The following is a 257,500-nucleotide window of genomic DNA, read 5'->3' as shown; positions in this document are numbered from 1 at the left end:
TAGCAGTAGTAGTAGCACAAGTAGCAGTAGTAGCAGTAGTCGTAGTAGTAATAGTATTACTAGCAGGAGTAACAGCAGAAGTAGTATTAGCAGTAGTAGTAGTAGTAGCAGCAGTAGTAGTGGTAGTAGTGGTAGAAACAGTAGTAGTAGCAGCAGTAGTAGTAGCAGTAGTAGTTTTAGCAGTAGTATCAGCAGTAGTAGTGGTAGAAGTAGTCATAGTAGTAGTAGTAGTAGTAGAAGTAGCAGCAATAGTAGTAGTAGTAGCAGCAATAGTTGTGGTAGTAGTAGTAGTAGCAGTGGGAGTCATAAAAGTAGTAGTAGTACTGTTGGTAGCAGTAGTATTGGTAGTAGCAGTAGTAGCATAAGTAGCAGTAGTAGTAGTAGTAGTTGTAGTAGCAGTGGTAGAAGCATCAATAGTAATAGTACTAGTACGAGTAGCAGTAGTAGTAGTAGTAGCATTAGTAGCAGTAGTAGTAGTAGCAGTAGCAGTAGTATTAGTAGTAACAGTGGTAGAAGCAATAGTAATAGCAGCAGTAGTAGTAGTAGTAGTTGTTTCAGCAGTATTAGCAGTAGTAGTATCAGCAGCAGTAGTAGTAGAAGTAGCCATAGTACTGGTATTAGATGTAGTAGTAGTAGTAGCAGTAGTAGTATCAGCAGCAGTAGTAGTAGAAGTAGCCGTAGTACTGGTATTAGATGTAGTAGTAGTAGTAGCAGTAGTAGCAGCAGTAGTAGTAGTAGCAGCAATAGTTGTGTTGGTAGTATTAGTAGCAGCAGCAGTAGTAACAGTAGTAGCATAACTAGAAGTAGCAGTGGTAGTAGCAGCAGTAGTAGTAGTAGCAGCAATAGTTGTGGTGGTAGTAGTAGTAGTATCAGCAGCAGTAGTAACAGTAGTAGCATAACTAGAAGTAGCAGTGGTAGTAGTAGCAGTAGTAGTATTAGCAGCAGTAGTAACAGTAGTAGCATAACTAGAAGTAGCAGTGGTAGTAGTAGCAGTAGTAGTATCAGCAGCAGTAGTAACAGTAGTAGCATAACTAGAAGTAGCAGTGGTAGTAGTAGCAGTAGTAGTAGTAGCAGCAATAGTTGTGTTGGTAGTATTAGTAGCAGCAGCAGTATTAACAGTAGTAGCATAACTAGAAGTAGCAGTGGTAGTAGTAGCAGTAGTAGTATTAGCAGCAATAGTTGTGGTGGTAGTAGTAGTATTAGTAGCAGCAGCAGTATTAACAGTAGTAGCATAACTAGAAGTAGCAGTGGTAGTAGTAGCAGTAGTAGTATTAGCAGCAATAGTTGTGGTGGTAGTAGTAGTATTAGTAGCAGCAGCAGTAGTAACAGTAGTAGCATAACTAGAAGTAGCAGTGGTAGTAGCAGCAGTAGTAGTATTAGCAGCAATAGTTGTGTTGGTAGTAGTAGTATTAGTAGCAGCAGCAGTAGTAACAGTAGTAGCATAACTAGAAGTAGCAGTGGTAGTCTTAAAAGTAGTAGTAGTACTGTTGGTAGCAGTAGTATTGGTAGTAGCAGTAGTAGCAGAAGTAGCAGTAATAGTAGTAATTGTAGCTGTAGTCGTAGCCATAGTAGTAGTAGTAGTAGCACGAGTAGCAGTAGTAGCAGTAGTTGTAGTAGTGGTAGTAGTATTACTAGCAGTAGTAACAGCAGAAGTAGTATTAGCAGTAGTAGAAGCAGTAGTAGTTTTAGAAGTAGTAGCAGTAGTAGTAGTAGCAGCAGCAGTAGTAGTGGTAGTAGTAGTAGTAGTGGTAGAAACAGTAGTAGTAGCAGCAGTAGTAGTAGCAGTAGTAGTGTTAGAAGTAGCCGTAGTAGCCGTAGTATTGGTAGCAGTAGTATTGGTAGTAGCAGTAGTAGCAGAAGTAGCAGTAGTAGTACTAGCAGCAGTAGCAGTAGTTGTAGCAGTAGTAGTTGCTGTAGTAGTAGTAGTACTAGTATTAGTAGTAGTAGTAAGTCTAGTAGTAGTAATAGTAGCAGCAGTTGTAGTAGCAGTCGTAATAGTAGTAGGGTCTAGATATATTTGTTATTGTAGCCAATATTGACCCTGGCCTGTTTCCCTTCCTACCCAGTGTCCCGCCCATGCTTGTATAATGGAATGCCTGCCCATTTCGCTGACTCCCTTCAGACTGAGAAGGTGTACAAGATGCTGTCAGTCTCCCAGCCTGCTCCTGCCCCAGAGGCCATCACTAAGCTGTACCGCCCCGCCAGTGTGGTAGACAAGGCCCACATCCACAGCAGGTAGACATACAGACACAGACATACACACACATGTTTTCTCTGTCTTTATCTCCACTTCTCTCTGTAGTCGCCTTTCGTTCTAACTAATTTCTCCTATCTCTCTCAGGTGGCTGGACTCTTCTCGTTCATTGATGCAGCAGGGAGTTCAGGAGAATGACAGGCTCTGGCTGCGCTTCAAATACTACTGCTTCCATGACCTGGAGCCCAAGGTGCGTGTGTTTCTATGCGTGTGAGTGAGTGATATAGAGAATGAAAAGTGATAGTTGGATTGGAAATAGCCTCTAAAATAGAAGTGTGAACTCTACTCTCGAATCTGACCATCTGGGTTTCACTGCCTCGCTTCTGTCTTCTTGTCTGACCTCTCGTTTCTTTTTCTCACTCTTTCTTCTCTCTCCCCTTTCTCTCCCTCTTTCTCTGCCTCCTCACATTTTCTCTCTGCCCCTCACCTCTCCCCCTCCCTACCTCCCTCTCAGTATGATGTGGTGCGCCTGACCCAGATGTATGAGCAGGCTCGCTGGGCCATCCTACTGGAGGACATAGACTGTACTGAGGAGGAGATGCTGCTGTTTGGAGCTATACAGGTACACAGGATGGATACTTCCTAGACATGTGTCTTCATGCTAATACCTGAACCCCAACCATCCTGAATTCACAAAAGAGAGCATCAACTGTCAAAATGAGATACTGTCATTGTACAGTAAATCAGATAAACAGGGCCTTTGGAAAGTATTCAGACCCCTTGACTTTTTCCACATTTTGTTACGTTACAGTCTTATTCTAAAATTGATTAAATAAATAAAAATCCTCATCATTCAACACACAATATCCCAAAATGACAAAGCAAAACCAGCTTTTTCGAAATTTGTGCGAATTTATTAAATATAAAAACTGAAATTCTTTATTTCCATAAGTATTCAGACATTTCTCTATGAGACTCGAAATTGAGCTCAGCTTCATCCAGTTTCCATTAATCATCCTTGAGATGTTTCTACAACTTGATTGGAGTCCACCTGTGGTAATCTCAACTGATTGCAAAGACCAAGCCAAGAGGTTGAAGGAATTGTCTGTAGAGCTTTGAGACAGGATTGTGTCGAGGCACAGACCTGGGGAAGGGCACCAAAAAATGGCTGCAGCATTGAAGATCGCCAAGAACACAATGGCCTCCATCATTCTTAAATGGAATAAGTTTGGAACCACCAAGACTCTACCTAGAGCTGGCTGCCCAGCCAAACAGAGCAATCGGAGGAGAAGGGCCTTCGTCAGGGAGGTGAACAGGAACCCGATGGCCACTCTGACAGAGCTCTAGAGTTCCTCTGTGGAGACGGGAGAACCTTCCAGAAAGACAACCATCTCTGTAGCACTCCACCAATCAGGCCTTTACGGTAGAGTGTCCAGACTGAAGCCACTCCTCAGTAACAGGCACATGACAGCCTGCTTGGAGTTTGCCAAAAAGGCACCTAAAGACTCTCAGACCTTGAGAAACAAGATTCTCTGGTCTGATGAAACCAAGATGGAACTCTTTGGCATGGAGGAAACCTGGCACCATCCCTACGGTGAAGCATGGTGGTGGCAGCATCATGCTGTGGGGATGTTTTTCAGCAGCAGGGACTGGGAGACTAGTCGGGATCGAGGCAAAGATTAACAGAACAAAATACAGAGAGATCCTTGATGAAAACCTGCTACAGAGCGCTCAGGACCTCAGACTGGGGTGAAGGTTAACCTTCCAACATGTCAACAACCCTAAGCACACAGCCAAGACAACGCAGGAGTTGCTTCTGAATGTCCTTGAATGGCCCAGCCAGAGCCCAGACTTGAACCCGATCGAACATCTCTGAAGAGACCTGAAAATAGCTATACAGCAACGCCCCCATCCAACTTGACAGAGCTTGAGAGGATCTGCAGAGAGGAATGGGAGAAACTCCCCAAATGCAGGTGTCCCTGTATTTTATGTGGAAATTTGCAAACATTTCTAAAAACATGTTTTTGCTTGGTCATTATGGGGTATTGTGTGTAGCTTGATGAGGAAAAAACAATTAATTACATTTTAGAATAAGGCTGTAATGTACTGTAACATCACCACAATCATGTACTGACATGCAACTGGCCTGTGTTGTCCCATTTCTAATGTGCTGTAAGTATAACTTTGACTACCTCTCTCTTGTCATCTTCAATTCCCCCCCCCAGTACCACATCAACAAGCTGTCCCTGTCGGAGCCCCAGACGATGACCTCCAGTCCAGCCATGGATGACCTGGACTCAGCCCTACAGGGTCTGGAGGTCAAGCTGGATGGGGCAGAAAGCAGCCCCCAAGACATGCTAGTCAGAACATTATGACTCTTTATTCCACCTGACAGAAACATGTCCCACAACATATTGCATTGTGAAGTCAAAATATATGTGTTTGTGAATATGTATTTCAGTTATGTATTTGACTTTAGATAAATAAAGTAGCCTCAGTAGAATGACATAAAATGTTATCCATACAGGGGAACAAGATGCCAGAATGATTTCCCATGCCTATTTGAAAAGTCAGACATGGAATCATTAGCATGTTACTTTGTCTTCAACACAGGAGAACCTGACTGCCCCAGAGCTGAATGATTATTTGAAGATATTCCGGTAAAAGCCGACATTTATGTGAAAACAATTCTGATTCCTCAATTACGTACTCTATATTTACAATGGAACACACCAAATTACACACACAAACAAACACACACAATCAGCATACCCACACCCACACACACAGCATCTGAAGCATAATAACAGTAATAAGTGTACTTCTGTATCAGGCCCAAGAGGTTGACTCTGAAGGGATACAAGCAGTACTGGTTCAAGTTTAAGGATGCCTCCATCTCCTACTATAAGAGCAAAGAGGAGAGCCTGGGAGAACCCATTCAACAGATCAACCTGAAAGGTATGAAGCAGACACTGAGGGAGAATCTCAATTGCATTTCCTTGATTTCTTGCATCCTCTCTCCTGGCCTCGTTCTCAAAACCCATTGGATGAGAAGGTCGGAGAAGGAATCAAGGAAATGCAATTGAGATTCTCCCCTAAATCCATTGTATTTTGTCTCTTTCACCTGCTTATACAAACAGTAAAATGACCTTTCATCTTTTTCAGGCTGTGAGGCTGCTCCCGATGTGAACGTCGCTGGACAGAAGTTCTGCATCAAACTTCTGATTCCAGCTCCAGAGGGCATGAACGAGGTCTACCTGCGCTGTGAAAATGTGGGTTACACACACATACACTGCCAGATACATGAGTAGTACATTTCTTACAATCTAAGATCCACGATAAGGTTTAAGATCTTGCCCATGATTGAAGTATACGTCGCTCTGTTTATCTTTCGCTCGCTCGCTTTCTCTCTCCAGGAGGAGCAGTATTCCAGGTGGATGGCAGCCTGTCGTCTGGCCTCTAAAGGGAAGAGTCTGGCAGACAGGTTGTTCCAGAGTGAGGTCCAGAGCATCCGATCCTTCCTGGCCATGCAGCAGACCAACCTCAACACACACACCGATGACAGCATGAGCATCAACACACACAGCCTGGTCTCTCCACGCTACAGCAAGAAGTACAAGGTCAAACAGGTAACAAGTAGTGATGTACATCTTCATCATGTGGGTAACAATAATAAACCCTGATGAACTACATCATGATACACAGGTAACTGACAAAATAAAGGAAACATAAAGTGTCTTAATAGGGCGTTTGGCCAGAACAGCTTCAATGCACCTTGGCATAGATTCTACAAGTGTCTGGAGATCTATTGGAGGGATGTGACACCATTCTTCCATAAGAAAACCCATTAGTATGTGTTTTGTTGATGGTGGAAAATATTGTCTCAGGCGCCCCTCCAGATTCCCCCATAAGTGTTTAATTGGGTTAAGATCTTGTGACTGAAACGGCCATGGCATATGGCTTACATTGTTTTATTGGTGTTTACCTTGCCAAGAAAATACAACCCACACCATGAGAGCCGCCAGAACCTTAATTTACAAGTGTTTCCTTTATTTTGGCAGGTAACTGTATATCAAACACAGTACAACTCAGTTGAGTCACTTGAAAGACCATTATACCTCCCTCTAACCCCACATAATATAACCTTGACCCTCTCCCTCTCTGGCCATGCCCAGTTGACCCCTCGTATCCTGGAGGCATATCAGAACGTGGCTCAGCTCTCCCTGACCGACGCCCTCCTCCGCTTCCTCCAGATCTGGCAGGCCCTGCCAGACTTTGGAATTTCCTTCGTGGTGGTGAGGTAAGGAGGATCTGGCAACCCAGTGTATTACATGTTTCACAGCGAGGCTAGTCTCGGTACCTAGAACCAAATATTGCGTGCACTAGCTAGGCAGATACCTCAATTTACATTTATGTAAAGTCTATCACCAAAGATTAGTGAGGCTAAGGGCTGGACTAATGATAAATTGTTGTGGTGAAGTTGCGTCTAGTGGCTGGTCTCTGACCCGTTTAGGTTCAAGGGCAGCAGGAAGGATGAGGTGCTGGGCATCGCCCCCAACCGTCTGATCCGTATCGACTTGGGGGTGGGAGACGTGGTCAAGACATGGCGCTACAACAACATGAGGCAGTGGAACGTCAACTGGGACATACGACAGGTGACCTGACTTGTCAATCAAACAATCAATCAAAATGTTCAAATTTTTCTGCACATAATCTTCTTTAGTAATCTACATCGCCAAATACACACTGAACTTACCCTTTTTTATGGTCATTTAGCGTTTTCTCATCTTTTCTGGGTGTGTGCGTGTGTGTTACGAACTCTCAGGTGGCGATAGAGTTTGATGGGAACGTGAACATGGCGTTCAGTTGTGTGACAGCTGACTGTAAGATCGTCCATGAGTTCATTGGAGGCTACATCTTCATGTCAACACGCAGCCGCGAGCAGAGTGACACGCTCAACGAAGAGCTCTTCCACAAGCTGACAGGGGGCCACGAAGCTCTGTGACACCCTCAACCCCCACCCCTCCCAGTAATATACAGCAGCTATAGCCCAAGGAGCAATCTATACATCAGATACACCAGTGGACAGTTTGAGTGTTTAAGGGTGCGCCTGCAGCAGCCTTGAAGAGAAATGACAACCAGTCCACCCTGGGATCCTAAAAGACATGCAGTTGCTTGTTCAATAAATCAAGGAAGAGTTGACCCATGAATATAGACTAATAGAAAATGATTAACAATGTAAAGAATTGTCAATTCTGAAATCCAGAATTAAATATGTTTATTGACATATATAAAACAGTGACAGGTGTTTTAATTTCCAGATGAGGCATTTGGCTTGATGGTTGTGTCCTTAAGAGTATGGTGGCAGAGTTTCCTGAAATGTGACTAACGGCACATGAAGCCGCAGGCAGTGTGTGTGTCTCTGTGGAGCAGTTGAGACTGTCCGTTGGCAAGCCCACAGCTTGTGCCTGCTGGTTCCCATCTGATAGCATCCTCTGTATCTTTGTCATGTGACAATATTATCAGGAATACCAGTCAGTCTCTGTGCCTGTACTGTGTCCTGTATGGTATTAGAGCTGTTGTTGAGCTGTTGTTGAGGGTGTTTTCAGTCTCAGTCTTATTCACCCAGAGTCTTCAGGGTTCTGGTCCCGAACAGGATTGGTTACCATGGAAACAGTCTAGACAGAACTGGAAATCAACAGCCGTCTGGTGACAAATTCAGCCAAGTCTTTACCTCCAAAGCACAGATAACCCTCTTCACCTACTCCAGTGGCAGAATACTCTCTGAAACAGAAGATTTCTATAATTTGTCAATATTCACATCCCTCTCTATCCATCCCTCCCATCTAACATCATTCTCTTCATGAGTGTGTGTCGTGTGTGGGGTACTCACGTGTGGGTCTTAGTTTTAGGGCACGGCTGAAGTATCGGGGAAGTAGTTTCCCCTCAGTGTCCCCAGGTGTCAGCAATACACCGTTCTCCGACCAGAAGAACTGGATACCCTCTGCAGAAGAAACAAAAACACACAAAGGAAAATACTCCTGCATTTAGACATGAGAGCACTACAATGGCAGCACTCTGCTACTGGAAATTACCTCGGTTGAGCTTACCAGACAATGCTTTGGGGACGTCAATGAATATGGCCAAGTCACAGTCTCTCCTCATGCCTGGAGCAAAAAGATACAGACATCAAAACGAAGCCCATCTATGACAGGCTCTATGAGAAGTTACCCAGACCCAGATGAAGCCAATTCAGGGACTAAAAGCACTTTAGGAAATCCTTTATTGAACATGCTTTTAAATCCAGGAGTAGGCTATGATCCAGGAGTATTTCAGCCAAAATACTTTCACAGTGCTTTCTCCCCCATCTCCCTTACCGCTGATGCCCCCGTCCTCCCCCGGTAGGCCCAGGGCCAGGTGTATGTGTGTTCTGTTCATGCGGCTGAGGCCCTCGGAGCGGATGGAGGGCCAGAGGCGGAGATAGGAGCCATGGATTCCCTCCCTGGGACAATCAGGAGAACCAGGCTGTAAAGCCTTCAGGTCCAGATCACACACCTGCCCAGACAGACAGACACACAGCAGACCCTTACTACTGACACTAGACCTGGCACTGTTTAGCCATTGTTTATGACCCCGTCATGCTCCACCTAGGGATGCGTCAGAAATGGCACCCTATTCTCTATAGTGCACAAGTCTTGACCCTAAGTGGGCTGAGCTCTGGCCAAAATAAGTGCACTATATTGGAAATAGGGTGCCCTAGATATTTTTCCTACCTGCACAGAGTGTCCCTGATTGGCTCGGATCTGCAGCCGTCCGTCCTCAGGGTGAGGGCGGAGCTTGAATCGCTGCTTGTCATTGGTGGCCACAACTCTCTCCACATCCTCCAATGAGAAGGCGTGGAACTGTGCATGAGCCAGTAGGTCCTCCACAAATAGGAAGCCATCTAGGGACAATGAGGGACAGCATTATTATTCAGACCTAAATGAGGAGTACAGATTGTAGATTACATGTCATGTTATTTATGCAGCAATATGAAATGCTGGTACAGTGGTAACTATTATAAGATAGACAAAATGCAGCCAAATAAACTGCTTTTATACCAGGATTCATGTGAAGTCCCATTTGATTGGCTCCATGGCGCAGGGCAAAGGACAAAGACTTGGAGAGGCGGACATCCTTGTCCTGAAAGGCAACACATGCACACAGGTTGTGACCCACGTAAAAAAAAATACTACAGTATAGTATGGTAAATACTATAGTATTCACTGTAGTGTTTTTGCAGACTTTAGTCCAACAATACTGTAGTGTATACTGTAGCAATTACTGTATAAATACTCCAGTAAAATAAAACTTTAGTATATACTATAGTGATGACTGTAGTGTTTTTGAGGATTGTAGTATACTGTAGTATTTACGCGTACATTACTGTAGTAAAGGGGTGTCGAACTCATTCAAATCAAATATATCCATAGTTTTTGAAATTTTCGATGTGCCTTAGCGAGCTGGACAGTCAAGAAACTGTATCAATATATGTCCATTGACTGTGCACAGTGATTATTAGCGAGCTGGACAGTCAAGAAACTGGACAGTCAAGAAACTGTATCAATCAATATAAGTTCAAATCAAATTAAAATTTATTGGCCACATACACATGGTTAGCAGATGTTAATGCGAGTGTAGCGAAATGCTTGTGCTTCTAGTTCTGAGAATGCAGTAATAACCAACAAGTAATCTAACCTAACAATTCACAACAACTACCTTATACACACACACAAGTGTAAAGGGATAAAGAAAATGTACATAAAGATATATGAATGAGTGATGGTACAGAACGGCATAGGCAAGATGCAGTAGATGGTATCGAGTACAGTATATACATATGAGATGAGTAATGTAGACATATAAAGGTGGCCTTGTTTAAAGAACAAAATACTGCATAGTTTCCTAGGAACGCGAAGTGAGGCGGCCATCTCTGGCCATCTCAGTTCATTGTCATTTCTACACAGTTTTGGCCCGTATGTTTGACACCCCTGCTATAGTAGACCGATTTACTATAGTGTTGTTGTTTTATTATATTTGACATAGAAGTTTTCTCCTTCAGGGTACCTACTGGAGAAAAACTAAAACAGCTCATTTTCCATAACCTGTAGTTAGGCCAGGGGTCTGACTCAGAGCTTCTGCTCTTTCTATAACCTGTAGGGAAAACAATATCTCCAGATGCTTTCCAGTACCCTGCTACTAGCTATAATATAATTGGAGAAGGAATAATGCAATATATAGAAATAGGGTACAGCCCAAACGGGACTAATATCTGTCTCTCTCCTCTTACCTCTACACGATTACCTCGCCTCCCCCTTCCTCCACGTCCTCTTCCTCCACGGTCCATTTACAGTTATTTCTGTCGGTTTAACGTGGAATGGATCTCTCTCAACTCTCATTACAGTAGGCTACACAGCAAGGCAAGCTACCACAATGATTCAAATGGTATGGTGCCCGACATGCCTACTAAACATGCCAATTGCCATGCGTACTAAATATATGTTCGCACATTCAAAGCGCAATGTTGAATGTTCGCAAGTAAGCACAATCAACAACTGTGGTCGTACAACTCACTGGCAAAATACACATTTACATATATGGTAAAAACAGAACGAAATGTAAACAAGCAGGCACATTCCACTTCCACTTTGTTCAGACTCCAACCAGTAGGTGGCAGTAAGTTACTTTATCTCTTTGTTTTGTGTCAATAAAGCCAGGATAGAGGCTACGTCTTTAGCAGGTAAGAATATATTGTAGCAGCTGGCCAATGATTGAGTGAAATATAACAATCATGTTTCTAACTACATTTTGGTACATGTCCCTATAAAGCCTTTATGAAGTGATATGAAACATGTTTATTTAGAGATGTACGGGCTAAAATTTTCATAATTCAGTGTCAGCAAGCTAACAGTTAGCTGGCTAACATTGAGCCAGCTAGCATCAAAACAGCTGTAAACATTCAAATACATGAATCACTCATGTTTATCGCGCACTTACTCGCTACTAAGAACCTGTAATGTTAGTTATGAACAACAGTGCTTGGTGTGTAGCTATCGAAAATGACTGATCGTTATGTCTTGCCTGCAGCGCTTGTTGGGAAGAGAAGCATGAGGGGTTTCTTGCCTTCACCAAGCATACAGCCAATGCCTGACGAATATGGTCGGAAGCGAAAGCCTTTTTTAGAATCCAAGAGTTTAATACTTATACACTCGTCTCTAACATATAACGTTAGGCTCAACGTTCTGTATATGGTTGGTATTTCCGGTTTTTATTTTGAATAGTGATTATGGCTGAGCCTAACAGAACCACACAGCTGAATTGCAAGGACACGTGCTTTGGTCGACTATGTTCGGTTACATTCTGCTATTGTTGACATATTGTGCATCACCTCCCATACATGAAGAGATTGAAAATACAATTGACAACCTACCGGTGTCGCAAAAAATTGGGTTAACAACCCTTTCTTGTGGATACCCTGCCTCCACCTCTTACCGACAAAAGGACCAACAGCATGTAAAACCGGTAGAGTAAGTGTAAATGTCATTTTATTGGCCTGTAGAGACTACTGCATCTTTTCTAGGGCGACTTCAGTCATACTGATAATCCATGGAGTAACCATGGCAAGTCTGATGTTTAGACAAGGGTGGCAAGTCCAATCAAGAGTTCTCTGAAGTATATTGATTTAAAAAAATAAATAATGTTTACCTTTATTTAACCAGGCAAGTCAGTGAAGAACAAATTTTTATTTTCAATGATGGCCTAGGAACAGTGGGTTAACTGCCTGTTCAGGGGCAGAACGACAGATACAGATACAATCACCTTATCAGCTCGGGGATTTGAACTTGCAACCTTCCGGTTACTAGTCCAAAGCTCTAACCACTAGGCTACCCTGCCGCCCCGTGTGAGGGAGCACACTAACACTTCAGTAGGTGCTTCACTGGTTCATTGTTTCTTACATGTCATCCTATCCATCAGACTCCCTTGTAACTCATTCTCCTCTCTCTCTTCCTTCTCTCCTTCCTCTTTCTCTCTCCACAGACATGGAGTTCCCCCAACACTCCCTGCAGCTTCTATCAGGTCTGCGTTCTCAGCGTCAGCGTAGGTTCCTGTGCGACTGCACCGTCCTTGTGGGTTCCTCCCGTTTCCTGGCCCACCGGGCTGTCCTGGCCTCCTGCTCTCCATTCTTCCACATGTTCTACTCCGATCCCCCTGGGTCCGCTGGTGCTGGCGGGGCCAGCTCAGTCACGCTGGACGGGGATATTGTGACAGCAGCGGCATTCGGTCTGTTGTTAGACTTCATGTATGAAGGCGTGCTGAGGTTGGAGACCCCTCCCCCAGCAGAGGACGTGCTGGCGGCGGCGAGCTTTCTCCACATGAACGAGGTGGTCCGGGTGTGTAAGAGACGGTTACAGCACCGACCACCACCGGCTGAGGCAGACAGCACGCGCCCGGAGGAGAGTGGAGTGGCAGCAGTGGGCGGTAGTGGACCCGGGGTTGGCATGGCAACAGGAGCTGCCAAAGCGGTGGCTGTGGCAATGTCAGTGTCTCAGTCTGCATCAATGGCGTTGCAGAGAAGCCAGTTGGGCTCTTCTACAAGGTCAGAGAGGAGAGTGGAGGTTCCGGCGCACGCTCCTCTGAGTCCGGACATGGCCGACACCACCCAGCCTGGCATGGACCACGCTCTTACTCATGTGGGTGAGCTGGTTACCCTCTCCTCCGGTCCCTCTCTCCGACTGGGGGGTCTGAGTCAGGGAGAGGGTCAGGGAGGCTCGGCCCTCTGCAGCCCCTGCAGCTCCACAGAGTCATACAGTCACAGTAGCCACCAGCGCCAGCCCTCTTCATCAGCGGCATCACCAGTGGTACCTGTGACCCAGACTGATGGCTCCAGCTCCATGGTGGGAATACTGACCCAGTCTGACCACAGCAGCTCCTCCAGTCCAGAACATGACAGCCATAACCCTGTCTCTGACAACAAGAGCATAGTCATCACACCAGGCATGCAATGCCAGCAGCATGGTCTCAGTATCAACACACACCCTCAGATTAGAATACAGCATTCACTGTCACTACACCTCAACTCACCTCCCAACCTGAACCTTGTAACCCATCAGGGCCAAACCTCGACCCTGTCCAGGCCTGAAGGGCTGCAGCATGGGGGTCAGAGAGGGAGAGCAGGGAGGTTAGTGAACACTCTAACATGGGGACTGTGGGAGTGGAGGAGCCCCTGGCAGGGAGAGGAGAAGTGGAGCAGGAGGATGGGGTGAAGGTAAAGGTGGAAGCCATAGTGATCTCAGATGAGGAGTTTGAGGAGATGGAAGGAGTGGTGATGAGGAGAGGAATAGAGGGGAGAGAACGAGGGATGATGATGGAGGTAGAGGACAGGAATGACTTTGATGATGATAACCACAGAGATGAACTGAATAACCCCCACTTCCTCCCTTTTCACCCCCACCATGCCTTACTCCAGATGACCCACTCCCACCCCTCTGAGCCTCTCTCCTTCCCCCTCTCCCCCTCCGGCACCACCTCCTCTGATGCTCCCCCTTTTCCCTCCTCCCTCTTCCCCTCTGTGGGCCAACATTCTGACCAGCCCGTCTACTTCCAGGATTCCATGGGGAACTACGTTGAGGACGTCCCCACGTGCAGCGTCTGCGGGAAGACGTTCTCGTGCGCGTATACCCTGAGGCGACACGCCATTGTGCACACGCGTGAGCGCCCCTACGAGTGCCGCTACTGTTACCGTAGCTACACGCAGTCAGGTGACCTGTACCGCCACATTAGGAAGGCTCATGACTCCAGCCTGCCAGCCAAACGCAGTAAGGGAGACACTGAGGAGGGCCAGCCTCCACACAGCTAGCTGTATACTTCTCCATACTAAAGAGAATGAAACATTATTTATGCCTTCCCCCTTCCAACACCAGACATCCTGGTCTTGCATGTCCAATCTGGGATACATTAAAAATGACTTTCCAAATGGTCTGAAAAATGCCAGAGGCCCAGATCTAGTGCGCAGGTTGAGGGAGGATTTAGAGCGTGTCGCCCAGATGTTGCCCTCCACCAGGATGGTCTTTTCAGACCTAGTGGTGAGACAGGTGGTGCAAGCCAGACATGCACATGCCCGGGAATGAGCAGACCTGGCACTTGGTCAACTAGCTGGGTCTGCATTCCTGAGGGACAGGGGCCAGTGGTGTTTTAGCTATTTTAAACGGGACTTTCAAGAATTTTGTCTTTTACACATGTATCTGTACCAGATGTCTTACTATGACCTCAGTGCCAAAATAATTTGTGTACTGTACTACAGGTAACTGCCAAAATATAGAAACATGAGTAAATGAGAGACTAAGCATATTAAAAGCAGGTGCTTCCACACAGGTGTAGTTCCTGAGTTAATTAAGCAATAACATCCCATCATGCTTATGGTCATGTATAAAAATGCTGGGCAGGCCATTATTTTGGCTACCATGGCCATGCCCCCATCCACAGGCGTGAGTGGTCACTGAATGGTTTGATGAGATGTAAACCATATGCCATAGCCGTCTCAGTCACCACATATCAACCCAACTGAACACTTATGGGAGATTCTGGAGCGGTGCCTGAGACAGCGTTTTCCACCACCATCAACAAAATACCAGATGGAATTTCTTGTGGAAGAATGGTGTTGCATCCCTCCACTAGAGTTCCAGACACTTGTAGAATCTATGACGAGGTCCATTGAAGCTGTTCTGGCTCGTGGAGGTCCAACGCCCTATTAAGATGCTTTATGTTGGTGTTTCCTTTATTTTGGCAGTTACCTGTATGTTATAATATATTCTAGATAGAAATCGGCAGTTGTCAAGGGTACAGTTTTTGTCAACACTAATAGCATAATTGTCTGATACTTCTATATAGAAATCTCCATTATTGCCAACTTTCACAATTGGATGAGTATCATTACTACTTCATTGCTGTGAATAGAACATGGACAGTTCTTCAGTCCAACATATTTAGATATTTCCTTCCATTGGAGTACTGTTCAATAAATGACTTCAACACAATTACAATGGCCTATAATATGAGTAGAATTGTTGACAGAAATATACAACAAAAAGAACATGGTACAATAGCTACAGAGGTCACAAGAATGGATGACGGATCACCACCTCAAGCTGAACCTCGGCAAGACGGAGCTGCTCTTCCTCCCGGGGAAGGACTGCCCGTTCCATGATCTCGCCATCAAGGTTGACAACTCCATCGTGTCCTCCTCCCAGAGCGCTAAGAACCTTGGCGTGATCCTGGACAACACCCTGTCGTTCTCAACTAACATCAAGGCGGTGGCCCGTTCCTGTAGGTTCATGCTCTACAACATCCGCAGAGTACGACCCTGCCTCACACAGGAAGCGGCGCAGGTCCTAATCCAGGCACTTGTCATCTCCCGTCTGGATTACTGCAACTCGCTGTTGGCTGGGCTCCCTGCCTGTGCCATTAAACCCCTACAACTCATCCAGAACGCCGCAGCCCGTCTGGTGTTCAACCTTCCCAAGTTCTCTCACGTCACCCCGCTCCTCCGCTCTCTCCACTGGCTTCCAGTTGAAGCTCGCATCCGCTACAAGACCATGGTCCATCCACCTCTGGCCTGCTCGCCTCCCTACCACTGAGGAAGTCCAGTTCCCGCTCAGCCCAGTCAAAACTGTTCGCTGCTCTGGCCCCCCAATGGTGGAACAAACTCCCTCACGACGCCAGGACAGCGGAGTCAATCACCACCTTCCGGAGACACCTGAAACCCCACCTCTTTAAGGAATACCTAGGATAGGATAAAGTAATCCTTCTCACCCCCCCTTAAAAGACCTAGATGCACTATTGTAAAGTGGCTGTTCCACTGGATGTCATAAGGTGAAAGCACCAATTTGTAAGTCGCTCTGGATAAGAGCGTCTGCTAAATGACTTAAATGTAAATGTAATGTAAATGTAAGAAGCAGCAAGCACAATTCACCCCATGGATCTGTAAAAGATAGACACTGTCCATTACAACACTAGGGACTGTAAGGAGTATTCTACCCATTATTCCTATTTTCACAAGCTAAGCAATGGCTACTGAACTCAACCAATGTGTTGAGGCAGTCTTCGGGCTGCAGCAGGAAAATGAGGGTAGAGAAGGCATTGATCTTTGCTTTGGCCTCTTCCATGTCAGTCATCCACTGGCATGTGTATCTGTCAAAGATGAATCATGTGTTATTCCACATGGGCCACATATGGTAACGCATGCTAATGGTCCTCTTAAAACAAATTCTTGTTTTGCACACTCACCACTTTTGCCAGATCCGACCAGGTCATTGCCATGACGATGCCGTCATCAGAGTCCTGAGGTTCCCGTAGGTGATGTTATGGAACACTGAGGACACCTTCACTGTACTGTGCTGGATACACACATTAGCTAACATATAACATTACTATAAGTGAGTGAAGAGTTTAAATATGCAGCATGGTGTTGTACAGTATGTGTCCAAGCTGCAGACAATGGAAAAGGAAGTGTATCATATTTCTTGGTTGGTGTGGGGATCACAGCACAAACATTGATTATAGCTATCTTCGTGAGTTGTTGCCCAGTGGCAAATGTTTTGTAGATTTTGGTAAGTGGTTACAGACAGATTTGAGCAGATTCTGACAGTATTCCTTGTGAGTTGTTGACCTGCTATGGTAGATTATTTGAATGTTGGCCAGACAGTGATGATTTTGGCAGTGTTTAATCCAGATGCTATAGTAAATATAATAAAACAACAACACTATAGTAAATAGGTCTACTATAGCAGGGGTGTCAAACATACGGGCCAAAACTGTGTAGAAATGACAATGAACTTGATTTCCGACAGAGATGGCCGCCTCGCTTCGCGTTCCTAGGAAACTATGCAGTATTTTGTTCTTTAAACAAGGCCACTTTTATATGTTTACATACCCTACATTACTCATCTCATATGTATATACTGTACTCGATACCATCTACTGCATCTTGCCTATGCCGTTCTGTACCATCACTCATTCATATATCTTTATGTACATATTCTTTATCCCCTTACACTTGTGTGTATAAGGTAGTTGTTGTGAATTGTAATTTGACTCCCTGATTCCTGATTTGACTCACCAACGCCTCCCTATGACTCAGGGACTCCTACTCCTCCTGTTTGTCTTGCTCTTTGCCTCCGATGTCCCATCATTCTCTTAGCTTTGTACCACAGAGGCAGAAGATACTGAAGCCTCAGCAATAACCACCTCCCCGGATCCTGCAGAGGACCTGTCTGTTGCGCTATGCCCTGCTCTTCCTCCCTTCTTCCTCTTCCTCCTCTCCCTGCTGCTGACGCTGTCTTTACTTTGCTTGTGGAGCAAGAAGACTTTCAATATCATCATCCTCATCTGTAACGGGATCTACAGGCTATAAATACCCCTTCAGGGTTCTGCTGCTCGGTCCATGTCCACTTGACAGATGCACTGCACACACACACACACACAGAGAGATTTGAGTTCAACAATTACATTTAACAGTCAGCTAGGGCCAATGTTGACCCTTAGCTTGGGTTTAGTTGCTGGTACATTGTTAGTTAGTGTACAGTTGAGCAAGTTTAGATTGTATGAAGCAATGGTTCTTACCTGGTTTGATGTCCAGCTCATGTGCCAGATCACTGCTCTTCTCTCTCCACAAGGTTACTCTGCAGCTTCATCCTCCCGTGCTCACTGTGGGGAGGAGGACACGACAGAACAGAGCTATTGAACATGCTCTGATTTATTTGATTTCCAGTGCTTCCTGACATGGATTATTCCATAATACCCTAGTGGTGGACAGACACTGTCCTGTTTCTGGTAGCCTGCCCTACAGTACAGTAAACAAACATGGATTGTCTCATAATCAAAACAACAATGTTGAAAAAGCAAATTGACCAACAAAAAAAGTCACAGCAATCATTCAACCCCTGTAGCATCTCAAATGAAATGAAAGTTTTATATGAAATGATGATTGACAGTTCTCTCGCTCTCACCTCTGTAGCAGAAGTTCTGGTCCCTGTTTTGTATAACCACCTCGGTTCTCCCCGACACCGTCCATATACCAGCTAGACATCATTTCTCTTTAACTGTGGGCATGACAGGGACCACATAACTTTTGAAATTAAAGGCTCACAAGCACAGCCTGGGATTAACATGGATTAAGGGTTGGTTGTATTGCTCTCTTTTAAGGGGAGGAACAGGGGGCATATGGACCTCACTGTCTTCACAGATGAATTGAGGAAACCTATCTTTGCTGTCATCACCATCTATGAGTAAGAAAATATATGAAAGAAATAACGTTACACTAATGAATAACCTCCATAAAATTAAAGTAATGTAATTTGAATATCTAATAGTCAATAATTAACTTTCATATTTAGGAGAGTTTATCTTAATGCAAATGCACAGGACTAATTATAATCAGAGAGGAATACAACTTTGTTGTAGTACAGTCCTTTAGTAATTTCACACGGAACATGGACGCGATACGTATAGATATGGGGGACGTATTTTTATGTAACACTGGCTACACTGACAGCTCCACTTCCTTTGAAATGAAGGGGCATCAACACTTGTCCACACACCGATCTTTCTTAATGACAACAGACATGTTGTAGTCAGTTTACATGTTGGTAAAAGGAGTAAGAATTGTCCGTAATCACTCAATCGCTAACATCAGATCTCAAACAGGATACGTGTAAATCTGTGAAAAACGTCCCCCTTCTTTCACATGTCAGCTATAATCCTGTTAGATAAAATCACATCAGTGCGGCGGAAACAAGGAAGCATAGAGGACACAAGACTGAGAAGGCACCATGAAATGGTTAAGCTTCGATGATCGGTTGTGGGATTGCGTGGAGAAGACGTGACGCTACCTGCCCATCGTTCTGAACACCGTTCTCGTGTTCTCCATCACCGAGGAGGTGAATTACCTGGTCCTGGTCGAGACCCAGTGGTCTACTGTGTGGAAGACTGCAACTCCTCGCGCAGTACTTCATGTTGGGAAATATCACATGGAACGCCTCGTTGTTTGTGAAAATCAGGCCCAGCATCAAAGGTGTGTTTCTTGGCTTAGAAGGTATCGCGCAAGGCTGGAGGTAATCTAAATAGACAGTGGTTCATCATTAGGTTCAGACTGCTTTAATCACTTGACTGTGTGTTGAGACTATGCAATGATGGCCAGAGGTACCTCATCAATTAGGCTAGTGATATTCAGAAAATGTTATGGAGCAGAGATTGATCTCATCATTCAAATATTATTTCCCCAGTGTTCATTTCCTGTTATCTGCAGTTATTACATTGTAACACACCTCTACTTGACCCACAGGTACAGCTACACATATAGCTCCCCCACAGTGCTCCCTCTGCTATGACAGTAAGGTGTGTGTCTAAGACGAGACCACCACTGTGTGTTCTTCGGCCAGTGTGTGGGCTTCCGTAACTACCACTACTTCCTCAGCTGTCTGCTGTTCATGTGGACGGGGCTGCTGTACACTGTAGTGGTGAACACAGGTCTTCATCATCATCCTGAAGGAAGGAGTCACGCTGCACAGCATCCTGCTACAACCCATGCCCTGGATCATGCTCATCTCTGGTTAGACTGGGAGGGAGAGAGGGGGAGGGTGTATGTTCAGAGAGAGAGAGCAAGGGAGAACCGAGCGAGTGAGAGGTGTATATGTGAGCGAGAGAGAGAGAGAGGGTATGTGTATCTGTATGTGCAACCTGGTCTCTGAGCATTTCGTATTATTCAGTACGTAAATCCGTCACACTCCATTTAGTATGATATGTTACGTTTCATATGGTATGTATTAATTTGTGGATGTACATGTTACGATTTACAATTTGTATTATAGTTTACGAATGTACAAAGCATATAATATGTTACAAATTTGCAAATGTACTATTTGTTACGAATTTGCTGAAAGTATGAAATGTTACGAATTCTATCAAGGTGGCTAACATTAGCTAGCTGGCTAACGTTAACTAGGTTAGGGTTAAGTTTATGAGTTAGGTTAAAGGGTTAAGGTTAGGGTTAGCAAACATGCTAAGTAGTTGCAAAGTATCTAAAAAGTAGTAAGTAGTTGAAAAGTTGCTAAAATGCTTAAGTTGTCCCTGATGGGATTCATTATACGCCCACCCATACACCCTGGACAACCACCTTAGTTTTGTTTTTTCCTTAAAGGAAAATGCCACCCAAAAACTATATTTTGGTATTTGTTTCATTTGTCCATTTTTGACATAGTACCACAATTGCATCATGCTTTGTCTTCTAAGTTAGTCTTAGTGTATATATGCCTAGAAGTATGCTTGTTAATGCTTGTTAATACTTGTAACTGAAGTTTTATGCCTTGTGTGTGAATCCATGCAATTTCTGAAGCAAAAATGTTGCTAAGAATGTCTGGGAGTGGCAAGAGGAACAGGAAAATGAGCTGTTATTAGCAGAGATATTTGGAACTCTCTTTGTTATTGGTCTATTAACTAATTTAGACCAAGTGAATCCAGGTTAAAGCTATGATCCCTTATTGATGTCACTTGTTAAATCCACTCTAATCAGTTTAGGTGAAGGGGAGGAGACCGGTTAAAGAAGGATTTTTAAGCCTTTAGACAATTAAGACATGGATTGTGTATGTGTGCCATCGAATGGGCAAGGCAGAAGATTGAAGTGCCTTTGAACAGGGTATGGTAGTAGGGGCTAGGCTCACTGGTTTGGGTCAAGAACTGCAACGCTGCTGCTTTGTTTTTTACAACTTGTAGAGGTGAGGGGGTACAACTCAATATTAGGAAGGTGTTCCAAATGTTTGTTATACTCAGTGTATGTGATGTGTTTGAGTTTCACTATCCCTGAATAAATGTCAAACTATTGATTATGCTTTGACCTCCTTCTCTATCAATATTGTCTTAAGGGTATATCTACTAGGTAATGTAGCACTCAGCATTTGACATTTAAAATATGTATTAACACACTCATACTTATTGGTCAGTGGCACTCCTGCTACAATTATTTTGTGCTCCTAATTGTGGATGCATTTGGATAAAAATGAAATGAAAAGGTATTTATTGGAATTGTGTCTCTGTGTGTGTCTTGGTACTATAGCATATTATTAGTGACATAATGGCGTATGCATAACATATGTACCTCTCGTGTTTATTATGATAAATACATATCTGGACCCTGAAACTGGAGCTCACTCCTTGGTGCGCCCCACCCAACGGTAAACACGTGCATTCTTGGTGACGGAGCCTCAAACACTGGAACAGACTGGGCGCGAAGGAGAGATGATGGGAATGGGATATTCTGGAAGCAGTACAGACTTGCAATGACGTGACTTTTAAAACGAAAGGCTATTGTATGCAAGACTGGAATGCTTTCGCAAAAAAGCCCCTCTTGCCTCTCGGTTCCGTGGAGGAAGTGTTAGAGATGCCCGCGGAAGATGTTGAGCTTCTGGCAAAAGAGAGTGGGAAATAATGATTGCAGGGATGATGAGGCTGACAATACAAATATATGGCTGCACGTAAAGAACTAGCTTTCCCTTAGAGTGCATCAGATTGAATGTTGTTCATGCTACATCAGATATCAACCGGAGAACCGATGTTGCTATGGTGATATGAGATATGAGCAGAGGGAACAGCGACGAGATGAAGGCAGCGGTGATAGAGCATCATTAAACAGAGACCCAGTCTGCGGTCCATCCACCAACGGTTCAGATGAACACTCAGGACCTGCAGAGAAGTGAGAGGAGAAAGTACTGTATACGGTTTGACTTTGCCCTAAAAATATAGACTTGAAGAGATATTACAGTGAGAAACACTGAACCCAACAGCAGAATGACTGAATACACCAGGCCTTTACTGTTGATGAACACCTGCCAACCATAAAAACACTCAATCTTTGCATCTGGGAACCTCAAGGGTATAGCGTCTAGCAGCTTTTTGGTTTGTCAACCAGAACCACACAGAAACGAATCAACACCAAAAAAATATGTCCCTATCTCTGATCCGTAGTCGACCACCAGAGTGCGCAGGAACCAAGGAAACCCAAGTCCCAGAAGCACATCAAAGATATTATTACCAATGGAGATAGAGACAGCCATGTCCCCCATACCTAAAACACACACACACAATAGTCATAACAAGGCATACAGTTAGAGACAGGCATGTCCTTCATACCGTACAAAACAAACAAACAAAAAGGCTAACGTCACAACACACACAGACCGTTTAGAATTCCGGTACCTTGTCGTGCGACGATGAGGCTGGCCATACAGTCTGGTACGCTGGTGCCAGCTGCCAGCAAGGTGATGCCCATCACCACCTCAGGGATGCCCAGCGTGAAACTGATAATGGTCACCTGGAAGGGCATTAGGTGACATAGGAGATTATGTGATATGTGTTATGTGTAGGAATGTGTGTGTATTTTTATGTGTGAGCTGGTGTATGTGTGCTCTGTAGTCATACCATCCAGACCATGAGGTAGGAGAAGAGTGCGATCCAGAGTGTGGAGGCCAGAAAGGTCAGGAGGTACCAGCGGCTCCAGCGAGGCAGGACACAGTTGGGTACAGTGCAGCAGAGCAGTAGGCACAGAGGCCATGACACCAGCCAGCGCACACGCTCACAGTGCCCTCCTGAGGACGGAGGAAGCAGCACCTTGGTTTTCCAGTCATCAATCAATCAAGTGCAACAGTAGTCACAAAGAGCTTTACAGTAACCTGACCTCAACCTACAAAGAGCTTTACAGTAACCTGACCTCAACTACAAAGAGCTTTACAGTAACCTGACCTCAACCTACAAAGAGCTTTACAGTAACCTGACCTCAAACTACAAAGAGCAAGAAGCAGCAGCAAGGAACCAGACTTTATCATCAGAATAAGTAAGGCATTACTCACCTGGCACTATGAAGGGACTGAAAGGGACCACCTCTTCTTCCTCCAGCTCCTCCTCTTCCTCCTCTTTGGGCTGTAACCCCCCTGTGTTCCCTTCCGGGCCCCCATCCCTGTCTCCGTCCCCCTCCAGGGACTGCCTCTCACTGTCCCCCGCCCCACCGCTCTCTATTCCCCATGTGGATATGGAGGAGGAGAAGGAAGAGAAGGTGGAGGAGAGGGCGGATGGAGAGCATACATTTTCAGTTGAAGGAGCTACTGTATGTCTGATCCAATAGGAATATGTTCCAATCGATTGAAAAAATATCTGAAGCAATGTGGATACAAGTGTGTGCACACACACACACACACACACACACACACACACACACACAAACCCACCTCTCTTCAGCAGCACCATGTCAGTGTCACAGTCGACTCCTCCATGCCCAACTGTGGTGGTCCGTCTCAGGGTACTGAAACAGGGCTGATCCCCTCGACCACAGTGCCTTTCCACCCAGCCTGACAGGGATCTGTTGAGCCTACACACAGACACAACACACAGTATCACAACCAACATCTGTCATGGATAGATACTGTACCTTGCTTGTGCTTATAGGAAGAAAATGTTGGGACTCCCGAGTTTTGCGGCGGTCTAAGGCACTGCATCTCAGTGCAAGAGGCGTTACTACAGTCCCTGGTTCGAATCCAGGCTCTATCACATCCGGACGTGATTGGGAGTCCCAAGGGCGGCACACAATTGGCCCAGCATCGTCCAGGTTTGGCCGGGGTAGGCCGTCATTGTAAATAGGAATTTGTTCCTAACTGACTTGCCTAGTTAAATAAAAAAATATTTAAGAAATAAGAGGGCGCACTGAACAAACCGCAAACTATAAGACGCACAGGCAAAGCAGTCGATGGATAATGTAGTCAGTTACTCACTTCATGATGATAATGTAGTCAGTTACTCACTTCATGATGATAATGTAGACTAGATACATGGAGATCAGTATGATGGTCTCCCACTTACAACACAGAAACACTCTTTAAAAGGAAAACCTGTATGTATCACTGAGTTATAAACATGTAGAGAACCCAGTCTTGTTAATGGTCCAGTGTCCAGTACCAAATCACTTTGTCGTCATAGATCACCACAATCAGCATCAGTATAGACAGGATGTAGTAGAGAGTATAACGGAGCAGCGGCCACCAGCTCAGAAAGATGGGCTGCAAGAGAACACAACATACTGATTAACAACACCTATCTAAATCCTGTCATATTGCTTTCACCTGTTTCAAATAAGGTGAGTTACCTGTACGGCGAAGATCCCACAGATGCCGATGATGACGAGGATGCTGAAGACAGCCGATCCCACGATGGTGCCTACCCCCAGGTCACCCTTAGTGATGAAGACACCTGGGAGGACAAGAGGAGGATAACACCAATGCATATTGAGCCAATCAGTCCAAATCGGTACTCATTTGCAGGCCACTTTTAGTGACCTGGGCCATGTTCAGATTGAAATCGTTCTGAAACTTAGCAGATAGAAATGCCATGACTGGAGCTGACGTGATTGTTATTCTATATACCAGAGAGGTATGTTTGTTCTACATCATACACTTTTATCTGAACATTGGCCAAAGATTTGTCCTGCCCAGGATCAAGGATGTAGAATACTGACCAATCAAGGAGGTGAAATAGCTCAGGAGCGGAGCTTCCAGCTGCCATGAACGTTGCCCCGGCAACACCCTCACTAAGTTGAAGATTCTAGAAGAGAGGTTAAGGAGGTTAATGGATAAACAAAGCGGATTTGTAATTTAAAAAAAACTGCAATCAGTGAAGCAGCAATAATGAGGGAAACAAACCACAGGTTGGCATTTATTGAGATGACTCATGTACTGGGCACAGCAATGCAGAGTGGTCAGTAGCTGGCACAACCACAAATTCATACAATCTCATTTTAAACCTAACCATAACCACACTGCTAACCCTAATGTCTCACCCTCCCCTTAAATTAAGAAAAAATAAAATAATTATTAAATCATGACTTTTTACCATATAGCCAATAATGACTTTGCAGCTGGCCCATCTAGCAGAAACCGCTCAGTTCTGCCTCCAAGGTAAGACTCATGACAATAAACGTCAACCTGCAAAGAAACCAACAGAAGTGGGAAGGATTCTTTATTGTCACCTCTGATATCTTCTCCAGTGATGGAACGAAATAGACATCACAGACTATAGCCAGGGCATAGAACATGTAGACCACCTAGGAACATGTAGACCGCCTGAAAAGAAACAGCCTGTCTGTGGACTGAGTTGGATGACATAGAGATTGTTGGGGTACTGTTACAGTAGAATGGTGTACTACGACAGCAGCGTTGAACAAGGTAGTAGGCTACATAGAGATCCTGTTAAATGACTATATACTGTATGTATCCTAATTCCTAATGACATGGTAGGCCACTCACACAGACTACATGGAGAAGAACTGCTCCTTTTCTCCTCTGCTCTGTATAGAAGACATCTGCTGGAAACTTGTGGATTGCTGAGAGTGAGGGGAGAGAGACTGAGTGTGTTTTCTGAAGAAGGGTTCCAACCAAGGTAATAAGATACATTCAGTTGGTTGCACTCAAAAACTTTAGCAGTGTTCAATATTGTCTCCTAGCAACAGGCCCACAGCTCCTGTTTAAATGGACTCTTCGGAACATATGTCACTGTCACATGACTCAGCAGCGGCGCTTTGGAGGAGAACACAACAGAAAGCACAACCTACCTCAGACCCCTTGGCCTCGAGCCTAAGTTCACTCACATAGGCCTACTGCACATTTGTACTCACCCTGAACACGCATACACGCTACACACACACTCACGCAAGCACGCGCACAAACACACACACCAGACGTGACAAGGGCAGGCGCTAACAACAGGGGTATTGCGTCTATAGGATGGCACTTCAAAAAGCTCAAAATACTGCTACCAGTTTTAGAATGTAGCATTTAGTTGCCTAGCAACGTGGACCTCAAAGAGGTATTGCTGTGGGTTTAGGCATCTGTTTGTACCTCTTTAAAGACATGATGACTGACAGACAGAGGATTTGACAGGCTAGAGACACTGGATGAGTGAGTGGGAAGCAAAAAGACAGAGCAGGGAGGGGAGGAGTAATGCACAGGTAAAAAGACAAGACACCAAAGATCCAAGAGCACAGGGACACAGGAACAAAAACACTAGTGCACCAGCTCTGGGCATTGTAGGAGTGTAGAAAGTGTGGTTCTCCTCTTCTCTCTCCTGCATTAGTTCTCTCTTAGACCAGGGAAAGTCACCAACAACATCCCTGGGGCTGGGAGAGTCTGTCAGCATAGAGCAGCATAAATTATTTCCTAAAAGGAAATATTATTAAATATTATCAGCTTATAACAAGAAATCACATTGTTTTCATAATATTATTGCAAGATAATTTAATAATTAAACAGGTGTGATTGACTAAACCACTAGTATTTTATGCATGAATTAAATGAATAACGGGACTCCCATTGGTATGAATAAACCCTGGGGGAAACACACCTGTTACGTCTAGGTGGTGCACGAGCTGGGTGGCAGTGACGATTCCGACACCACAGACACAGAGCCGCCAGAAAAGCCGCTCAGTTGGCTTCCATCGACTGTAGGCCAGGTTCCCATCGACTGTAGGCCAGGTTCCATCGACTGTAGGCCAGGTTCCATCGACTGTAGGCCAGGTTCCCACACATTTTAGTATGATTATGATACTATTTGACGTGAAATTTTCACTTGTTGACATTGTTGATCAGTTGTATGTGTACGGGTATTTAGGGTTCATTTGCATTTCTGAGACAGTTATGAACAGTTGTATTGATGGCAAACCACATTTGATATTTGATACACATTGCAAACTGGATCTTTTAGATAGTTTTATACAGAAAAATGTGATATTCCAAGATTACTATTTGAGAACATGCACATCACACAATGAATTTATGTATTGAATCTATCTACAGTTTACAGTTACATAATGACAATGAGGAATCATATTCTTTAGTGTGAAAGTGTTAAAGGCCCAGTGAAATAAAAAACACGTGATATTCCCGTTTTATATATATTTCCACACTATGAGGATGGAATAACACTGTGAAATTGTGAAAACAATGATAATGCCCTTTTAGTGTAAGAGCGGTTTGAAAAGACCGCCTGAAATTTCAGCCTGTTTCAGTGGGCTGGAGTTTTGGCCTTCCATGGCGACGTCACCAGGCAGTAAATTAGTTAATAGACCAATAAACCTCTTTTTGACCATTTTAATTTAAAACAATCACAGTAAGTTACTTAATTGTTATAAATAATTGGATTTTGAGGTAAAAAAAATCTCTGCATTGGACCTTTAAGACCCACTATTGTATTGCTTTTAGGAGTGCCACAGCAGTAACCATACATCATTATGTTTGTAGTATCACTCTTCATGTATGTAGTGTTCAGCATGTTCTATTCACTCACGGTTGGACTGATTGCACTGTTTTCATTGCTTTAAATACTTCGGAGGATCCAGTTTTTAGAGAATGAGTGTTGAGTGAAATACCAGTCTGTGCAATAATCTATTTAGCAGTTTCCCTCCTTTTATAGTTTACATAATTTAGCCAAAATCTACCCCTCCCCGAGTTTCTTGTAAATTTTGGAGGTGTCAATTGCTGAAGTATGAACAGAAGCTTGGGGATTGCCTATATGTCCATGTCACTTCCCTAAGACACATTTTCCAATACAGTTTTGTTAGCAGATACATTGACATTTTAATAGGGCAAAAGCAGTTTCAATACAAAAAAAAGTAAATAAAAATACATTATTTACCATAAATACTCATTATGGAGATCATTAACATGATATCACAAAAGAAAATCAACCTAAATGACACTTAAAACAATTACAAAAGGTCATACAGTACTGACATTGTGTTCTATGATTGTTTTCCATTGACGTTGTTAGTATATACCGGTACTTTACAAAATTCTACTAGAAAAAAATCCCCAACCCCATGGAATATCAAGTGATATATAAAATGTAAAAATATAATAAATCAAAGTCTAAAGAATTGAGTGTGTGTGCATTCGAACTCAAGTACATGTGCAAGTCTGCATGCAATGTGCCTCGCTCATTGTGGCACAGATATGAACAGCTACAAAAACCTTAAAGATGATAGCTGACAAATGTTCAATAATGTTAGATTTAAAATCAGACCAGCAGTAGAACGTGATTCAGTCACAATAGAATGACTATGGTTGCCTCCCAAAAGGCACCCTATTGGACCTTGGTCAAAAGAAGTGCACAATGTATTGAATAGAGTGTCATTTGGGACACAGAATATGGACCTTGGCGCCAGAGGTTCCTTCGTTTTTTTTGTTGTTGCAGGAAAACCTTTGAGATAAATGTTTTTAAAAACATCCAAAAGAAGTAGACAGACAAAACTTCACTACAAAAGTCCACTATTAATATCCCTCAACCACGTGATCATATTTTGAAATCCATAAATCAATACACTTGGTTATTTTTAGAACAAGTAAAAATAGATAATTTGGCAACAAATGAAGCACACTGCCTATCTTAGCAGTCCACACCATATAAAGGAGAGGGGGGAGAATAGTTAGCGTGAGATGCTAATCCTTTCTTTATAACATGAACTCTGTAGAGACAGTGGTAACGGTAGTCTCTGCAGAGTGTGTAACAGTCCAGGGGAGATAACAGCCATGATAGGAGGAGAGACGGGAAGGGGTGGGGCTTGCCGACAGGGTTGTGGTGAGAGGACTCCCTCCTTTCCAGTCCCCAATCAGACCCAGACCCTAGCTCCTGGTCATTAAGGGGTGTGGACCAGGGTGTGAGGGCTTACTGTCCTTGTGTGGGGTGGTAAGGTGGGGTCCCCTGGCTGAGGGCAGGTTACTCTGGGGGGGCCCCAAAGATACTAATAACTAACCCCTATTCATCCTCTGTGGTGGGGCTCTGCTGCTTGTATATGGATGCCTTGTCCTTAAGCAGCACCAGGCAAAGGTGACAACTCCAACTACCTGGAAACACACACAGAGAGAAAAAGAGTTTAAACTCACCAGTACAACATCAACATGTGGGCTTCATTGAAGTCAAGCAGGAGTTGTGGTTAGACTGTGACATACCTTCTGGGGGCTCAGTCATAGGAGGGTTGAGGCAGTACATGTGGTATCCTCGATCACAGTCATCACAGAACAGCAGCTGGTCCTGACAGACAGAAACAGAAGCAGTGTGTGTGAGAAAACAACACAAAGAAAAGGAGAAGTATGAAAAGGCAGAGGTGGAGCAGCACTCACGTCGTTCTCTGAGGTACCACAGACATTGCAGCACTTGCACTCGATACACTGCCAGCGGTACGTCTTCACAGCTGCCATCATCACATCTGTGAACTGCAGGCAGGACGGGTGACCTGAAGGGAGACAGACACAGGTCTCTTCTCAATGACTTACCAACCGGGCTAAATAAAGGTTTAAATACGTCAACAGAACACAAACAGAGCCAGAGGACTACATTATAGTCTAGTATTGCTAACATTAGTCTGGCTGTTTACATTTATGAATTTTGACAATGCTAACTCCTGGCTGTGGCAAAAATAAATAATGGATTATTGTGGACTCTATGTCACTATGGGCCTTCAGACACAAGTCAGGTTAAATTGATTTTGCCTGAACTATCCCTTTAATAGAAATGGGGACATGGGTGGGAGGATCGTACCAGAGCGTCCGCAGTCTGAGCAGGACACTAGCTCCTCTGACTGGCCGGTCTTCTGGTTGTGGGCAGAGTCTCCCAGACAGAAGTCGCAGTAGTCGTTGGGCAGGGCCAGACCGTTAGGGCCTTTCTTAGGGGCTGGAATAAGAGAGGAGACAGAGAGATAGACAATACACTGACATTGCCCTAGAATACTGATATCCCTCTGAAACCAGAGTAGAGTGACTAACTTTGCAATAGTTTGACTCACTCGAGGTGCACTTCATTTAGCTTTGGATATGCACTTTTGGGACTAATCCATTGCTGTAAATGAAGCGCACCTCAACTATTAAGATCTGCATTTGACCCAGGTCTGGTATCATGAGATAAGCAGGAGTGATTCTCCATCTATAATAGAAACGACCAGCTCTATAGTAGACGGTGATTCCAGTGGCTATCATTCCAAACAGTGACTCACTCTTGTGCGCCTCAGGCTGGCGCCGGGGGGGAGGGGACTCTATCTCCTCTCTGTCCTCCCCCTCTTCCTCCGCCAGATGGGAGTGTGTGTAGTGGTAGCTCAGGCCCGGACGGTTCTTGTAGCGCTTCCCACAGACTGCAAACACACACAGCATCATGGTGTAAGTCATCACACACATGAACAACTGGATTTGCATCACGCATACACGCATCAGAATTTACATCAAATAAATGTATACTCACTGTCACAGGCGTATGGTTTGTCCTGCTCCTCCAAGGCTGCAGCGGCTGCCTCCAGTTTCTTCTTTCCATTTCCCACTCCACGACCCTTGGACTTGCCCTTCCCTCGTCTCTTGGGGGTCTCATCCTCAAAGTCCTCATCATCCAGATCATCCAGGTAGTCATCGTGGTCCAGAACCCTCTGAAAGGAGAGTAGAGTTTGAGATAATATTGGTGCACTGACAGACTATTGGGAGAAACTCTAACCATTTTGTACAGATTATTCGGAGTCTGGTTTGTAAAATGTGCATTGGTCCCATCTAACCTTGCGGATGCGTCCAGAGGAGGTGTGGCTGGAGACCATGGCAGCCACAGGTTCAGGTGTGGCTGGGTTGTCTTCCGGGGCCCGGGGGTCCGGTGGACCCCTCCTCTCCAGGGGCTCCCCCTTCAGCAAGGCCTCCAGGCTGCTGCCATCCACCGCTCCCACGGCATCCCGTTTCAGACCCAGCTCCAGCTCCGCTACACAGAGAGATAGAGGCTTATTCAATACCGAGGAGGCAGAAGACTACACTATTCCCTCTGACACATAAAGAAGAACCAATAAAAAGTCGTATGAGGAATTGTACCTGATTTGACAGGGGGGAAGGCCAAACGGGGGTCCTCGGGAGGGTGGGACCGTCGTTTCTTCCTCCAGCGTCGAGACGGATAGCTATACAGCTGCCCAGGAGCCATGCCTGATCAACAAAAAATGTTGATCATTAAAGAGTGCTTTCAGGAGAGTGAATGTGTGTGTGTGAGCAAGTGTGTCTTTGCTACAGACCTGCACTCCTGTGTCTCTTCTCCATCCAAATATAGCAGTTGCTTTGAGCAACACCTGTCTGAGAGTCAATGAAAGGCATAAGGATGCTCCTCTCAGCACACAGACGAGCATTATAGCTGTGGCACTGTTCCATAGCATCCTTATAGTACTGCTCACCGAGCCTGAAACAAGAAAGCAGAATCAGACTCATGTTAGACTAGAAATGATTATGGTGGCTAACCTAACCCCTTCAAAATGAATAATCCTGTATTGTTGTACAGGACCACTCCGTTCCCTGTAATATTACAGGATAATATCTAGCTACAGTTTTACAACAATCAAACCACTCTGTGTATTCCACAGAGTCTGATTAACGATGTTGGAAAAGTTATGAGCAAATGTACGAAAACACTTGGCTGCTGTAGCGAACAATACAGAGACTGTAGGTAGACAATGCAGAACCGCAGACAGGGTGTACTTGAATTGTTGGCAAGGTAGCTGCGCTGGTCTCAGTGAACGATGGGCCTATTTATAAAGCTAGCTACGTAGCTATTAGTTAACGTTAGGTGCAATTTAATCACCATATTCTGTCGACCGTTTATACATTTCAATCTTGTACTGAAACAGTATACTGTACGTTAACAAAGGACAATCGTTTTCAACTGAAGCATTGTTGTCTAATATAAGCTAGCTAAACTTGCTAGCTAGTTAGCAAAGAGAAACAATAGCCATAGCTAGTTGGCCATCTACGTATAGACAAGGCATTCCTGTAAAGTCAACTAGAGGGCAAATAGTAATTTTCTCCATCATTTCCAACACATTGTCAACTCCTACGTCGGGGCCTACATCTCTGAAAGTGTCACATGCTCCTACTCCTCCAAAAAATTAAGGACAACTTACACAACACTATCTACGGCCGCCGCCATGTTTGCTCAGTGCAGTCGTCAAAATGTCCATTGCGCCTGCGCGTGTAGCTGGGTTCAATATCCATTTCCAGTTAATCAAAACAAAGGTCCTTTTGAGTATTCTCATGTAAACTTGAGCAATTTGCAGTAGAAAAATCACTGGTTGAACAATGTCAGCTGAAAATAAATACAACACAATACGCAGATTGAGAAATAATTATTTATTGACAAGAAGAGTGTGAGAATCAGAATGTATGACTGATAATCATTGAAGTGCCCAACATGTCTCAGGAAAACTACACTGTAAAATAAGTAGTGATTCGGTAGGATAACAAGCACTTCACCTTCGCATTGTCCTTGTGGAGGTCCGGCAGGGTGAAAGGGGGTTGTGGGTAAATTAAGTGATGGTGGACATCTCTCTCGGGGGGGAACAAATACAAACCGACAATCAACTCTGAGGAGGAAGTAGAACTCTATTTACAACAGCAAGGGAAGCATTTGAGCTAATGTGGTTGGTATGTAGGGTGTAAAATGAGGCAGTGTGTGTGGTGGCTAGGTTAATATTAAGTCATATTTACCCTCAGGGCCTTTCACGATGCTCCCTACACATCTGGAGAAGATGGCATCAAACGTCTCGGTCAACAGAAACTTCTGTCACACGCAAAGAAAGAAAAAAAACAATCAAATTCTGATATAAAATGCAAGTCAACATCCTAGATATGTAAAACTAACTATAGAGTCAGTAACCAAGAGAAAAGGAAAAGGTACCTCTATCGGCTCATGTTTGGAGTCCACAAAGGGTCCCAGTGTGGGTTAGAGAGGAGATGTAAGGGATAAACATACAAACTTCAGTCAGAGAGCAAGTGTGTGTCTGTGTTACCTCATAAAGAGAGGTAAATTCTACTGACCAGTATGCAGACATCGGAGAGGTCCCCGACAATGACGTTGATGAGGTCCACCAGGGGGTCAAAGGTCAGGCCATCAGAGGGGATGTAGGGAGAGGGTGTCTTGAGCATCTCCATGAAGTCATACAGGTCAGCTTGAGAATCTCCATGATGTCATACCGGTCAGCTTGAGCATCTCCATGAAGTCATACCGGTCAGCTTGAGAATCTCCATGAAGTCATACCGGTCAGCTTGAGAATCTCCATGAAGTCATACCGGTCAGCTTGAGAATCTCCATGAAGTCATACCGGTCAGTTTGAGAATCTCCATGAAGTCATACCGGTCAGCTTGAGAATCTCCATGAAGTCATACCGGTCAGCTTGAGAATCTCCATGAAGTCATACCGGTCAGCTTGAGAATCTCCATGAAGTCATACCGGTCAGCTTGAGAATCTCCATGAAGTCATACCGGTCAGCTTGAGAATCTCCATGAAGTCATACCGGTCAGTTTGAGAAACTCCATGAAGTCATACAGGTCAGCTTGAGAATCTCCATGAAGTCATACCGGTCAGCTTGAGAATCTCCATGAAGTCATACAGGTCAGCTTGAGAATCTCCATGAAGTCATACCGGTCAGCTTGAGAATCTCCATGAAGTCATACCGGTCAGCTTGAGAATCTCCATGAAGTCATACCGGTCAGCTTGAGAATCTCCATGAAGTCATACCGGTCAGCTTGAGAATCTCCAACAGAGTTTTTAGTCCTGGAATAGGCTTGATCAGGATCCAGGAAATCAAACAAAGATGTTTTAGAGGAATCCCTCTCCCCTCAGAGTTTAGATGCTACCAACTTCATCCCTGAGATATTCATGCCCTCTATGGCGACCACCTGTCCAGGGAAGAGCGAGTACTCTCTGAGTACACTGCTGTCTACTGTTTCCTTTGATAGTGGTGCTTAATGGTTTAATCCATAAAATAAATAAATCACTGGCAAAAACAATGTCTCTGTGTGTCTTCCAGTTTTAATTTGCATTCATATCATATAAAAATACATATTTATTTTGTAATTCATAAACATCACAATACTAAACAAATAGAATAAATTGTCTATTATTATACAAGAGAACAGAAACGTCAACATGTTCAGATTTCCTTGCCACTTGCATAGTTCTTGGAAGGTCTGCTGCCGGTGAGTGTGTCCGCCTAAGGAACACAATGGTAAACATAGGACTAGTAAACCATAAGTTCACATACCATTTCCATGGCCACAAGAGTATTTATAATACTGAACTCAACTCATCTCCTGTACAATCTGGAATATATCACAGAAGTAACACAGCCATAGTGTTAGGCTTGGCCACTTATCATGATAACACAACATATCATATTATAAATGGCTCACATCAACACCCTTATCCCAGAATCCCTAGACACTCTCCAATTAACATACCGCCTGTCACGACTCCTACCGAAGGTGGCTCCCCTTCCTGTTCGGGTGGTGCTCGGCGGTCGTCGTCACCGGCCTACTAGCTGCCACTGATCCCTTTTCTGTTGGTTTAGTCTGATTTGTTTGGCCTCCTGCTCTTCATGTGTTTGGCTATTTAAGTCGGTAGGCCGCCTGCTCTTCGTGTGTTTGGCTATTTAAGTCGGTAGGCCGCCTGCTCTTCGTGTGTTTGGCTATTTAAGTCGGTAGGCCGCCTGCTCTTCGTATGTTTGGCTATTTAAGTCGGTAGGCCGCCTGCTCTTCATGTGTTTGGCTATTTAAGTCGGTAGGCCGCCTGCTCTTCATGTGTTTGGCTATTTAAGTCGGTAGGCCGCCTGCTCTTCATGTGTTTGGCTATTTAAGTCGGTAGGCCGCCTGCTCTTCATGTGTTTGGCTATTTAAGTCGGTAGGCCGCCTGCTCTTCATGTGTTTGGCTATTTAAGTCGGTAGGCCGCCTGCTCTTCCTGTGTTTGGCTATTTAAGTCGGTAGGCCGCCTACTCTTCATGTGTTTGGCTATTTAAGTCGGTAGGCCGCCTGCTCTTCATGCGGGCTTGTTTATTCCCACTTTATATGTGTGGTAGTGCGATCTTGGTTTGGTTCCTGTTTTGGGCATTTGTTTTATGACGCTCAGTTTAGTTTTATATACGATTTTGCCCGGTGCTGAATAAAGAGCTATTCAGAACTTTCTGCCTCCTGCACCTGACTCCTCACCCACTATGCCTAAGATTGTTACACCGCCCCAACAGATCCACAGATGATGCAATCTCAATCGCACCCCACACTGCCATTTCCCACCTGGACAAAAATAACACCTATGTGAAAATGCTATTCATTGACTACAGCTCAGCGTTCAACACCATAGTGCCCACAAAGCTCATCACTAAAGTAAGGACCCTGGGACTAAACACCTCCCTCTGCAACTGGATCCTGGACTTCCTAACGGACGGCCCCCAGGTGATAAGGTTATGTAACAACACATCTTCCACACTGATCCTCAACACGGGGGCCCTTCAGAGTTGCGTGCCTAGTCCGCTCCTGTACTCCCTGTTCACCCACGACTGCGTGGCCAAGCACGACTCCAACACCATCATTGTTTGCTGACAACAACACTTGTAGGCCTGATCCCCGACAACGATGAGACAGCCTATAGGGAGGATGTCTGGGACCTGGCAGTGTGGTGCCAGGACAACAACCTCTCCCTTAATGTGAGCCAGACAAAGGAGCTGATCCTGGACTACAGGAAACGGAGGGCCGAACAGGCCCTCATTAACATCGACGGGGCTGAAGTGGAGCGGTTTGAGAGTTTCAAGTTCCTTGGTGTCCACATCTCCAACGAATTATCATGGTCCAAACACACCAAGACAGTTGTGAAGAGGGCACGACAACACCTTTCCCCCTCAGGAGACTGAAAAGATTTGGCATGGGTCCCCAGATCCTCAAAGTTATTCAGCTGCAACATCGAGAGCATCCTGACCGGTTGCATCACCGCCTTGTATGGCAACTGCTTGACATTCGACCATAAGGTGCTACAGAGGGTAGTGCATACGGCCAAGTACATCACTGGAGTCAAGCTTCCTGAAATCCAGGACCTATATACTAGGCGGTGTCAGAGGAAGGCCTAAAAATTGTCAGACTCCAGTCACCCAAGTCATACTGTTCTCTCTGCTACCGCACGGCAAGCGGCACCGGAGCACCAAGTCTAGGTTGAAAAGCCTCATTAACCTCTTCTACCCCCAAGACATAAGACTGCTGAACAATTAATCAAATGGCCACCTGGACTATTTACATTGACCCGCCTTGTTCTTACACTGCTGCTACTCGCTGGTTATTATCTATGCATAGTCACTTTACCCCTACCTACATGTACAAATTACCTTGACATACCTGTACCCCCACATACTGACTCGGTACCGGTACCCCCTGTACTGCATATAGCCTCGTTATTGTTATTTTATTGTGTTACTTTTTTTTTTTTTTTTTTACTGTTTAGTTGGTAAATATTTTCTTAACTCTTTCTTGAACTGCGTTGTTGGTTTGTGGGCTTGTGAGTAAGCAATTCACGGTAAGGTCTACAACTGTTGTATTTGATTTGATCTTTATAATTGTGGTGTTTGAGTAAACAGAAATATAACCACCTCTTCTAACTCCAGTGGGTGTTACTCATGAAGTCTCAATGAATCACAATTTGATCAACAGGAGTTTGACTGTGGTCTGCTTCCTATCCCTTGAGCACAGTGAGCTGTAACTGCATGTTAAATCATATTGTGTTGAGACTTTGAGTTAAGCCTGTGGTAAGACAAAGACTCATTTTTATTGTTGAGTGAACCACAGATTATTCAGTCAGGGTAACTAAAGCAGAGCTTTTGTTGAGTTTATTTGCTCACCCATGAAGTCAGAGAGGAATCGGTCACTGTGCTGGAGGAACAGGAACAGAGAGAGGGTCTGATCCACAGAGGGGATCCATTCTGGCTCAGGTTCCTGACACTGTGCTCTGTCTATACTGTACACAGTGTCACTGCAGAGGGGATCTGTTGAGAGGTGGTAGCAAGGTAATGTTAATGGTAAGATAGTGTTGAAAGAATGACTGTTTGAAATTAGCAGATGGATTGTTAGAATCATTACACACTAAATTAGTTTGTCAGCAAGGTTCTGGTCTGAAAATAATAATTAGTTTGTCAGCAAGGCTCTGGTCTGAACATTATAATACATAACAAGCCGTGTTCAGTGGATGGCATTTCAGAATGTAAACATTTCATGAATATTGATGATGATGATAGGCTACATCCACCTCTTTGCATAGTCACGCCTCCTCAATGCTAAATTATGGAAATGTGGTTAATGCCCCATATGACTCAATCCCTCACTGCAAGGAGTGGGTGTTTAACCTGTGTATCAGGATATGTTTTACGCTGTAGGAAGGCTGAGGGCCCCAGCAGGGGAAAAGTTACTGGGCTGTAAAGCACCACGTACCACTGGGGTTAAAGACTGATGGTTCAGTAGGAATAAGGGTCTACTGTCACTAGTCAGACATCTTTCAAATGGTTTTATCTAAACAACTAGTCCCCAAAGCAAGGGGATATATGTGTGAGTGTGATTGATGTGACTGATAAAGGATATCTGTATGACTCTGGTTGCCAGGTTGGAGTACTGCAATATACAGGGGGTGAGAACTATGACTGATAGGAGGTTCAGCTCCCCATACAGGTCTCTCTCCATGGCCTCAGGCAGGATGAGTAGAGACATCCTGCTATTTAAGTCGGTAGGCCGCCTGCTCTTCGTGTGTTTGGCTATTTAAGCCGGTAGGCTGCCTGCTCTTCGTGTGTTTGGCTATTTAAGCCAGTAGGCCGCTTGCTCTTTGTGTGTTTGGCTATTTAAGTCGGTAGGCCGCCTGCTCTTCGTGTGTTTGGCTATTTAAGCCGGTAGGCCGCCTGCTCTTCGTGTGTTTGGCTATTTGCTCTTCGGTTTAGGCCGCTTGCTCTTTGTGTGTTTGGCTATTTAAGTCGGTAGGCCGCTGCTCTTCGTGTGTTTGGCTATTTAAGTCGGTAGGCCGCCTGCTCTTCGTGTGTTTGGCTATTTTCGGTAGTCCGCCTGCTCTTCGTGTGTTTGGCTATTTAAGTCGGTAGGCCGCCTGCTCTTCGTGTGTTTGGCTATTTAAGTCGGTAGGCCGCCTGCTCTTCGTGTGTTTGGCTATTTAAGTCGGTAGGCCGCCTGCTCTTCGTGTGTTTGGCTATTTAAGTCGGTAGGCCGCCTGCTCTTCGTGTGTTTGGCTATTTAAGTCGGTAGGCCGCCTGCTCTTCGTGTGTTTGGCTATTTAAGTCGGTAGGCCGCCTGCTCTTCGTGTGTTTGGCTATTTAAGTCGGTAGGCCGCCTGCTCTTCGTGTGTTTGGCTATTTAAGTCGGTAGGCCGCCTGCTCTTCGTGTGTTTGGCTATTTAAGTCGGTAGGCCGCCTGCTCTTCGTGTGTTTGGCTATTTAAGTCGGTAGGCCGCCTGCTCTTCGTGTGTTTGGCTATTTAAGTGTGTTTGGCTATTTAAGTCGGTAGGCCGCCTGCTCTTCGTGTGTTTGGCTATTTAAGTCGGTAGGCCGCCTGCTCTTCGTGTGTTTGGCTATTTAAGTCGGTAGGCCGCCTGCTCTTCGTGTGTTTGGCTATTTAAGTCGGTAGGCCGCCTGCTCTTCGTGTGTTTGGCTATTTAAGCCGCCTGCTCTTCGTGTGTTTGGCTATTTAGGCCGCCTGCTCTTCGTGTGTTTGGCTATTTAAGTCGGTAGGCCGCCTGCTCTTCGTGTGTTTGGCTATTTAAGTCGGTAGGCCGCCTGCTCTTCGTGTGTTTGGCTATTTTCGGTAGGCCGCCTGCTCTTCGTGTGTTTGGTAGGCCGCCTGCTCTGCTCTTCGTGTGTTTGGCTATTTAAGTCGGTAGGCCGCCTGCTCTTCGTGTGTTTGGCTATTTAAGTCGGTAGGCCGCCTGCTCTTCGTATGTTTGGCTATTTAAGTCGGTAGGCCGCCTGCTCTTCATGTGTTTGGCTATTTAAGTCGGTAGGCCGCCTGCTCTTCATGCGGGCTTGTTTATTCCCACTTTATATGTATGGTAGTGCGATCTTGGTTTGGTTCCTGTTTTGGGCATTTGTTTTATGACGCTCAGTTTCGTTTTATATACGATTTTGCCCGGTGCTGAATCCACAGATGATGCAATCTCAATCGCACCCCACACTGCCATTTCCCACCTGGACAAAAATAACACCTATGTGAAAATGCTATTCATTGACTACAGCTCAGCGTTCAACACCATAGTGCCCACAAAGCTCATCACTAAAGTAAGGACCCTGGGACTAAACACCTCCCTTTGCAACTGGATCCTGGACTTCCTGGCGGACGGCCCCCAGGTGATAAGGGTATTTAACAACACATCCTCCACACTGATCCTCAACACAGGGGCCCTTCAGAGGTGCGTGCCTAGTCCGCTCCTGTACTCCCTGTTCACCCACGACTGCGTGGCCAAGCACGACTCCAACACCATCATTGTTTGCTGACAACAGCCGTTGAGAAATGCTTGTTGAAGTTTTCGATAATCATGGGTTTATCGGTGGTGACCGTGTTACCTAGCCTCAGTGCAGTGGGCAGCTGGGAGGAGGTCCTCTTGTTCTCCATGGACTTCAGTGTCCCAGAACTTTTTGGAGTTGGAGCTACAGGATGCAAACTTCTGCCTGAAGAAGCTGGCCTTAGCTTTCCTGACTGACTGCGTGTATTGGTTCCTGACTTCCCTGAACAGGTGCATATCACGGGGACTATTCGATGCTATTGCAGTCCGCCACAGGATGTTTTTGTGCTGGTCGAGGGCAGTCAGGTCTGGAGTGAACCAAGGGCTATATCTGTTCTTAGTTCTGCATTTTTTGAACGGAGCATGCTTATCTAAAATGGGGAGGAAGTTACTTTTAAAGAATGACCAGGCATCCTCAACTGACGGGATGAGGTCAATGTCCTTCCCGGGCCAGGTCGATTAGAAAGGCCTGCTCACAGAAGTGTTTTAGGGAGCGTTTGACAGTGATGAGGGGTGGTCGTTTGACTGCGGCTCCGTAGCGGATACAGGCAATGAGGCAGTGATCGCTGAGATCCTGGTTGAAGACAGCGGAGGTGTATTTGGAGGGCCAGTTGGTCAGGATGACATCTATGAGGGTGCCCTTGTTTACAGATTTAGGGTTGTACCTGGTGGGTTCCTTGATGATTTGTGTGAGATTGAGGGCATCTAGCTTACATTGTAGGACTGCCGGGGTGTTAAGCATATCCCAGTTTAGGTCAACTAACAGAACAAACTCTGAAGCTAGATGGGGGGCGATCAATTCACAAATGGTGTCCAGGGCACAGCTGGGAGCTGAGGGGGGTCGGTAGCAGGTGGCAACAGTGAGAGACTTATTTCTGGAGAGAGTAATTTTTAAAATTAGTAGTTCGAACTGTTTGGCTATGGACCTGGAAAGTATGACATTACTTTGCAGGCTATCTCTGCAGTAGACTGCAACTCCCCCCCCCCTTTGGCGGTTCTATCTTGACGGAAAATGTTATAGTTGGGTATGGAAATCTCAGAATTTTTGGTGGCCTTCCAGAGCCAGGATTGATAAGCACATTTCTGTATATTGTAAAAGCGTGACATGGTCGCTGCCCATATCATTGCATAGTGCAGAAAATACACGAGTTCAGGGGCCTTGCTTTAACTAAGTTAACCATTTTCACTGTAGTGTCCAAAACATCTTTCAAGCTGTCAGGCATTCCCTTGGCAGCAAGAGCCTGCTGCATTGTACCCAAGTGGCGTCGGGAGCAACTGCTTGCAAGTGCATTACCACTCCACTATGTCTCCCTGTCATGGGTTTTGCTCTACGAGTACAGATACCAACACATCTTGACCACCAAAGTCCATTTCATGTCACAAAACTGTCCAGTACTTTAAACAATCTTCTCCTGTTGTCCTGGTTTCCAGTCGTTTGCAGAAGAGGATGTCTTCCTTAATTGACCCCCAGAAGCGGTCTTCTGGTCAGACTCCGGGGACGGGCACATCGCGCACCACTCCCTAGCATACTTCTCGCCCATTTCCAGTCTCTTGACAACAAGGTTGATGAAATCCGAGCAAGGGTAGCATTCCAGAGGGACATCAGAGACTGTAACGTTCTTTGCTTCACGGAAACATGGCTCACTCGAGAGATGCTATCGGAGTCGGAGTCTGGTTTCTCCACGCATCGCGTACAGAAACAAACATATTTCTGGTAAGATGCGTATGCTTTATGGTTAACGAGACGTGGTGTGGTCACAACAACATACAGGAACTCAAGTCCTTCTGTTCACCTGATTTAGAATTCCTCACAATCATTATCTACCAAGGGAATTCTCTTCGATTATAATCACAGCCGTATATATTCCCCCCCAAGCAGACACATCGATGGCTCTGAACAAACTTTATTTGACTCTTTGCAAACTGGAATCCATATATCCTGAGGCTGCATTCATTGTAGCTGGAGTTTAACAAGGCTAATCTGAAAACAAGACTCCCTAAATTGTATCAGCATATCGATTGCGCAACCAGGGCTGTTAAAACCTTGGATCATTGCTATTCTAACTTCCACGACGCATATAAGGCCCTCCCCCGCCCTCCTTTCGGAAAAGCTGACCATGACTCCATTTTGTTGCTCCCTGTCTACAGACAGAGGATAAAACAAGAAGCTCCCGCGCTGAGGTCTGTTCAACGCTGGTCCGACCAAGCTGACTCCACACTCCAAGACTGCTTCCATCACGTGGACTGGGATATGTTTCGTATTGCGTCAGATAACAATATTGACGAATCCGCTGATTCGGTGAGCGAGTTCATTAGAACGTGCGTTGAAGATGTCGTTCCCATAGCAACGATTAAAACATTCCCAAACCAGAAACCGTGGATTGATGACAGCATTCGTGTGAAACTGAAAGCCGAACCACCGCTTTTAATCAGGGCAAGGTGACCGGAAACATGACCGAATACAAACAGTGTAGCTATTCCCTCCGCAAGGCAATCAAACAAGCTAAGCGTCAGTATAGAGACAAAGTAGAATCGCAATTCAACGGCTCAGACACGAGGTATGTGGCAGGGTCTACAGTCAATCACGGATTACAAAAAGAAAACCAGCCCAGTCACGGACCAGGATGTCTTGCTCCCAGGCAGACTAAACTTTTTTGCCCGCTTTGAGGACAATACAGTGCCACTGACACGGCCCGCAACCAAAACATGCAGACTCTCCTTCACTGCAGCCGAGGTGAGTAAAACATTTAAACGTGTTAACCCTCGCAAGGCTGCAGGCCCAGACGGCATCCCCGGCCGCGCCCTCAGAGCATGCGCAGACCAGCTGGCCGGTGTGTTTACGGACATATTCAATCAATCCTTATCCCAGTCTGCTGTTCCCACATGCTTCAAGAGGGCCACCATCGTTCCAGTTCCCAAGAAAGCTAAGGTAACTGAGCTAAACGACTACCGCCCCGTAGCACTCACTTCCGTCATCATGAAGTACTTTGAGAGACTAGTCAAGGACCATATCACCTCCACCCTACCTGACACCCTAGACCCACTCCAATTTGCTTACCGCCCAAATAGGTCCACAGACGATGCAATCTCAACCACACTGCACACTGCCCTAACCCATCTGGACAAGAGGAATACCTATGTGAGAATGCTGTTCATCGACTACAGCTCAGCATTTAACACCATAGTACCCTCCAAACTCGTCATCAAGCTCGAGACCCTGGGTCTCGACCCCGCCCTGTGCAACTGGGTACTGGACTTCCTGACGGGCCGCCCCTAGATGGTGAGGGTAGGTAACAACATCTCCACCCCGCTGATCCTCAACACTGGGGCCCCACAAGGGTGCGTTCTGAGCCCTCTCCTGTACTCCCTGTTCACCCACGACTGCGTGGGCACGCACGCCTCCAACTCATTCATCAAGTTTGCGGACGACACAACAGTGGTAGGCTTGATTACCAACAACGACAAGAAGGCCTACAGGGAGGAGGTGAGGGCCCTCGGAGTGTGGTGTCAGGAAAATAACCTCACACTCAACGTCAACAAAACTAAGGAGATGATTGTGGACTTCAGGAAACAGCAGAGGGAACACCCCTCTATCCACATCGGTGGGACAGTAGTGGAGAGGGTATTAAGTTTGAAGTTCCTCGGCGTACACATCACAGACAAACTGAATTGGTCCACCCACACAGACAGCATCGTGAACAAGGCGCAGCAGCGCCTCTTCAACCTCAGGAGGCTGAAGAAATTCGGATTGTCACCAAAAGCACTCACAAACTTCTACAGATGCACAATCGAGAGCATCCTGTCGGGCTGTATCACCGCCTGGTACGACAACTGTTCCGCCCACAACCGTAAGACTATCCAGAGGGTAGTGAGGTCTGCACAACGCATCACCGGGGGCAAACTACCTGCCCTCCAGGACACCTACACCACCCGATGTCACAGGAAGGCCATAAAGATCATCAAGGACAACAACCACCCGAGCGAGCCACTGCCTGTTCACCCCGCTATCATCCAGAAGGCGAGGTCAGTACAGGTGCATCAAAGCTGGGACCAAGAGACTGAAAACAGGTCAGACACAGAGGTTAAAGGTCAAATGTGTATTTGAAGCAAAAGTCTTTGCTATGGGTTCTGCTCTTGACTTGGGTTGATATTCACACTAGGTTTATTTTACATTTACATTTAAGTCATTTAGCAGACGCTCTTATCCATAGCGACTTACAAATTGGTGCGTTCACCTTATGACATCCAGTGGAACTGCCACTTTACAATAGTGCATCTAAATCTTTTAAGGGGGTGGGAAGGATTACTTTATCCTATCCTAGGTATTCCTTAAAGAGGTGGGGTTTCAGGTGTCTCCGGAAGGTGGTGATTGACTCCGCTGTCCTGGCGTCGTGAGGGAGTTTGTTCCACCATTGGGGGGCCAGAGCAGCGAACAGTTTTGACTGGGCTGAGCAGGAACTGTACTTCCTCAGTGGTAGGGAGGCGAGCAGGCCAGAGGTGGATGAACGCAGTGCCCTTGTTTGGGTGTAGGGCCTGATCAGAGCCTGGAGGTACTGAGGTGCCGTTCCCCTCACAGCTCCGTAGGCAAGCACCATGGTCTTGTAGCGGATGCGAGCTTCAACTGGAAGCCAGTGGAGAGAGCGGAGGAGCGGGGTGACGTGAGAGAACTTGGGAAGGTTGAACACCAGACGGGCTGCAGCGTTCTGGATGAGCTGTAGGGGTTTAATGGCACAGGCAGGGAGCCCAGCCAACAGCGAGTTGCAGTAATCCAGACGGGAGATGTTTATAATGGGTTATCAGTATTGATTCCCTTTATTTGACTATTTAAATGTTATTCTACATTATAGATTTCTTTTGCTGATTTTCTAAAAGTGCTGTTGTGTTCTGAGTATAAATAAACACTCTTCTTCATGGCCTATGTGTGTAGGTGGTGCAGGTGACTATGGAGGACCTTCAGGGAATGGATTCCTCTAGACTGAAGAGGGCACTTACATAGCGACAGCGTCAGCAATGGGTAAATAAGTTAAAGGCCTTGGTTTGTTTATTTAAGACCTTTAAAGTTGTTACCACAAGCACTGTTATTAAAGCATTTTACCCCCTGTTATTATTCATCCCTCATATTCAGACATCCATCCATGTACTGTGTGCTTTTGCTTCCGATTCGAACAAAGTCTAAATAAACTGGGATATCAATAGGAAGTGCTGTGGTTTTGCTTCCGATTCGAACAAAGTCTAAATAAACTGGGATATCAATAGGAAGTGCTGTGGTTTTGCTTCCGATTCGAACAAAGTCTAAATAAACTGGGATATCAATAGGAAGTGCTGTGGTTTTGCTTCCGATTCGAACAAAGTCTAAATAAACTGGGATATCAATAGGAAGTGCTGTGGTTTTGCTTCCGATTCGAACAAAGTCTAAATAAACTGGGATATCAATAGGAAGTGCTGTGGTTTTGCTTCCGATTCGAGTCTAAATAAACTGGGATATCAATAGGAAGTGCTGTGGTTTTTGAGCAAACATTTACATATTATAAATTGATCCAACTAATTATGAAGGTCAAACAGAGTGGGATTTCATCCATCCTGTGAGTGATAACGATGTTAGTAGAGGACAACACTGAACTGGATAAACATGTGTTCAGTTCCAGCTTGATGTCATGTTGGGGCCTCCATGCCTTCTAGTAGTATTCATTCCTCTGACAGCTGTATGTCTGCCAAACTGCAAAAGAAAGGACTATATGTCACACAGAGAACATACTACTGTTTAAACACTACTAGCCACACAGCATTACATAGGCATTACTACTTTATTATTGGATAGCAACTCCCAGAGTTTTACATTTACCACGAGAGCAGTCTGCTTTGGTGACATGGTAGTAATGTCCAGAAGTTGTAGAGCTTCTTTTTTTATTTTTTTAAACACACATACACTACATGTCCGATAATTGACTCATTACAGGCAAAGCCAGGGGTTTCCCTCTGTCTATGGGATGTAGATGTGTATCACCTGGATAAGCCCTAATGTGCCACGGTGCAACTTCAGCTGTACCGTCCATGAGGAGGATGAGGGGAAAGGGGATTGGTTTAGAGGAAAGTCTTACTGAAGGCAATAAGCAGATCAAGGCTACAGCCATGGTAGAGGTAGAAGATGGGAAAAGTGGAGCACTATTGGGAAATGTGATTAAAAAAACAACACAAAATGACTAATTGTACAATCTTATTCTCCATCTTTATTTTAAAGTATAACACAAAAACAAGTAAAAGTAGCAAAATGTTTCAGCATAATGTGAGCATTTTAATCCTTTGGTTTCACAATGCAGGCTAATCGTGCACCTCATTTCCCCTCTCTCAGACCACTCCTGGTATCCTCCGGCATAGTTGGACCTGAAATTAGAGAAGGCAGAAGTCATCATTTCCCCTCTCTCAGACCACTCCTGGTATCCTCCGGCATAGTTGGACCTGAAATTAGAGAAGGCAGAAGTCATCATTTCCCCTCTCTCAGACCACTCCTGGCATCCTCCGGCATAGTTGGACCTGAAATTAGAGAAGGCAGAAGTCATCATTTCCCCTCTCTCAGACCACTCCTGGTATCCTCCGGCATAGTTGGACCTGAAATTAGAGAAGGCAGAAGTCATCATTTCCCCTCTCTCAGACCACTCCTGGTATCCTCCGGCATAGTTGGACCTGAAATTAGAGAAGGCAGAAGTCATCATTTCCCCTCTCTCAGACCACTCCTGGTATCCTCCGGCATAGTTGGACCTGAAATTAGAGAAGGCAGAAGTCATCATTTCCCCTCTCTCAGACCACTCCTGGTATCCTCCGGCATAGTTGGACCTGAAATTAGAGAAGGCAGAAGTCATCATTTCCCTCTCTCAGACCACTCCTGGTATCCTCCGGCATAGTTGGACCTGAAATTAGAGAAGGCAGAAGTCATCATTTCCCTCTCTCAGACCACTCCTGGTATCCTCCGGCATAGTTGGACCTGAAATTAGAGAAGGCAGAAGTCATCATTTCCCCTGTCTCAGACCACTCCTGGTATCCTCCGGCATAGTTGGACCTGAAATTAGAGAAGGCAGAAGTCATCATTTCCCTGTCATCATTTCTCTCAGACCACTCCTGGTATCCTCCGGCATAGTTGGACCTGAAATTAGAGAAGGCAGAAGTCATCATTTCCCCTCTCTCAGACCACTCCTGGTATCCTCCGGCATAGTTGGACCTGAAATTAGAGAAGGCAGAAGTCATCATTTCCCCTCTCTCAGACCACTCCTGGTATCCTCCGGCATAGTTGGACCTGAAATTAGAGAAGGCAGAAGTCATCATTTCCCCTCTCTCAGACCACTCCTGGTATCCTCCGGCATAGTTGGACCTGAAATTAGAGAAGGCAGAAGTCATCATTTCCCCTCTCTCAGACCACTCCTGGTATCCTCCGGCATAGTTGGACCTGAAATTAGAAAAGGCAGAAGTCATCATTTCCCTCTCTCAGACCACTCCTGGTATCCTCCGGCATAGTTGGACCTGAAATTAGAGAAGGCAGACGTCCTCATTTGGACCTGAAATTAGAGAAGGCAGAAGCCATTTCCCTCTCTCAGACCACTCCTGGTATCCTCCGGCATAGTTGGACCTGAAATTAGAGAAGGCCCCCTCTCTCAGACCACTCCTGGTATCCTCCGGCATAGTTGGACCTGAAATTAGAGAAGGCAGAAGTCATCATTTCCCTCTCTCAGACCACTCCTGGTATCCTCCGGCATAGTTGGACCTGAAATTAGAGAAGGCAGAAGTCATCATTTCCCCTGTCTCAGACCACTCCTGGTATCCTCCGGCATAGTTGGACCTGAAATTAGAGAAGGCAGAAGTCATCATTTCCCCTCTCTCAGACCACTCCTGGTATCCTCCGGCATAGTTGGACCTGAAATTAGAGAAGGCAGAAGTCATCATTTCCCCTCTCTCAGACCACTCCTGGTATCCTCCGGCATAGTTGGACCTGAAATTAGAGAAGGCAGAAGTCATCATTTCCCCTCTCTCAGACCACTCCTGGTATCCTCCGGCATAGTTGGACCTGAAATTAGAGAAGGCAGAAGTCATCATTTCCCCTCTCTCAGACCACTCCTGGTATCCTCCGGCATAGTTGGACCTGAAATTAGAGAAGGCAGAAGTCATCATTTCCCCTCTCTCAGACCACTCCTGGTATCCTCCGGCATAGTTGGACCTGAAATTAGAGAAGGCAGAAGTCATCATTTCCCCTCTCTCAGACCACTCCTGGTATCCTCCGGCATAGTTGGACCTGAAATTAGAGAAGGCAGAAGTCATCATTTCCCCTCTCTCAGACCACTCCTGGTATCCTCCGGCATAGTTGGACCTGAAATTAGAGAAGGCAGAAGTCATCATTTCCCTCTCTCAGACCACTCCTGGTATCCTCCGGCATAGTTGGACCTGAAATTAGAGAAGGCAGAAGTCATCATTTCCCTCTCTCAGACCACTCCTGGTATCCTCCGGCATAGTTGGACCTGAAATTAGAGAAGGCAGAAGTCATCATTTCCCCTGTCTCAGACCACTCCTGGTATCCTCCGGCATAGTTGGACCTGAAATTAGAGAAGGCAGAAGTCATCATTTAGAGAAGGCCCCTCTCTCAGACCACTCCTGGTATCCTCCGGCATAGTTGGACCTGAAATTAGAGAAGGCAGAAGTCATCATTTCCCCTCTCTCAGACCACTCCTGGTATCCTCCGGCATAGTTGGACCTGAAATTAGAGAAGGCAGAAGTCATCATTTCCCCTCTCTCAGACCACTCCTGGTATCCTCCGGCATAGTTGGACCTGAAATTAGAGAAGGCAGAAGTCATCATTTCCCCTCTCTCAGACCACTCCTGGTATCCTCCGGCATAGTTGGACCTGAAATTAGAGAAGGCAGAAGTCATCATTTCCCCTCTCTCAGACCACTCCTGGTATCCTCCGGCATAGTTGGACCTGAAATTAGAGAAGGCAGAAGTCATCATTTCCCCTCTCTCAGACCACTCCTGGTATCCTCCGGCATAGTTGGACCTGAAATTAGAGAAGGCAGAAGTCATCATTTCCCCTCTCTCAGACCACTCCTGGTATCCTCCGGCATAGTTGACCTGAAATTAGAGAAGGCAGAAGTCATCATTTCCCCTCTCTCAGACCACTCCTGGTATCCTCCGGCATAGTTGGACCTGAAATTAGAGAAGGCAGAAGTCATCATTTCCCCTCTCTCAGACCACTCCTGGTATCCTCCGGCATAGTTGGACCTGAAATTAGAGAAGGCAGAAGTCATCATTTCCCCTCTCTCAGACCACTCCTGGTATCCTCCGGCATAGTTGGACCTGAAATTAGAGAAGGCAGAAGTCATCATTTCCCCTCTCTCAGACCACTCCTGGTATCCTCCGGCATAGTTGGACCTGAAATTAGAGAAGGCAGAAGTCATCATTTCCCCTCTCTCAGACCTGGTATCCTCCGGCATAGTTGGACCTGGTATCCTCCGGCATAGTTGGACCTGAAATTAGAGAAGGCAGAAGTCATCATTTCCCCTCTCTCAGACCACTCCTGGTATCCTCCGGCATAGTTGGACCTGAAATTAGAGAAGGCAGAAGTCATCATTTCCCCTCTCTCAGACCACTCCTGGTATCCTCCGGCATAGTTGGACCTGAAATTAGAGAAGGCAGAAGTCATCATTTCCCCTCTCTCAGACCACTCCTGGTATCCTCCGGCATAGTTGGACCTGAAATTAGAGAAGGCAGAAGTCATCATTTCCCTCTCTCAGACCACTCCTGGTATCCTCCGGCATAGTTGGACCTGAAATTAGAGAAGGCAGAAGTCATCATTTCCCCTCTCTCAGACCACTCCTGGTATCCTCCGGCATAGTTGGACCTGAAATTAGAGAAGGCAGACGTCATCATTTCCCTCTCTCAGACCACTCCTGGTATCCTCCGGCATAGTTGGACCTGAAATTAGAGAAGGCAGTCATCATTTCCCTCTCTCAGTCATCATTTCCCCTCTCTCAGACCACTCCTGGTATCCTCCGGCATAGTTGGACCTGAAATTAGAGAAGGCAGAAGTCATCATTTCCCCTCTCTCAGACCACTCCTGGTATCCTCCGGCATAGTTGGACCTGAAATTAGAGAAGGCAGAAGTCATCATTTCCCCCCTCTCTCAGACCACTCAGACCACTCCTGGTATCCTCCGGCATAGTTGGACCTGAAATTAGAGAAGGCAGAAGTCATCCTCATTTGGACCCTGTCTCAGACCACTCCTGGTATCCTCCGGCATAGTTGGACCTGAAATTAGAGAAGGCAGAAGTCATCATTTCCCCTCTCTCAGACCACTCCTGGTATCCTCCGGCATAGTTGGACCTGAAATTAGAGAAGGCAGAAGTCATCATTTGGACCCCTCTCTCAGACCACTCCTGGTATCCTCCGGCATAGTTGGACCTGAAATTAGAGAAGGCAGAAGTCATCATTTCCCTCTCTCAGACCACTCCTGGTATCCTCCGGCATAGTTGGACCTGAAATTAGAGAAGGCAGAAGTCATCATTTCCCCCCTCTCTCAGACCACTCCTGGTATCCTCCGGCATAGTTGGACCTGAAATTAGAGAAGGCAGAAGTCATCATTTCCCCTCTCTCAGACCACTCCTGGTATCCTCCGGCATAGTTGGACCTGAAATTAGAGAAGGCAGAAGTCATCATTTCCCCTCTCTCAGACCACTCCTGGTATCCTCCGGCATAGTTGGACCTGAAATTAGAGAAGGCAGAAGTCATCATTTCCCCTCTCTCAGACCACTCCTGGTATCCTCCGGCATAGTTGGACCTGAAATTAGAGAAGGCAGAAGTCATCATTTCCCCTCTCTCAGACCACTCCTGGTATCCTCCGGCATAGTTGGACCTGAAATTAGAGAAGGCAGAAGTCATCATTTCCCTCTCTCAGACCACTCCTGGTATCCTCCGGCATAGTTGGACCTGAAATTAGAGAAGGCAGAAGTCATCATTTCCCCTCTCTCAGACCACTCCTGGTATCCTCCGGCATAGTTGGACCTGAAATTAGAGAAGGCAGAAGTCATCATTTCCCCTCTCTCAGACCACTCCTGGTATCCTCCGGCATAGTTGGACCTGAAATTAGAAAAGAAGGCAGAAGTCATCATTTCCCCTCTCTCAGACCACTCCTGGTATCCTCCGGCATAGTTGGACCTGAAATTAGAGAAGGCAGAAGTCATCATTTCCCCTCTCTCAGACCACTCCTGGTATCCTCCGGCATAGTTGGACCTGAAATTAGAGAAGGCAGAAGCCATTTCCCTCTCTCAGACCACTCCTGGTATCCTCCGGCATAGTTGGACCTGAAATTAGAGAAGGCAGAAGTCATCATTTCCCCTCTCTCAGACCACTCCTGGTATCCTCCGGCATAGTTGGACCTGAAATTAGAGAAGGCAGAGAAGGCAGCATAGTTCATCATTTCCCCTCTCTCAGACCACTCCTGGTATCCTCCGGCATAGTTGGACCTGAAATTAGAGAAGGCAGAAGTCATCATTTCCCCTCTCTCAGACCACTCCTGGTATCCTCCGGCATAGTTGGACCTGAAATTAGAGAAGGCAGAAGTCATCATTTCCCCTCTCTCAGACCACTCCTGGTATCCTCCGGCATAGTTGGACCTGAAATTAGAGAAGGCAGAAGTCATCATTTCCCCTCTCTCAGACCACTCCTGGTATCCTCCGGCATAGTTGGACCTGAAATTAGAGAAGGCAGAAGTCATCATTTCCCCTCTCTCAGACCACTCCTGGTATCCTCCGGCATAGTTGGACCTGAAATTAGAGAAGGCAGAAGTCATCATTTCCCCTCTCTCAGACCACTCCTGGTATCCTCCGGCATAGTTGGACCTGAAATTAGAGAAGGCAGAAGTCATCATTTCCCCTCTCTCAGACCATCCTCCTGGTATCCTCCTGGCATAGTTGGACCTGAAATTCAGACCACTCCTGGTAAGGCAGACGTCATCATTTCCCCTCTCTCAGACCACTCCTGGTATCCTCCGGCATAGTTGGACCTGAAATTAGAGAAGGCAGAAGTCATCATTTCCCTCTCTCTCAGACCACTCCTGGTATCCTCCGGCATAGTTGGACCTGAAATTAGAGAAGGCAGAAGTCATCATTTCCCCTCTCTCAGACCACTCCTGGTATCCTCCGGCATAGTTGGACCTGAAATTAGAGAAGGCAGAAGTCATCATTTCCCCTCTCTCAGACCACTCCTGGTATCCTCCGGCATAGTTGGACCTGAAATTAGAGAAGGCAGACGTCATCATTTCCCCTCTCTCAGACCACTCCTGGTATCCTCCGGCATAGTTGGACCTGAAATTAGAGAAGGCAGAAGTCATCATTTCCCCTCTCTCAGACCACTCCTGGTATCCTCCGGCATAGTTGGACCTGAAATTAGAGAAGGCAGAAGTCATCATTTCCCCTCTCTCAGACCACTCCTGGTATCCTCCGGCATAGTTGGACCTGAAATTAGAGAAGGCAGAAGTCATCATTTCCCCTCTCTCAGACCACTCCTGGTATCCTCCGGCATAGTTGGACCTGAAATTAGAGAAGGCAGAAGCCATTTCCCCTCTCTCAGACCACTCCTGGTATCCTCCGGCATAGTTGGACCTGAAATTAGAGAAGGCAGAAGTCATCATTTCCCTCTCTCAGACCACTCCTGGTATCCTCCGGCATAGTTGGACCTGAAATTAGAGAAGGCAGACGTCATCATTCAGACCACTCCCCTCTCTCAGACCACTCCTGGTATCCTCCGGCATAGTTGGACCTGAAATTAGAGAAGGCAGAAGTCATCATTTCCCCTCTCTCAGACCACTCCTGGTATCCTCCGGCATAGTTGGACCTGAAATTAGAGAAGGCATTTCCCGTCATCATTTCCCCCTCTCTCAGACCACTCCTGGTATCCTCCGGCATAGTTGGACCTGAAATTAGAGAAGGCAGAAGTCATCATTTCCCCTCTCTCAGACCACTCCTGGTATCCTCCGGCATAGTTGGACCTGAAATTAGAGAAGGCAGAAGTCATCATTTCCCCTCTCTCAGACCACTCCTGGTATCCTCCGGCATAGTTGAAGGACCTGAAATTAGAGAAGGCAGAAGTCATCATTTCCCCTCTCTCAGACCACTCCTGGTATCCTCCGGCATAGTTGGACCTGAAATTAGAGAAGGCAGAAGTCATCATTTCCCCTCTCTCAGACCACTCCTGGTATCCTCCGGCATAGTTGGACCTGAAATTAGAGAAGGCAGAAGTCATCATTTAGAAGGCAGAAGCCATTTCCCCCTCCTCATAGTTCAGACCAGACCACTCCTGGTATCCTCCGGCATAGTTGGACCTGAAATTAGAGAAGGCAGAAGTCATCATTTCCCCTCTCTCAGACCACTCCTGGTATCCTCCGGCATAGTTGGACCTGAAATTAGAGAAGGCAGAAGTCATCATTTCCCCTCTCTCAGACCACTCCTGGTATCCTCCGGCATAGTTGGACCTGAAATTAGAGAAGGCAGACGTCATCATTTCCCCTCTCTCAGACCACTCCTGGTATCCTCCGGCATAGTTGGACCTGAAATTAGAGAAGGCAGAAGTCATCATTTCCTGAAATTAGAGAAGGCAGAAGTCATCATTTCCCCTCTCTCAGACCACTCCTGGTATCCTCCGGCATAGTTGGACCTGAAATTAGAGAAGGCAGAAGTCATCATTTCCCCTCTCTCAGACCACTCCTGGTATCCTCCGGCATAGTTGGACCTGAAATTAGAGAAGGCAGAAGTCATCATTTCCCCTCTCTCAGACCACTCCTGGTATCCTCCGGCATAGTTGGACCTGAAATTAGAGAAGGCAGAAGTCATCATTTCCCCTCCTCTCAGACCACTCCTGGTATCCTCCGGCATAGTTGGACCTGAAATTAGAGAAGGCAGACGTCATCATTTCCCCTCTCTCAGACCACTCCTGGTATCCTCCGGCATAGTTGGACCTGAAATTAGAGAAGGCAGAAGTCATCATTTCCCCTCTCTCAGACCACTCCTGGTATCCTCCGGCATAGTTGGACCTGAAATTAGAGAAGGCAGACGTCATCATTTCCCCTCTCTCAGACCACTCCTGGTATCCTCCGGCATAGTTGGACCTGAAATTAGAGAAGGCAGAAGTCATCATTTCCCCTCTCTCAGACCACTCCTGGTATCCTCCGGCATAGTTGGACCTGAAATTAGAGAAGGCAGAAGTCATCATTTCCCCTGTCTCAGACCACTCCTGGTATCCTCCGGCATAGTTGGACCTGAAATTAGAGAAGGCAGAAGTCATCATTTCCCCTCTCAGACCACTCCTGGTATCCTCCGGCATAGTTGGACCTGAAATTAGAGAAGGCAGAAGTCATCATTTCCCCTCTCTCAGACCACTCCTGGTATCCTCCGGCATAGTTGGACCTGAAATTAGAGAAGGCAGAAGTCATCATTTCCCCTCTCTCAGACCACTCCTGGTATCCTCCGGCATAGTTGGACCTGAAATTAGAGAAGGCAGACGTCATCATTTCCCCTCTCTCAGACCACTCCTGGTATCCTCCGGCATAGTTGGACCTGAAATTAGAGAAGGCAGAAGTCATCATTTCCCCTCTCTCAGACCACTCCTGGTATCCTCCGGCATAGTTGGACCTGAAATTAGAGAAGGCAGAAGTCATCATTTCCCCTCTCTCAGACCACTCCTGGTATCCTCCGGCATAGTTGGACCTGAAATTAGAGAAGGCAGAAGTCATCATTAGAAGAAGGCAGAAGTCCCTCCCCTCTCAGACCACTCCTGGTATCCTCCGGCATAGTTGGACCTGAAATTAGAGAAGGCAGAAGCCATTTCCCCTCTCTCAGACCACTCCTGGTATCCTCCGGCATAGTTGGACCTGAAATTAGAGAAGGCAGAAGCCATTTCCCCTCTCTCAGACCACTCCTGGTATCCTCCGGCATAGTTGGACCTGAAATTAGAGAAGGCAGAAGTCATCATTTCCCCTCTCTCAGACCACTCCTGGTATCCTCCGGCATAGTTGGACCTGAAATTAGAGAAGGCAGAAGTCATCATTTCCCCTCTCTCAGACCACTCCTGGTATCCTCCGGCATAGTTGGACCTGAAATTAGAGAAGGCAGAAGTCATCATTTCCCCTCTCTCAGACCACTCCTGGTATCCTCCGGCATAGTTGGACCTGAAATTAGAGAAGGCAGAAGTCATCATTTCCCCTCTCTCAGACCACTCCTGGTATCCTCCGGCATAGTTGGACCTGAAATTAGAGAAGGCAGAAGCCATTTCCCCTCTCTCAGACCACTCCTGGTATCCTCCGGCATAGTTGGACCTGAAATTAGAGAAGGCAGAAGTCATCATTTCCCCTCTCTCAGACCACTCCTGGTATCCTCCGGCATAGTTGGACCTGAAATTAGAGAAGGCAGACGTCATCATTTCCCCTCTCTCAGACCACTCCTGGTATCCTCCGGCATAGTTGGACCTGAAATTAGAGAAGGCAGAAGTCATCATTTCCCCTCTCTCAGACCACTCCTGGTATCCTCCGGCATAGTTGGACCTGAAATTAGAGAAGGCAGATTTCCCCTCTCTCAGTCATCATTTCCCCTCTCTCAGACCACTCCTGGTATCCTCCGGCATAGTTGGACCTGAAATTAGAGAAGGCAGAAGTCATCATTTCCCCTCTCTCAGACCACTCCTGGTATCCTCCGGCATAGTTGGACCTGAAATTAGAGAAGGCAGAAGTCATCATTTCCCCTCTCTCAGACCACTCCTGGTATCCTCCGGCATAGTTGGACCTGAAATTAGAGAAGTTGGCAGAAGTCATCATTTCCCCTCTCTCAGACCACTCCTGGTATCCTCCGGCATAGTTGGACCTGAAATTAGAGAAGGCAGAAGTCATCATTTCCCCTCTCTCAGACCACTCCTGGTATCCTCCGGCATAGTTGGACCTGAAATTAGAGAAGGCAGAAGTCATCATTTCCCCTCTCTCAGACCACTCCTGGTATCCTCCGGCATAGTTGGACCTGAAATTAGAAGGCAGAAGTCATCATTTCCCCTCTCTCAGACCACTCCTGGTAGGCAGACCTGTCATCATTTCCCCTCTCTCAGACCACTCCTGGTATCCTCCGGCATAGTTGGACCTGAAATTAGAGAAGGCAGAAGTCATCATTTCCCCTCTCTCAGACCACTCCTGGTATCCTCCGGCATAGTTGGACCTGAAATTAGAGAAGGCAGAAGTCATCATTTCCCCTCTCTCAGACCACTCCTGGTATCCTCCGGCATAGTTGGACCTGAAATTAGAGAAGGCAGACGTCATCATTTCCCCTCTCTCAGACCACTCCTGGTATCCTCCGGCATAGTTACCTGAAATTAGAAGGACCTCAGAAACTCCTGGTAGAGAAGTTGGACCAGAAGGCAGTCATCATTTCCCCTCTCTCAGACCACTCCTGGTATCCTCCGGCATAGTTGGACCTGAAATTAGAGAAGGCAGAAGTCATCATTTCCCCTCTCTCAGACCACTCCTGGTATCCTCCGGCATAGTTGGACCTGAAATTAGAGAAGGCAGAAGTCATCATTTCCCCTCTCTCAGACCACTCCTGGTATCCTCCGGCATAGTTGGACCTGAAATTAGAGAAGGCAGAAGTCATCATTTCCCCTCTCTCAGACCACTCCTGGTATCCTCCGGCATAGTTGGACCTGAAATTAGAGAAGGCAGAAGTCATCATTTCCCCTCTCTCAGACCACTCCCTGGTATCCTGAAATTAGAGAAGGCCGGCATAGTTGAACCTGAAATTAGAGAAGGCAGAAGTCATCATTTCCCCTCTCTCAGACCACTCCTGGTATCCTCATAGTTGGACCTGAAATTGGTATCCTCCGGCATAGTTGGACCTGAAATTAGAGAAGGCAGAAGCCATTTCCCCTCTCTCAGACCACTCCTGGTATCCTCCGGCATAGTTGGACCTGAAATTAGAGAAGGCAGACGTCATCATTTCCCCTCTCTCAGACCACTCCTGGTATCCTCCGGCATAGTTGGACCTGAAATTAGAGAAGGCAGAAGTCATCATTTCCCCTCTCTCAGACCACTCCTGGTATCCTCCGGCATAGTTGGACCTGAAATTAGAGAAGGCAGAAGTCATCATTTCCCCTCTCTCAGACCACTCCTGGTATCCTCCGGCATAGTTGGACCTGAAATTAGAGAAGGCAGACGTCATCATTTCCCCTCTCTCAGACCACTCCTGGTATCCTCCGGCATAGTTGAAGGACCTGAAATTAGAGAAGGCAGAAGTCATCATTTCCCCTCTCTCAGACCACTCCTGGTATCCTCCGGCATAGTTGGACCTGAAATTAGAGAAGGCAGAAGTCATCATTTCCCCTCTCTCAGACCACTCCTGGTATCCTCCGGCATAGTTGGACCTGAAATTAGAGAAGGCAGAAGTCATCATTTCCCCTCTCTCAGACCACTCCTGGTATCCTCCGGCATAGTTGGACCTGAAATTAGAGAAGGCAGAAGTCATCATTTCCCCTCTCTCAGACCACTCCTGGTATCCTCCGGCATAGTTGGACCTGAAATTAGAGAAGGCAGAAGTCATCATTTCCCCTCTCTCAGACCACTCCTGGTATCCTCCGGCATAGTTGGACCTGAAATTAGAGAAGGCAGTCATCAAGTCATCATTTCCCAGAAGTCATCTCTCAGACCACTCCTGGTATCCTCCGGCATAGTTGGACCTGAAATTAGAGAAGGCAGAAGTCATCATTTCCCCTCTCTCAGACCACTTCTGGCATCCTCCGGCATAGTTGGACCTGAAATTAGAGAAGGCAGAAGCCATTTCCCCTCTCTCAGACCACTCCTGGTATCCTCCGGCATAGTTGGACCTGAAATTAGAGAAGGCAGAAGTCATCATTTCCCCTCTCTCAGACCACTCCTGGTATCCTCCGGCATAGTTGGACCTGAAATTAGAGAAGGCAGAAGTCATCATTTCCCCTCTCTCAGACCACTCCTGGTATCCTCCGGCATAGTTGGACCTGAAATTAGAGAAGGCAGAAGTCATCATTTCCCCTCTCTCAGACCACTCCTGGTATCCTCCGGCATGGTTGGACCTGAAATTAGAAAAGGCAGACGTCATCATTTCCCCTCTCTCAGACCACTCCTGGTATCCTCCGGCATAGTTGGACCTGAAATTAGAGAAGGCAGAAGTCATCATTTCCCCTCTCTCAGACCACTCCTTGTATCCTCCGGCATAGTTGGACCTGAAATTAGAGAAGGCAGAAGTCATCATTTCCCCTGTCTCAGACCACTCCTGGTATCCTCCGGCATAGTTGGACCTGAAATTAGAGAAGGCAGAAGTCATCATTTCCCCTCTCTCAGACCACTCCTGGTATCCTCCGGCATAGTTGGACCTGAAATTAGAGAAGGCAGAAGCCATTTCCCCTCTCTCAGACCACTCCTGGTATCCTCCGGCATAGTTGGACCTGAAATTAGAGGAGGCAGAAGTCATCATTTCCCCTCTCTCAGACCACTCCTGGTATCCTCCGGCACAGTTGAACCTGAAATTAGAGAAGGCAGAAGTCATCATTTCCCCTCTCTCAGACCACTCCTGGTATCCTCCGGCATAGTTGGACCTGAAATTAGAGAAGGCAGACGTCATCATTTCCCCTCTCTCAGACCACTCCTGGTATCCTCCGGCATAGTTGGACCTGAAATTAGAGAAGGCAGAAGTCATCATTTCCCCTCTCTCAGACCACTCCTGGTATCCTCCGGCATAGTTGAAGGACCTGAAATGAGAGAAGGCAGAAGTCATCATTTCCCCTCTCTCAGACCACTCCTGGTATCCTCCGGCATAGTTGAAGGACCTGAAATGAGAGAAGTCATCATTTCCCCTCTCTCAGCTGAAATGAGAGAAGGCAGAAGTCATCATTTCCCCTCTCTCAGACCACTCCTGGTATCCTCCGGCATAGTTGAAGGACCTGAAATTAGAGAAGGCAGAAGTCATCATTTCCCCTCTCTCAGACCACTCCGGGTATCCTCCGGCATAGTTGAAGGACCTGAAATTAGAGAAGGCAGACGTCATCATTTACCAAAAATTCCCAAGGCATCAGACAGAGCAGTATTGTCAAAACGTATACTCGTACTTTTGGAATCCCAGGCCTCGTGCCTTGTCTGTGGCCACGCCTCCTCGTCGGCCCATCTGACAGTGAAACACCAGCTCAGGGGCATCCAGGGGGGGTTTGGGCACCCCGTATTTTGCCTGGAACTCAGCAGGGTCCAGCGCTAGGGCACTAGGGCACTCTCCACTCTATCAACTAGGAGAGGAGACACAGGAAGTTTACAATACGGCTCAATTTACAATAAAATAAATATACCAAAATAGCTGGCTCATTGACAACAACAATAAATCAATCCTGTTTAGCAAATTTTGGGCTGAATTATTCCCATGTGAATTGGGGTTCATTATTTTTCCAAAGGTTTGGACTCCGGACAAGCAAATCCCAATTGGACCTGAGAGTGTAACTCAACTCAAGGACTCCGACTGAAGCTCACCTGGAATATGGATTGATCCTGGAATGTGTCCTCTGTCTACCTCCTCTTTGGTCCGTACATCAACCTTCTGGGCAGTTGTTCTTGGCCAGAAGGGCCTTGAGGTCAGAGTAAGAGATATCCTTATCTGTGGAGATGTCAATTTGCCACATGCAACACCATGATGTCAAGGCTATATTTAGCCTAGTGCAAACTTAAAATACATGATTTACAACTACCTTCATGCTGCTTCCTGGCACTGACCATAACATTTCTTTGCGGAAATAAATGTGTAAGAAAATAAAAAGTATTCTACAACTGAGTCAGACAGTGAGATTGCAGACATTGCCCCAAAAAAAGACAGTAGAAAAGTTGAGTCATTGCATGATAGCACACGACCAGCCACTTTCAAAGCACACATTGCCTATCAAATCCAAATATCCATCACTAACTATAACATTTTCCGACAAGATAGAACTGCAAAAGGGGGCGGAGTTGCAATCTACCACAGAGAGCCTGCAGAGTTCTGTCTTTCTATCCAGGTCTGTGCCCAAACATTTTGAGTTTCTACTTTTAAAAATCCACCTTTCCAGAAACAAGTCTCACCGTTGCCACTTGCTACAGACCACCTTCTGCCCCCAGCTGTGCCATGGACAACATATGTGAACTGATTGCCCCCCTTCTATCCTCAGAGCTCGTGCTGATCACTGCCTTATTGCTTGCGTCCGTAATGGGTCTGCGGTCAAACGACCACCCGTTATCACTGTCAAACGCTCCCAAACACTTCACAGAGCAGACCTTTCTAACCGACCTGGCCCGGGTATCCTGGAAAGATATTGACCTCATTACGTCAGTAGAAGATGCCTGGTTATTCTTTAAAAGTGCTTTCCACACAATCTTAAGTAAGCATGCCTCATTCAAAATTTTTGAACCAGGAACAGATATAGCCCGTGGTTCACTCCAGACCTGACTGCCCTTGACCAGCACAAAAACATCCTGTGGCATACTGCATTAGTATCGAATAGCCCCCGCGATATGCAACTTTTCAGGGAAGTTAGGAACCAATATACACAGGCAGTTAGGAAAGCAAAGGCTAGCTTTTTCAAACAGAAATTTGCATCCTGCAGCACAAACTCCAAAAAGTTATTGGACACTAAAGTCCATGGAGAATAAGAGCACCTCCTCCCAGCTACCCACTGCACTGAGGCTAGGAAACACTGTCATCACCGATAAATCCACAATAATTGAGAATTTCAAGAAGCATTTTTCTACGGCTGCCCATGCTTTCCACCTGGCCACCCCTACCCTGTCAACAACCCTGCACCCCCCATTTCTCCTTCACCTAAATCCAGATAGCTGATGTTCTGAAAAAGCTGCAAAATCTGGACCCCTACAAATCAGAGTTAGACAATCTGGACCTTTTCTTCCTAAAAGTATCAGCCAAATGTTTTGAAACCCCTGTTACTAGCCTGTTCAACCTCTCTTTCGTATTGTCTGAGATCCCCAAAGATTGGAAAGCTGCCGCGGTCATCCTCCTCTTCAAAGGGGGAGACACTCTAGACCCAAACTACTACAGACCTATATCTATCCTACCCTGCCTTTCTAAGGTCTTCGAAAGCCAAGTTAACAAATAGATCACCGACCATTTTGAATCCCACCGTACCTTCTCCGCTATGCAATCTGGTTTCCGAGCTGGTCATGGGTGCACCTCAGCCACGTTAAAGGTCCTAAATGATATCATAACTGCCATCGATAAGAGAGAATACTGTATTCATCGACTTGGCCAAGGCCTTCGACTCTGTCAATCACCACATTCTTATCGGCAGACTCAACAGCCTTGGTTTCTCAAATGACTGCCTCGCCTGGTTCACCAACTACTTCTCAGACAGAGTCCAGTGTGTCAAATCGGAGGACCTGTTGTCCGGACCTCTGGCAGTCTCTATGGGGGTGCCACAGGGTTCCATTCTCGGGCCGAATCTTTTCTCTGAATACATCAATGATGTCGCTCTTGCTGCTGGTGATTCTCTGATCCACCTCTACGCAGATGACACCATTCTGTATACATCTGGCCCTTCTTTGGACACTGTATTAACTGCCCTCCAGACGAGCTTCAATGCCATACAATTCTCCTTCCGTAGCCTCCAACTGCTCTTAAATGCAAGTAAAACTAAATGCATGCTCTTCAACTGATCACTGCCTGCACCCGCCCGCCCATCCAGCATCACTACTCTGGATGGTTCTGACTTAAGTATTTGTAATTGTCCACATATTCTAGGTGTCTGGTTAGACTGTAAACTCTCCTTCCAGACTCACATTAAGCATCTCCAATCCAAAATTACATCTGGAATCGGCTTCCTATTTTGCAACAAAGCATCCTTCACTCATGCTGCCAAACATACCCTCGTAAAACTGACTATCCTGCCGATCCTTGACTTCAGCGATGTCATTTACAAAATATCCTCCAACACTCTACTAGGCAAATTGGATGGGATCACAGTCCCATCCGTTTTGTCACTAAAGCCCCATATACTACCCACCACTGCGACCTGTATGCTCTCGTTGGCTGGCCCTCGCTTCATATTCGTCGCCAAACCCTCTGGCTCCAGGTCATCTATACGTCTTTGCTAGTTAAAGCTCCGCCTTATCTCAGCTCACTGGTCACCATAGCAGCACGCGCTCCAGCAGGTATATTTCACTGGTCACTCCCAAAGCCAATTCCTCCTTTGCCTGCCTTTCCTTCCAGTACTCTGCTGCAATGACTGGAACGAATTACACAAAAAAACATTTTTTTTAATTAACTGAAGCTGGAGACTCATATCTCCCTCACTAACTTTAAGCACCAACTGTCAGAGCAGCTCACAGATCACTGCACATATCCCATCTGTAAATAGCCCATTTAACTACCTCATCCCATACCGTTATTATTATTTTTTGCTCCTTTGTACCCCAGTATCTCTACTTGCACATTCATCTTCTGCACATCTATCACTCCAATGTTCATTTGCTAAATTTGAATTACTTCTCCACTATGGTCTGTTTATTGCCTTACCTCCCTTATCTTACCTCATTTGCACACACTGTACATAGACTTATTTTCTATTGTATTATTGACTGTATGTTTGTTTGTTCCATGTGTAACTCTGTGTTGTTGTTTGTGTCGCACTGCTTTGCTTTATCTTGGCCAGGTCGCAGTTGTAAATGAGAACTTGTTCTCAACTAGCCTACCTGGTTAAATAAAGGTTTTCTCAACTAGCCTACCTGGTTAATAAAGGTTTTCTCAACTAGCCTACCTGGTTAATAAAGGTTTTCTCAACTAGCCTACCTGGTTAATAAAGGTTTTCTCAACTAGCCTACCTGGTTAATAAAGGTGTTCTCAACTAGCCTACCTGGTTAATAAAGGTGTTCTCAACTAGCCTACCTGGTTAATAAAGGTGTTCTCAACTAGCCTACCTGGTTAATAAAGGTTTTCTCAACTAGCCTACCTGGTTAATAAAGGTTTTCTCAACTAGCCTACCTGGTTAATAAAGGTTTTCTCAACTAGCCTACCTGGTTAATAAAGGTTTTCTCAACTAGCCTACCTGGTTAATAAAGGTGTTCTCAACTAGCCTACCTGGTTAATAAAGGTTTTCTCAACTAGCCTACCTGGTTAATAAAGGTTTTCTCAACTAGCCTACCTGGTTAATAAAGGTTTTCTCAACTAGCCTACCTGGTTAATAAAGGTTTTCTCAACTAGCCTACCTGGTTAATAAAGGTGTTCTCAACTAGCCTACCTGGTTAATAAAGGTTTTCTCAACTAGCCTACCTGGTTAATAAAGGTGTTCTCAACTAGCCTACCTGGTTAATAAAGGTGTTCTCAACTAGCCTACCTGGTTAAATAAAGGTGAAATAAAAAATAAACCTGGTGTTACACTGACAAAATCAATGATTGAGATTTGATCCAATGTACTGTCGTATTATGGCTCACAGAGACAGATGATCAATGTACTGTCGTATTATGGCTCACAGAGACAGATGATCAATGTACTGTCGTATTATGGCTCACAGAGACAGATGATCAATGTACTGTCGTATTATGACTCACAGAGACAGATGATCAATGTACTGTCGTATTATGGCTCACAGAGACAGATGATCAATGTACTGTCGTATTATGGCTCACAGAGACAGATGATCAATGTACTGTCGTATTATGGCTCACAGAGACAGATGATCAATGTACTGTCGTATTATGGCTCACAGAGACAGATGATCAATGTACTGTCGTATTATGGCTCACAGAGACAGATGATCAATGTACTGTCGTATTATGGCTCACAGAGACAGATGATCAATGTACTGTCGTATTATGGCTCACAGAGACAGATGATCAAGCGGCGCTGCGAACTGCACGAAGAAGGTAAATGCACAATACAGTCGTAGAATACGTACTTACCTCAGTTTGCCATCTTGTTTATCGGTGCCCATTTGAATGGAATCTTCTCATGTAGTACTGTATTTCCTCATTCGTTCCATGTTGATTGTTTGAGCGGTAATCATTGGACGACATTCTTAAAAACGAGGCACTTCAGCCAGTATTGAAGCTTTAGACAATCAGACGGATTTTCAACAGCACACCACACTCAAGTTTCAAAATAAAAGTTGCATTACTGTAATAGGAACTTATATTACTTCCAACTATATTAATTTAGTTTTATCAAACTACTTTGTCCCTTCTGTTAAAAACAGTCACTCACACAAACTCAGCCAAAATTATGAAAACACTTTTATTAGAAAAACAATTGCTTTTGTTATTCATGAGTATTCAGTTAGTTTTATTTATTCTACACATTAATCTGACTGCCATAACTGCCCTGTCTTGATCCTTCTGTACACAAGTTAATTTGCCAGCAAACAACCTGCAGTCTCTTTAGTCACAACGCCTCTTAGGATATTGTTAGGGTTATTTAGTTCACAAAAGTCCAAAGTTCTTTCATTCCTATATTCATAAGTGCAGGATTCTGAACAACCTGAGCACAGTGCTGGTGAGTCACTGGTGAGTGAAGCCATTTTGGCTCTGTCCCATCCCAGTTGCTTTACTCCTACATTCTCTCTAGGGGTCGCCTGTACTACTGAATCACTGTACCGTCTCTAATCCCAAAACTGGATCACAGCGTTCCCTCCTTGCTGTAGGAGGGGTTCCCCAACCCCTTTGCTGAGTTTTCCCCTGTTTTACATGTCTGTCGCCTCCAGAGGACCAGGGTGGCCAGGAAAAGGAGCAGAAGAAATCCCAGCCCCCCTCCAATAACCCCCGCCCTTATGGCCAGGTTGGTGGCCTCAGGGGGGTCGTAGTGTAGGCAGGAGAGCTTCGAGGGGGCGCTGGCCCCCGCCTTGTTCACCGCCTCCACACACACCTTGACTCCAGCCTCTAGTTCCCCCAGCACCCCGCTCCGAGAATCGCTCCCGAACTGGAGAGGTTCTCCTCTTCGATCTTCGATCACGACCCGGTACCCAGATACCACAGAGGCTGGGGCGCACCACCGTATCTCTGCCCCACCATTAGCGCCTGGCACTAGCTTCTGGAGGTGTGGAGCATGAGGGAGCTCGCCTGCCCCACTTAGACCAGGGCAGAGGCATCCGGTCTGGGCAGAGAGCTGGGAGCAGGGGAGCTGGTTGTCCTGGCAGGGATGGTAGTCACAGGGCTTGGACTGCATCGGAACTAGAGTAGAAGCTGATGAGGATTTTCTGTGGTTAGGAGGGAGATGGGAAGCATCCTCTTCAGTGTAGTCATCTTCGTCGTAGTCGAAGCCCACGCCGGTAACGTATTGGATCTTGGGGTATGTAACTGGCGGGGAGGTGGGAACGGCGTGTGTGAGAACAGGGCGGGTGTTGATGAGGCGGGTGGGAAGCAGGTCAGGGGTCAGTAATAGTAGAAGGAGCATTGCAGCCAAGTTCCAGCAGAATGACATCATCTCTGTGGAACAGAAATGGAAAGATTATAACCACAAGTCGGAATTACCTCCCACATTATGACCATGTGAACCCATACAGGAGGAGGCACAGGATACAACAGACAGAAAGATATGAATGATAATGTACTGTAGGACAACGGGTTCACAGAGAGATAATGTACTGTAGGACAACCGGTTCACAGAGAGATAATGTACTGTAGGACAACCAGTTCACAGACAGATCATGTACTGTCGGACAACTGGTTCACAGAGAGATAATGTACTGTAGGACAACCGGTTCACAGAGAGATAATGTACTGTAGGACAACCAGTTCACAGACAGATAATGTACTGTAGGACAACCAGTTCACAGACAGATCATGTACTGTCGGACAACAGGTTCACAGAGAGATAATGTACTGTAGGACAACTGGTTCACAGAGAGATAATGTACTGTAGGACAACCGATTCACAGTGAGATAATGGACAACTGGTTCACAGAGAGAATAAACTAACAAGCCTGATTCTCAAGGAGTTAAAAAAGAAAGACAGAATTAATTCTGTACAAAGGTTACAAAGATGGACAACGCTGCCCACCACATTTAGTCACTATTGTACATAAAGCAGAGTGGAGTGGAGGCTGCTGAGGGGAGGACGGCTCATAATAATGGCTGCAATGGAACGAATGGAAGGGCATCAAACCATGTGTTTGATGTATTTAATACCATTCCACTTATTCCGCTCCAGCCATTACCACGAGCCCGTCCTCCCCAATTAATGTGCCACTAACCTCCTGTGGTAGATAAGCATCCTGGGGTTCTATAGGAGTTCCAAATGTATGTAGGTGAAGGGTCACTTGTTAGGGCTTTAATAATGAACATTCATTGGCTCAGATAAGTAACCATTAAAAACACAACAAAGGGAGGATGGAGTGTCCACCAGCTAGTGCTCTCTTCTCAGTTGGCAGCGTGCCAGACAAATCTGTGGGAACCGGAGCTGAACTCTCAACACATGCTAGTCCTCTATTTAGCTTCCACATACTTTCATCCACAGAATAACACAGCAACATTCTAAATGATTCAAGTTGTTGTATGGCTTAATCTGAGTTGATGTTGACTAGGTTAATCAATCATTCATCATCTTTTTAGGTGGTTGTGAAAATGCAAGAAACATGAGTACAGTCATGCTCTCAAACATCACCATAGCAACCAAGTGAAAGAAAACTATAACATACCAATGTGAGTAGTTCATCTTTTACTTTACCTGAATTGTAGAATAATAGGATATCTAATGTCTCTTCCCGCAATCCCTCTTCACTCTTTGTTATTTTCTTAACTCTCACATTCTCTCTCTTTCCCTCCCTCTCTCTTTCTCCAAACCAGCGTCTTCTTTTATTCTCACCAAACTTTACCCTCCTTTTTAACACCCCCTCATTTCTAAACTCTGTGCTTCTCCCCCCCCCCTCTTTCTCTCAATTCAATTCTCTCTATCTCACTCTCTCACTCCAGGTCTCCTTGGCTCTTTCTGTTAGGGGGGAGGGTGTACTGTTCGCATGTGTCCCTCCTTGCATACTAATTTACTCATCAGTAGCAGTAGGCAAGCTTGAGCTGGCTTGTTTGTGCGTGTCAGTGTGTTTTTCTATGAGGAGGTATATAGTATGTTGGCTGTTCATGACATAATTGTATGAGAAAGTGCCCATGTATTTGTGTGTGTAATGTATGTGCATAGAACACGAGTTTGGGATCAGATCCTTTTAAAGCATGTGACTCACATACTCACATTCCAGTGTGTGCAGGAGTGTGTCAGCGTGTGTGAGGGTGAATGCTTGAGTGTGTGAGGGAGGGAGGGAATGTTTGAGCATGCATGTGTATTGTTACAATCTCCATGGTGTGCATTGTTGCAGACCTGAAGGATAGGGGTTGGGCTCCAGTCCTTATAAGGAGTGCTGGCAAGGCGGACAAGCTGGGACATGACAGAAGTACCAGCATCTGACTGATAAAAAGAGGGAACCAGGAAATCAGAATCAGAGCAGGAATCACTTAGCTTCCTCTTTGTCCCACGCTACACCCCAAATACTACTGCTACCCAACACCTCACTGATACCCCCATACCCTGAGTTGTTATCTACTACTACAATCCACAACATGACACCTCATCTTGACTATAAGATGTGGTCACCTGATACTACCCCCAACATGTCAACTTAAACCTAAAATATTATGAGTTGTAACTTTATTGGTGGGTGTTATGCAAGGACTTGTCTATACTTATCTGAAGTTCAAGTGAATCATTTATGTATGAAGAAACAATGTATGTATCATGGAGTGAGACTATAGGTATACACCGTGTATTCGGAAAGTATTCATACCCCTTGACTTTTTCTACATTTTGTAATGTTACAGCCTTATTATAAAGTGTATTTAAACAAGTTTTCTTCTCATCAATCTACACACAATAGCCCATAATGACAAAGAAAAACATGTTTTTAGCCATTTCTGCAAATGTATATATAAAGAAAAAAGCTAAAATAAATTTACATAAGTATTCAGACCCTTTACTCAGCACTTTGTTGAAGCACTTCTGGCAGCGATTACAGCCTCATGTCTTCTTGGGTATGACACTACAACTTTGGCACACCTGTATTTGGCAGTGGTGTAAAATACTAAAGGAAAAATACTTTAAAGTACTACTTAAGTCATTTTTGGGGGTATCTGTACTTTAATTTACTATTTATATTTTCGTCTACTTTTACTTCACTATGTACTTTTTACTCCACTATGTACTATTTACTCCAAACATTTCCCCTGGCACCCAAAAGTATTAGTTACAATTTGAATGCTTAGCAGTAAAGGAAAAAGGTCCAATTCACACACGTCCCTGGTCTTCCACCTGATTGGTGGAGTGCTGCAGAGATGGTTGTCCTTTTGGAAGGTTCTCCCATCTCTACAGAGGAACTCTTGAGCTCTGTCAGTGGGACCAACTGGTTCTTGGTCACCTCCCTGACCAGTGGCGATTTTAGCATGTAAATCTTGGTGGGGGAAACAAACATTTTTGGGGGGGATGCACACCAGCAAAGCCACTACACAACACAACACAAACAAAACCATGAATTGCACTATAACGGTGACAAACGGTGCCCACAAACCTACATAAAGTTGTCCCTACAGCAGTGTCCCAACAGCAGAGTCCCAACACCTTACCACTGCGACTCCTGGCTATCAGTGGAGCCTTGTCTGGCAGCAAAACAGTTCATTCAGCCTCATTTACTGCCTTTAACAAAAACATAGATGATATGGCTGACTTGCTTAAACAAATGTGGTTTCTACTGACAATTGAGATGTACAAACTATGGCAGAAGGGGACGACAAGCAGATAAGAGTTCATCTGTAATTTTGATTAAGACATTAATGCGCGAGCTTGGACGTACATAGTCAATAAAACTATTTGTTCAGCACTTTTGAAATGTACAGCAACAGAATTCAGAACACGTGCCATTCTTACAGTGTTCACCCTGTACATCAAGTCAGAACCATATGATAAATAAAGAGGGCATATAAGCAGACAATGAAAGCTCTTACAATATTCAATGATTACATTTCTCTAAAACAGGTTATAGGCTACATGTGCACCACCAATTCAGAACAGTACACGAAATTAAGAGGGAAAAATAGACCAAATGATTAGGGTGAGGCACATGGGCTTACTACACAACATACACTTAGTATTACTAGTATTACTTTCTTAGCTACAGTATACATATCTCCCTGGCATATTACATAATTTATGCAGCTGCATACAATACATTTTTTGACTCACATTGTTGTGCTGTGCTCACTTACATTTACATTTAAGTCATTTAGCAGACGCTCTTATCCAGAGCGACTTACAAATTGAACAGGAAGGTGGTGCGGCATTCCTTTGTGGGCAAATTTTGTCATCAAACTTTGTCATCCAAGTCTGGCATTCTCCTGATTTATGGTGCTTTCAAGAGAAATGGGAACTAAAAAAAAACAAGGTTGAATCATGATGACGTCAATGATCTTCAGGTCGTAGCTCGAGAAAGAGGCCCATGTTTCCAACTTACAATTCTGAGTTGGATGACCATTCAAAACTTATTTTCCCAGTCGGATCTAGCTTTGTCCCGAGTTCCAAGTTGTTTTGAACTCACTGAAATCAGATTTCCCAGTTCCAAGTTAACAGTTGTTTTGAACGCGGCAGAAATCATGCTGGATTCCACTCCACTGTATACCAGGTTAGTGATTGCTTTGCATGTCACGACTTCCACCGAAGGTGGCTCCTCTCCCTGTTCAGGCGGCGCTCGGCGGTCGTCGTCACCGGTCTACTAGTTGCCACCGATCCTTTTCCTTTTCTGCTGGTTTTGTCTTGATTTTTTTCACCTGTTGAAGCCTGCACCAGAACATGGAGTCAGCAGGAGCAGCTGAGCCACCCCCCCCCATCCATGGAAGAGCGGGTCCTCCATCACACAGCCATCCTACACCGGATTGGAACGTTGATGGATCCAATGATGGACAGAATGGAGAGATAGGAGAGGAGCAGCCTCCCTACTCCTCTTCAGCCTGCACTACCAACTTCTCCGGCGGCGTCCGAACCCAGCGTTTTTCGGCTTGCGCTCCCGATGGAGTACGATGGAACGGCTGCCGGGTTCAAGGGGTTCTTGCTACTACTAGAGCTTTACCTGGCTACCATTTGCCCGACTCCCTCGGGAGAGGAGAGTGTGAGCGTCCTCGTCTCCTGCCTCACGGGCAGAGCCCTGTAGTGGGCCAATGCGGTCTGTGAGGGTCCAGAGTCAGCGAGGGACCATTACCCTGAGTTCACCTGCCGTTTCCGGGCTGTGATCATCCACCCACCGGAGGGTCGAGCGGCGGGTGAATGGCTGTTCCACCTTAGGCAGGAGACGAGGAGCACGCAGGACTTCGCGCTGGAGTTTTGGACCCTGGCCATTGGAGCGGGGTGGAATGACAGGGCCCTGAGGGACCATTACTGGTGTAGCCTCCTGGAGGATGTCCGCAGGGTAGGTTTCTGCGGTCGTATTGCAGAGGGGGGGCACTGTCATGAATCCTCTCCCTGTTCAAGCACGGCTGCCACCGATCCCTTTTTTTTTGGTTCATCAATGGACTATTATGGTCTATTTAAACTTCCAATGCCCGCCTGCATTTGTGCGGGCTTATTCCTACTGTCAGTGGTGAAGTTGTGTGGGCTTATTCCTACTGTCAGTGATGAAGTTGTGTGGGCTTATTCCTACTGTCAGTGGTGAAGTTGTGTGGGCTTATTCCTACTGTCAGTGATGAAGTTGTGTGGGCTTATTCCTACTGTCAGTGGTGAAGTTGTGTGGGCTTATTCCTACTGTCAGTGATGAAGTTGTGTGGGCTTATTCCTACTGTCAGTGATGAAGTTGTGTGGGCTTATTCCTACTGTCAGTGATGAAGTCGTGTGGGCTTATTCCTACTGTCAGTGATGAAGTTGTGTGGGCTTATTCCTACTGTCAGTGATGAAGTCAGTGTGTGGGCTTATTCCTACTGTCAGTGATGAAGTGATGAAGTTGTGTGGGCTTATTCCTACTGTCAGTGATGAAGTTGTGTGGGTCAGTGGTGAAGTTGTGTGGGATGTGGGCTTATTCCTACTGTCAGTGGTGAAGTTGTGTGGGCTTATTCCTACTGTCAGTGGTGAAGTTGTGTGGGCTTATTCCTACTGTCAGTGATGAAGTTGTACGGGCTTATTCCTACTGTCAGTGATGAAGTTGTGTGGGCTTATTCCTACTGTCAGTGATGAAGTTGTGTGGGCTTATTCCTACTGTCAGTGGTGAAGTTGTGTGGGCTTATTCCTACTGTCAGTGATGAAGTTGTGTGGGCTTATTCCTACTGTCAGTGATGAAGTTGTACGGGCTTATTCCTACTGTCAGTGATGAAGTTGTACGGGCTTATTCCTACTGTCAGTGGTGAAGTTGTGTGGGCTTATTCCTACTGTCAGTGGTGAAGTTGTGTGGGCTTATTCCTACTGTCAGTGATGAAGTTGTGTGGGCTTATTCCTTGTACGGGCTTATTCCTACTGTCAGTGGTGAAGTTGTGTGGGCTTATTCCTACTGTCAGTGATGAAGTGTGTGGGCTTATTCCTACTGTCAGTGATGAAGTTGGTGGGCTTATTCCTACTGTCAGTGGTGAAGTTGTGTGGGCTTATTCCTACTGTCAGTGATGAAGTTGTGTGGGCTTATTCCTACTGTCAGTGGTGAAGTTGTGTGGGCTTATTCCTACTGTCAGTGATGAAGTTGTGTGGGCTTATTCCTACTGTCAGTGATGAAGTTGTGTGGGCTTATTCCTACTGTCAGTGGTGAAGTTGTGTGGGCTTATTCCTACTGTCAGTGGTGAAGTTGTGTGGGCTTATTCCTACTGTCAGTGATGAAGTTGTGTGGGCTTATTCCTACTGTCAGTGGTGAAGTTGTGTGGGCTTATTCCTACTGTCAGTGGTGAAGCTTATTCCTGTGTGGGGCTTATTCCTACTGTCAGTGGTGAAGTTGTGTGGGCTTATTCCTACTGTCAGTGGTGAAGTTGTGTGGGCTTATTCCTACTGTCAGTGATGAAGTTGTGTGGGCTTATTCCTACTGTCAGTGGTGAAGTTGTGTGGGCTTATTCCTACTGTCAGTGGTGAAGTTGTGTGGGCTTATTCCTACTGTCAGTGATGAAGTTGTGTGGGCTTATTCCTACTGTCAGTGGTGAAGTTGTGTGGGCTTATTCCTACTGTCAGTGGTGAAGTTGTGTGGGCTTATTCCTACTGTCAGTGGTGAAGTTGTGTGGGCTTATTCCTACTGTCAGTGATGAAGTTGTTTTTCTCCTGCGTAATTTGTTATATGTTATTTCCTGTTTTTTGGAGACATACCTGATTTATGGTCATTGCCTGATTGTTGGCTAGACCAAGTGAAATAAACGCATCCATTGGAAGTATTGCTCTCTGCGCCTGACTCTACACCCACCACACCCTGCAATTCTTGCAGTTAGCCACGGATTCCTACAAACCACTCATTGTTGAATTTGCAAAATCTTTTTTTTCAATTTAAAGTTTTATTAAAGTTTTCTTGTTTTTCAATCAACCAACAAAACACATTCCACATTCACAGATGTGACAGGCTTTAAAAAAAGAAAAGGTCAAAAAATAATAATACATTTGAAAAAATAAAACTACAATTAAAATGAATGATAAAGTCAAATAAAAGCATTTATTTTTCTTAATCTATTTGTTTTCCTTGGTGCATATATATATATATACCTACATACATACATACGTACATACATACACACATATATACACGCACACGTACTCAAAAACTAAATTAAAATAAAAACACACAAACAAATATATATACATATAACCCTTGCAGCAGCACTATCAAGGTTCTTATCAGCTATTTCAAGCATTCGCTGAGACGTCGGGCCAATAATTCGTTTTTAGGTTTTATAGTACCTTACACAACATGTATCTGCGCATTTCCCTAGTCACCCCGTTCACTCTGTCCAGTTTGAAATATAGTTGAATAGTGGAGACCAGAGTCTATCAAACTTGGGCTGTCTCTTGTGGAGGTCATAAGTGAGCTTTTCAAGAGGAAGAAAGTCAACAATCTGGTCAATCCACATTTTAAATGTAGGAGGGGTATTAGAGGCCCACAATAGAAGAATACATTTCTTAGCAAAGTATGTAATAGTCATAAGCAAATTTTCTCTGTCAGGATCAAGAACAAAGTCCTGCTGGGCATTAAGAAGATAGATACACGGGGTCATATAAAACTGTACCTCTAGTATTTTCTGTGCAGCAGTATGTACAGATTACCAGAATCTGGTTATCTCTCTACAGCTCCAAAATACATGCATATAGGTTATAGGTTGTTTGCAGTTAGGAGACATATCTGTTTTCATTCTATGGAGTCTCAAAGAGTATAATAAAATTTGTGTTTCGACTTCCGGGTTGGAGCGAGCAGTCGCATCCGCACTTCGGTCTGCAGGTAGTATAACTTTTCATTACATTTCATTACATTTCATTATAGTACAACGGTTTGATTTGTCTAATCTTAGCAATTTCTTCTTAGCTAGCTACATAGCCGTCTTTGTATCAAAGATAATTGCGTAATTATCGTATTTCGTCGTCCTAACGTATCTGCCCAGCAGCTAGCCAGCTAGCTAACGCCCACCGTCTACATAGCTAGCTACATAGCCGTCTCTGTATCAAAGATAATTGTGTAGATAATTGTGTAGTCTAGAGCGATTTTCTAGGTTACCTAGCCAGCTATTGTCGTTCTTTTAACGCAACGTAACGTAATCAACACTGCTATCTAGCTAGCCAGCTAGCCCCTGAATCAACAACGCAGCCAGCTATTTGTCGTCCTTAACGTAGGAGACACTGCTAGCTAGCCAACAGCTAGCCAACGTCTACCGATTAGAACTCAACAACCCGGTCGCATTCCGCCTCGCTCCACAGGTAGTATCACATTTTCATTTCATTTCATTACAGTACAACGGTTTGATTTGTTTGATCGTAGCTAGCTACATAGCTAGCTACATAGCCGTCTCTGTATCAAAGATAATTGTGTAGTCTAGAGCGATTTTCTAGGTTACCTAGCCAGCTATTGTCGTTCTTTTAACGCAACGTAACGTAATCAACACTGCTAGCTAGCCAGCTAGCCCCGAATCAACAACGCAGCCACTGCCAGCTAGCCTACAAAGTCAACAACGCAGCCACTGCCAGCTAGCCTACTTCAGCAGTACTGTATCATTTTTAATCATTTTAGTCAATAAGATTCTTGCTACGTAAGCTCAACTTTCTGAACATTCGAGATGTGTAGTCCACTTGTCATTCCAATCTCCTTTGCATTAGCGTAGCCTCTTCTGTAGCCTGTCAACTATGTGTCTGTCTATCCCTGTTCTCTCCTCTCTGCACAGACCATACAAACGCTCCACACCGCGTGGCCGCGGCCACCCTAATCTGGTGGTCCCAGCGCACGACCCACGTGGAGTTCCAGGTCTCCGGTAGCCTCTGGAACTGCCGATCTGCGGCCAACAAGGCAGAGTTCATCTCAGCCTATGCCTCCCTCCAGTCCCTCGACTTCTTGGCACTGACGGAAACATGGATCACCACAGATAACACTGCTACTCCTACTGCTCTCTCTTCGTCTGCCCACGTGTTCTCGCACACCCCGAGAGCTTCTGGTCAGCGGGGTGGTGGCACCAGGATCCTCATCTCTCCCAAGTGGTCATTCTCTCTTTCTCCCCTTACCCATCTGTCTATCGCCTCCTTTGAATTCCATGCTGTCACAGTTACCAGCCCTTTCAAGCTTAACATCCTTATCATTTATCGCCCTCCAGGTCCCTCGGAGAGTTCATCAATGAGCTTGATGCCTTGATAAGCTCCTTTCCTGAGGACGGCTCACCTCTCACAGTTCTGGGCGACTTTAACCTCCCCACGTCTACCTTGACTCATTCCTCTCTGCCTCCTTCTTTCCACTCCTCTCCTCTTTTGACCTCTCCCTCTCACCTTCCCCCTACTCACAAGGCAGGCAATACGCTCGACCTCATCTTTACTAGATGCTGTTCTTCCACTAACCTCATTGCAACTCACCTCCAAGTCTCCGACCACTACCTTGTATCCTTTTCCCTCTCGCTCTCATCCAACACTTCCCACACTGCCCCTACTCGGATGGTATCGCGCCATCCCAACCTTCGCTCTCTCTCCCCGCTACTCTCTCCTCTTCCATCCTATCATCTCTTCCCTCTGCTCAAACCTTCTCCAACCTATCTCCTGATTCTGCCTCCTCAACCCTCCTCTCCTCCCTTTCTGCATCCTTTGACTCTCTATGTCCCCTATCCTCCAGGCCGGCTCGGTCCTCCCTCCCGCCTCCGTGGCTCGACGACTCATTGCGAGCTCACAGAACAGGGCTCCGGGCAGCCGAGCGGAAATGGAGGAAAACTCGCCTCCCTGCGGACCTGGCATCCTTTCACTCCCTCCTCTCTACATTTTCCTCTTCTGTCGCTGCTGCTAAAGCCACTTTCTACCACTCTAAATTCCAAGCATCTGCCTCTAACCCTAGGAAGCTCTTTGCCACCTTCTCCTCCCTCCAGATGAATCCCCTCCCCCCCCCCTCCTCCCTCTCTGCAGATGACTTCGTCAACCATTTTGAAAAGAAGGTCGACGACATCCGATCCTCGTTTGCTAAGTCAAACGACACCGCTGGTTCTGCTCACACTGCCCTACCCTGTGCTCTGACCTCTTTCTCCCCTCTCTCTCCAGATGAAATCTCGCGTCTTGTGACGGCCGGCCGCCCAACAACCTGCCCGCTTGACCCTATCCCCTCCTCTCTTCTCCAGACCATTTCCGGAGACCTTCTCCCTTACCTCACCTCGCTCATCAACTCATCCCTGACCGCTGGCTACGTCCCTTCCGTCTTCAAGAGAGCGAGAGTTGCACCCCTTCTGAAAAACCTACACTCGATCCCTCCGATGTCAACAACTACAGACCAGTATCCCTTCTTTCTTTTCTCTCCAAAACCCTTGAACGTGCCGTCCTTGGCCAGCTCTCCCGCTATCTCTCTCAGAATGACCTTCTTGATCCAAATCAGTCAGGTTTCAAGACTAGTCATTCAACTGAGACTGCTCTTCTCTGTATCACGGAGGCGCTCCGCACTGCTAAAGCTAACTCTCTCTCCTCTGCTCTCATCCTTCTAGACCTATCGGCTGCCTTCGATACTGTGAACCATCAGATCCTCCTCTCCACCCTCTCCGAGTTGGGCATCTCCTGCGCGGCCCACGCTTGGATTGCGTCCTACCTGACAGGTCGCTCCTACCAGGTGGCGTGGCGAGAATCCGTCTCCTCACCACGTGCTCTCACCACTGGTGTCCCCCAGGGCTCTGTTCTAGGCCCTCTCCTATTCTCGCTATACACCAAGTCACTTGGCTCTGTCATAACCTCACATGGTCTCTCCTATCATTGCTATGCAGACGACACACAATTAATCTTCTCCTTTCCCCTTCTGATGACCAGGTGGCGAATCGCATCTCTGCATGTCTGGCAGACATATCAGTGTGGATGACGGATCACCACCTCAAGCTGAACCTCGGCAAGACGGAGCTGCTCTTCCTCTCCCGGGAAGGACTGCCCGTTCCATGATCTCGCCATCACGGTTGACAACTCCACTGTGTCCTCCTCCCAGAGCGCTAAGAACCTTGGCGTGATCCTGGACAACACCCTGTCGTTCTCAACTAACATCAAGGCGGTGGCCCGTTCCTGTAGGTTCATGCTCTACAACATCCGCAGAGTACGACCCTGCCTCACACAGGAAGCGGCGCAGGTCCTAATCCAGGCACTTGTCATCTCCCGCCTGGATTACTGCAACTCGCTGTTGGCTGGGCTCCCTGCCTGTGCCATTAAACCCCTACAACTCATCCAGAACGCCGCAGCCCGTCTGGTGTTCAACCTTCCCAAGTTCTCTCACGTCACCCCGCTCCTCCGCTCTCTCCACTGGCTTCCAGTTGAAGCTCGCATCCGCTACAAGACCATGGTGCTTGCCTACGGAGCTGTGAGGGGAACGGCACCTCAGTACCTCCAGGCTCTGATCAGGCCCTACACCCAAACAAGGGCACTGCGTTCATCCACCTCTGGCCTGCTCGCCTCCCTACCACTGAGGAAGTACAGTTCCCGCTCAGCCCAGTCAAAACTGTTCGCTGCTCTGGCCCCCCAATGGTGGAACAAACTCCCTCACGACGCCAGGACAGCGGAGTCAATCACCACCTTCCGGAGACACCTGAAACCCCACCTCTTTAAGGAATACCTAGGATAGGATAAAGTAATCCTTCTCCCCACCCCCCTTAAAAGATTTAGATGCACTATTGTAAAGTGGCTGCTCCACTGGATGTCATAAGGTGAATGCACCAATTTGTAAGTCGCTCTGGATAAGAGCGTCTGCTAAATGACTTAAATGTAATGTTAAATGTACAAAAATTTGTCATTAGATTCTTTCATTTTTACACTGGTAGAGGAGCAGTATACCCTGCCGCAAACCTCCGCCCATAACTCATCACTGATAGTCAGACCAAGGTCATTTTCCCAGATTATTTTCAAATGAGTAAAGGAGGAGCTTCCTTTCTCAGAAAGGAGTCTATAGATGTAAGATATTTTGCCTTTAATGGATTGTGCTGTGACAAGAAGGGTTTCAACTTCATTCAACTGAGTTCTAAACCTCCTCTTGGAGGTAAATGAGGAAATTACATGTCTAATTTGAAGATATTTTTAAAAATGGGATCTTGGCATATCGAATTCACTGCAGAGCTCTTGAAAGGATTTCAGTGTAGTGGTTTTCTGATGAAATAGGTCTGAAAAGGTCCTGATTCCTAGAGTATGCCAAAGATTAAAGTTGGCATCCCTCAGGGCTTTTGGCAAGTCTGGGTTGCCTACTATAGGCGAGTGAGAACATATTTGGGAGGAAATGCCCAGGTATTTCTTACAGTCCCTCCACGCTAGTAGGGTGCTGTAAATCACAAAGGTTTTGGCTATGTTGCCCACTTCACTAAAGTTATTAATGAATATAATTGAGCTTAAGGGCAATGAACCACAGGATTGGGCTTCTATCTGAATCCACGTTGACTCTTGTCTGTTTGTGATCCATGTTAGCATGTTGCGGATTTGGGCAGACCAGTAGTACAATTGAAGGGAGGGAAGGGCAAGACCACCCTTAGATTCAGGTTTCGATAGAGTGGAAAACTTGATCCTAGGTTTTTTATTGCCCCATATAAATTTGGTGATGCTTTGGTTAGTTGTTTTGAAGAAGGAAACTGGGAGATAGCATGGGAGCATCTGAAATAAGTATTTCAGTCTAGGGAGGACGTTCATACGGATTACATTAATTCTTCCTACTAAGCTAATTGGGAGGGAGATCCAGGTTTGGAGATCGTTCTTGATTCGATCCAGGAGTGGAAAATAATTATCCTTAAAAAGGCTATTCAGATCTGGTGTTATGAAGATCCCGAGGTATTGAAACCCCTGTGTTTTCCATTGGAAAGGACAAAGTGTCTTCATAGAGCTGGTGAGTGTAATATTGAGAGGGCAGACAGTGGATTTGTTAAAATTGATCTTATAACCTGAAAACTTGCCATACTGAGCAATTGTGTCTAAAATGAGAGGGAGGGATTTCTCAGGGTTGGATATGTAGAGCAAGACATCATCCGCGTAAAGCGAAATCTTGTGCTGCCGGCCGCCTGCAGAAACACCCATAATACTTGGATTTCTCCTTATCAGCTCTGCCAGAGGCTCCGCCCCCAACAAGTAGAGCAGCGGGGACAGCGAGCACCCCTGTCTTGTGCCCCGTTCCAGAGGGAATCTGTCAGAGTTCAGCCCATTAGTAGTCACCATGGCATTTGGATGGGAGTATAGTGATTTGATCCATTTAATAAAATTTGGGCCCATATTGAACTTTTCTAAGATTGAAAACAGAAAGCTCCACTCCATCCTGTCAAACGCCTTCTCAGCATCCAGTGAAGCCAGCAGGACAGGGGTCGAATTTGCGATTTCTAACTTGTTGTGTAATGTTTATGTCCAATGGCCGATGAGCACCGATACGATTTATCTATAATTTCTCTTCATTATTAAAAGTTTACATTTGACAAGGATTAAAAAGGATTTGCCAGTAGATTGTCAATTTGATTCATGATGATGACTGCTAGCTAAGATTTTGAATGTATGATATTGACATGATCAGTCCAATCAAAACTACTGTAGATATAAAGTGACTTGATGTCATTTTATCTGTGACCAATGACCTTGAGCCTACTTGGATGGGCACTTCTAATGTAATCCGATGGCAGCACCCAAGGGGCTTGAATTTTCTAGCTCTACCCTTAGATTTGGCAGTGACGTAGTCTCCCCATGAGTGACAGAACACTGAGACAATCACGGCGCACCTAGAGAGGATTACCAACCCCTGCCCTCCGTATTTTCCACTGGCTGACCCACCACCACAGAAAGCCCTGAGCTAGGCTGAAACACCTGCATTTTGGAGCTGCCTTACTCAAGAAAGCAAAAAAGAGACCATGTTTGTATGCAGCTTTATTAACTCAAGGATTTTATATATTTTTTTACATTGTTTGCAAACTGATGTGACGTACTAATATCAAAATAACATGCAAAACAGGCAACTGCCCCACCACATTTTGTTTGCAAGAAATATGATGTTCAAAACAGATGGGGCTCTGCCCCACACTGCCCTGAATGGCGGGTCGCCTCTGTCCCTGACCTAGGCCCTTCTCCCCAGATTGCTCAGTTTGTCTGGGTGGTCAGCTCCAGGACGAGTCTTGGTGGTTCCAAGCTTCTTCCATTTAAGAATGATGGAGGCCACTGTGTTCTTGGGGACCTTCAATTCTGCAGAATTTTTTGACCTCATGGCTTGGTGTTTGCCTTTTCAAATCATATCCAATCAATTGACATTACCACAGGTGGACTCTAATCAAGTTGTAGAAACAGCTCAAGGATGATCAATGGAAACAGGATGCACCTGAGCTCTATTTCGAGTTTCATATCAAAGGGTCTGAATGGTTATGTAAATAAGCCATTTTTATGGTTTTATACATTTGCAAAAATATTATAGAAAACTGTTTTTGCTTTCACATTATGGGGTATTGTGTGTAGATTTAAGTGGAAATGTTTTTATTTAATCCATTTTAGAATAAGGCTGTAACATAACAAAATGTGGAAAAAGTAAATAGGTCTGAATACTTTCCGAATGCACTGTACAACTGAAGACATGAATCATGCTAACATGACATAACATAAATCATGCTAACATGACATAACATAATTCATGCTAACATGACATCACATGCCTTGAATCTATTCTACCTCGCCCAGAAACCTGCTCCTTTTACAATCTGTTCCGAACATACTAGACGACCAGTTCTTATAGCCTTTAGCCGTACCCTTATCCTACTCCTCCTCTGTTCCTCTGGAGATGTGGAGGTTAATCCAGGCCATGCAGTGCCTAGCTCCACTCCTATTCCCCAGGCACTCTCATTTGTTGACTTCTGCATGTTCTGTTTCTGTTTCATGCATGTTAACATTAGAAGCCTCCTCCCTAAGTTTGTTTTATTCACTGCTTTAGCACACTCCGCTAACCCGGATGTCCTAGCCATGTCTGAATCCTGGCTTAGGAAGGCCACCAAAAACACTGACATTTCCATACCTAACTATAACATTTTCCGACAAGATAGAACTGCCAAAGGGGGCGGAGTTGCAATCTACTGCCGATATAGCCTGCAGAGTTCTGTCTTACTATCCAGGTCTGTGCTCAAACAATTTGAGCTTCCACTTTTAAAAAGCCACCTTTCCAGAAACAAGTCTCTCACCGTTGCCGCTTGCTACAGACCACCTTCTGCCCCCAGCTTTGCCCTGGACACCATATGTGAATTGATTGCCCCCCATCTATCTTCAGAGCTCGTGCTGTTCGGTGACCTAAACTGGGACATGCTTAACACCCCAGCCATCCTACAATCTAAGCTTGATGCCCTCAATGTCACACAAATGATCAATGAACCTACCAGGTACAAACCCAAATCCTTAAACACGGGCACCCTCATAGATATCATCCTAACCAACCCTCCCTCCAAATACACCTCTGCTGTCTTCAACAAGGATCTCAGCGATCACTGCCTCATTGCATGCGTCCGTGACCACCCGTCATAACTGTCAAATGCTCCCTAAAACACTTCAGCGAGCAGGCCTTTCTAGTCAACCTGGCCCGGGTGTCCTGGAAGGATATTGCCCTCAAAGTGCTTTCCTCATCATCTTAAATAAGCATGCACCATTCAAAAAATGTAGAACCAGGAACAGATATATCCCTTGGTTCCCTCCAGAACTGACTGCCCTTGACCAGCACAAAAACATCCTGTGGCATACTGCATTAGCATCGAATAGCCCCCGTGATATGCAACTTTTCAGGGAAGTTAGGAACCAATATACACAGGCAGTTAGGAAAGCAAAGGCTAGCTTTTTCAAACAGAAATTTGCATCCTGCAGCACAAACTCAAAAAATGTATGGGACACTAAAGTCCATGGAGAATAAGAGCACCTCCTCCCAGCTGTCCACTGCACTGAGACTAGGAAACACTGTCAACACTGATAAATTCACGATAATTGAGAATTTCAATAAGTAATTTTCTATGGCTGGCCACGCAACAGCCCTGCACCCCCCACAGCAACTTGTCCAAGCCTCCCCCATTTCTCCTTCACCCAAATCCAGATAGCTGATGGTCTGAAAGAGCTGCAAAATCTGGACCCCTACAAATCAGCCGGGCTAGACAATCTGGACCCTTTCTTCCTAAAATTATCCACCGAAATTGTTGCAACCCCTATTACTAGCCTGTTCAACCTCTCTTTCGTATTGTCTGAGATCCTGAAAGATTGGAAAGCTGCCACGGTCATCCTCCTCTTCAAAGGGGGAGACACTCTGGACCTAAACTGGTACAGACCTATATCTATCCTACCCTGCCTTTCTAAGGGCTTCGAAAGCCAAGTTAACAAACAGATCACTGACCATTTTGAATCCCACCGTACCTTCTCCGCTATGCAATCTGGTTTCCGAGCTGGTCATGGGTGCACCTCAGCCATGCTCAAGGTCCTAAATAATATCATAACAGCCATCGATAAGAGACAATACTGTGCAGCTGTATTCATCGACCTGGCCAAGGCTTTCGACTCTGTCAATCACCACATTCTTATCGGCAGACTCAACAGCCTTGGTTTGCCAAATGACTGCCTCGCCTGGTTCACAAACCACTTCTCAGACAGAGTTCAGTGTGTCAAATTCGAGGACCTTTTGTTCGGACCTCTGGCAGTCTCTATGGGGGTGCCACATGGTTCAATTCTCGGGCCGACTATTTTCTCTGTATACACCAATGATGTCCCTCTTGCTGCTATTAATTCTCTGATCCACCTCTACCCAGATGACACCATTCTGTATACTTCTGGTCCTTCTTTGGGCACTGTATTAACTAACCAACAGATGAGCTTCAATGCCATACAACTCTCCTTCCGTGGCCTACAACTGCTCTTAAATGCAAGTAAAACTAAATGTATGCTCTTCAATCGATCGCTGCACACACCTGCCCACCCGTCCAGCATCACTACGCTGGACGGTTCTGACTTAGAATATGTGGACAACTACAAATACTTAGGTGTCTGGACTCTCCTTCCAGACACACATTAAGCATCTCCAATCCAAAATTACATCTAGAATCGGCTTCCTATTTCACAACAAAGCATCCTTCACTCATGCTGCCAAACATACCCTCGTAAAACTGACTATCCTGCCGATCCTTGACATCAGCGATGTCATTTACAAAATAGCCTCCATCACTCTACTCAGCAAATTAGATGCAGTCTATCACAGTGCCATTTTGCCACCAAAGCCCCATATACTACCCACCACTGCGACCTGTATGCTCTCGTTGGCTGGCCCTCGCTTCATATTCGTCGCCAAACCCCCTGGCTCCAGGTCATCAATAAGTCTTTGCTAGGTAAAGCCCCACCTTATCTCAGGTCACTGGTCACAATAGCAGCACCCACCCGTAGCATGAGCTCCAGCAGGTATATTTCACTGGTCACCCCCAAAGCTAATTCCCCTTTGGCCGCCTTTCCTTCCAGTTCTCTGCTGCCAATGACTGGAACGAATTGCAAAAATCACTGAAGCTGGAGACTCATATCTCCCTCACTAACTTTAAGCACCAGTTGTCAGAGCAGCTCACAGATCACTGCACCTGTACATATCCCATCTGTAAATAGCCCATCCAACAGCCTCATCCCCATACTGTTATTCAGTTGTTTTTTTTCTTTCTCCTTTGCACCCCATTATCTCTACTTGCACATTCATCTTCTGCACATCTATCACTCAAAGGTAAGGCATATATTATATCGCTATTTCTGACTTCCGTGTCGCAACTGTCTGGTTGAAATATGATTTGTCATGCATTTGTATGCAGGGCCTCAGATAATCGCATGGTTTGCTTTCGCCGTAAAGCCTTTTTGAAATCTGACACCTTGGCTGTATTAACAAGAAGTTAAGCTTTATTTTGATGTATAACACATATATTTTCAAGAATGTAAAATATTTTAATTTAGTATTTTTGAATTTCGCGCTCTGCAATATCACCGGATGTTGGCCTGGTGGGACGCTACTGTCCTACGTATGCGTAAGAAGTTAATTGCTAAACTGTAATTATTTTGCCACTATGGCCTATTTATTGCCTTACCTCCCTTATCTTACCTCATTTGCACACACTGTATATAGACTTTTTATATTGTGTTATTTATTGACTGTATGTTTGTTTACTCCATGTGTAACTCTGTGTTGTTGTTTGTGTTGCACTGCTTTGCTTTATCTTGACCAGCTCACTGTTGTAAATGAGAACTTGTTCGCAACTAGCCTACCTGGTTAAATAAAGGTGAAATAAAAAAGAATATTAAGTAATGCTAACATGACAGCTCATAAATCATGCTGACATGACAGCTCATAAATCATGCTGACATGACATTTCTCTGACAAGAATGGAAGAACACTGACAACACACACAGACACACATTCCCTTTAGCGTTTCCTCTTCTTTGTTTTGTTGTTAACTGCTACTTTAGTCTGTTTCTACCCAGATGGACACATGGGACATGTCATATCTATAGGCAGGGATCACTGGGTATGTGAGTGCTGGTACTACTAATGCAGCAGGCCTAGAACACTTTATTATTAGAAACAATAAACACCTATTCATTCCATTTGTTTTCACATTGATGAATTGCCAATGGACTTTTACGTGGATAATTCATCATGCACATTTCAATGAGGGAGTCTAGACTGTCAGGGACAATCAATGCTAGCTGCTGTCTGGTCACACACGCTGAGATGAAACCATGCATGTCACGTCAGGAGACTGTCGAGCACAGTGTGTCACACAAAATATTGTTTTATCTGAAAGTTTTCTGCCAGAGTGCGGCACCGTGTGCCAAAGACTACAGGTATGAGGGTGACACCTTGCTTCCAATGCGAACCACACCAGGATCACAGACATCAGCTATGGAGTACAGCTTGGGAATAAACCAGTTAATTGAATTCTATAGAACAAACTGTATCGCTTTCAGAACCCTGAGGGTAAATCATTTGATGTGAGTCACAACAGTGTGATAATGGTTCTGCCAGCTCCACCCCATCCCTGCTGGATGCTGCATGTTCAGGCATGCTGAACACTACTTACATTACCTGCACCTCTCCCCCCCTCGCTCTCTCTCACCCTCTCTAACCCTCTCTTTCTTAACCTCCCTCTCTCCCACTAACCCTCTCTGTGTCTCTCCATCTCACCCTCTCTCCCACGTACCCTCTCTGTGTCTCTCCATCTCACCCTCTCTCCCACTAACCCTCTCTGTGTCTTTCCATCTCACCCTCTCTCCCACTAACCCTCTCTGTGTCTCTCCATCTCACCCTCTCTGTGTCTCACCATCTCTCCCACTAACCCTCTCTGTGTTTCTCCATCTCACCCTCTCTCCCACTAACCCTCTCTGTGTCTCTCCATCTCACCCTCTCTTTCTCACCTTCTTTCTTTCAGTCAGTTCCAGTCTGCATCATTCAGCCTTGATGAAATTAAATGTCTGCCTCCAGAATTCCCCCATATGGTTACATAAAGTCTGTCTTTTCTCTGCTGGGAGACCACCCGCCCGCCCCCAGTCCCAGTCATTCCTCTGTGTTCTTGAGCCTGGATCACCCGCCTCCACCTCTCAGAGGAATTAAAGAATCCCAGAATCAACAGGAAATCATTGACCAACCTTCTCCTGGGCCCCTTGACCTTTGAGCCCTTACATGTGTGAATCGCTGGGAAAGTTCTAGAAACAGAACTCCTCAATCATTTATTTATAGGCCTCATAAAGGAGTGGGATGATGCTCCCACAGAGATAAATCTTATAATGTAGTGATCTAATGATGAAATATATGATTATTAAACAACGCCACCCAACAGTGTATCGACCCCGAGGGACAAAGGGTGCTTAGCTATACACTGAGATAGGCCAGGTGAGGTGTTCATTTCAAAAGCAATTAAGACAGGATGTTATTGGGTATTGGCTTAAGATGTTTTCCAAGACATCCATAGGAATGTGACCCATGGATGTCGGACACTAGCTTGTTTCTACCTCGACATTGACCTAATTAGGCCTACATAAATTCAATCACAGCTAACCAAGAATCTTAATTTGGCTAAAGAGAGGTTTCTCCATCTCCCAACATGAGATTGGTCAATCAATCCTAAACACACTGTCAACTAAACACATCCTGTGTGTCAACTGTGGCATATTGGCCCCATCCAATGGTGAAAGTTAACTATTGCACACAATCACAGCTGTGGTCAATGATTAGGGCCAGTTGTACACGATCACAGCTGTAGTCTATGACTAGGGACAGTTGTACACGATCACAGCTGTAGTCTATGACTAGGGCCAGTTGTACACGATCACAGCTGTAGTCTATGACTAGGGACAGTTGTACACGGTCACAGCTGTAGTCTATGACTAGGGACAGTTGTACACGATCACAGCTGTAGTCTATGACTAGAGCCAGTTGTACACGATCACAGCTGTAGTCTATGACTAGGGACAGTTGTACACGGTCACAGCTGTAGTCTATGACTAGGGACAGTTGTACACGATCACAGCTGTAGTCTATGACTAGGGCCAGTTGTACATGATCACAGCTGTAGTCTATGACTAGGGACAGTTGTACACGATCACAGCTGTAGTCTATGACTAGGGCCAGTTGTACACGATCACAGCTGTAGTCTGATGACTAGTTGTACACGGTCACAGTCTATGACTAGGGACAGTTGTACACGGTCACAGCTGTAGTCTATGACTAGGGACAGTTGTACACGATCACAGCTGTAGTCTATGACTAGGGACAGTTGTACACGATCACAGCTGTAGTCTATGACTAGGGCCAGTTGTACACGATCACAGCTGTAGTCTATGACTAGGGACAGTTGTACACGGTCACAGCTGTAGTCTATGACTAGGGCCAGTTGTACACGATCACAGCTGTAGTCTATGACTAAGGACAGTTGTACACGATCACAGCTGTAGTCTATGACTAGGGACAGTTGTACACGGTCACAGCTGTAGTCTATGACTAGGGACAGTTGTACACGATCACAGCTGTAGTCTATGACTAGGGCCAGTTGTACACGATCACAGCTGTAGTCTATGACTAGGGACAGTTGTACACGGTCACAGCTGTAGTCTATGACTAGGGACAGTTGTACACGATCACAGCTGTAGTCTATGACTAGGGCCAGTTGTACACGATCACAGCTGTAGTCTATGACTAGGGACTACGATCACAGCTGTAGTCTATGACTAGGGACAGTTGTACACGATCACAGCTGTAGTCTATGACTAGGGACAGTTGTACACGATCACAGCTGTAGTCTATGACTAGGGACAGTTGTACACGATCACAGCTGTAGTGACTAGGGACATGACTATGGGACAGTTGTACACGATCACAGTCATGACTAGGGACAGCTGTAGTCTATGACTAGGGACAGTTGTACACGATCACAGCTGTAGTCTGTAGTCTATGACTAGGGACAGTTGTACACGATCACAGCTGTAGTCTATGACTAGGGACAGTTGTACACGATCACAGCTGTAGTCTATGACTAGGGACAGTTGTACACAGTCACAGCTGTAGTCTATGACTAGGGACAGTTGTACACGATCACAGCTGTAGTCTATGACTAGGGACAGTTGTACACGATCACAGCTGTAGTCTATGACTAGGGCCAGTTGTACACGATCACAGCTGTAGTCTATGACTAGGGACAGTTGTAGTCACAGGTAGTCAGACTAGGGACAGTTGTACACGATCAGCAGCTGACTAGGGCCAGTCTCACAGCTGACTATGGGACAGTTGTACACGATCACAGCTGTAGGGACAGTTCTATGACTAGGGAGGGCCAGTTGTACACGATCACAGCTGTAGTCTATGACTAGGGACAGTTGTACACGATCACAGCTGTAGTCTATGACTAGGGACAGTTGTACACGATCACAGCTGTAGTCTATGACTAGGGCCAGTTGTACACGATCACAGCTGTAGTCTATGACTAGGGACAGTTGGATCACAGCTTAGTCTATGACTAGGGACAGTTGATCATCACAGCTGTAGTCTATGACTAGGGACAGTTGTGACACGTACACAGTCACAGCTGTAGTCTATGACTAGGGACAGTTGTACACGATCACAGCTGTAGTCTATGACTAGGGACAGTTGTACACAGTCACAGCTGTAGTCTATGACTAGGGACAGTTGTACACGATCACAGCTGTAGTCTATGACTAGGGACAGTTGTACACGATCACAGCTGTAGTCTATGACTAGGGACAGTTGTACACGATCACAGCTGTAGTCTATGACTAGGGACAGTTGTACACAGTCACAGCTGTAGTCTATGACTAGGGACAGTTGTACACGATCACAGCTGTAGTCTATGACTAGGGACAGTTGTACACGATCACAGCTGTAGTCTATGACTAGGGACAGTTGTACACAGTCACAGCTGTAGTCTATGACTAGGGACAGTTGTACACGATCACAGCTGTAGTCTATGACTAGGGACAGTTGTACACGATCACAGCTGTAGTCTATGACTAGGGACAGTTGTACACGATCACAGCTGTAGTCTATGACTAGGGCCAGTTGTACACGATCACAGCTGTAGTCTATGACTAGGGACAGTTGTACACGATCACAGCTGTAGTCTATGACTAGGGACAGTTGTACACGATCACAGCTGTAGTCTATGACTAGGGCCAGTTGTACACGATCACAGCTGTAGTCTATGACTAAGGACAGTTGTACACGATCACAGCTGTAGTCTATGACTAGGGACAGTTGTACACGGTCACAGCTGTAGTCTATGACTAGGGACAGTTGTACACGATCACAGCTGTAGTCTATGACTAGGGCCAGTTGTACACGATCACAGCTGTAGTCTATGACTAGTTGGGTCACAGCTGTAGTCTATGACTAGGGACAGTTGTACACGATCACAGCTGTAGTCTATGACTAGGGACAGTTGTACACGATCACAGCTGTAGTCTATGACTAGGGACAGTTGTACACGATCACAGCTGTAGTCTATGACTAGGGCCAGTTGTACACGATCACAGCTGTAGTCTATGACTAGGGACAGTTGTACACAGTCACAGCTGTAGTCTATGACTAGGGACAGTTGATCACAGCAGTCACAGCTGTAGTCACAGCTATGACTAGGGACAGTTGTACACGATCACAGCTGTAGTCTATGACTAGGGACAGTTGTACAGCTGTAGTCACAGCTGTAGTCTATGACTAGGGACAGTTGTACACGATCACAGCTGTAGTCTATGACTAGGGCCAGTTGTACACGATCACAGCTGTAGTCTATGACTAGGGACAGTTGTACACGATCAGAGCTGTAGTCTATGACTAGGGACAGTTGTACACGATCACAGCTGTAGTCTATGACTAGGGCCAGTTGTACACGATCACAGCTGTAGTCTATGACTAGGGACAGTTGTACACGATCACAGCTGTAGTCTATGACTAGGGACAGTTGTACACGATCACAGCTGTAGTCTATGACTAGGGCCAGTTGTTTTGGTTGGTTATTTGTTTTATTTTTATACCAGTGTTTTCACCATTATCCACTAGGTTTGCTGCAGGTAGAAAATCCTAGGAAATCCATCATTGTCTGGTTGTGTGTTCGGTGGGGAGGCTTCCTCTACTAATCTTAATTGCACAAAGCCGATTGTTTGGCAAGGAAAACTATTTGTAGACCAGTGATTCTATACCTAATTTTGCTCAAACTTGGAAGTGGTAGCTAAAAATGTGTAATTTAGGGAAGTTTAGGGTGGTAAGGGCAGGGTAGCCTAGTGGTTAGAGCAGTGGACTAGTAACCGGAAGGTTGCAAGTTCAAACCCCCGAGCTGTTCTGCCCCTGAACAGGCAGTTGACCAATTGTTCCTAGGCCGTCATTGAAAATAAGAATTTGTTCTTGCCTAGTTAAATAATGGTAGAATATAAACAATAAAAAAGCACCTGCTTTGGTAAAAAGCTGAGAGATGGGCCTGGAGGAATGTAACCTCTTAAATTCATAGAGTTGTGGATGCAAAGACTGACCATCCATGATATCAAAATTGTAGTTTAATTTTAACCATGTTTTGAGGCTAAAATATATATATATATTTTACATTTACCTGGTGTAAACAAACTTATATTTGGGGTTCTGGTGGGGTATGAACTAAACTCATTAGGCATTTAAGTTATATTGTTGAAGAATATTGGGTACTTATAAAAACTGCTGATTGCCCCCTTTAAAGGGTAGAGTCAATGATAACAACCCGACCGGGTTTCGAACCCAAATCCTAATATCAAACCCACACATGAACCATTACGTCAAAAAGGTGAACAGGGACTGCCTGTGTGAATGCAAATATAGAAGCTTGCTTTTCAAGCCTCAGTTCTTCACCGTTTGATGTAAATAACGTCTAAACGCTATTTATCCGGGTCTAAAACGCCGATGTATGGGATGTAAACTGTGCATATTTGCTGATAAAATAGAAGGCTGTAACATGTCGTAGTGAAATTAAATCAGCTGCTATACACCGGATACAAAGTTGCGCCGAGAAATTGTTACATTGACACTTTTCCGCGATAAACTGTAGTCTTCTACAATTGTAAACTCACTCCATCAACGTCATTCACTGAGTTGAGGCGGGGCTTTCCAAAGTAGTTTGAGTATTGTTTGTCAGAGACAGCAGAATGCGTGGGGGCGACATTCGAGTATTTTCGTAATCTCACACTTCAGGAATGTTAAACCCGTCTCTGAGCTCGGCCATTGGTGACGAGGTCGTGGAGGCGGGGGCAAATTTGTTGAATGAAGGTTGCTTTCTGTGTTAACACGGTGATCCTGAAAGCCCCCGGCCGATAGATCCACATATTCCAATGTAAAATTAAACAAATGAAAGAGGAGGAGCCGAAACTCATTTATTTACAGATTAGGCTACACGATGTAGAGTAGAGACTCCGTGCAGCGGGAGCACGAGATTGGCGAGCAGCAGACGTTTTCCTAGGTTGATTTACATTTTGCACGGAGCAGGAAAGCAAAAGTTAAATATTTTCTGGCGTCATCATTTCCCCTAGAAATAGGCTACGGGGACATCTGATACCATGATAAATAATACGTGCCTGTCCTTTCACCATACAATCGATTTTATAGCGACAGTTCGGATACTGCTATTGGTGCAGTGACTTCACTTTGTCTACTATTCTTGGAAGAGCAGAGCAGAAAGAAACCGACTTCGTTTTTATTATAGACAATCCTTGTCAATCAGTAGGCTACTGTCGCCATCTGATGCATGAGCGATGCAGCCAGAACACAACAGTAACCCCTATACTAGACAGGATGAGGGGGGGATCAACGGGATAGGAGACAATCAGACCAAGGAGGAAGCATTGAGCGGCGAGCCGCCGACCGAACACTGTGATGAGGCTACTGCAGACTCTGAAATGGCGCACAACGGTGGTTCTCCCCAAGACCAGGAGAATCAGCAAGCACAGGAGGACCAGGGACAGGACCTGGGAGATGGCGAATGCAAGATCCCACACGAGGACAGCACTATCCAGCTAATAGAGGCTGGATGTCTCGATAGTAAACCCGGTGTGTCCCCGAATTCCCAGTCTCAGTCCTCGGCACCAGGGCAGAGCCCCGGGTTCGTCCCACCCGAGGGCGGGTTCGGCTGGTTAGTTGTTTTCGCTGCTACCTGGTGTAATGGATCCATTTTCGGGATACAGAACTCCTTCGGTATCCTCCACATGATGCTGGTGGAAGACCACGCAGACCCCAATGACAAAACGTCGCAGTTTAAAGTAGGTGAGTCTGTCCTGTGACTGTTGCACCTGTTAAAATGAGCCTACTGATGGTGAATTACTGTTGAAGATGATCGAGAATGGTCAAATAAACATAGCCAGAACCAGAAGAATGCTCAGCATTGTCTCAAGACGATATTGAAGTAAAACATAAAATGAAAAATGTCATTATTGATCATATCCATCTTTGCAGCTTCTACCCCCAAGCCATTTTTGCTGTGATGAGAATTTAGGCGACTACTTCAGTCTCATCATCATTAGCATCTGTTTGAAGACTTCAAGTTAATATAGACTATACCTAGGCCATATAGCACCAGAGTTTCCTTGCATTAACTTTCTGATCACGGCTCTGTCATATCGCTGGATAACATACCGTTCTCATGTTGTTGTCCTTATGTTCTCATATTGTTAATGTATTTTCCACGTGACAAAGTCGCAAGTGTGTGTCACTAAAAGAAGCCCTCTGGTTGCCTGTCAGTTTTACCAAAGCCCCCTGTTGTATTGTGTCCTCCATCTTCACCTCTAACCTGTTTAGGACTTAATAGGCTTTTTTCCCATAACACACACATACAGCTCTTTTGCCTCACTACACCAGGGCCGTATGTACTCACAAAGCATCTGAGTAGGCATGCTGATCAAGGATCAGTTCCCATCCTGTCCATGTGATCTAATGCATTATGATCTACAGTATGAGGAACAAATCTTAGTGTATACAGGCCCTGATGCATGCCAGGGATGTGCAGTTAGTTTGTTTTTCTATAAATGATTCACAATGGGTGAGGAGGGAGGGAGGGAGGAAGGACAGGCATTTTGGGATAGGTGAGGCTATAGTCTGTCCACGGCTTAGTTATCATTGAGCTGCAGCTCAGTTAGAGTTCATGTTTAACAGCTTAGTAGCCACCATGACACCTTGAGTTGTCTCAACCACTTAAATTGTTAGGATGAAACATGTTTGTGGTTATAAAGAAATCCAATTGTCTTCTCTCTAACACTCTCAATTCTCAGAATGGGTCTGATGTAGGCCTAGGTTCATTGTTAACTCCGTATACATTCTTGGAATGGAAGTGTACACATGCGCAGGTTTTCAACTGAAACTTTTAGGTCCTTATCCACTGGAGAGTCCTTTCCTCGTTCCCAAAACAACAACCCCTGTGTAATCTGATGACAATTGTCAAGACCTCTCCCTCTCATTTTTTCCTTCGTTAAAACTTTTTAATGTTTGGGTCCATCCAGGATCCTGATTTCTAATCTTGAAAAAGGTGTCCACTGTTATCATATCAAAAGGGATTAGATTGGTGAGCTGCAGTCAGATCCCTAAGCAAGACTAGCTCGCCCCGGCAAACTTCGGTGCAGAAGGGGCTTATAGACTGCCTGGCACAGAATCACATTTCTCAGCTGAGCCCACCCTAAGTGCAGTGCCTAGGCCAGTACCCACTCCGAATACCTCTTCAGAGTGAGACATAAAGTAGAATTTACATTGATGCGAACTCTGTGAAATCAATGCCCATTGCCAAGATGGCGCTGGAGAAGAAGGCTGATGTTTTACTTGTTCCTATCCAATTGTGTGTTTTTGTTGGGTTCTTTGCATTGTTTGTATCTTATTTTTTAAAACTTATTTTGTATATAATGTTGCTCTTATGACCGAAAATAACCTCTGGACATCAGAACTGCGATTACTCTCCACGATCTGGAAGAATCCATTTTTCCTTTAACGAGTCCGACAAGCCCGACGTGAATGACATACTGTTTTCCCAGGAACAGGCCCAGAGCCACATCATTTGGGTGAAGAGAAGGCTGAGAAAAAGAGGCAGGAGGGCGGGCTGCCTTCTGAGAATTCATAGGTGATCAAATCAAACAAACCCCCACTTCCATTCTGCTAGAAAATCTTTGGAAAATAAAATCGATGACCGAAGGGACATTCAAAACTGTAATATCTTATGCTTCACGGAGTCGTGGCTGAACGACGACATTATCAACATACAGTTGGTTATATACTGTATCGGCAGGATAGAACAGCGGCGTCTGGTAAGACAAGGGGCGGCGGACTATGTATTGTTGTAAATAACAGCTTGTGCACAATATCTAAGAAAGTCTCAAAGTTTCGCCTGAGGTAGAGTATCTCATGATAAGCTGTAGACCACACTATCTACCTAGAGTTTTCATCTGTATTTTTCATAGCTGTCTACATACAACCACAGACTGAGGCTGGCACTAAGACGCACTCAATGAGCTGTATTCTGCCATAAGCAAACAAGAAAACACTCACCCAGAGGCGGTGCTCCTAGTGGCCGTGGACTTTACTGACAATACAATAGGCTACTGTACTGACGTTATCAAATCAAATCAAATCACATTTTATTTGTCACATACACATGGTTAGCAGATGTTAATGCGAGTGTAGCGAAATGCTTGTGCTTCTAGTTCCGACAATGCAGTGATAACCAACAATTAATCTAACTAACAATTCCAAAACTACTGTCTTATACACAGTGTAAGGGGATAAGGAATATGTACATAAGGATATATGAATGAGTGATGGTACAGAGCAGCATACAGTAGATGGTATCGAGTACAGTATATACATATGAGATGAGTATGTAGACAAAGTAAACAAAGTGGCATAGTTAAAGTGGCTAGTGACATAAGGATGCAGTCGATGATCTAGAGTACAGTATATACGTATGCATATGAGATGAATAATGTAGGGTAAGTAACATTATATAAGGTAGCATTGTTTAAAGTGGCTAGTGATATATTTACATAATTTCCCATCAATTCCCATTATTAAAGTGACTGGAGTTGGGTCAGTGTCAATGACAGTGTGTTGGCAGCAGCCACTCAATGTTAGTGGTGGCTGTTTAACAGTCTGATAGCCTTGAGATAGAAGCTGTTTTTCAGTCTCTCGGTCCCAGCTTTGATGCACCTGTACTGACCTCGCCTTCTGGATGATAGCGGGGTGAACAGGCAGTGGTTCGGGTGGTTGATGTCCTTGATGATCTTTATGGCCTTCCTGTAACATCGGGTGGTGTAGGTGTCCTGGAGGGCAGGTAGTTTGCCCCCGGTGATGCGTTGTGCAGACCTCACTACCCTCTGGAGAGCCTTACGGTTGAGGGCGGAGCAGTTGCCGTACCAGGCGGTGATACAACCCGCCAGGATGCTCTCGATTGTGCATCTGTAGAAGTTTGTGAGTGCTTTTGGTGACAAGCCGAATTTCTTCAGCCTCCTGAGGTTGAAGAGGCGCTGCTGCGCCTTCTTCACGACGCTGTCAGTGTGAGTGGACCAATTCAGTTTGTCTGTGATGTGTATGCCGAAGGAACTTGAAACTTGCTACCCTCTCCACTACTGATCCATCGATGTGGATAGGGGTGTTCCCTCTGCTGTTTCCTGAAGTCCACAATCATCTCCTTAGTTTTGTTGACGTTGAGTGTGAGGTTATTTTCCTGACACCACACTCCGAGGGCCCTCACCTCCTCCCTGTAGGCCGTCTCGTCGTTGTTGGTAATCAAGCCTACCACTGTTGTGTCGTCCGCAAACTTGATGATTGAGTTGGAGGCGTGCGTGGCCACGCAGTCGTGGGTGAACAGGGAGTACAGGAGAGGGCTCAGAACGCACCCTTGTTGGGCCCCCGTGTTGAGGATCAGCGGGGAGGAGATGTTGTTGCCTACCCTCACCACCTGTGGGCGGCCCGTCAGGAAGTCCAGTACCCAGTTGCACAGGGCGGGGTCGAGACCCAGGGTCTCGAGCTTGATGACGAGCTTGGAGGGTACTATGGTGTTGAATGCCGAGCTGTAGTCGATGAACAGCATTCTCACATAGGTATTCCTCTTGTCCAGGTGGGTTAGGGCAGTGTGCAGTGTGGTTGAGATTGCATCGTCTGTGGACCTATTTGGGCGGTAAGCAAATTGGAGTGGGTCTAGGGTGTCAGGTAGGGTGGAGGTGATATGGTCCTTGACTAGTCTCTCAAAGCACTTCATGATGACGGAAGTGAGTGCTACGGGGCGGTAGTCGTTTAGCTCAGTTACCTTAGCTTTCTTGGGAACAGGAACAATGGTGGCCCTCTTGAAGCATGTGGGAACAGCAGACTGGTATAGGGATTGATTGAATATGTCCGTAAACACACCGGCCAGCTGGTCTGCGCATGCTCTGAGGGCGCGGCTGGGGATGCCGTCTGGGCCTGCAGCCTTGCGAGGGTTAACACGTTTAAATGTCTTACTCACCTCGGCTGCAGTGAAGGAGAGACCGCATGTTTTCGTTGCAGGCAGTGTCAGTGGCACTGTATTGTCCTCAAAGCGGGCAAAAAAGTTATTTAGTCTGCCTGGGAGCAAGACATCCTGGTCCGTTACTGGGCTGGGTTTCTTCTTGTAGTCCGTGATTGACTGTAGACCCTGCCACGTGCCTCTTGTGTCTGAGCCATTGAATTGAGATTCCACTTTGTCTCTGTACTGACGCTTAGCTTGTTTAATAGCCTTGCGGAGGGAATAGCTGCATTGTTTATATTCGGACATGTTACCAGACACCTTGCCCTGATTAAAAGCAGTGGTTCGCGCTTTCAGTTTCACGCGAATGCTGCCATCAATCCACGATTTCTGGTTTGGGAATGTTTTTATCGTTGCTATGGGAACGACATCTTCGACGCACGTTCTAATGAACTCGCACACCGAATCAGCGTATTCGTCAATATTTCCATCTGACGCAATACGAAACATGTCCCAGTCCACGTGATGGAAGCAGTCTTGGAGTGTGGAGTCAGCTTGGTCTGACCAGCGTTGGACAGACCTCAGCGTGGGAGCCTCTTGTTTTAGTTTCTGCCTGTAGGCAGGGATCAGCAAAATGGAGTCATGGTCAGCTTTTCCGAAAGGGGGGCGGGGCAGGGCCTTATATGCGTCGCGGAAGTTAGAGTAACAATGATCCAAGGTTTTACCACCCCTGGTTGCGCAATCGATATGCTGATAAAATTTAGGGAGTCTTGTTTTCAGATTAGCTTTGTTAAAATCCCCAGCTACAATGAATGCAGCCTCCGGATAAATGGTTTCCAGTTTGCAAAGAGTTAAATAAAGTTCGTTCAGAGCCATCGATGTTTCTGCTTGGGGGATATATACGGCTGTGATTATAATCGAAGAGAATTCTCTTGGAAGATAATGCGGTCTACATTTGATTGTGAGGAATTCTAAATCAGGTGAACAGAAGGATTTGAGTTCCTGTATGTTTCCTTCATCACACCATGTCTCGTTAGTCATGAGGCATACGCCCGCCACTCTTCTTACCAGAAAGATGTTTGTTTCTGTCGGCGCGATGCGTGGAGAAACCCGTTGGCTGCACCGCATCGGATAGCGTCTTCCCAGTAAGCCATGTTTCCGTGAAGCAGAGAACGTTGCAGTCTCTGATGTCCCTCTGGAATGCTACCCTTGCTCGGATTTCGTCAACCTTGTTGTCAAGAGACTGGACATTGGCAAGAAGAATGCTGGGGAGTGGTGCGCGATGTGCCCTTTTTCGGAGTCTGACCAGAACACCGCCTCGTTTCCCTCTTTTTCGGAGTCGTTTCCTTGGGTCGCTGCATGCGATCCATTCCGTTGTCCTGTTTGTAAGGCAGAACACCGGATCCGCGTCGCGGAAAACATATTCTTGGTCGTACTGATGGTGAGTTGACGCTGATCTTATATTCAGTAGTTCTTCTCGACTGTATGTAATGAAACCTAAGATGACCTGGGGTACTAATGTAAGAAATAACACGTAAAAAAACAAAAAACTGCATAGTTTCCTAGGAACGCGAAGCGAGGCGGCCATCTCAGTCGGCGCCGGAAGTAAGATAAAGATAAAGATACTGACATACCATAGGCTTTTGTACTGACATTCCCATACTGACGTTACCATAGGCTACTGTACTGATGTTACTGTAGGCTACTGTACTGACGTTACCATACTGACGTTACCATATTGACGTTACCATAGGCTACTGTACTGACGTTACCGTAGGCTACTGTACTGACATTACCATAGTCTACTGTTCTGACATTAACAGGCTACTGTACTGACGTTACCATAGGCTACTGTACTGACATTACCATACTGACGTTACCATAGGCAACTGTACTGACGTTACCATACTGACGTTACCATAGGCTACTGTACTGACATTACCATACTGACGTTGCCGTAGGCTACTTAACTGACGTTACCATAGCTATTGTACTGACGATCCCATACTGACATTACCAAAGGCTACTGTACTGACATTACCATAGGCTACTGTGCTTACATTACCATACTGATGTTTCATTAGGGTACTGTACTGACGGTACCATATGCTACTGTGCCTACATTACCATACTGACATTACCATAGGCTAATATACTGACGTTACCATTGTCTACTGTACTGACATTACCATAGGCTTCTATACTGACGTTACCATAGGCTACTGTACTTACATTACCATTCTGACGTTACCATAGGCTACTGTACTAACATTCCCATACTGACATTACCATAGGCTACTGTACTGACGTTACCATAGGCTACTGTACTAACGTTCCCATACTGACGTTACCATAGGCTACTGTACTGACGTTACCATAGGCTACTGTACTAACGTTCCCATACTGACGTTACCATAGGCTACTGTATTGTCGTTACCATACTGACTTTACTATAGGCTACTGATGTTAACATAGCTAATGTACTGACGTTCCCATACTGACATTAACATGGGCTACTGTACTGACATTACCATAGGCTACTGTACTGACGTTACCATAGGCTACTCTACTGACATTACCATACTGATGTTACCATACTGACATTACCATAGGCAACTGTACTGACGTTACCATACTGACATTACCATACTGACGTTACCATAGGCAACTGTACTGACATTACCATAGGCACCTGTACTGACGTTACCATACTGACATTACCATACTGACGTTACCATAGGCAACTGTACTGACATTACCATAGGCACCTGTACTGACGTTACCATACTGACATTACCATACTGACGTTACCATAGGCAACTGTACTGCCATTACCATAGGCACCTGTACTGTACCATACTGACATTATCATACTGACATTACCATACTGTACGTTACCATAGGCAACTGTACTGGCTATCACGACGTTACCATACTGACGTTACCATAGGCTACTGTATTGACGTTACCGTAGGCTACTCTATTGACATTACTGTGGGCTACTGTACTGACGTTACCATACTGACGTTACCGTAGGCTACTGTACTGACATTACCATGGGGTACTGTGCTAACGGTACAATAGTCTACCATACTGATGTTACCGTAGGCTACCATACTGACGTTACCATAGCTACTCTACTGACGTTCCCATGCTTCCGTTACCATAGCTACTGTACTGACGTTCCCGTGCTGACATTACTATAGGCTACTTTACTGTCGTTACATAGGCTACTGTACTGACCTTACCATAGGCTACTGTATTGACATTACCATACTGACGTTACCATAGACTACTGTACTGACGGTGCCGTAGGCTACTGTACTGACATTACCATACTGACATTACCATACTGACATTACCATGCTGACGGTGCCGTAGGCTACTGTACTGACGGTGCCGTAGGCTACTGTACTGAAATTACCATACTGACGTTACCGTAGGCTACTGTACTGACATTACCGTAGGCTACTGTACTGAAGTTACCATACTGACGTTACCGTAGGCTACTGTATTGACATTACCATAGGCTACTGTACTGACGGTACCATAGGATACTGTACTGAAATTACCATACTGACGTTACCGTAGGCTACTGTACTGACATTACCGTAGGCTACTGTACTGAAGTTACCATACTGACGTTACCATAGGCTACTGTACTGACGTTACCATAGGCAACTGTACTGACATTACCATAGGCAACTGTACTGACGTTACCATACTGACATTACCATACTGACGTTACCATAGGCAACTGTACTGACATTACCATAGGCACCTGTACTGACGTTACCATACTGACATTACCATACTGACGTTACCATAGGCAACTGTACTGCCATTACCATAGGCAACTGTACTGACGTTATCATACTGACATTACCATACTGACGTTACCATAGGCAACTGTACTGACGTTACCATACTGACGTTACCATAGGCTACTGTATTGACGTTACCGTAGGCTACTCTATTGACATTACCGTGGGCTACTGTATTGACGTTACCATAGGCTACTGTACTGACGTTACCATACTGACGTTACCGTAGGCTACTGTACTGACATTACCATGGGGTACTGTGCTAACGGTACAATAGTCTACCATACTGATGTTACCGTAGGCTACCATACTGACGTTACCATAGCTACTCTACTGACGTTCCCATGCTTCCGTTACCATAGCTACTGTACTGACGTTCCCGTGCTGACATTACTATAGGCTACTTTACTGTCGTTACATAGGCTACTGTACTGACCTTACCATAGGCTACTGTATTGACATTACCATACTGACGTTACCATAGACTACTGTACTGACGGTGCCGTAGGCTACTGTACTGACATTACCATACTGACATTACCATACTGACATTACCATGCTGACGGTGCCGTAGGCTACTGTACTGACGGTGCCGTAGGCTACTGTACTGAAATTACCATACTGACGTTACCGTAGGCTACTGTACTGACATTACCGTAGGCTACTGTACTGAAGTTACCATACTGACGTTACCGTAGGCTACTGTATTGACATTACCATAGGCTACTGTACTGACGGTACCATAGGATACTGTACTGAAATTACCATACTGACGTTACCGTAGGCTACTGTACTGACATTACCGTAGGCTACTGTACTGAAGTTACCATACTGACGTTACCATAGGCTACTGTACTGACGTTACCATAGACTACTGTACTGAAATTACCATACTGACGTTACCATAGGCTACTGTACTGAAGTTACCATACTGACGTTACCGTAGGCTACTGTACTGAAGTTACCATACTGACGTTACCATAGGCTACTGTACTGACGGTACCGTAGACCACTGTACTGAAATTACCATACTGACGTTACCATAGGCCACTGTACTGACGGTACCGTAGACTACTGTACTGAAATTACCATACTGACGTTACCGTAGGCTACTGTACTGACGGTACCGTAGGCCACTGTACTGACGTTACCATACTGATATTACCATACTGACGGTGCCGTAGGCTACTGTACTGACATTACCATACTGACGTTACCGTAGGCTACTGTACTGACATTACCGTAGGCTACTGTACTGAAGTTACCATACTGACGTTACCGTAGGCTACTGTACTGACGGTACCGTAGGCTACTGTACTGAAATTACCATACTGACATTACCATACTGACGGTGCCGTAGGCTACTGTACTGACATTACCATACTGACGTTACCGTAGGCTACTGTACTGACGTTACCGTAGGCTACTGTACTGACATTACCGTAGGCTACTGTACTGAAGTTACCATACTGATGTTACCGTAGGCTACTGTACTGACATTACCGTAGGCTACTGTACTGAAATTACCATACTGACGTTACCGTAGGCTACTGCTACTGTACTGACATTACCATACTGACGTTACCGTAGGCTACTGTACTGAAGTTACCATACTGACGTTACCGTAGGCTACTGTACTGAAGTTACCATACTGACGTTACCATAGGGTACTGTACTGACGGTACCGTAGACTACTGTACTGAAATTACCATACTGACGTTACCATAGGCAACTGTACTGACGTTACCATACTGACGTTACCATAGGCTACTGTATTGACGTTACCGTAGGCTACTCTATTGACATTACCGTAGGCTACTGTATTGACGTTACCATAGGCTACTGTACTGACGTTACCATACTGACGTTACCGTAGGCTACTGTACTGACATTACCATGGGGTACTGTGCTAACGGTACCATAGTCTACCATACTGATGTTACCGTAGGCTACCATACTGACGTTACCATAGCTACTCTACTGACGTTCCCATGCTGCCGTTACCATAGCTACTGTACTGACGTTCCCGTGCTGACATTACTATAGGCTACTTTACTGTCGTTACATAGGCTACTGTACTGACCTTACCATAGGCTACTGTATTGACATTACCATACTGACGTTACCATAGACTACTGTACTGACGGTGCCGTAGGCTACTGTACTGACGGTACCGTAGGCCACTGTACTGACGTTACCATACTGATATTTCCATACTGACGGTGCCGTAGGCTACTGTACTGACATTACCATACTGACGTTACCGTAGGCTACTGTACTGACATTACCGTAGGCTACTGTACTGAAATTACCATACTGACGTTACCGTAGGCTACTGTACTGACATTACCGTAGGCTACTGTACTGAAGTTACCATACTGACGTTACCGTAGGCTACTGTATTGACATTACCATATGCTACTGTACTGACGGTACCGTAGGCTACTGTACTGAAATGACCATACTGACGTTACCGTAGGCTACTGTACGGACTTACCGTAGGCTACTGTACTGAAATTACCATACTGACGTTACCGTAGGCTACTGTACTGACCTTACCATAGGCTACTGTATTGACATTACCATACTGACGTTACCATAGACTACTGTACTGACATTACCATACTGACGTTACCATAGACTACTGTACTGACGGTGCCGTAGGCTACTGTACTGACAGTACCTTAGGCTACTGTACTGACATTACCATACTGACATTACCATACTGACGGTGCCGTAGGCTACTGTACTGACGGTGCCGTAGGCTACTGTACTGAAATAACCATACTGACGTTACCGTAGGCTACTGTACTGACAGTACGTTAGGCTACTGTACTGACATTACCATACTGACATTACCATACTGACGGTGCCGTAGGCTACTGTACTGACATTACCATACTGACGTTGCCGTAGGCTACTGTACTGACGTTACCGTAGGCTACTGTACTGACGGTACCGTAGACTACTGTACTGAAATTACCATACTGACGTTACCATAGGCTACTGTACTGAAGTTACCATTCTGACGTTACCGTAGGCTACTGTACTGAAGTTACCATACTGACGTTACCATAGGCTACTGTACTGACGGTACCGTAGACTACTGTACTGAAATTACCATACTGACATTACCATACTGACGGTGCCGTAGGCTACTGTACTGACATTACCATACTGACGTTACCGTAGGCTACTGTACTGACATTACCGTAGGCTACTGTACTGAAGTTACCATACTGACGTTACCGTAGGCTACTGTATTGACGTTACCATAGGCTACTGTACTGACGTTACCATACTGATGTTACCATAGCTACTGTACTGACGTTCCCGTGCTGACATTACTATAGGCTACTTTACTGTCGTTACATAGGCTACGTAGGCTACTGTACTGACATTACCATGGGGTACTGTGCTGACGGTACCATAGTCTACCGTACTGATGTTACCGTAGGCTACCATACTGACGTTACCATAGCTACTCTACTGACGTTCCCATGCTGTCGTTACATAGGCTACTGTACTGACCTTACCATAGGCTACTGTATTGACATTACCATACTGACGTTACCATAGACTACTGTACTGACGGTGCCGTAGGCTACTGTACTGACAGTACCTTAGGCTACTGTACTGACATTACCATACTGACATTACCATACTGACATTACCATACTGACGGTGCCGTAGGCTACTGTACTGACGGTGCCGTAGGCTACTGTACTGAAATTACCATACTGACGTTACCGTAGGCTACTGTACTGACATTACCGTAGGCTACTGTACTGACATTACCATACTGACATTACCATACTGACGGTGCCGTAGGCTACTGTACTGAAATTACCATACTGACGTTACCGTAGGCTACTGTACTGACAGTACCTTAGGCTACTGTACTGACATTACCATACTGACATTACCATACTGACAGTGCCGTAGGCTACTGTACTGAAGTTACCATACTGACGTTACCGTAGGCTACTGTACTGACGTTACCGTAGGCTACTGTACTGAAGTTACCATACTGACGTTACCGTAGGCTACTGTACTGAAGTTACCATACTGACGTTACCATAGGCTACTGTACTGACGGTACCGTATGCCACTGTACTGACGTTACCATACTGACATTACCATACTGACGTTACCGTAGGCTACTGTACTGACGTTACCGTAGGCTACTGTACTGACGGTACCGTAGACTACTGTACTGAAATTACTGTACTGACGTTACCATAGGCTACTGTACTGAAGTTACCATTCTGACGTTACCGTAGGCTACTGTACTGAAGTTACCATACTGACGTTACCATTGGCTACTGTACTGACGGTACCGTAGACTACTGTACTGAAATTACCATACTGACATTACCATACTGACGGTGCCGTAGGCTACTGTACTGACATTACCATACTGACGTTACCGTAGGCTACTGTACTGACATTACCGTAGGCTACTGTACTGAAATTACCATACTGACGTTACCGTAGGCTACTGTACTGACATTACCGTAGGCTACTGTACTGAAGTTACCATACTGACGTTACCGTAGGCTACTGTATTGACGTTACCATAGGCTACTGTACTGACGTTACCATACTGACGTTACCATAGCTACTGTACTGACGTTCCCGTGCTGACATTACTATAGGCTACTTTACTGTCGTTACATAGGCTACGTAGGCTACTGTACTGACATTACCATGGGGTACTGTGCTGACGGTACCATAGTCTACCGTACTGATGTTACCGTAGGCTACCATACTGACGTTACCATAGCTACTCTACTGACGTTCCCATGCTGTCGTTACATAGGCTACTGTACTGACCTTACCATAGGCTACTGTATTGACATTACCATACTGACGTTACCATAGACTACTGTTCTGACGGTGCCGTAGGCTACTGTACTGACAGTACCTTAGGCTACTGTACTGACATTACCATACTGACATTACCATACTGACATTACCATACTGACGGTGCCGTAGGCTACTGTACTGACGGTGCCGTAGGCTACTGTACTGAAATTACCATACTGACGTTACCGTAGGCTACTGTACTGACATTACCGTAGGCTACTGTACTGACATTACCATACTGACATTACCATACTGACGGTGCCGTAGGCTACTGTACTGACGGTGCCGTAGGCTACTGTACTGAAATTACCATACTGACGTTACCGTAGGCTACTGTACTGACAGTACCTTAGGCTACTGTACTGACATTACCATACTGACAATACCATACTGACAGTGCCGTAGGCTACTGTACTGAAGTTACCATACTGACGTTACCGTAGGCTACTGTACTGACGTTACCGTAGGCTACTGTACTGAAATTACCATACTGACGTTACCGTAGGCTACTGTACTGACATTACCGTAGGCTACTGTACTGAAGTTACCATACTGACGTTACCGTAGGCTACTGTACTGAAGTTACCATACTGACGTTACCATAGGCTACTGTACTGACGGTACCGTAGGCCACTGTACTGACGTTACCATACTGACATTACCATACTGACGGTGCCGTAGGGTACTGTACTGACATTACCGTAGGCTACTGTACTGAAGTTACCATACTGACGTTACCGTAGGCTACTGTACTGACGGTACCGTAGGCTACTGTACTGAAATTACCATACTGACGTTACCGTAGGCTACTGTACTGACATTACCGTAGGCTACTGTACTGACATTACCATACTGACATTACCATACTGACGGTGCCGTAGGCTACTGTACTGACGTTCCCATACTGACATTAACATGGGCTACTGTACTGACATTACCGTAGGCTACTGTACTGAAGTTACCATAGGCTACTCTACTGACATTACCATACTGATGTTACCATACTGACATTACCATAGGCAACTGTACTGACGTTACCATACTGACATTACCATACTGACGTTACCATAGGCAACTGTACTGACATTACCATAGGCAACTGTACTGACGTTACCATACTGACATTACCATACTGACGTTACCATAGGCAACTGTACTGACATTACCATACTGACATTACCATACTGACGTTACCATAGGCAACTGTACTGCCATTACCATAGGCAACTGTACTGACGTTATCATACTGACATTACCATACTGACGTTACCATAGGCAACTGTACTGACGTTACCATACTGACGTTACCATAGGCTACTGTATTGACGTTACCGTAGGCTACTGTACTGACATTACCATGGGGTACTGTGCTAACGGTACCATAGTCTACCATACTGATGTTACCGTAGGCTACCATACTGACGTTACCATAGCTACTCTACTGACGTTCCCATGCTGCCGTTACCATAGCTACTGTACTGACGTTCCCGTGCTGACATTACTATAGGCTACTTTACTGTCGTTACATAGGCTACTGTACTGACCTTACCATAGGCTACTGTATTGACATTACCATACTGACGTTACCATAGACTACTGTACTGACGGTGCCGTAGGCTACTGTACTGACGGTACCTTAGGCTACTGTACTGACATTACCATACTGACATTACCATACTGACATCACCATGCTGACGGTGCCGTAGGCTACTGTACTGACGGTGCCGTAGGCTACTGTACTGAAATTACCATACTGACGTTACCGTAGGCTACTGTACTGACATTACCGTAGGCTACTGTACTGAAATTACCATACTGACGTTAACGTAGGCTACTGTACTGACATTACCGTAGGCTACTGTACTGAAGTTACCATACTGACGTTACCGTAGGCTACTGTATTGACATTACCATATGCTACTGTACTGACGGTACCGTAGGCTACTGTACTGAAATGACCATACTGACGTTACCATAGGATACTGTACGGACTTACCGTAGGCTACTGTACTGAAATTACCATACTGACGTTACCGTAGGCTACTGTATTGACTTTACCATAGGCTACTGTACTGACGTTACCATACTGATGTTACCATAGCTACTGTACTGACGTTCCCGTGCTGACATTACTATAGGCTACTTTACTGTCGTTACATAGGCTACTGTACTGACCTTACCATACTGACGTTACCATAGACTACTGTACTGACATTACCATACTGACGTTACCATAGACTACTGTACTGACGGTGCCGTAGGCTACTGTACTGACAGTACCTTAGGCTACTGTACTGACATTACCATACTGACATTACCATACTGACGACATTACCATACTGCCGTAGGCTACTGTACTGACGCTACTGTACTGCCGTAGGCTACTGTACTGAAATTACCATACTGACGTTACCGTAGGCTACTGTACTGACATTACCGTAGGCTACTGTACTGACATTACCATACTGACATTAGGCTACTGTACTGACGTACCGTAGGCTACTGTACTGAAATTACCATACTGACATTACCATACTGACGGTGCCGTAGGCTACTGTACTGAAATTACCATACTGACGTTACCGTAGGCTACTGTACTGACAGTACCTTAGGCTACTGTACTGACATTACCATACTGACATTACCATACTGACGGTGCCGTAGGCTACTGTACTGACATTACCATACTGACGTTACCGTAGGCTACTGTACTGACATTACCGTAGGCTACTGTACTGAAGTTACCATACTGACGTTACCGTAGGCTACTGTACTGACGGTACCGTAGGCTACTGTACTGAAATTACCATACTGACGTTACCGTAGGCTACTGTACTGACATTACCGTAAGCTACTGTACTGAAGTTACCATACTGACGTTACCGTAGGCTACTGTACTGAAGTTACCATACTGACGTTACCATAGGCTACTGTACTGACGGTACCGTAGACTACTGTACTGAAATTACCATACTGACGTTACCATAGGCTACTGTACTGAAGTTACCATACTGACGTTACCATAGGCTACTGTACTGTTACGGTACTGACGTTACCATAGGCTACTGACTACTATACTGAAATTACCATACTGACATTACCATACTGACGGTGCCGTAGGCTACTGTACTGACATTACCATACTGACGTTACCGTAGGCTACTGTACTGACATTACCGTAGGCTACTGTACTGAAGTTACCATACTGACGTTACCGTAGGCTACTGTACTGACGGTACCGTAGGCTACTGTACTGAAATTACCATACTGACGTTACCGTAGGCTACTGTACTGACATTACCGTAAGCTACTGTACTGAAGTTACCATACTGACGTTACCGTAGGCTACTGTACTGACGGTACCGTAGGCTACTGTACTGAAATTACCATACTGACGTTACCGTAGGTTACTGTACTGACATTACCGTAAGCTACTGTACTGAAGTTACCATACTGACGTTACCGTAGGCTACTGTACTGAAGTTACCATACTGACGTTACCATAGGCTACTGTACTGACGGTACCGTAGACTACTGTACTGAAATTACCATACTGACGTTACCATAGGCTACTGTACTGAAGTTACCATACTGACGTTACCGTAGGCTACTGTACTGAAGTTACCATACTGACGTTACCATAGGCTACTGTACTGACGGTACCGTAGACTACTGTACTGAAATTACCATACTGACATTACCATACTGACGGTGCCGTAGGCTACTGTACTGACATTACCATACTGACGTTACCGTAGGCTACTGTACTGACATTACCGTAGGCTACTGTACTGAAGTTACCATACTGACGTTACTGTAGGCTACTGTACTGACGGTACCGTAGGCTACTGTACTGAAATTACCATACTGACGTTACCGTAGGCTACTGTACTGACATTACCGTAAGCTACTGTACTGAAGTTACCATACTGACGCATACTGGCATTAACAGGCTACTGTACTGACGGGGCTACTGTACTGAAGTTACCATACTGACGTTACCATAGGCTACTGTACTGACTGATGTTACCATAGGTACTGTACTACTGTACTGAAATTACCATACTGACGTTACCATAGGCTACTGTACTGAAGTTACCATACTGACGTTACCGTAGGCTACTGTACTGAAGTTACCATACTGACGTTACCATAGGCTACTGTACTGACGGTACCGTAGACTACTGTACTGAAATTACCATACTGACATTACCATACTGGACGTTGCCGTAGGCTACTGTACTGACATTACCATACTGACGTTACCGTGAGGCTACTGTACTGACATTACCGTAGGCTACTGTACTGAAGTTACCATACTGACGTTACCGTAGGCTACTGTACTGACGGTACCGTAGGCTACTGTACTGAAATTACCATACTGACGTTACGTAGGCTACTGTACTAGGCTACTGTACTGACATTACCGTAAGCTACTGTACTGAAGTTACCATACTGACGTTACCGCTACTGTAGACTACTGTACTGATTACCCACTACTGTACTGAAATTACCATACTGACGTTACCGTAGGCTACTGTACTGAAATTACCATACTGACGTTACCGTACTGACATTAGGCTACTGTACTGAAGTTACCATACTGACGTTACCATAGGCTACTGTACTGAAGTTACCATACTGACGTTACCTACTGTACTGAAATTACCATACTGAAGTTACCATACTGACGTTACCATAGGCTACTGTACTGAAGTTACCATACTGACGTTACCATAGGCTACTGTACTGACGGTACCGTAGACTACTGTACTGAAATTACCATACTGACATTACCATACTGTACTGACGTGCCGTAGCTACTGTACTGACATTACCATACTGACGTTACCGTAGGCTACTGTACTGACATTACCTTAGGCTACTGTACTGAAGTTACCATACTGACGTTACTGTAGGCTACTGTACTGACGGTACCGTAGGCTACTGTACTGAAATTACCATACTGACGTTACCGTAGGCTACTGTACTGACATTACCGTAAGCTACTGTACTGAAGTTACCATACTGACGTTACCATAGGTTACTGTACTGACATTACCGTAAGCTACTGTACATACTGACATTACCGTAGGCTACTGTACTGAAGTTACCATACTGACGTTACCTATAGGCTACTGTACTGAAGTTACCATAGACTACGTACTGAAATTACCATACTGACATTACCATACTGACGTTGCGTTACCGTAGGCTACTGTACTGACATTACCATACTGACGTTACCGTAGGCTACTGTACTGACATTACCGTAGGCTACTGTACTGAAGTTACCATACTGACGTTACCGTAGGCTACTGTACTGACGGTACCGTAGGCTACTGTACTGACATTACCATACTGACGTTACCAGGCTACTGTACTGACATTACCGTAGGCTACTGTACTGACATTACCATACTGACGTTACCAGGCTACTGTACTGACGGTACCGTAGGCTACTGTACTGAAATTACCATACTGACGTTACCATAGGCTACTGTACTGACGTTACCCATACTGTACTGACCGTTACCATAGGCTACTGTACTGAAGTTACCATACTGACGTTACCATAGGCTACTGTACTGAAGTTACCATAGACTACTGTACTGAAATTACCATACTGACGAAGTTACCATAGGCTACTGTACTGAAATTACCATACTGACGGTTACCATAGGCTACTGTACTGACGTACCATTACCATACTGACGTGTACCATAGGCTACTGTACTGACATTACCATACTGTACTGGCATTACCATAGGCTACTGTACTGACATTACCATACTGTACGTTACCGTAGGCTACTGTACTGACTTTACCGTAGGCTACTGTACTGACGTTACCATACTGACGTTACCGTAGGCTACTGTACTGACATTACCGTAGGCCACTGTACTGACGTTACCATACTGGCGTTACCATAGGCTACTGTACTGACATTACCGTAGGCCACTGTACTGACGTTACCATACTGACGTTACCATAGGCTACTGTACTGAAGTTACCATACTGACGTTACCATAGGCTACTGTACTGAAGTTACCATACTGACGTTACCGTAGGCTACTGTACTGAAGTTACCATACTGACGTTACCATAGGCTACTGTACTGACGGTACCGTAGACTACTGTACTGAAATTACCATACTGGCCTGTACTGAAGTTACCCTAGGCTGCTGTACTGACGTTACCATAGGCTACTGTACTGAAGTTACCGTAGACTACTATACTGAAATTACCATACTGACATTACCATACTGACGGTGCCGTAGGCTACTGTACTGACATTACCATACTGACGTTACCGTAGGCTACTGTACTGACATTACCGTAGGCTACTGTACTGAAGTTACCATACTGACATTACCATACTACTGTACGATACCGTAGGCTACTGTACTGAAATTACCATACTGACGTTACCGTAGGCTACTGTACTGACATTACCGTAAGCTACTGTACTGAAGTTACCATACTGACGTTACCGTAGGCTACTGTACTGACGGTACCGTAGACTACTGTACTGAAATTACCATACTGACGTTACCATAGGCTACTGTACTGACATTACCGTTACTGTACTGAAGTTACCATACTGACGTTACCGTAGGCTACTGTACTGAAGTTACCATACTGATGTTACCATAGGCTACTGTACTGACGGTACCATAGACTACTGTACTGAAATTACCATACTGACGTTACCATAGGCTACTGTACTGAAGTTACCATACTGACGTTACCATAGGCTACTGTACTGAAATTACCATACTGACGTTACCATAGGCTACTGTACTGACGGTACCGTAGACTACTGTACTGAAATTACCATACTGACATTACCATACTGACGGTGCCGTAGGCTACTGTACTGACATTACCATACTGACGTTACCGTAGGCTACTGTACTGACATTATCGTAGGCTACTGTACTGAAGTTACCATACTGACGTTACCGTAGGCTACTGTACTGACGGTACCGTAGGCTACTGTACTGAAATTACCATACTGACGTTACCGTAGGCTACTGTACTGACATTACCGTAAGCTACTGTACTGAAGTTACCATACTGACGGTACCGTAGACTACTGTACTGAAATTACCATACTGACGTTACCATAGGCTACTGTACTGAAGTTACCATACTGACGTTACCGTAGGCTACTGTACTGAAGTTACCATACTGACGTTACCATAGGTTACTGTACTGACGGTACCGGAGACTACTGTACTGAAATTACCATACTGATATTACCATACTGACGGTGCCGTAGGCTACTGTACTGACATTACCATACTGACGTTACCGTAGGCTACTGTACTGACATTACCGTAGGCTACTGTACTGAAGTTACCATACTGACGTTACTGTAGGCTACTGTACTGACGGTACCGTAGGCTACTGTACTGAAATTACCATACTGACGTTACCGTAGGCTACTGTACTGACATTACCGTAAGCTATTGTACTGAAGTTACCATACTGACGTTACCATAGGCTACTGTACTGACGGTACCGTAGACTACTGTACTGAAATTACCATACTGACGTTACCATAGGCTACTGTACTGAAGTTACCATACTGACGTTACCGTAGGCTACTGTACAGAATTTACCATACTGACGTTACCATAGGCTACTGTACTGACGGTACCGTAGACTACTGTACTGAAATTACCATACTGACATTACCATACTGACGGTGCCGTAGGCTACTGTACTGACATTACCATACTGACGTTACCGTAGGCTACTGTACTGACATTACCGTAGGCTACTGTACTGAAGTTACCATACTGACGTTACCGTAGGCTACTGTACTGACGGTACCGTAGGCTACTGTACTGAAATTACCATACTGACGTTACTGTAGGCTACTGTACTGACATTACCGTAGGCTACTGTACTGACATTACCATACTGACATTACCATACTGACGGTGCCGTAGGCTACTGTACTGATGGTGCCGTAGGCTACTGTACTGAAATTACCATACTGACGTTACCGTAGGCTACTGTACTGACAGTACCTTAGGCTACTGTACCGACATTACCATACTGACATTACCATACTGACGGTGCCGTAGGCTATTGTACTGACATTACCATACTGACGTTACCGTAGGCTACTGTACTGACATTACCGTAGGCTACTGTACTGAAGCTACTGTACTGACGTTACCATAGGCTACTGTACTGACGGTACCGTAGACTACTGTACTGAAATTACCATACTGACGTTACCATAGGCTACTGTACTGACGGTACCGTAGGCCACTGTACTGACTTTACCATACTGACGTTACGATAGGCTACTGTACTGACGTTACCATAGGCTACTGTACTGAAGTTACCATAGGCTACGTTACCATATTGACTCTACCTTACTGACGTTACCATACTGACGTTACCATAGGCTACTGTACTGAAGTTACCATACTGACGGTACCGTAGGCCACTGTACTGACGTTACCATACTGACGTTACCATAGGCTACTGTACTGACATTACCGTAGGTCACTGTACTGGCGTTACCATAGGCTACTGTACTGACGTTACCATAGGCTACTGTACTGACGTTACCATAGGCTACTGTACTGACTTTACCGTAGGCCACTGTACTGACGTTACCATAGGCTACTGTACTGACATTACCGTAGGCCACTGTACTGACGTTACCATACTGACGTTACCATAGGCTACTGTACTGACATTACCGTAGGCCACTGTACTGACGTTACCATACTGACGTTACCATAGGCTACTGTACTGAAGTTACCATACTGACGTTACCATAGGCTACTGTACTGAAGTTACCATACTGACGTTACCATAGGCTACTGTACTGAAGTTACCATACTGACGTTACCCTAGGCTGCTGTACTGGCGTTGCCGTAGGCTGCTGTACTGAATTTACCCTTGGCTGCTGTACTGAAGTTACCCTAGGCTGCTGTACTGACGTTACCATAGGCTACTGTACTGAAGTTACCCTAGGCTGCTGTACTGAAGTTACCCTAGGCTGCTGTACTGAAGTTACCCTAGGCTGCTGTACTGAATTTACCCTAGGCTGCTGTACTGAAGTTACCCTAGGCTGCTGTACTGAAGTTACCCTAGGCTGCTGTACTGAAGTTACCCTAGGCTGCTGTACTGAAGTTACCCTAGGCTGCTGTACTGAAGTTACCCTAGGCTGCTGTACTGAAGTTACCCTAGGCTGCTGTACTGAAGTTACCCTAGGCTGCTGTACTGAAGTTACCCTAGGCTGCTGTACTGAATTTACCCCTAGGCTGCTGTACTGAAGTTACCCTAGGCTGCTGTACTGAATTTACCCCTAGGCTGCTGTACTGAATTTACCCTTGGCTGCTGTACTGAAGTTACCCTAGGCTGCTGTACTGAAGTTACCCTAGGCTGCTGTACTGAAGTTACCCTAGGCTGCTGTACTGAAGTTACCCTAGGCTGCTGTACTGAAGTTACCCTAGGCTGCTGTACTGACGGTACTGTAGGCTACTGTGCTGACGTTGTAATTCTGTGGACCTAATTCTGATGATGCAGGTCATAACAAGATTCCCAGCACTTCAAGCCTCTTCCTCAACCCTTTCTTGCTCTCTCCCCATTTGTTTGTCCATCATGTATGTAAACAACTATCTTGCCTGCTCTATCCGCAGTGATTGGTGAAGTAATTTAATGTGAAAAGTGTTGATTTCACATGTTAGGGAGATTACAGGGAGAATAGTGCGCTCACACAGTAAGTGTGGTCACTGTCTCTTTAAATAGCTAACAGTCTCCCCCTGGCATTTGAGGAACCACCATGCAGTCTGGGGCCTGAGAGGAGGGAAGGAGAGTACATACACCTTAGCCAACTACATTTAAACTCAGTTTTTCACAATTCCTGAAATTTAATCCTAGTAAAAATTCCCTGTTTTAGGTCAGTTAGGATCACCTCTTTATTTTAAGAATGTGAAATGTCAGAATAATAGTAGAGATAATGATTTATTTCAGCTTTTATTTCTTTCATCACATTCCCAGTGGGTCAGAAGAATACACTCAATTAGTATTTTGTAGCATTTAAATTGTTTAACTTGGGTAAAATGTTTCGGGTAGCCTTCCACAAGCTTCCCACAATAAGTTGGGTGAATTTTGGCCCATTCCTCCTGACAGAGCTGGTGTAACTGAGTCAGGTTTGTAGGCCTCCTTGCCCGCACACACTTTTTTAGTTCTGCACACACATTTTCTATGGGATTGAGGTCAGGGCTTTGTGGTGGCCACTCCAATACCTTGACTTTGTTGTCCTTAAGCTATTTTGCCACAACTTTGGAAGGATGCTTGGGGTCATTGTCCATTTGGAAGACCCATTTGCGACCAAGCTTTAACTTCCTGACTGATATCTTGAGATGTTGCTTCAATATATCCACATAATTTTCCATCCTCATGATGCCATCTATTTTGTGAAGTGTACCAGTCCCTCCTGCAGCAAAGCACCCCCACAACATGATGCTGCCCCCCCCTGTGCTTCACGGTTGGGATGGTGTTCTTCAGCTTGCAAGCCTCCCCCTTTTTCCTCCCAATATAACGATGGTCATTATAGCCAAACAGTTCCATTTTTGTTTCATTAGACCAGAGGACAATTATTCTTCTGAGTTCTTGGCTGATTTCTTAGATTTTCCCATGATGTCAAGCAACGAGGCACTGAGTTTGAAGGTAGGTCTTGAAATACATCCACAGGTACACCTCCAATTGACTCAAATGATGTCAATTAGCCCATCAGAAGCTTTTAAAGCCATGACATAATTTTCTGGAATATTCTAAGCTGTTTAAGGCACAGTCAACTTAGTGTATGTAAACCTCTGACCCACTGGAATTGTGATACAGTGAATTATAAGTGAAATAATCTGTCTGTAAACAATTGTTGGAAAAATTACTTGTGTCATGTACAAAGTAGATGTCCTAACTGACTTGCCAGAACTATAGTTTGTTAATTAACAAGAAACTTGTGGAGTGGTTGAAAAACGTAACCTAAGAGTATGTTAACTTCTGACTTCAACTCTACGTTCTCCATGTTTTCTACATTGTAACAAGTTAGCATCTGATCTATATTCTACTGTAACCTGGACCGCGGTCCAACATATTGCCTGTCTTATTGACAAATATAATTTTGCCATGTTTGCTTACTGCTTTGGCCGGGGAAGATGAAACGCTAAATGGCTGCCAAGGGCAGTTCTCACACCAAATGGCACCAAAATAATATATATATATAGGGATTAGGGTGCCTTTTGGGATGCAACCCCACTCTGTTGGACCCAGAACAGACTGGAGACATTAAAGCTACCTTTGGCCCTTAAGACCCAGGGATGGTTTTCCCCAGAGGGTCAAGCATGTCTCTGTGTGCAGTAGTCAGAACACGTTAACTCCATTGGGCACAGTAGTACAACATGTTGTTATTATCATAGTCATATATGCCTGAATCTCTATCCATGGCCGAGTAGTAGTAATAATAATAGATTTATTTTAGTGTATGTATTACAAATGGAATCTCAAAGTCGCATTAAAAAACATGGTTATTATTATACAGTACAGGTTATATAAGGAGGGTACAGCATACTAATATTATACTAGATCAGCTGTTATTCTGCAGGTTATATGAGGGAACAGCATGTTAATATTATACTAGATCAGCTGTTATTCTACAGGTTAAATGAGGAGGGTACAGCATGCTAATATTATACTAGATCAGCTGTTATTCTACAGGTTATATAAGGAGGGTACAGCATGCTAATATTATACTAGATCAGCTGTTATTCTACAGATTATATGAGGGTACAGCATGCTAATATTATACTAGATCAGCTGTTATTCTACAGATTATATGAGGGTACAGCATGCTAATATTATACTAGATCAGCTGTTATTCTTCAGGTTATATGAGGAGGGTACAGCATTTTAATATTATACTAGATCAGCTGTTATTCTACAGGTTATATGAGAGTACAGCATGTTAATATTATACTAGATCAGCTGTTATTCTACAGGTTATATGAGAGTACAGCATGTTAATATTATACTAGATCAGCTGTTATTCTACAGGTTATATGAGAGTACAGCATGTTAATATTATACTAGATTAGCTGTTATTCTACAGGTTATATGAGAGTACAGCATGTTAATATTATACTAGATCAGCTGTTATTCTACAGGTTATATGAGAGTACAGCATGTTAATATTATACTAGATCAGCTGTTATTCTACAGGTTATATGAGAGTACAGCATGTTAATATTATACTAGATCAGCTGTTATTCTACAGGTTATATGAGAGTACAGCATGTTGATATTCTACTAGATCAGCTGTTATTCTTCAGGTTACATGAGGAGGGTACTGTTACGGTTTTCTTCCATCGAAGGAGAGGCGGACCAAAACGCAGTGTGGTTATCTTTATACATCTTTATTAAAGATAAAAAATGAACAATATACTTCTACAAAAACAAGAAACGTGAAAAACCGAAACAGCCCTATCTGGTGCAACAAACACAGAGACAGGAACAATCACTCACGAAACACTCAAAGAATATGGCTGCCTAAATATGGTTCCCAATCAGAGACAACGATAAACACCTGCCTCTGATTGAGAACCACTCTAGGCAACCATAGACTTACCTAGACTACTTCACTAAACCACAATCCCATAACCTACAAAAAACCCTAGACAAAACACACCACATAAATACCCATGTCACACCCTGGCCTGACCAAAATAATAAAGAAAACACAAAATACTAAGGCCAGGGCGTGACAGTACCCCCCCCCACCACTAACCTTAACCAAGGGCCCCACTGGACTGAGGGGCAGCTCGGGACTGAGGGACAGCTCGGGACTGAGGGGCAGCTCGGGACTGAGGGGCAGCTCGGGACTGAGGGGCAGCTCGGGACTGAGGGGCAGCTCGGGACTGAGAGGAAGCTCGGGACTGAGAGGAAGCTCGGGACTGAGAGGAAGCTCGGGACTGAGAGGAAGCTCAGGCAGGTTGACGGCTCTGGCAGATCCTGGCTGACTGGCGGCTCTGGCAGATCCTGGCTGACTGACTACTCTGGCTGCTCCATGCTGATTGGCGACTCTGGCTGCTCCATGCTGACTGGCGACTCTGGCTGCTCCATGCTGACTGGCGACTCTGGCTGCTCCATGCTGACTGGCGACTCTGGCTGCTCCATGCTGACTGGCGACTCTGGCTGCTCCATGCTGACGGGAGACTCTGGCTGCTCATGACAGACGGGAGACTCTGGCTGCTCCATGCTGACTGGCGACTCTGGCTGTTCCATGCTGACTGGCGACTCTGGCTGCTCCATGCTGACTGGCGACTCTGGCTGCTCCATGCTGACTGGCGACTCTGGCTGCTCCATGCTGACGGGAGACTCTGGCTGCTCATGACAGATGGGAGACTCTGGCTGCTCCATGCTGACTGGCGACTCTGGCGGCTCATGACAGACGGGAGACTCTGGCGGCTCATGACAGACGGGAGACTCTGGCGGCTCATCACACCCTGGCCTGACCAAAAGCGAGGTTGACATGTTCTTCTGCAGTGCACACACATGTTGGCTTCTGGAGGTTGTCAACAGGTTGGTTGTGAAAGGTTGCACAGAGGTTGTACACTGGTTGTAAATATGTTGCAAGCAGTGCATAGACAGGTTGCAGACATGTACTGCAGACAGACTGTCCAGACACCACAGACCCGTTATCAGTTGACATACATGTACTGTAACAAGTACCATGTTGAAGGACACAGATTAAAGGATTCATCCAACCTTGTCCTTACTGTAGTTAATGACCCTCTTATCTGGGTAGCTCTCATGTTGCTTGGAAACGGCTTTGAGGTTACATTTTGACTGTATCAATATGGAAAATAATCCTGTTAATGTGTGGATTATAATAACCATTTTTGCTTTCCTCAACCCATCTCTCACTACCTTCAATATCCCTCCCTCTCTACCACTACCTCTTCCCGACCTGTCCCTCCCTCTCCTCCCTCTCCTCCCTGCCTCCAGCCTGGGTGGGGGCCCTGGCGATGGGCATGATCTTCTTCTGTTCCCCGGTGGTCTCCATGTTCACCGATCACTTCGGCTGCAGGAAGACAGCTGTGGGCGGGGCCACCGTGGCCTTCATCGGACTCCTCAGCACCGCCTTCGCAAAGTAACAGAAACTTCTGTTCTAGAGCCCTTCTAGAACCCTCCAAACATTCTAGAATCATTAGAACACTCCACACCGGTTATTACTATGACAACCCATCTACTCTAGAACTATTACAACCCATCTACTCTAGAGCCCTTTTAGAACCCTCCAAACATTCTAGAATCATTAGAACACTCCACACCGTTTATTACTATGACAACCCATCTACTCTAGAGCCCTTCTAGAACCCTCCACAATCTTTAGAACTGTCCTTGTATGTTTTGCCACTCCTTTTGCACATCATTTACACGTCCTGCCCTCAGTGACTTGAGCATTACACATTCATGTTAGGGTGTGACAGGCTCTGTTCCAAAATTTACACTAACTTACTACTTATAAGGAAGTAAAGTATTGGATATACAGTGCATTCGGAAAGTATTCAGACCTCTTGACTTTTTCCACATTTTGTTACGTTACAGCCTTATTCTAAAATTGATTCAATCAAAAAAAAATCCCCCTCATCAATCTATACACAATAGCACATAATGACAAAGCAAAAATAGGTTTTTAGAATGTATTACAAAATAAAAAACGATATCATATTTACATAAGTATTCAGATCCTTTACTGTTGAAGCACCTTTGGCAGTAATTACAGCCTCAAGTCTTCTTGGGTATGACGCTACAAGCTTGGCACACCTGTATTTGGGGAGTTTCTCCCATTCTTCTGTGCAGATCCTCTCAAGCTCTGTCAGGTTGGATGGGGAATGTTGCTGCACAGCTATTTTCAGGTCTCTCCAGAGATGTTTGATCGGGTTCAAGTCCGGGTTCTGGCTGGGCCACCCAAGGATATTCAGAGACTTGTCCCGAAGCCACTCCTGCATTGACTTGGCTGTGTGCTTAGGGTCGTTGTCCTGTTGGAAGGTGAACCTTCGCACCAGTCCTGAGCGCTCTGAAGCAGGTTTTTTATCAAGGATCTCTCTGTACTTTGCTCCGTTCATCTTTCCCTCGATCCTGACTAGTCTCCCAGTCCCTGCTGCTGAAAAACATCCCCACAGCATGATGCTGCCACCACCATGCTTTACCATAGGGATGGAGCCAGGTTTCCTCCAGATGTGATGCTTGGCATTCAGGACAAATAGTTCAATCTTGGTTTCATCAGACCAGAGAATCTTGTTTCTCATGGTCTGAGAGTCATTTAGGTGCCTTTTGGCAAACTCCAAGCAGGCTGTCATGAGCCTTTTACAGAGGAGTGGCTTCAGTCTGGCCACCTTAAAGTCCTGATTGGTGGAGTGCTGCAGAAATGGTTGTCCTTCTGAAAGGTTCTCACATCTCCATAGAGGAACTCTTGAGCTCTGTCAGACTGACCATCGTGTTCTCGGTCACCTCCATTACCAAGGCCCTTCTCCCCAGATTTCTCAGTGTGGCCGGGCAGCCAGCTCTAGGAAGAGTCTTGGTGGTTCCAAACGTCTTACATTTATCTCCAATTAATTGAATTTACCACAGGTGGACTCCAATCAAGTTGTCGAAACATCTCAAGATTGATCAATGGAAACAGAATGCATATGAGCTCAATTTCTAGTCTCATAGCAAAGGGTCTGAATACTTACGTAAATAAGGTATTTGCGTTTTTTCTTTTTAATACATTTGCAAACATTTCTAAAAACCTGTTTCCGCTTTGTCGTTATGAGGTATTGTGTGTAGAGTGAGGAAAACAATTCATTTAATTTATTTTAGAATAAGGCTGTGATGTAACAAAATGTGGAAAACATCAAGGGGTCTGAATACTTTCCAAATGCACTGTATATTCTAGGTGCTAAGTTATGCTATTATGCTAGTGTGGAACAAAGCACAGTGGTGAGATCGCCTGCCTCTTCACCCGTTAGAATTGACATATATTAGTTTTCCAGTGTTTTATTACCTCTACCCCTGCCCGCCCAGGTCCCTCAGCCTACGGTATTTCACCTATGGGATCCTGTTTGGCTGTGGCTCTTCCTTTGCCTTCCAGCCCTCCCTGGTGATCCTGGGCCACTACTTCCGGCAGCGGCTGGGCCTGGCCAACGGCGTGGTGACGGCGGGCAGCAGCCTGTTCTCCATGGGCCTCCCGGTGCTGCTCACCAAGGTGGTGGAGCCGCTGGGTCTCAGCAGAACCTTCCAGATCCTCAGCCTCTTCATGCTGGTAATGTTGTGATGTGTTCAATGATAATCCATTACACGGCCTGTTTATTTACCTTTTCCTGATTTTCAATGATGTGACTCGTTGAAGTAAACGTCAGATTCGACTTTGAACAACTGTTTCTTTTTGTTCTTTTAAACTTAACAGGTCCAGGCCCTGCTGGCCCTGACCTTCAGACCCCTGCTGCCCCAGAGAGCTCCAATGGGACCACCAGAACCAGGGGGCCCCGCTGGGTCCACAACCCAGCCAGGAGCCCCTGCCCGGGGAAGCCGCTGGAGCAGAGCCCAGACCCAGGTCCGGAAGGCCTTTAACGTGAAGGTGTTCCACATCGTCACCTACCGGGTGTGGGCGTTCGGGGTGTCTACAGCTGTGCTGGGTTACTTTGTGCCTTACATCCACTTGGTAAGGGCTCAGGGACCATCAATACAATTTCTTCAAGATTTGACAATTTTCTTGATATTGTGTTGTATTTAGGGCACCGTTTTCACACCTATTATGTGAGTGAAATTATAATGATAGAATTATAATAATCTGCAGCACAATTTATGATGTCACTTTTCTTTAACAATTTCCATTTAGAATGTTGCTGTGTGTTGGTTTACAGCGCAGCTGTGTTTGCGAGGGGAAAATAATGTCACCCTAACTGCTTCTAGTGTCAGCTTAATTGGCATCTTATCGTATGTAGGAAAACTAGACTTTCTGACCAAGAGTCAAGTCGACTTAAGAGGAAATATTGTGTAATATTGTGTTGCGTTACGTTGTGTGTTGGGTTAGATTACGTTGTGTGTTGGGTTAGGTTACATTGTGTTGGGTTAGGTTACATTGTGTTGGGTTAGGTCGTGTCATATTGTGTTGTGTTGGGTTAGGTTACATTGTGTTGGGTTAGGTTGTGTTGTTGGGTTAGGTTACATTGTGTGTTGGGTTAGGTTACATTGTGTGTTGGGTTAGGTTACATTGTGTGTTGGGTTAGGTTACATTGCGTGTTGGGTTAGGTTACATTGTGTGTTAGGTTACATTGTGTGTTGGGTTCGGTTACATTGTGTGTTAGGTTACATTGTGTGTTAGGTTACATTGTGTGTTAGGTTACATTGTGTGTTGGGTTAGGTTACATTGTGTGTTGGGTTAGGTTACATTGTGTGTTGGGTTAGGTTACATTGTGTGTTGGGTTAGGTTACATTGTGTGTTGGGTTAGGTTACATTGTGTGTTGGGTTAGGTTACATTGTGTGTTAGGTTACATTGTGTGTTAGGTTACATTGTGTGTTGGGTTAGGTTACATTGTGTGTTGGGTTGGGTTACATTGTGTGTTGGGTTAGGTTACATTGTGTGTTGGGTTAGGTTACATTGTGTGTTGGGTTAGGTTACATTGTGTGTTAGGTTACATTGTGTGTTGGGTTAGGTTACATTGTGGGTTGGGTTAGGTTACATTGTGTGTTGGGTTAGGTTACATTGTGTGTTGGGTTAGGTTACATTGTGTGTTGGGTTAGGTTACATTGTGTGTTGGGTTAGGTTACATTGTGTGTTGGGTTAGGTTACATTGTGTGTTGGGTTAGGTTACATTGTGTGTTGGGTTAGGTTACATTGTGTGTTGGGTTAGGTTACATTGTGTGTTGGGTTAGGTTACATTGTGTGTTGGGTTAGGTTACATTGTGTTGTGGGTTAGGTTACATTGTGGGTTGGGTTAGGTTACATTGTGGGTTGGGTTAGGTTACATTGTGGGTTGGGTTAGGTTACATTGTGGGTTGGGTTAGGTTACATTGTGTGTTGGGTTAGGTTACATTGTGTGTTGGGTTAGGTTACATTGTGTGTTGGGTTAGGTTACATTGTGGGTTGGGTTAGGTTATTGTGTGTTGGGTTAGGTTATTGTGTGTTGGGTTAGGTTACATTGTGTGTTGGGTTAGGTTACATTGTGTGTTGGGTTAGGTTACATTGTGTGTTGGGTTAGGTTACATTGTGTGTTGGGTTAGGTTACATTGTGTGTTGGGTTAGGTTACATTGTGTGTTAGGTTACATTGTGTGGTGGGTTAGGTTACATTGTGTGGTGGGTTAGGTTACATTGTGTGGTGGGTTAGGTTACATTGTGTGGTGGGTTAGGTTACATTGTGTGGTGGGTTAGGTTACATTGTGTGTTGGGTTAGGTTACATTGTGTGTTGGGTTAGGTTACATTGTGTGTTGGGTTAGGTTACATTGTGTGTTGGGTTAGGTTACATTGTGTGTTGGGTTAGGTTACATTGTGTGTTGGGTTAGGTTACATTGTGTGTTGGGTTAGGTTACATTGTGTGTTGGGTTAGGTTACATTGTGTGTTGGGTTAGGTTACATTGTGTGTTGGGTTAGGTTACATTGTGTGTTGGGTTAGGTTACATTGTGTGTTGGGTTAGGTTACATTGTGTGTTAGGTTACATTGTGTGTTGGGTTAGGTTACATTGTGTGTTGGGTTAGGTTACATTGTGTGTTGGGTTAGGTTGTCAGACAGACCCACTTATCTAAAATAAGCAGCTAGTGACATTGTTGCATGGTGATGTGAGGAATATCAAGGAGACACCTTGCCACAGCAAGTTAAATCCCAGATGGATGAGGAAGGAGGACAGAAGGAGAGAGGGAGGGAAGGAGTAGAAAGAGAGAGGGAGGGACAGAGAGCGAGAGGGAAGAGAAGGGGGCGGTAGATGTGTAGTGTGAAGTTCTGCTAGACAAGTCAGATGTTTCTGGCAGCCTCCCCACTGCCTGTCCTGTTTTCTCAGGCCCCAGAGCCTGTCCTGTTTTCTCAGGCCCCAGAGCCAGTCCTGTTTTCTCAGGCCCCAGAGCCTTTTTGTTGTGCTCTTTGCTTTAGGTCAGCCCTAAACATGGGTATCCTATGGCCCTTGATGTTATGCTGGTGCCATGTAGTGCAGAATCAAAGCAGAGGAAACACTTCACATGTTTCCTCAGGGAGAGAAGCTTCAGATCAGGAATGGACTTCAGAGGGTTTTGTGTTTTGGATCAGATTCAGGTGTTGGGCGGAGAGGAGAGAAAGGAAATCACTCACCTATAGCTCCGCCCCTTCCTGCTTCATTGTTGACAGTTCTTCTGACAGTGGGACGTTGATGAAAAAAATGTGTTATTCCAAGGAATGGTTATGGAAATTTGAAATGTTACAAGGAGAAAATATCCCTGTTTCTCCATTGAAATCCCTTCACTAAGAATCCCATTGATGATTTCAACATGGGAATAACACACATGAAAGAATCCATGAGGACATATCAAGAAATTACTACGCATTTGATGTGCAATTCTGTATTTTGTTTGGCTATTTTGTTTGGCTGCTTCCAACCCCTCGGGGTGTGTATGTATCCAGGGGTCTTGGTTTGGCTGCTTCCAACCCCTCAGGGGTGTATGTATCCAGGGGTCTTGGTTTGGCTGCTTCCAACCCCTCAGGGTGTGTATGTATCCAGGGGTCTTGGTTTGGCTGCTTCCAACCCCTCAGGGTGTGTATGTATCCAGGGGGCTTGGTTTGGCTGCTTCCAACCCCTCAGGGTGTGTATTTATCCAGGGGTCTTGGTTTGGCTGCTTCCAACCCCTCAGGGTGTGTATGTATCCAGGGGGCTTGGTTTGGCTGCTTCCAACCCCTCAGGGTGTGTATGTATCCAGGGGGCTTGGTTTGGCTGCTTCCAACCCCTCGGGTGAGTATGTATCCAGGGGTCTTGGTTTGGCTGCTTCCAACCCCTCAGGGTGTGTATGTATCCAGGGGGCTTGGTTTGGCTGCTTCCAACCCCTCAGGGTGTGTATGTATCCAGGGGGCTTGGTTTGGCTGCTTCCAACCCCTCAGGGTGTGTATGTATCCAGGGGGCTGCTTCCAACCCCTCAGGGTGAGTATGTATCCAGGGGTCTTGGTTTGGCTGCTTCCAACCCCTACAACCCCTCAGGGTGTGTATGTATCCAGGGGTCTTGGTTTGGCTGCTTCCAACCCCTACAACCCCTCAGGGTGTGTATGTATCCAGGGGTCTTGGTTTGGCTGCTTCCAACCCCTCGGGGCGAGTATGTATCCAGGGGGCTTGGTTTGGCTGCTTCCAACCCCTCATGGTGTGTATGTATCCAGGGGGCTTGGTTTGGCTGCTTCCAACCCCTCGGGGTGAGTATGTATCCAGGGGGCTTGGTTTGGCTGCTTCCAACCCCTCGGGGTGTGTATGTACCCAGGGGTTTGGTTTGGCTGCTTCCAACCCCTCAGGGTGAGTATGTATCCAGGGGGCTTGGTTTGGCTGCTTCCAACCCCTCAGGGTGTGTATGTATCCAGGGGGCTTGGTTTGGCTGCTTCCAACCCCCCAGGGTGTGTATGTATCCAGGGGGCTTGGTTTGGCTGCTTCCAACCCCTCAGGGTGTGTATGTATCCAGGGGGCTTGGTTTGGCTGCTTCCAACCCCTCGGGGGTGTATGTATCCAGGGGGCTTGGTTTGGCTGCTTCCAACCCCTCAGGGTGAGTATGTATCCAGGGGGCTTGGTTTGGCTGCTTCCAACCCCTCAGGGTGTGTATGTATCCAGGGGGCTTGGTTTGAAAGCAGCAATTAGATTTTTTTCACCCCTTTTTCTCCCCAATTTCGTGGTATCCAATTGGCCAACTGTGCCAGGCCCGCCACAGGAGTCACTAGTGCACGTTGAGACAAGGATATCCCTGCCGGCCAAACCCTCCCTAACCCGGACGACGCTGGGCCAATTGTGCGCCGCCCCATGGGCCTCCCGTTCGCGGCCGGCTGCGACAGAGCCTGGACTCGAACCCACACAACCCAACTGCTAGCACTGCGATGCAGTGCCTTAGACCACTGCGCCACTTGGGAGGCTCTAAGCAATGGACATTTTAAAGTATTCCTCTTGTTCTTTTCCACCAGATGAACTTCGTGAAGGAGCAGTTCAAGGAGCCCCAGAAGGAGTGGATCCTGTTGGTGTGTATAGGAGCCTCATCTGGCGTGGGACGCCTCCTCTTCGGGAAAGTAGGAGACCTCATTCCCGGAGCCAAGAAGATCTGGATGCAGGTGAGGTAACCCTCTTCGGCATTCAATTGTCAGCTTAATTGGAACCAATTCCGATGTTTAAATATGGGTAAGCACGTCAGCCACATCCCCTTGGTCTTTTCCTCTGGGTGGTGACTGCTACTAAATACTTCAAATCCATTTCAAATACATACAATACCGTTCAAAAGTTTGGGGTCACTTAGAAATGTCCTTGTTTTTTAAAGAAAATACCATTTGTTGTACTTTAAGATAATATCAAATTGATCAGAAATATGATGAACAGTTGTGGCCTAAAGTTTTGAGAATGACACAAATATACATTTTCACAAAGTCTGCTTCCTCAGTTTGTATGATGGCAATTTGCATATACTCCAGAATGTTATGAAGAGTGATCAGATGAATTGCAAAGTCCTTTGCCATGCAAATGAACTGAATCCCCAAAAACATTTTCACTGCATTTCAGCCCTGCCACAAAAGGACCAGCTGACATCATGTCAGTTATTCTCTTGTTAACACAGGTGTGAGTGTTGACGAGGACAAGGCTGGAGATCACTCTGTCATGCTGATTGAGTTCGAATAACAGACTGGAAGCTTCAAAAGGAGGGTGGTGCTTGGAATCATTGTTCTTCCTCTGTCAACCATGGTTACCTGCAAGGAAACACGTGCCGTCATCATTGCTTTGCACAAAAAGGGCTTCACAGGCAAGGATATTGCTGCCAGTAAGATTGCACCTAAATCAACCATTAATCGGATCATCAAGAACTTCAAGGAAAGCGGTTCAATTGTTGTGAAGAAGGCTTCAGGGCGCCCAAGAAAGTCCAGCAAGCGCCAGGATCGTCTCCTAAAGTTGATTCAGCTGCAGGATCGGGGCACCACCAGTACAGAGCTTGCTCAGGAATGGCAGCAGGCAGGTGTGAGTGCATCTGCACGCACAGTGAAGCGAAGACTTTAGGAGGATGGCCTGGTGTCAAGAAGGGCAGCAAAGAAGCCACTTCTCTCCAGGAAAAACATCAGGGACAGACTGATATTCTGCAAAAGGTACAGGGATTGGACTGCTGAGGACTGAGGTAAAGTCATTTTCTCTGATGAATCCCCTTTCCGATTGTTTGGGGCATCCGTAAAAAAGCTTGTCCGGAGAAGACAAGGTGAGCGCTACCATCAGTCCTGTGTCATGCCAACAGTAAAGTATCCTGAGACCATTCATGTGTGGGGTTGCTTCTCAGCCAAGGGAGTGGGCTAACTCACAAGAATGGTACCAACACATCCTCCGAGAGCAACTTCTCCCAACCATCCAGGAACAGTTTGGTGAGGAACAATGCCTTTTCCAGCATGATGGAGCACCTTGCCATAAGGAAAAAGTGATAACCAAGTGGCTCGGGGAACAAAACATGGACCCAAAATATCTATGTCCAGGAAACTCCCCAGACCTGAATCCCATTGAGAACTTGTGGTCAAACCTCAAGAGGCGGGTGGACAAACAAAAACCCACAAATTCTGACAAAGTCCCAAGCATTGATTATGCAAGAATGAGCTGCCATCAGTCAGGATGTGGCCCAGAAGTGAATTGACAGCATGCCAGGGCGGATTGCAGAGGTCTTGAAAAAGTAGGGTCAACACTGCAAATATTGACTCTTTGCATCAACTTCATGTAATTGTCAATAAAACCTTTGACACTTATGAAATGCTTGTAATTATCCTTCAGTATTCCATAGTAACATCTGACAAAATTATCTAAAGACACTGAAGCAGCAAACTTTTGAAGATTTATGTTTGTATCATTCTCAAAACTTTTGGCCACGACTGTAGACATTGTTAATGTTGTAAATGACTATTGTAGCTGGAAATGGCTGATTTTGAATGGAATATCTACATAGATGTACAGAGGTCCATTATCAGCAACCATCACTCCTGTGTTCCAATGGCACGTTGTGTTAGCTAATCCAAGTTTATCATTTTAAAAGGCTAATTGATCATTAGAAAACACTTTTGCAATTATGTTAGCACAGCTGAAAACTGTTGTCCTGATTAAAGAAGCAATTACAACTGGCCTTCTTTGGACTAGTTGAGTATCTGGAGCATCAGCATTTGTGGATTTGATTACAGGCTCCAAATGGCCAGAAACAAAGAACTTTCTTCTGAAACTCGTCAGTCTATTATTGTTCTGAGAAATGAAGGCCATTGCGAGAAATTTCCAAGAAACTGAAGATCTGGTACGACGCTGTGTACTACTCCCTTCACAGAGCAGCGCAAACTGGCCCTAACCAGAATGGAAAGAGGAGTGGGAGGCCCCGGTGCACAACTGACCAAGAGGGCAAGTACATTAGTGTCTAGTTTGAGAAACAGACGCCTCACAAGTCCTCAATTGGCAGCTTAATTAGTACCCACAAAACACCAGTCTCAACGTCAACAGTGTAGAGGCGACTCCGGGATGCTGGCCTTTCTAGGGAGAGTTCCTCTGTCCAGTGTCTGTGTTCTTTTGCCCATCTTAATCTTTCCTTTTTTTGGCAAGTCTGAGATATGGCTTTTTCTTTGCAACTCTGCCTAGAAGGCCAGCATCCCAGATTTTCTCATGATGTCAAGCAAAAAGCCACTGAGTTTGAAGGTAGGCCTTGAAATACATCCACATGTACATTTACATTTAAGTCATTTAGCAGACGCTCTTATCCAGAGCGACTTACAAATTGGTGCTTTCACCTTATGACATCCAGTGGAACAGCCACTTTACAATAGTGCATCTAGGTATTTTAAGGGGGGTGAGAAGGATTACTTTATCCTATCCTAGGTATTCCTTAAAGAGGTGGGGTTTCAGGTGTCTCCGGAAGGTGGTGATTGACTCCGCTGTCCTGGCGTCGTGAGGGAGTTTGTTCCACCATTGGGGGGCCAGAGCAGCGAACAGTTTTGACTGGGCTGAGCGGGAACTGTACTTCCTCAGTGGTAGGGAGGCGAGCAGGCCAGAGGTGGATGAACGCAGTGCCCTTGTTTGGGTGTAGGGCCTGATCAGAGCCTGGAGGTACTGAGGTGCCGTTCCCCTCACAGCTCCGTAGGCAAGCACCATGGTCTTGTAGCGGATGCGAGCTTCAACTGGAAGCCAGTGGAGAGAGCGGAGGAGCGGGGTGACGTGAGAGAACTTGGGAAGGTTGAACACCACGATAAAGTAATCCTTCTCCCCCTCCCCCCCCCCCCCTTAAAAGACCTAGATGCACTATTGTAAAGTGGCTGTTCCACTGGATGTCATAAGGTGAAAGCACCAATTTGTAAGTCGCTCTGGATAAGAGCGTCTGCTAAATGACTTAAATGTAAATGTAAATGTAAACACCAGACGGGCTGCGGCGTTCTGGATGAGTTGTAGGGGTTTAATGGCACAGGCAGGGAGCCCAGCCAACAGCGAGTTGCAGTAATCCAGACGGGAGATGACAAGTGCCTGGATTAGGACCTGCGCCGCTACACCTCCTATTGACTCAAATGATGTCCATTCTAAATCTTCTAAAGCCACAACATCATTTTCTGGAATTTTCCAAGCTCTTTAAAGGCACAGTCAACTTTAGTGTATTTAAACTTCTGACCCACTGGAAATGTGATACAGTGAATTATTAGTGAAATAATCTATCTGGTAACAATTGTTGGAAAAACTACTTCTGTCATGCACAAAGTAGGTGACCTAACCGACTTGCCAAAACTATAGTTTGTTAAAAAAGATTTGTGGAGTGGTTGAAAACAAGTTTTAAAAAAAAATGGTCTCTTCTTTCAAAAACAAGGACATTTCTAAGTGACCCCATTCTTTTGAACGGTAGTGTAAGTAAAATACTCGCTGCGCTTGATAAAATGGAACTAATTGAAGTGGTTGAAAGTATTTAACATGGACTTGACCCAAGTTGTTTGCCATGTTGGTCAGTTTCTTTGTTGTTTCTGTATGAAGTGGAATAGTGTATAAGGGAGAAGGTATTAATCTGTAGAGGTATTGGACAACATTAACCGAAGACTCTTCTCTCCGACACGTTACACAATGCCACCCAAAGTAAAATGTACGCCCACACCACTGTACTCCAAGTGACTTTGGAGAAAAGTGTCTGCTAAATGGCATTAATTATTGCGTGTTTTTTGTCCCTGCTCTTCTCTCCTCCAGTCGGTGTCGTTCATGGTGCTGGGGCTGATGTCCATGATGATCCCCCAGTGCACGGTGTTTGAGGGGCTGATTGTGGTGTGTGTGTTCCTAGGGCTGTGTGATGGCTGCTTCATCACCATCATGGCTCCTATAGCCTTTGAGCTGGTGGGCCCCATGCAGGCCTCCCAGGCTATAGGATACCTACTGGGACTCATGGCCCTGCCCATGACCGCAGGACCCCCCATCGCTGGTGAGTACTATCGGTTCCTTGGGTTACTAAACACTGACCTCCAAACATTTTGAATGGCAGGTGATAAAGATATGGTTTACTTCTATGTGACAGGCAATTGCTGCTGAGTATCACCTCAAAACTTAGGAGTGGAAGCCAACATAATAAAAAGATGGTTAGTTTCTCCTCTACAGGAACCGATTCCTTCCCAACGAGAAAAGTCAAGTCTCAAGCTAGCATAGTAGTGTCATATATAGTGCCTTTGGAAAGTAATCAGACCCCTTGACTTTTTCCACATTTTGTTATGTTACAGCCTTAATCTAAAATATATTAAATAAATAAAAATCCTCAGCAATCTACACACAATACCCTACAATGACAAAGCAAAAACAGTTTTTGTTAAGGTACCAAAAAATGTCTGCGGCATTGAAGGTCCCCAAGAACACAGTGGCCCCCATCATTCTTAAATGGAAGCGGTTTGGAACCACCAAGACTCTTCCTAGAGCTGGCCGCCCGGCCAAACTGAGCAATCTGGGGAGAAGGGCCTTGGTCATGGAGGTGACCAAGAACCCGATGGTCAGTCTGACAGAGCTCAAGAGTTCCTCTGTGGAGATGGGAGAACCTTCCAGAAGGACAACCATTTCTGCAGCACTCCACCAATCGGCCTTTATGGTAGAGTGGCCAGACTGAAGCCACTCCTTTGTAAAAGGCTCATGACAGCCCTCTTGGAGATTGCCAAAAGGCACCTAAAGACTCTTAGACCATGAGAAACAAAATTCTCTGGTCTGATGAAACCAAGATTGAACTCTTTTGTCCTGAATGCCAAGCGTTGCTTCTAGAGGAAACCTGGCACCATCCCAACGGTGCATCATGCTGTTGGGATGTTTTTTTAGCAGGAGGGACTGGGAGACTAGTCAGGATAGAGGTTAAACTAGTCAGGATAGATTAAACACCTGCTCCAGAGCGCTCAGGACTCAGACTGGGGGCGAAGGTTCACCTTCCAACAGGACAACGACCCTAAGCACACAGCTAAGACAGCACAGGAGTGGCTTCGGGACAAGTCTCTGAATGTCCTTGAGTGGCCCTGCCAGAGCCCGGACTTGAACTCAATCGAACATCTATGGGGAGAGACCTGAAAATAGCTGTGCAGCGACGTTCCCAATCCAACCTGACAGAGCTTGAGAGGATCTGCAGAGAAGAATGGGAGAAACTCTCCAAACACAGGCGTGTCAAGCTTGTAGCGTCATACCCAAGAAGTCTTGATGCTGTAATAGCTGCCAAAGGTCTGAATACATATGGAAATATGATATTTCAGTTTTTATATTCTTTATAAAATCATGTTTTTGCTTTGTCATTATGGGTTATTGTGTGTAGATTGATTAGGGGAAAAAAACTAAAATTTTAGTCAATTTTAGAATAAGGCTGTAACCTAGCAAAATATGGAAAATGTCAAAGGGTCTGAATACTTTCCAAAGGCACTGTAAGTTATTTAATTCCATATGGAATTATAAATGGGGTAGGATTAGAATAATGTATTTTGTGTTTATCATGCCGTTGAGCTGACATGTCTCCTCCATATACATACGTATATTCACTGCGTTTATGTACGTCATTGGTCTTGGTTCTGAATGTAGCTGGTCTATAGAGTAAATAGAGTGAGTGTGCATCCCGAATGGCACCTTATCCCCTTTAGAGTGCACTATTTTTCACCAGGGCCCATAGAGCTCTGGTCAAATGTAGTGTACTATATAGGGAATAGGGTGAAATTTGGGATGCACCCTGAGTAAAGTGGAGTTCCAGGGCTGGTAATTTGTTACAGAGGGAGTAGTAGTCTCGGATAGTGGATAGTTTAGCAATGGGTTGTAGACATTATGGCTGCATTTATGGGGCTCTGCTACCCTCCACTCGCCACATTTCTGTTCAGACCACCAGGGTGCTGTTCAGAGTGATGCAATGTTTCTGATAGAAATGTATTACGTAGAACAAGTATCAGTCATGTTGAATATGGAGTCATTATATGTCTATCTGCAATATTCAGAATAGTTTTCTCTGGCTGAAAACACTCCAGAGATCCCAGTGAAAAGGAGGAGGAATCATGCCCCTTCAGTCTGCAGCAGGAGCACAAGCCTGTCTGCTCGCCTCCCGGCAGACCTGGGTTCAAATAGTGTTAGATATATTTGTTTATACATTGACCTTTGCTTGAATCTGCCTTGAGTGCCAGATGTGCGGGGTTTGCAGACTACACTTTAGTAGACTGAATAATTGATTACATCACACCAGGCAAGCTCAATCAAGCATGACTTAAGTAATTGAAAGATTCTAAATAATATTTAAACCCCGGTCTGTCTCCCGGCTCGTCCTCCTTCTCAGAGCCTCAGTGTTCTGTATTGACATTGCGTCCTGTGAGGCCTGGCTGAATATCTCTCTCTCTCTCTTTATTTCTTTATTTTCTTAGTGCCAGATGTTGGAGGAATTATCTGTAATTTTTAGTTCTTGCTAATGGCAGGGCCAAATAGCTAGCTAGCTCCTGACTGAATATTTTGGCCAGTGTTGCCCATCACCCTGGACATACACTAGACACACTTTGCTGAGGAACGTTTTATCAAAATGTACCCCAATTTAGTGGTACACATGGTTTCTATGGTTTCCCTGTAAAAAGAATCAAGCAAAGACATGCCCCTAGCTGGCGCCTGACTGCTGATGCTGTACCATCTGACAGCCCTCCAGAATAATAAACTATTTCTTAGCTTCTTAGACATTTTTAAGACCGCTAATTATAAGTTCTGAGCAAGTTCCTGGAATAAAACAGACAAACAGGTAAAACAACTTGAATCACCAAGATAGTGGGAGAATATCAAAGCTCCTCCCTTAGATCTTCTCCACCAATTCATTTTGAGAAAGAGGCGTTGAGAGTGGACACGATGAATCAAGGAAATATCAAAGCTCCTCCCTTAGATCTTCTCCACCAATTCATTTTGAGAAAGAGGCGTTGAGAGTGGACACAAGGAATCAAGGAAATATCAAAGCTCCTCCCTTAGATCTTCTCCACCAATTCATTTTGAGAAAGAGACGTTGAGAGTGGACACAAGGAATCATGGAAATACAATTGAGATTTGCTCAGTGATTCTATCTTGAGTAACAAGTAGTGCTTCTATACACTACATCTGAAACTTCTCCCTCCCTTGTCCCCCAGGACTCCTGCATGACTACTGTGGTGATTACAACGTGGCCTTCTACCTGGCAGGGGGTCCTCCCATCGTGGGGGGCATGGTGCTGTTCTTTGTGCCCCTGATACACCGGCGGCAGCAGAGAGCCTTTGCGGGTCAGGATGGGGGGCCGGATGACCCCAGCAGGGATCATATGCTGCCCCCGGCGGCCTGCTCTAACGGAAACATGATGCCTGGGTACACTGACGTGGAGACACACATCTGAGTAGCACTACACAAAGGTATGAGAGGGGACACACACACACACACACACACACACACACAGATACTTGATATTTTTCTCTTCCTTCTTCTTTCTCTCAGGGATTCTATTCACCAGCACCTGAGATCTGTCCGTCCCTGCACCTCCTCCCTTCCACCTCGCCCCTGAACCCCGGCCCCTGAACCCCTGAATCCCGGCCCCTGACCACGGACTACCTGATGATGTACCTCTCAACCTCTGACACAGTTTCTATAGAAAGCCCTCTCCTCTCTGAACGCCATTCGTTCCTAATAGTGATCCCTATGGCCTAAGGAAAGAGGGGGAGAAGTTTTTCCCCCTCTGAAGTAAAGGAGGAACATGTCACTGATCATCCAACTTGAACGAAGAGAGAGACGATTGGCATTATCATAGGACCTGTGCGTCACACAATCCAAAACAGTGCACTCCCTGTGTCTTTCAGCTCATTTAAAATGGTTTTAGACTTCAAAATGTGAATTCACACAATAAGTGTGTACCATATAGAGCTGGCCGCCTGAAAACAAATATTTTTTCAATTCTGTTACGTCTGGAATCAGAGTATGTAAATATTTTAATATGCTTCAGTATGTTCAGATTATTCAGAAAGATAAATGGTATTAGAGTAATTGAATGGAGTACTTTGTACTTCTCTGTCTAGACCACAAGCATCTCACACTTTATTTAATGTTATGTTCTTTCCGTCTGTAGGTGTTTCATTATATAAACCGGTTAAAAGTTTTAGAACACCTTCTCATTTTTCTTTATTTTTTTATTATTTTCTACATTGTAGAATAATAGTGAAGACATCAAAACTATGAAATAACACAATGGAATCATGTCGTAAAGCTGTTATCAAGGCAAAGGGTGGCTATTTGAAGAATCTCAAATATAAAATACAGAAGTTTACATACACCTTATCCAAATACATTTAAATTATTTTTTTTCACAGTTCCTAACATTTAATCCAAATAAAAATTCCCTGTTTTAGGTCAGTTAGGATCACTACTTTATTTTAAGATTGTGAAATGTCAGAATAATAGTAGAGAGAATGATTTATTTCAGCTTGAAGGTAGGCCTTAAAATACATCCACAGGTACACCTCCAATTGACACCTCCAATTGTCAGCTTAGTGTATGTAAACTTCTGTCCCACTGGAATTGTGATACAGTGAGTTATAAGTGAAATAATCCGTCTGTAAACAATTGTTGGAAAAATGACTTGTGTCATGCACAAAGTAGATGTCCTAACCGACTTACCAAAGCTATGGTTTGTTTTCAAGAAATTTGTGGTGTGGTTGAAAAAGGACTCCAACCTACAGTGGGGCAGAAAAGTTTTTAGTCAGCCACCAATTGTGCAAGTTCTCCCACTTAAAAAGATGAGTGTCCTGTAATTTTCATCATAGGTACACTTCAATTATGACAGACAAAATTAGATAGAAAATCCAGAAAATCACATTGTAGGATTTTTAATGAATTTATTTGCAAAAAATGGTGGAAAATAAGTATTTGGTCAATAACAAAAGTGTATCTCAATACTTTGTTATATACCCTTTGTTGGCAATGAGGTCAAATGTTTTCTGTAAGTCTTCACAAGGTTTTCACACACTGTTGCTGGTATTTTGGCCCATTCCTCCATGCAGATCTCCTCTAGAGCAGTGATGTTTTGGGGCTGTTGCTGGGCAACACAGACTTTCAACTACCTCCAAAGATTTCCTATGGGGTTGAGATCTGGAGACTGGCTAGGCCACACCAGGACCTTGAAATGCTTCTTACAAAGCCACTCCTTCGTTGCCCGGGCGGTGTGTTTGGGATCATTGTCAAGCTGAAAGACCCAGCCACGTTTCATCTTCAATGCCCTTGCTGATGGAATGAGGTTTTCACTCAAAATCTCACGATACATGGCCCCATTCATTCTTTCCTTTACACGGATCAGTCGTCCTGGTCCCTTTGCAGAAAAACAGCCCCAAAGCATGATTTTTCCACCCCCATGCTTCACAGTAGGTATGGTGTTCTTTGGATGCAAATCAGCATTCTTTGTCTTCCAAACACGACGAGTTGGGTTTTTACCAAAAAAGTTATATTTTGGTTTCATCTGACCATATGACATTCTCCCAATCTTCTTCTGGATCATCCAAATGCTCTCTAGCACACTTCAGATGGGCCTGGACATGTACTGGCTTAAGCAGGGGGACACATCTGGCACTGCAGGATGATAAATTACAGGCCTCTCATCTTTTTAAGTGGGAGAACTTGCACAATTGGTGGCTGACTAAATACTTTTTTGCCCCACTGTATGTGTACGTAAACATCCGACTTCAACTGTATATTTTGTATATTTTGATTAACACTTTTTTTTCATATTCCATGTGTTATTTCATAGTGTCTTCACTATTATTCTACAATGTATAAAATAGTACAAATAAAGAAAAACCCTTGAATGAGTAGGTGTTTGAAAACTTTTGACCGGTAGTGTAGATCTAGGGCATAATATAGGACATTTATTTCTGTTATTATGATAACTTATTGCAGTTATATTTTGCAAGTTTCAATTTATTTTTTGTTTCTGATCGATCAAGGAAGAACACATCGGTTTCAATGTTGTATTGTACTATAGGTCTCAATGGCGATTCCATCTTGGAAAAGCCACTAAAACGAAGTCACCTCAACCACATACTGTGGGGAGAACAAGTATTTGATACACTGCCGATTTGACAGGTTTTCCTACTTACAAAGCATGTAGAGGTCTGTCATTTCTATCATAGGTACACTTCAACTGTGAGAGATGGAATCTAAAACAAAAATCCAGAAAATCACATTGTATGATTTTCAAGTAATTCATTTGCATTTTATTGCATGACATAAGTATTTGAGAAAAGCAAACCTTAATATTTGGTACAGAAACCTTTGTTTGCAATTACAGAGATCATACATTTCCTGTAGTTCTTGACCAGGTTTGCACACACTGCAGCAGGGATTTTGGCCCACTCCTCCATACAGACCTTCTCCAGATCCTTCAGGTTTCGGGGCTGTTGCTGGGCAATACGGACTTTCAGCTCACTCCAAAGATTTTCTATTGGGTTCAGGTCTGGAGACTGGCTGGGCCACTCCAGGACCTTGAGATGCTTCTTACGGAGCCACTCCTTAGTTGCCCTGGCTGTGTGTTTTGGGTCGTTGTCATGCTGGAAGACCCAGCCACGACCCATCTTCAATGCTCTTACTGAGGGAAGGAGGTTGTTGGCAGAGATCTTGCGATACATGGCCCCATCCATCCTCCCCTCAATACGGTGCAGTCGTCCTGTCCCCTTTGCAGAAAAGCATCCCCAAAGAATGATGTTTCCACCACCATGCTTCACTTTTGGGATGGTGTTCTTGGGGTTGTACTCATCCTTCTTCTTCCTCCAAACACGGCGAGTGGAGTTTAGACCAAAAAGCTCTATTTTTGTCTCATCAGACCACATGACCTTCTCCCATTCCTCCTCCGCTCTGTACCATCACTCACTCATATCTTTATGTACATATTCTTATCCCCTTACACTTGTGTCTATAAGGTAGTAGTTTTGGAATTGTTAGCTAGATTACTTGTTGGTTATTACTGCATTGTCGGAACTAGAAGCACAAGCATTTCGCTACACTCGCATTAACATCTGCTAACCATGTGTATGTGACAAATAAAATTTGATTTGGATCATCCAGATGGTCATTGGCAAACTTCAGACGGGCCTGGACATGCGCTGGCTTGAGCAGGGGGACCTTGCGTGCGCTGCAGGATTTTAAACCATGACGGCGTAGTGTTTTACTAATGGTTTTCTTTGAGACTGTGGTCCCAGCTCTCTTCAGGTCATTGACCAGGTCCTGCTGTGTAGTTCTGGGCTGATCCCTCACCTTCCTCATGATCATTGATGCCCCACGAGGTGAGATCTTGCATGGAGCCCCAGACCGAGCGTGATTGACCGTCATCTTGAACTTCTTCCATTTTCTAATAATTTCGCCAACAGTTGTTGCCTTCTCACCAAGCTGCTTGCCTATTGTCCTGTAGCCCATCCCAGCCCTGTGCAGGTCTACAATTATATCCCTGTTTTCCTTACACAGCTCTCTGGTCTTGGCCATTGTGGAGAGGTTGGAGTCTGTTTGAGTGTGTGGACAGGTGTCTTTTATACAGGTAACGAGTTCAAACAGGTGCAGTTAATACAGGTAATGAGTGGAGAACAGGAGGGCTTCTTAAAGAAAAACTAACAGGTCTGTGAGAGCCGGAATTCTTACTGGTTGGTAGGTGGTCAAATACTTATGTCATGCAATAAAATGCAAATCATACAATGTGATTTTCTGGATTTTTGTTTTAGATTCCGTCTCACAGTTGAAGTGTACCTATGATAAAAATGAGAGACCTCTACATGCTTTGTAAGTAGGAAAACCTGCAAAATCGGCAGTGTATCAAATACTTGTTCTCCCCACTGTACGTACTTCTGCAGTTTTTCCATGTAACCTGTGCCATGGCGGAGCTACAGATAGAGAGTACCAGACCAAACAGAACATTATTTACCGGCTTCTGACTTTGTAGAGCCTTAAATCCATTTTTTAACAGTGACATTTCTAAGACTTTAAGTCAATCAGATCTTTTTCATACACAAGTGTGGATACTTTAAAGTAAACACACCTCTGAGAAGTTTTGCCAATGTTTTATTTACTCTGCAGATTTGTTTTTGTTGTTTTTAAGTTTCTAAATGGTTTTTTAAATTAGTTTTTACGATCTGTCTTACAATGGCATTTGGATCTTGTTATTCCTATGGGGGTGAATCCTAACATCCACTTTCAGACTCCCATTGGTGTCAATATATGACTAAGTGAAAATTGGAAAGAAAAGAAAAATAACCTTTTAGTCTGCCAGGTTTTTTGCAAACAATCCAAATCTACATGAAGTGCATTGAGCTTAATTTTGAATCGAAAGGCCATAGTTTTTGCTGTGTGTGTTTGGGCATTGGTCCACAGACCAGAGAACGATTGATATTACATGCATGCACTCATTGGCTAGGTCCTTTTTTTCAGCCTGATTCCCATTGGTCCACATCAAACTGATGACTCTTTGTTGATGAGTTTGCTGCTTCTTATCTTCAGATGACAACATACTGGTTGTTGGGTTCATGCGTCGTCACGGTAATAACCAGATACTGTCTCATGGAGATTTTCACCCTAGTAGTGAAATTCAATAAATTGCAGTTGCTGTTACATTTCATACATTTTAAACGGACCACTTTACCTACATGAGACTACATTTTACGCACAACAGAAGGGTTGAATATGAGTCTTCCGAATGGCACCCTATTCCCTATGGTCAAAAGTACCACACTATAAAGGGAATAGAGTGACATTTGGGACACAGCCTAGACCTAATGGTAGGACAGAGAGGGAAACGGAGAGAGGACAAAGACCTCAGTAATCTAGTTAAATATGTTGGCATTCTTCAAATTATGACGTCATACTTCCAAGTGAAATGAAATGTTTGCTGTAGTAGTTTTTTATACCAGCTGTTAGTTTCAGAGCCACAGAGCTTCACATACTGCCAACATCTTCCCAAAAACTCCAGTTATTAATACTCATTATTGTTGCTTTACTAGATTCTCTGGTAAGACCTGTATGTGTATATGAGATGTACCTTCCGTCTCCCCCATCTGGCTGTGATCCATACTTTTTAAACTCTTTATTTTTCCTTCCTGCTTCTCTAAATGTAATTCCCTCTGACAGACAGTTCAGTACCTGCCATTATAATATAGCTTTTATCCCTATGGTCCTAGCCTCCATTAAGGCTGCAGACTGAGTGGACAAGGGTCACCAAGTTATCTCTACCTCATTAAGTTCCTCCGTCTCTTCTCTCTTCTGTTGATCTCACCGCCATGCTACTCCTATATCTCCTACATCTGGTCGGAGAGCCCGCTAGCTCACCGTGCATTATCATCCTTAGGATAGATGGAAAGAGGAAACCTTGTTTGATCATGCAAGCTGCAATACAATATGTACTTTTTGATGATTTATTTGGATCATTCTCCTATAGTTGGTCAGAGAGCTTGCTGGATATAGCCTGGTTTAAACCAGATTCAACCATTGTGAGTGCAGCATTCAGTCTGGTCCTACCAGGCTATGCTGTTGGCTCACCAAGCATCCTTATTCTTATACTGTAGATGAGTAATCAAAACTACAAGATGTACTTTTGTTCATTCTCTTGTTTAGTTTGGCACTGGTCATTGTTCTGTTTCTGTTTTGATGAGATCAGCTTTTGAAATATGAGATTTTGAACCACTGAGACATATTTGGACAGGAGTGGATAATGACTGATGGTGAAACATGCAGCCTTCATGGTGTTGTTTGCTGAACCACTGTTTGGTTAGTCAAAGTCCTGTTGTCTCTGCAGTGGTTTCTGAGTGGGCACTAGTGCATATTGTACCTGAAATGTCTAGGCCCAGTACCAGTTCAAGGAACGGTCACATAGGCTTGCATGTACTCAATGAGAGTAGAATCTCATTATACATCTTCATATGTACACGGCTAAAATAACTACATTATTACATTTTGTTTCCTAATATTGTTGGTATTTTAATTGTATCTCACCCCATAGCAGCCATAGCATTCTGAACCCCGGTGATCTTTTGGGAGTTTTCTCCCAAACAATATGTCCTTTTTCAGTCTGATCCAGCCCAGTGTGTGTTAGACAGGGCTGTTAGATAAGGTCAAATACAGTCCTCTTTTTATTACGTCCTTGGGCTGGTGTACACCAAGTATCTGTCCCAAATGGTGCCCTATTCCCTTTATAGCGGACTACTTTTGACCACAGCCCTATGGATCCTGGTAAAAAAAACACACACTATATAGGGAATAGAGGGCCATTTGGGACGTATCCCACATCTGCATACTTCTGACCACACCTACCTAGTTTCTTCTTCTTTAGCTTTTGCTGTATAACCCATAGACTGTACATCACCCATAGGCTGTACATCACCCTGACTGTGTCACCTGTAGCCTGTACCTCACCAGTAGACTGTGTCACCCGTAGACTGTACATCACCCTGACTATCCTATCACCCTGACTGTCACCCGTAGGCTGTACATCACCCTGTGTCACCTGTAGACTGTACATCACCCTGACTGTGTCACCCGTAGACTGTACATCACCCTGACTGTCACCCGTAGACTGTACATCACCCTGACTGTCTGCCGTAGACTGTACATCACCCTGACTGTGTCACCCGTAGACTGTACATCACCCTGACTGTCACCCGTAGACTGTACATCACCCTGACTGTCACCCTGACTGTCACCCGTAGACTGTACATCACCCTGACTGTCTGCCGTAGACTGTACATCACCCTGACTGTCACCCGTAGACTGTACATCACCCTGACTGTCTGCCGTAGACTGTACATCACCCTGACTGTCACCCGTAGACTGTACATCACCCTGACTGTCACCCGTAGACTGTACATCACCCTGACTGTCTGCCGTAGACTGTACAGCACCCTGACTGTCTGCCGTAGACTGTACAGCACCCTGACTGTCTGCCGTAGACTGTACAGCACCCTGACTGTCACCCGTAGACTGTACATCACCCTGACTGTCACCCGTAGACTGTACATCACCCTGACTGTCTGCCGTAGACTGTACAGCACCCTGACTGTCTGCCGTAGACTGTACATCACCCTGACTGTCACCCGTAGACTGTACATCACCCTGACTATCATCCTGACTGTCACCCGTAGACTGTACATCACCCTGACTGTCTGCCGTAGACTGTACAGCACCCTGACTGTCACCCGTATGCTGTACATCACCCTGACTGTCACCCGTAGACTGTACAGCACCCTGACTGTCACCCGTAGACTGTACAGCACCCTGACTGTCACCCGTAGACTGTACAGCACCCTGACTGTCACCCGTAGACTGTACATCACCCTGACTGTCTGCCGTAGACTGTACAGCACCCTGACTGTCTGCCGTAGACTGTACATCACGCTGACTGTCTGCCGTAGACTGTACAGCACCCTGACTGTCACCCGTAGACTGTACATCACCCTGACTGTCTGCCGTAGACTGTACAGCACCCTGACTGTCTGCCGTAGACTGTACAGCACCCTGACTGTCTGCCGTAGACTGTACAGCACCCTGACTGTCTGCCGTAGACTGTACATCACCCTGACTGTCTGCCGTAGACTGTACATCACCCTGACTGTCACCCGTAGACTGTACAGCACCCTGACTGTCTGCCGTAGACTGTACATCACCCTGACTGTCACCCGTAGACTGTACATCACGCTGACTGTCTGCCGTAGACTGTACATCACCCTGACTGTCTGCCGTAGACTGTACATCACCCTGACTGTCTGCCGTAGACTGTACAGCACCCTGACTGTCACCCGTAGACTGTACATCACCCTGACTGTACATGACTGTGCTGCTCTTGTTTAATATTTTATCTGATCTCTTGCACAATGTTTCTGCTGTTATTTTCATCACAACTCTCACCTCAGATTTCCTACCAACGGTCACCAATCTCTTCCTGAACCTCAACTTTTCAGATATATATATTTTCCATTGTATTTTTTCCAGAAATGTTCTAACAATCGGAACCACAAGATTTGAAATGAAGATGCTGCTAGATACATGTCAAGTTATTTCGGATCTGTAATAAAACAGTTTGTTATTGTGTACTACCGTAAATGTGTTATGTGATGTTAAATGATGTGATGTTCTGTTAGCTCAGTCTCAGTATGACTCAGGGAGAAATTAAATGATGCCTGTTATCCGTGCCCTGACTGCGACATATTTCCATGACCCCGGATCAGTGCAGCCAAGTGTCAAGCTGTTGGTTACATCCCAAATGGCACCCTATTCCCTATGTAGTGTACCCTATTACCTTTAAAATCGCTATACGGTCAATCTCACATCTGCATTGGCAGTGCAGCATTTACGGTGATATGGGCTCTGCAGAAATAAGGGCATTCATACTTCTTGCACTTTGCAGAGCAGCGCAGAGCTGTTGTGAAGGAAGTTGTCAAGGAAGTGAGTTTGTGTTTATACAGCGATTCAGTATGGAACTCAATGTGGCCTCTGCATGCACCCAGAGACTCCGCGATTGTGCAACACCATCCATATGGCGCCTCTGACCACATTTTCGGATCAAGCATAAATTGTCTGTTATAGTGCCCTACTTTTGAACAGAGCCGTTAGGGTGCACTACACATAAGAAATAGGGTACACTACATAGGGAATAGGGTGCCATTTGGAATGTAGGCTCTCCCTCTGTTCCCCGCTCTCCCATTTGACCCACTTTACTCACTGAAATACAATTTATGATTGATCCAAAAATGTGATCAGAGGCTCCATATGGCGGTCGGTTACGCATGTGGAGGACTCCTTATAGCTGTGCATTGACATGATTGGTTGACGGTAGGTGATGGTGTGAGGTCTTGTTTAAACACAAACTCACTTCCTTGACAACTTCTCAACTGCGCTCAGTGCGCTGCTAAGAAGCGCAAGACGTTTGAATGGGCTGACTTCTGCAGAGGCCGCATCACATTTACATTTACATTTAAGTCATTTAGCAGGCGCTCTTATCCAGAGCGACTTACAAATTGGTGCTTTCACCTTATGACATCCAGTGGAACAGCCACTTTACAATAGTGCATCTAGGTCTTTTAAGGGGGAGGGGGGGGGGGGGGTGAGAAGGATTACTTTATCCTATCCTAGGTATTCCTTAAAGAGGTGGGGTTTCAGGTGTCTCCTGAAGGTGGTGATTGACTCCGCTGTTAGCGAGCATGCGCCGTTGAATGCACCAGAAAATAAGTACCAGAATTCTGGTGAGGTCTTAGAACTACCAGCAGTCAGGCATGTTGTACTACCCTGTTGCACCCCTCTCTGGTGTCTTACATTCAGGCTAAGCAGGTCTGAGCCTGGCCTGGGATGGATGGATGGGTGGATCATTAGTTTGAGTGAATTAGTTTTAAGTACAGTGTTGGGGAGCAGGGGACTGTGTGGCTGGACACGGGGGTTGTTGCCAAAATGTTGCACAGATGGTTTTCTGTTACTGTCTGCTTTCTCCTGTGTGTGAATGGGGAAGGGGCTATATAGATGGCTCTTGTAGGAAGGATAGGTTGCTTGGTTGGCCTGTAGGGACCGAACAGTAGCTAAGTGATGCACTTGCACAGTGTCTCCAGAAGAGGGCGCCTTCTCCCCTTCAGAACACAGTGAGTCATACTGTAGAACTATTGAACATAACTAAACCCTATTGTTTCTAGGGACAACCTAGATATGACACTTCATATTCACTATGTAAAGGAGCACACAAAAATAAAATAAAACCCCACTATGCCATAGTACAGTATTACCACACACAGATCAACAGAATCATCTCAGATTGCATAACCATAAAGTTTTTACACATTGTGAAATCTACTTAAGAATTTGGCACATTTTATTTATAGGGGAATGATTGTTCTGTGGACAAGGGGCCTGAGGTTCCAGGAGGAAGAGCGGTAACAGAAATCATATGGGTGTTTCCATAGCAGGTGTGACTCATACCACCAGGGACTACTAACTGCTTCTCTGTTCTGAAACTTCTCTCACACCAATCTGACACTAGAAGTCCTAAGGCTCCTTTGATGGTGTCACATGATTTGTATTGTTGTTACAAACAAACTAACAGACACAGGGAGGAGGGTTTGCCAAATATAAAACAGAGTCCAGTCATCATTGCTTACATGACTAAGTAAAGTAAGTTCTGCCTTGTCTGAACCAGAAAGACCCCAACATGCCCCTATGGGCCGGTCTCCTGTCCTCTTAGGGCCTCTATGCCTTGTTTCTGTAGCGTGAGGAAGCTTCATGTACAAGTACATCCCCTGGACAGGACGCTAGTATGATTAAGACCTATTAAGGTTTTATTGGAGTGAAAACCAGCTGAATATACATGTTTCTGTTCCTATGGTGATAGGGATTGTGTTCTGTTATTGTTTGGACAGGGATAAAGTGTGACATGCTACTTTCTGTCTGTCATCCCACTGGGCACAGGCGTCAGTTCAACGTCTAGTTTGGATCTATATTTGGTTGAGTTGTCAACTAATGTGAATTCGACTTGAAATCAATCAAAATTGCAGACATGTCATTGGATTTAGGTAAAAAAATGGGTGAAAAAAAGACATGCCCTTACGCTGGTTTGTTTCCCTCTCAAATCCAATCAGATTTCCACATTGATTCAATGTCATCACAGATTTTTGGAGTTGAAATAACGTGGAAACAATTTATTCAACCAGTTTGTGCCTCGTGGGATGTTTTTGCCAACATTTGTCCAGCAGAGTTGTCTGTTTGTTCTCCTCATCCAAACAACACGGCTTTGTGGTCAACTTCCTCAGTGACGCGCTGATAACGAGAGGATTTATGTGCCCAGTGTCCACAAACACACTGCTGTCTTCCTCTCTCACAAACACACTGCTGTCTTCCTCTCTCACAAACACACTGCTCTCTTCCTCTCTCACAAACACACTGCTGTCTTCCTCTCTCACAAACACACTGCTGTCTTCCTCTCTCACAAACACACTGCTCTCTTCCTCTCTCACAAACACACTGCTGTCTTCCTCTCTCACAAACACACTGCTCTCTTCCTCTCTCACAAACACACTGCTGTCATCCTCTCTCACAAACACACTGCTCTCTTCCTCTCTCACAAACACACTGCTGTCTTCCTCTCTCACAAACACACTGCTCTCTTCCTCTCTCACAAACACACTGCTGTCATCCTCTCTCACAAACACACTGCTCTCTTCCTCTCTCACAAACACACTGCTCTCTTCCTCTCTCACAAACACACTGCTGTCTTCCTCTCTCACAAACACACTGCTCTCTTCCTCTCTCACAAACACACTGCTGTCTTCCTCTCTCACAAACACACTGCTCTCTTCCTCTCTCACAAACACACTGCTGTCATCCTCTCTCACAAACACACTGCTCTCTTCCTCTCTCACAAACACACTGCTGTCTTCCTCTCTCACAAACACACTGCTCTCTTCCTCTCTCACAAACACACTGCTCTCTTCCTCTCTCACAAACACACTGCTGTCTTCCTCTCACAAACACACTGCTCTCTTCCTCTCTCACAAACACACTCCTGTCTTCCTCTCACAAACACACTGCTCTCTTCCTCTCACAAACACACTGCTCTCTTCCTCTCTCACAAACACACTGCTCTCTTCCTCTCACAAACACACTGCTCTCTTCCTCTCTCACAAACACACTGCTGTCTTCCTCTCACAAACACACTGCTGTCTTCCTCTCTCACAAACACACTGCTCTCTTCCTCTCTCACAAACACACTGCTGTCTTCCTCTCTCACAAACACACTGCTGTCTTCCTCTCTCACAAACACACTGCTGTCTTCCTCTCTCACAAACACACTGCTGTCTTCCTCTCACAAACACACTGCTGTCTTCCTCTCTCACAAACACACTGCTGTCTTCCTCTCTCACAAACACACTGCTGTCTTCCTCTCTCACAAACACACTGCTGTCTTCCTCTCTCACAAACACACTGCTGTCTTCCTCTCACAAACACACTGCTCTCTTCCTCTCTCACAAACACACTGCTCTCTTCCTCTCTCACAAACACACTGCTGTCTTCCTCTCTCACAAACACACTGCTCTCTTCCTCTCTCACAAACACACTGCTCACTGTACTCCCTCTCTTACACACACACTGCTCTCTTCCTCTCTCACAAACACACTGCTCACTGTACTCCCTCTCTTACACACACACTGCTCTCTTCCTCTCTCACAAACACACTGCTCACTGTACTCCCTCTCTCACACACACACTGCTCACTGTACTCCCTCTCTCACACACACACTGCTCACTGTACTCCCTTTCTCACACATGCTGCTGTCTCTCTTCACTCTCTCACACACACACTGCTGTCTTTCTCTCTCTGTGTCTGTTTTTATACCAAATCAATCACACTTGCCAATGGCTTGAGAGATTGTGAGAAGTGGATAAGACTAAATAACAGTCTGGAGAGATGGGAATGAGGCAAAGGAAGGTGAAACAACCCTCCCTTAATCGTAGAGAAACACCGAGCCACTGCCAATGTCCCCCTGGGCTGGAGCAAAGGAACAAAACAAAACAAAAGCAAAGACAAAACTGCTTCCTGTCACGGAAGGGAGATGGTGAACAGGACATGATGAGAAAGCATGGGAGGACGTGTGTGTGTGTGCATGCAGGGAAGTGTCGCAACACTGACCTCTGAGACCAGGCTTGATATAATTCCAATTTTATTTAACAATATAAACTCTATCCCTCTCCCCTCAGTGCATATGATACATTGCATATACATACAGTACTGTACAGATTACTGTAGTCAGTAAACATCCAGACAGAAATAATTGTTATACTGTACTATTGACATGTATTGGATCACATCTGGAATGTCTGAAGTCATAGTGTTTGTAGTAGTATATATTGTACGAGACAAACCGTCTGAGACTCAGTCTTCATAAACTGACGTAATGTGTTATACTGTTGATAGTGGAGGGACCAGACCTAAGAGCTATTCTCAGTTGAAGCTCATCAATAGACACTTCCTACAACAGCATATCATTTATGACTCTGATCCTAGCTAAACAAACCTTTTAAACTTCACTCACTCTGTTCATCCATCAATGACATGACTATTTCATGATCATCACGTCACTGCTATGCTCATTAAATAGAAGAGACAAAGATGAGGTGGGCTTGAGTGTGGAGCTGCACAGTGGGGACCCCTGCCCTGTCTCTCAGTGTCGCTGCTGGGTGTCACAGCCCATGAACTCCAGGCGCAGGGCTATGTCGTTGAGCCAGCTTCTGGGGTGGATCCGTATGAAGCGGGCAAACAGAGGAGGATCAAAGAGGTTCAACATCTCCTCATCTGGCTCACTGTTCCCCAAGAACATCTGGGAGGAAGGAGGAGGCAGAGTCAAACAGAGCTGGCTCACAAAACCCAGTTCGGAAACTCAAAAAGTTAAACATGTTACGGCGTTGTCACTGTTTGTGCTCTTTACAAAATCAGCTCACGTAAATCTGCTTGGTTGCAGATCCTATTTTCCCCTGCATGCTAAGGAAGGTATGTGTGTACTGAAATGTAGCCTGTGATAAATCTGATAATGAGTGATGTGTGTGTGATACCTTCTCTCTTTGCGTTCCCTCGTCAACCACGTTGGACCAGGAGTGGCCGTTGTCGCTAATGGTTACAGAGAACTCTGTCACCATCATCTGAGTCAGAATAGACCACGCCCCCTGAGTGACGACCCCTGTGATGCGTTTCATAACCAGGAAGTCCACCTGCAGCCACTCATGGGGGTTATTGGCCTGGAGGAGGAGGGAGGAAGGGTTATAGGAGGTGCAATACATTCATAGAAACCCTGTGCACAGGGTTTTTTAAATGTATTTTTTATTTAACCTTTATTTAAGTAGTCAAGTCAGTTAAGAACTAATTCTTATTTATATTATATATATATATATATTTTTAACCTTTATTTAACTAGGCAAGTCAGTTAATTAAGAACAAATTCTTATTTTCAATGACGGCCTAGGAACAGTGGGTTAACTGCCTGTTCAGGGGCAGAACGACAGATTTGTACCTTGTCAGCTCGGGGGTTTGAACTTGCAACCTTCCGGTTACGAGTCCAACGCTCTAACCACTAGGCTACCCAATGACAGCCTACCCCAACCAAACCCTAGCGCCGGACGACGCTGGGCCAATTGTGCGCTGCCCTATGGGACTCCCAATCACGTCCGGTTGTGATACAGCCCAGGATACAACCAGGGTCTGTAGTGACACCTCTAGCACTGAGATGCAGTGCCTTAGACTGCTGCGCCTCTCGGGAGCCGTGCAGCTAGGTCCAGATGATAGGTAACACTGTGCACAGCAGAGCAGCTAGGTCCAGATGATAGGTAACACTGTGCACAGCAGAGCAGCTAGGTCCAGATGATAGGTAACACTGTGCACAGCAGAGCAGCTAGGTCCAGATGATAGTTAACACTGTGCACAGCAGAGCAGCTAGGTCCAGATGATAGTTAACACTGTGCACAGCAGTGCAGCTAGGTCCAGATGCTAGTTAACACCGTGCACAGCAGTGCAGCTAGGTCCAGATGCTAGTTAACACTGTGCACAGCAGTGCAGCTAGGTCCAGATGCTAGTTAACACTGTGCACAGCAGTGCAGCTAGCAGTCAACCCAAAAAGGTCTGTGATGTTGATGGTATTCTAAATAAAATTATAAAATATACAGATCACAAATTCCAATTGGCTATTGTCACAACTTCTACCGAGGTCGGTTCCTCTCCTTGTTCAGGTGGTGATTGGCGGTCGACGTCACCGGTCTTCTAGCCATCGCCGATCCATGATTCATGTTCCATTTGTTTTGTCTTGTTTTCACACTCACCTGGTTTCAATTCCCTAATTACATGTTGTATATGTTCCCTCTGTTTCCCTCATGTCCTTGTCGGTATTGTAAGTACGTGTGCCTTGTTTGACTGGTGCGAGACAGGTTTTGTGCCCATGTGTGTTTTGTTATTTTTGTAAGCCGGGAGTTATGTGCATTAATAAACGGCACCGGCCATTTACCAAGTTCTGCTCTCCTGTGTTTGACTTCCATGCTACCAGTTACACACCCCTTGACAGCTATACTTAAACTTTTTAACATCATCCTCAGCTCAGGCATCTTCCCCAATATTTGGATCCAAGGACCCAATCCATAAAAGTGGAGACAAATTTGACCCTAATAATTACAGTGGAATCTGCATCAAAACCAATCTCTGAAAAATCCTCTGCATTATCATTAACGGCAGACTAATTTCCTCAGTGAAAACAATGTACTGAGCAAATGTTAAAATGGCTGCAGACCCCGGCCTCACTGTACTGGACTCAGAAGTCAAATGTCGACTGTTTGCAGATGATCTGGTGCTTCTGTCCCCAACCAAGGAGAGCCTACAGCAGCACCTAGATCTTCTGCACAGATTCTGTCAGACTTGGGCCCTGACAGTAAATCTCAGTAAGACAAAAATAATGGTGTTCCAAAAAAGGTCCAGTTCCCAGGACAACAAATACAAATTCAATCTACACACTGGTGACCTAGAGCACATAAATATTTACACCTACCTCGGCCTAAACATCAACACCACAGGTAACTTCCACACGGCTGTGAACAATCTAAGAGAAAAGGCAAGAAGGGCCTTCTACGCCATCAAAGGAACATCAACATCAACACCACAGGTAACTTCCACAATGCTGTGAACGATCTGAGAGACAAGGCAAGAAGGGCCTTCTACGCCATCAAAAGGAACATCAACACCACAGGTAACTTCCACAATGCTGTGAACGATCTGAGAGACAAGGCAAGAAGGGCCTTCTACGCCATCAAAAGGAACATCAACACCACAGGTAACTTCCACAATGCTGTGAACGATCTGAGAGACAAGGCAAGAAGGGCCTTCTACGCCATCAAAAGGAACATCAACACCACAGGTAACTTCCACAATGCTGTGAACGATCTGAGAGACAAGGCAAGAAGGGCCTTCTACGCCATCAAAAGGAACATCAACACCACAGGTAACTTCCACAATGCTGTGAACGATCTGAGAGACAAGGCAAGAAGGGCCTTCTACGCCATCAAAAGGAACATCAACACCACAGGTAACTTCCACAATGCTGTGAACGATCTGAGAGACAAGGCAAGAAGGGCCTTCTACGCCATCAAAAGGAACATCAACACCACAGGTAACTTCCACAATGCTGTGAACGACTTGAGAGACAAGGCAAGAGGGGCCTTCTACGCCATCAAAAGGAACACCAACACCACAGGTAACTTCCACAATGCTGTGAACGATCTGAGAGACAAGGCAAGAAGGGCCTTCTACGCCATCAAAAGGAACATCAACACCACAGGTAACTTCCACAATGCTGTGAACGATCTGAGAGACAAGGCAAGAAGGGCCTTCTACGCCATCAAAAGGAACATCAACACCACAGGTAACTTCCACAATGCTGTGAACGATCTGAGAGACAAGGCAAGAAGGGCCTTCTACGCCATCAAAAGGAACATCAACACCACAGGTAACTTCCACAATGCTGTGAATGATCTGAGAGACAAGGCAAGAAGGGCCTTCTACGCCATCAAAAGGAACATCAACATCAACACCACAGGTAACTTCCACAATGCTGTGAACGATCTGAGAGACAAGGCAAGAAGGGCCTTCTATGCCATCAAAAGGAACTTCAACACCACAGGTAACTTCCACAATGCTGTGAACGATCTGAGAGACAAGGCAAGAAGGGCCTTCTACGGCATCAAAAGGAACATCAACACCACAGGTAACTTCCACAATGCTGTGAACGATCTGAGAGACAAGGCAAGAAGGGCCTTCTACGCCATCAAAAGGAACATCAACACCACAGGTAACTTCCACAATGCTGTGAACGATCTGAGAGACAAGGCAAGAAGGGCCTTCTACGCCATCAAAAGGAACATCAACACCACAGGTAACTTCCACAATGCTGTGAACGATCTGAGAGACAAGGCAAGAAGGGCCTTCTACGCCATCAAAAGGAACATCAACACCACAGGTAACTTCCACAATGCTGTGAACGATCTGAGAGACAAGGCAAGAGGGGCCTTCTACGCCATCAAAAGGAACATGAACACCACAGGTAACTTCCACAATGCTGTGAACGATCTGAGAGACAAGGCAAGAAGGGCCTTCTACGCCATCAAAAGGAACATCAACACCACAGGTAACTTCCACAATGCTGTGAACGATCTGAGAGACAAGGCAAGAAGGGCCTTCTACGCCATCAAAAGGAACATCAACACCACAGGTAACTTCCACAATGCTGTGAACGATCTGAGAGACAAGGCAAGAAGGGCCTTCTACGCCATCAAAAGGAACATCAACACCACAGGTAACTTCCACAATGCTGTGAATGATCTGAGAGACAAGGCAAGAAGGGCCTTCTACGCCATCAAAAGGAACATCAACATCAACACCACAGGTAACTTCCACAATGCTGTGAACGATCTGAGAGACAAGGCAAGAAGGGCCATCTACGCCATCAAAAGGAACATCAACACCACAGGTAACTTCCATAATGCTGTGAATGATCTGAGAGACAAGGCAAGAAGGGCCTTCTATGCCATCAAAAGGAACTTCAACACCACAGGTAACTTCCACAATGCTGTGAACGATCTGAGAGACAAGGCAAGAAGGGCCTTCTACGGCATCAAAAGGAACATCAACACCACAGGTAACTTCCACAATGCTGTGAACGATCTGAGAGACAAGGCAAGAAGGGCCTTCTAAGCCATCAAAGGAACATCAACACCACAGGTAACTTCCACAATGCTGTGAATGATCTGAGAGACAAGGCAAGAAGGGCCTTCTACGCCATCAAAAGGAACATCAACATCAACACCACAGGTAACTTCCACAATGCTGTGAACGATCTGAGAGACAAGGCAAGAAGGGCCTTCTATGCCATCAAAAGGAACTTCAACACCACAGGTAACTTCCACAATGCTGTGAACGATCTGAGAGACAAGGCAAGAAGGGCCTTCTACGGCATCAAAAGGAACATCAACACCACAGGTAACTTCCACAATGCTGTGAACGATCTGAGAGACAAGGCAAGAAGGGCCTTCTACGCCATCAAAAGGAACATCAACACCACAGGTAACTTCCACAATGCTGTGAACGATCTGAGAGACAAGGCAAGAAGGGCCTTCTACGCCATCAAAAGGAACATCAACACCACAGGTAACTTCCACAATGCTGTGAATGATCTGAGAGACAAGGCAAGAAGGGCCTTCTACGCCATCAAAAGGAACATCAACATCAACACCACAGGTAACTTCCACAATGCTGTGAATGATCTGAGAGACAAGGCAAGAAGGGCCTTCTATGCCATCAAAAGGAACATCAACACCACAGGTAACTTCCACAATGCTGTGAACGATCTGAGAGACAAGGCAAGAAGGGCCTTCTACGCCATCAAAAGGAACATCAACACCACAGGTAACTTCCACAATGCTGTGAACGATCTGAGAGACAAGGCAAGAAGGGCCTTCTACGCCATCAAAAGGAACATCAACACCACAGGTAACTTCCACAATGCTGTGAACGATCTGAGAGACAAGGCAAGAAGGGCCTTCTACGCCATCAAAAGGAACATCAACACCACAGGTAACTTCCACAATGCTGTGAATGATCTGAGAGACAAGGCAAGAAGGGCCTTCTACGCCATCAAAAGGAACATCAACACCACAGGTAACTTCCACAATGCTGTGGACGATCTGAGAGACAAGGCAAGAAGGGCCTTCTACGCCATCAAAAGGAACATCAACACCACAGGTAACTTCCACAATGCTGTGAACGATCTGAGAGACAAGGCAAGAAGGGCCTTCTACGCCATCAAAAGGAACATCAACACCACAGGTAACTTCCACAATGCTGTGAATGATCTGAGAGACAAGGCAAGAAGGGCCTTCTACGCCATCAAAAGGAACATCAACATCAACACCACAGGTAACTTCCACAATGCTGTGAACGATCTGAGAGACAAGGCAAGAAGGGCCTTCTACGCCATCAAAAGGAACATCAACACCACAGGTAACTTCCATAATGCTGTGAATGATCTGAGAGACAAGGCAAGAAGGGCCTTCTATGCCATCAAAAGGAACTTCAACACCACAGGTAACTTCCACAATGCTGTGAACGATCTGAGAGACAAGGCAAGAAGGGCCTTCTACGCCATCAAAAGGAACATCAACACCACAGGTAACTTCCACAATGCTGTGAACGATCTGAGAGACAAGGCAAGAAGGGCCTTCTACGCCATCAAAAGGAACATCAACACCACAGGTAACTTCCACAATGCTGTGAATGATCTGAGAGACAAGGCAAGAAGGGCCTTCTACGCCATCAAAAGGAACATCAACATCAACACCACAGGTAACTTCCACAATGCTGTGAACGATCTGAGAGACAAGGCAAGAAGGGCCTTCTATGCCATCAAAAGGAACTTCAACACCACAGGTAACTTCCACAATGCTGTGAACGATCTGAGAGACAAGGCAAGAAGGGCCTTCTACGGCATCAAAAGGAACATCAACACCACAGGTAACTTCCACAATGCTGTGAACGATCTGAGAGACAAGGCAAGAAGGGCCTTCTACGCCATCAAAAGGAACATCAACACCACAGGTAACTTCCACAATGCTGTGAACGATCTGAGAGACAAGGCAAGAAGGGCCTTCTACGCCATCAAAAGGAACATCAACACCACAGGTAACTTCCACAATGCTGTGAACGATCTGAGAGACAAGGCAAGAAGGGCCTTCTACGCCATCAAAAGGAACATCAACACCACAGGTAACTTCCACAATGCTGTGAACGATCTGAGAGACAAGGCAAGAGGGGCCTTCTACGCCATCAAAAGGAACACCAACACCACAGGTAACTTCCACAATGCTGTGAACGATCTGAGAGACAAGGCAAGAAGGGCCTTCTACGCCATCAAAAGGAACATCAACACCACAGGTAACTTCCACAATGCTGTGAACGATCTGAGAGACAAGGCAAGAAGGGCCTTCTACGCCATCAAAAGGAACATCAACACCACAGGTAACTTCCACAATGCTGTGAACGATCTGAGAGACAAGGCAAGAAGGGCCTTTCCATCAAAAGGAACATCAACACCACAGGTAATTTCCACAATGCTGTGAATGATCTGAGAGACAAGGCAAGAAGGGCCTTCTATGCCATCAAAAGGAACATCAACATCAACACCACAGGTAACTTCCACAATGCTGTGAACGATCTGAGAGACAAGGCAAGAAGGGCATTCTATGCCATCAAAAGGAACTTCAACACCACAGGTAACTTCCACAATGCTGTGAACGATCTGAGAGACAAGGCAAGAAGGGCCTTCTACGCCATCAAAAGGAACATCAACACCACAGGTAACTTTCACAATGCTGTGAACGATCTGAGAGACAAGGCAAGAGGGGCCTTCTACGCCATCAAAAGGAACATCAACACCACAGGTAACTTTCAAACGACTGTGAACAATCTAAGAGACAATGCAAGAAGGGCCTTCTACACCATCAAAAGGAACATCAACACCACAGGTAACTTCCACAATGCTGTGAACGATCTGAGAGACAAGGCAAGAAGGGCCTTCTACGCCATCAAAAGGAACATCAACACCACAGGTAACTTCCACAATGCTGTGAACGATCTGAGAGACAAGGCAAGAAGGGCCTTCTACGCCATCAAAAGGAACATCAACACCACAGGTAACTTCCACAATGCTGTGAACGATCTGAGAGACAAGGCAAGAAGGGCCTTCTACGCCATCAAAAGGAACATCAACACCACAGGTAACTTCCACAATGCTGTGAACGATCTGAGAGACAAGGCAAGAAGGGCCTTCTACGCCATCAAAAGGAACATCAACACCACAGGTAACTTCCACAATGCTGTGAACGATCTGAGAGACAAGGCAAGAGGGCCTTCTACGCCATCAAAAGGATCACCAACACCACAGGTAACTTCCACAATGCTGTGAACGATCTGAGAGACAAGGCAAGAAGGGCCTTCTACGCCATCAAAAGGAACATCAACACCACAGGTAACTTCCACAATGCTGTGAATGATCTGAGAGACAAGGCAAGAAGGGCCTTCTACGCCATCAAAAGGAACATCAACACCACAGGTAACTTCCACAATGCTGTGAACGATCTGAGAGACAAGGCAAGAAGGGCCTTCTACGCCATCAAAAGGAACATCAACACCACAGGTAACTTCCACAATGCTGTGAACGATCTGAGAGACAAGGCAAGAAGGGCCTTCTACGCCATCAAAAGGAACATCAACACCACAGGTAACTTCCACAATGCTGTGAACGATCTGAGAGACAAGGCAAGAAGGGCCTTCTACGCCATCAAAAGGAACATCAACACCACAGGTAACTTCCACAATGCTGTGAACGATCTGAGAGACAAGGCAAGAGGGGCCTTCTACGCCATCAAAAGGAACACCAACACCACAGGTAACTTCCACAATGCTGTGAACGATCTGAGAGACAAGGCAAGAAGGGCCTTCTACGCCATCAAAAGGAACATCAACACCACAGGTAACTTCCACAATGCTGTGAACGATCTGAGAGACAAGGCAAGAAGGGCCTTCTACGCCATCAAAAGGAACATCAACACCACAGGTAACTTCCACAATGCTGTGAACGATCTGAGAGACAAGGCAAGAAGGGCCTTCTACGCCATCAAAAGGAACATCAACACCACAGGTAATTTCCACAATGCTGTGAATGATCTGAGAGACAAGGCAAGAAGGGCCTTCTATGCCATCAAAAGGAACATCAACATCAACACCACAGGTAACTTCCACAATGCTGTGAACGATCTGAGAGACAAGGCAAGAAGGGCCTTCTATGCCATCAAAAGGAACTTCAACACCACAGGTAACTTCCACAATGCTGTGAACGATCTGAGAGACAAGGCAAGAAGGGCCTTCTACGGCATCAAAAGGAACATCAACACCACAGGTAACTTCCACAATGCTGTGAACGATCTGAGAGACAAGGCAAGAAGGGCCTTCTACGCCATCAAAAGGAACATCAACACCACAGGTAACTTCCACACGGCTGTGAATGATCTGAGACACAAGGCAAGAAGGGCCTTCTACGCCATCAAAAGGAACATCAACACCACAGGTAACTTCCACACGGCTGTGAACGATCTGAGAGACAAGGCAAGAAGGGCCTTCTACACCATCAAAAGGAACATCAACACCACAGGTAACTTCCACAATGCTGTGAACGATCTGAGAGACAAGGCAAGAGGGGCCTTCTACGCCATCAAAAGGAACATCAACACCACAGGTAACTTCCACAATGCTGTGAACGATCTGAGAGACAAGGCAAGAAGGGCCTTCTACGCCATCAAAAGGAACACATCAACACCACAGGTAACTTCCACAATGCTGTGAACGATCTGAGAGACAAGGCAAGAAGGGCCTTCTACGCCATCAAAAGGAACATCAACACCACAGGTAACTTCCACAATGCTGTGAACGATCTGAGAGACAAGGCAAGAAGGGCCTTCTACGCCATCAAAGGAACATCAACACCACAGGTAACTTCCACAATGCTGTGAATGATCTGAGAGACAAGGCAAGAAGGGCCTTCTACGCCATCAAAAGGAACATCAACATCAACACCACAGGTAACTTCCACAATGCTGTGAACGATCTGAGAGACAAGGCAAGAAGGGCCTTCTATGCCATCAAAAGGAACTTCAACACCACAGGTAACTTCCACAATGCTGTGAACGATCTGAGAGACAAGGCAAGAAGGGCCTTCTACGCCATCAAAAGGAACATCAACACCACAGGTAACTTCCACAATGCTGTGAACGATCTGAGAGACAAGGCAAGAAGGGCCTTCTACGCCATCAAAAGGAACATCAACACCACAGGTAACTTCCACAATGCTGTGAACGATCTGAGAGACAAGGCAAGAAGGGCCTTCTACGCCATCAAAAGGAACATCAACACCACAGGTAACTTCCACAATGCTGTGAACGATCTGAGAGACAAGGCAAGAGGGGCCTTCTACGCCATCAAAAGGAACATCAACACCACAGGTAACTTCCACACGGCTGTGAACAATCTAAGAGACAAGGCAAGAAGGGCCTTCTACACCATCAAAAGGAACATCAACACACAGGTAACTTCCACAATGCTGTGAACGATCTGAGAGACAAGGCAAGAAGGGCCTTCTACGCCATCAAAAGGAACATCAACATCAACACCACAGGTAACTTCCACAATGCTGTGAACGATCTGAGAGACAAGGCAAGAAGGGCCTTCTACGGCATCAAAAGGAACATCAACACCACAGGTAACTTCCACAATGCTGTGAACGATCTGAGAGACAAGGCAAGAAGGGCCTTCTACGCCATCAAAAGGAACATCAACACCACAGGTAACTTCCACACGGCTGTCAACGATCTGAGAGACAAGGCAAGAAGGGCCTTCTACGCCATCAAAAGGAACATCAACACCACAGGTAACTTCCACAATGCTGTGAATGATCTGAGAGACAAGGCAAGCCATCAAAAGGAACATCAACACCACCTTCACCCTGCTGTGAACATCTAAGAGAAAGGGAACATCAAGGCACATCAACACCACAGGTAACTTCCACAATGCTGTGAACGATCTGAGAGACAAGGCAAGAAGGGCCTTCTACGCCATCAAAAGGAACATCAACACCACAGGTAACTTCCACAATGCTGTGAACGATCTGAGAGACAAGGCAAGAAGGGCCTTCTACGCCATCAAAAGGAACATCAACACCACAGGTAACTTCCACAATGCTGTGAACGATCTGAGAGACAAGGCAAGAAGGGCCTTCTACGCCATCAAAAGGAACATCAACACCACAGGTAACTTCCACAATGCTGTGAACGATCTGAGAGACAAGGCAAGAAGGGCCTTCTACGCCATCAAAAGGAACATCAACACCACAGGTAACTTCCACAATGCTGTGAACGATCTGAGAGACAAGGCAAGAAGGGCCTTCTACGCCATCAAAAGGAACATCAACACCACAGGTAACTTCCACAATGCTGTGAACGATCTGAGAGACAAGGCAAGAAGGGCCTTCTACGCCATCAAAAGGAACATCAACACCACAGGTAACTTCCACAATGCTGTGAATGATCTGAGAGACAAGGCAAGAAGGGCCTTCTACGCCATCAAAAGGAACATCAACATCAACACCACAGGTAACTTCCACAATGCTGTGAACGATCTGAGAGACAAGGCAAGAAGGGCCTTCTATGCCATCAAAAGGAACTTCAACACCACAGGTAACTTCCACAATGCTGTGAACGATCTGAGAGACAAGGCAAGAAGGGCCTTCTATGGCATCAAAAGGAACATCAACACCACAGGTAACTTCCACAATGCTGTGAACGATCTGAGAGACAAGGCAAGAAGGGCTTCTACGCCATCAAAGGAACATCAACACCACAGGTAACTTCCATAATGCTGTGAATGATCTGAGAGACAAGGCAAGAAGGGCCTTCTATGCCATCAAAAGGAACATCAACACCACAGGTAACTTCCACAATGCTGTGAACGATCTGAGAGACAAGGCAAGAAGGGCCTTCTACGGCATCAAAAGGAACATCAACACCACAGGTAACTTCCACAATGCTGTGAACGATCTGAGAGACAAGGCAAGAAGGGCCTTCTACGCCATCAAAAGGAACATCAACACCACAGGTAACTTCCACAATGCTGTGAATGATCTGAGAGACAAGGCAAGAAGGGCCTTCTACGCCATCAAAAGGAACATCAACATCAACACCACAGGTAACTTCCACAATGCTGTGAACGATCTGAGAGACAAGGCAAGAAGGGCCTTCTATGCCATCAAAAGGAACTTCAACACCACAGGTAACTTCCACAATGCTGTGAACGATCTGAGAGACAAGGCAAGAAGGGCCTTCTACGGCATCAAAAGGAACATCAACACCACAGGTAACTTCCACAATGCTGTGAACGATCTGAGAGACAAGGCAAGAAGGGCCTTCTACGCCATCAAAAGGAACATCAACACCACAGGTAACTTCCACAATGCTGTGAACGATCTGAGAGACAAGGCAAGAAGGGCCTTCTACGCCATCAAAAGGAACATCAACACCACAGGTAACTTCCACAATGCTGTGAACGATCTGAGAGACAAGGCAAGAAGGGCCTTCTACGCCATCAAAAGGAACATCAACACCACAGGTAACTTCCACAATGCTGTGAACGATCTGAGAGACAAGGCAAGAAGGGCCTTCTACGCCATCAAAAGGAACACCAACACCACAGGTAACTTCCACAATGCTGTGAACGATCTGAGAGACAAGGCAAGAAGGGCCTTCTACGCCATCAAAAGGAACATCAACACCACAGGTAACTTCCACAATGCTGTGAACGATCTGAGAGACAAGGCAAGAAGGGCCTTCTACGCCATCAAAAGGAACATCAACACCACAGGTAACTTCCACAATGCTGTGAACGATCTGAGAGACAAGGCAAGAAGGGCCTTCTACGCCATCAAAAGGAACATCAACACCACAGGTAATTTCCACAATGCTGTGAATGATCTGAGAGACAAGGCAAGAAGGGCATTCTATGCCATCAAAAGGAACATCAACATCAACACCACAGGTAACTTCCACAATGCTGTGAACGATCTGAGAGACAAGGCAAGAAGGGCATTCTATGCCATCAAAAGGAACTTCAACACCACAGGTAACTTCCACAATGCTGTGAACGATCTGAGAGACAAGGCAAGAAGGGCCTTCTACGCCATCAAAAGGAACATCAACACCACAGGTAACTTCCACAATGCTGTGAACGATCTGAGAGAAGAGGCAAGAAGGGCCTTCTACGCCATCAAAAGGAACATCAACACCACAGGTAACTTCCACAATGCTGTGAATGATCTGAGAGACAAGGCAAGAAGGGCCTTCTACGCCATCAAAAGGAACATCAACATCAACACCACAGGTAACTTCCACAATGCTGTGAACGATCTGAGAGACAAGGCAAGAAGGGCCTTCTATGCCATCAAAAGGAACTTCAACACCACAGGTAACTTCCACAATGCTGTGAACGATCTGAGAGACAAGGCAAGAAGGGCCTTCTATGGCATCAAAAGGAACATCAACACCACAGGTAACTTCCACAATGCTGTGAACGATCTGAGAGACAAGGCAAGAAGGGCCTTCTACGCCATCAAAAGGAACATCAACACCACAGGTAACTTCCATAATGCTGTGAATGATCTGAGAGACAAGGCAAGAAGGGCCTTCTATGCCATCAAAAGGAACTTCAACACCACAGGTAACTTCCACAATGCTGTGAACGATCTGAGAGACAAGGCAAGAAGGGCCTTCTACGGCATCAAAAGGAACATCAACACCACAGGTAACTTCCACAATGCTGTGAACGATCTGAGAGACAAGGCAAGAAGGGCCTTCTACGCCATCAAAAGGAACATCAACACCACAGGTAACTTCCACAATGCTGTGAATGATCTGAGAGACAAGGCAAGAAGGGCCTTCTACGCCATCAAAAGGAACATCAACATCAACACCACAGGTAACTTCCACAATGCTGTGAACGATCTGAGAGACAAGGCAAGAAGGGCCTTCTATGCCATCAAAAGGAACTTCAACACCACAGGTAACTTCCACAATGCTGTGAACGATCTGAGAGACAAGGCAAGAAGGGCCTTCTACGGCATCAAAAGGAACATCAACACCACAGGTAACTTCCACAATGCTGTGAACGATCTGAGAGACAAGGCAAGAAGGGCCTTCTACGCCATCAAAAGGAACATCAACACCACAGGTAACTTCCACAATGCTGTGAACGATCTGAGAGACAAGGCAAGAAGGGCCTTCTACGCCATCAAAAGGAACATCAACACCACAGGTAACTTCCACAATGCTGTGAACGATCTGAGAGACAAGGCAAGAAGGGCCTTCTACGCCATCAAAAGGAACATCAACACCACAGGTAACTTCCACAATGCTGTGAACGATCTGAGAGACAAGGCAAGAGGGGCCTTCTACGCCATCAAAAGGAACACCAACACCACAGGTAACTTCCACAATGCTGTGAACGATCTGAGAGACAAGGCAAGAAGGGCCTTCTACGCCATCAAAAGGAACATCAACACCACAGGTAACTTCCACAATGCTGTGAACGATCTGAGAGACAAGGCAAGAAGGGCCTTCTACGCCATCAAAAGGAACATCAACACCACAGGTAACTTCCACAATGCTGTGAACGATCTGAGAGACAAGGCAAGAAGGGCCTTCTACGCCATCAAAAGGAACATCAACACCACAGGTAATTTCCACAATGCTGTGAATGATCTGAGAGACAAGGCAAGAAGGGCATTCTATGCCATCAAAAGAACATCAACATCAACACCACAGGTAACTTCCACAATGCTGTGAACGATCTGAGAGACAAGGCAAGAAGGGCATTCTATGCCATCAAAAGGAACATCAACACCACAGGTAACTTCCACAATGCTGTGAACGATCTGAGAGACAAGGCAAGAAGGGCCTTCTACGCCATCAAAAGGAACATCAACACCACAGGTAACTTCCACAATGCTGTGAACGATCTGAGAGACAAGGCAAGAGGGGCCTTCTACGCCATCAAAAGGAACATCAACACCACAGGTAACTTCCACACGACTGTGAACAATCTAAGAGACAATGCAAGAAGGGCCTTCTACACCATCAAAAGGAACATCAACACCACAGGTAACTTCCACAATGCTGTGAACGATCTGAGAGACAAGGCAAGAAGGGCCTTCTACGCCATCAAAAGGAACATCAACACCACAGGTAACTTCCACAATGCTGTGAACGATCTGAGAGACAAGGCAAGAAGGGCCTTCTACGCCATCAAAAGGAACATCAACACCACAGGTAACTTCCACAATGCTGTGAACGATCTGAGAGACAAGGCAAGAAGGGCCTTCTACGCCATCAAAAGGAACATCAACACCACAGGTAACTTCCACAATGCTGTGAACGATCTGAGAGACAAGGCAAGAGGGGCCTTCTACGCCATCAAAAGGATCACCAACACCACAGGTAACTTCCACAATGCTGTGAACGATCTGAGAGACAAGGCAAGAAGGGCCTTCTACACCATCAAAAGGAACATCAACACCACAGGTAACTTCCACAATGCTGTGAACGATCTGAGAGACAAGGCAAGAAGGGCCTTCTACGCCATCAAAAGGAACATCAACACCACAGGTAACTTCCACAATGCTGTGAACGATCTGAGAGACAAGGCAAGAAGGGCCTTCTACGCCATCAAAAGGAACATCAACACCACAGGTAACTTCCACAATGCTGTGAACGATCTGAGAGACAAGGCAAGAAGGGCCTTCTACGCCATCAAAAGGAACATCAACACCACAGGTAACTTCCACAATGCTGTGAACGATCTGAGAGACAAGGCAAGAAGGGCCTTCTACGCCATCAAAAGGAACATCAACACCACAGGTAACTTCCACAATGCTGTGAATGATCTGAGAGACAAGGCAAGAAGGGCCTTCTACGCCATCAAAAGGAACATCAACATCAACACCACAGGTAACTTCCACAATGCTGTGAACGATCTGAGAGACAAGGCAAGAAGGGCCTTCTATGCCATCAAAAGGAACTTCAACACCACAGGTAACTTCCACAATGCTGTGAACGATCTGAGAGACAAGGCAAGAAGGGCCTTCTACGGCATCAAAAGGAACATCAACACCACAGGTAACTTCCACAATGCTGTGAACGATCTGAGAGACAAGGCAAGAAGGGCCTTCTACGCCATCAAAAGGAACATCAACACCACAGGTAACTTCCACACGGCTGTGAATGATCTGAGACACAAGGCAAGAAGGGCCTTCTACGCCATCAAAAGGAAAATCAACACCACAGGTAACTTCCACAATGCTGTGAACGATCTGAGAGACAAGGCAAGAGGGGCCTTCTACGCCATCAAAAGGAACATCAACACCACAGGTAACTTCCACACGGCTGTGAACAATCTAAGAGACAAGGCAAGAAGGGCCTTCTACACCATCAAAAGGAACATCAACACACAGGTAACTTCCACAATGCTGTGAACGATTTGAGAGACAAGGCAAGAAGGGCCTTCTACGCCATCAAAAGGAACATCAACATCAACACCACAGGTAACTTCCACAATGCTGTGAACGATCTGAGAGACAAGGCAAGAAGGGCCTTCTACGCCATCAAAAGGAACATCAACACCACAGGTAACTTCCACACGGCTGTGAACGATCTGAGAGACAAGGCAAGAGGGGCCTTCTACGCCATCAAAAGGAACATCAACACCACAGGTAACTTCCCACCCTTCTGTGAACAATCTAAGAGACAAGGCAAGAAGGGCCTTCTACGGCATCAAAAGGAACATCAACACCACAGGTAACTTCCACAATGCTGTGAACGATCTGAGAGACAAGACAAGAAGGGCCTTCTACGCCATCAAAAGGAACATCAACATCAACACCACAGGTAACTTCCACAATGCTGTGAACGATCTGAGAGACAAGGCAAGAAGGGCCTTCTACGCCATCAAAAGGAACATCAACACCACAGGTAACTTCCACAATGCTGTGAACGATCTGAGAGACAAGGCAAGAAGGGCCTTCTACGCCATCAAAAGGAACATCAACACCACAGGTAACTTCCACAATGCTGTGAACGATCTGAGAGACAAGGCAAGAAGGGCCTTCTACGCCATCAAAAGGAACATCAACACCACAGGTAACTTCCACAATGCTGTGAATGATCTGAGAGACAAGGCAAGAAGGGCCTTCTACGCCATCAAAAGGAACATCAACATCAACACCACAGGTAACTTCCACAATGCTGTGAACGATCTGAGAGACAAGGCAAGAAGGGCCTTCTATGCCATCAAAAGGAACTTCAACACCACAGGTAACTTCCACAATGCTGTGAACGATCTGAGAGACAAGGCAAGAAGGGCCTTCTATGGCATCAAAAGGAACATCAACACCACAGGTAACTTCCACAATGCTGTGAACGATCTGAGAGACAAGGCAAGAAGGGCCTTCTACGCCATCAAAAGGAACATCAACACCACAGGTAACTTCCACAATGCTGTGAATGATCTGAGAGACAAGGCAAGAAGGGCCTTCTACACCATCAAAAGGAACATCAACACCACAGGTAACTTCCACAATGCTGTGAACGATCTGAGAGACAAGGCAAGAGGGGCCTTCTACGCCATCAAAAGGAACATCAACAACACAGGTAACTTCCACACGGCTGTGAACAATCTAAGAGACAAGGCAAGAAGGGCCTTCTACACCATCAAAAGGAACATCAACACCACAGGTAACTTCCACAATGCTGTGAACGATCTGAGAGACAAGGCAAGAAGGGCCTTCTATGCCATCAAAAGGAACTTCAACACCACAGGTAACTTCCACAATGCTGTGAACGATCTGAGAGACAAGGCAAGAAGGGCCTTCTACGGCATCAAAAGGAACATCAACACCACAGGTAACTTCCACAATGCTGTGAACGATCTGAGAGACAAGGCAAGAAGGGCCTTCTACGCCATCAAAAGGAACATCAACACCACAGGTAACTTCCACACGGCTGTGAATGATCTGAGACACAAGGCAAGAAGGGCCTTCTACGCCATCAAAAGGAACATCAACACCACAGGTAACTTCCACAATGCTGTGAACGATCTGAGAGACAAGGCAAGAGGGGCCTTCTACGCCATCAAAAGGAACATCAACACCACAGGTAACTTCCACACGGCTGTGAACAATCTAAGAGACAAGGCAAGAAGGGCCTTCTACACCATCAAAAGGAACATCAACACACAGGTAACTTCCACAATGCTGTGAACGATCTGAGAGACAAGGCAAGAAGGGCCTTCTACGCCATCAAAAGGAACATCAACATCAACACCACAGGTAACTTCCACAATGCTGTGAACGATCTGAGAGACAAGGCAAGAAGGGCCTTCTACGCCATCAAAAGGAACATCAACACCACAGGTAACTTCCACAATGCTGTGAACGATCTGAGAGACAAGGCAAGAAGGGCCTTCTACGCCATCAAAAGGAACATCAACACCACAGGTAACTTCCACAATGCTGTGAACGATCTGAGAGACAAGGCAAGAGGGGCCTTCTACGCCATCAAAAGGAACATCAACACCACAGGTAACTTCCACCCTTCTGTGAACAATCTAAGAGACAAGGCAAGAAGGGCCTTCTACGGCATCAAAAGGAACATCAACACCACAGGTAACTTCCACAATGCTGTGAACGATCTGAGAGACAAGACAAGAAGGGCCTTCTACGCCATCAAAAGGAACATCAACATCAACACCACAGGTAACTTCCACAATGCTGTGAACGATCTGAGAGACAAGGCAAGAAGGGCCTTCTACGCCATCAAAAGGAACATCAACACCACAGGTAACTTCCACAATGCTGTGAACGATCTGAGAGACAAGGCAAGAAGGGCCTTCTACGCCATCAAAAGGAACATCAACACCACAGGTAACTTCCACAATGCTGTGAACGATCTGAGAGACAAGGCAAGAAGGGCCTTCTACGCCATCAAAAGGAACATCAACACCACAGGTAACTTCCACAATGCTGTGAATGATCTGAGAGACAAGGCAAGAAGGGCCTTCTACACCATCAAAAGGAACATCAACACCACAGGTAACTTCCACAATGCTGTGAACGATCTGAGAGACAAGGCAAGAGGGGCCTTCTACGCCATCAAAAGGAACATCAACAACACAGGTAACTTCCACACGGCTGTGAACAATCTAAGAGACAAGGCAAGAAGGGCCTTCTACACCATCAAAAGGAACATCAACACCACAGGTAACTTCCACAATGCTGTGAATGATCTGAGAGACAAGGCAAGAAGGGCCTTCTACGCCATCAAAAGGAACATCAACATCAACACCACAGGTAACTTCCACAATGCTGTGAACGATCTGAGAGACAAGGCAAGAAGGGCCTTCTACGCCATCAAAAGGAACATCAACACCACAGGTAACTTCCACAATGCTGTGAACGATCTGAGAGACAAGGCAAGAAGGGCCTTCTACGCCATCAAAAGGAACATCAACACCACAGGTAACTTCCACAATGCTGTGAACGATCTGAGAGACAAGGCAAGAAGGGCCTTCTACGCCATCAAAAGGAACTTCAACACCACAGGTAACTTCCACAATGTTGTGAACGATCTGAGAGACAAGGCACGGCATCAAAAGGAACATCAACACCACAGGTAACTTCCACAATGCTGTGAACGATCTGAGAGACAAGGCAAGAAGGGCCTTCTACGCCATCAAAAGGAACATCAACACCACAGGTAACTTCCACAGGCGATCTGAGAGACAAGGCAAGAAGGGCCTTCTACGCCATCAAAAGGAACATCAACACCACAGGTAACTTCCACAATGCTGTGAACGATCTGAGAGAACAAGGCAAGAAGGGCCTTCTAAGCCATCAAAAGGAACATCAACACCACAGGTAACTTCCACAATGCTGTGAACGATCTGAGAGACAAGGCAAGAAGGGCCTTCTATGCCATCAAAAGGAACTTCAACACCACAGGTAACTTCCACAATGCTGTGAACGATCTGAGAGACAAGGCAAGAAGGGCCTTCTATGGCATCAAAAGGAACATCAACACCACAGGTAACTTCCACAATGCTGTGAACGATCTGAGAGACAAGGCAAGAAGGGCCTTCTACGCCATCAAAAGGAACATCAACACCACAGGTAACTTCCATAATGCTGTGAATGATCTGAGAGACAAGGCAAGAAGGGCCTTCTATGCCATCAAAAGGAACTTCAACACCACAGGTAACTTCCACAATGCTGTGAACGATCTGAGAGACAAGGCAAGAAGGGCCTTCTACGGCATCAAAAGGAACATCAACACCACAGGTAACTTCCACAATGCTGTGAACGATCTGAGAGACAAGGCAAGAAGGGCCTTCTACGCCATCAAAAGGAACATCAACACCACAGGTAACTTCCACAATGCTGTGAATGATCTGAGAGACAAGGCAAGAAGGGCCTTCACGCCATCAAAAGGAACATCAACATCAACACCACAGGTAACTTCCACAATGCTGTGAACGATCTGAGAGACAAGGCAAGAAGGGCCTTCTATGCCATCAAAAGGAACTTCAACACCACAGGTAACTTCCACAATGCTGTGAACGATCTGAGAGACAAGGCAAGAAGGGCCTTCTACGGCATCAAAAGGAACATCAACACCACAGGTAACTTCCACAATGCTGTGAACGATCTGAGAGACAAGGCAAGAAGGGCCTTCTACGCCATCAAAAGGAACATCAACACCACAGGTAACTTCCACAATGCTGTGAACGATCTGAGAGACAAGGCAAGAAGGGCCTTCTACGCCATCAAAAGGAACATCAACACCACAGGTAACTTCCACAATGCTGTGAACGATCTGAGAGACAAGGCAAGAAGGGCCTTCTACGCCATCAAAAGGAACATCAACACCACAGGTAACTTCCACAATGCTGTGAACGATCTGAGAGACAAGGCAAGAGGGGCCTTCTACGCCATCAAAAGGAACACCAACACCACAGGTAACTTCCACAATGCTGTGAACGATCTGAGAGACAAGGCAAGAAGGGCCTTCTACGCCATCAAAAGGAACATCAACACCACAGGTAACTTCCACAATGCTGTGAACGATCTGAGAGACAAGGCAAGAAGGGCCTTCTACGCCATCAAAAGGAACATCAACACCACAGGTAACTTCCACAATGCTGTGAACGATCTGAGAGACAAGGCAAGAAGGGCCTTCTACGCCATCAAAAGGAACATCAACACCACAGGTAATTTCCACAATGCTGTGAATGATCTGAGAGACAAGGCAAGAAGGGCATTCTATGCCATCAAAAGGAACATCAACATCAACACCACAGGTAACTTCCACAATGCTGTGAACGATCTGAGAGACAAGGCAAGAAGGGCATTCTATGCCATCAAAAGGAACTTCAACACCACAGGTAACTTCCACAATGCTGTGAACGATCTGAGAGACAAGGCAAGAAGGGCCTTCTACGCCATCAAAAGGAACATCAACACCACAGGTAACTTTCACAATGCTGTGAACGATCTGAGAGACAAGGCAAGAGGGGCCTTCTACGCCATCAAAAGGAACATCAACACCACAGGTAACTTCCACACGACTGTGAACAATCTAAGAGACAATGCAAGAAGGGCCTTCTACACCATCAAAAGGAACATCAACACCACAGGTAACTTCCACAATGCTGTGAACGATCTGAGAGACAAGGCAAGAAGGGCCTTCTACGCCATCAAAAGGAACATCAACACCACAGGTAACTTCCACAATGCTGTGAACGATCTGAGAGACAAGGCAAGAAGGGCCTTCTACGCCATCAAAAGGAACATCAACACCACAGGTAACTTCCACAATGCTGTGAACGATCTGAGAGACAAGGCAAGAAGGGCCTTCTACGCCATCAAAAGGAACATCAACACCACAGGTAACTTCCACAATGCTGTGAACGATCTGAGAGACAAGGCAAGAGGGGCCTTCTACGCCATCAAAAGGATCACCAACACCACAGGTAACTTCCACAATGCTGTGAACGATCTGAGAGACAAGGCAAGAAGGGCCTTCTACACCATCAAAAGGAACATCAACACCACAGGTAACTTCCACAATGCTGTGAACGATCTGAGAGACAAGGCAAGAAGGGCCTTCTACGCCATCAAAAGGAACATCAACACCACAGGTAACTTCCACAATGCTGTGAACGATCTGAGAGACAAGGCAAGAAGGGCCTTCTACGCCATCAAAAGGAACATCAACACCACAGGTAATCCACAATGCTGTGAACGATCTGAGAGACAAGGCAAGAAGGGCCTTCTACGCCATCAAAAGGAACATCAACACCACAGGTAACTTCCACAATGCTGTGAACGATCTGAGAGACAAGGCAAGAAGGGCCTTCTACGCCATCAAAAGGAACATCAACACCACAGGTAACTTCCACAATGCTGTGAATGATCTGAGAGACAAGGCAAGAAGGGCCTTCTACGCCATCAAAAGGAACATCAACATCAACACCACAGGTAACTTCCACAATGCTGTGAACGATCTGAGAGACAAGGCAAGAAGGGCCTTCTATGCCATCAAAAGGAACTTCAACACCACAGGTAACTTCCACAATGCTGTGAACGATCTGAGAGACAAGGCAAGAAGGGCCTTCTACGGCATCAAAAGGAACATCAACACCACAGGTAACTTCCACAATGCTGTGAACGATCTGAGAGACAAGGCAAGAAGGGCCTTCTACGCCATCAAAAGGAACATCAACACCACAGGTAACTTCCACACGGCTGTGAATGATCTGAGACACAAGGCAAGAAGGGCCTTCTACGCCATCAAAAGGAACATCAACACCACAGGTAACTTCCACAATGCTGTGAACGATCTGAGAGACAAGGCAAGAGGGGCCTTCTACGCCATCAAAAGGAACATCAACACCACAGGTAACTTCCACACGGCTGTGAACAATCTAAGAGACAAGGCAAGAAGGGCCTTCTACACCATCAAAAGGAACATCAACACACAGGTAACTTCCACAATGCTGTGAACGATCTGAGAGACAAGGCAAGAAGGGCCTTCTACGCCATCAAAAGGAACATCAACATCAACACCACAGGTAACTTCCACAATGCTGTGAACGATCTGAGAGACAAGGCAAGAAGGGCCTTCTACGCCATCAAAAGGAACATCAACACCACAGGTAACTTCCACACGGCTGTGAACGATCTGAGAGACAAGGCAAGAGGGGCCTTCTACGCCATCAAAAGGAACATCAACACCACAGGTAACTTCCACCCTTCTGTGAACAATCTAAGAGACAAGGCAAGAAGGGCCTTCTACGGCATCAAAAGGAACATCAACACCACAGGTAACTTCCACAATGCTGTGAACGATCTGAGAGACAAGACAAGAAGGGCCTTCTACGCCATCAAAAGGAACATCAACATCAACACCACAGGTAACTTCCACAATGCTGTGAACGATCTGAGAGACAAGGCAAGAAGGGCCTTCTACGCCATCAAAAGGAACATCAACACCACAGGTAACTTCCACAATGCTGTGAACGATCTGAGAGACAAGGCAAGAAGGGCCTTCTACGCCATCAAAAGGAACATCAACACCACAGGTAACTTCCACAATGCTGTGAACGATCTGAGAGACAAGGCAAGAAGGGCCTTCTACGCCATCAAAAGGAACATCAACACCACAGGTAACTTCCACAATGCTGTGAATGATCTGAGAGACAAGGCAAGAAGGGCCTTCTACGCCATCAAAAGGAACATCAACATCAACACCACAGGTAACTTCCACAATGCTGTGAACGATCTGAGAGACAAGGCAAGAAGGGCCTTCTATGCCATCAAAAGGAACATCAACACCACAGGTAAACAATGCTGTGAACGATCTGAGAGACAAGGCAAGAAGGGCCTTCTATGGAATCAAAAGGAACATCAACACCACAGGTAACTTCCACAATGCTGTGAACGATCTGAGAGACAAGGCAAGAAGGGCCTTCTACGCCATCAAAAGGAACATCAACACCACAGGTAACTTCCACAATGCTGTGAATGATCTGAGAGACAAGGCAAGAAGGGCCTTCTACACCATCAAAAGGAACATCAACACCACAGGTAACTTCCACAATGCTGTGAACGATCTGAGAGACAAGGCAAGAGGGGCCTTCTACGCCATCAAAAGGAACATCAACACCACAGGTAACTTCCACAACGGCTGTGAACAATCTGAGAGACAAGGCAAGAAGGGCCTTCTACACCATCAAAAGGAACATCAACACCACAGGTAACTTCCACAATGCTGTGAACGATCTGAGAGACAAGGCAAGAAGGGCCTTCTATGCCATCAAAAGGAACTTCCACAATGCTGTGAACGATCTGAGAGACAAGGCAAGAAGGGCCTTCACGGCATCAAAAGGAACATCAACACCACAGGTAACTTCCACAATGCTGTGAACGATCTGAGAGACAAGGCAAGAAGGGCCTTCTACGCCATCAAAAGGAACATCAACACCACAGGTAACTTCCACACGGCTGTGAATGATCTGAGACACAAGGCAAGAAGGGCCTTCTACGCCATCAAAAGGAACATCAACACCACAGGTAACTTCCACAATGCTGTGAACGATCTGAGAGACAAGGCAAGAGGGGCCTTCTACGCCATCAAAAGGAACATCAACACCACAGGTAACTTCCACACGGCTGTGAACAATCTAAGAGACAAGGCAAGAAGGGCCTTCTACACCATCAAAAGGAACATCAACACACAGGTAACTTCCACAATGCTGTGAACGATCTGAGAGACAAGGCAAGAAGGGCCTTCTACGCCATCAAAAGGAACATCAACATCAACACCACAGGTAACTTCCACAATGCTGTGAACGATCTGAGAGACAAGGCAAGAAGGGCCTTCTACGCTATCAAAAGGAACATGAACACCACAGGTAACTTCCACAATGCTGTGAACGATCTGAGAGACAAGGCAAGAAGGGCCTTCTACGCCATCAAAAGGAACATCAACACCACAGGTAACTTCCACACGGCTGTGAACGATCTGAGAGACAAGGCAAGAGGGGCCTTCTACGCCATCAAAAGGAACATCAACACCACAGGTAACTTCCACCCTTCTGTGAACAATCTAAGAGACAAGGCAAGAAGGGCCTTCTACGGCATCAAAAGGAACATCAACACCACAGGTAACTTCCACAATGCTGTGAACGATCTGAGAGACAAGACAAGAAGGGCCTTCTACGCCATCAAAAGGAACATCAACATCAACACCACAGGTAACTTCCACAATGCTGTGAACGATCTGAGAGACAAGGCAAGAAGGGCCTTCTACGCCATCAAAAGGAACATCAACACCACAGGTAACTTCCACAATGCTGTGAACGATCTGAGAGACAAGGCAAGAAGGGCCTTCTACGCCATCAAAAGGAACATCAACACCACAGGTAACTTCCACAATGCTGTGAACGATCTGAGAGACAAGGCAAGAAGGGCCTTCTACGCCATCAAAAGGAACATCAACACCACAGGTAACTTCCACAATGCTGTGAATGATCTGAGAGACAAGGCAAGAAGGGCCTTCTACACCATCAAAAGGAACATCACACACAGGTAACTTCCACAATGCTGTGAACGATCTGAGAGACAAGGCAAGAGGGGCCTTCTACGCCATCAAAAGGAACATCAACAACACAGGTAACTTCCACAATGCTGTGAACAATCTAAGAGACAAGGCAAGAAGGGCCTTCTACACCATCAAAAGGAACATCAACACCACAGGTAACTTCCACAATGCTGTGAATGATCTGAGAGACAAGGCAAGAAGGGCCTTCTACGCCATCAAAAGGAACATCAACATCAACACCACAGGTAACTTCCACAATGCTGTGAACGATCTGAGAGACAAGGCAAGAAGGGCCTTCTACGCCATCAAAAGGAACATCAACACCACAGGTAACTTCCACAATGCTGTGAACGATCTGAGAGACAAGGCAAGAAGGGCCTTCTACGCCATCAAAAGGAACATCAACACCACAGGTAACTTCCACAATGCTGTGAACGATCTGAGAGACAAGGCAAGAAGGGCCTTCTACGCCATCAAAAGGAACTTCAACACCACAGGTAACTTCCACAATGTTGTGAACGATCTGAGAGACAAGGCAAGAAGGGCCTTCTACGGCATCAAAAGGAACATCAACACCACAGGTAACTTCCACAATGCTGTGAACGATCTGAGAGACAAGGCAAGAAGGGCCTTCTACGCCATCAAAAGGAACATCAACACCACAGGTAACTTCCACACGGCTGTGAACGATCTGAGAGACAAGGCAAGAAGGGCCTTCTACGCCATCAAAAGGAACATCAACACCACAGGTAACTTCCACAATGCTGTGAACGATCTGAGAGAAAAGGCAAGAAGGGCCTTCTACGCCATCAAAAGGAACATCAACATCAACACCACAGGTAACTTCCACAATGCTGTGAACGATCTGAGAGACAAGGCAAGAAGGGCCTTCTATGCCATCAAAAGGAACATCAACACCACAGGTAACTTCCACAATGCTGTGAACGATCTGAGAGACAAGGCAAGAAGGGCCTTCTACGCCATCAAAAGGAACATCAACACCACAGGTAACTTCCACAATGCTGTGAACGATCTGAGAGACAAGGCAAGAAGGGCCTTCTACACCATCAAAAGGAACATCAACACCACAGGTAACTTCCACACGGCTGTGAACAATCTAAGAGACAAGGCAAGAAGGGCCTTCTACACCATCAAAAGGAACATCAACACCACAGGTAACTTCCACAATGCTGTGAACGATCTGAGAGACAAGGCAAGAAGGGCCTTCTACGCCATCAAAAGGAACATCAACATCAACACCACAGGTAACTTCCACAATGCTGTGAACGATCTGAGAGACAAGGCAAGAAGGGCCTTCTACGCTATCAAAAGGAACATGAACACCACAGGTAACTTCCACAATGCTGTGAACGATCTGAGAGACAAGGCAAGAAGGGCCTTCTACGCCATCAAAAGGAACATCAACACCACAGGTAACTTCCACACAATGCTGTGAACGATCTGAGAGACAAGGCAAGAGGGGCCTTCTACGCCATCAAAAGGAACATCAACACCACAGGTAACTTGCACCCTTCTGTGAACAATCTAAGAGACAAGGCAAGAAGGGCCTTCACGGCATCAAAAGGAACATCAACACCACAGGTAACTTCCACAATGCTGTGAACGATCTGAGAGACAAGGCAAGAAGGGCCTTCTACGCCATCAAAAGGAACATCAACATCAACACCACAGGTAACTTCCACAATGCTGTGAACGATCTGAGAGACAAGGCAAGAAGGGCCTTCTACGCCATCAAAAGGAACATCAACACCACAGGTAACTTCCACAATGCTGTGAACGATCTGAGAGACAAGGCAAGAAGGGCCTTCTACGCCATCAAAAGGAACATCAACACCACAGGTAACTTCCACAATGCTGTGAACGATCTGAGAGACAAGGCAAGAAGGGCCTTCTACGCCATCAAAAGGAACATCAACACCACAGGTAACTTCCACAATGCTGTGAATGATCTGAGAGACAAGGCAAGAAGGGCCTTCTACACCATCAAAAGGAACATCAACACCACAGGTAACTTCCACAATGCTGTGAACGATCTGAGAGACAAGGCAAGAGGGGCCTTCTACGCCATCAAAAGGAACATCAACAACACAGGTAACTTCCACACGGCTGTGAACAATCTAAGAGACAAGGCAAGAAGGGCCTTCTACACCATCAAAAGGAACATCAACACCACAGGTAACTTCCACAATGCTGTGAATGATCTGAGAGACAAGGCAAGAAGGGCCTTCTACGCCATCAAAAGGAACATCAACATCAACACCACAGGTAACTTCCACAATGCTGTGAACGATCTGAGAGACAAGGCAAGAAGGGCCTTCTACGCCATCAAAAGGAACATCAACACCACAGGTAACTTCCACAATGCTGTGAACGATCTGAGAGACAAGGCAAGAAGGGCCTTCTACGCCATCAAAAGGAACATCAACACCACAGGTAACTTCCACAATGCTGTGAACGATCTGAGAGACAAGGCAAGAAGGGCCTTCTACGCCATCAAAAGGAACTTCAACACCACAGGTAACTTCCACAATGTTGTGAACGATCTGAGAGACAAGGCAAGAAGGGCCTTCTACGGCATCAAAAGGAACATCAACACCACAGGTAACTTCCACAATGCTGTGAACGATCTGAGAGACAAGGCAAGAAGGGCCTTCTACGCCATCAAAAGGAACATCAACACCACAGGTAACTTCCACACGGCTGTGAACGATCTGAGAGACAAGGCAAGAAGGGCCTTCTACGCCATCAAAAGGAACATCAACACCACAGGTAACTTCCACAATGCTGTGAACGATCTGAGAGACAAGGCAAGAAGGGCCTTCTACGCCATCAAAAGGAACATCAACATCAACACCACAGGTAACTTCCACAATGCTGTGAACGATCTGAGAGACAAGGCAAGAAGGGCCTTCTATGCCATCAAAAGGAACATCAACACCACAGGTAACTTCCACAATGCTGTGAACGATCTGAGAGACAAGGCAAGAAGGGCCTTCTACGCCATCAAAAGGAACATCAACACCACAGGTAACTTCCACAATGCTGTGAATGATCTGAGAGACAAGGCAAGAAGGGCCTTCTACACCATCAAAAGGAACATCAACACCACAGGTAACTTCCACAATGCTGTGAACGATCTGAGAGACAAGGCAAGAGGGGCCTTCTACGCCATCAAAAGGAACATCAACAACACAGGTAACTTCCACACGGCTGTGAACAATCTAAGAGACAAGGCAAGAAGGGCCTTCTACACCATCAAAAGGAACATCAACACCACAGGTAACTTCCACAATGCTGTGAACGATCTGAGAGACAAGGCAAGAAGGGCCTTCTACGCCATCAAAAGGAACATCAACACCACAGGTAACTTCCACAATGCTGTGAACGATCTGAGAGACAAGGCAAGAAGGGCCTTCTACGCCATCAAAAGGAACATCAACACCACAGGTAACTTCCACAATGCTGTGAACGATCTGAGAGACAAGGCAAGAAGGGCCTTCTACACCATCAAAAGGAACATCAACACCACAGGTAACTTCCACAATGCTGTGAACGATCTGAGAGACAAGGCAAGAAGGGCCTTCTACGCCATCAAAAGGAACATCAACACCACAGGTAACTTCCACAATGCTGTGAACGATCTGAGAGACAAGGCAAGAAACATCAAAAGGAACATCAACACCACAGGTAACTTCCACAATGCTGTGAACGATCTGAGAGACAAGGCAAGAAGGGCCTTCTACGCCATCAAAAGGAACTTCAACACCACAGGTAACTTCCACAATGTTGTGAACGATCTGAGAGACAAGGCAAGAAGGGCCTTCTACGGCATCAAAAGGAACATCAACACCACAGGTAACTTCCACAATGCTGTGAACGATCTGAGAGACAAGGCAAGAAGGGCCTTCTACGCCATCAAAAGGAACATCAACACCACAGGTAACTTCCACACGGCTGTGAACGATCTGAGAGACAAGGCAAGAAGGGCCTTCTACGCCATCAAAAGGAACATCAACACCACAGGTAACTTCCACAATGCTGTGAACGATCTGAGAGAAAAGGCAAGAAGGGCCTTCTACGCCATCAAAAGGAACATCAACATCAACACCACAGGTAACTTCCACAATGCTGTGAACGATCTGAGAGACAAGGCAAGAAGGGCCTTCTATGCCATCAAAAGGAACATCAACACCACAGGTAACTTCCACAATGCTGTGAACGATCTGAGAGACAAGGCAAGAAGGGCCTTCTACGCCATCAAAAGGAACATCAACACCACAGGTAACTTCCACAATGCTGTGAATGATCTGAGAGACAAGGCAAGAAGGGCCTTCTACACCATCAAAAGGAACATCAACACCACAGGTAACTTCCACAATGCTGTGAACGATCTGAGAGACAAGGCAAGAGGGGCCTTCTACGCCATCAAAAGGAACATCAACAACACAGGTAACTTCCACACGGCTGTGAACAATCTAAGAGACAAGGCAAGAAGGGCCTTCTACACCATCAAAAGGAACATCAACACCACAGGTAACTTCCACAATGCTGTGAACGATCTGAGAGACAAGGCAAGAAGGGCCTTCTACGCCATCAAAAGGAACATCAACACCACAGGTAACTTCCACAATGCTGTGAACGATCTGAGAGACAAGGCAAGAAGGGCCTCTACGCCATCAAAAGGAACATCAACACCACAGGTAACTTCCACAATGCTGTGAACGATCTGAGAGACAAGGCAAGAACACCATCAAAAGGAACATCAACACCACAGGTAACTTCCACAATGCTGTGAACGATCTGAGAGACAAGGCAAGAAGGGCCTTCTACGCCATCAAAAGGAACATCAACACCACAGGTAACTTCCACAATGCTGTGAACGATCTGAGAGACAAGGCAAGAAGGGCCTTCTACGCCATCAAAAGGAACATCAACACCACAGGTAACTTCCACAATGCTGTGAACGATCTGAGAGACAAGGCAAGAAGGGCCTTCTACGCCATCAAAAGGAACATCAACACCACAGGTAACTTCCACAATGCTGTGAACGATCTGAGAGACAAGGCAAGAAGGGCCTTCTACGCCATCAAAAGGAACTTCAACACCACAGGTAACTTCCACAATGTTGTGAACGATCTGAGAGACAAGGCAAGAAGGGCCTTCTACGGCATCAAAAGGAACATCAACACCACAGGTAACTTCCACAATGCTGTGAACGATCTGAGAGACAAGGCAAGAAGGGCCTTCTATGCCATCAAAAGGAACATCAACACCACAGGTAACTTCCACAATGCTGTGAACGATCTGAGAGACAAGGCAAGAAGGGCCTTCTACGCCATCAAAAGGAACATCAACACCACAGGTAACTTCCACAATGCTGTGAATGATCTGAGAGACAAGGCAAGAAGGGCCTTCTACACCATCAAAAGGAACATCAACACCACAGGTAACTTCCACAATGCTGTGAACGATCTGAGAGACAAGGCAAGAGGGGCCTTCTACGCCATCAAAAGGAACATCAACAACACAGGTAACTTCCACACGGCTGTGAACAATCTAAGAGACAAGGCAAGAAGGGCCTTCTACACCATCAAAAGGAACATCAACACCACAGGTAACTTCCACAATGCTGTGAACGATCTGAGAGACAAGGCAAGAAGGGCCTTCTACGCCATCAAAAGGAACATCAACACCACAGGTAACTTCCACAATGCTGTGAACGATCTGAGAGACAAGGCAAGAAGGGCCTTCTACGCCATCAAAAGGAACATCAACACCACAGGTAACTTCCACAATGCTGTGAACGATCTGAGAGACAAGGCAAGAAGGGCCTTCTACGCCATCAAAAGGAACATCAACACCACAGGTAACTTCCACAATGCTGTGAACGATCTGAGAGACAAGGCAAGAAGGGCCTTCTACGCCATCAAAAGGAACTTCAACACCACAGGTAACTTCCACAATGTTGTGAACGATCTGAGAGACAAGGCAAGAAGGGCCTTCTACGCCATCAAAAGGAACATCAACATCAACACCACAGGTAACTTCCACAATGCTGTGAACGATCTGAGAGACAAGGCAAGAAGGGCCTTCTATGCCATCAAAAGGAACATCAACACCACAGGTAACTTCCACACGGCTGTGAACGATCTGAGAGACAAGGCAAGAAGGGCCTTCTACGCCATCAAAAGGAACATCAACACCACAGGTAACTTCCACCCTTCTGTGAACAATCTAAGAGACAAGGCAAGAAGGGCCTTCTACGGCATCAAAAGGAACATCAACACCACAGGTAACTTCCACAATGCTGTGAACGATCTGAGAGACAAGGCAAGAAGGGCCTTCTACGCCATCAAAAGGAACATCAACACCACAGGTAACTTCCACAATGCTGTGAACGATCTGAGAGACAAGGCAAGAAGGGCCTTCTACGCCATCAAAAGGAACATCAACATCAACACCACAGGTAACTTCCACAATGCTGTGAACGATCTGAGAGACAAGGCAAGAAGGGCCTTCTACGCCATCAAAAGGAACATCAACACCACAGGTAACTTCCACAATGCTGTGAACGATCTGAGAGACAAGGCAAGAAGGGCCTTCTACGCCATCAAAAGGAACATCAACACCACAGGGCCTTCCACAATGCTGTGAACGATCTGAGAGACAAGGCAAGAAACGCCATCAAAAGGAACATCAACACCACAGGTAACTTCCACAATGCTGTGAACGATCTGAGAGACAAGGCAAGAAGGGCCTTCTACGCCATCAAAAGGAACATCAACACCACAGGTAACTTCCACAATGCTGTGAACGATCTGAGAGACAAGGCAAGAAGGGCCTTCTACGCCATCAAAAGGAACATCAACACCACAGGTAACTTCCACAATGCTGTGAACGATCTGAGAGACAAGGCAAGAAGGGCCTTCTACGCCATCAAAAGGAACATCAACACCAAAGGTAACTTCCACAATGCTGTGAACGATCTGAGAGACAAGGCAAGAAGGGCCTTCTACGCCATCAAAAGGAACTTCAACACCACAGGTAACTTCCACAATGTTGTGAACGATCTGAGAGACAAGGCAAGAAGGGCCTTCTACGGCATCAAAAGGAACATCAACACCACAGGTAACTTCCACAATGCTGTGAACGATCTGAGAGACAAGGCAAGAAGGGCCTTCTACGCCATCAAAAGGAACATCAACACCACAGGTAACTTCCACACGGCTGTGAACGATCTGAGAGACAAGGCAAGAAGGGCCTTCTACGCCATCAAAAGGAACATCAACACCACAGGTAACTTCCACACGGCTGTGAACAATCTAAGAGACAAGGCAAGAAGGGCCTTCTACACCATCAAAAGGAACATCAACACCACAGGTAACTTCCACAATGCTGTGAACGATCTGAGAGACAAGGCAAGAAGGGCCTTCTACGCCATCAAAAGGAACATCAACATCAACACCACAGGTAACTTCCACAATGCTGTGAACGATCTGAGAGACAAGGCAAGAAGGGCCTTCTACGCCATCAAAAGGAACATCAACACCACAGGTAACTTCCACAATGCTGTGAACGATCTGAGAGACAAGGCAAGAAGGGCCTTCTATGCCATCAAAAGGAACATCAACACCACAGGTAACTTCCACACGGCTGTGAACGATCTGAGAGACAAGGCAAGAAGGGCCTTCTACGCCATCAAAAGGAACTTCAACACCACAGGTAACTTCCACAATGTTGTGAACGATCTGAGAGACAAGGCAAGAAGGGCCTTCTACGGCATCAAAAGGAACATCAACACCACAGGTAACTTCCACAATGCTGTGAACGATCTGAGAGACAAGGCAAGAAGGGCCTTCTACGCCATCAAAAGGAACATCAACACCACAGGTAACTTCCACACGGCTGTGAACGATCTGAGAGACAAGGCAAGAAGGGCCTTCTACGCCATCAAAAGGAACATCAACACCACAGGTAACTTCCACACGGCTGTGAACAATCTAAGAGACAAGGCAAGAAGGGCCTTCTACACCATCAAAAGGAACATCAACACCACAGGTAACTTCCACAATGCTGTGAACGATCTGAGAGACAAGGCAAGAAGGGCCTTCTACGCCATCAAAAGGAACATCAACATCAACACCACAGGTAACTTCCACAATGCTGTGAACGATCTGAGAGACAAGGCAAGAAGGGCCTTCTATGCCATCAAAAGGAACATCAACACCACAGGTAACTTCCACACGGCTGTGAACGATCTGAGAGACAAGGCAAGAAGGGCCTTCTACGCCATCAAAAGGAACATCAACACCACAGGTCTTCTGTGAACAATCTAAGAGACAAGGCAAGAAGGGCCTTCTACGGCATCAAAAGGAACATCAACACCACAGGTAACTTCCACAATGCTGTGAACGATCTGAGAGACAAGGCAAGAAGGGCCTTCTACGCCATCAAAAGGAACATCAACACCACAGGTAACTTCCACAATGCTGTGAACGATCTGAGAGACAAGGCAAGAAGGGCCTTCTACGCCATCAAAAGGAACATCAACATCAACACCACAGGTAACTTCCACAATGCTGTGAACGATCTGAGAGACAAGGCAAGAAGGGCCTTCTACGCCATCAAAAGGAACATCAACACCACAGGTAACTTCCACAATGCTGTGAACGATCTGAGAGACAAGGCAAGAAGGGCCTTCTACGCCATCAAAAGGAACATCAACACCACAGGTAACTTCCACACGGCTGTGAACGATCTGAGAGACAAGGCAAGAAGGGCCTTCTACGCCATCAAAAGGAACATCAACACCACAGGTAACTTCCACAATGCTGTGAACGATCTGAGAGACAAGGCAAGAAGGGCCTTCTACGCCATCAAAAGGAACATCAACACCACAGGTAACTTCCACAATGCTGTGAACGATCTGAGAGACAAGGCAAGAAGGGCCTTCTACGCCATCAAAAGGAACATCAACACCACAGGTAACTTCCATAATGCTGTGAATGATCTGAGAGACAAGGCAAGAAGGGCCTTCTACGCCATCAAAAGGAACATCAACATCAACACCACAGGTAACTTCCACAATGCTGTGAACGATCTGAGAGACAAGGCAAGAAGGGCCTTCTACGCCATCAAAAGGAACATCAACACCACAGGTAACTTCCATAATGCTGTGAATGATCTGAGAGACAAGGCAAGAAGGGCCTTCTATGCCATCAAAAGGAACTTCAACACCACAGGTAACTTCCACAATGCTGTGAACGATCTGAGAGACAAGGCAAGAAGGGCCTTCTACGGCATCAAAAGGAACATCAACACCACAGGTAACTTCCACAATGCTGTGAACGATCTGAGAGACAAGGCAAGAAGGGCCTTCTACGCCATCAAAAGGAACATCAACACCACAGGTAACTTCCACAATGCTGTGAACGATCTGAGAGACAAGGCAAGAAGGGCCTTCTACGCCATCAAAAGGAACATCAACACCACAGGTAACTTCCACAATGCTGTGAACGATCTGAGAGACAAGGCAAGAAGGGCCTTCTACGCCATCAAAAGGAACATCAACACCACAGGTAACTTCCACAATGCTGTGAACGATCTGAGAGACAAGGCAAGAAGGGCCTTCTACGCCATCAAAAGGAACATCAACACCACAGGTAACTTCCACAATGCTGTGAACGATCTGAGAGACAAGGCAAGAAGGGCCTTCTACGCCATCAAAAGGAACATCAACACCACAGGTAACTTCCACACGGCTGTGAACGATCTGAGAGACAAGGCAAGAAGGGCCTTCTACGCCATCAAAAGGAACATCAACACCAAGGTAACTTCCACAATGCTGTGAACGATCTGAGAGACAAGGCAAGAAGGGCCTTCTACGCCATCAAAAGGAACATCAACACCACAGGTAACTTCCACAATGCTGTGAATGATCTGAGAGACAAGGCAAGAAGGGCCTTCTACGCCATCAAAAGGAACATCAACACCACAGGTAACTTCCACAATGCTGTGAACGATCTGAGAGACAAGGCAAGAAGGGCCTTCTACACCATCAAAAGGAACATCAACACCACAGGTAACTTCCACCCTTCTGTGAACAATCTAAGAGACAAGGCAAGAAGGGCCTTCTACACGGCATCAAAAGGAACATCAACACCACAGGTAACTTCCACAATGCTGTGAACGATCTGAGAGACAAGGCAAGAAGGGCCTTCTACGCCATCAAAAGGAACATCAACACCACAGGTAACTTCCACAATGCTGTGAACGATCTGAGAGACAAGGCAAGAAGGGCCTTCTACGCCATCAAAAGGAACATCAACATCAACACCACAGGTAACTTCCACAATGCTGTGAACGATCTGAGAGACAAGGCAAGAAGGGCCTTCTACGCCATCAAAAGGAACATCAACACCACAGGTAACTTCCACAATGCTGTGAATGATCTGAGAGACAAGGCAAGAAGGGCCTTCTACGCCATCAAAAGGAACATCAACACCACAGGTAACTTCCACAATGCTGTGAACGATCTGAGAGACAAGGCAAGAAGGGCCTTCTACGCCATCAAAAGGAACATCAACACCACAGGTAACTTCCACAATGCTGTGAACGATCTGAGAGACAAGGCAAGAAGGGCCTTCTACGCCATCAAAAGGAACATCAACACCACAGGTAACTTCCACACGGCTGTGAACGATCTGAGAGACAAGGCAAGAAGGGACGCCATCAAAAGGAACATCAACACCAAAGGTAACTTCCACAATGCTGTGAACGATCTGAGAGACAAGGCAAGAAGGGCCTTCTACGCCATCAAAAGGAACATCAACACCACAGGTAACTTCCACAATGCTGTGAACGATCTGAGAGACAAGGCAAGAAGGGCCTTCTACGCCATCAAAAGGAACATCAACACCACAGGTAACTTCCATAATGCTGTGAATGATCTGAGAGACAAGGCAAGAAGGGCCTTCTACGCCATCAAAAGGAACATCAACATCAACACCACAGGTAACTTCCACAATGCTGTGAACGATCTGAGAGACAAGGCAAGAAGGGCCTTCTACGCCATCAAAAGGAACATCAACACCACAGGTAACTTCCACAATGCTGTGAACGATCTGAGAGACAAGGCAAGAAGGGCCTTCTACACCATCAAAAGGAACATCAACACCACAGGTAACTTCCACAATGCTGTGAACGATCTGAGAGACAAGGCAAGAAGGGCCTTCTACGCCATCAAAAGGAACATCAACACCACAGGTAACTTCCACACGGCTGTGAACGATCTGAGAGACAAGGCAAGAAGGGCCTTCTACGCCATCAAAAGGAACATCAACACCAAAGGTAACTTCCACAATGCTGTGAACGATCTGAGAGACAAGGCAAGAAGGGCCTTCTACGCCATCAAAAGGAACATCAACACCACAGGTAACTTCCACAATGCTGTGAATGATCTGAGAGACAAGGCAAGAAGGGCCTTCTACGCCATCAAAAGGAACATCAACATCAACACCACAGGTAACTTCCACAATGCTGTGAACGATCTGAGAGACAAGGCAAGAAGGGCCTTCTACACCATCAAAAGGAACATCAACACCACAGGTAACTTCCACCCTTCTGTGAACAATCTAAGAGACAAGGCAAGAAGGGCCTTCTACGGCATCAAAAGGAACATCAACACCACAGGTAACTTCCACAATGCTGTGAACGATCTGAGAGACAAGGCAAGAAGGGCCTTCTACGCCATCAAAAGGAACATCAACACCACAGGTAACTTCCACAATGCTGTGAACGATCTGAGAGACAAGGCAAGAAGGGCCTTCTACGCCATCAAAAGGAACATCAACATCAACACCACAGGTAACTTCCACAATGCTGTGAACGATCTGAGAGACAAGGCAAGAAGGGCCTTCTACGCCATCAAAAGGAACATCAACACCACAGGTAACTTCCACAATGCTGTGAATGATCTGAGAGACAAGGCAAGAAGGGCCTTCTACGCCATCAAAAGGAACATCAACACCACAGGTAACTTCCACAATGCTGTGAACGATCTGAGAGACAAGGCAAGAAGGGCCTTCTACGCCATCAAAAGGAACATCAACACCACAGGTAACTTCCACAATGCTGTGAACGATCTGAGAGACAAGGCAAGAAGGGCCTTCTACGCCATCAAAAGGAACATCAACACCACAGGTAACTTCCACACGGCTGTCAACGATCTGAGAGACAAGGCAAGAAGGGCCTTCTACGCCATCAAAAGGAACATCAACACCAAAGGTAACTTCCACAATGCTGTGAACGATCTGAGAGACAAGGCAAGAAGGGCCTTCTACGCCATCAAAAGGAACATCAACACCACAGGTAACTTCCACAATGCTGTGAACGATCTGAGAGACAAGGCAAGAAGGGCCTTCTACGCCATCAAAAGGAACATCAACACCACAGGTAACTTCCATAATGCTGTGAATGATCTGAGAGACAAGGCAAGAAGGGCCTTCTACGCCATCAAAAGGAACATCAACATCAACACCACAGGTAACTTCCACAATGCTGTGAACGATCTGAGAGACAAGGCAAGAAGGGCCTTCTACGCCATCAAAAGGAACATCAACACCACAGGTAACTTCCATAATGCTGTGAATGATCTGAGAGACAAGGCAAGAAGGGCCTTCTATGCCATCAAAAGGAACATCAACACCACAGGTAACTTCCACAATGCTGTGAACGATCTGAGAGACAAGGCAAGAAGGGCCTTCTATGCCATCAAAAGGAACTTCAACACCACAGGTAACTTCCACAATGCTGTGAACGATCTGAGAGACAAGGCAAGAAGGGCCTTCTACGGCATCAAAAGGAACATCAACACCACAGGTAACTTCCACAATGCTGTGAACGATCTGAGAGACAAGGCAAGAAGGGCCTTCTACGCCATCAAAAGGAACATCAACACCACAGGTAACTTCCACAATGCTGTGAACGATCTGAGAGACAAGGCAAGAAGGGCCTTCTACGCCATCAAAAGGAACATCAACACCACAGGTAACTTCCACAATGCTGTGAACGATCTGAGAGACAAGGCAAGAATACGCCATCAAAAGGAACATCAACACCACAGGTAACTTCCACAATGCTGTGAACGATCTGAGAGACAAGGCAAGAAGGGCCTTCTACGCCATCAAAAGGAACATCAACACCACAGGTAACTTCCACAATGCTGTGAACGATCTGAGAGACAAGGCAAGAAGGGCCTTCTACACCATCAAAAGGAACATCAACACCACAGGTAACTTCCACAATGCTGTGAACGATCTGAGAGACAAGGCAAGAAGGGCCTTCTACGCCATCAAAAGGAACATCAACACCACAGGTAACTTCCACACGGCTGTGAACGATCTGAGAGACAAGGCAAGAAGGGCCTTCTACGCCATCAAAAGGAACATCAACACCAAAGGTAACTTCCACAATGCTGTGAACGATCTGAGAGACAAGGCAAGAAGGGCCTTCTACGCCATCAAAAGGAACATCAACACCACAGGTAACTTCCACAATGCTGTGAATGATCTGAGAGACAAGGCAAGAAGGGCCTTCTACGCCATCAAAAGGAACATCAACATCAACACCACAGGTAACTTCCACAATGCTGTGAACGATCTGAGAGACAAGGCAAGAAGGGCCTTCTACGCCATCAAAAGGAACATCAACACCACAGGTAACTTCCATAATGCTGTGAATGATCTGAGAGACAAGGCAAGAAGGGCCTTCTATGCCATCAAAAGGAACATCAACACCACAGGTAACTTCCACAATGCTGTGAACGATCTGAGAGACAAGGCAAGAAGGGCCTTCTACGCCATCAAAAGGAACATCAACACCACAGGTAACTTCCATAATGCTGTGAACGATCTGAGAGACAAGGCAAGAAGGGCCTTCTACGCCATCAAAAGGAACATCAACACCACAGGTAACTTCCACACGGCTGTGAACGATCTGAGAGACAAGGCAAGAAGGGACGCCATCAAAAGGAACATCAACACCACAGGTAACTTCCACAATGCTGTGAACGATCTGAGAGACAAGGCAAGAGGGGCCTTCTACGCCATCAAAAGGAACATCAACACCACAGGTAACTTCCACAATGCTGTGAACGATCTAAGAGACAAGGCAAGAAGGGCCTTCTACACCATCAAAAGGAACATCAACACCACAGGTAACTTCCACAATGCTGTGAACGATCTGAGAGACAAGGCAAGAAGGGCCTTCTACGCCATCAAAAGGAACATCAACATCAACACCACAGGTAACTTCCACAATGCTGTGAACGATCTGAGAGACAAGGCGAGAAGGGCCTTCTACGCCATCAAAAGGGACATCAACACCACAGGTAACTTCCACAATGCTGTGAACGATCTGAGAGACAAGGCAAGAAGGGCCTTCTATGCCATCAAAAGGAACTTCAACACCACAGGTAACTTCCACAATGCTGTGAACGATCTGAGAGACAAGGCAAGAAGGGCCTTCTACGGCATCAAAAGGAACATCAACACCACAGGTAACTTCCACAATGCTGTGAACGATCTGAGAGACAAGGCAAGAAGGGCCTTCTACGCCATCAAAAGGAACATCAACACCACAGGTAACTTCCACAATGCTGTGAACGATCTGAGAGACAAGGCAAGAAGGGCCTTCTACGCCATCAAAAGGAACATCAACACCACAGGTAACTTCCACAATGCTGTGAACGATCTGAGAGACAAGGCAAGAAGGGCCTTCTACGCCATCAAAAGGAACATCAACACCACAGGTAACTTCCACAATGCTGTGAACGATCTGAGAGACAAGGCAAGAAGGGCCTTCTACGCCATCAAAAGGAACATCAACACCACAGGTAACTTCCACAATGCTGTGAACGATCTGAGAGACAAGGCAAGAAGGGCCTTCTACACCATCAAAAGGAACATCAACACCACAGGTAACTTCCACACGGCTGTGAACAATCTAAGAGACAAGGCAAGAAGGGCCTTCTACACCATCAAAAGGAACATCAACACCACAGGTAACTTCCACAATGCTGTGAACGATCTGAGAGACAAGGCAAGAAGGGCCTTCTACGCCATCAAAAGGAACATCAACATCAACACCACAGGTAACTTCCACAATGCTGTGAACGATCTGAGAGACAAGGCGAGAAGGGCCTTCTACGCCATCAAAAGGGACATCAACACCACAGGTAACTTCCACAATGCTGTGAACGATCTGAGAGACAAGGCAAGAAGGGCATTCTACGCCATCAAAAGGAACATCAACACCACAGGTAACTTCCACAATGCTGTGAACAATCTAAGAGACAAGGCAAGAAGGGCCTTCTACGCCATCAAAAGGAACATGAACATCAACATCCCAATTAGGATCTGGCTAAAAATACTTGAATCAGTTATAGAACCCATTGCCCACTATGGTTGTGAGGTCTGGGGTCCACTCACCAACCAATAATTTCAAAAATATGATAAACACCGAATTGATACTCTGCATGCAGAATTCAGCAAAAATATACTTTGTGTAGAACGCAAACCCCGAAACAATGCAGATCAGAATTAAGATTATACTACCTAGTTATGAACATCCAGAAAAGAGCTGTTAAATCCTTCAACCATGTAAAAGCAAGCGATGCCCACACATTCCACCACAAAGCCCTCACCTACAGAGAGAAGAGTCCCCTCACAAACACAGACCCCACAGAGCCTCAGGACAGCAACCAAATTATGAGAAAGCAGAAAGTGAACTATTTAACACACTGGAAAGAATCAACCCAAAAACAGAACAAATTAGAATGCTATCTGTCTCTAAACAGAGAGTACACAGTGGCAGAATACCTGAGTCTGTTATTAAATGTGTATGTTTATTGTTTTTCATTAAAACCTATAGATAATACTGTGACCATATGAACACATTTAGTTTAGGCCATATAAATAACAGCTATGCATGATGTCATGAAAAGGATCAAACAGAAACCTTGTTTCACATTGTTTAATAAAAGACTCATTCAGAAACAGGCTGTAGAGCTGGCTTCACAGTTTCCCTGACAAATAGGCCTACAAGGAAACTCAATGTATCTCGACAACATTGAGTGCGTGAAGGGGTCTGTGTGCGGTGTAGTACCTTCCACAAAAAGTTCTCTACAAAAACAGAGAAACAGAGAAACTGTGAACACTGCCCACAACATGTGGTTGAAACTGAGCTGCACTTCCTAACCTCCTGCCAAATGTCTGGCCACATTAGAGACACATATTTCCCACAGATCACACAGACTCCCATTTCTAATGGGTAAAATACCACAGTGTGCCATTACAGCAGCAAGATTTGTGACCTAATGCCATGTGAAAAGGGCAACCAGTGAATTACAAACAACATTGTAAATACCACCAATATGTATCTGTTTATTTATCTTCCCATATTATTCGTATCACAAATATTTGCAAAGTGTAAAAAATTCGATAGGATATGGACTTTCAACTAGTATTATGAAGAAGGCAACATAGCTAATATAACTGATAATATCTGGTATATAACTGATAATATATGGTATATAACTGATCATATCTGCTATATAACTGATCATATCTGGTATATAACTGATCATATCTGGTATATAACTGATCATATCTGGTATATAACTGATCATATCTAGTATATAACTGATCATATCTGGTATATAACTGATCATATCTAGTATATAACTGATCATATCTGGTATATAACTGATCATATCTGGTATATAACTGATCATATCTAGTATATAACTGATCATATCTGGTGTATAACTGATCATATCTAGTATATAACTGATCATATCTGGTATATAACTGATCATATCTGGTATATAACTGATCATATCTGCTATATAACTGATCATATCTGGTATATAAATGATCATATCTGCTATATAACTGATCATATCTGCTATATAACTGATAATATAATACTTGAAATCTTTTTTAATCCTTTTTGAGTGCAATATTTACTGTTAAATTCTTCTCACTTTGTTTATTGTTTATTTCACTTGCTTTGGCAATGTAAACACCACTTTGAATTGAATTGAATTGAGAGAGAGAGAGAGAGAGAGAGAGAGAGATCATGTAAAAATAGATGTGCCGGTAACAGAGGGAGGTGACGGTGTGTGTGGTTTGACTTTGTGTGTGTGTTTCTTGTGAGCTTCTGTGTTGTTGTATATATGTGTGTGTGTACCTTGGGGCGCCATGCATTGGCGCTGCCATCCTGGCGGAGGCGTGCGAGGGCGGGGCCCCAGGAGAGCCTCCAAGTCTGCAGGAAGGAGGAGGCTCTGAAGCTGCTGTCTGGAACCAACCTCCTCTGGAGACCCAGGGGGAAGGAGCAGCCTGAGACAGACAGACAGACAGACAGACATTTTTATTTCCCTTCTTCTTTCTCTCTGGGATTCTATTCACCAGCACCTGAGATCTGTCCGTCCCTGCACCTCCTCCCTTCCCCCGGCCCCTGACCCCTATCACGGACCTCTCAACCTCAGCTACAACATCTAATCACAACATACACCACCACTAAATGTGATCTGAGCTGTTACAAACTGTTACAAAGGTGTTCCTAACTGCCACAGGGACTCACTGTTGACGTCACAGCCCAGCAGCTCCATGCGAAGAGCAGGGTTCCTCTGGATGGTGACAGGCTGCAGTCTGATGTAGCGCCCCAGGATGGGGGGAGACAGATGGTTCTCCTTCACCTTGGAGCCATCCAGATTACCGTTAAATATCTGAAATGAACAAAAGTTATATCATTAACAGTAAGTACAAGAGGTAGCATGGTAGTATTGCATAGAACTACCCTGAGATATTTTAGGCATTGATGACATTTACAGTAACAAAAAGATAAATGCACCTGCTCTCTGACTGCTGGTTTGTATGGTAAACAATTAAGCTCGTGCTTTGTGGGTACAGTACTAGCCAGTAGGTACTGGTACAGATGGTTAAGGTACATGTAAGGTACTGACGTAAGTTGGCGTGGTGCTGTTCCCCCTGTAGTTAGTCCAGGTCTCCTGGTCTAGGCTGTAGGAGAGGGTGAAGTACATGATGAAGTAGTCCTTCAGGCCCAGAGAGGCTCTTGCACCCTGGGTCTGGATCCCATGGATCAGTGTGGGTCTTTGGAGGTCCACCTGCATACAAGCCACAACAGGAGACCAGGGTTGGGGCCAGTTCCATTTCAATTCAGTCATTTCAGGAAGTGAACTGAAATCCCAATTCCAATTTTTCTCATGAGTATAATTGGGCAGCAAAATCAGAGGGCCTTTCAATCTACAAGATCTTTCACAGGAGAACAGGAATTTTAGTGTTGAACCTGGATCCATGATTTCTGATCCGCGCCCATCCAGGCGTTGACAGAACCAGATAGCTCCAGCCTCGCCAGCCTGGCCTCCCAGTTACCTGGAAAACACATATATGCATTCAATCACACTGGCTAACTGTATGCAGGCCTAACACAGAGTAAAGTTTTCATAAACAGTAAGTCACTGATTCATCACGGCAATATTTCTCCATTCTAGAGGCTCACTTATGCGTTTACTGTGTACGAGCCTACTTTCTGACGTGAAATAACTGAATAATGAATAATAATAATTGATTGGATTTACATAAGGCTTTTCCATAGTAAGGAGGGGAAGTCCCCTGTTCTAGCACCAATGTGAAACACCCTAAGGTACTGCATGGCAACCTTTTCTCTGTCAAAACGCTCACAACACATCAGATATAATGATTGAGAGGTGTGTGGTTACATTCTTGTGGTTACATTCTTGCATTGCTGAAGCTTGCTTACCTATGTGGTCTGATGCAGTGATCTGAGAATCGTCTATTCTTCCTGACCTCAACCCCAGAGGCTGGATGCATCCTGCCAGGCAATCACATGAAATTACTTTCTATTATTTACATTGTCCACATTTCACAAAAGAATAGCCAACAATGTCATTCTAAGACATTTCAAAAAACACATTTCACACTTCTGTCTCAGTCTACTGAGTAAGGCTCTTGTGAGGTAACTATGTGTGGTATCTACATATGTTGGGAGATGTGGTATCTACATCAGTTGTGAGTTGTGGTACCTACATAAGTTGGGAGTTGTGGTATCTACACAAGTTGGGAGTTGTGGTACCTAGATAAGTTAGGAGGTGTGGTACCTACATAAGTTAGGAGGTGTGGTACCTACATAAGTTGGGAGTTGTGGTACCTACATAAGTTGTGAGATGTGGTACCTACATAAGTTGGGAGTTGTGGTACCTAGATAAGTTAGGAGGTGTGGTACCTACATAAGTTAGGAGGTGTGGTACCTACATAAGTTAGGAGGTGTGGTACCTACATAAGTTGGGAGTTGTGGTACCTACATAAGTTGGGAGATGTGGTACCTACATAAGTTGGGAGTTGTGGTACCTAGATAAGTTAGGAGGTGTGGTACCTACATAAGTTGGGAGATGTGGTACCTACATAAGTTGGGAGTTGTGGTACCTAGATAAGTTAGGAGATGTGGTACCTACATAAGTTAGGAGGTGTGGTACCTACATAAGTTAGGAGATGTGGTACCTACATAAGTTGGGAGTTGTGGTACCTAGATAAGTTAGGAGGTGTGGTACCTACATAAGTTAGGAGGTGTGGTACCTACATAAGTTGGGAGGTGTGGTACCTACATAAGTTGGGAGTTGTGGTACCTACATAAGTTGGGAGTTGTGGTACCTAGATAAGTTAGGAGGTGTGGTACCTACATAAGTTGGGAGATGTGGTACCTACATAAGTTGGGAGTTGTGGTACCTAGATAAGTTAGGAGATGTGGTACCTACATAAGTTGGGAGGTGTGGTACCTACATAAGTTGGGAGATGTGGTACCTACATAAGTTGGGAGTTGTGGTACCTAGATAAGTTAGGAGGTGTGGTACCTACATAAGTTAGGAGGTGTGGTACCTACATAAGTTAGGAGGTGTGGTATCTACATAAGTTGGGAGTTGTGGTACCTACATAAGTTGGGAGTTGTGGTACCTACATAAGTTGGGAGTGTGGTACCTACATAAGTTAGGAGGTGTGGTACCTACATAAGTTGGGAGTTGTGGTACCTACATAAGTTAGGAGGTGTGGTACCTACATAAGTTGGGAGTTGTGGTACCTACATAAGTTGGGAGTTGTGGTACCTAGATAAGTTAGGAGGTGTGGTACCTACATAAGTTGGGAGTTGTGGTACCTACATAAGTTGGGAGTTGTGGTACCTACATAAGTTAGGAGGTGTGGTACCTAGATAAGTTAGGAGGTGTGGTACCTACATAAGTTGGGAGTTGTGGTACCTACATACGTTGTGAGATGTGGTACCTACATAAGTTGGGAGTTGTGGTACCTAGATAAGTTAGGAGGTGTGGTACCTACATAAGTTAGGAGGTGTGGTACCTCCATAAGTTGGGAGTTGTGGTACCTACATAAGTTGGGAGATGTGGTACCTACATAAGTTGGGAGTTGTGGTACCTAGATAAGTTAGGAGGTGTGGTACCTACATAAGTTGGGAGTTGTGGTACCTAGATAAGTTAGGAGGTGTGGTACCTAGATAAGTTAGGAGGTGTGGTACCTACATAAGTTGGGAGTTGTGGTACCTACATAAGTTGGGAGATGTGGTACCTACATAAGTTAGGAGGTGTGGTACCTACATAAGTTAGGAGACGTGGTACCTACATAAGTTGGGAGTTGTGGTACCTAGATAAGTTAGGAGGTGTGGTACCTACATAAGTTAGGAGGTGTGGTACCTACATAAGTTAGGAGGTGTGGTATCTACATAAGTTGGGAGTTGTGGTACCTACATAAGTTGGGAGTTGTGGTACCTACATAAGTTAGGAGGTGTGGTACCTACATAAGTTAGGAGGTGTGGTACCTACATAAGTTGGGAGTTGTGGTACCTAGATAAGTTAGGAGGTGTGGTACCTACATAAGTTGGGAGTTGTGGTACCTACATAAGTTGGGAGTTGTGGTACCTAGATAAGTTAGGAGGTGTGGTACCTACATAAGTTGGGAGTTGTGGTACCTACATAAGTTGGGAGTTGTGGTACCTAGATAAGTTAGGAGGTGTGGTACCTACATAAGTTAGGAGGTGTGGTACCTACATAAGTTGGGAGTTGTGGTACCTACATAAGTTGTGAGATGTGGTACCTACATAAGTTGGGAGTTGTGGTACCTAGATAAGTTAGGAGGTGTGGTACCTACATAAGTTAGGAGGTGTGGTACCTACATAAGTTGGGAGTTGTGGTACCTACATAAGTTGGGAGTTGTGGTACCTACATAAGTTGGGAGTTGTGGTACCTACATAAGTTGGGAGTTGTGGTACCTACATAAGTTGGGAGTTGTGGTACCTACTGTAAGTTGGGAGTTGGGGTACTTACATAAGTTGGGAGTTGTGGTACTTACATAAGTTGGGAGTTGGGGTACCTAGATAAGTTGGGAGTTGTGGTACCTACATAAGTTGGGAGATGTGGTACCTACATAAGTTGGGAGTGTGGTACCTACATAAGTTAGAGATGTGGTATCTACATAAGTTGGGAGTTGTGGTACCTACATAAGTTAGCAGGTGTGGTACCTACATAAGTTAGGAGGTGTGGTACCTACATAAGTTGGGAGTTGTGGTACCTAGATAAGTTGGGAGGTGTGGTACCTACATAAGTTGGGAGTTGTGGTACCTACATAAGTTGGGAGTTGTGGTACCTAGATAAGTTGGGAGGTGTGGTACCTAGATAAGTTGGGAGTTGTGGTACCTAGATAAGTTGGGAGTTGTGGTACCTAGATAAGTTAGGAGGTGTGGTACCTACATAAGTTAGGAGGTGTGGTACCTACATAAGTTGGGAGTTGTGGTACCTACATAAGTTGTGAGATGTGGTACCTACATAAGTTGGGAGTTGTGGTACCTAGATAAGTTAGGAGGTGTGGTACCTACATAAGTTAGGAGGTGTGGTACCTACATAAGTTGGGAGTTGTGGTACCTACATAAGTTGGGAGTTGGGGTACTTACATAAGTTGGGAGTTGTGGTACCTACATAAGTTGGGAGTTGGGGTACTTACATAAGTTGGGAGTTGTGGTACCTACATACTGTAAGTTGGGAGTTGGGGTACTTACATAAGTTGGGAGTTGGGGTACTTACATAAGTTGGGAGTTGGGGTACTTACATAAGTTGGGAGTTGTGGTACCTACATAAGTTGGGAGATGTGGTACCTACATAAGTTAGGAGGTGTGGTACCTACATAAGTTAGGAGACGTGGTACCTACATAAGTTGGGAGTTGTGGTACCTAGATAAGTTAGGAGGTGTGGTACCTACATAAGTTAGGAGGTGTGGTACCTACATAAGTTAGGAGGTGTGGTATCTACATAAGTTGGGAGTTGTGGTACCTACATAAGTTGGGAGTTGTGGTACCTACATAAGTTAGGAGGTGTGGTACCTACATAAGTTAGGAGGTGTGGTACCTACATAAGTTGGGAGTTGTGGTACCTAGATAAGTTAGGAGGTGTGGTACCTACATAAGTTGGGAGTTGTGGTACCTACATAAGTTGGGAGTTGTGGTACCTAGATAAGTTAGGAGGTGTGGTACCTACATAAGTTGGGAGTTGTGGTACCTACATAAGTTGGGAGTTGTGGTACCTAGATAAGTTAGGAGGTGTGGTACCTACATAAGTTAGGAGGTGTGGTACCTAGATAAGTTGGGAGTTGTGGTACCTACATAAGTTGGGAGATGTGGTACCTACATAAGGTGGGAGTTGTGGTACCTAGATAAGTTAGGAGGTGTGGTACCTACATAAGTTGGGAGTTGTGGTACCTACATAAGTTGGGAGTTGGGGTACTTACATAAGTTAGGAGGTGTGGTACCTACATAAGTTGGGAGTTGTGGTACCTACATAAGTTGGGAGTTGGGGTACTTACATAAGTTGGGAGTTGTGGTACCTACATAAGTTGGGAGTTGTGGTACCTACATAAGTTGGGAGTTGTGGTACCTAGATAAGTTAGGAGGTGTGGTACCTACATAAGTTGGGAGTTGTGGTACCTAGATAAGTTAGGAGGTGTGGTACCTCCATAAGTTGGGAGTTGTGGTACCTACATAAGTTGGGAGATGTGGTACCTACATAAGTTGGGAGTTGTGGTACCTAGATAAGTTAGGAGGTGTGGTACCTACATAAGTTGGGAGTTGTGGTACCTACATAAGTTGGGAGTTGTGGTACCTACATAAGTTGGGAGTTGGGGTACTTACATAAGTTGGGAGTTGTGGTACCTACATAAGTTGGGAGTTGGGGTACTTACATAAGTTGGGAGTTGTGGTACCTACATACTGTAAGTTGGGAGTTGGGGTACTTACATAAGTTGGGAGTTGGGGTACTTACATAAGTTGGGAGTTGGGGTACTTACATAAGTTGGGAGTTGTGGTACCTACATAAGTTGGGAGTTGTGGTACCTACATAAGTTAGGAGGTGTGGTACCTACATAAGTTGGGAGTTGTGGTACCTACATAAGTTGGGAGTTGTGGTTCCTACATGGGTTGTGAGGTGTGGTAGGCTACTTACGTGGGTTGTAGACCAGTAGTTTAGCCCTCATGCCGGCCAGCTGGTGCTCTCCTACTGTACACTCCACCATCCAGGTCCCCACCGTGGCCGGCCTCATCTCCACTGTTCCAAACACACCTGGAGAGGGGGGCAGAGACCAAGGTGGGACAGGTGACATTCTTGATTGACTATTATTTTATTGTGTGTGTGTGCGTGTGCGTGTGTGTGTGGTAACTGTGGTTGTGTGGTTGTGTGTGTGTGTGTGGTAACTGTGGTTGTGTGGTTGTGTGTGTGTTTCTTAGTGTGTGTGTTTACCAGGATAGAGGTTGTACACCCCCATGCGATGCTCCTGCTCCTTGTGAATGCTGAAGGGCAGACCGTGGAAGTGGGCGGTGTGATACTCCCCGTCGCCCCCGACGTTCAGCAGGTGCCACCTGACTTGCTGGTGCTGGGCTACAGTCAGACCAGGAAGTGTCTCTGCCACGTAGCCGTTTATGGCTAAGGTAACATGGAAAGATTTTCCAGATAAATTAATCTCAAACACAAACAATCGATCAGATATGAGTATGAACCTAAACAAACAGAGAAATTCACTAGAAATCCATTTTTATTAATTTATTATGAAACTATTATTGACATTAGGAGGGAGTCTGAATAACTCTACTGTACCTGCAAACTTGTTGCTGAGCTGAAACCAGGGGTCATCTTTCTGGGCCTGGCAGGGTGGGGTGCAGTACCGACGGATGTTCTCGTCCAGGTACCAGCTCTTGGTCTCGTCGAAGGTGTGGAAGAGGAGGGCGTACTCCTGTAGGTTGGGCTGTAGGTTCAGTTGGGGGTGGAGGGTGCCTGGTTTACAGATTACTAAGGGGCCAATCAGACCAGAGTGGAGGTCCTTCTCCTGTTGCAGGGGTGAGAACAGAACACAAAGCCACACAGTCAAATACGCCAGAACAATACGTGCATGCAGAGAAAAGCATGTCAAAACATTGTTAAGCTATCTAAGGAAAATAAAAGACATTTATGAGGCCTAACTATGAGCTAGCTTTGTAATATACAGTAAGTGTTGACAGTGCCACCTGCCTTATTCTGTGTAGAATAGTAGGCCCCGGCCTTACAGTCAAACTCTGCAGCGGTGGGCCCCTGCTTCCTGGTGATCCTCCAGGTGTAGACCCTGACCTCTCCAGGCTGGACCGCCTCCCCAGGGACCCCCGCCACCCCAGCCCCGGAGGACTGACCATCACCCTGGCTCTTATCATACACCCCATGAAGGTGCAGGGAGTACGGCCTGGAGGCCATGTTCTTGAAGGTCACCTGTCAAGATCAAGATCAGGATCAAGATCAGGATCAATATTAAAAACAGGATCCAGATTAAGATCAGGTGAATGTTTAACAGCAGAACACACAGAATCTGATAAGATGCCATGAAAATACTATAGCAGTGAATTCAGGGGGTAACACAACCGGGATTAAAACCAGGGTTCCTGCAACTGTCCAGAACCTTAGCCACTACACCAAGAACTCAGAAACACCTTGACCAGGTTAGTAGTAGTTAAAATATGAATTGATTTGAAACATCTGTGAATTAACAAGATGATCATTGATCTCCACTCACGGTAAGGAGGTCGTTGACCTCAGCTTTAATGATAGGGCCCATGAGTCCCAGATGTTCCTGCAGCTCTCCTCTGGTGACGGGGATCTGGAAGTCTCTATCACTGTAGGCCCTGAACACCACCTTCTTATATTCCGCCAGGAACTTCCTCATTCCCCTACGCCTCTCTCTGGGGAGTGAACAGTTGAAAGTTGATTAGCTGATCAATACCCTGATAAAAGACAGCTTGCCGTTAATCAATACCCTGATAAAAGACAGCTTGCCGTTAATCAATACCCTGATAAACGACAGCTTGCCGTTAATCAATACCCTGATAAAAGACAGCTTGCCGTTAATCAATACCCTGATAAAAGACAGCTTGCCGTTAATCAATACCCTGATAAAAGACAGCTTGCCGTTAATCAATACCCTGATAAAAGACAGCTTGCCGTTAATCAATACCCTGATAAAAGACAGCTTGCCGTTAATCAATACCCTGATAAAAGACAGCTTGCCGTTAATCAATACCCTGATAAAAGACAGCTTGCCGTTAATCAATACCCTGATAAAAGAGAGCTTGCCATTGATCAATATCCTAATAAAAGACATCGTTGATCAATCCTGATAAAAGACAGCTTGCCGTAATCAATACCCTGATAAAAGACAGCTTGCCGTTAATCAATACCCTGATAAAAGACAGCTTGCCGTTAATCAATACCCTGATAAAGACAGCTTGCCGTTAATCAATACCCTGATAAAAGACAGCTTGCCGTTAATCAATACCCTGATGACAGCTTCGTTAATCAATACCCTGATAAAAGACAGCTTGCCGTTAATCAATACCCTGATAAAAGACAGCTTGCCGTTAATCAATACCCTGATAAAAGACAGCTTGCCGTTAATCAATACCCTGATAAAAGACAGCTTGCCGTTAATCAATACCCTGATAAAGACAGCGTTAATCAATACCCTGATAAAAGACAGCTTGCCGTTAATCAATACCCTGATAAAAGACAGCTTGCCGTTAATCAATACCCTGATAAAAGAGAGCTTGCCATTGATCAATATCCTAATAAAAGACAGCTTGCCGTTGATCAATACCCTGATAAAAGACAGCTTGCCGTTAATCAATACCCTGATAAAAGACAGCTTGCCGTTAATCAATACCCTGATAAAGGACAGCTTGCCGTTAATCAATACCCTGATAAAAGACAGCTTGCTGTTGATCAATACCCTGATAAAAGACAGCTTGCCGTTAATCAATACCCTGATAAAATACAGCTTGCCGTTAATCAATACCCTGATAAAAGACAGCTTGCCGTTAATCAATACCCTGATAAAATACATCTTGCCATTGATCAATACCCTGATAAAAGACAGCTTGCCGTTAATCAATACCCTGATAAAAGACAGCTTGCCGTTAATCAATACCCTGATAAAATACAGCTTGCCGTTAATCAATACCCTGATAAAATACAGCTTGCCGTTAATCAATACCCTGATAAAATACAGCTTGCCGTTAATCAATACCCTGATAAAATACATCTTTCCATTGATCAATACCCTGATAAAATACAGCTTGCCGTTAATCAATACCCTGATAAAATACAGCTTGCCGTTAATCAATACCCTGATAAAAGACAGCTTGCCGTTAATCAATACCCTGATAAAATACATCTTTCCATTGATCAATACCCTGATAAAAGACAGCTTGCCGTTGAAACGTTGGTAAGTAAATGATTGCATTGGAGCTACTAGAGAGCAGCTTTTCCTTTACTTTTAAACTGAGCTGATCAATCAGAAACCGGATTTATTTAGAAATCTATCAAAAATGAATAGTCAAAGAGATGGGGCCAGACACAGATTAAGCCTAGTTCTGGACTAAAAAGCATATTCAATTGAGATTCTCCATTGAAGTGCTCCCCAAAGACTAAGCATAAGTGTCCAAGAAACCAGATACTTACAAAAGCCAAACACTACCTTGTTTTTATGAGCTGATGTGGTTTCCTGATCCCATAGTCCCATGAGATCTCCTGTGCAGCGATGTAGTAGCTGCGGTATTGTCCATCTGTGGTCCTCAGGTCCAGGTTGTCCTCTGTCCCTATGTAGGCTGTCCCAGTGTCTTCCTCACTATAGTCATCATACTCCAGAGACACTGCGTTCCTGGGAGCCGTCTCGTTGTCATTGGAGACATTGGAGAAGTTTAGATCCAACAAATCCAGTAGAGGTCTGTCCAGCTCTGTGTGAGTGTTGTTGCTTAGGGGATGCACATCCCCAGCTTTCTGCTCCTCTACCTTCAGCTGATCCAACACCTCCACCTTCTGCTCCTCCCTCTGCTGCTGCACCTTCAGCTGATCCAACACCTCCACCTTCTGCTCCTCCCTCTGCTGCTGCACTTTCAGCTGATCCGGGAGAGCTTCCAAAGTTTTGTTCAGGGGGTCTAGATCTATCCATCCGTCTAACTCCAAGAGTAGAGGGTCCTTATCTGCATGATTGGTGGTTAGGGGATGTGAATCTCGATCCAGCTCGCCCTTTTGCCTCTCCATCTGCTCCTGCACCTTTAAGAACCCCTCACCCTGCGCCTCCTGCTGATCCAACACCTCCACCTTCTGCTCCTGCTCTAGTGCCTCCCCATACACCTGACCCTTCCACTCCTTCAGCACCTCCTCCTCACAATTCTCCACCAGCTTGTTGCGCTCTCCATTCTCTCCACCCTCCAACCCGGCCTGGCGTCTCTGTCTCCCGTTCCCCCCCTGCTCCCCACCCAGGTCCCCTCCCTCCTGGTTCTCTGAAGCCTTCCACTCCCCGTCCTTCTCCAGTTGCTCTAGAACATCTGTGGGGATCCCTCCCTGGGAAAGCAGGTTGGCCTCCTCATCAGCAGACGACACCGTCACATACCTGACCTCACAGATTGACCTCTGGTCCCCTGCCTTAAATGTGACATTGTTATCAGACCCGTGGTCCCCTGATTCTCCGATGGCGACTTCGTTATCTGTGTCATTTCCTGTTTGCGGTGTTGTTGTGTTCTGGTTTAAGCCAGGTTGCTTCCTGCAGACTCTGACAGCTACGGTCCTGTTCTGTGGCTGGGGGTGGAGGGATCTGGGTTTGAAGAAGTGGTCTACGTAGTCAGGCAGGACGTCCTCCAGGCCATACTCTACATCTTCATTGTCCACCAGCAGTTCAATGTTACAAGACAGGACGGAGTAGCGGGCGCTCATGCCACGGCTTTTCAGGCGGCTGTCGAACGCACTGATCTCCCACTCACCTGAGGATGAAAAAACATCAGCGCACAACGCTCCAGAAAACACCTCTCAGGGTCAGGTTTTAGTAGGATGCACCGTAGTGAAAACCTGTGTTCTTAATGGACCTATAGCACCTCCCTGTTTAAAATATGTTCTTCCATTTGATGCCTACTGAATACAACTGCAGTAGGATCATTTGACCTCTGACCTTACCGATTAGCTGAGACTCCATGGTAACGGTCTCCCCGGACATTGGGAAGAGTGTGAGGACGGACTCGTACACGTTGTCCTTCATGAAGGGGTTTCCTGTGAAGTAGACGGACAAGAAGTCGCTCTGCGTCCCCACGTTGGACAGGTGCCAGAAGGTCACGTCATCCTTACACACCTGGACCCTCTGCTCGTTGAACATAATCCCGTTCACGTCTGTAAACAAAAATGAGATCAAGATAAAAAACATAGCACACAAAAAGGGTGACAGAGCAGACATGTGTCACCACTTTCATCAAGAACCAAGATAACCAGGCAGGAAAACCTTACTTACTGTAGATGACATTGGAGTTGTAGAAGTCAGGGTCTGTAGGGTTGACCATGGAGGGGTCTCTGCTGTACTTCTGAATGTTGTCATTGATGTACCAACTCTTGTTCTCATCAAACACAGCGAACATCAACTGCTTCACTTTATCTGGGCCCACCTGCAAGTTGGACATCTTAGGTTATGATAACCACAAGAACTCACACTGCTACAAACAACAACATCTAAGTTATCAGTGTATGACTTCAAGCTGCAGGAGAAATAATGCACTGATATGTCATATTGAGCCAGTTTCAGGGACACATCTCTATTCTTCAATGAAAGTTATTCTTATTCCAAGACTAGACTTAAATCTATGTCTGAAAATCCAACCCTATGTGTCATTATGGACATATTAAGTGTCGATTCTCACCAGCCGCCCCCTGGTGTCCATGGAGTCCTTCTTGCAGATGAGGAGGGGTCCTATGAGGCCAGTGGCCAGATCTCTCTCAGGGTTGATGGTACTCTGGTACAGACGGGTCAGACACTGGGGGTCTCCCTCCAGGGGCCCATCCTCTGCTGTTAGTTTCCACACATACCCATATGTCCCGTTGGGGGGTACAGCCAGGGAACGTAGGTCTTTTTCACCCTCTACACACACACATAGACACCGGGGGGAACACTGATGACTAATGACTTAGGAATGACTAAGAGACTACGAGATTTTATTAGTCTAACATAATGACTATTAGACTATTAGAATGACTATTAGACTATGACTATAAAACATTTTATGAGTTTCTCCAGACCTCAACATATTAACACACTGGATATGATGACTATTCCATAAAGGATTTAGTTATGATTCCAAACCTAAATGCATAGTCACTAATATTATCTTGCTTCATCTTATCATAATGCCAGTTCTTACCGTTCTCTGTTTTCCTCAGTGGAGAAATCCTGGTGAGGCCGTTTGGATACATGTTGAAAGGACGACTTGCCAGGTTCTTGAACACTATCTGAAGAAACAATTAGAATGATCTTTACTTTCTTTACTATCTATTCAGATACATCTTTTTTTGCTTGTTTGTTTTGTTGATTGTGGTACAAACCTGGAAGTGTTCGTCCACCTGTCCTCTGAGCAGTGGTCCCAGCAGTCTTTTAACAGGTGATTTCCTCTTGGTGAAGGTCTGGTCAGTATATTCTACATACACCACCTTCTTATATTCATGACCCAGCTGATGAGGCCCCCTGGGAAAGTATTCCGATAACAGTTGACTGGAACACAGAGACAGTAGAGGGAGGGTAGTATCAGTATTTTTAGGATCATGAACTCTCTCCCTTTCCTGTCCTAGTCTTTTTCTGGCTATACACACTCTCTCTGACCCTCTCCCTTTCTTGGTCCTCCCTCCCATCTGAACTCTTATTTTCCATTTCACTCCCAGTCTTCCTTTCTCTCACCCCCCTCCCACTCTGTCACCTCTTTACCCTCTTTCCTACCTGTCACCCTGGCTGAGGTGGGGTCTCCTACCTGTCACCCTGGCTGAGGTGGGGTCTCCTACCTGTCACCCTGGCTGAGGTGGGGTCTCCTACCTGTCACCCTGGCTGAGGTGGGGTCTCCTACCTGTCACCCTGGCTGAGGTGGGGTCTCCTACCTGTCTCCCTCGTTGAGGTGGGTCTCCTACCTGTCACCCTGGCTGAGGTGGGGTCTCCTACCTGTCACCCTGGCTGAGGTGGGGTCTCCTACCTGTCACCCTGGCTGAGGTGGGGTCTCCTACCTGTCACCCTGGCTGAGGTGGGGTCTCCTACCTGTCACCCTGGCTGAGGTGGGGTCTCCTACCTGTCACCCTGGCTGAGGTGGGGTTCCCTACCTGTCACCCTGGCTGAGGTGGGGTCTACTACCTGTCACCCTGGCTGAGGTGGGGTCTCCTACCTGTCACCCTGGCTGAGGTGGGGTCCCCTACCTGTCACCCTGGCTGAGGTAGGGTCTCCTACCTGTCACCCTGGCTGAGGTGGGGTCCCCTACCTGTCACCCTGGCTGAAGTGGGGTCTCCTACCTGTCACCCTGGCTGAAGTGGGGTCTCCTACCTGTCACCCTGGCTGAGGTGGGGTCTCCTACCTGTCTCCCTCGTTGAGGTGGGGTCTCCTACCTGTCACCCTGGCTGAAGTGGGGTCTCCTACCTGTCACCCTGGCTGAGGTGGGGTCTCCTACCTGTCACCCTGGCTGAGGTGGGGTCCCCTACCTGTCACCCTGGCTGAGGTGGGGTCTACTACCTGTCACCCTGGCTGAGGTGGGGTCTCCTACCTGTCACCTGTCGCTCACTGAGGTGGGGTTTTGTGCCTGTCTCGCTCACTGAGGTGGGGTTTCGTACCTGTCTCGCTCACTGAGGTGGGGTTTTGTACCTGTCTCGCTCACTGAGGTGGGGTTTTGTACCTGTCTCGCTCACTGAGGTGGCGTTTCGTACCTGACTCCTTAACTGAGGTGGGGTATTGTACCTGTCTCCCTCACTGAGGTGGCGTTTTGTACCTGTCTCCCTCACTGAGGTGGCGTTTCGTACCTGACTCCTTAACTGAGGTGGGGTATTGTACCTGTCTCGCTCACTGAGGTGGCGTTTTGTACCTGTTTCCTTAACTGAGGTGGGATTTTGTACCTGTCTCCTTAACTAAGGTGGGATTTTGTACCTGACTCCTTAACTGAGGTGGGGTTTTGTACCTGTCTCCTTAACTGAGGTGGGGTTTTGTACCAGTCTCCTTAACTGAGGTGGGGTTTTGTACCTGTTTCCTTAACTAAGGTGGGGTTTTGTACCTGTTTCCTTAACTAAGGTGGGGTTTTGTACCTGTTTCCTTAACTAAGGTGGGATTTTGTACCTGGCTCCTTAACTGAGGTGGGGTTTTGTACCTTGCTCCTTAACTAAGGTGGGATTTTGTACATTGCTCCTTAACTAAGGTGGGATTTTGTACCTGTCTCCTTAACTAAGGTGGGGTTTTGTACCTTGCTCCTTAACTAAGGTGGGATTTTGTACCTTGCTCCTTAACTAAGGTGGGGTTTTGTACCTTGCTCCTTAACTAAGGTGGGATTTTGTACCTATCTCCTTAACTAAGGTGGGGTTTTGTACCTTGCTCCTTAACTAAGGTGGGATTTTGTACCTTGCTCCTTAACTAAGGTGGGGTTTTGTACCTTGCTCCTTAACTAAGGTGGGATTTTGTACCTTGCTCCTTAACTAAGGTGGGGTTTTGTACCTTGCTCCTTAACTGAGGTGGGGTTTCGTACCTTTCTCCTTTAACTGAGTTGGGGTTTCGTACCTGTCTCCCTGGCTGAGGTGGGGTGCGTAATCCCAACTGATCTCCTCAGCAGCAATGTAATGGACCCAGACTTTGTTCTTCCCCCCTCGAGAGCGCCCCACAGCTCGACTTTTCACAGGCTTGAACACAAATAACTCAAACATGTCATCTCCATATTCATAGTCCTCCTCATTCTCAGACTGCTGGACCCGACGCACGTCAGGACCGGGCACCGTCACAGGCTCTGGGCAGTCCTCCACCTCAAAGACTGCACTCATGCCCACTGGAACAAAGATATAAAAATACATCTTATAGCGCCTTATAAACACCTTCTCATTCTCAACAACATAATTATTCATGCAACTCGGGCTCAAATGTATAAGTCTCACTCTGGTACCTCACACAGGAGTGTCAAATCAAATTGGGAACTTTCAAATTGATCAAAACTTTATATCACAACTTTGCGAGAACATACTCTTACCGTGGCTGTTTGCTTGGATCTGACAGCTGATGAGGAACTTCCCCTGAGTGCTGGGCTTCAGCTCCGCTGTGGTGAAGGTCATTGGAGTCATCTCCACAGTAACCTTACGGTGGGCCATCACCTGGAATGACAAGGGTAAATTTAGGCTCAGACTGAAATGCTGCTGAACTGGTTACACATTCTTACAAATGACTTATAACAACTTCATTGTCAAAACATTCTGAAAAGGAAAATCTTGGTTGACCATTAGTAATGATTTGTTGACAGCTTTAAGTAAACCCTGATTTAAACTTGAATTATCTGCTGTACCTGCAGAGTGTGATCCTGGAACTGTATAGAGTGGATCTCTGGAGACGTTTCCATTCCAATGAGATGCCAGAACACATGATCTCGTCCCTGGCACATTGTCAGACCTACACACATACCAAACATAGTTGACAACAGGACTGAACTGTTGACTCTATACAGTAACATGCTAAACTAGCTCCTGACCTGGTAAAGTTGAGTTGACGTATCCATTGATAGTGTGGTACTGTTTTCTTGCATTGGCCTTCTTAAATCTTTCCCGGAAACTCCCCACCTCTCCGTACCAGCTCTTACTCTCATCAAAAACAGCAAAGAGCAGAATAAACTCTCTGCTTTTCCGAACTCCATTATCTGTAAATGCAGCTGTGAGAACCCAAGGGAAGCAGAGGATACAGATAACACATTAGTTGATTGATCTGAATATCACAGGGTACATTTGGTGAATTGACGCATTTGGTGAAATTACTCATTTGTTCAAATGACTTATTTGGTCAGATTACTCATTTGTTTAATAGTCAGGCCTTGTGGTAGTCTGGGTATTAAGCTTCATAATGTGCAGTAAACTATTGACAATCCATACTTAGTACGGCGTTTATATGATTCAGACCTCCTTCTGTTCACATAGTTTTTCCATTAGGTAGGATAGGATCACTGTATGACTGAGAGCAGAGCACATAATAAGTCCCAGTCAGCTATGAGTCCAGCAGCCACATTCATTTCCTCCTTTACCAGGCAGATATGTGTCACAGTGGGTCTGACTGTACTGTAAGGGGAGTGTGATACGTAGAGAGAAAGTTGTGGAAGGTGTGTGGGATCAACATATCAGGAATAAAGTTGTGATGTATCTGGACGTAAGGTATGTGGGATCAACATATCAGGAATAAAGTTGTGATGTATCTGGACGTAGGGTATGTGGGATCAACATATCAGGAATAAAGTTGTGATGTATCTGACCGTAAGGTATGTGGGATCAACATATCAGGAATAAAGTTGTGATGTATCTGGCCGTAAGGTATGTGGGAGTAACATATCAGGAATAAAGTTGTGATGTATCTGGCCGTAAGGTATGTGGCGTCAACATATCAGGAATAAAGTTGTGATGTATCTGGACGTAAGGTATGTGGGATCAACATATCAGGAATAAAGTTGTGATGTATCTGGACGTAGGGTATGTGGGATCAACATATCAGGAATAAAGTTGTGATGTATCTGACCGTAAGGTATGTGGGATCAACATATCAGGAATAAAGTTGTGATGTATCTGGCCGTAAGGTATGTGGGAGTAACATATCAGGAATAAAGTTGTGATGTATCTGGCCGTAAGGTATGTGGGATCAACATATCAGGAATAAAGTTGTGGTGTATCTGACCGTAAGGTATGTGGGATCAACATATCAGGAATAAAGTTGTGGTGTATCTGACCGTAAGGTATGTGGGATCAACATATCAGGAATAAAGTTGTGGTGTATCTGACCGTAAGGTGTGTGGGAGTAACATATCAGGAATAAAGTTGTGATGTATCTGGACGTAAGGTATGTGGGAGTAACATATCAGGAATAAAGTTGTGGTGTATCTGACCGTAAGGTATGTGGGATCAACATATCAGGAATAAAGTTGTGATGTATCTGGATGTAAGGTATGTGGGATCAACATATCAGGAATAAAGTTGTGATGTATCTGGACGTAAGGTATGTGGGATCAACATATCAGGAATAAAGTTGTGGTGTATCTGACCGTAAGGTATGTGGGATCAACATATCAGGAATAAAGTTGTGGTGTATCTGACCGTAAGGTATGTGGGAGCAACATATCAGGAATAAAGTTGTGGTGTATCTGACCGTAAGGTATGTGGGATCAACATATCAGGAATAAAGTTGTGGTGTATCTGACCGTAAGGTATGTGGGATCAACATATCAGGAATAAAGTTGTGATGTATCTGACCGTAAGGTATGTGGGATCAACATATCAGGAATAAAGTTGTGATGTATCTGGACGTAAGGTATGTGGGATCAACATATCAGGAATAAAGTTGTGATGTATCTGGCCGTAAGGTATGTGGGATCAACATATCAGGAATAAAGTTGTGATGTATCTGACCGTAAGGTATGTGGGAGTAACATATCAGGAATAAAGTTGTGATGTATCTGGCTGTAAGGTGTGTGGGATCAACATATCAGGAATAAAGTTCTGATGTATCTGGCTGTAAGGTATGTGGGATCAACATATCAGGAATAAAGTTCTGATGTATCTGGCCGTAAGGTATGTGGGATCAACATATCAGGAATAAAGTTGTGATGTATCTGACCGTAAGGTATGTGGGAGTAACATATCAGGAATAAAGTTGTGATGTATCTGGACGTAAGGTGTGTGGGATCAACATATCAGGAATAAAGTTGTGATGTATCTGGACGTAAGGTATGTGGGATCAACATATCAGTAATAAAGTTGTGGTGTATCTGACCGTAAGGTATGTGGGAGTAACATATCAGGAATAAAGTTGTGATGTATCTGGACGTAAGGTATGTGGGAGTAACATATCAGGAATAAAGTTGTGATGTATCTGGACGTAAGGTATGTGGGATCAACATATCAGGAATAAAGTTGTGGTGTATCTGGACGTAAGGTATGTGGGATCAACATATCAGGAATAAAGTTGTGATGTATCTGGACGTAAGGTATGTGGGATCAACATAGCAGGAATAAAGTTGTGTCTCTAACTTGATTTGCAGATGAGCAGAGCCCCGATGAGCCCAGAGTTGAAGTCTTGTACAGTGTCCACCTGGGAGGAGTAGGAGTAGGTGAGGCATTCTGGGTCTCCCACGGTCGGACCGTCATTAGGGTTGATGTCCCAGACGTACTTGTAGTATCCTCCTGGAGCAACCGCATCATCCTCCTTCTCCTGGCTAGACGTGGCGTCATCGTATCCGGCCCCTAGAGAGAAAGAGATATACTGCTAGGAATATACGTGTGTACACACAGAGACTGACATTGCAGATACATGCTTGCGGGAACACACTCATTTGATACATTTGGCGCCGGAGAGGATGGCTGCTGTTTTATTGGCTCTTAACCAACTGTGCTATTTTGTTTGTTTTTCCGCATTGTTTGTAACTTATTTTGTACATAATGTTGCTGTTACCGTCTCTTATGACCGAAAAGAGCTTCTGGACATCATAACAGCGATTACTCACCTCAAACTGAACAAATCATTTTTCAAGGTGCGGGACTCTAACCCGGAAGCTTCTAAGAAATCCTTCTATTCCCTCCGACGAACCATCAAACAGGCAAAGTGTCAATACAGGAATAAGATTGATTCATACTACACCGGCTCCAACGCTCGTCAGATGTGGCAGGGCTTGCAAACTATTACAGACTACAAAGGGAAGCACAGCCAAGAGCTGCCCAGTGACACAAGTCTACGAGACAAGCTCAATAACTTCTATGCTTGCTTCCAGGCAAGTAACACTAAAACATGCATGAGATCATCAGCTGTTCCGGACAACTGTGTAATCAAGCTCTCCTCAGCCGATGTGAGTAAGACCTTTAAACAGGTCAACATTCACAAGGCCGCAGGGCCAGACGGATTACCAGGACGTGTACTCCAAGCATGCGCTGACCAACTGCAGTGTCTTCACTGACATTTTCAACCTGTTCCTGACCGAGTCTGTAATACCAACATGTTTTAAGCAGACCACCATTGTCCCTGTGCCCAAGATCACTAAGGTAACCTGCCTAAATGACTACCGACCGGTGGCACTCACATCTGTAGCCATGAAGTGCTTTGAAAGGCTGGTCAAGCCATAAGACTCCTGAACATCTAATCAAATGGATACCCAGACTATTTCCATTGCCTCCCCCCCTTCTACGCTGCTGCTACTCTCTGTTATTATCTATGCATAGTCACTTTAATAACTCTACCTCCATGTACATATTACCTCAATTACCACGACACCGGTACCCCCGCTCATTGATTCTGTCACGGTACCCCCTGTATGGAGCCCCGCTATTGTTATTTACTGCTGCTCTTTTATTATTATTTTATTATTATTTGTTACTTTTCTCTCTTACTTTTTTTTGTATTTTCTTAAAACTGTGTTGTGGGGTAAGGGCTTGTAACTGTGTTGTGGGGTAAGGGCTTGTAACTGTGTTGTGGGGTAAGGGCTTGTAACTGTGTTGTGGGGTTAGGGCTTGTAACTGTGTTGTGGGGTAAGGGCTTGTAACTGTGTTGTGGGGTAACTGTGTTGTGGGGGGCTTGTAACTGTGTTGTGGGGTTAGGGCTTGTAACTGTGTTGTGGGGTTAGGGCTTGTAACTGTGTTTGGGGTAGGGCTTGTAACTGTGTTGTGGGGTAAGGGCTTGTAACTGTGTTGTGGGGTAGGGCTTGTAACTGTGTTGTGGGGTAAGGGCTTGTAACTGTGTGGGGTGTGTAACTGTGTTGTTAGGGCTTGTAACTGTGTTGTGGGGTAAGGGCTTGTAACTGTGTTGTGGGGTAAGGGCTTGTAACTGTGTTGTGGGGTGTTGTTGTGGGGTTAGGGCTTGTAACTGTGTTGTGGGGTAGGGCTTGTAACTGTGTTGTGGGGTAAGGGCTTGTAACTGTGTTGTGGGGTTAGGGCTTGTAACTGTGTTGTGGGGTTAGGGCTTGTAACTGTGTTGTGTTGTAACTGTGTTGTGGGGTAGGGCTTGTAACTGTGTTGTGGGGTTAGGGCTTGTAACTGTGTTGTGGGGTAGGGCTTGTAGGGCTTGTAACTGTGTTGTGGGGTAGGGCTTGTAACTGTGTTGTGGGGTTAGGGCTTGTAACTGTGTTGTGGGGTAAGGGCTTGTAACTGTGTTGTGGGGTAAGGGCTTGTAACTGTGTTGTGGGGTAAGGGCTTGTAACTGTGTTGTGGGGTAAGGGCTTGTAACTGTGTTGTGGGGTTAGGGCTTGTAACTGTGTTGTGGGGTAAGGGCTTGTAACTGTGTTGTGGGGTAGGGCTTGTAACTGTGTTGTGGGGTAAGGGCTTGTAACTGTGTTGTGGGGTTAGGGCTTGTAACTGTGTTGTGGGGTAAGGGCTTGTAACTGTGTTGTGGGGTAACTGTGTTGTGGGGTTAGGGCTTGTAACTGTGTTGTGGGGTTAGGGCTTGTAACTGTGTTGTGGGGTTAGGGCTTGTAACTGTGTTGTGGGGTTAGGGCTTGTAACTGTGTTGTGGGGTTAGGGCTTGTAACTGTGTTGTGGGGTGTAAGGGCTTGTAACTGTGTTGTGGGGTAAGGGCTTGTAACTGTGTTGTGGGGTAAGGGCTTGTAACTGTGTTGTGGGGTTAGGGCTTGTAACTGTGTTGTGGGGTTAGGGCTTGTAACTGTGTTGTGGGGTTAGGGCTTGTAACTGTGTTGTGGGGTTAGGGCTTGTAACTGTGTTGTGGGGTTAGGGCTTGTAAGGGCTTGTAACTGTGTTGTGGGGTAAGGGCTTGTAACTGTGTTGTGGGGTAAGGGCTTGTAACTGTGTTGTGGGGTAAGGGCTTGTAACTGTGTTGTGGGGTTAGGGCTTGTAACTGTGGGTTAGGGCTTGTAACTGTGTTGTGGGGTAGGGCTTGTAACTGTGTTGTAAGGGCTTGTAACTGGGTTAGGGCTTGTAACTGTAACTAGGGCTTGTAACTGTGTTGTGGGGTTAGGGCTTGTAACTGTGTTGTGGGGTTAGGGCTTGTAACTGTGTTGTGGGGTAAGGGCTTGTAACTGTGTTGTGGGGTTAGGGGTAACTGTGTTGTGGGGTTAGGGCTTGTAACTGTGTTGTGGGGTTAGGGCTTGTAACTGTGTTGTGGGGTAAGGGCTTGTAACTGTGTTGTGGGGTAAGGGCTTGTAACTGTGTTGTGGGGTTAGGGCTTGTAACTGTGTTGTGGGGTAAGGGCTTGTAACTGTGTTGTGGGGTAAGGGCTTGTAACTGTGTTGTGGGGTAAGGGCTTGTAACTGTGTTGTGGGGTAAGGGCTTGTAACTGTGTTGTGGGGTAAGGGCTTGTAACTGTGTTGTGGGGTAAGGGCTTGTAACTGTGTTGTGGGGTAAGGGCTTGTAACTGTGTTGTGGGGTAAGGGCTTGTAACTGTGTTGTGGGGTAAGGGCTTGTAACTGTGTTGTGGGGTAAGGGCTTGTAACTGTGTTGTGGGGTAAGGGCTTGTAACTGTGTTGTAACTGTGTTGTGGGGTAAGGGCTTGTAACTGTGTTGTGGGGTAAGGGCTTGTAACTGTGTTGTGGGGTAAGGGCTTGTAACTGTGTTGTGGGGTAAGGGCTTGTAACTGTGTTGTGGGGTAAGGGCTTGTAACTGTGTTGTGGGGTAAGGGCTTGTAACTGTGTTGTGGGGTAAGGGCTTGTAACTGTGTTGTGGGGTAAGGGCTTGTAAGTAAGCCTGTTGTATTCGGGGCGTGTGGCAAATAAAATGTGGCAAATAACACACACACACACACACACACACACACACACACACACACACACACACACACACACACACACACACACACACACACACACACACACACACACACACACACACACTTAATTCAAGTGTACAACAGTGGGGAAGCCCTTTATTGGGTTCATTATACTTTATAACACTAGTTCTAGGATGTGACAGGGGCTTACAATTTACGGTAAATTAGTAGATAGACACACAGATTTAGTATTTACGGTAAGTTAGTAGGTAGACACATATATTTAGTATTTACGGTAAGTTAGTAGGTAGACGCACAGATTTAGTATTTACGGTAAGTTAGTAGGTAGACGCACAGATTTAGTATTTACGGTAAGTTAGTAGATAGAGACGACCAGATTTGGTATTTATGGTAAGTTAGTAGATAGACACGCAGATTGAGTATTTAGGGTAAGTTAAAGACATTACCCTCAGACTGTTTCCAGTAGTAAGGTAGTAGGTAGACATAAAGACATAAAGACATTACCCTCAGACTGTTTCCAGTAGTAAGTTAGTAGGTAGACATAAAGACATTACCCTCAGACAGTTTCCAGTAGTAAGTTAGTAGGTAGACATAAAGACATTACCCTCAGACTGTTTCCAGTAGTAAGTTAGTAGGTAGACATAAAGACATTACCCTCAGACTGTTTCCAGTAGTAAGCTAGTAGGTAGACATAAAGATATTACCCTCAGACTGTTTCCAGTAGTAAGCTAGTAGGTAGACATAAAGACATTACCCTCAGACTGTTTCCAGTAGTAAGTTAGTAGGTAGACATAAAGACATAAAGACATTACCCTCACTGTTTCCAGTAGTAAGCTAGTAGGTAGACATAAAGATATTACCCTCAGACTGTTTCCAGTAGTAAGTTAGTAGGTAGACATAAAGACATAGAGACATTACCCTCAGACTGTTTCCAGTAGTAAGTTAGTAGGTAGACATAAATACATTACCCTCAGACTGTTTCCAGTAGTAAGCTAGTAGGTAGGCATAAAGACATTACCCTCAGACTGTTTCCAGTAGTAAGCTAGTAGGTAGACATAAAGACATTACCCTCAGACTGTTTCCAGTAGTAAGCTAGTAGGTACACATAAAGACATAAAGACATTACCCTCAGACTGTTTCCAGTAGTAAGCTAGTAGGTAGACATAAAGACATAAAGACATTACCCTGAGACTGTTTCCAGTAGTAAGTTAGTAGGTAGACATAAAGACATAAAGACATTACCCTCACTGTTTCCAGTAGTAAGCTAGTAGGTAGACATAAAGACATTACCCTCAGACTGTTTCCAGTAGTAAGCTAGTAGGTAGACATAAAGACATTACCCTCAGACTGTTTCCAGTAGTAAGTTAGTAGGTAGACATATAGACATTACCCTCAGACTGTTTCCAGTAGTAAGCTAGTAGGTAGACATAAAGACATTACCCTCAGACTGTTTCCAGTAGTAAGTTAGTAGGTAGACATAAAGACATAGAGACATTACCCTGAGACTGTTTCCAGTAGTAAGTTAGTAGGTAGACATAAAGACATAAAGACATTACCCTCACTGTTTCCAGTAGTAAGCTAGTAGGTAGACATAAAGACATTACCCTCAGACTGTTTCCAGTAGTAAGCTAGTAGGTAGACATAAAGACATTACCCTCAGACTGTTTCCAGTAGTAAGCTAGTAGGTAGACATAAAGACATAAAGACATTACCCTCAGACTGTTTCCAGTAGTAAGTTAGTAGGTAGACATAAAGACATAAAGACATTACCCTCAGACTGTTTCCAGTAGTAAGTTAGTAGGTAGACATAAAGACATTACCCTCAGACTGTTTCCAGTAGTAAGCTAGTAGGTAGGCATAAAGACATTACCCTCAGACTGTTTCCAGTAGTAAGCTAGTAGGTAGACATAAAGACATTACCCTCAGACTGTTTCCAGTAGTAAGCTGGTAGGTAGACATAAAGACATTACCCTCAGACTGTTTCCAGTAGTAAGCTAGTAGGTAGACATAAAGACATTACCCTCAGACTGTTTCCAGTAGTAAGCTAGTAGGTAGACATAAAGACATAAAGACATTACCCTCAGACTGTTTCCAGTAGTAAGGTACTAGGTAGACATAAAGACATTACCCTCAGACTGTTTGCAGTAGTAAGTTAGTAGGTAGACATAAAGACATTACCCTCAGACCGTTTCCAGTAGTAAGTTAGTAGGTAGACATAAATACATAAAGACATTACCCTCAGACTGTTTCCAGTAGTAAGGTACTAGGTAGACATAAAGACATAAAGACATAAAGACATTACCCTCAGACTGTTTCCAGTAGTAAGGTAGTAGGTAGACATAAAGACATTACCCTCAGACTGTTTCCAGTAGTAAGGTAGTAGGTAGACATAAAGACATAAAGACATTACCCTCAGACTGTTTCCAGTAGTAAGGTAGTAGGTAGACATAAAGACATAAAGACATTACCCTCAGACTGTTTCCAGTAGTAAGGTAGTAGGTAGACATAAAGACATTACCCTCAGACTGTTTCCAGTAGTAAGGTAGTAGGTAGACATAAAGACATTACCCTCAGACTGTTTCCAGTAGTAAGCTAGTAGGTAGACATAAAGACATAAAGACATTACCCTCAGACTGTTTCCAGTAGTAAGGTAGTAGGTAGACATAAAGACATAAAGACATTACCCTCAGACTGTTTCCAGTAGTAAGGTAGTAGGTAGACATAAAGACATTACCCTCAGACTGTTTCCAGTAGTAAGGTAGTAGGTAGACATAAAGACATTACCCTCAGACTGTTTCCAGTAGTAAGCTAGTAGGTAGACATAAAGACATAAAGACATTACCCTCAGACTGTTTCCAGTAGTAAGGTAGTAGGTAGACATAAAGACATTACCCTCAGACTGTTTCCAGTAGTAAGGTAGTAGGTAGACATAAAGACATAAAGACATTACCCTCAGACTGTTTCCAGTAGTAAGGTAGTAGGTAGACATAAAGACATTACCCTCAGACTGTTTCCAGTAGTAAGGTAGTAGGTAGACATAAAGACATTACCCTCAGACTGTTTCCAGTAGCTGACCCCCACAGGGCTGATACTGTAGGGCTGGGACGCCAGGTTCTTAAAGTGCACTACCACCCTGTCACTGGCCTGGGCATGGATCACCGGACCCTGAATACCTGCAACACAAAGCACTCTGTTTCTCTCTCTCTCTCTCTGTGTGTGTGTGTGTGGTCAGCGGTGGAAAAAGAACTCACTTGTCATACTTGAGTAAAAGTAAAGAAACCTTCATTGAAAATGACTCAAGTAAAAGTAAAATATTACTTGAGTAAAAGTCTAAAAGTGTTTGGTTTTAAATATAAAGATCAAAAGTAAATGGAATTGCTAAAATATACTTAAGTATCAAAAGTAAAAGTATAAACCATTTCAAATTCCATTATTTAAGCAAAACCAGACGGCACCATTTAATTGTTGTTATTTTTATTGACGGATAGCAAGGGGCACACTCCAACACTCAGACATAATTTACAAACGAAGCATTTGTGTTTCGTGAGTCCGCCAGATCAGAGGCAGTAGGGATGACCAGGGATGTTCTCTGTTTACTGAGTCCGCCAGATCAGAGGCAGTAGGGATGACCAGGGATGTTCTCTGTTTCGTGAGTCCGCCAGATCAGAGACAGTAGGGATGACCAGGGATGTTCTCTGTTTAGTGAGTCCACCAGATCAGAGGCAGTAGGGATGACCAGGGATGTTCTCTGTTTCCTGAGTCCGCCAGATCAGAGGCAGTAGGGATGACCAGGGATGTTCTCTGTTTAGTGAGTCCACCAGATCAGAGGCAGTAGGGATGACCAGGGATGTTCTCTGTTTAGTAAGTCCACCAGATCAGAGGCAGTAGGAATGACCATGGATGTTCTCTGTTTAGTGAGTCCACCAGATCAGAGGCAGTAGGGACGACCAGGGATGTTCTCTGTTTAGTGAGTCCACCAGATCAGAGGCAGTAGGGATGACCAGGGATGTTCTCTGTTTAGTGAGTCCACCAGATCAGAGGCAGTAGGGATGACCAGGGATGTTCTCTGTTTAATCAGAGGCAGTAGGGATGACCAGGGATGTTCTCTGTTTAGTGAGTCCACCAGATCAGAGGCAGTAGGGATGACCAGGGATGTTCTCTTGATAAGTGTGTGAATTGGACCATTTTCCCATCAAAATGTATGGAGTAAAAAGTACATAATTCCTTTAAGAATGTAGTGAAGTAAACATAAAAGTTGCCAAAAATATAAATAGTAAAGTACAGATACCCTATAAACTACTTAAGTACTTTACACCACTGTGTGTGGTAGCATATATTTTATTTCAAAGATATACCTAATTAAAGTAATTCATAATTAATACATAAAATGAGTACACATACCTGCCCATGTTGATGTAGGTTTGGGGACTGAATATGTGGAATCAGTGTATTCTCTATAAACAGCTTTTATGTATTTCTGAGGGGGATCCTTGGTCCTCCTCCTAGAAGTTAATGATCAACATGTATATTTACATTTAAAACAAAATGTATAATGCAATGATTTAAACAGGAAAACAAATCAAATATCCTCCAAGGTTATATACATCTTCAACGTTTAATTGAATAGAATAGTCTACTACAATATTGACGTTTAACCCGACAGACTTAAAAAACCTAGTCTTCAAAGCAAAAAACAACCAAATAAGGGATAGATATTAGGTAATGACTTGATAGAACTTCACCTTTGTTCCGACGAGTCAGCGCTGCCCCAGTAAAGATAGTCCCAACCAATCTCAACCGCGGCGATGTAGAACTCTCTCGTGGCATGTCGGCCTACAGCAGGTACGGCCACGGTCTCCTCCACCCCGCCGAGGACCCAGAGGAGTGATATCAACAGCGTTCTCATCGCAAAGCACGAGCACCTGTCCGACTGCACGTAAATTCACTGACCGTAGAGAAATCGGATAGCCTGACCGGACGGTAGCAGGCAGCTTACTACCGTTATTTCCCGTTAGGGAGGGTATTTAAAGGGAACGTTCAAAACTAGAGATAGTCACAGGGGGAGAGAGAGAGAAAGACAGTGTGTATGAATGTGAGAGACAGGGGGAGTGAGTGTATGTGTAGAGCTTGTAGTGAGTTGGAAATAGTGAAGTTAGACGTGTCCGTTTCAGTTCTGCTCACAGTAAAATATAGGAAAAATGATGATGGCCACTCTGCCTCCCTGTGGTCAATATTGTCTACTGACCAATTTTATAAACTTTTGTTAGCTATTTCTCATTGTTTGAACTCAAACACAGATAACAACATGCTTCAGACAAGACGAGGGCTAGGGTGTTTAGAACAAAAATGGTGCCTGTTAAACTCAAGTCAGACAAAAGATCACAAAATCATGATACCTGGTTGAATTTCTTTAAAAAGATATGCAAGCAAACAAACGGTAAAACTATAAAACATTGTAATGACAGGGTTGTTTAAGTCCAGCCCTAACACTATCAAGGAACATGTTCATATATTCAAATGACAAAATAATTAACAAACGTATTAAAAACAGTAGCAAGGATGAAAAGCAAACAGTAATAGGCTTCTCAGCTTCTCTCACACAAGCCAGGGTCTCTGATTGACAAGTAATAACACATGATATTAAATGAAGCAGACTGCTGGTTACTTATGTGGATCCTTTACATATGGTGAAGGTAAAACATACAGCATAGCAAGCTGATCTGAGTACAGTATTACAACATCTCACACTCAACGAGTACAGTACAACGCATCTGAACTTAGGCAGGGTCAATTGGGGATGAAGTATTTACAATGTGATAGTCAGTCGGGCTATTAAGATGGGTCAGCCATTACAATGTGAGTCAGTGTGTGGATAATGTGTTGTGGACATAGGGGTTCCAGGTCGGTATGGAAAAATAAACAATATGTTACCTACAGTAGAGTGGTGAGCATAAGTACTAGTGGTGAGAGTGAGTTCTAGAGCACTGAGAGTGGGTTCTAGAGCACTGAGAGTGGGTTCTAGAGTGGAGACAGTGAGTTGGCGTCTATGATCTGCTGCAGGATGCTGTCTACGTCTGGCGTATCCAGGCTGATGCCCTGCAGGTCCAGGTGGGGCAGGATGGCTGACAGCAGAGCCACCACGTTCCCTCGGATTTTGTGGAGGTTCTCCTGCACAATGCTGGGAAATACAGAGAGCAGAAAGTTAGAGAGAGAATGCAAATCTAAAGAACCGATGGATTATAGGGTGTGTGTATTTCTGTCTGTGGGTGTGTTTCTGTCTCTGCGTGGGTAAACATACCGGGAGCTCTGGTCCCTGGTCACTGGGCTGTCAGTCTGTCTCAGCCTGCTCTGGGGGTCAGCCTTCTCCCTCCTCAGCCTGCCCAGCTCAGGCTGCTCTCTCTGGGGCTGGATGCCCTCCACAACCAGCCCTGGTATGCCAGGGGAAGCTGAGCTCTCACACTGTAGTGAGAAAAGAGGTAATGGGATACATGTCTCTATAAAAGTTTAAATTCAGAAGAATTGACAGCTAGAATACCAGTTTGAACTAATAAGAAAGCTTGGAACTAACAATTTTATAATGTTCTTCATGTATCCTAATGGGGACAGTAGGTCTTTTGATTTCACTAATCTTGAAAAACATTCAGACCTTTACTAAATTCATAGTTAACCCTACTGACCTCCTTTGGGTCCTGTTTGGTTACCATGGCCACCGTTGTCTCCGCCCCCACCCCACCAGATGCCTTATCCCCAGAGGCAGCCTCTGTCATCACCACAGTGTCCTGCGTTGCTGGGGGTGCGTTGGAACCCAGTATCCTCCTCAGCCTCTGAGCCTCCTTCTCCAGTCCAGCCAGTCTCTGGACCAGGGCTCCCCTTTCTGAACCAGCTCCCTCCAGGGTCAGAGCCCGGGGCCAGGGGCCCTCCGGGCGACTCAGGGGGGACACCACCACCGTCTGGGCTGAAGTGAGGGAGGGAGGCCAGGCAAGGCTGGAGCTGGGCTGGGAAAGGCCTCCTCTGGTGGCCCCAAGTGGTGCCTTTTCCCCCTTGGTCTTCTCTGTCTGCCCAGTCAGTGTCTGTGGTTCGTTGCCGTCTTTCCCAGGTTGTTGCACATCTTGGATCTCGTCAGCGAATGGGTGTGGACCCGCCCATGGTTGTGGTCTCTTTTCCATGTCCCTGGGCGGCCATATTGACTTCCGCTTGTTTCTGCTGAGACAGAGAGAGACTGAGTGTGTGTTTGTGTGTGTATATCTATCTATATTTATTTATTTTTATTTCACCTTTATTTAACCAGATAAAGATAAAGCAAAGCAGTTCGACAGATACAACGACACAGAGTTACACGTGGAGTAAAACAAACATACAGTCAATAATACAGTATAAACAAGTCTATATACAATGTGAGCAAATGAGGTGAGAAGGGAGGTAAAGGCAAAAAAGGCCATGGTGGCAAAGTAAATACAATACAGCAAGTAAAACACTGGAATGGTAGTTTTGCAATGGAAGAATGTGCAAAGGAGCAAAATAAATAAATAAATTAAATACAGTTGGGAAAGAGGTAGTTGTTTGGGCTAAATTATAGGTGGGCTATGTTCAGGTGCAGTAATCTGTGAGCTGCTCTGACAGTTGGTGCTTAAAGCTAGTGAGGGAGATAAGTGTTTCCAGTTTCAGAGATTTTTGTAGTTCGTTCCAGTCATTGGCAGCAGAGAACTGGAAGGAGAGGCGGCCAAAGAAAGAATTGGTTTTGGGGGTGACTAGAGAGATATACCTGCTGGAGCGTGTGCTACAGGTGGGAGATGCTATGGTGACCAGTGAGCTGAGATAAGGGGGGACTTTACCTCGCAGGGTCTTGTAGATGACATGGAGCCAGTGGGTTTGGCGACGAGTATGAAGCGAGGGCCAGCCAACGAGAGCGTACAGGTCGCAATGGTGGGTAGTATATGGGGCTTTGGTGACAAAACGGATTGCACTGTGATAGACTGCATCCAATTTGTTGAGTAGGGTATTGGAGGCTATTTTGTAAATGACATCGCCAAAGTCGAGGATTGGTAGGATGGTCAGTTTTACAAGGGTATGTTTGGCAGCATGAGTGAAGGATGCTTTGTTGCGAAATAGGAAGCCAATTCTAGATTTAACTTTGGATTGGAGATGTTTGATATGGGTCTGGAAGGAGAGTTTACAGTCTAACCAGACACCTAAGTATTTGTAGTTGTCCACGTATTCTAAGTCAGAGCCGTCCAGAGTAGTGATGTTGGACAGGCGGGTAGGTGCAGGTAGCGATCGGTTGAAGAGCATGCATTTAGTTTTACTTGTATATATATGCATATGTGCGTATGTGCATTTGTGTGTGTGTTCGAGTAAGCGTGAGTGTATATGTACATGTAACTGCCAAAATAAAGGAAACACTTGAGTAAATGAGGGATACAAAATATATTGAAAGCAGATACTTCCACACAGGTGTGGTTCCTGAGTTAATTAAGCAATAGCATCATGCGTAGGGTATATAAAAATGCCCAGTTGCCCATACTTTTGGCTATCATGGCTAGAAGAGATCGCAGTGACTTTGAAAGAGGGGTCTCAAAGGAGCATAGAGAGTTTAAAGGGCGTGTGTGTGTGTGTGTCTCAGTCACCAGATCTCAACCCAAATTCTGGAAGATTCTGGAGCAGTGCCAGAAACAGTGTTTTACAACACCAACAAAATACCAAATAATGGTAATTTCTCATAGAACAATGGTGTTGCATCCCTCCACTAGAGTTCCAGACACTTGTAGAATCTATGCCAAGGTGCATTGAAGCTGTTCTGGCTCGTGGAGGTCCAACGCCCTATTAAGACATATGTTGGTGTTTCCTTTATTTTGTTACCTGTATGAGCGTTTGCATGCGCGTGTGGGTGCGCATGTCTCTGACCCAGACTGGGACTGTGCCATGTTGTCCTCGTCATCCTCTAAAGTGGCCACCAGTGGAGCCACTGGCTTATTCTGCTCGCTGTTCTCAGTCTCCTCTGTGAGCAGATGGAGGGGGGCATCAGGGGGTAGAGGGCGGAGGAGGACCGGTTCAGTCAGAGGCAGGGGGGCATCAGGGGGTAGGGGGCGGAGGAGGACCGGTTCAGTCAGAGGCAGGGGGGCATCACGGGGTAGAGGGCGGAGGAGGACCGGCTCAGACAGAGGGAGGGGGGCATCACGGGGCAGAGGGCGGAGGAGGACCGGCTCAGACAGGCCTTGGGGGAGTACATGGTGCTTCCGCGGACGGCCTCGTTTTCTGACCAGGCCTTGGTCCCTTTTTAGACACAGAATGGAAACAGCAGTGAATGGAACAACCGAGATACATGGCTCAGTACAGTATAGATAAGCATAGTAGAGTAGGCCTAAAGTATAAATATGAAGAAAATATTCAACTGAAGGAGGAAGTCAGGTTTGTTCTGACACTGTGGTTTTTACTGAGAATAACAACGTAAAACTCACAAACCACAAACTGACACATGCACACAGAGAGTGCAAATACATGGCATTGCATATACACACACACACCCACACATGCGTAGCCACTAGCCACACACACACAGCCATGCACACACACATCAAACAAAGCGCCAGTACAGATATTAATTGACTGTGCATCTGGCGTACATGAAGAGCAGAGTAGGGTGGAGGTGAGAGTAGGGTGGAGGAGAGAGGGAGTGAGAGTAGAGTGGAGGAGAGAGTAGGGTGGAGGAGAGAGGGAGTGAGAGTAGAGTGGAGGAGAGAGTAGGGTGGAGGAGAGAGTAGGGTGGAGGTGAGAGTAGGGTGGAGGAGAGAGTAGGGTGGAGGTGAGAGTAGGGTGGAGGAGAGAGTAGGGTGGAGGAGAGAGTAGGGTGGAGGTGAGAGTAGGGTGGAGAGAGTAGGGTGGAGGAGAGAGTAGGGTGGAGGTGAGAGTAGGTGGAGGAGAGAGGGAGTGAGAGTAGGGAGGAGGAGAGAGTAGGTAGAGGAGAGAGGGTGGAGGTGAGAGTAGGGTGGAGGAGAGAGTAGGGTGGAGGAGAGAGTAGGGTGAAGGAGAGAAGGAGTGAGAGTAGGGAGGAGGAGAGAGTAGGTAGAGGAGAGAGGGAGTGAGAGTAGGGTGGAAAAGAGAGGGAGTGAGAGTAGGGTGGAGGAGAGAGGGAGTGAGAGTAGGGTAGAGGAGAGAGGGAGTGAGAGTAGGGTGGAGGAGAGTAGGTTAGAGGAGAGAATATGGTGGAGGAAAGGGGGTGAGAGTGGGGTGGAGGAGAGAGGGAGTAAGAGTAGGGTGGAGGAGAGAGGGAGTAAGAGTAGGGTGGAGGAGAGAGGGAGTGAGAGTAGGGTGGAGGAGAGAGGGAGAGAGAGTGGGGTGGAGGTGAGAGTAGGGTGGAGGAGAGAGTAGGGTGGAGCAGAGAATAGGGTGGAAGAGAAGGGGTGAGAGTGGGGTGGAGGAGAGAGGGAGTAAGAGTAGGGTGGAGGAGAGAGGGAGTAAGAGTAGGGTGGAGGAGAGAGGGAGTGAGAGTAGGGTGGAGGAGAGAGGGAGTGAGAGTGGGGTGGAGGTGAGAGTAGGGTGGAGGAGAGAGTAGGGTGGAGGAGAGAGGGAGTGAGAGTAGGGTGGAGGAGAGAGGGAGTGAGAGTAGGGTGGAGGAGAGAGGGACTAAGAGTAGGGTGGAGGAGAGAGGGAGTGAGAGTAGGGTGGAGGAGAGAGGGAGTGAGAGTGGGGTGGAGGTGAGAGTAGGGTGGAGGAGAGAGGGAGTAAGAGTGGGATGGAGGTGAGAGTAGGGTGGAGGAGAGAGGGATTGAGAGTAGGGTGGAGGAGAGAGTAGGTGGTGGTATATTTACTTCTTGTAGGTCTTCTTCTGGTAGCTTGGCGTTAACTCTTCTTCACTCTCCTCTGCTTCCTCTGGCAAAGAGCAGCTCCTGAAATACACACCACAGGTCAGATGAGGAACTCCTGAAATACACACCACAGGTCAGATGAGGAACTCCTGAAATACACACCACAGGTCAGATGAGAAAGTCCTGAAATACACACCCCAGGTCAGATGATTAAGTACAGTTGATGAGAACAAAGACAACCTAACATGCAAATACACTCCTGAAAGCTTGAATGCATGCACACTTGCTATCTCTCTCTCTCTTGGCTCTATTTTTGTCTGGCGTTAAGGCGGCGCTAAGGCGTCATGTAAAAACATTTTCCAGCCCTAACGCCAGGTTAGGTTTGTTAAAATAGAGCCCTCTCTCTCTGTCTCTCACTGGTACCTGAGCATGGTGTTGGGGTTCTGGCTGCAGCTCCAGTGTTCAGGGGTGGAGCTGTAGTGGCCTTCTGGGACACGCCTCCACCTCAGACAGTCCTCACACTGCAGCCACACTGGACTCCTACACACATGTACAAACACACGCACGCACACATACACACACACCAGGCATATTTTGTTGTGGACACACAAGTTAAACAAATCACACTTTTCATTTCCTGTTTCTTAACCACAAGCCATCCATGTTAGCCCTGTACTTGCACTGTGATGTCACGGTAATATTTGACAGTCTGTAGCAACAATCATCCAAAATAAATCAAACTAAACAAACATAAAAACTCACTCCTCCTCTTCCTCCTCCTCCTCATCTTCCTCTTCATTCTTCTTCTCCGCTGCCAGGAACTCTCGTTCTCTCGCCTTTTTCTCCATCATCTCATTCCAGTAGTCGTTGAGCTTCAGCCCCAGGGACGACAGGGTCAGCCTGTTTCAAACCACACAAATATAGAGGATGTTCACATCCTGAACTATAAATAGCATGTCAATCTGCTCATCTGGTTCATGATAATACTGATTCATTTGTGTGTGTGTTGTACCTGTACTCTTTGGTGTATTCAAAGTCTTGCTTGTTGTGAGCCGGCTTCAGGAAGTTGCACTCAATGACTCCAATAACCCCAACCCCTGCCCTCTGACCTGACGACTGAAACAGGGAGAGGGGGGAAAAAAGAAGAAGAGAGAGATATAGAGGTAAAGGAGAAGTAGAGGGAGAGGTGGGAAGAGGGTGAGGTATATAGGAGTGAGAGATGGAGATTTAGAGGGAGAGAGAAGGGAATAGAGATGGAGGAGTGATTTAAAAGGAGAGAGAGCGCACATTATTGTCTACAGTATAACTATTACACCAAAACCTCACACAATCTCTCATATCATATATCTTGTTTGTGGCCCCAGGTGTTGACAGATAAACTCAACATTACAGTCTTTAATTAATATGTACCTTGATCTGGTAGCCAACCTTCTCATAGGACTTGATGAGGCGGTTCTTGTGGTACATCATGATGCCATAGTGGTCTTTGTTCTTACGGTTGAACCCAAAGGTGACCTTAACTCTGTCTTTCTGATAGAAATGGTTAAGGTTAAGTTAAGTTTTCTGGGCATACGCCTAGACTGAAGCCTGTACAAGTGACCACAGTACTTTGCATCGTCGCTATGTAAGTTAAGTTAGGATAACGTATGTTAAGGTTAAGTTCTATTACTTACAGAATACTTTGATAAACGCAATAATCGTTTTTGGATAGAAATGAATGGACCAACAGATTCTAGTTCTACAGAAGGATACATTGAATTGGGGTTTATAAACATCGTTCTCAATCTGCGACAGGCTCTTGGCGACCAGCTTGGTCTGAACCTTCTTCTGTCGCAGGATGATCTGAGTCCGAGGCTTCAGGTACAAGATGCTGAGGTAGGCCTGTGAGAGAATGTGAATGAATGAGACTTTATAGAGAATCCTATTCTAAACCATCAGACCTTCTCACCTTCCTTTATCACTCTGTTTGGCTATGCTGCATTCAAGGTCACAATCCTCTGGCGAATACAGTTGTTGAATAGAGTTCCAAGGTGACTGAAATGTTTACAGTTAACTTTCTCTTAACCACCCTGACATGTCTCTCATCACTCGCTCAACACTCACTCTCATTGTAACACATCATCACTCATCTTTTTTTATCACTCACTCTCAGGGAGTAGTCCATCTCTGGGATGGTGTGGTCAGTCCTCTGCGGTCCAGGGAAGCTCTTCTTCCTGCCTCTAGTCTTGGTCTCCTCTGAGTGGATCTCTGGCATCCGGATGTCAAACTCATCTGTCTCGAAATCCAGCTCCGGCTTACCATCTTTGTTCCTGTACGTGATATTGTAGAACTCATTACTTATGTCAGCTTCATTCTTCAAAGAATGATAAAATATCCCACTTGCCTGTAATGAATTATTAATTGGCCACTGATCCTTTCTGCTATCAGAGATGATACCCAATACTGTGTCATTACTAACAAATAAGCAGAATGTGTTTGTGTGTAACAGTTTTGCTTCCGTCCCTCTCCTTGCCCCAACCTGGACTCGAATCAGGGACCCTTTGAAAACATTGACAACAGTCACCCTCAAAGCATCCATTACCTATCGCTCCGCAAAAGCAGCGGCCCTTGCAGAGCAAAGGAAACTTCTATTTTGAGGTCTCAGAGCGAGAGACGTCATCGTTGGAAACACTAATAGCTCGCACCGCAAACTAGCTAGCCATCTCACAGCGATTACGTGGGTGTGTTTCCTGACCTGCGTATGTTCCAGATGAGGATCTTAGTGCCCTTCTTGGAGAGGATGGAGTCAAAGTGCTGTAGCAGCTCCTTCTGAGTGTGGATCAGAGAGTGGGTCAGGATGGCATTCAGACTGGCCTCAGAGTCCTCAGTCACTACCAGCACCTGTAAGACATAGTTAAGGAGAGCAACCAGGATACACATACAGGCAAGCACACGGACGCACACACACAGTTTTTCAATCAATCCTTCGAACACACACATGCATGTACTCTTGTCTTCCTCTGTCTGTCTTCCTCTCTGTCAGTCTTCCTATCTGTCTGTCTTCCTCTCTGTCTGTCTTCCTCTCTGTCAGTCTTCCTCTCTGTCTCTCTTCCTCTCTGTCAGTCTTCCTCTCTGTCAGTCTTCCTCTCTGTCTGTCTTCCTCTCTGTCTGTCTTCCTCTCTGTCAGTCTTCCTCTCTCTCAAATTAAATTGCTTTATTGGCATGACAAACATTTAGGAAACATTTCCAAAGCATCAATGATACTGCATTGGGTCCTATCTCTCTCTGTGTAAGGATATTGGTCTGTTGGTTGAAGGGCACTATGGGGACGATGACAGCCTGTGCCTTTATAGCCTGTAGGTAGCTCTGGGACAGCATGCCGACAGTCAGACAGCCTCCGTTCTTAGTGAAGATCAGAGCGTCACGACCCAGACGCATGGAGCCAGACTTAAAGCCGTTTCCATAGACACCGATGGCCTGGTGGCTGCCCTTACCAGACCCTTTCTCTGTGAAACCAAAACTGAACAGACAAAGAGAAAGAGTGGGGTGAGATTGCAGCGTTAGTTGGAGACGTGTGTGTATTGGTGTGGAAGTGAGAGAAGTGGGTCTGTATTTGTGTGCAGAGAGATAGTTTGTGTGTAGGATGTGTGTTTGTGTGTATGTGAGAATGAGGGGGAGAAAAGAGAGCGATTGTGTGTTCACGGGTTTACGTGAGAGAGAGTGGGCATGTCGCATAAGTGAGAAAAAAAAGGGTGTGGAACAAAGACAAAATGTTAGTAATTCAACTCAGTTGTTTATGTATGGGTAATTACAGTATAACCTTTCACATAGCAGTGTGTGTGTGTGTGTGTGTAGAGGCTGCAACATGGATGATCAAACAGCAGTGTGTGTGTAGCCAAACGTACGTAAGCCTGTGTTTCTCACCTGAGCATTTTGTGCAGTTTGTTGGGGGTCATGCCGCTGCCGTTGTCAGTGAAGGCCAGACAGAGCTGTTGCTGTTCCTCCACCACATCTACCCAGATCTGCCTGGCTGTCACACCCGGGTCTGACGCATTATCTACACAGCACAAAGTCAGTCAATCAATCATTAAATGAATTTATAAAGCCCTTTTTACATGAAAAATGGTTGTAAAAACTATTGTAGAACAAGTTGAAAAAGTCACACAGTGCTTCACAGTAACTGTGTCTAGACAGGGGGTGTACTGTAATTATTAAAATCAGTTGACCAACTTATCCTGCATAATGTAAAAGTGGTCCCTTGTGACCCCAGTACCCCACATTTCCAAACGATGTCCTGTGTTTTATATCATATTGTACAACAGTTGAGGAAACTAACACTGTAAGTGTTAAAAAACTTGATCAGTTTTATTTCCTGATAGTTGCTGTTTGAAAATGAAATCTACACGGGACATTCTAATCAGTAGGTTTGCATGGGCTGGAGTTTAGGCTTTCCATGGTGACATCACCATGCGGTAAATTCGTTAATAGACCAATAACAAATTGAGCTCCAAACCTCTGCCAATAACAGCTAGTTTTCAGTTTTCACTACCACACAGTCCTAGCAAAATTCTAAAAAGCTATTTTGACCATTTGAATGGAAATCTATTACAGTAAGGTACTGTTACCCAGAAAGGATTTGATATTGATATAAAATGACTGCATTGGGCCTTTAAACAAAGTTACAAAACAATGGTCTTGTTTGAGTCCAGGAGTGAAGTCGGGGGAGGTGCATCTGCAACAGCCGAAATCCGGACATGAATGTGGTTTTCCAACAGGAAGGCTCAGTGCAACATGGCAGTGTTGCCATTGTTTATAAAAGTGTATTTTTAATGGCAAAATAAACATGTCTCCAAGCCCATATCACACAGTCACACGTTGTAAATATGCGTGTACATTGTACTATCAATTGGTGAAAGAGAGCCTCAAATATCACCTTCAATTATACATGAACTGCAGAAAGGTTGGTTTCTGTTTTAGTCACATCTTTGGTCACGTTCACGTGGGTCAAACAAATGCACCCTAACGATTGGTTGACAGCCTCCCACAATGCAGTGATGGCTGCAGGATGAAGTTGGTGAATAGCAACTTCAGAAATTTGCAGTCGACTAGAGTCTAAACTTCATGACCTTTGATCAAATGGTTTTTGTAAAGCTCATGCAGTTGTCAAGTCGGACCATTTTTATCCTCATAATGCAACACACGTTGTAAGGTCACCACCTTGACAAAAGTGATCTGCTCGAACGCGCCCAGTATGTACGAACGCGCCCAGTATGTATCTTCAGTGCTTGACTTGGACTAAAATAGGTGCTGGTACTTAAGTTGGGTGCAGGTACTGTTTATATTTAGGTGCAGGAGCTCCACAATACTTTTTAGTTAATATTCTGTAAGGGGAACAGGAGCTCAAGTAGTAGAACATTTAGGGTGCTGGTACTCAGCTAAGGTGAGTTCCTGCCCAAGTCAAGCACTGCGTATCTTATCCAAATGCAAGTCTACAGTGTGCACCACACTCGGGGTTATTCCAAGTATGCAAATCGCAGAGGCTTTCACAAATTTGAAGGTGACCAACGGACAATGCACACGGCACGAACCAACTGGTCTATTCCAACCAATAATCATGCACACATAGCTGCGGGAAGTAGTTTAGGGGTGGAGGTGCTGCAATTTTTTTGTTGCTGGGGTTTGCCCAAGCTGCAGATTGTCCCCTAATAGAGGACTATTAAAGGCCCAGTGCACTACATTAAAATAATAATAATAAAAATATATAGATATATTTTTTAATTCAGATTTTTCAGGGGTTGCTGAAGTACTCTCGATCAGCACCCTTACTTCCAGGGCCTATGCATGCACAGAGCGGAGGCTTCTCAACTCTGACAACTTGAAACATATACAGCATTTAGATGAGAATAAACAACGAACATGAATATAAAACATATTTGACCCGCATCGCAAGTAGTGTTACTGCGTTGATATGAATGAGGAACTAAATTCCACCTAAAGAAAACTTGTGAATGCCTGGCAAGCGACGTCATAATGAAGTTACTGTAGGCATAACATTTTCTCCTCTGTAAAATATGGAACTTCATTTGAATATACTAACATGTTATAACTAAAGTATAACTTATACTGTCACATGTGACACATATTGAGATGAGAAAAGAACAGGTGGATGGTAAGACTGTCGATGAAGTGCGGGCAACACACACACACAGACAAGGCGTCTATTGTATTTTATTATGCGGAAGCCATGCCACCAGTACATTTTTAGGCACAAACATTTGCAACTTTCCTGCCTTCAGCGGAAGGGGAAATGAAAACACAGAATATCAAAATGAAAGTTGACTGTTGTTACCTATTAGTTCTGCAACTGCGCTGAAAGGCCACGTATGACTTGTTGAATTACTATTCAGGAAGGACGGACTCATCTGCAAAAAAACAACTTCGATATTTACTATTTTCCTTTATAATAAAAACAAAACGTCAACAACACATCTAGCATATAAGAACGAATGCAAATTACAAACGAAATAGCTAACAACACACAATAAATAACTTATTTGAAAAATACTTACGGAACTGAGGCGAATCCCATGCTCGCTAAACCTCGCCATGTTTTTACAGTGAAAGCCACTAGCAGGCAAACGACACCTACGTCAGACAGTACAGAGTTTAAACTGTCTACGTAGTGAGTAGCAACAGGCCGCTCGCACAGGTCTGTCTTGTCGCGTTCACGCATTAGTCGAAACTAGGAAATTCTGAAATGTTCAACTCGCTAAATGGTTGTAGCCTAGTTATACACGCGACGCGATCCAACAGTTTGCGAGTCAGTAAATTCAGAGTTTCCTAGTTCCGACTAGTACTTAAACGCGGCATCTGCTCAACCCCCCGTCACTAGTTTATATACCACAGTCACAAAGCCCCGCCCATTTCTACAATTTATTTATTATGTTTAACAAACGCTAACCGTAACCAACCCCTAGTGGTGCACGATTCCATGGTTTTTGGAGTAGAAGACTCCCAAACACGCTGAAACGGATGCGAGCACACGTACACGCCACCTCATTATTTCAGAGTCATACTAGGAAGACTAACATGAGCATGATGCTGCCAATTTGCTTATCAACTTAACCTATAACAACCTATTTGGTTTGCATATAGAATGTGATGTGTAGGAACTATAATTGTTTATGTCATATTTATGCTGTGTGCACCCACGACGGATCCCATGGGATTATGGGGCGCATTCTAAATGGTTCAACCTGTTATTTTCCATGTTATAGCCCTATTCGGACGTGTATTACTACAGACGTTGGTTATGCAATTATTATTCAGGCATGTGGGTATTTCTAAGGACGATTCACACAGGATTCGTTTTCCCAAACCGTCCCCCTGTAATTCTTTATTTTCAAATGCAATTGACTCTTATGACGGAAGGCTGGAGGTTTGTATTCTAGGCGTGAAGATATTTCAATGTCATGTCAAGACAATAATACGCTACACTAATAACTCGTGCTGGACTGCCAAATGTATAGGTGTCCCCATAATATTTAAATTGATGAAGTGTGATCATAATAATTATTTTAGCTATCCATGGTAGACATCCTTCCTAATAACAAGACCCCCCCATCCTGCAGATTCAAGCTGCTGCTTGAGATCCCGAGGTAGGGTGAGCAGGGGAATCTATCAAATAGTGCACCTCTAATTCTGTACAGTACTACTGCAATTAGTCAAATGAGTCACACTATGACATGCTACCAAATAAACCACAATTAATTCACAATACTGTGAATATATAGTTTCACGGACATATTGTTGCATTTTTTTCTGGTTTGTGCTAAATCGTTAAGAATAATATAAAACCAGTCTGCACACCAGCAAGGTGAATTGGTTTAGTCTGGACTCTTGGTTGACAGTGTTGGGGGATGAGTAATGTATTGATGCTCGAGTGCACAAAAACAAAAATTCGTTTATATTTGACTTTGTTACTTTTTTATATTTATGAGTCTTATTTTTGTATATATTTTTTAAATGTTATGATTATTTATTTGTGTTGTTCCAAATGTCTGAATACAAATTGCAGTTGGTGCAGAATGGTGCTAGAACCGCCACTGCCTAAGACATCAACAGCCAGCCTAAGAAGTAGGCCGATATTTTCTACACGCAGCGGACCGAAGACCAAACACACATTAGCGTTTTTCATAGCGAAGAGAAAGTGCAGGCGAGGGAGAGAGTGGATCAGGGCAGGCAGACAGTCGGCTATATCTTTGGTAATCTGCCTCGTAAATTCACCAAAAGTATAAAATACAGCACTGCCATAGCCTATACATATTTTGATTACCGATGCAGTTCTAACTGTCTGCCTGGTGGCCAACATGCCTGACTGTACCCCTCCCCTATCTCAAGTCTCCCTCTCTCTCGCTGGCTCTTTCTTTGCTGTGAAATACATGAGAGTTTGTGACCTCGGAAGTAGCCTACGAAAACTTTCCTCCGTTGCAAAAATACCGAGTCGAGAAGCTTGACACACATAAATGGGAGTCGGCAAGGAGTCGAGGAATCGATTGTTTTGGAGTGGGAGTTGGAAGTTGGTTTGGAGTGGGAGTTGGAAGTTGGTTTGGAGTGGGAGTTGCAAGTTGGTTTGGAGTGGGAGTTGCAAGTTGGTTTGGAGTGGGAGTTGCAGGTTGGTTTGGAGTGGGAGTTGCACGTTGGTTTGGAGTGGGAGTTGGAAGTTGGTTTGGAGTGGGAGTTGCAAGTTGGTTTGGAGTGGGAGTTGCAAGTTGGTTTGGAGTGGGAGTTGCAAGTTGGTTTGGAGTGGGAGTTACAAGTTGGTTTGGAGTGGGAGTTACAAGTTGGTTTGGAGTGGGAGTTGCAAGTTGGTTTGGAGTGGGAGTTACAAGTTGGTTTGGAGTGGGAGTTGCAAGTTGGTTTGGAGTGGGAGTTGCAAGTTGGTTTGGAGTGGGAGTTACAAGTTGGTTTGGAGGTGGAGTTACAAGTTGGTTTGGAGTGGGAGTTGCAAGTTGGTTTGGAGTGGGAGTTGCAAGTTGGTTTGGAGTGGGAGTTGCAAGTTGGTTTGGAGTGGGAGTTGCATGTTGGTTTGGAGTGGGAGTTGCAAGTTGGTTTGGAGTGGGAGTTGCAAGTTGGTTTGGAGTGGGAGTTGCAAGTTGGTTTGGAGTGGGAGTTGCAAGTTGGTTTGGAGTGGGAGTTGCAAGTTGGTTTGGAGTGGGAGTTACAAGTTGGTTTGGAGTGGGAGTTACAAGTTGGTTTGGAGTGGGAGTTGCAAGTTGGTTTGGAGTGGGAGTTGCAAGTTGGTTTGGAGTGGGAGTTGCAAGTTGGTTTGGAGTGGGAGTTGCAAGTTGGTTTGGAGTGGGAGTTGCAAGTTGGTTTGGAGTGGGAGTTACAAGTTGGTTTGGAGTGGGAGTTGCAAGTTGGTTTGGAGTGGGAGTTGCAAGTTGGTTTGGAGTGGGAGTTACAAGTTGGTTTGGAGGTGGAGTTACAAGTTGGTTTGGAGTGGGAGTTGCAAGTTGATTTGGAGTGGGAGTTGCAAGTTGGTTTGGAGTGGGAGTTGCAAGTTGGTTTGGAGTGGGAGTTGCAAGTTGGTTTGGAGTGGGAGTTGCAAGTTGGTTTGGAGTGGGAGTTGCATGTTGGTTTGGAGTGGGAGTTGCAAGTTGGTTTGGAGTGGGAGTTGCAAGTTGGTTTGGAGTGGGAGTTGCAAGTTGGTTTTGGGAGTTGCAAGTTGGTTTGGAGTGGGAGTTGCAAGTTGGTTTGGAGTGGGAGTTACAAGTTGGTTTGGAGTGGGAGTTGCAAGTTGGTTTGGAGTGGGAGTTGCAAGTTGGTTTGGAGTGGGAGTTGCAAGTTGGTTTGGAGTGGGAGTTGCAAGTTGGTTTGGAGTGGAGTGGGAGTTGCAAGTTGGTTTGGAGTGGGAGTTGCAAGTTGGTTTGGAGTGGGAGTTGCAAGTTGGTTTGGAGTGGGAGTTGCAAGTTGGTTTGGAGTGGGAGTTGCAAGTTGGTTTAGAGTGGGAGTTACAAGTTGGTTTGGAGTGGGAGTTACACGTTGGTTTGGAGTGGGAGTTGCAAGTTGGTTTGGAGTGGGAGTTACAAGTTGGTTTGGAGTGGGAGTTGCAAGTTGGTTTGGAGTGGGAGTTACAAGTTGGTTTGGAGTGGGAGTTGCAAATTGGTTTGGAGTGGAGTGGGAGTTGCAAGTTGGTTTGGAGTGGGAGTTACAAGTTGGTTTGGAGTGGGAGTTGCAAGTTGGTTTGGAGTGGGAGTTGCAAGTTGGTTTGGAGTGGGAGTTGCAAGTTGGTTTGGAGTGGGAGTTACAAGTTGGTTTGGAGTGGGAGTTGCAAGTTGGTTTGGAGTGGGAGTTACAAGTTGGTTTGGAGTGGGAGTTGCAAGTTGGTTTGGAGTGGGAGTTGCAAGTTGGTTTGGAGTGGGAGTTGCAAGTTGGTTTGGAGTGGGAGTTGCAAGTTGGTTTGGAGTGGGAGTTACAAGTTGGTTTGGAGTGGGAGTTGCAAATTGGTTTGGAGTGGAGTGGGAGTTGCAAGTTGGTTTGGAGTGGGAGTTACAAGTTGGTTTGGAGTGGGAGTTGCAAGTTGGTTTGGAGTGGGAGTTGCAAGTTGGTTTGGAGTGGGAGTTGCAAGTTGGTTTGGAGTGGGAGTTACAAGTTGGTTTGGAGTGGGAGTTACAAGTTGGTTTGGAGTGGAAGTTACAAGTTGGTTTGGAGTGGGAGTTGCAAGTTGGTTTGGAGTGGGAGTTGCAAGTTGGTTTGGAGTGGGAGTTACAAGTTGGTTTGGAGTGGGAGTTACAAGTTGGTTTGGAGTGGGAGTTGCAAGTTGGTTTGGAGTGGGAGTTGCAAGTTGGTTTGGAGTGGGAGTTGCAAGTTGGTTTGGAGTGGGAGTTACAAGTTGGTTTGGAGTGGGAGTTACAAATTGGTTTGGAGTGGGAGTTGCAAGTTGGTTTGGAGTGGGAGTTGCAAGTTGGTTTGGAGTGGGAGTTACAAGTTGGTTTGGAGTGGAGTGGGAGTTGCAAGTTGGTTTGGAGTGGGAGTTGCAAGTTGGTTTGGAGTGGGAGTTGCAAGTTGGTTTGGAGTGGGAGTTTGGAGTGGGAGTTACAAGTTGGTTTGGAGTGGGAGTTACAAATTGGTTTGGAGTGGGAGTTGCAAGTTGGTTTGGAGTGGGAGTTGCAAGTTGGTTTGGAGTGGGAGTTGCAAGTTGGTGAACCTGTGGATTCAAAGTTCAGAGAAGCCTTTAGTGGCTGCCATTTCGCAGAACAACAACTTCTATCGACAATGAGAGTGCCAAAGTAGGAAGTGCTGCTATGGTCTAAAACTCATAGTGTAGGAAAGGAAATGCCACAATAGCCCCAGTGAGCACAGAAGTAGCGTATTTCTCTGCTTGTTTGAAAAAACAAAAACAGGACTGTGTGTTCTAGTCTAGTGGACATTGAACCTTCACCTTGACCTTACAGGCTTTTCTCCTGGGTATTGAAACAGACCACAGAATGTTGCACTATTCAGCCATACAAACAACTTCCTATAGCCAGTGATTTGCACAACAAGTCTGGACCCCCTATGGGACCCCCAGGGGCCTCAGATAAGTTTCAGGGAGTCCCTGAAAAAGCAGGGTTTCTGGATAAAGCGAACACTGAAAATAACAGTAGTAAGGCCAAAATATCTCACATTTAATGGAATAACTGTTTGACAAATGTTAAAACATTTGGCAATTGCATATGCAACCGGTGTGAAATGGTTAGCTAGTTAGTGGGGTGCACACTAATAGTGTTTCAATCGGTGACGTCACTCGTTCTGAAACCTTGAAGTAGTTGTTTCTTGCTCTGCTTTTGTGGAGCAATGGATAACTATGCTTCGTGGGAGGCAGTTGTTGATGTGTGTAGAGGGTCCATGGTTTGAGCCCAGGTAGGGGTGAGGTGAGGAAGCAAAACTGTTACACATACAGTATATGAGTCATTCCATGTCACTTCAGCAAGCCATGACACCCACCATCTCAGATTGTTCTGAAATGGTTTCTGTAGTTAGAAACAGGTAAGGTTGGCATTCCTGAAAAATTATTTAGTTGAAATCTATTTTGATCTCGGAGGAAATAAAGCTATTTTATTGCTCCCAAATTGGTTATTTTAATTTATAGGATTCAGGTAATATCAAATAAATATAGTTCTAACAACCAAATTTGGACCAAACTTCTTCCTACCAATGAGTATTAGGAATCCCCCAAAATGATTTTAAAAAAGCCCCAACCCCAACAACCAATAAACAGTACAAGTTCTCTATGTTTGACAAGTATTATGAAGCTGCGGCTTGGAATATAGCTTCTCCATACTATATAATGTATTCTCTGTGAAATCACTTGCGTTATTTACCATCAAGTAGTGTGAAAGTACCACGTTTTGACCACTAGATGTCCCTGTTCTCACTATACCGCCACAGTCTTTCATCCGTTTTGCTGGGCCCGGTTTCCCAATGCGTCTTAAGGCTAAGTTCATCTTATAACCATACAATCCTATGGTTCTAATGATGAATTTAGCTAGCTGCGTGAACCTGTCAATCAAATGTCACAAAAATAAAACGGATTTGAAAATGTATAAACCAGTTCATCCACGTCCATACCTTATGCTTATTTACCATATACATATTTATCACAATCAGTTAGGTACATTCATTAATAATTTACAGTGTTGGTTGGAACCATTAATGTTAGCTAGCTAATTAACTAGCTATTAACTAGCTAATGTTAGTTATTCGAATCTTGATGAGAATATATGGGGGGTTGTAGATGGCTGTGGCGATGACTGTGGCGAAGAGATGATGGAGTTTATCAAGGATTTAGAGAGAATGATTAAAGACGTGGCAAATATATCAGGTATGGTAGCAAGCGTTATTAAGCATCTGTGTGATGTAGCCAGTGCTATTCTTAGAAAAAATAGCTGACACTGTCTTTTTACTTTGACAATTCCTAACTCTACTGCCATATTTCATTTACTACCCACCCTTTTTTTTAAATTGCATTTAGAAAAGATAATGGGTGTGTGTAATTCAATACAAATTCTGCCATGTGTTTTAAATCATACTTAGTATGGCCCACTACTGTCTGACTCTGACAGCCATGTCCCTCTTGTCTCCCCTGTGGTTTCCCAGTGTTACTGACGTGGATGGCCTATGACATGGTGGTGCAGCGGATCAGTCCTGATCTGGGGGACTCCCTATGGCAGCTGGAGAAGAGTTCAGCCCCTGTCCCCTGGGGAACAGGAGCCAAACCAGAGGCAGGAAAAAGACCAGGGGATGAGGATGGTATAGGAACTGGGACAGGGGCTGAACCAGGGGATGGGGATGGTATAGGAACTGGGACTGGGATGGGGATGGATGGGGATGGTATAGGAACTGGGACAGGGGATGGGGATGGTATAGGAACTGAGACAGGGGATGGGGATGGTATAGGAACTGAGACAGGGGATGGGGATGGTATAGGAACTGGGACAGGGGATGGGGATGGTATAGGAACTGGGACAGGGGATGGGGATGGTATAGGAACTGGGACAGGGGAGGGGATGGTATAGGAACTGGGACAGGGGATGGGGATGGTATAGGAACTGGGACAGGGGATGGGGATGGTATAGGAACTGGGACAGGGGATGGGGATGGTATAGGAACTGGGGCAGGGGGGCTGAACCAGGGGATGGGGATGGTATAGGAACTGGGACAGGGGATGGGGATGGTATAGGAACTGGGGATGGGGGGGCTGAACCAGGGGATGGGGATGGTATAGGAACTGGGACAGGGGATGGGGATGGTATAGGAACTGGGGCAGGGGCTGAACCAGGGGATGGGGATGGTATAGGAACTGAGACAGGGGATGGGGATGGTATAGGAACTGAGACAGGGGATGGGGATGGTATAGGAACTGGGGCAGGGGCTGAACCAGGGGATGGGGATGGTATAGGAACTGAGACAGGGGATGGGGATGGTATAGGAACTGGGGATGGGGGCTGAACCAGGGGATGGGGATGGTATAGGAACTGAGACAGGGGATGGGGATGGTATAGGAACTGGGACAGGGGATGGGGATGGTATAGGAACTGGGACAGGGGAGGGGATGGTATAGGAACTGGGACAGGGGATGGGGATGGTATAGGAACTGGGACAGGGGAGGGGATGGTATAGGAACTGGGACAGGGGATGGGGATGGTATAGGAACTGGGACAGGGGATGGGGATGGTATAGGAACTGGGACAGGGGATGGGGATGGTATAGGAACTGGGACTGGGGATGGGGATGGTATAGGAACTGGGGCAGGGGCTGAACCAGGGGATGGGGATGGTATAGGAACTGGGACAGGGGATGGGGATGGTATAGGAACTGAGACAGGGGATGGGGATGGTATAGGAACTGGGACAGGGGATGGGGATGGTATAGGAACTGGGACAGGGGATGGGGATGGTATAGGAACTGGGACAGGGGATGGGGATGGTATAGGAACTGGGACAGGGGATGGGGATGGTATAGGAACTGGGACAGGGACTGAACCAGGGGATGGGGATGGTATAGGAACTGGGACAGGGGGGCTGAACCAGGGGATAGGGATGGGGATGGTATAGGAACTGGGACAGGGGCTGAACCAGGGGATGGGGATGGGGATGGGGATGGTATAGGAACTGGGACAGGGGCTGAACCAGGGGATGGGGATGGTATAGGAACTGGGACAGAGGCTGAACCAGGGGATAAGGATGGGGATGGTATAGGAACTGGGACAGGGGCTGAACCAGGGGATGGGGATGGTATAGGAACTGGGACATGGGGGGCTGAACCAGGGGATAGGGATGGGGATGGTATAGGAACTGGGACAGGGGCTGAACCAGGGGATAGAGATGGGGATGGATGGTATAGGAACTGGGACAGGGGCTGAACCAGGGGATGGGGATGGTATAGGAACTGGGACAGGGGCTGAACCAGGGGATGGAGATACATTCATTAATAATTTACAGTGTTGGTTGGAACCATTAATGTTAGCTAGCTAATTAACTAGCTATTAACTAGCTAATGTTAGTTATTCGAATCTTGATGAGAATATATGGGGGTTGTAGATGGCTGGGGCGATGACTGTGGCAGGGGAAGAGATGATGGAGTTTATCAAGGATTTAGAAGAGAATGATTAAAGACGTGGCAAATATATCAGGTATGGTAGCAAGCGTTATTAAGCATCTGTGTGATGTAGCCAGTGCTATTCTTAGAAAAAATAGCTGACACTGTCTTTTTACTTTGACAATTCCTAACTCTACTGCCATATTTCATTTACTACCCACCCTTTTTTTAAAAATTGCATTTAGAAAAGATAATGGGTGTGTGTAATTCAATACAAATTCTGCCATGTGTTTTAAATCATACTTAGTATGGCCCACTACTGTCTGACTCTGACAGCCATGTCCCTCTTGTCTCCCCTGTGGTTTCCCAGTGTTACTGACGTGGATGGCCTATGACATGGTGGTGCAGCGGATCAGTCCTGATCTGGGGGACTCCCTATGGCAGCTGGAGAAGAGTTCAGCCCCTGTCCCCTGGGGAACAGGAGCCAAACCAGAGGCAGGAAAAAGACCAGGGGATGAGGATGGTATAGGAACTGGGACAGGGGCTGAACCAGGGGATGGGGATGGTATAGGAACTGGGACTGGGGATGGGGATGGTATAGGAACTGGGACAGGGGATGGGGATGGTATAGGAACTGAGACAGGGGATGGGGATGGTATAGGAACTGGGACAGGGGATGGGGATGGTATAGGAACTGGGACAGGGGATGGGGATGGTATAGGAACTGGGACAGGGGATGGGGATGGTATAGGAACTGGGACAGGGGAGGGGATGGTATAGGAACTGGGACAGGGGATGGGGATGGTATAGGAACTGGGACAGGGGAGGGGATGGTATAGGAACTGGGACAGGGGATGGGGATGGTATAGGAACTGGGGCAGGGGCTGAACCAGGGGATGGGGATGGTATAGGAACTGGGACAGGGGATGGGGATGGTATAGGAACTGGGGCAGGGGCTGAACCAGGGGATGGGGATGGTATAGGAACTGGGACAGGGGATGGGGATGGTATAGGAACTGGGGCAGGGGCTGAACCAGGGGATGGGGATGGTATAGGAACTGGGGAGACAGGGGATGGGGATGGTATAGGAACTGAGACAGGGGATGGGGATGGTATAGGAACTGGGGGATGGGGGGCTGAACCAGGGGATGGGGATGGTATAGGAACTGAGACAGGGGATGGGGATGGTATAGGAACTGGGGCAGGGGCTGAACCAGGGGATGGGGATGGTATAGGAACTGAGACAGGGGATGGGGATGGTATAGGAACTGGGACAGGGGATGGGGATGGTATAGGAACTGGGACAGGGAGGGGATGGTATAGGAACTGGGACAGGGGATGGGGATGGTATAGGAACTGGGACAGGGGAGGGGATGGTATAGGAACTGGGACAGGGGATGGGGATGGTATAGGAACTGGGACAGGGGATGGGGATGGTATAGGAACTGGGACAGGGGAGGGGATGGTATAGGAACTGGGACTGGGGATGGGGATGGTATAGGAACTGGGGCAGGGGCTGAACCAGGGGATGGGGATGGTATAGGAACTGGGACAGGGGATGGGGATGGTATAGGAACTGAGACAGGGGATGGGGATGGTATAGGAACTGGGACAGGGGATGGGGATGGTATAGGAACTGGGACAGGGGATGGGGATGGTATAGGAACTGGGACAGGGGATGGGGATGGTATAGGAACTGGGACAGGGGATGGGGATGGTATAGGAACTGGGACAGGGACTGAACCAGGGGATGGGGATGGTATAGGAACTGGGACAGGGGCTGAACCAGGGGATAGGGATGGGGATGGTATAGGAACTGGGACAGGGGCTGAACCAGGGGATGGGGATGGGGATGGGGATGGTATAGGAACTGGGACAGGGGCTGAACCAGGGGATGGGGATGGTATAGGAACTGGGACAGAGGCTGAACCAGGGGATAAGGATGGGGATGGTATAGGAACTGGGACAGGGGCTGAACCAGGGGATGGGGATGGTATAGGAACTGGGACAGGGGCTGAACCAGGGGATAGGGATGGGGATGGTATAGGAACTGGGACAGGGGCTGAACCAGGGGATAGAGATGGGGATGGTATAGGAACTGGGACAGGGGCTGAACCAGGGGATGGGGATGGTATAGGAACTGGGACAGGGGCTGAACCAGGGGATGGAGATGGGGATGGTATAGGAACTGGGTGCAGGGGCTGAACCAGGGGATGGGGATGGTATAGGAACTGGGACAGGGGCTGAACCAGGGGATGGAGATGGGGATGGTATAGGAACTGGGGCAGGGGCTGAACCAGGGGATGGGGATGGTATAGGAACTGGGACAGGGGCTGAACCAGGGGATGGAGATGGGGATGGTATAGCAACTGGGACAGGGGCTGAACCAGGGGATGGGGATGGTATAGGAACTGGGACAGGGGATGGGGATGGTATAGGAACTGGGACAGGGGATGGGGATGGTATAGGAACTGGGACAGGGGCTGAACCAGGGGATGGGGATGGCATAGGAACTGGGACAGGGGATGAACCAGGGGATGGAGATGGTATAGGAACTGGGACAGGGGCTGAACCAGGGGATGGGGATGGTATAGGAACTGGGACAGGGGATGAACCAGGGGATGGGGATGGTATAGGAACTGGGACAGGGGCTGAACCAGGAGATGGGGATGGTATAGGAACTGGGACAGGGGCTGAACCAGGGGATGGGGATGGTATAGGAACTGGGACAGGGGGATAGGGGATGGTATAGGAACTGGGACAGGGGCTGAACCAGGGGATGGGGATGGTATAGGAACTGGGACAGGGGCTGAACCAGGGGATGGGGATGGTATAGGAACTGGGACAGGGGATGGGGATGGTATAGGAACTGGGACAGGGGCTGAACCAGGGGATGGGGATGGTATAGGAACTGGGGCAGGGGCTGAACCAGGGGATGGGGATGGTATAGGAACTGGGGCAGGGGCTGAACCAGGGGATGGGGATGGTATAGGAACTGGGACAGGGGCTGAACCAGGGGATGGGGATGGTATAGGAACTGGGACAGGGGCTGAACCAGGGGATGGAGATGGGGATGGTATAGGAACTGGGGCAGGGGCTGAACCAGGGGATGGGGATGGTATAGGAACTGGGACAGGGGCTGAACCAGGGGATGGAGATGGTATAGGAACTGGGACGGGGGCTGAACCAGGGGATGGGGATGGTATAGGAACTGGGACAGGGGATAGGGATGGTATAGGAACTGGGACAGGGGCTGAACCAGGGGATGGGGATGGTATAGGAACTGGGACAGGGGCTGAACCAGGGGATGGGGATGGTATAGGAACTGAGACAGGGGATGGGGATGGTATAGGAACTGAGACAGGGGATGGGGATGGTATAGGAACTGGGACAGGGGATGGGGATGGTATAGGAACTGGGACAGGGGATGGGGATGGTATAGGAACTGGGACAGGGGCTGAACCAGGGGATGGGGATGGGGATGGTATAGGAACTGGGACAGGGGATGAACCAGGGGATGGAGATAGAGTGTCCTAGACCTGTACATACCACCTCCATCCCACTGACAAAGATGTGATTTGCTGTGATTCACCACGAATGTCTGCTGTTCTGAAATGGACCTGAATCCAAAGCTAGTAGCCCATGCTCTGTATACTTGTCTACAACGTTGTTGCAGTTGTATAAACATTAGACTAGAGTCTCATATCTGCAGCAGCAGTCTCTCTCTCTCTCTCTTTTAGAAGCAGAATCCACTGGAGATAGGTGATAGAGATGTTTCCTGCCCCACACTGTATGCTGTCTAAGCTGAGCAGCCGGCTGTTGTATGTAGGTTATCATTGTGTGTTATGTACCTGTGGACAGGGTTTTCAATTCACTTTAGTGTTGTGTTATACATTTGTGGTTTGGTCAAATAAAAATATAAACTTTAATAGAGAATATTGACTGTTAGCTTGTTTATTGGGATGCCAAAAGGAGTTGGTAAAATGCGTATATACGTGTTGACATTATTTTTATTCTTGGTCACATCCCAGTCATAACCCAGCAGTCGTGGTACTGTAGAGTTTGTACTTAAGGTTTACAGCTTCTAATGCCTTTACCACATTCTTCAGAGTAGCATGTACACTGAACAAAAACATTAACGCAACATGCAGCAATTTCAATGATTTTACTGCTTTACAGTTCATATAAGGAAATCAGTCAATTGAAATAAGGCCCAAATCTATACATTAGGCCCAAATCTATTCATTAGGCCCAAATCTATACATTTCACATGTCTGGGAATACAGATATGCATCTATTGGTCACAGATTCTGTACCTTAAAGAAAGGTAGGGGCGTGGATCAGAAAACCAGTCAGAAGCTGTGTTCGAATACCCATACTAACATAATGTATACTACATTACATTTGATCGTTTATTTACATATTAGGGTACCTGAGGATTGATTAGAAACATTGTTTGACTTGTTTGGATGAAGTTTATTGGTAACTTTTGGGATTCCCTTGTATGCATTTTGAACGAGGGAAGCAGGTGGATTACTGAATCAAACGCGCCAACTTTTTTGGGATGTAAAGAAGGACTTTATCGAACAAATGGACCATTTGTGATGTAGCTGGGACCCTTGGGATTGCAAACAGAGGAAGATCTTCAAAGGTGAATGATTTATTTTATCGCTATTTCTGACTTTCGTGACGCCTCTGCTTGTTTGGAAAATGTTTGTAATGCTTTTGTACGCGGGGCGCTGTCCTCAGATAATCGCATGGTATGCTTTCGCCATAAAGCCTTTTTGAAATCTGACAAAGCAGCATGGTTTAACAAGAAGTTAAGCTTATAAATTATGTAGGACACTTGTACGTTCATGAATGTTTAATATTACGAATGTTGTATTTTGAATTTCGTGCTCTGCAATTTCACCGGATGTTGGCTAGCCCAAAGAGGTTTTTAACAATGTCCATTGAGAATGCACAACGACTATACCATTTAGCTAAGAATGACGTGAATAAAATGGCGCCGGAAGAAATGGCAGCCGTTTTACGGGCGCCTAACCAATTGTGCTGTTATGTGTTTTTTCTTTGCGATATTTGTAACTTATTTTGTACAAAATGTTTCTTCCACCGTATCTTACGGCAAAAAGAGCTTCTGGATATCAGGACAGATCACACACCTCCGATTAGACTAAGATTTTTTCTTCAACAAGCAGGATGCACAAGATGTACTTCAGACACCCGACAAGGCCGAAATCCCAGTCATTGGTAAGAGAAATAGACGCAGGTATAGAGGACACAGGTTGGGGTGCCTTATAAGGATCCGCTGACGGGAGTATTGCCCTTACCATCAATATTACTTGCCAATGTACAATCATTGGACAATAAATTAGACAAGGTACGATCACAAATATCCTACCGACGGGACATCAAGAACTGTAATGTCGTATATTTGTAAACAACAGCTGGTGCACAAAATCTAAGGAAGTCTCTAGATTTTGCTTGCCTGAAGTAGAGTATCTCATGATAAGTGCACTAAGACCGCACTCAGTCAGCTGTATAAGGAAATAAGCAAACAGGAAACCGCACACCCAGAGGCGGCGCTCCTAGTGGCCAGGGACTTTAATGCAGGGAAACTTAAATCAGTTTTACCTAATTACTATCAGCATGTTAAATGCGCAACCAGAGGGAAAATATTTCTAAATCACCTTTACTCCACACACAGAGATGCGTACAAAGCTATCCCTCGCCCTCCATTTGGCAAATCTGATCATAATTCTGCTTAAAAGCAAAAATGAAAGCAGGAAGCACCAGTGACTCGGTCTACACAAAAGTGGTCAGATGAAGCAGATGCTAAACTACAGGACAGTTTTGCTAGCACAGACTGGAATATGTTCCGGGATTCTTCCAATGACATTGAGGAATACACCATATCAGTCACTGGCATCATCAATAAGTGCATCGAGGACGTCGTCCCCACAGTGACTGTACGTACATACCCCAACCAGAAGCCATGGATTATAGGCAACATTCGCACTGAGCTAAAGGGTAGAGCTGCCGCTTTCAAGGTGCGGGACTCTAACCCGGAAGCTTATAAGAAATCCTGCTATGCCCTCCGACGAACCATCAAACAGGCAAAGTGCCAATACAGGACTAAGATTGAATTGTACTACACCGGCTCTGATGCTTGTCAGATGTGGCAGGGCCTGCAAACTATTACAGACTACAAAGGGAAGCACAGCCATGAGCTGCCCAGTGACACGAGCCTACCAGAAGAGCTATGCTCACTTCAAGACAAGCAACACCGAGGCATGCATGAGAGCATCAGCTGTTCTGGACGACTGTGTGATCACGCTTTCCGTAGCCGATGTGAGTAAGACCTTTAAACAGGTCAACATTCACAAAGCCGCTGGGCCAGACGGATTACCAGGACGGGTGCTCCGGGCATGTGCTGACCAACTGGCAGGTGTCTTCACTGACATTTTCAACATGTCCCTGATTGAGTCTGTAATACCAACATGCTTCAAGCAGACCACCATAGTCCCTGTGCCCAAGAAGTAAGCATATGCCGATTAAAACAGCTGGTTTTCTCAATATTTTGAATGATTAGAACATGTAAACACCATAATCGGTGTTCCAGCGGTGTATTTGATCTGCACATGTGCTAGCTAGCAACAGCTGAGCATGCCTCCTTCTTTAGTGCAAGTGAAGTGAGTTTTGAACAACTGAATGTATTCATAGTAGAATTAGTTTTCACATACAAATGTTATATGTCCGAACTCAGAATCAAATATGCTTCCCAAAAATAACATGTTCGCTGCTGTGATTGGCAATTTTCTGCATTTATCAAAGTGCTATCAGGTAGCCTGATTTCAGATGTGTTTGTGTGCATGTAACTACTCCATGGATGTGCGACGTTGCTGGATATTGGCTGGAACTGGAACACGCTGTCCTACACGTCAATCCAGAGCATCTCAAAAATGCTCTACGGGTGACATGTCTGGTGAGTATGCAGGCCATGGAAGAATTGGGATATTTTCAGGTTCCAGGAATTGTGTACAGATCCTTGTGTTTGTTCTCAGTAGCTTCTGCCTGCCTGCCCATACCATAACCCCACCACCACCATGGGGCACTCTGTTCACAACGTTGACATCAGCAAACAAGCTGTCGGTTACGACGCCGGACTTCAGTCAGGTGAAGACTAGGGTTGCACATAATGGGGAATATTCAGAGGTGGAAACTTTCCATGGGAATTAACGGGAATATATTGGAATTAACAGGAATATATGGGATTTAATGGATATATATGCAAATGAATATTAATACCATTTAAATGTAGATGTTTTTTGCATTGGATATATTTACCATATCATATGGAGACAGAAACATAAACCTTTCACCTTGTCATAAGTAGACATAATTGCAAATTATGAAATCCTTCCAATAGAAATTTAAAAAACGATTTAGTTACGAATTGAACTTTAATTAAATGAGAATCTTCACATGGGATGATTTCACTGAACAACAAAAGAAAGGGAATATTGAATGATCCCCAATGATCCATCGCATCTCCAAAAAACATTTTGAAAATACATCTGTAAAAACTCTAAACTGAAGCTTCCGTGTCTTCTCCCTGAACCTCCTCAATGTCCACCTCTTGAACATCCGACTCTGAGGCCTCATCTTCACTGTCACTTTCCAACCTTATTGAGGATGGCTTGTTGTCAGGCTCAAAAAGCCTAAAATTTGCCCGGATGGCCACCAATTTTTCAACCCTTGTATTGGTCAGCCTGTTGTGTGCTTTGGTGTGTGTGTGTTTCCAAACAAAGACCAGTTGCGCTCTGATGTTGGTGGGATTTGGAGGATGATGGAGGCAACAGGGGAAAGAGCCTCAGATCCACAAAGTCCCTTCCACCAGGTGGCTGATGAGATATGTTGGCATGTGTCACGACTTCTACCGAAGTCGTTGCCTCTCCTTGTTCGGGCGGTGCTCGGCGTTCGACGTCACCGGTCCTCTAGCCATCATCGATCCATTTTTAATTTTTCATTGGTTTTGTCTTGTCTTCCCACACACCTGTTTTCAATCCCATTCATTACCTGTTGTGTATTTAACCCTCTGTTTCCCCTCATGTCTTTGTCAGAGATTGTTTTATTGTCAGTGTTGTTTATTTGTTGTGTTGGTGCGCGAGGGGTCCTCGTACCCATGTTTTTTCATGTCTGTACTTTTAGTGTTATGGAGCATGTTCTGTGGACATTTATTAAAAGACTCCATTTACACTCCATTTTGACTCTCCTGCGCCTGACTTCCCTGCCACCTATACATACGGCGCTGACAGCATGACTGCCATATTGCATTCCCATCCCAATTGCTTGGAAATGTACTTTGTCAGACTGCCAAGAACCTTGTCCTCATCCAGGCTAAGGTGTCGAGACATGGTTGTGATGACACCATAGGCCTTGTAGATCTCTGCACAGACAGACAGGTGGCTCTTGCCAGCATACTTGGGGTCCAACATGTACACTGTGGCATGGATGGGCTTCAGGCAGAAGTCCTCACGCTTTTTTATGTATTTCAGAACTGCATTTTCCTCTGCTTGGAGCAACAGTGAAGTGGGCAGGGCAGTACACATTTCTTCTCTTACATCTGCAAGCAGAGTCTGAACATCAGACAGGATGCTATTGTCTCCTTCAAACTGCGATGGCTACTGCTATAGGTTTCAGGAGTTTCAGGCTGCTTACCACTCTCTCCGAAAATACATCATCCAGGAGGATCCTCTTGATGGGGCTGTCCATATCGGCAGACTGTGATATGGCCATTTCTTGGAGAGACTCCTTCCCCTCCAGGAGACTGTCAAAACATGATGACAACACCACCCCAACGGGTGATGCTGGACATCTTCAATGTGGTGCTCTTATTCTTCTCACTATGTTTGGTGAGGTAGATTTCTGCTATAACTTGATGACCCTTCACATACCTAACCATTTCCTTGGCTCTCTTGTAGAGTGTATCCATTGTTTTCAGTGCCATGATGTCCTTGAGGAGCAGATTCAATACATGAGCAGCACAGCAAATGGGTGTCATGTGAGGGTAGGACTCCTCCACTTTAGACCAAGCAGCCTTCATGTTCGCAGCATTGTCTGTCGCTAGTGCAAATACCTTCTGTGGTCCAAGGTTATTGATGACTGCCTTCAGCTCATCTGCAATGTAGAGACCGGTGTGTCTGTCCCTTGTGTCTGTGCTCCTGTAGAATACTGGTTGAGGGGTGGAGATGATGTAGTTAATTATTCCTTGCTCACGAACATTCGACCACCCATCAGAGATGATTGCAATACAGTCTGCTTTCTCTATGATTTGCTTGACCTTCACTTGAACTCTGTTGAACTCTGCATCCAGCAAATTAGTACATAAAGCATGTCTGGTTGGAGGGGTGTATGCTGGTTTGTTGCATTCTTCACATATGATTTGGCACAGTATTTGCATTGAAATGTCTCCAAAACATTAGATGCATCCAGCTGGTGCACAGATGACAGTTCTGTAGCACCACCCAGGTGCCATCGCCCAATTTTTCAGTTTTTGATTTGTTAAAAAAGTTTGAAATATCCAATAAATGTCGTTCCACTTCTTGATTGTGTCCCACTTGTTGTTGATTCTTCACAAAAAAATACAGTTTTATATCTTTATGTTTGAAGCCTGAAATGTGGCAAAAGGTCGCAAAGTTCAAGGGGGCCGAATACTTTCGCAAGGCACTGTATGTCATATAAAATATATTCACCCCACCAAGTATTGTAATCAAAACTTACCAGAAAGCATGTAGTCCTTGGCTCAGACAGTGTAGTAGTGTGGGCTCAATAGCATCTCATTAGTGTGCAAGATCTTGAGTATCAGCTGTGTGATGGAAGAATGCACTGTGCATGCCGAGGGTTGCAATTCCATTGAATTGGGGATAGTTTAACCAAATATGCCACAAGACCTAGAACTGACTTAGGTGTATCCCACAAAAAAAGTTCACTGTTATAAGCTAACATTTTTTAATGAATTCAAGCAAAGTGCCCCAAAATCCCGGGCTTAACTTTCCAGGAAAAATTTCTGGAAAAATTCCTGACATTTACCGGAAAGTTTCTGACCCTTTTGCAACCCTAGTCAAGACCCTGGTGAGGGTGACCAGCATGTGGATGCTTGGTTTCTGACAGTTTGTGCAGAAATTATTTGGTTGTGAAAATTCACAGTTTCATCAGCTGTCCGGGTGGCTGTTCTCGCAGGTGAAGAAGCTGGATGTGGAGGTCCTGGGCTGGCGTGGTTATACGTGGTCTATGGTTGTGAGGCTGGTTAGACTTACTGCCAAATTCTCTAAAACAACGTTGGAGGCGGCTTATGGTAGAGAAATTAACATTAACTTATCTGGCAACAGCTCAAATGGACATTCCTGCAGTCAGCATGCCAATTGCACGCTCTCTCAAAACTTGAGTCATCTGTAGCATTGTGTTGCACATTTTAGAGAGGCGATTTATTGTCCCCAGCACAAGCTTCTTGATATGCCACACTTGTCAGGTGGATGGATTTTCTTGGCAAAGAATAAATGCAAACAAACAGGGATGTAAACAAATTTGTGTCCCCCAACCCTCACCTTTATCTACTACAGTGTCCCCAACCCTCTCCTTTATCTACTACAGTGTTCCCAACCCCTTCATTTATCTACTACAGTGTCCCCGACCCTCTCCTTTATCTACTACAGTGTCCCCAACCCTTCTCCAGGAAAAATTTTATCTACATTTACAGTGTTCCCAACCCTTCATTTATCTGACCAGCAGTGTCCCTGACAGTTTCTCCTTTATCTGAAAATTCACAGTTTCATCAGCTGTCCTCGCAGGTGAAGAAGCTGGATGTGGAGGTCCTGGGCTGGCGTGGTTATACGTGGTCTACTACAGTGTTCCCAACCCCTTCATTTATCTACTACAGTGTTCCCAACCCTTCATTTATCTACTACAGTGTCCCCAACCCTTCTCCTATCTACCAGTTTCCAAAACCCCTTCATTTATCTACTACAGTGTCCCCAACCCTCTCCTTTATCTACTACAGTGTCCCCAACCCTCTCCTTTATCTACTACAGTGTTCCCAACCCCTTCATTTATCTACTACAGTGTCCCCAACCCTCTCCTTTATCTACTACAGTGTCCCCAACCCTCTCCTTTATCTACTACAGTGTCCCCAACCCTCTCCTTATCTACTACAGTGTCCCCAACCCTCTCCTTTATCTACTACAGTGTCCCCAACCCTCTCCTTTATCTACTACAGTGTCCCCAACCCTCTCCTTTATCTACTACAGTGTCCCCAACCTCTCCTTTATCTACTACAGTGTCCCCAACCTCTCCTTTATCTACTACAGTGTCCCCAACCCTCTCCTTTATCTACTACAGTGTCCCCAACCCTCCTTTATCTACTACAGTGTCCCCAACCCTCTCCTTTATCTACTACAGTGTCCCCAACCCTCCTTTATCCTACAGTTCCCAATCATTTATCTACTACAGTGTCCCCAACCCTCTCCTTTATCTACTACAGTGTCCCCAACCCTCTCCTTTATCTACTACAGTGTCCCCAACCCTCTCCTTTATCTACTACAGTGTCCCCAACCCTCTCCTTTATCTACTACAGTGTCCCCAACCCCTCTCCTTTATCTACTACAGTGTCCCCAACCTCTCCTTTATCTACTACAGTGTCCCCAACCCTCTCCTTTATCTACTACAGTGTCCCCAACCCTCTCCTTTAACTACAGTGTCCTCTCCTTTATCTACTACAGTGTCCCCAACCCTCTCCTTTATCTACTACAGTGTCCCCAACCTCCTCCTTTATCTACTACAGTGTCCCCAACCCTCTCCTTTATCTACTACAGTGTCCCCCAACCCTCTCCTTTATCTACTACAGTGTCCCCAACCCTCTCCTTGATCTACTACAGTGTCCCCAACCCTCTCCTTTATCTACTACAGTGTCCCCAACCCTCTCTTACCTAGGGAAGCGTCAGACAGTCCACAATGTTGTTCTAGTACTGCAGTGCCACACTCAGTTAAACTTATCAACTGTTCTTAAATATAAATCCTACATTTTGGTAGACTCAGTTCTTTTGATTTTAAACCCCTTTCAAAAAGTGCTCAGAGCTAGGCCAGCTTTGTCACACTGCTAACTTTTTATAATTCTTCCTCATGGTCCTGGATAAGTTTAAATCAGGTGGGGTGTCTGGGTATCTCCCAGCAGAGAGTAGAGAGACACAGAAATACAACATAATATCACAAGGACCCCATAATGTCACAACAGCCTCAGAGACAGCCTGTGCGCCCCAAATGGTACCCTACTATTTCATATATAGTGCACTTCTTCTGACTTTAAGTTTATTTTACAATGTATTTATTTTGTTCCTTTTTTCTTCTGTTCACAGTGTGGTCCCAGCTGAGACAGTGTGCCCTGATCGTGTGACTTCAGCTGAGACAGTGTGCCCTGATCGTGTGACTTCAGCTGAGACAGTGTGCCCTGATCGTGTGACTTCAACCACCCAGACAAGATGGCCTTTCTGAACAGAGTGGAACGGGTTGACCTGGCCCAACATGACCTCAGGGTGAGGAGTGTGGGAGGAGGAAAAGGAGAGGAAATGAAGCTGAAGAAGGAGAGGATAGAGAAGAAAGGTGGAAGTCCGTGGAAAGCATAGAGCCAATGGGTTATAGAACTGGATAGGGACCAAAAATAGTCCTCATATTCACACTTGTAATGAAACACTTATCAGATGTACACCAGTATAATACCTACAGCTTCACTGCATTTAACGTACGACATGCATCATATAATAAACCCTCCGTTGTGAATGGGCTTCCTAATAAAAATGTATTTTCCTCTCTTCTATTCTCTCTACCAGCTGCTTTATACAGTTGTTTTCTTCCCTTTAGTTAACCAGGTAAGTCATTGAGAACACACACCGTGTCTCCTGTGCGGCTGAGTGGTGCAGCAAGCAGCACTGGCTCTGTGCTCCAGTTCCATTCTCCATGTCTATGAGCAGCAGAGGGGTGTGTGTGTGGTGTTCAAATCAAATCAAATCAAATCACATTTATTTATATAGCCCTTCGTACATCAGCTGATATCTCAAAGTGCTGTACAGAAAAAGTGCTGTTCTATCATCTTCTTCACTCCTGGGAAACTGATGATCAACACAGCAGCAACAGCATAGAATGGAAAGGCCCATTGATTAGTTTATGATTTACATTTACATTTAAGTCATTTAGCAGACGCTCTTATCCAGAGCATTTATTATCATGAATCAATCCCTGGAGGCAGCTCTGCAGAGTAGTCACACTGCTAACCCTAACCTTAAATTAAGACCAAAAAATAAAGAAAATATATCATAACATTCTATGATGTAGCCAATTTTGACTTTGCAGCTACCCCATCTAGAGGAAAATAATCTGTTCTGCCTCCAAGACAAGATTCATGACAATAAACGGCAACCTGCGATGTGTTAAAGATCCAATGCAGCGTTTATCTCCATATCAAATCCTCTCTGGATAACAATTTAAGCACCTTACTGTGATTGTTTTCAATTAAAATGGTCAAAAGAAACAAAAATAGCTTCTTATCAAAGAGAAATTCACGTACATATTTCTCTGTTTCATGATCACAATCTAAACATTACAGGTATATTTTAAATGACCAGTATAATATGTACAACTTCAATACATTTAACTTACGACATGCAACTTCACATACACACACACACACACACACACACACACACACACACACACACACACACACACACACACACACACACACACACACACACACACACACACACACACACACACACACACACACACACACACACACAGTGTTTCGTGTGCTGCTAGTTCTGGTCAGAGTGGTGCAGGGTGCAGCAGGCAGCACTGGCTCTGTGCTCCAGTTCCATTCTCCATGTCTATGAGCAGCAGAGGGGTGTATGTGTGGTGTTCTATTATCTCCTCCACTCCTGGGAAACTCTGCAGCAGCAACACAGATTTGAAAGAGCCATCGGTTAGTTATTGATGTGTTAGCGGGTTGGCATTTATTGTCATGAACTCTGCAGAGTGGTCAAAGCCTCAGTCATACAATCTGATTTTAAACCTAACCACCTAATGCCTAACCCTAACTTTAAAATAAGACCAAAAAGCACATTTTTGTTTTTATACATTTTTATGATATAGACAAATTTGACTTTGCAGCTGGCCCGACTAGCGGAAATCGCTCAGTTCTGCCTCCAAGGCAAAATTCATGACAATAAACGTCAACCTGTGATGTGTTAAAAAATCCAATGCAGCCGTTTTTCTCTCAATATCAAAATTTCTGGGTAACAGTGAAGTACCTTACTGTGATTGTTTTCAATTAAAATAGTTGAAAGAAACCAAAAATTGCTTCTTTAGCAAAGAGCAATTTCTCAAGGAAGAATTTAGCTAGGACTGTCTGGGAGTGGTCTGAGTGGGGAGGGGAAAATGGAAAACTATCTTTTATTGGCAAAGAGGTTTTCAACACTTTTTTATTGGTCTATTAACTAATTTACTGCCTGGTAAAACATTCGCAAAAAAACATCCCACAAAAACATCAGGTGGCCTTTTCAAACAGGTCACACACAAAAATGACATCATTTTCACAATTTCAACGTAGAAATATATAAAAAACACAGGAAAATCATATTTTTTAAAAATTTTTCCCAGATCTGTTTGTAAACTGTAAGCTAATTTAGATAAAAGCACCTGCTAGCTAGATGACCAATGTTTTTAATTGCATTTGCATGCTAAGCTGAAATTCTGTGGCCTGGCTGGTCTAGTGGTAATGGTACCGTCACATAGTGTAAAGGTTTTAATCCCTTTGTCACAACCTCTATCTTTCCCCACTGTCGTCCCCTCAACATCTGTTCAATAAAATCATGAAAAAACATTGAATAAAAAGAAAAGTACAATTCTTGTTTGTGAGTGAATCCTGACAGAGCAGAGAGGATGCTGTTTGTTTACCTCGCTACCCATGAGGCCGGTGCCCAGGTGGTATGTGTTGCCTTGGTGACGTATCTGGATGTTGTAGACCTTGCCTTGGTTCAGCACCATGAGGGTGTAGGGCTGCTCAGAAGAACCCTTGGAACTGTCCCTCACCAGAAACGCTCCATCCTGAAACACACACAGCTACGTTGATACACAAACTGTGTGTGTGTGCGTGTGTGTTAGTGAAGCCCACGAGGGGAAGGGAATTCCTGACCTTGTTAACCCATCTGAGAGATGCTTCAGCCTGGCCTCTGGTCACCAGTCCTCCATACCACTCAGGATCAATGTCCTGCACACAGCAGGGAACAGCAACAGACCAACAGTGTTATAATGCAAAAAAAAGAAGAGAAAACCCATTGTGTCTAACTCCATTGTGGTTGGGCAGGAACAACTAGCAGGCCGTTCAACAACAAGAGTAAAACAGCACTCTAGCCCGCACACACCGGTCTCCTCTCGTGTGAGTTTTTACACTTGTTTTTGAGTGCTGTTAAGTTCTTAGGCACGGTACCTATGGGGTGTTTCTGCATGGTTGTGTTTGGTAGGTTTTGTGTGTGGACCCTAAGAGCGTTTCGCTACACTCGCAATAACATCTGCTAACCATGTGTATGTGACCAATAAAATGTGATTTGATTTGAAGAGAAGTGTGGTCATGACCCTAGTGTTTGTATACTGCAACAGTGCTATCTTTTGGCCAGTGACACTAACTACATACTGTCATGACGTTGGCCTCTTTGGGTATAGCAAGCCCATCCCCATCCCCCTCTCCCTGCGTCCCCCTTTCCTCCTTCAACTAGGTTTCTGTGGTCAGAGAGACGTAATACATTCCTGGGAATCTCCTCATGGACACACAGTATAGAGAGAGTACATTTTCATGGAGAACAAAGGAATTCCTTCCACCTCACAGAACTTGAGGTACGAACAAATTTCATGTTCCGGAGAAAGTATAAAAGATCGGTGAAGAATCCAGCTATGAACTGGTCCGTTTGTCACAACTTGGGGAAGCTCATGGGAGGTGGTGTGGCCACATTACCATAATGCTGTTTATATAATAGCCTCAGATATGAGGCTATTTGTTGTATAAGATGAATGTATAAGATGAATGAGTGAGTATGATACTGTTTGTATAATTGTGTAATATGATTTTGGACTGTTTAATGAAGAAAAATACAATTCCCTTTTGATTTGAAATAAATCAGAGGACCGCCCCTGAGCCCAGTTAGGGCCAGACATCCTGTGACAGCCCTCTTCGGCCCTTCTGAATAAAACCCCCATTCGGGTTTTTGATCAGCAGACCGAGCTTACCTCAATTACGAGATGGCTGAAGGTTGCAGACCATGTTTTTCTCCATTAGGAAGACAAAGGTTGTAGACCATTGCTGAATCTTTTAACCATACCACGTGGTTAAACTCTTAGACTATCGATACCGACAGAATAAGAACGAGTCTTTGATATTAATTACTAGTCTGCAGCTAGGAATTTGGGTATCATTGAACGCGATGAACGACAACCGCCGAAACATCCATTCTATAACGAATGGTCCCCTTAGTCTGTGAACAATCCCCTCTAACCACAACTGAGAGAGAGAGGGAGAGACGGACAATTCTACAAAATAAATGAACTTTTCACCAGCGATCAAGACTGCAATTATTGATTATTGATTGCAATTGTTCCCGACTGAGTGAGCGTTCATGTGCAAAGAATTAGCATATCAATTGTTAGAATTATCACTCTGTAGTGACTTCTTAGTCGACCCCCACTTCCCCTTTAGTCTAACAGGCCGCCATGCCGGTTTAGCCCACTAGGGCACATTCTCCTATTATTTCATGTAACCACATTTACCTTGTTTGTTTATGCATTTCTGTGGATTCTTTTTTTTTAACTAGGCAAGTCAGTTAAGAACAAATTCTTATTTTCAATGATAGCCTAGGAACAGTGGGTTAACTGCCTGTTCAGGGGCAGAACGACAGATTTGTACCCCACAGCTCAGGGATTTGAACTTGCAACCTTTCGGTTACTAGTCCAACAATCTAACCACTAGGCTACCCTGCCGTCCCAGGTGATTACTTAGTTAGTAATAAATAAATTATTTAAGACAATTGATGTATGGATGACTCATAGTGAAGACTGGGTTTGTGCAGATAACCAACAATTTATGACGTTTGGAATGAGACTAACGTGAGGTAAAGTAAATCATTCATTAATCCAAAGACTAATAAATCAGTTAAAATATCTGAAAAGTTATTTTAGGAAATGATTACTTTGTAATCTGAATATTTTTCCTTGGTGCCCAGACTTCCTAGTAATTATGGTCACATGATTAATCAGTCTAATCGCGTAATAACTCATTACAGAGAATCTTTGATAAAACTATCAGTCTTCAGTTAATGATAGTAAAGACACGACAATACACTTGATCATTCTCATTAAAACGTAGGAGTATATTACATGTATAATATATATATTACATGTATAATATATATATTACATGTATAATATTGTATGTTGATATGTAAATAACGTTTGAAAAGTAGTATGGCTGGTATGGATTGTATGGCTGGTATGGATTGTATGGCTGGTATGGATTGTATGGCTGGTATGGATTGTATGGCTGGTATGGATTGTATGGCTGGTATGGATTGTATGGCTGGTATGGATTGTATGGCTGGTATGGATTGTATGGCTGGTATGGATTGTATGGCTGGTATGGATTGTATGGCTGGTATGGATTGTATGGCTGGTATGGATTGTATGGCTGGTATGGATTGCATAAATGCTCTGCTGATGTAAATCTACTGATGTAAAAAGGGTGTTTGATTGATCTGCTCACCTTCTCTGTGCCTGGCATTGTGTTGGGGACCATTGAAGGAGGTTTACTGGAGCTGGGTCTGTTGGTAGAGAAGATATGCTAGTACAACATGTTAGGAGAATTGGCTCCATCTTCATCTCATTAGTCCAAAGTGAATTATTCTCTTTGAATTCTCACTCTGAATTTACTGAAGGAACATGAACCGGTAAAAACAACATTATTTTAATTGTTTTCATCAAGACAGTCTTTCAATAGAAAACCAAGAAGGGGAAGAAGCACCTTCAGACTGTTGAGTTACAGCCAAGGGGTTAATGGGAATGGAGAGGTCTGGGTTAGGCTACCTATAGTCTGGTGACTTTGGGCCCTTTAGTTGAGGTGGCTTCACTATGGCGGGCTGGGGAGAGCTGAATGGACTGCACTCTCCTGGACACCGTGGGTAGTCACCAAACAGACAAGAAGATCAGAAGTTAAAGGCAAAACATTGCATTCTCAACATGCTAGTCAACAGTAGCCATAATTGTGGCAATCTGTCCATACCGTAGTTTACATTTCTTTGTCTTTGCAAGGCAACTTTAGTATATAACATAAGGGGTTCTCAACACATTGACAATGCCTTTCTAATTGCCCATTGGGGATTCATATTTAATTGAATTGAAAAGACTTGACCTGAATAAACAGACTAGGAGGCTAAATCAACAGGACAACAGACAGTTGGCATAGTTACTTGTAGGAGTTGTTTTGGTGTTTGTGTGATGTTGTTTCTTGGTGGGAGCGGGCTGTCCAGGCTTCTTGCTTCGGTCAACCATGGGGACAGAAGGGCCTGTTGGGGATGGGGGAGGAAGATGTGTCTCAAACGAACCACTAATAAGCATTCAAAGAAGTGATCTGGTGATGTTGCTTTAATTTAACTAAGGTAGGAAAAACCATCGAATTAGATTAGGCCAAGACAGCTCTAGTCATTTCAATTCTATGGTTTTACCTACCTTAGTTGAATGCCACCTCATAGAATGCACTGATTGTCCCATTAGGTAGGAGTGTCTGCTAAATGACTCAAATGTCATCTGTCCTGATTTTCTGGCCTCATCTTACATATGTGAGCTTAATCTACCTCTAAACCAGGGTTTCCCCAACTCGGTCCTGGGCCCCTCCTGGGTGCACGTTTTGGTTTTTGCCCTACACTGCACTACACTGCTGATTCAAATAACCAACTCATCAGCAAACGTTTATTATTTGAGTCAGCGGTGTAGTGCAGTGTAGGGTAAAAACCAAAACGTGCACCTGGGGGGGCCCAGGATCACGTTTGGGAAACTCTGCTCTAAACCACTAGCCTCCTGTTCCTTATTTTTCATGGTGCTGATTCCAACAGAATAGTCCCGCTCTTTACAATATCAACGCAAGCAGCTAACAGACAGACCGGATGATCTCTGGTAACATGGTCAGAGTGACTTACGTTTACCTGCAGCTTTGAATGGCCTCTGAGGGGAGGGGTCTAGTCTGGATGTGGGAGGTCTGGCCAGCTAGAGGGAGCGAGAGAAAGAGAGTGAGGGGAAGAGAGTGACAGAGAGCAGGCGAGAGTTGGAATATTAATTAACAATGATTGATCTCAGAAAGAGAGGAGGTTGGTAACACGAAAGAAAGAGCGGATGAAAAGGTTAACGGTTAGTGGTCTGAAAAGATGGAGGCTGTAAAGAAGACAGGATGAAAACAGTGATTGTGTAATGAAGACTATGATGAAGAAGACACTTACTGTGTTATGGCTGGTGGCCAGAGCCTGAGGACCAGGGCGCTGGGGTGGTCTCGGAATCCTTCCAGTAGGAAGAGTTCCTGACGGACCTCCACGCACGGAATCTACACACACACACACACACACACACACACACACACACACACACACACACACACACACACACACACACACACACACACACACACACACACACACACACACACACAGCAGAGCTATAGTACCTACAGTATGTATTTACTAAAGACAGTCAGTAATGGTTAATTGTACATCTTCTGTACCTATATAGTCACTGTTCCCTAGGGGCTTAGGGAGATTGAGGAGGCGGGGGATCTCCTCTGTAGCTGACGGAGGAGGCTCATAGTCACCATCACTCCCCTCTTCCTCCTCTCCCTCTGCAGGTGGCAGGCGGTCAGACAAGGCACAGATATAACTGTCGTCCTCATCAGGGTTCTCATAGTCATTATCACTCATATCCTGACAGACCAGGAGAGGAGAGGAAATGTGGCGAGGGGAGAGGAGGGGAGGAGAGGAGAGAGGAGGGGAGGTGGGTAATTACATGTTGGTGATTAGTGATATGGTTTTGGACAAGGGTCTTCTGTTGATGATGTTAAGTTACATTTCTACATTGTGTGGATGG

The 257,500-nt window shown here is 45.5% G+C and overlaps 9 protein-coding genes, 2 long non-coding RNA genes and 2 pseudogenes across 15 annotated transcripts in view; 4 read left to right on the top strand and 9 right to left on the bottom strand.

The window, feature by feature from the left end:
• LOC115116815 (fermitin family homolog 3) overlaps positions 1–7,490 on the top strand; it is a 13,796-nt gene extending 6,306 nt beyond the window's left edge. Inside the window, exons 5-15 of the mRNA XM_029645292.2 lie at positions 2,067–2,235; positions 2,342–2,444; positions 2,709–2,816; positions 4,420–4,554; positions 4,808–4,854; positions 5,028–5,152; positions 5,360–5,466; positions 5,611–5,823; positions 6,370–6,494; positions 6,708–6,849; positions 7,020–7,490. Coding sequence (XP_029501152.2) covers positions 2,067–2,235; positions 2,342–2,444; positions 2,709–2,816; positions 4,420–4,554; positions 4,808–4,854; positions 5,028–5,152; positions 5,360–5,466; positions 5,611–5,823; positions 6,370–6,494; positions 6,708–6,849; positions 7,020–7,199 — 1,454 coding nt within the window. The 3' untranslated portion in view covers positions 7,200–7,490. The remainder of the gene's footprint in view (positions 1–2,066; positions 2,236–2,341; positions 2,445–2,708; positions 2,817–4,419; positions 4,555–4,807; positions 4,855–5,027; positions 5,153–5,359; positions 5,467–5,610; positions 5,824–6,369; positions 6,495–6,707; positions 6,850–7,019) is intronic.
• Positions 7,439–11,091, bottom strand: trpt1 (tRNA phosphotransferase 1). 2 transcript variants are annotated; one of them, XM_029645296.2, is made up of 7 exons: positions 10,524–11,073; positions 9,295–9,376; positions 8,968–9,137; positions 8,572–8,749; positions 8,305–8,361; positions 8,088–8,198; positions 7,439–7,978 (listed from the first exon to the last, which is right to left on the bottom strand). In XM_029645296.2, the coding sequence occupies exons 1-7, from the start codon at positions 10,578–10,580 to the stop codon at positions 7,956–7,958; spliced, it is 678 nt and encodes a 225-aa protein (XP_029501156.1). In that variant the 5' UTR covers positions 10,581–11,073; the 3' UTR covers positions 7,439–7,955. The 2 variants fall into 2 exon arrangements, with proteins under 2 accessions (XP_029501156.1, XP_029501155.1); XM_029645295.2 differs by having other exon boundaries at positions 7,439–8,198; positions 10,524–11,091.
• Positions 10,892–15,267, top strand: LOC115116816 (zinc finger and BTB domain-containing protein 3-like). The gene is given in 3 exon segments (XM_029645293.2): positions 10,892–10,973; positions 12,272–13,390; positions 13,393–15,267. Coding segments are annotated over 2 exon segments (1,815 nt in total). The 5' UTR covers positions 10,892–10,973; positions 12,272–12,273; the 3' UTR covers positions 14,091–15,267.
• A 781-nt stretch (positions 15,268–16,048) lies between these two features.
• LOC115116812 (uncharacterized) lies at positions 16,049–18,782 on the bottom strand. The gene is made up of 4 exons (XR_003861597.2): positions 18,238–18,782; positions 17,852–17,935; positions 16,517–17,692; positions 16,049–16,420 (listed from the first exon to the last, which is right to left on the bottom strand). It is a non-coding gene; the product is annotated as an uncharacterized LOC115116812 (long non-coding RNA).
• A 432-nt stretch (positions 18,783–19,214) lies between these two features.
• On the top strand, positions 19,215–21,108 carry LOC135571768 (uncharacterized). The gene is made up of 2 exons (XR_010463921.1): positions 19,215–19,301; positions 19,572–21,108. It is a non-coding gene; the product is annotated as an uncharacterized LOC135571768 (long non-coding RNA).
• A 370-nt stretch (positions 21,109–21,478) lies between these two features.
• LOC115116813 (sodium/potassium/calcium exchanger 3-like) lies at positions 21,479–26,925 on the bottom strand (annotated as a pseudogene).
• An 89-nt stretch (positions 26,926–27,014) lies between these two features.
• LOC115116814 (zinc finger protein ubi-d4-like) lies at positions 27,015–32,325 on the bottom strand. Its single transcript, XM_029645290.2, has 10 exons — positions 32,223–32,325; positions 31,344–31,504; positions 31,150–31,257; positions 30,849–31,042; positions 30,548–30,725; positions 30,306–30,440; positions 29,855–29,986; positions 29,437–29,549; positions 29,266–29,347; positions 27,015–29,160 (listed from the first exon to the last, which is right to left on the bottom strand). Exons 1-10 carry the CDS (start codon positions 32,246–32,248, stop codon positions 29,072–29,074), a joined length of 1,218 nt encoding a protein of 405 aa, XP_029501150.1. The 5' UTR covers positions 32,249–32,325; the 3' UTR covers positions 27,015–29,071.
• Positions 32,326–48,163: 15,838 nt separating this feature from the next.
• On the bottom strand, positions 48,164–64,194 carry LOC115125955 (thiosulfate:glutathione sulfurtransferase-like; annotated as a pseudogene).
• On the bottom strand, positions 63,893–66,575 carry LOC115125954 (leucine-rich repeat neuronal protein 4-like). Its single transcript, XM_029655542.2, has 2 exons — positions 66,339–66,575; positions 63,893–65,098 (listed from the first exon to the last, which is right to left on the bottom strand). The coding sequence occupies exon 2, from the start codon at positions 65,094–65,096 to the stop codon at positions 64,293–64,295; it is 804 nt and encodes a 267-aa protein (XP_029511402.1). The 5' UTR covers positions 65,097–65,098; positions 66,339–66,575; the 3' UTR covers positions 63,893–64,292.
• Positions 66,576–90,040: 23,465 nt separating this feature from the next.
• LOC115125812 (monocarboxylate transporter 8-like) lies at positions 90,041–141,830 on the top strand. Its single transcript, XM_065018436.1, has 8 exons — positions 90,041–91,059; positions 117,985–118,129; positions 120,049–120,286; positions 120,431–120,685; positions 125,139–125,282; positions 129,385–129,613; positions 132,786–133,040; positions 133,123–141,830. Exons 1-7 carry the CDS (start codon positions 90,552–90,554, stop codon positions 133,022–133,024), a joined length of 1,758 nt encoding a protein of 585 aa, XP_064874508.1. The 5' UTR covers positions 90,041–90,551; the 3' UTR covers positions 133,025–133,040; positions 133,123–141,830.
• Positions 141,831–146,319: 4,489 nt separating this feature from the next.
• On the bottom strand, positions 146,320–216,551 carry LOC115121684 (coagulation factor VIII-like). Of its 2 annotated transcripts, XM_065018433.1 has the most exons (26): positions 216,164–216,551; positions 215,823–215,923; positions 214,472–214,594; positions 207,728–207,940; positions 205,195–205,371; positions 205,012–205,115; positions 204,703–204,823; positions 204,243–204,504; positions 202,052–202,217; positions 201,871–201,958; positions 201,373–201,590; positions 200,970–201,120; positions 200,642–200,851; positions 199,167–200,451; positions 197,211–197,376; positions 196,679–196,909; positions 196,268–196,496; positions 195,914–196,096; positions 195,620–195,736; positions 190,870–190,941; positions 190,396–190,481; positions 190,052–190,213; positions 189,670–189,814; positions 189,277–189,425; positions 147,226–147,408; positions 146,320–146,993 (listed from the first exon to the last, which is right to left on the bottom strand). In XM_065018433.1, the coding sequence occupies exons 1-26, from the start codon at positions 216,325–216,327 to the stop codon at positions 146,838–146,840; spliced, it is 5,262 nt and encodes a 1,753-aa protein (XP_064874505.1). In that variant the 5' UTR covers positions 216,328–216,551; the 3' UTR covers positions 146,320–146,837. The 2 variants fall into 2 exon arrangements, with proteins under 2 accessions (XP_064874505.1, XP_064874506.1); XM_065018434.1 differs by lacking the exons at positions 214,472–214,594; positions 215,823–215,923; positions 216,164–216,551 and adding an exon at positions 211,868–211,937.
• A 265-nt stretch (positions 216,552–216,816) lies between these two features.
• Positions 216,817–229,061, bottom strand: LOC115121685 (MORC family CW-type zinc finger protein 3-like). 2 transcript variants are annotated; one of them, XM_029650810.2, is made up of 16 exons: positions 228,772–229,061; positions 228,552–228,624; positions 226,127–226,259; positions 225,502–225,722; positions 224,958–225,105; positions 224,370–224,532; positions 223,976–224,104; positions 223,634–223,753; positions 223,236–223,339; positions 222,986–223,123; positions 222,647–222,763; positions 222,227–222,304; positions 220,278–220,691; positions 218,099–218,624; positions 217,720–217,880; positions 216,817–217,599 (listed from the first exon to the last, which is right to left on the bottom strand). In XM_029650810.2, the coding sequence occupies exons 1-16, from the start codon at positions 228,808–228,810 to the stop codon at positions 217,440–217,442; spliced, it is 2,724 nt and encodes a 907-aa protein (XP_029506670.2). In that variant the 5' UTR covers positions 228,811–229,061; the 3' UTR covers positions 216,817–217,439. The 2 variants fall into 2 exon arrangements, with proteins under 2 accessions (XP_029506670.2, XP_064874507.1); XM_065018435.1 differs by having other exon boundaries at positions 218,099–218,621.
• A 21,276-nt stretch (positions 229,062–250,337) lies between these two features.
• The window catches only part of lcp2b (lymphocyte cytosolic protein 2b), a 13,776-nt gene continuing 6,613 nt past the window's right edge, over positions 250,338–257,500 (bottom strand). Inside the window, exons 7-15 of one of the 2 annotated variants that reach the window (XM_029650813.2) lie at positions 257,142–257,337; positions 256,864–256,964; positions 256,567–256,633; positions 255,841–255,936; positions 255,458–255,539; positions 255,138–255,195; positions 252,525–252,599; positions 252,287–252,436; positions 250,338–251,278 (exon numbers count right to left, since the gene is read on the bottom strand). In XM_029650813.2, coding sequence (XP_029506673.1) covers positions 251,156–251,278; positions 252,287–252,436; positions 252,525–252,599; positions 255,138–255,195; positions 255,458–255,539; positions 255,841–255,936; positions 256,567–256,633; positions 256,864–256,964; positions 257,142–257,337 — 948 coding nt within the window. In that variant the 3' untranslated portion in view covers positions 250,338–251,155. The remainder of the gene's footprint in view (positions 251,279–252,286; positions 252,437–252,524; positions 252,600–255,137; positions 255,196–255,457; positions 255,540–255,840; positions 255,937–256,566; positions 256,634–256,863; positions 256,965–257,141; positions 257,338–257,500) is intronic. The other variant, XM_029650814.2, reaches the window with a different exon arrangement.

This window comes from Oncorhynchus nerka, linkage group LG5, assembly GCF_034236695.1.
Source record: "Oncorhynchus nerka isolate Pitt River linkage group LG5, Oner_Uvic_2.0, whole genome shotgun sequence".
Lineage (NCBI taxonomy): Eukaryota > Metazoa > Chordata > Actinopteri > Salmoniformes > Salmonidae > Oncorhynchus > Oncorhynchus nerka.
Note: the sequence above shows the minus strand (reverse complement) of the source record. Positions and strands in the feature narration are given on the sequence as shown.

Bases quoted from the DNA above. Each gene is read 5' to 3' on its own strand.
- LOC115116814 (XM_029645290.2), bottom strand. From the start codon at position 32,248: ATGGCGGCGGCCGTAGATAGTGTTGT. The intron at 31,258-31,343 runs GTCTGTAGCAAA...TTTGTTGATCAG, and splicing joins GAAGAGACACAGGAGTGCAG to GCATGGCTCCTGGGCAGCTG. The intron at 29,987-30,305 runs GTGAGTCACTGT...CTCTTATTCCAG, and splicing joins CCAGCCTGAGGCGCACAAGA to CCCCTAAGAAAGGCCCTAAC.
- LOC115125812 (XM_065018436.1), top strand. From the start codon at position 90,552: ATGCAGCCAGAACACAACAGTAACCCCTATACTAGACAGGATGAGGGG. The intron at 91,060-117,984 runs GTGAGTCTGTCC...CCCTGCCTCCAG, and splicing joins AACGTCGCAGTTTAAAGTAG to CCTGGGTGGGGGCCCTGGCG. The intron at 129,614-132,785 runs GTGAGTACTATC...CTTGTCCCCCAG, and splicing joins CGCAGGACCCCCCATCGCTG to GACTCCTGCATGACTACTGT.
- LOC115121685 (XM_029650810.2), bottom strand. From the start codon at position 228,810: ATGGCGAGGTTTAGCGAGCATGGGATTCGCCTCAGTTCC. The intron at 224,533-224,957 runs GTCAGGAAACAC...TATCACGTACAG, and splicing joins CTCATCTGGAACATACGCAG to GAACAAAGATGGTAAGCCGG. The intron at 224,105-224,369 runs GTGAGTGATAAA...ATTCTCTCACAG, and splicing joins AGATGGACTACTCCCTGAGA to GCCTACCTCAGCATCTTGTA.
- LOC115121684 (XM_065018433.1), bottom strand. From the start codon at position 216,327: ATGAGAACGCTGTTGATATCACTCCTCTGGGTCCTCGGCGGGGTGGAG. The intron at 196,910-197,210 runs GTGAGTGGAGAT...TGATCTTGACAG, and splicing joins AGGTCAACGACCTCCTTACC to GTGACCTTCAAGAACATGGC. The intron at 196,497-196,678 runs GCAGGTGGCACT...CCCCTGCAACAG, and splicing joins ACTATTCTACACAGAATAAG to GAGAAGGACCTCCACTCTGG.
- trpt1 (XM_029645295.2), bottom strand. From the start codon at position 10,580: ATGGACCGTGGAGGAAGAGGACGTGGAGGAAGGGGGAGGCGAGGTAAT. The intron at 8,750-8,967 runs GTAGGAAAAATA...CTGTCTGGGCAG, and splicing joins ATCAGGGACACTCTGTGCAG to GTGTGTGATCTGGACCTGAA. The intron at 8,362-8,571 runs GTAAGGGAGATG...TTTTTGCTCCAG, and splicing joins GGAGGACGGGGGCATCAGCG to GCATGAGGAGAGACTGTGAC.
- LOC115125954 (XM_029655542.2), bottom strand. From the start codon at position 65,096: ATGATGTCATTCTGCTGGAACTTGGCTGCAATGCTCCTTCTACTATTA.